The following is a 288,358-nucleotide window of genomic DNA, read 5'->3' as shown; positions in this document are numbered from 1 at the left end:
GCGGGAGCCGCCGCCGGGCGCCCTGCCCGCGCTTCTTGGTTACTTCATAGACGGGATAATGTTTTTTCAGCAGCGTTATCCCCCTCATGAGGAGAGACTGCGGGATCTGGGCCTGTTAAGTCTGGAGAAGACAAGACTGAGAGGGAATCTCATTAATACATAAAAATACCTGAAAGTGCCGAGACTTTTCGGTGGTGCCCGCAGGGTGACAGGACGTGGAGTAGTGGCCGTAAACTATAACACAAGAAGTTCCACCTCAACACCTCAGCCTTTTGCACTGAGGGTGGCAGAACACTGGGACAGGCTGCCTAAGGAGATCTTGGAGTCTCTCTCTCTGGAGACATTCAAACCCCACCTGCATGATTTCCTGTGTCACCTGCTCCAGGTGACCCTGCTTCGGCTGGGGGTTGGACTGGGTGATCTCCCGAGGTCCCTTCCAACCCTGGCAATTCTATGATTCTGTGAAAGCCTTTTGCTCCAGCTGGAAGGTAGTGCGGGGTCTGCCACTGACCTCTTCTCCTCCTCACTCCGAAATCATGCTTCAGGCCTCACGCAGGAGAGGAACACAATGAGCCAGAGAAAGGAAAAAAGAGCACAAGGCAATCACTTCTCCAAGAGCTGTATCTGCAATTAGCTCACTCCCTTGTGACTGTGAAACACCGCTTACAATAATACTATTATTGTGTGCTGTGGAACGGGAGAGAGTCGCTCTCGTACACAGCTGAGGGGGTTTATTCCCAGCACACACAATCTTCCTTGCGGAATTTTGAGAGAGACTTCTCAGCCAAACCAAGGTTCAGGCTACATGCCTGGGAAGTGCCACATCCATGTCTGGTGGTTCATGAAGCCAATGCTGAGGAAAAGAACTGCACACCTCTGCAGCCTCCTGAAACTCAGGGGTGTGGGTCTCACCTGTTCCCCCCCCTCACCTGTTCTAGGGTTATCCCCTGAAGTTTGTCACTCTGCCTAGTTTATCCACCATTCAAAGTGGATTTGGATACATCTGTTGATCTCTCAGGAAAGTTGAAGAAATTTTATTGTCACACTTACAAAGTGCTTTGAAGCCTTTGAGTGAAAGGGACAAGAAACATAAAGCTTTAAATTAAATTACTTCATTTCCACTTACTATTTCTTGAGAGACCGATTGCCACCCAGGGCACTGTTTACTACACATGGGGCAGAATTTGGTTTGGATAATGAGTCACCTAAGCTTCAAAATAAATTTTACAGCTAACTGGAAATCCTTTGTACCCTGTTCAGTAGGATTTTTGTTTATTGAGAATCAAATGTAACACGGTATGGTTTGCTTTTTCCTGCCAAAGACTGCAGAATGAGGCTGTACCATCCCCTTTTATTGGTTGGAGCTCTCCAGAGCACACAGTTCTCCGTAGACTACTTGGTGCTACCTCACAGACCAGTCTAACAGCAGAACAGATGATTTTATCTCCTCATACAAGCCTGCACCCTGCCTTATGGGTCTGTCACTTTGGCATCATATCCAGCTTCACTTTAACATTTAATAGTTAATTTATAAATCACTTCTATTGAAACTTCAGCTTTCAAAGTTTTGGTCTGACACATTTCCTGCTTGGCTTGAGGAGTTTGCACTTCATAAATATTTTCTTCTGGCATCAATTCTACACTCTGATCCATAGTTCCTGCTGTAGGAAACTCTAAGTTCTTTGCCTTTAAAATGCATCCTTGGAGTAAGAGAAGCTGAAGTTCTGACTGATCCCTACCGATTTTCTGTTTGACTCAAATGGAAGAAAATACTCACTTTCTATACTGTTTAAACCAGAGGTGTTTCTGCTTCATGGAAGGAGACTGGCCCAAAACCAGGCAGCCCTTAGTTTGTCTGTGTGTTTGGAGGCCAAGCTAAATCCAGAGTGTCGATGAGCCGATTTTGGGAATAATTACGGAAAATTGATTTATCTCCTGCCAGGCTGTCTCCCGTAGTGAACGCTTGGTGTGCTTAGCAAATGTGAGGCCATTCCTCTCTGCTGTGCCAGCTTTGCTCTACCATGCAAGAGGAATGTGAGCTGGCACCTTCTCATAGCGCAGCTGCTCTGGAGAGCATGGAATGGACGTGTTACATCAGCACTCCTCTCTTTCATAGTGCTTCCAGGTTGGATAAATATGGAAACTCACTGTTGTTACACTGTGGTGTCAGTAAATGCTGTGATGTGCAACCAGCTAAATGTCTGATCAGGTGTAGGAAGGGGAATAGCTGTGAGGTTGTATTTTAGAGAAAAAATGGAAATTCAATCTTGGGGGGGAGTCAGGAAGTCCTGGTCTGGGATAATGTAATAACAAATGATGGAACATTTTTCTAGAAGAAAATTTTGAATTTGCAGTGGTGGTTATTTGAGCTGACTGTTCCCTGGCATGCAACCAGTATGACTTGCAACACCTTCAGTGAATTGCTCATCAATCCTGTAAATGAAGACATATTTCCCACATGATTATGACAAAAGAGTTTCCAATAATTTATGTGTTGGAGAAAACCCTTAGCTTAATTCACAGATAAGATGAAAATGCTAAGTTCAGCCAGGAAATAGTTCATTCATTTCTTGGAACAGCAGGTTCTGTGTGGGAAAAGAAACACAGAAGAAATACAAGTCCCAGAGAGGGAGTCTGGTCCTGTAAGTGCAGTGCTCTCCAGTAAGAAAAGCAGACCTAGAAAATTTGAGAGAATAAATCAATTATTTAATTCAAGCTGCTGAATGTTTGACAGTTAAAAATACCAACCTGCTCACTGAAATTATACAGTGAAGAACTAAAACATTGATAGGGCACTGGCCTCATGTAAACAAACAGCTCTTCCACTCTTCCTGGTGGGAGAGTGAGGAGCCTACCTCTTGCAGGTACCAGAGCAACAGGTGAAACCCATGTGCTGCCTGTGGCTTTGGCTGTCCTTTGGAGGAGTCCCACTTGCACAGTGGTGGTGTCTAACAGAGGAAGAGCCCCGCTTTGAGAGATGTGGCCAAACACGGTGTTTGCTGCAGCAATGACTGCTAAATACCTGATTATCTCAAATGAACATCTCTGGCACTGTGCTATGGGCTCAGAAATGCAACTCTCTCACTCAGGAAATATTTTTATCAGTTTCTCAGGAATGGCTACGTTCAATAAAATGGGTGTGACCATCAGTCCCAGCCTTAGTGCTATGGTACCAGCTGGGAAGTAGTGGAGTGCCTGGAAGGAAAGGCTATATCTATCTCTGGGAGGGTGACCAGGTTAATAGATGAATTAAATTCCTCAGAGTTTGGAAATTGAATTGCTTTTGTGAGTATTAACAGGATTGACCTTTTTCCATAATGTGACAGTCCTATTCCTCTTCTTACTGTCTTCATTTTCTATTCATGAGAGTTGTACTGGCTGAGTAGAACCAGGACCAGAAGGAAGAAACTTTCAAGCTCTTTTAGTTTAATTAAAGGTTTTCTCTTTGTCTGTATGCCTTTCCTTACACGACAGAGACAAGCTGTTTGGTTAGGAGCTGATCTGACACTGTAAAACCACCCAGGGAGGCACTGTTACAGTGTAGTGGACTCCCAGCTCTGCTAGAAACATGAAGAAAAACAAATTTTATTTGTGCTTATGTCTGATACAATCCAGACTAAGAGTATATTTTTGTTTTCCCCTTATAGTTCTCTTGATCACAGTCATTTTATAGAAATTGACTTTTTTTGGAAGCATATTGGAAAGTATCTTTTTCCAGGACTTAGAGTGAATCATAGAATCATCATTATCATCTGCCACTGTTGCCCATTTTGGTGACCACTCAACCTCATTACCACCAAACTGCTCTTTTTGTGTCTGCTTGTTGCTTTTCCTAAAGTTTAGGAGCTCATGGTGACCCTGATGTACGTGTGACAGATAGCAGATGTTCTCAGTAACTCTTTAGATGTGCAGGACATATTAAAGTCGAGGATCACACTCCAATGTCTTGCATTTCTGTAGCAATTTATGGTAATTCCTGTAGTAATTTATTCACACTGATTTCTCTAATTTACTATATGAGGTGCAGAATAAGTTAATGGGGTGTAGGATCTTGGCAATACCTTTTTAGCCATGTCAGCAAATCCTGCTGAAATCAGCTTTGTTGACAGGGTGCTCGAGTGACTCCTGAGGAAACATACACGTGCTAAAGTCCATCTTCACTAAATATTCCCATTTTGAGAGACAGCAAACATCCCGTAGCATGGACGCAGTTCTACCAGCTCCAGGTGACCATAAAGAGCAGTTCAGCCTCATAAATGAAGTGATACCAGTTCCATTATTCCACGCTGATATGATTACCTCTGCTGCAGTGTAACTGTGTAAACAGGCACGCCCTTCACAGGCACAGCACCTGGGAGAAGCAGTACAGCACTTTTATCTGCAAGTCTTTGCCAAACGAGATACGGCCAGGAATTTGAGCACTTCCTGAATTTAACCAACTCCTCTAATAAAGTCATTTTACAGAAGAGAGAACAGAGAAATAGATACAATTAGCAACTGCATTTTTGGCTATGTGCCCAGAAAAAACTGTGAACCAACAGCCAGATAAATGATTTCTATCCATGTAAATTCAGAGCACCTATGGATGCTCTTTTAAAACACCTCCAGAAAGTGAGTTATACCTTTGTGGCAGATCTAAGCCCAACTAACATGTGTCCCCAAAGGGGACAGAGGTGGCACACACCTGATGCTGAGCTCTAATGTTCCAGACATGTCCTCTCCTCTGCTGTGCTACATATCAGTGTCTTCCCTCCTGTGTCCTTTCCTTTTTTTGGCTTTATTTTCGAGTGAAGTGTATCTACCTCCGGTACTCCAAGCTGTCCAGGGGCACAGGAAATGACAGGCAGAGAGGAGATTTCTCTGCAAAACTGCTGCCCCTCCTGCCTCTCTCGGTAAGAGCAAGGCTATGTGTGCAATACATGGTGCTATCCATGTCACTCCTTCTATTCAGCAAACAGAAGGATAACACACCTTTCAAAAGCATGCATTAAACCTGTCCCTCTTCACCTGATTATCTGATGCACTCTTTAGTGGAGAGCATGTGGCTGGTTCCCAGCTGTGGCTCACTTTTTTATGTTGTTGTTGTTTGGGGTTATTTCTCTTGCTTTGATTTAAATTGAGAGTGAGGTTTCATGACGTCTGCAGCCCTGGCCTGCTCCCAACCACACACCACACACTCCCATCAATATCCTGGTTGCCAGCTCTTAAGCTAGTTGAACCTCTCAGCAATCCTCTTCACCTTTTTAAGCAGCTGGGTTAATTCTTTGCTGGCTGGGAGAGCAGGCCTGGCTCACCAGGGCGTCGGGAAACCACTTGGCAGCAGCAAGAGCATGCTGCCAGGAGCAGGGAAATGAGGATGGGAGCAGGTTGTCCCTTTGGGCACAGCAGCTACAGCCATAAGCTAATGCCAAATAGCAGTGGTTGCACTCCACCGCTGCTCCCAGCTGCGTTTCCTGCCCTTTCCCTTGCACTGGATCTAGCAGTGGAGTGGCTTCGGGGTGAGTTGATCCAGCTGGCTGACATGGCTGAAAACTCCTCATTTTTATGGCATGGTTGGTTTGCCCCTGTTGTCAGCCAGATGAACAGATTAACCCTCTGGCCTCACAGCCACTAAATGCAACGTAAGGAAAGCAATGCAAACGGGAAACAGAGACAGAAACCAGCTTGTACATAGCCCAGCTGCAATACCAAACTGCAGCCTAAAGAGCAGCCACGCCTATCCAGCCATCCCGCTGTTCCTGCCAGAGTCAGATCACTAGACAGTTGCTTCCCTACCTGTGCTCTTCTGCTCTAATGAACATCTTTTCAGTACAGGAAGTGTATTTTTATCTCCCTTATTTGGTGTGAGTAGAATTGCACTCCAGCAGGCAATTTCAACCTCTTCTGATTTTTGGACTGCTAGTGGAGAGGCTGGCAGGACTAAATCTATTGACTTCTGTTCCTTTGTGGCTTTTGTGGACCTTGGAAGTTACTCACAGTGGCAACAACTACAGACTGAAATGTATTGCACAGCAGAACTGCTGAGAATCACACAGGACTCACCAGACTGGTAATAGTCTTTTGACATCTTTTTCTCCTCTCATTTCTTTTTATTTCTTATCGAGGATAATAAAATCAGAGCAGATTATGGAGAGTGAGGCTAGTGAACAAAAATGGAAAGTTTGAGTTAAGCCTTTTCAGTTTAGTTTCCTAATGGACAGCGCAGAACAAATTACTGAGCCAGGACTTCCCATTCTCTCTGTCTGTGAGTAGGCTGTCTTTATGGGAGATAAGCAGCAACATCCTTTCTTAGTAGTGCAAGATCCTTTGTTGCAAGCCAGAGTCACAAAGCTAAGTTTGTGTAGGGGCTGCACTAGTAACTGTGCCTTCTCTTGGCTTACAGATGCTCCTTCTGGAAAAGCTGTGGCTCCTCTCGCCATCATTGCAGAAGGCTGTATTTTGGTATGAGGGGGTTTCAGTGGCAATACTGGCTTGCCGTGAGATGCAGCCTCCTTTCTTTTACACTTCTTCTGCCTCTCTCTCTCTCCTGGCTTTATTTCCAGATCTGCTTCACAGCCCAGCCCCGTAAACTGAGTCAGTACAATTGTCAGAGTGAAAGGCGGCAAGGAGAGGAGCGGGAATGGGGGAGATGGCAAAAGGAATGGCAGGCAGGTTCTGCTTAAGCTGCCAAACCCTTACTTTTCACCAACCCAGACTTCAACACTGTCATGTTTAGTATATCCATAGTCTGGCCCAGCCCCTTCAGCTAAATTTGTCTGTAGTTTATTTACACACCTTCTGGTCCCTATCTTGCTGATGACTGGGAGGAATTGCTGCTGAAGAGGTCACACGTTTTTCTCTTAAATACAGAGAGACATGAATAGTTTTCCTTTCACATGCTTTGCTGCGAGATAATGAAACCTTTGAATGAGGAGGCAACAACATATTAACATATAATTTAAAGTAATCATGAAGTCATCCACTGGGGACCTCATCATGTCCCTTGTTAAGTGGGGTCTGGGATGGCTGGCATGTGTGGGAAAAACAGGGCAAGAGTTCTCAAAGGAAAAGCTTAACCAAGGTCAGTACATTTCACCAGCTAGATTCCTGAACAATATTCCCAGGAGAGAAGTATCTGAATGCCTGATTCAGTGCTGATGGGCTCCTCCACACCAGTCCTAAAGCAGCAGAGGTTAACAACACTCAGAATGTCAGCACTGGCCCCCGAGATAAAACGTTATCATGATGAAAGGAGCAATTCTCTGGCGTCCTTCCGCCTGCAGAATCTCTATAAGCCGAGCTGCACTCAAGGAGCCTTAGCAGCGCAATTACGTGAGCTAAGAAGCGGGTCTTTTGCTGATAAAAGCCCTCATTTAGGTGTAGCTATACACACATAGGCAGGAGCAGGGTATCTTTAACCTCACTGAGCTACAGCAAAAAAACATATCTCTAGTAAAGACATGCCCTTAGGATCAAAAGTACGTGAATATCTCATGGTGTTGATTTTATTACAGATCTCCACAGAGTGCCCATCATTGTAATTCTTGAGTAGCCTTTATACAACAACAAAACAATGGTATTTTCCAGCTAGAGAACAGGCTCTAATATTTGCAACATCAACTGACATTTCTTTCCAGGTCAAAACCTGGGGAATGAAATTCCTTGCTGGATGGAGTCCCAGGCACCACTGGTAGTGTGCCCATAACCTGTTAGCCATGACAGATAGCTGGTTCTTGCTAAGCCTCTCTATCCAAAAAGAGGGCAGTAGCAATCTTTGAGGGTTGAACCTTATCACTGTAGTGTGAAATGCCACTTGCAGGTCAGTGGCTACTTGTTCCAACCCCCTCACTACATTTTGGGTACAAAAATGTAATTATCTCACTGTTGATCACTTTAAGAGAACAGTCCAATCCCCTGGTTTAAGTGCTTATGTCAGGAAGGGGCTGGTCCTGATTAGGACTCCCAAATACCACAGAAATAAGTAAGACTATCCAATATGATCTGGCTTGATAAGAATAACACTTACTTAGAGGCAAAATATCTAACAAATATCTAATAAATTTGATCTGTTGTCTAAGAGACAGGAGAAAAATCCTTCAGAAGGGCTGGAAAGTCATGAAGATCCGAAGAAGAAAATTGTTACAACCACATGTGAAAGAAGCAAGATGGTAGCTTTGGGACCACATTCTTTGCAAAGGGGTCCAAATTTTCAGTTAATTACATTTTTTGAAAGAGCTTGTTTTCCTCAACTTGTAAAATATATTAGAGGAAAAAACGTGTTTTGAAAGAAAGTCCTTTTTCTTTTCCCCAGTGACACAGCACAAGATGTTCCCTTCTAATGTGTTGCAGGAGTTGGTTTGATGATTCCTCCTGACACCTCAAAGATCTGAGACTACAAAGAAGTAGTGAAAGGATTAAATAAATCACTTGGTCACCATGGAAAATCATAGCCAGGGAGTCAGAACACTGGGAGCCTAAGGTTTCCATGCTGTTGTACGAGACAAACAGCTTCATCTTGTCACCTGTCTAGGACTGCAGGACTGTTTTTTCTCTTCTTTAATCAAATGGGCCCATGGCCAACAATTTACCAGTCTCCCTTCTAGAAGTGTGGAAGCCACTTGGTTGTCACAAATCCTCAGAGAAAGGTAGGGAAAAGCTTTGCAAAAAGTTTCAGCTGTCCCTACTTAGAATGGAGGCTGCTCAATATATAAAGAACTGAGCTCTTAGTTGTCAAGGGATATAGTAAAATCTTAAATAATCTGCAGACTGTTAGAGGCACTGTCTGGGAAGTTATTGAATGTACAAGGATTTCCAGTATCCTGTTTCCTAGGTGCCATTAAAAAAAACACAACCTTTAATTCCACAGCAACTTGTCTCCCTCTGTGATACCATTACTTGTACATGGCTGGACATGAAAAATGTGCCAGCTCTTACCTGACAGCATATTGCTACACACTGTAGCATGTAAATTAGTCTCTGTGTGTTGATACAAGTCACCTTTCTTCAGCATCACTTTATTTAAACAAGCATACAGCGTGTGTTTGCATGTGTATCTGTAGGCAGAAGAAACCACCTCCCCAGCCAGCTCCTTTTCCTGCTCACACTGTGACCCCACAGAACAGCAAACAGCCAGGAGCCCTGGCAAGGTGGGGGAGCCTGAGGGGGTTTCCAGAGAGCCGTCAGGGCGTCAGGAAAGGATGGGCACCAGGGCTGCTCCCTGGCTCCCTCCCAAGCTTTCTGTCTGACTGGAGACTGCTTGCTTTCATTTCTGGGTGCCTCTGATTTCCTCATGGATCAAACATCCCAGCACTAGCTGGGTGCAGCCAGTGCTCAGAGACATGCCAAGCCCATCCCATGGTGTGCGTGTTTCCATCCCAGTGGCTTTGGCTGATGCCAAAACATTGCTCACGTTGCCTGACTGTCCTGCCACCTCTGGTAACAGCCGTGTTTGGCAGCCAACCACTTCCTGGCAGACTGGTGAGCGCACGGCTGCTCCAAACCCGTGTCACAGAAGTTTGCACATCCCTTGGAACAGGCTGCTGCCCACCCACACTACAAAGGCCTATCTGCACTACAAACCAAACCACCCTGCCTACAACATTGCAGCCACTTTGCACTGTTTAGTCCTGTCAAGGATGCAGAAAGCAGCTGGAGGCTCTGTGAGGCAGGAGGGGACTGTCCCTCAGCCTGGCTGGTCCCCCCTACAGGCCCTGCCAAGCCACGGCTCAGCCCAGCAGGACTTCAAGCAACCACTACAGCAAACTGGGCACTCATGAGATTTTGTCTGAAATTGTCCTTCTTTTTTATGTAGCTGTTGCTTCCTGGACTCATATTATTTGAGCTGTCTCAGTTGGTTTCAGAAAATGGAATTGGATATGCCACTGGTAATGTCAGCTCACCAGACACAGGCCAGCAACTACAGGGAAGGGGGAAAGCACAGCCAGGCTCACCTTTTTGCTCTGCCACTCACTGACTTTCAGATCACTGTGGGCAGGTTGCTCAACCTTCCCATTTTCTAGAAAAGCAGACAAATGCCTGGAAGATATCTCAAAGTCCTCAGCAGAAGCAAGTCCACAGAGTGAAATGTGGGGATCACTCCTGAATGTTTATTGTTCAGATTTTGGAAAAAAAACTGGCTTTACTACAACACCCACCATTTCAGGGCTGTCCTTAACAGAGACCCAGCCAAAACCACCTCTCCAGTACTATGAGGTTGTGCAGTGCTAGCACAATTCCACAGTCATTCACTTCTATCTGTTCACTCTAGATTAATAAATCCCATTTCCTTCAACAGTTTCCTTTCCTGCTTTGATGGGAAATTTTAGCCTGGTCAGTGTTTTTTGAAATATATGGCCAAATCCAGTTAAGGATGAAAATAGGTTTCATATGTTGGGTAACATATTGATGGCCTTACCCCATGCAAAAGTTCAGTTTGTAAGTGTATGTGAACAACACCCAGCAAAGCTGCCCAAAGGAAGGTTTGCTGCTCTGTTATCTCTGTGTAGGGATCACTGATAGCACATAGTCAGTATGAGGTAAAATTACCTTTCTGTTAACAAACCATGCAAAACTACTCCGTTTGTCTAACCTTGAATTCCTCCTGGTTTCTGGGGAGATTATGTCCCAAATTCCTTGAACTATATAATGATTGCTATTGTATTTTATTTTGGTTGTGTGAACATGAAGTAGGGCGGACTTGTAATACACCAGGGACTGCGCAGAGCAGCAGCTGTTACACTTTCAAAGAGCATTACTGAGCTTTTTATAGTTGGCTGCAGTTGACATCACGGCTAAATAGAGTCTTGCTCTAAAATATATTCCACCCAGCCTATGCAACCTGAAATCTATGCATTGCTGGGAGGAGAGAGGGTCACAGGAAACAATGCAATATCAGCACAGAAGAAAAAGCCAGGGGATGTGTTTGCTTCTTTTTCCTGCATCCTTTAGAAATGCCCTTGAATATTTTTTTTCCAGGAAGAGCAGAAATCTCTGGAGGAGAATGACAGAGTGAAACCTCTCATCTCAGGATCAGCAATCAAATCTGGCCCAGGTCAGCAGTGACCAACAGCTGTAGTACCCCGCTGTAGTGGGTGCACTTAGTGCCTCATGGATAACTGTCCAAACTGAAAGAGGCCAAGTGCTTTTACACTGTTATCACTGGTGCCACCAGGTTGCTGCTGGCACCTGGGGAAAAGCTACTGTGCAATAAAAATCATTGGAGAGGAGCATCACACGCCCAGCCCCCTTTCTGGACTAGACCAGCAGCTTCCAGAGCATTTGGGAGAGAGCTCTGCACTGTATTCACTATTAAGAAAATAACAAAGCTGAGTTAGTTGAAACAAAATTGAAGCGTATCCAGGACTCAAGTCTAGCCCCCAAAATGTCTAAATCTACTCTGTGCTTGTGTGTGCCTGAGTATCTCTACTACTCTGCAGCTGGCCATACTCCATGGCCTGGGTTTCCTGGGGTACTTTCACAGCTTTACATGCACTGCACCTCCTCTCTGAGTCTGTGACTGAGGACTGTTTGGTTTTTAGATACAGTTTCTTCTGGGATCCTAAATGACCTCATGGGGAAATGTCAATATCTTACTCTTTGCCTGACTTCTGTTTCATCTTACAGGGACCCCACTATCCTGGCAAGAAGTCCCTTCAAGGGGCCAAGCCAGAGATGTCTAGCCTACCTTCACCAGGAAAGACTGCAAAATGAGAGGAGACGGTACATCACCAGTCTGTGAGCCTTCCCTGGGTGTTGGTTAGATGGCCTGCCAAAAACATCACAGGTGAAACTGACTGGCACAAGCCCTTTCACAATCTGACACTGTTTGCTGTTTGTAGGGTGTGATGGCACAATTCCTCCTTAAAACTGCCCAGACAAAAGCCTCCTCTCAACTGCAAAATACATTATCCTTGTAGCCAAGTGAATCAGCATGTACCCAGCGCAGCAGCCAGGACTGACCACCACTGCCTTCCCCTTCCAAAAAGTCAAATGAATTTCTGCTTAAGCATATGACACCAGCAACCACACAAGTCTCCCAACCTCAGGGTTGTTGCTGTCCTCTTTATGCTATGCTCCCCTTCCTATTCATATCAACGTTCACTGGTCAGCTCCAAAATGGTTCAAACTTCACCCAGAGGAAAAAAAAATGCCATTATCTAAACCATGGCTATTCTGCAAGTGCTCCAAAGAGCACTTCATCACCCTTTTTTTCACAATTCATGATTTTTACGTGCCTACATGGAGAAAACCAGCAACCTGGACCCACAGATCTGGAGAGGATTTCACAGGAGTGGCTCTCCTTTTGTTGTGAAAAAAAGGTAAGTCTTTACTTTTGTGTGATGTGGTCCATGGTTTCTCCAGCTGCTGGAAACACTGGCCAGAGTTTGAGAAGTGACCCTGGGCAGTGTGGACAGAGAAAGAATTCACTCAGATGTGGAATGGATGACCCGGTCTTTTGCAGCTATTTGTGCCTACACATTTTACATAGTCTCTAAGGAAAATTTCCATCTGAAACCAGCTTTTGCACTTTGGTTAGCCAAAGGAGTCTGGTTGAAGCTGCACTGCTTCAGGATTAGATAAAGAATGGAAAGCAGGAAGCAGGCACCAATCCAACTCTGGAACAGACATCTTCTAGGAACAACCCTGTGTGTCTCTGCCAGCATGCCATACACCTCTCTTCAGCAATGGAGCCACAAGCAAGTTACAGTGGCATTTGATGGGTTTTTTTGGACAGCCCAGACTTGGGTATATGCTGTTAACTTGCTGCTGTGGAAAGCTGAAATTCAAAGACTTGTTTGGAGTAAAGGAGGTCAGGTCAAGTAGGTGAGGACAGAGTGCAACTTGGTTGGGCACCTGTATGGCTCTTAGAAATTATCCTGGTCCCTCAAGCAGGAGACTGCTCCATGCAGCCAGAGGAAAGATCACCACTTGGCTGAAGAGATGCAAAATTGAGCTCTGTGGGCAGGTAGCATCAGTCTGTCAGGATTTTTAGTGGCAGCAGGTTCCCTATTTCTCCTGGACTGCTTTGTACATGCCAGGACTCTTGCTGCCTTGTAGTTGATAAAAATACCAAACACAGAGGAAGGAGAGCTCAACCAAGAGAGATTAATCAAAGGAAACTCCTTATCTTCTCACTTCTGCCCTTATCCTGGCAAAATTTGAGAGAAATACAGCCTTTTTGAAATGCTAGAAAACCATGAACACTGCTATGCTGGCACTGACCAAGACACACACGATGTAAAACACCCAGGTCGTGCTGTGATCAATGTGATATCCTGCCCAGCTGTGCAATTTCCAGCCACTGTCATAAAGATTTTGTCTACAGCCATATTTCAGGCATTGGCAGTGAGTGACAAAAGAGGCCAGCAGCAGTGGAACTGCAAATAGAAACCTACCCTATGACACTGCTGCACCCTTTTTTGATCACTCACACCTGCAGCAAACTCTCAGCTTTCCTTTAAACCTTCTCTTACCTCAATAACCTTAGGACAGTCTCCCAGCTGCAAAGATATGACTGCAAAAGAGGAAAAACATGGTCTTGTAAAGATGTGGGGGATGGCTAAGATGGCAGTAGAGAGCTGCTGAGATCACTGCCGCCCAGAGTCACTCTCCATCTTGGATTGCAGTTGTCTCATCTGGAGTAATAAATGTATTTGCTCTTTGGCACGTGTCCACCAGCACAGAGAACCTTCCAGGGGCAGGGAAGAAAAGCTGTCAAGGAGAAAAGTCTTAGATACCCCAAGTAATGTGTAAAATAAACTTGGTCGTATGCAAAAGAGAGGGGTAAGAATCAAGGGGACTAAAAGATAATGGAGAAAGAGATAAAAGTACCAATAAAAGGAAAGAGAGGAAGACCCTTAGTCAACAAACGAGAGGATTAGAATAAGGAGGTGACAAGGGTGTGCCCTTGGCAAACAGAGCCAAAGTCAAATAGAAAAATAACCCTGCCAGAAATAAAAGCAGAGGAGTTGAGCTTGAATAAAAGGAAGAAAAATAGCTGTCATTTAAAATGGGAGTGAGAGAATGAGGCATTTTGAAGGTCTGGGGCAGGAGCTGCCTGAGCAGGGCAGCTCGGGGGGCAGGCTGGAGGCAGGGACATGCCTCAGAGAGTGCCTTTGCCAGAGGAGTGGGCCAACACGCAGGGTGCTATCGGACAACTTATCTGGGATGGCTGAGGCAGGGGGATGGATAGTGGGGGAGGAGGATGGAGATGCTGCTCTATGCAAATGTATGGAGCTTCTGTGTGAGTCAAATACCCAAAAACTGTGCTGTGGGCTTACAAAAGTCAGGATAAGCCACAGAAATAATGCCTACCGAGCGTGCTGTGTGGCAGTTTACTTTAATGTGATTTTAAATAGCAAAGAAATATGAGTCAATTCATGCACAGAAGAGAATGACTTCATCAAATGGCATAGTAACCACTGCACACCCCAGCTATGATCATGTGGAACTGCTGATTTAATGATCAACTGCAAAACCCCAGCTCAGGTGAAACTTCCCACGTTCCATCCACATGTTAAACCTGAAAATCTTCCAAACTGTACAGAAGCTTGAAAACCTGTGAAATTGAAGAGCCCAGAAAAAAATGCAAGAGCAAAACCAAAATGGTTTTGTTGCAAGTGTCATGATACATGAGACTAAAAGTCCCTCATTTCCAAAACTAATTAGAAAAGAGGGTGAGAAATATTTAGAATGAATTATTAGACTGAAGCCAGAGCACTGGCCTTGGCACATGCCTGAGAAGCAGCAGGGATGCACAGGGAAGCCAGATGAAGGATTCTCCAGTCAGTACCACTCAGAGAGGGAAGACTTGGTGGATTTTAATAGCACCAGGGCAGCCAAGGGCAGAGAAAGATAGTGGGTTTATGTTCATATCCTAACAGGCATCCAAGCATACCAGGAAAGTTCTGGTTTTATGTATTGTCTTCTGATTTTGAACCACTGGAGCAAACCTTGCTTCACATTTGGATCCTTTTCTCAATAACCATGAGACACAAGCTGTAACAAACCAACAAACAAACAAACAAACATTTACATAAAAATTCATTAATTTCAGCAGCTCTCAGATACCAAACACTGCAAGACAGAAACAGAGAATCTTGTGACTCATTTGTTAAGTTGGAGTAGAAGGAAGAGCTTACCACATGCAGAGGATGATGAAAAGGGTTTAAGAGCCTGCCAAGAAAAGGTACAAAACAGTGCCTTAACACTGCTTGCTAAGGCCAAGGAGCCTGAAAAGGGAAGAGAGGGGACTGTGTGGAGTTTTTCTTGCTGTTATCCAGTGCTGTTAGAGGAGGATGTGGCCTCTCTGCTATCCATCACTCTGTTTTCCCCTGCCCTGTGTGTATATTCTGGCTGCACCCTGGCAGGCTGCCTCTCGTAAGTAGGTGCTGAATGAAAAGGAGGAAAACATGGTCCTGTCTTTTCCCTTAGCTCTTCTCTTATCTTTGTCCTTCTTTTTTTTTTTTTTTTTGTTCATCTGCAGATATATTCCCTTGCTTTCACAGTTACTTAATTAAACATTCTTGGGAGTTGGGATAATGCAGTTATTTTGTATACACAACCACCTGCACCAACAGTTCTCAGCAAATCTTCATTAAGGAAAATATCTCTGAGAGTCAGGTATGACCTTGTTCAGAGAGCATGTGAGTAAGCAAAGCAATACAGTGAACTCTATAAAATAGAAACTTTAGGTTCTCTCACAATAACACATGCTGTAAAATCAGAGAGGGAACAGAGAGAAATTGCAACGAGGATTTGTTTAAGCCTAGGGTTTGCTACCACAGCAAACTTGGTGGGATTGCCCTCTCACTGCAGAAGCACCAGGTACATGCACCCTGCCATTCTCAGGGTATTGCAAAACCCAAAGGTAAGCTGAGGTTTAAGTGTATCTAAATTCAACACTAAATATCCCCTGCTCTTTCAACCAGCCCCTCCTGTCTCCAGGTACCTTCCTCCTTATTGCCCTTTCCCTTTTCCCCCACCATTTGCTCTTATCTCCCCCCCAGTCCCAAATCCTTAATCTTCCTCTCCCTCCGATGGTACGGAGCCAGCTGCCAGCCATCAGACATATTCTGCTCTTGCCCTGTTGCTGTGTCTGGGTCCTCTCTGAACTTGGGCATCTTGCTCCAAATCTGTTCCTGTTGGGACTTAGCAAATACAGCCCCTTGATCTTTTCATATGCATTTGCTGGGTTTTTACGCCTCCCCGCCTCCCCCACCGCTTCCTTCAAGGCTCTCTGTGTGTCTGAAGCTCTTATCAACTCCTCGGAGCAGAATACACGAATGGCACCAGCGGGTCTTGAAGTCACGTCTCACACCTCTCAGGAAATGGCTCACCCCACCAAGTCACATCCCCCTCCTAAGCACAGGGCTAAAGTCACAAGATACTATTAGTTCCTCATGGCCAAAAACAAGGAGACACGGCAGCTGAATTTTCAAAGGAGCATAGACCATGCATATATAGAGGTAATCAGGTCTGAGCCAAGCAAGACAGGCATCTTTCAGAGAGAACATAACCTCTTGTCACATTGCGTTTATTTTAACCCTCTGTCTGTGCACAGAGCTGCTGGGCAAGCCTGGCCCTGTACTTGGTGATCTGAAATAACCTGTGCTGGGGATTGATGTCACCAGGCTCTGACATTGCTCTGGTTCTCCAATGCCATGGGCTCCATCACACTGGAGATGTGCCCCATGTACCTTCTGCACCCCTGTCAGGACAAAAGCACTGAAAGGGGTTCAGCCCAGCCCCTTGGTCACAGCTCACACTCAGGACACTGTGACAGCCCCATCTCCCTTTCACTCCCCAGTGCCCAGGCACCCACTGGGACAGCCTGGAGCATGGCCAAGTCACATTTCTGACCTTGAAGACACTGGCTGTATCCACCCCACTGTGTCCCAGGCGGAGGTGAACACGCTCCCTGGGCTGACCAGAAAGGCGAGCCCTCTCTTCTCTGTAGAGGACTCTGGCAAGGAGCAGCTCTCAGGGACACAGTTGAATATCCATAATGGACAGGCAGCTCAGGCCTTTCAAGAATATATTTCAAGGCATCTGCAAACCGAGCCAGAGTGAGGAGTACACACAGCCCACCCTGCTCAAGCTCTTCCTTGTTAAAGCTGTGAGGACTAGAAAAATGACAACTCTAAATTAAAAACATGACATCACTGTAAGATCTCAGAACTCTACCTAAAAGCCTGGATGGGCCTCAATATATAGATCTTGTGTCTGTACATTGGGAAGACCTGATAAACCTCTAAAAGCATTTGGAGGCTGTAAAGAGCTTTGTCACAATGACTAGAAGCAGTCAAAGGGAGATTAAGTATTCATATAAAGATTTCCTCTTAGGCAGAATGAAAAAACCTCAAAACCTAAGCCTAGCATGCATTAACAATTTTTGTTATCATGGCCCTACTAGAGAAGCTGGAAATTATATGGTGTTTTCCTGCCAGCAGAAGCTCTGGAGCAGATGTAGTTATATATGCAACCACAAAAATGTGTCTGGACTACAATTAATTTAATTTGTGAGATAATTATCCAGGGATTGCTTCCTCAGGGACAAGCTATCCAGGGATAGCTTAAACTTAAGCCTTAATAGCAAGAACGTGGTTTTTTTCTTAAACTTCCTCTAAATTAATGAAATCAGGTTTGTGTGACCACTGTCCCTTTTTTTGGTCAGTCTCCTAATATATGGAGAGGGACTTTTTGCAAGGGCATGTAGTGACAGGACAAGGCTAAATGGCTTCAAACTGAGAGTAGGTTTAGATCAGATATTAGGAAGAAATTCTTCACTGTGAGGGTGGTGAGGCACTGGCACAAGTTGCCCAGGGAAGTTGTGGATGCCCATCCCTGGAAGTGTTCAAGGCCAGGCTGGATGGGGCTTTGAGCAACCTGGTCTAGTGGAAGGTATCCTTGCCCATGGCAGGGGGGCTGGAACTAGGTGATCTGTAAGGTCCCTTCCAACCCAAACCTTTCTATGATTCTGTGATAAGATTTGAACTTTTTGGCCAATTTCAATTTAAACTGATGTAGAAATTGAGATCTCCAAGGTACCAAATCTTTGCAAATTTAGTCAGGTTGACAAAAGGCTGCTAAATCTCCACTACTAAAAACCTCAGTCTCGGGTTTAGTGACCAGAGAATTCATGTTGAAGACATGAAAAATAGAAAAAGAAAAATAAAATAAGCCTTGCTGGAATGACAAAATACCGTCTGAGAGCTGTGTCCCTGCAGAGTCCTAGAAGGAACAAGGTGATGTGACATCTGACAAGCCAGAGGAGTTTGAACACAGCCAAGGCTGCACTGCTGGTTACAAATCACTGCATGGCCAAACCCCTGGTGTCCCATTCCCCCCATGGCTGAGCAGCAGAACTGCTCACATGTTAGTTATTTAAAGGGGTGTGTTGGCTGTGTCAGCAAAGTCAGGACTGGGAGTCACACTGTTGCTTCCTCTTGCCATGCATTTTGGGATGCTTCCATAAGGCAGGACCTTAAACTGCACATTAAAAGATGACTTTGTAGCCCCAAGACCCTGAGAGAACCTCACCAGCTTGACATGCAAAAGGTTGAACAGCCAGCTAGCTGGAAAACTTGCCACAGGGCCTATCTCCCCCTGCTCCTCCTCAATCTCTGTGTTTCATAGCCTGTCTTACCTTTGCTGGGTGCTCAGAGCTGGCAACAGTGATGTGAGAGCATGTTCTCCAGCTGAAGCTTAAAACCATTTTACTGCAGGAACAGGCACATTTTGTATTGTGAGCCCTCCTGGCACAGGTTCCTCAGTGCTGAGGCACTCCCAGCACCGACAAAAGCACAAGAAGTTTCTCTCTTGACAAGTAGAGTGAAGATCAGTGTAAATAAACAGTGTCTGAAGCAGCTTTTAATTTTTGGTATCAACACAAGGCAGTCTGCTTTTCCCTTAGAGATAGCTCTCAGTTTTAGCCATCTGAATTTCAAAAAACAAGCCACTTCTGGATTTTTGTTGTAGCTTTTGCTTCTTGAGGGAAGACACAAACTCCCCCTTTGTGCCTTGGTGGGACACAAATAAAAGCAAGTCTGCAGAATAGGAAGGGACAAAACTGAATGTCTTCTGAATGCTTCCAGCCCTTACCTGGGTATGACTCCATGCAGATGCTGGCACCTACAAGGCATCAGAAACTTCCTTGTCAGACTACGAGGGGCACAGAAGGATGGAAAACTACTTGTCAGGGAAAGGAAGCTCCACTGAATCCAGACACAGCACTTTGTCCTTGCTGCAGGAGGCACACTGCACTACCCCACAGGCACGGCTTTTAGAACATCAGAGGGACGATACTCTGTGGGAGCTGTGGAGAAGTGTGCCAGCATTGGAAGAGGAGAGAGCTGTCAGAAGGAAGCAAGGACTGTCTTTCATGGCATCCTGCTTGCCTGGGAGGAGGCAAAAGCCTCCTATTGTGATCTCCACCTAACAGCACACTCCTTTACAATCAGAGCACTGTCCCCCTTGCTTTTATTCAGCCTTAGATCTGTTTCAAACCAAGCCAATACAGAAGAGTGGCCACGAGGATCCCATGGACAAAATTAGTGTGTGATGTTCTGAGCAACAGGAAAGGGAAAATATGATTCCTGGGCTCTGGTTTTGCTCCAGAATTGCTTTGCTTTTGCAAAAGCACATACCACTGGTAAGCAGAAAAGGACTCATCACCAAGACAGATGAACATGCTGGTAACAGCCAGCCAGCCCAGACAGGGAAACTGAGGCAGACTAGAAGTACACAGAATTCAGCACCTGCAGACAGGCAGCACAGCCTGACCTGCTCACAGCAGCCTCATCCACTCACAGGCATGTCTGCTAGAAAATGCAATTGTCTGCAGCCAGGTAATGAAGAGACTGAGCGTGAATCCTGCACCCTGGGGCCCGTGTGTGTAATCCCGGGCTGCACGAAGGGCACCAAATGTTTTGCTCACAGTTCAGTCACCCGAGCTTCCTACTCCACATGGCAGAGCCACCGGTCACGCTGCACTCATGGGCAGCATCGATTGCAACAAAATGTAGTGTCTGGAAGTTATTTTTCTGCCATTGTAACAATGTAGACTTTTAAAAAGTCTATAATTGTTACACCTGTGTCTCCCAATGAAAGCTTCCAGAAGCTTCGTGGTGGGAAGCCTCACCAATTCTTTCCTTCACCACGGGAAGCATGTCAGCTGCTGTCACAAGACAGCTATTGAAACACCTCAGGAACCATAAAGGGCAAGGGAACCGAGGAGGCTTTTGGCCTGAAGGATGTCACAGCAGCCAGAGATCAAAGAGTCAGCCCATTTCCAGATCTGTGAGTTGGGAACAGGTCTATTAGCTCCCAGTACTCACTTTTTCCTGAGTATCTATTCAATATACATTGACAGTTGTCTTAATGGGAAGTCTGACACTGAAAACCACCGTGCTCCTGGGCAGTCTGTCTCAGTTTTGGTCTCTGCTAGCTCAGCATCAGATCCAGGTGGCGGCAGTCCTAGAAGGCAGTCCCTGATGGGATCCCCTCATTTCCCTTCTGCTCCATCTGGCAGCATCCTCTCGCTTGTACAGCCATCCCAGGGCCTGCTGGTAACCAACAGGTAGGAATCCCAGATCTGGATTAAAAAAACCCAACCAACAAACAACAACTGTTGTTACTGTGCAGTTAATTTAACTGGGGTTAATTCCCTCATCACACTGTGTGGACTGACACATGCTCGGCTAAAGGGAAGGCATCAGGACAGAGGCGAACAGTGGGGGGCCTGTGGTGCCAGCAGCTCCTTAAGCCTGGGCTGCTGCTGAAAGAAAAACACATGAATGTGTGTGAAAAACCACATTTCCTCAAAAACCTGCTCTCTCTGTCCGATGGACTTATTCAACCTTAACCAAATCCTAGAAACTGAAGTCAATATTCCTATAATGGCATAATTCCAAGCAGGATTAAATCCTTCAGAAACCTAAAGGATGCCACACCTCTATTCTTCACTGCACAGGAAAGAAACCTCTGCTATGTTTTTCAGGAATTTTATTTGATGTAAAATACAATAAAACATTCATCATGTAAATATAATCTGGAATAATTCTCCTTTGCTGCCACCTGTGGCATCTTCTAAATCTGCACAGAATCTGCAGAGTAATTCAACCCTCCACAAGTCTTCCACAGAAAACTTTAAATAATGCTGTCTGTGCTTTCTGGATCACCACTCACCTGTGCCCTTTCTCACCATCGTGCCCTCTTGTTACACTGCTAATTGAGAACACTGTACAAGTTCCATGTTTCTGACTGCTGGCTGCAGACTACAGCCCATGATTTTGGGAACAACCTAGAAACTTCAGTGATGAAAGCATCTGGACTGCTGCACGTGTAAAAGGACAAAGGTACAAATGTTTTAGGAACAAAACTTCCAAAACAAGCTTTTAACAATTTTAACACGATTTTCTGTACAAAGTCACTTTTCTTGGGAGACAGCTGTAAAAAGTAAAATGAGGACAAACCATTTTAAGTGCCTTGGTGGTGTTGGGGTGTGCAGGCAATATTTCAGCACGAGGCCTCTCTGTCTGGAAAACAGTTATGGCAGAAGCACACGGGATGTGCAAATGTGATGTGTAAAGGCATTAGCAAGTTGTGGAAAAGGTGATGACACCAACGTCTGCCTCTGCCCTGTCTGAGCTGCTGTGACTCTCCAGGTGCATTTAACTTGCATCTTAAAAAGAAAGAGATGTTTTTGCAGCAGCAGGCACAGCAGGAAGCCGTACACCGCCCTCACAGCTGGCAGTTGAAGCACTGCAAGTGGAGCAGTTGCGGCCACGGGAAGAGATATAACTTCTGTTTGCTTTATGTCTCACACCATGCACGGTCCATTACTTGCCAAAGCAGACAGCTGCTTGAGGACATCTACCTCCACACGAGTAGCTGAAGGGAGTAAACTCCATAACCCTATCAGCCTAGATGTTGTACCAGAAATAACCCAGCCGCCGCACTGGGTCCTTGCTGGGGTGCCAAACTCCCAACACTCAGCTGTTTTGCCCACGGCGAGCGGATGCAAAGCCCGCTCCCCTCTCCCTCCTGCTGTCCATGTTTCGTGCGGGGAGTCGAGGGCTGCCAGCCATCACCCATCCCCGTCGGGCACGCGTAGGGCTGCGGTGCCCGGCCGCCGCTGAGTCCTCTGGGCTGAGCAAGGCAGGGGCCGCCCCAGCCGGGCACCCCACCGGCAGCCTGGGGCGCGGGGCCCGGCGGGGTGCCCGGAGCTCACCTTCCCCGCGGGGCCGCGCCGCCCCCTCGAGCCCCCGCCCCTGCCGAGCCCCCCTCCCCGGCTATAAAGGGCGGTGGGCCGTCCGGGCCCCCTCCTCGCCGCTGCCATGGCCGCGCTGCGCTTCGGGGAGCCCCCGGCGGAGCCGCCCGCCTTCCCCGCAGGCAGGTGGGCGGGGGGCGGCGGGCCCGGCGCGGCCTCGCCCGCCCTCAGGGCGCTTCCCCCGGCGGAGCCGTCGGAGGGGGCGCCGGCGGCCTCGCAGCGTCGGAAGCGGACCAGCTTCACGGCGGCGCAGCTGGAGACGCTGGAGCTGGTTTTCCAGGACACCATGTACCCCGACATCTACCTGCGGGAGAAACTGGCCGACGCCACGCAGATCCCCGAGTCCCGCATCCAGGTGAGGGGCGCCAGCTGTGCCGCGCCCGCCGCGCCGGGGCCGCCCCGCCGCGCTCACCGCCGCCCTCTCTTCCCCAGGTCTGGTTCCAGAACCGCCGCGCCAAGTCCCGCCGCCAGCGGGGCCCGCCCCGCCCCGGCCCCGCCGCGCCGCCGGGCTGCCCCCGGCCGCCCCGCTTCGCCGCCCTGCGCGCTCCGGAGCGGCCCCGCTGCGCCCTCTCCGGGGGGGCCCGGACGGAGGACGGCTCGGCTCCCTACCCGTGGCCGCCGGCCGCCGGTTTCCCCCCCGGCCCCGGCTTCGAGGGCTTCCCGCCCGGCCAGCCCGGCGGGGCTGAACCCGCCCCGTTCGCGGGGAGCGCCGCCGGCCCCTTCCCGCCGGCCCGCGCCTTCTGCGAGCAGTATTCGCCCGTGTCGGACGCCGAGGACACCAGCGGCTACTCGGAGTCGGGCTCGGAGTGGGAGGAGAACGCGCTCGGCGCATTCCGCGCCCTCTGAGCGCCGCCGCGGCGGGACGCGGCCGGGCGGGGGACAGGTTAGGGGCGCATTCCCGGCCGCGCTGCGAAGCCCTCCCGCCGGACCCCGTCCCGCTGCTCGGGCGGGGAGCAGTCACACACCGCGCTACCTCACCACTGCTGCTCTGCCACTGTTGCACTTTATCCGGTAGTAACTGATTTTACCTATTTATTTAAGAAAGATACGGGTCGGCTCCATCAGCTGAGGGCATCTTTTTACACTGTATTTAAAGGTTTCTTTTACCATGTTTTGTATATCTATTTAACCTTCTTCAGCCAAAAAGCTAACCCAATCCACTGTGTTTTGGGGGCGGGGGCTAGTCTTAGAAAAGAGTGTGATGGTCTGTTGTGATTTTTTGACCAAGGAAAATAAAAGTTTACATTTTTGCTCTGCTTGTGTGTGTACCTGGTGCAGGGGGCAAGGTTTCTTACCTTGGCTGACAGTGGGGTAGAGAAGTGTTAGATATCCCAGGTGCAGGCTCTCTTCTCAGGTCCTGGAGAGCCACGGCTGCGGTGTAGACGTCAATAAGAGACCTAAGGGGCCTGAAGGACAGGTTACAGAAGCTGCCTTAAACCTCCTCTGTCAGTATTTGTCTTAAATATACCCTAAACAAACACCCCCATCCCTAAATGAAAATGGAAAATTATGGCCTAAGGAATATAAACCCCCAAATCTCAAGTGCTTGGACAAAAGCCTCCAGTCTGCCACTTCAGCCAAGGTTAATGTTAAACTAAGAGAAATGGCAATATTTTGTGGACACTCTAAGGGTGCTTCAGCTTTAGGTAGGGACTACACAGAAGCTGTTCACATGATTGGTCATGGGCTGAATGGCTCTGCACTGCAAAATTAGTAATAACAGAAGTCTCTCGTGTAATTCAATTTATTGAGGAAGGATATATTACTCTGTATGTATTTTGAGGATAACGCAAATTCTTCCTGCTTACAAAATAGTACTTTAGAGCCTAGCAGAGCAAGCTGTAAGACATCAGTTATGGAAGAGCACCCGAATGCCACAAGCACAGGAAAAATGACCCATGTACTGGTGGCAGGAATATTCTGCAACAGGAATCATGGCCCACAGAATAAGGTTACCAATGCACAAAATCCCTCAGTGCCACCCCATAACATACCTGTGCTTGTGAGATCTGGGACAGCTGAATGCTGGTTGGACTGCAAGCTTGTAAGGTGAGGTGGCATAGTGGCTGCTGCTTAGTATTCTCCATGAAAAAAAGCCCAGAGCTACCCTTGAAAAAAATATGAACCAAAAACCAACCAATTACCTCAAACACCATCTGTCCCAAGTGGACTTGGGTGCTATGCTGGGGGTCAGGAAAACCGCAAGCACTTGCAGGGAGAGACAGAAAATGAGACCATGGTTTCTTGGGGGCTCAGGGTAAATTCAAGTTTACTGATTATAATCAATCAAAGTAACTTGCTCTGCTCCTGCAGACTTCAGGTACGGTAGTTGCAGTGTGCTCTTGAGACTCCAGCTACGCTTAGGGCACATTCAGCAAAAGCAGTTATATTTGTTACTGTCACCAAAATTCAACATTAGCTCTGACCCAACACATCAGTACCCAAGGAGAAATGCAGCCTCTCAAAGAAAAGAGAAGATGTGTATATTCACATTGCCTACGTGAGTGGGACAAGTGACATGTGAAAGTACATGGTGTGTACCTTCACACACATTGTGAAAGACACTTACCACAAATGACAGATCTTTCTATGATCTATTACCCTGCAGAAATTAAAAAAACCTACATCAACAGAAAACATGTTGGAGAGCACATTTAAGTATCCACACGTAAAAACCATCACACCTAAGGAATCAGAGTTGAGATTGGAGTGTGGTGGTTATTGCAATGTGTTCTGTGTCCAGTAAGAAATAAGGCAGGCTCCCAAACCCTCTGGTATCTACTAGCATCTACAACTTCTCTCCCCCCTCAGTTTGGGATGTTTGCTATCTACAGGGCCAAACTACCCTCCTGGTGTTTAGTACTGGGAAGTCCTGCCTCTCAAAAGCATTCAGTGCATATGCTGAGCTTGAGTCCCATCAGAGCAGGATGGGATCACAGCAGAGGTGTGCAGAGGGAGCAGCAGCCACATGAGTATAGGGGTGCAAGGAGATGGCTCCTTCTTCTTGAGTTACCTGTAGATCAGATTAGTTCCTGTCTGACTAAACCTATGTACCTTAAATAAGGCTTTGGCACCTTTCTCTGTTTACATGAAACGGGTGGTGAGAGAGGACTCCTTTCTGTCTTCTGTATCAAACAGATGGTAACACCACAAAATAATGAGTGACACAATTACAAAAGCAATTGCAGGGACCACTATGATGTTCTATTGCATTCTGAGAGGTAAATTTTCCTGGGTAACTCAGCTAAATTACTGTTTATCATTATTTTATAGTATCCCTTGTAAAATTTTTAATACCTTTTGAAACAGCTACTTACCTTGTCCTCATAACATTTCATTTTCAGCAATTAGCTTCTCTTAAAAAAAATGACCTGAGACCATCTGCAAAAAAGTTTGCATTTTTGTGAAATATATCAACTCTCATAGGGCAATTTATTCAGTTACAAATTTCATTGAGAATAAAAGATTTATGCATTTCTCTTAATTAACAGAACAAATTTAGCTAAATATAAACTCTGCACTAAAGTTTTGCAGTGGCACAATACCAACACAGAATACAGAAGCATCTTTAAACTATACAAAATTTTAAAATTGAAAATAATCCTGTTTACATATTCTTTATACATTAACATATAAAAGACCTTATTTAATGAGGCATCTAAAAGAATCAAAAACATCTCTACAGCTATCTCTGAAAATTGATATCTGGAAACAATTCATTACACAGAAGCTTTACAAGACTATTTAAACAAACCAATACACACTTTTTACAAGATTAACATTCCAAAAGGTATAGGCAGGTTATCACTTCTTATTTTTGCAGTTTACCTCACTGGTTATCTTAATTATAAAAATCTTCATATTTATATATGCTGAGTACTGTTGAATAACCAGTAATCTAATTTAAAACTTGTGCAAAACAAACAAACAAGAATTTGGAAATAAGTTTAACCAGTCACTTATATAAAATACCACCTAAAGCACTTCTTTTGCCCTGTGTGAAAGGAAAAAGCCATAACCAATCTCTTTCTGGAAAGTTACATTTTATATTCCTTCATTAGACTCCTTCTATAAGTTATGATAAATTAAGAGTTCCAACAAGACATTGACTGATTGATAGACCTGCCCAATATCCTCCAGTTTACAGCTTATGTTTGCTGGCTGTACCCTGCTGCTGCTTCCTTAGATCAGGAACACTCGGCTTCCCAAGGGCTGACCTGGCAGCTCTCAAGACCTACACAGAGGTGTAGCTTTACACAACAAAGACCTGCCATGTGGCTACTAACTCGAGCCATTTCCTCTCTGCCACTTCTAACATACCAGGAGATCCAACAGCAAGAGGTGTGCAGAACTAATCTGAACTTTTAAAAACGAAGTTCAAATTATACCAAAGTATGCTTTCAAGTTTACTATAATCAATGCAATTACTAAGAGATTACCAGTCAGCAAAACTACTGCATGTGAATAACAAATGGAGAAATCTAACGTAACGCTGGCCAGTAGTGCTGGTTTCCTTAAGAAGCAGATACAATATATTTAAAAGGGTCCTTTATGAGAGGTTTTCTCTTCCCTTATCCTCTGGCAGTTAGGGTATTTGGTGAAGCCTATAGAAAGGAAGATGATTTTCCAGAACTACTTGCTGTACACTTGAAAGGAAGTTTTCAGTCTCTGTTGGTGTTATTAGCTGCAAAAGCATGTAAATTTCCCATCTGGCTCAGACCACTCTGAATATGTGCAACATGGATCTCAACATTATTCTGAAAACAACTTTGGGAAGAAAAGAAGGAGAGAAAGAAGTGTTAAACCCCATATGTAAGAGTTGTGTCTGAATATCTCTACGGTAAAAAAATCAAGAGGTGAACACAGCCAGTACAAAAATTCAGATGAATCTGAGAGCAGAACACACAAATGCAACTTGACAGAGAAATATGGGAAAACAGAACTTGCACAAACAGCTGCATGAAATCAAGAGTTACTGACTTGGGCACTTAAAGTAAGGTTTTAACATGACCAGAGTTAGTGAAATTAAAGTATTATGAAGAGATGCTAAAATGGCCAAAATAAGTACCATGAAATGGAAACATCATCACTTTCTTTGCTGGGTACATCAACCTTGACTTGAATCAATTCCAATATGCAATTTGCAGGGTTGATTATAAAGTAGTTTCACTAACGTTTGAGGTTTGGTTTTGTTTTTCCTAATGAAAAATGCTATAAAACAGCATTTCTCAGTAACTATTTTAAAATCAAAAGGCCATCCTACTACCTTCGGAAAAAAATTTTAAAAATTCATGTGTACAGCCTCCCATTATTACGTAGCAATACAAGTAGTAAGGATATAAAAAAATACTTTGCATTTAGGTTTATTTTCTAAACGACTTAATTTAGCAGCATAAAATGCTGGTCACAAATTGCTGGAGGCTGGAGGGTACTCCAGACAAGTATCACTATGCTCTTGCTACCACATTCTTGCTATTTTTATGATGCCTCCTCAGGCACCTGCTTGTGACAACTGTTGAAAAATGGCCCATCTAGACTAGCTTGGCCTTTGATCCAGCACAACATGGCCACTTTTCTGTTTCTTGGCTTAAAATCTTGCCAATGAAAGCTGCTCAGAACCTCTAATTGTCTCATATGCCACCTTTTGACATTTATAGACAAGAGGTTGAGTATGCCAAAAGAATACTGAAATGGTGCTGTTCTCTGGTGTAAAATACTTGTATTACTAGTGGGATTTCAAAATCTGACAGTGCTCTAAAGTAAGTTTTTAGCTGTCATAAATTACTAAAGAACAAGAAAGTCTACTTATTGCTGCATCAATTACTCACTTTTTAACATGTTATTTCACTGATAGGTTCAAACAGAAAACTGCTCATTTCACATTCCCTATAAGAAGCCCCCCTTTTAGATGGGACCCTTCCTATAAGTAGAAGTTACCAGATTAAACACCTTAATTATAATCAACGTTCACCTCTAAAATACAATAAGAACTGCCTACTATCACAAAGCGTTTAATTAAGAATTAAATATTCAAAAAGTAATACCTGATATTTGAGGAGTCTATTGAATTCTTAATGTCGTTTAATGAATCTGTTAGTGATTTAAATTCAAAAGAATTCAGATCACCTCCTTCTGCTAGACACTGTAGAAGAAGAAAACAAAAATCTCACAGTTGGTATTTCTCACAGTTGAGCACAAAAACTGGCGAAGATTTAATACTGTGTATTGTATGGGAGAAGCTGTTTTGTGCAAACTTTTTACCTTAATTTGCAGTAATATTGCTGTAAGTCTAGAGATAAGATCAGTTAAATTTTCACTCTCAACACAGAGTTGTCCCGTTGATGAGGTATTTGCCTGTCTGACAACCTCCTGAGCTTCCTCTTCACATCTGCGCCTCAGATCCGTGGGCTGGTCAGCAGGCTGGAGGCCCTGGTCAGGAGCAAGCTGCAGAGATATGGTGTGGAGAAATTAAGAGTGAAGAAGTCCTTTGCATCTGGTGGATGTGTGAAATGAGATGGTTTCAAAGACAGTTCATGTGTATATAGTACACAGTGTTCGTTCTTTAAATATGTCTACTTAAGAACAGGTATCAGGAAAAGTATCTGTTGCTCAAAGGCAGACACAGAGAAGGAATCCAGTACAGCTACCAACAGTTTCATTTCAGTGTGACCCCCACCTAATGCCCTACTCCCAGGAAATTCTATTTTCTACTTAGGTTGAGCAAAACCTCCAAGTACACAGAGATTCCAGCAAAATCTTACCTCATAGCAATACTGTTGAACTTTATGCAAAACTTTATTCAAGTCTTTGTTTAGTTGTTCTAGATCTAGCACAATAGTTGCATATCTCCTCTGAAACTCAATGCCTATTGGCATGGAATAGGATTTCTGTGGAAAACGCAAAACATATTAAAGTTAATGCAATACTACACAGTTACAGATTTTGAACTCATCAAAAGGAGTTTTTACTTGAAAATTATATTGAGATATTTGAAATCCCAGCGTCAAATAGAAAAACATTAACATACAAAATATTAAAACACAATATTACTACTTATAACTCCAAGGGAAAATGTGTAGGTAACAACCATACTTTTATTCCCTTCTTGAAGTGCTACAATAATCTATGGTGGTAAATGCTACAGAAGATGACTGTGGTCTGACCTGCTTATTTCTCCAGTAGCTGGGCATGGCTTCTCTCTACTGGTTGAGCAGAAAACTATCCTGCCAGCAGAGGAACAGTACAGGACAATATGGCCTCGACCACCTCTGCTGCAGGATGGGAGGCACATTTGGTTAGTAAGTTATTGGTCACCTGAGGATGACTAAGTGCTACATACCTTCTGTTACAGCTAAAAGTTCTGCCAAAAAAGAAAGTTACTAGAGCTTATATTTGGTAACAGTATTTTGTAAGCACAATTTTCCACAAAAAGAATAAATACCAAAATACAGTATCATTTTTCTTACACTCTTTTCAGAATATAGCTTGATGTTGTTTGGGTGATATTTTTGAAATTGAAACAAAACATGTAATATATTATAAAATTTCCTCTACAAGTTGCCTCTTGCAAGAGAAGCTCAACATAGTCCCAGCCACAAGACTGAGATACAGGTACCTCCTACAATCAAAACTTGTAGCTGTAGTTTTCACACCACAAGATAAAGCAATTGCAAGTCAAGAGAGCCTTCATCAGGAGGATTCCGGTCAAAAACTCAAAAGGTTTCAGTTAGGAGTTCAGTTTAAAGCTCCCCATTAAACTTAATCACTGAAATGATCTCCAGGGACTTACAAATCTGAATACCAACTTAACAGGGCTTTAAACTAACACCATAATTTCAGAATGCACTGGAAAGTAGTATAAATTTGGCATACTTTCTGCAGCTCTGGAACATCCAAAATCGAATCTTTCAGACCTCCTCCAGTGACCAGTTCCCCTAGAGCAGACTGAATTACTCCAGGTTAGCTGTGAAAGCTGCAGACAATTGTGAATTCTGTATTGGAGAGGAAAGGCTAAGGGCATTCCATGCTAGTGATGACAAAAGAAGTATTTCTCAGCACCAGGACTATTTCTGACCTGGGCACAACCCAAGACCTGGAAACACCAATGAACAGCTAAACTGGCAGACAAAAGACGGACAGCTTTCAGTAGATGGAAGCAGGTCACCAAGGATCTCAATGCTTCTCTGAGACAACCAGCATTACCCTTACCTTGTTTTTATTGCAGGTCCTTTTAATTCATATTTGTTTATCCAAATGTTTACTGTTATATGTACACAGTAGTTTGTTTATAGCCTGCAACCCAGACTAATATAGAGATGCCAAGAAAAATGAGACAGAAAAAGTGCAGTTGCATATATTAATATCTCCTCTGAAGGCATCTCCTGACTTGTGTAAATTTAAATTTATTATTATTGCCAGATAATAACGGCCTACATTCAGTACCATTTCTGATTGTTGTCAGTTCCATTTATTTCTATATTGAATCAGTCATTAAACAGAAGTCTTCATAAAAGGATTACTTTAAACCAAACAGCAGTGTTACTCTAACAATTATCTAATGACAATTGTATGAATTATTACCAAAGTCTGGCAATTAAAGTACACCTGAGTAAGCTCAAAGGATTCAATTTTATTCATGTTCCGGTATGTTATTGATGTTGAAGTGAACTGGGGCCAGAAAAAGATTCTCATTCAAAGAAAATATATTTTAAAGGAGAAGCATCACATACTCAGTGGCACAAACACAGATGGGATTGCCAAGGGACAAAGAGGATTAGAAGACAGGCTAAGAATATGGCCCAATAGGAAGGTATCACATCCCCTATTTTTATCAGGACAGCCTTGAATAGTAATGGTGCTTTATGATTGCTGGTTTACAAAGGAAATAGAGCAGGGAAGAATTTCAAAGTATCTCAAAGTCCTTATCCAGGTTACAATTGAGCTAACATGTATCAAATTTAGCATCTATTTCTAGATTCCCTTCCCACTGCTTTTTTGCTCTTTCAATTTTCTGGAATAAGAAGAGCAAGAAAAGTAACAATACAGTTTATTTAGGACTTGGGAGCTGAGATAACATCTGGGTTCTTGCTAGAGGAAGGCTACTGTCATTCCTTTGGATCTCCTCATCAATGCAAAAGTACTAATCTCTCCAAAAAAATTGTTTAAGAAGAGTTGGTAATTTTTCATTATCAGAGTTACAAGTTGCAATGACATGTTTTAAAGTTACTTCTCTTTGCATCTAGTTTATTACTAACACACAAAATTAAAAGACAAAACATTTGATGTGCAGGAAAAATAATGCAGTAACTGAAATGATCACAAGGTTTGAAGAACAACATCATGGCATAGAAGAAAATTACAGAGAGACAGGGATGGGGCAGTAGGAAGCGGAGTAACAGAATGCACACATGCACACGATCTTTGAAGGCACAGAGAGAAATCTTACCACAATAAATCACATCTTTCAACACTCAGCTATTTCACATGGAAAAAAAAAATCAACTGTTTTGTTTCAAGAAATAAAAGAGACCCCTCTTCCTCTCCACAAACCTTCTGGATGCTGCAGAGACAACAGCCTGGATGGATGCTGGCAGAAAGTTGAGACTGAGAGCTTTCTGCTCTCAATTTATAGCCATGGGTGGTAGAAGAGCCACTCTTATAATTTTGATTTACTGACTGCTGATTAGATAAAGTTAGCAAGAAAAACTATTCTGCTGCTGCTGCTAACTATGCAGTAGCTGCTGTGGTACTGTAACTTTAAATGCCAGTCAAGGGCACTCAGAGCTTCACACAGAAAATCTCTGAAATGAGTAACTGCTTTAACCAGAAAGCTGAGATAATAAGCACCTACCATCTGCAAAACAGTATTATCATAAATGTTTTACCATATAAGCTTGTACTCCAAATTCTCAAAGTACATAGTATTTCCTTACTTTATGTGTTAACTGACATGTGCTGTCCCAATGTTAACATTAATCAGTTTCCAAAGCACAATGCTTTCAAAGGAGAATCATATTTGAAGCAACTGACCTCTCTGACTTGTCTTTAAAAACAGTAAGACATTTCATGTCATAGAAAGTATTAAATACAGGTTTTATTTAGACTACACTCCTAATTGTATTTATTTGCATTAGCTGCTAAAGCATATCCTGTTTTAAGAACCAAAAAGAGAACATTCTCACCAGCTTTTCTGCTTCCGTATTCATCTCTCTCAATTGTTTGATGTGTTCCTTCTTGATCATAAGGATTTTCGATAACCTGGTCTAAAACAAAGGAACTATTTTTAGAAAGAATAGGTCCTTAAGCAGTTTTGAAATGCCATAGAACTTCAAGATAAAAAACCATACCTGTTTCTTTCATAATTTAAAAACTTATTTCTCAGCTGTTGATCAAGTTAAGATGCAGAAATAAAAATTAATTAAAATTAAATGATAGACTTTCCAGAGATTTTTAAAGCATTTTCAAGTGCCCTAAATTGATGAGTGCTAAAATCCATCAGCTGAAATTCCCTATAGGAAGACCAATACAATTTATGGCCAGCTAGAGGCTGAAGAACCTTTTTTTTTTTACAGGCTGAAGGAGAGCAAAGGCTGTTACGGTCATGATACTACAATTAGTATCACTCACCTTACTACATCTTTTTTTCCACACAGTTCTCACCTGTGCCCTCGACTGAGCACCAGCCCTTTGTGTAAACTCCTGCAGTAAAACCCGGTATAGAGATTGGATCTGTTATACAGAACAACTCCAGGCTTTCCATTTCCCTCTTTTGTAGTGGGAATACCCTGTGTCTCCTGCCCTGGGGACCTAGCAGGCTGAAGTGGAAATCACTGGGAGCATTCTCAACACACACATCACTCCTAAAACTATTCATACTCTAGGGCCCTGAGAGAAATCCTAGCTTCACTTCAACCAGCAACACTTTTATTACTGGAGTAAACAGAGCAAAATTTTCAGGTCTTATGAATTCCAGGGGGTTAACTCCATCCTAGTAGTGAAATATGTGACTGGGAGAAATAGGAACTCCTAGTTCAACATACATCTGATTTATATATAATCCCTTTTTGTGATTTTTAAGTTCAGTCTTAATGCAGCCAGGTTGCTTGCTCTCAGAAATTCTAATCAGAAAATTGTTCCAGGATCTCTTTCAGCTAATGAGGAATATTCTGGGAATTTCCATGCTAAATGCATTCATTCTTCAATTTGTTCCATATTGCCAAACAGCCAAACCTGTTTCTCAGCTAAATATAGTGTTCTCTCCTTGTATTTATCCCTGTTTATTCAGAGACAATAGAAGCATCTCGTCCCCACTGTTTTTCCACTGGACTAACTACAACTTGAGCCTTTCCAGACTATTTCCATAAAGGGATCTTCATCTCTTAAACTTTTGTGACCCTTTTTGTATCTTTTTTCCATTCACTGGCATCTTTCCTGTGTTTGAGCACAGGAAGCCTGTAACAGTACTCTGAATGACACATCTGTAAACTAAACCTGTAAAATGGCATCAATACTTCTCTCTTTCTACTCCAAATATTCTGCCAGATGCATCTTATGAGCTGATGGTGAGCCATGGTCAGAGGCATGTTGCAGAGGCAACACTGCATGGGTTATCAGCCTCCCAGTTCCAGCTGCTCATTTCTGTCCTTGTGCTGTCCCCCAGTGCCTGTGCTGAGCCAGCACTTGCGTTTTTGCTCTTTGCATTTTGCATGAAGAACCCAATCACAGAAGAGATAACGATAAAGAAATAAATTTAGAAGGGACAAGAATGAAAAGGTTTAAAATTGTTACTTGTGAGCTGGATTCTCTCTCTGATCTAGTTTCTAACACACCACACAAGTGTTCATGTTGCCAATAAAACACCTGGGAGGAAGAAAAGCACTGTACACCATCTGCCACTGCTGCCAAAAAGTTACCTGTCAAGCTCTGCTGTCATCACTATCCAGCAGTGGCCTAACACATTCTTCTCCTTCATGAAGTTGATGAGTCCCCAAATCAATGCAGAATATATAATTCGTTCCCTGAATTTTCAAGGCATTTGATTCTTAACTTCTACTTTGACATGCAGACATATATGACGATGCACAGTGCTAGTTCTCCATTTGATGAGCTTGGATTTTCTATTATATTCTTCCTATTCCAAGATACATTCCAGGGATCAGGATAATCTGAGTCTAACAAAACTGTGACTTTCATGGAATCTGTCATGCCCACCAACTTTCTCTCAAGGGTACACTTTTTTACATAGACCTCCATTTTCATTTGCCAGTATCATCAGTGAATGCTATAATTCAGTCTGGCCCTATTTGTCTTGAGAAATTCTTGCCTAACAGCTCTATTTTCAGCATAACTCATCCTGTTTACTGTTGTAATTTATATTTCTCAATAAACTGGAAACAAGTTTTTAGTACAAAGCTTTTTCACATTAAAAGAAATGAAGGAAAAACTCAATGAGAATGTCTAGATTTTCACTTCTGATTTCATTTGTTAGACATAAAATGAGCCTTTCAAAATGAAATGTAGGATAACTTACTATGGAATATTTTCAAAATTTTCATAAGGAGAAAACAGTCAAAAATCGAGTACCCATTTTCAGATTGTTCCTCCTGCATTTAAGTCGGGAAGATGCCTGCTTTCCTCACATGCAGACACCAGGTCAGTGCTGTGCTCGTGCTGCATCACCACACTCCCTCTACCGGGCATGCAGCGACCCTGCCAACATCTGCTTTGTCCTACAGTGCTGCCTTCTAATCGAATTTTTTACCCCAAAGCACAGAAGGAAGCAGGGAGGAAGGAAAATAAAAAAGCTGTAGCTCAGTGCTTGAAAAAACACCCTCTAAATTTTAATACCGACTAGAATGTAAGAATGCAATCTATCGATTTTGACCATGAAATATTTAAGGCTGCATTACATAATGAATTAAGCATGAAAGGGTTTTTTAAATTTATGACTCATTTATTGCTGGCTTTATTCTTAATATCATGTTAACTTTTGAGCCAGTCTTTTTCTAATACCTGTTAGCCCACAGTCTCAGATGTCAAAATGTAACAAGCAGTAATTAATAAAAATATTTTAAAAAACTAAGTGTAGAACAATGATTAAAATACTTATTACAAGTCCTGATGTTTGCAACTGAAAGTTACAGGTAAAGAGAATAACCCCTAATATTTCCTTGTCATTCTCTGCATGTGGTTTTGGATACACTTCCTCTTCTTCCAAATTAATTTCAGAAAAGGGAAATAAGGGGCTGGGTTGAAACCTTATTCAAGGTGTGTTCTGTATTTTCTGTTTTGTCCAAAATTCTTCCCATAAATTTTTTTCTTTGTGGTCTTATAAATAACTGCCTGGCAATAGTTTTCCAGAAAGTTTTCTTGGAATCAATTGTTTTTTGACCATTTACTTCCTGAATAACCATTAAATCAAAAAAGGGCTTTGATTTTTTTAAGTATCAGTGTATCAGAAAAGCTAGAACATCCTGAGCAGTGACCTTTAACATAGAAATACATCTGTATTGGTGAATACAGCACAATCAATAATCAGCATTCACCATTCTCATGTATTTCACAACACCAAATTCCAGTACCTCCTCAAACTTCTAATTAAAAAATTGATTCTTAAAAATAATGCTTCAACTCCTTCCATAAATGCTTAAGCCCTGTGATTTTTTTGTTGTTGCTCAAATAGACAAATGCCAAAAATCTGTGGATTGATTTTGTTCAAAGTATTTTGAAAATCTTCAAGCAAAAATACATATTTATGTGGTATCTTTGTAAAATGCCACCATTTGTAATACAAGCAAGAGGCCTATACTTGCAAAACTTAGACTTCCTTATACTGAGCAGTAATATACAACCAAACATGACTGACAAATCACATGTTTTCATATTTAAAATACAGAAACAGTATCATAAACAGGTCACTAAGTAGTTGTAAAGCTCAATACACCTTAGTTAGCTAGTTTCACTGATCATACTCTGTGACTCATATAGGAGAACAGCAGCAGATACTGTTTAGCTGCATGAAGACTGTATCTTTTGTGTATTCAATTTTACCATAATTCATGTTATAGCAACTATGTCTATTTTAAATTTTCTTAGTAAGCTAGATGCCAAGCCACCATTTTCAAAATGAGCTCTCATACAAGTTTCCTCTAAAAAAAGCTGAATAGATGATTCTGTCAAATAAAATGCATTATGTTGAATGGCCCAAATGTGAGTGTCATGTGAGCTACAGACACAAATTTATTCTTTTGACCAATTACACAGACTTTAAAATCTGAGCATTCAGTAATATTATTTCTCAGTTCTTAATATTTTAAACATGAATCATTCCAATCTCCTTTGGCATGTTCAAAACTGCTTTCCTTGTTAAAGGCTTCAATCACTGATCTTAAGCTAAGCCAACACGAGCAATTACACTCTTCTATCATTCTGGAAAACGCTTCAGTGTGTTTTAATATTCAGTGAAGCTCAGCTTCCTAACATTACTTGTCTGTGCTCTTCTGAACTGGTGTACAAAAACCACTGAGGAATTATTTCATAAAGGTGAAGACAAAAAAGTGTTTTCTATGTAGTTATGCTATCTATAACATGAAGGTTTGCTTGCATGGAAATGAGAGCTGCTTTTCTTCTCCAAGAGGGTAGGACATTATATAACATAGAATATGTATAATAATGCACATAGGCAAATGTTCTTTGGACAATGAAAGTATATTTTAAATAAATAAAAAAGTCTTAAGGTTTGCATGTAGAAATAATACTTTTTTAAGACAAAATGGTAGAGCTGGGAAAATAAGACACTTTCGAAGACCTCTGTGGTCTGAAAAGCACAATATTTCAAAGGTTATAAACAAGTGTGAAAATTAAGAAGGGAAGAATAAAAACAAATATTAACATCTCTTCAAAAGTTAATTTGGATATTACCATATCTGTCATAAACTAACAGAAGGCCATTCAACTGCAGAAGAATTGGCAGAATAAACACAAAAGGACAATAAAGAACAAAACTAAGAGCTGCAGTTAACACTTACCACTTGAATGAGGAATTCTACTGGAAAGCCTCCTAGTGTTTCACTATCTGTGCCTGAAATTTTGTTTTTCCATGAAGATTGTCCTAATAAAGGATCACTGTCCTATAAAGGATAAAACATTTAAATTAATAGCTTCTTTTTAGAGGGCTTTGCTAAAATCTTGGTCTTGCTAAGTAACCTCGGAAAATTAATCTCAAAAACTGTTTAAGGTAACAGCTTCAGCATGTATTAAAAATACTTCAGTGATTAATACCACATGAAAAAACGTAACTTACTGTGATTGGAGACTGGAGTGAAGGTGTGTATGGCAATCGGGGAGGAGTCATGAAGAAGCGCGAAGGCCGCTGTTTCTGTCCGAAGGCAGCAATTGGCATGGTTTCATGAGGCTCATTACTCTGCCAGACAGGGAAAGGAAGGCTATACTTCAGTGTCTGATTAATTTTTACCCTTTTGGAACACGTAATTTATTTCTGGAATCTGGACTAGCCGGGCCCATCCACACCCCAACCCAACAGCATGAAAAGATTAACATTTTGCTTTTGGTTTAGGCAGGAGCTTCAAAATCCTAATGTATTGCTGGAGTTTTCAAAGTGTTCTGACATCCCAGCAAATAAAACCTGCATGAAGATTTCCAAAAATACTTTTGGCAGACAAACTACTGTACAGGAGTTCAGCAGAGGCTCCAAACTCAGACCATGGCAGAGACTAGAGGAATTACGTAGATCCAACACCACATAAGATACAAAAGAAAGTGAGGTCCTCCAGAAATCTTGCAGTCTAGGCTGGACTGTCTGGCAGGAACAAAGCCTAGGAGCTGGGAAATAATCTTCAGTTGTTCGACCAAAAAAAAATATCCTCCCAGGTAGGTTCATTAGCACAAGAAATTTCAAAATCAAGTTCAATCAACTCATAATACTTGTTTGCAACTTCCATAGGCCTTTCCTGGCTTTACCACATTACAAAGGGCCAAGGTCTCTTAAACAATTTCTGCAAATCCTGGCAGAATCCCATTGCAGATTTTTCTTTGGGATCTTATACTACTCATTGTATTTCTTCATATTGAACTCAGGCTATTATAACAGCCTATAATAGTTGGTCTATTATAGGTTGGTCTAAATTATTCCACCCTGAACCATTATGCTTTAATCATAGAGGGTTATCCTGCTCTGTAAAACCATAAGCAGTAAAAGTTCATTATCCTGGAACTTCCCATGCATCAGTTACGCTTGTTTCCACTTTATGACAATACCACCTGGGTATGGCTGGGTGTAATACGTTCTATTTTCTTATTTTTAATTAAAGCATATCATTGTGGAATTTTTATTTAATTTTCTTATTACAGCTACTTTTAGAATGTGTCATTAATACTTACAAGAACTTCATAATCTGGGACTGTGTGTGTTCCAAGACCTGCCCTGTCAAAAGTCACTCTGTAGGTAGCATTAAGAGTGTCTACAGCATCTATCTGTCCAGTGAACAGACCATCATGGACACCTCGCAAACGTGCTTAAAAAAACAACAAAAGAACCAAGAAACCAAATATTGCAATGCTATGATACAAATAACAAAAACAGATTTATTACATCTTTTGCAAGCAATTCTTTATATGTATACTTAAAGCCCACAGATTAAATGGAAAAAAAAAAAAAAGGCAAACTCAGAAAAAAAAAGTATGTAATAGAAATATTACTGAATTTTTACAAAATTTAAGTTTGCAGGTCAAATATTTCCCAAATCTAATCCTTAGCACTACACTTTTGTCTATGTAACTCCCTTTATTTCATACCCAATACCTTCTGACAGACAGATTTTGCAGGCAAAAATCAATTTCCAGATGATTTTGCACAGCATTTCTCTCTGAACACCTCCTCTGATGACTGTGTATTTAGCAAAAGACAGTGTGAAAGGCAGCTCAAGGATACAGGTTTAGAAGAGTGAGGAGAGGCAGTGTGCTGCACACCTGCTCCTCAGCAAGAACTAAGGGCAGTGCTGTTGAACACAAAAAATGCAACAAACAGTAGTGGCCTGAATAGGACATGCTGAAGTGAAAAGCACCTGGACCAAAATCAGACAGTAGGGAGGAATTAAAAATTTCAAAAAACTAGACAAAACTTGTGGAATGTTTTCAACAACATTCCCTCCTCAGTTATGGTTAAGCTTTTTTAGTAAGGCAATGTCATGTTTAGCATACATGTCTAACTACAATGCAATATCAATTGTATATCTGTTTCAAAACAGACAGTTTTATATTTATGGAAGAAGTTCAAGTTTTATATTAGGTCAGATTTTAAACTCAGACAACACTCAATATTTTGAAAATAAGCATCTCTCTCTCTCTCCAAAATTTGTTAGATATACTAGACATGTAAAAAACCCTACAATTTGAACAGCAGAATAAGCCATACTAAGTTTGCACCTCAAAACCTTATCACTGTTTTAAAAATACTACCTAATCTTCACAAGCACCTTCTCAATGAACTAACAAAAAACCATACAATTTTTGATGTTTTACATTTATAATAATTATATGCTTTAAGTGTATTATGACTTACTAAAATCTTTGCAAAACACACTTGGCTGCTTTTTTGTTTATTTTTAAGAAATTACCTGTGACTTTTGTTCCTATTACAAGCGGTAATGGAATATCTTCTGGAAGATCTTTGAACTGTGAAAGATCCGCAACTTTCCGCTGCTGCAAGAGTCTGATTTTCTGCCGTTTCTGTTTTAATGCTGACCTCTCTTCCTCAAAGAATGCAGAGGAACACCTACAATATAATTAGATAAAATTATACTTAAATTCATCACGGAAAACATATATACGTGAAGGCACATCAAATAAATTGGCACAGTTTGAAAAATCAGTGAGAGAAAATGAAAAGGTTTGGGGTGATGTGCTCAAGAGAAAAAAATTCCGTTTAACGCATTTAGACAATCTTACTCCTCAAAATTCCCACTCTTAAGATAAGAGTCTATTCTAAAATAATACTCAGGAACATTAGCTGTTGCACTAGTATATCCAAAGAGTACAACTTTTGAGGACTTTTCTTATGAGGATCCACCTGGTGCCAGAACAAAGCTAAAGCTGGCCCCAGCCTACTCAGGATGCCAGTTCAATGCACGTGAGAGAGAGTCCTGTGAGAGCCCTGGCTGCCAGCACTTACTGATACACAGGAGATCCCTTTCACATGTGCTTATGAGCTCAATTAAACTAACTTAGTGTGAAAGGGCACCAGACTCAGCACATAAAAGGGCACTTCTCTCTCTAATCTCCTTGCACCTGTGCAGAGCACAGCTCAGCCCCAAAATCTTCATTATGCAGATGAACTGTTCCGAGAAGTACAGATTTGTTTGATCTTGGGCTACTGTGTAAAATCAGATCATCTGTAGTAGTCCCCCTCCCCATTTTGGGGGGTAGGTCACTCTTAAAATGCAATCTAAAAGATAGAAGGCTCATTCCCAAAGTGCTTACTTTTTATTAATTTTCACTTCTAACCTACTGAATAGGCAAGATTCATGAGGGAGATACTGAAAGCAAAAAGACTGTAAGGACTCAATCCTCTCTCTCATTCCTTACTAAAAAAAGTTTCTTCATTCTTGTATCTATGAAAGAAGTAATTAAAAAAGGTGCACAAATGCTATTTTAAGTCTGTCTGATTGCAGAAAGTTATTTATCAAATAATTTGCCACCTTTGTTAATTGCTTTACTGCAGTCAAATGCAAATTAAACATTTTCTGTGGAACTCATTCTGTTATATATTGATTACTGATGAATAAGAAGTTCTGTTTTATGAAGTTATTTTAGAAGACACTGTCAACTCTGCTGCTGGTTCCCTCTTCTACGCTACAAATTATTTTCTGATTTAAATTCCTTCAAGATGTTCCTCAGTCATCTCTCACTCAGTACTAAGCAGTCAGCTCCTTTTTCCAAGTCTGCGTCTACTACTCTCTTATTATATGCAGAAACAAACATTCTTATGCTTTCTTCTGTATACCCCTCACTGGGAGAGTTCCACCAAGCCCTTTCACTTTTCTCCACAATTTCTCTTCCTGGCATTATGTACAAGAAGGCTGTAAGCACTAAGCTGCCAGGATGCCGAGACCATTTTCTTTCACACTGACCAGCAGTTTCACACTCTATATGCACAGATCATTTGCCTTTTATCTGTGTTTTCTAAGTTTTATGGGGCATAGGCCACCTGTTTTGTCCCGGTGTTAACATAATGAGATCCTCATCCTAAGCAAGACACGGGAAAAAACAGAAGCAAGAATGAACTGAAGCTGTGAGGTACTTTTGTCACGTAATGCAGTAATGCACTGCACCGAAGGTTCCCATATGAGGCTTCCAATCACTATCACCACAAAAATCACCACTAGTCTTTGTATAGCCTAGCAATTCTGTTGTAGATTGAGGCTGCAGGTGTGTGTCCCACTCACCAGTTCACCACCGAAGAGCAGAATGTGTTTACCCACAATTATGTATTATTCCAGTGGTCCTCATTAGGAATTTAAAGCATCTGGAAAGGGATATGGCAGAGATAGAGAGGGATGGTGGTTGGGACACTTACGCAGAGCTTCCTTGGATATTGTCATTTATTGATGCTATTGACTTCATATGTACTACTGGGAGGAACAGGTGTGAAATAATGTTTGCAGTGGGCTGTGAATATCAAGTTGCAAAATGCAGGTCAGACCTTTTCAACTCCATTGAGGAGAAGGGTGGCTAACCACAGCAAGACAACAAAATAGGGAAAAAAGAAAAAAGAAACAAAGCAATATAGACTTCATATTAGTCCTTCTAATCCTGTCCAGGGTCTTGCATCAGGAATGGCAAATATCACCTGATGTTTTTTGACTCATGCTCTTAGAAATGCCAATTCAAATGCTGACATACTAATCACTGACCTTCGAAGGTCCCTACAACAGCAACTACTGCTTTACTGACAGCTCGGATGGTCTTAAAAAGTCTCTGTCCCAAATGCTGTAACTATGGATGCAGAAGGTATTTGAAATGTATTTCTGGCTTCTGTTAAAGGAAACCTCCAACCCAACGTTCCCCAAACGCATTTAAAAAGATTATCCCATCTTCATGCCTCCTATGAAAAAATGAAGATTAAAACTATGGTACAGATCAAAATTGCAATCTCATTAGTTTTCTGTAGAGACTTCTTAAGATGCTGAACATTCTTCTCAGTTTCTACGTTGCTCATGAGAATTTGAATCACAGAGGAATCACCACCATCATGTAGTGGCAGGACAAGCATATCTAAGCTTAATTCATATCCACTGCTATTCCACAAGCCCAATTAAGTTCACACAGAGTACACAAACTATTACCTCTTCCTTTTCTTGGAGCATATCTTTCCCCACAGTCTACTGGACTCTTACAAGCTTTGCAGGCTCTCATGAAGAATACTGCTGTGCCAATCAAACACACTGTTGATGTGTGATAGGACATTTAAGGTAGCAGCAGACATAAGAGAATACTACAACATATTTAAACAAAAAAAAAGATGACAACCACGTGCAGAACTATCACTCAGAGACATTATTATCCTCTGCCATCAACACTGCGGGTGCAAAATGTCTTAATTATTTTTTTTTAATCTCTCATGGGGAGATATCAGTGTTGACATGGTATTATAGCTTATCTCCATACGATGAGGACAGACAGAAGAAATTTCCAACACAATGGCAAAATAAAAATAATCTTTGCTCTAGAAGTAGATTAAAATTGTCTTGAAAAAGCATTTAAACTATTTAGAATACTTGGAAGTCTTTTAAAACTAAGGCCAAAGACCACTTCTGACATCTTGAAGAAGACTACCAGTGATTTTAAAAAAAAATTAATTAAGAAATAAAAAGCAAACAGGAATGCTTATTTTATTTTGCTATAAAGCAGTAACTCAAAGTTTTCGTTAACAAACAATCAGACTCTTTATGAAGTCAAACGTTTCTACTTCAAAATTCAGATAAAACAATTTCCTGCCCATTTAGACCTTTCGTTCCTTTGGCATGAATGTTTTTTTTAAAAAAAGAACTCTATGATAGCTGAACAAAAACCCCCAAATGAAACCCCAAACCACTCTCCCCATGGCAAAAAAAAAAAAAAAAAGGCAAAAAAGCAACCCAAAGAACCCCTGAAAACTGAAAGGAAGTTTGCAACCCACCAGGTTGGATGGGGTTTTGCAATCTGATCTAGACAAGGTTCCCTGCCCAGTGCATCCCCTGACCCCAACTCCCATTGGAACCAGACAATCCTTAAGGTCTCTTCCAACCCAAACCATTCTAAGATTCTGAAGTTTTATCAACGGTCCACCAGACTGCTGAATGAGGCAAGCTGATCTTTTAGAGAGGTAACCACTTTTGGCAAAAGTCAAACGAGAAACTGATGACTTAACCTCCAAATACACCATTTCTCTCTCAGTGGGAAGCATGACAACAAAGGAATGAAAAGCTATCTAAGTTAAGCTCAAATTACATTAACATCTTCCTAAGAGGAGCTGTTTTCAAGCTGGCTCTGCTGCCTTCCCTTGACTGACGGTTTTTACTTATGTTGTTTGCAGGTACAGAAGGTGAAATGGTCTCCATCATGCAAAATATAATCTGACTCAGCAATCTATGAAGAAATGGATTCAGTGCTTTAGTATTTGCATTTACAGAAATAAAAGGCTGATTTATTTATGAAACACTACTTACACAATGACAGGGTGGTTGAGTTTGGAAGAACCTCTGAAGGTTATCTCCTCCAACCCCTCCAGCAGAATCACCTCCAGGAGGCTTCCCAGGACCATGTCCAGAGAACCTTTGAATACATCTAAGGATGGAGATTCTACCACCTCACTTGTGCCCATTCCCTCTTTTCCTGTCTCCAGATAATGCTGGAAAAAAACCTGGCCCTATCTTCTCTCTGTCTTCCCTTCAAATAGTTATGCACAAAAATGAGATCCTCCCTTAGCCTTCTCTAGGCTAAATTGTGTAGGTTTTGTGAAAAGGCTGAGCTGAATCAGAGGGTTTAAGAATTAAAAATTCTAAATTAGAAAAAAACCCTATGTCCTTCATTAAATTCTGGCTACTTCTCTAAGATGGACAATATTTTATGGGTGACTCTATCTTTTCTCTGTCTTGATAGCTAATCTAGGAAAAACTGAAGATCTAGAAAATGATTTAAAAACAATAATAAAATAAATGAGGTGAAAATGTGCACTTGTTTTCCCCATGAAGAGCTAGTTATAGACTTAAAAAAAAACCCCATAGTGAAAAATTGGCCAGTTCTCCCAGGCCAGGAAGCACTGCAGTATAGAAGATACAATAACAACTTCAACACATCCTAGCTTGGACACCCAGTTATCAGGAGTGGGAAGAGAACATTTCAAGCATAGACTCATGAGAACTACATGGACACATGCATTTAAGGAATAGGGTGTGTGGGGGAAGAGAGGTGCTCAGAGAACACCTAATAAAATGAGTTTTACTACTCTTAAGATATTGTTTTGTTCTACTATTTGAATGCAAAATTATTTTAAAATAAACAATTCCAGTAACATCAAAATTACATGTAGGTATTAGCTGAAAGAAAAGAAAGATAAAATTACCTCCGTGGTTTTCCCATTAATCGCCTGATTTTCCCCCATTCTACTCTTGTCAACTTTCTGGTTTTCAAAGTTGGAAAAGATTCTTTCAGGCATATACAGAAGTCATTATCTCCTTCAAATAGTGGCCTGTTGAAACACAATTAGTCCTATGTTAACCACACTTGGTAAACTTTTGTCACGAGATTTCAAAAAACATCCGTCATAAGAAGTACACTGAAAAAATAGTATAAATTAGTCACATAAATGAGACACTCCTATTCAAAGAACAATTTTAACCTGAAATAAATTCAGGCAAAAACAAAATCAGGAAGTTTCCAGGACTATTGTTCTTTGAACCTTACTATCACTGACATTTAAAAATGTTCCTCTCTCTAGTCACTACAGAGAAACACATGTAATTCATCCTGCTCTGTAATGTATATAAAGGCACCAAATGGAACTTCAGCAGAGCCAGCTCAGTGTCAGGGGGATACTGCAACACACTGAAGGAAACCAGAGAGTGAAATACTGAGAATAAAGGGAAGGACAATGTGGTACTGAGAAACAGACAGACAGTACCTTTTTTCATCAATTCATTCAATTGTAACTCAGATTCTCAACAGAGGGTTCCAAAATACAGGAAATTGAACCAACTCATCATTCTCTACAGCTGTACAGGTGAGACTTCTATTGTATGACCCCATGGTGAAGCAGAGGATCAGTATGAGAGAAGTGACAGTTCAGAGAACAGACCTACACAACTCAGGAATTTCTCTCTGATGCTGTGACCCATCTCTATCTCTGTTCTATGACTGCCTTTTTCTTTGTAGTACCACATCCTTCTTAGGCTCAGGAGACAAGGGAGCAGCAACAGATATGCCATCTAACAGAAGGTTAATCATTAAAGACTACGTGCAACTGAAAAGATCCCTCCTGGCGAGAACAAAAGGATAACTGCATCCTGGATAAAGCTGCTTCTTTCCACCCTCTGCAGGGCACTGGGGTTTGGAGAAGAATATACGCAAGCACAGAACAAAGAGGGTCTTGGAAGCAACACTGCTTTCAACTGAGCGTCTGGGGTGGCAGGAGAGGGGAAAGATGCACAGATATGAGGAGACTCGGGCAAGAATGGAAGAGAACAGTTTTGCAGCCGGAGGATCTGCAACTGTGGCATGAAGTGAAAGGAAAACACAAAGAATGATCAATGAGGCTCAGGAAACAGACAAGGAAAAGCATACAAGAGTTTCATTTTATCCATATTTACTATTGCTAACATAAGATATCTGTATAAAGAACAACTATTTTGCTTGGGTTTTTTGGGGTTTTTTTTGAGAAAGATAACCTGTATTGGATTGTTCTTACTAACACTTGTCCTTAAGGAGGCAAACTCTAAACCCACAGCATCCACAAGCTTAGAAGCTCTGGAAAATGATGTAAGCAAGTTACAGGTGCACCTGCTCAGGGCCTGTGATCACTGTAGTAGTAAGTAGCACTTCAGAAGTCTCTGCATGTCCAAAATCAATGGGACTTCACAAAAAACAGTCCTCTGCAGCAGTGTACAGAGAATCCAAATGAAACAGCTTCAGTAATCTAATAACTGCAGATGACAGTTGTAGAAATAAAAATATTTCAAAAACTTACAGCAGACACAGCATTTTATTTGACTATTTCAATTTTGGATGCAATAACTTAACTAAAATATTCAGAGACTTGTACAGTGAGCCATATTTTGTTGACAACTCTACAATTTAAACTTTTTTAAGCTTCTCATTAAGTCTGAATTGTATCACTCCAAACAAGAGAGATCAAAGTTTTTCTTCCAAAGATATACCGTCTCTTAGTAAACCATATTATAATATCTTAACGTGATCATATCTTATGAGCATTACAAGCTGTTTTTAATTTGCAAGGCAAGGTTTTGGCAGAGGAGGGCTGCAGGGGTGGCTTCTTCGAGAAGCTGCTGGAAGCAGCTGGAAGCTTCTCCTATATCCAGCAGAACCAACTGTGGACCCACCCTTGGCCAAGGCTGAACCACTCGGCGATGGTGGTCGAGCCTCTGCAATAACATAGTTAGGAAGGGGAAAAAAACCCTGTGCAATTGCAGCAGGACAGAGAAGTAAGAGCAGCTGAGAGAAGCAGCTCTGCAGACACCAAACCAAGGTCAGCGAAGGAGTGCTCCAGGCACCAGAGCAGAGACTCCTCATGGAGCCATGGTGAAGCAGCTGTGCCCCTGCAGCCCATGGAGGGCCCCATGCTGGAGCAGGTGGGTGCCCAAAGGAGGCTGTGAACCCATGGGAAGCCCACACTGGGGCAGGCTCCTGGCAGGACCTGTGGACCCATGGAGAAGAGCCCATACTGGAGCAGGTTTTCTGGCAGGACTTGTAACTCCGTGGGGGACCCACAATGAAGCAGTCTAGTCCTGAAGGTGTTCATCTCCTGGAAGGGCCCCACACTGGAGCAGTTTCTGAAGAACTGCAGCCCATGGGAAGGACTCACGTTGGAGAAATTTGTAAAGGACTGGCTCCCATGGGAGTGTGAGGATTCCTCCCCCAGAGGAGGAGGGAGCAGCAGAGACTGTGTGTGATGAGTTTACCAGAACTCCCATTCCCTGTCTCCCTGTGCTTATGGGGTGTAGGATGTAGAGAACAGAGAACTGGGAATAAAGCTTGAGAAGAAGGGAGGTGTGGAGGGAAGGTGTTTTTAAGATTTGGTTTTATTTCTCATTACCCTACTCTGATTTCATTGGTAATAAATTAAACTAATTTCCCAAAATCAAGTCTGTTTTGCCCATGAGAGTAACTGGTGTGGTCTCTCCCTGTGCTTATCTCAGCCTTTGACCCTCTTGTTACGTTTTCTGTCCCATGTCCAGATGAGAGTGGCTTTGATGAGCACCTGGTGTCTGGCCAAGGTCAACCCACCACAACTGCATACACTGATAACTATCAAAGAGGTTTTCAGAATTACCTGCTAAACTCAAATTCTAGTCTACTGACAGACCTAAAGTTTCACAGACAATTCTTTAAGAATAAACTAAAAATTCTTGGACTGTTGTAAAAATCATCATTAAAAATGTACCACAATAAAATTACTCCTAGAAATAAGTAGGGTTTGGGCTTTTTGTTTTGTTCATTTTTTTCTTTCAAGTAAGGGGGGGGGAAAGGCATGAAAAGACTACTTCTTTCAAAGGAATTAAATCCTAGAGATGATGAATTGAAAACTAACTAAAATGGACATCTAATTTTTCCACTTCTGATGAATATATGCCAAAATGTTTTTCTATTGCTATGACTGCCTTCCTAGTTAAGGAAAAAAGCTACAGCAATTGTGATTAAAATAGGAAGGAAAAACAGTAATTATTTTGTTTGTGCATTCTGCAAAATAATGCTTGTTAATTCTGAAGCCATTCTTTAGAATATTAAATAGTCGTGTTTCATCTGTTAGTCAACCAGAGTAGATTTTAAGACTCCATTCATCAGTAATGTTTTTTACATTTAAGAAATTAAATTGGTTCTTTTAAACAATTCACACCACTGTGCTAGTGGCATTAAGAGAACAAGTGCCAAAAACTCCAAGGCACAAACTGCAGAAACAGTCTAGGAAATACATTAGGAGATCCAAGAAAGATGCTGATATCTGGACAACAGCGGAACAGACACAGCCTGAAGCCCTGTTAGTGATCACAATAAAAACAGGATGATGGGGAAAAAATATTTCATACCAACATATACACTTTTTAGAAAAGCAGCACTTTATGAAGAAGCAGTGTCCTTTCTATCTCCTCTGTATAACACTGATCCAAGGGTTCAGAAAAGTCTAAGTGTTCTGATTACTTCCTGCTTCAGATGCTAAGAGCATTATGAATAAAATCTGGTATCTGGTAGAGGCAGAGGTGATAAAAAGAAAATTATATCCATGAAGGAAAGCTTTCCATAGAAGACTTTCTAAAGTTGCTAGTTGCAAACAACAAAGAGCACATACGTTGCTCAGTGGAAAGAAGAAAAAAACCTACCACCAATAAACAAAATAGTTTTCAGTTACTAATAATTTAAGAATGAACTTTGGAGTACCTAACCAATGTATGGAACTACACAGCTCAATTTCAGAAAATTACTTGTTTCTATACTAATAAGAGGCAATTATACAAAGCAAACATACTTATCTATATTTGAATAGAACCATTCGTATATGCACCACTTGTGAGCTTTGGGCAGTTTGAGCAGGTTACGAAGCCGTAAACCAATCTTCTGTGATACTTTCTTTTCTGGTGTGGACATTGTTGTACTAAACTTCTATGTAGTAAAAAAAAGAAACAGTTAAACACAGTCTAGTATTTGTCAGTATTCAAATAAAATAGATTTTTCTGATTAAATTCTGCACATATTGTTTCATGACAATTTTTTTCTTACAGATCTATAACAGCCCTTACTGCATTATATCAGCAACGCAATCAAACAGAACAGACTGCAAATTTTAACAGGATCAATACAATTATCTCCATACAAAGCTCTTTTAACAGAAATATTTTCCAGTACTGAAAATCACATTATTGGTAACAACAGCATGGCACTAAAATACATACACACTCCAAAACTCTGAGGCCCCACTGACTGTCTCAGGTGAGCATAATTTGTGCTGCAGCTCAGATGCCAGCAACAGCACCTGCCTCATTTGCACTAGAGCTTCTACTCTTGCTTACTCTTCTTAAGCTGAGGATGAAGCCAGCAGAGGAATGTAACAACCAAAGCTTTGAACAGTGTCTCTGCTTAGAAAACTGCAAGAGAAACTAGCATGGACAGAAGCAATTAAGTTTTAACTACATTTGACAGCTATTTGATAAATCAGAGAAAAGACACTGTCTTAAACTGCTTGCATAATACAGAGACCCACGTTTAAACAAGACTATAAATAAAAAAATAATTCTGTAATTTTGTTCCAAGGATGGCTGTCTTAATAGACAGAAAGAAAAACGTTTCTACAAAAAATAACAGCTTTTTCAGACTATTAAACTGGGTCCCCATACCATCATCAATGGTTATCCTTCCCCAACCATTCAAAGTATTTTGGACTTTAGTAGCAGCAATAACAGGATAAAGCATAAGGTAGGCACCTTGCTGGCTCCTGCTGCGCTAGATACAAGTCCCCTTTCTGCCACGGGAACTACAGGAAACAAAGCCTAGCGGGACAGCAAGATCTGTGAACTACAACAGCTGCAGTCCCTCACAAATATTTATCTATCAATCATTGGACCTCCTGAATCAGACATTTAAGCACAAAACAACTGGGCTTAGAACATTACCAAGTGTTTGTACTCTTAAGAAATCATGGTAATGAAGAGAAATGTCATGGTTCTCAGCTCTGGCAAAACGGACCCAGCTAAATGGTGAGTGCCAAGCTTTTCACATCAGACACTGCACAGCACAGCTCAAGAAGGCAAATCAGACCAGTATTCAAATAGTACTTTTTCAATGAAGTAAATTCAGGCTCATATGGTGATGGCACAGAGAAGTGATGCGGATGACAAAGGTACTACAGAGCCAATTCACTAAGAGATGTTGCCCTTTCTATCATAGCAAATAAAGGCTGACAAATTACAGCTGCTCTTTCGTGCTGTATCAAGGAGTTGACAATCAAGGGGAGGATACAAACAAACTCTTTGAACTGAGGACTTCAGCATTACAGAATCAAGAAGGTAAAGCTGACCATGAACACAGGCTACAAATCTAGAGCAAGTGCCTAACTTGTTGGGATACATTAAATTCTATAGCAGCCTTCTCCATTATGTCATCAGTGCAGGAAACTTAGGCAGTTTTAAACTGAAGCTGAATAAATTTATGCTGTCTACAGGAGATGATTGTTTGCAGGAGCATGATGGGAAATTAGTCTGGAATTCTTTCTAGCTCTGGGTGTTCATGACCAGGATCACAAAGGAAAGGTACTCCCACAAACAAACTGAGGAAACCAGCTGTAAGGATTGAATTGTGGCTTACTTCTAGCAACAGTTTTCCTCAGAAGATTCAAACCAAAAATGCAACTTGGAAAGCAAATATATTCCAATTTTCAACTAAAACAGATAGGCTTGTTCCCCTTTTTGGTAAAAATATCTCCATACATGTATGTAGGTACCTGTGGAACAATTGCAACCTTCTGATTTCTTTTGGGTGACCTTGTGTTTATTTGTCTGTCATCTTCTTCACTGAAGAGTCGACTTCGCTTTGAATTTCTGAAGGGCTGTAAGAAACAAAATTAGGAATGAATTACAAGAAAAAACCCCGATTTCTCTGATCATGCAGAGAATACACAGTGAGAGGAATGAAATGCCTCTTCTCTTGCCACCTGTTGGTTTTCAGGCACACAGTCCACAATCAGCAGTGCCTCCTGGCACTTAGAGATCTAAGGACAGAGAAGAAGGAGTTCAAGATTCCAGGCTTTTCCAATTCTAACTATAACCATTACTATAGTGCTGGCCCAGTTTTACAGAAGTATTTAGAGCCTAACTCCCACGTGTTTCCATTAGACGTAGGTGTCTAAACATTCGTGTATCCTAGCTTGCCTTGTTATAAGTAGTACATCTGTTAAACAATTTGTTTTGAATTTTGGATCAAAAAAAGGTTTATTCAAACACTGTATTTGTTTTGTATGTTCTCAGCTGCACAGAATTTTAGCAAGAATTTTCTAATAAAGTGATGTGTGTTGGTTTTTTAACTCACTGGAAGTATCTGCATAGCAAAATGCTAAGCTTGAGTCTGAAGAAACTAAATCTTGAATAAGTTATGTGACAATCTCAAAAAAAAGAATTTAGAATTTATGCTAAGTGAAATTTACTTGTGTACTGCTATAGCTCAGAAAGAATTAGAAGGATGACTAAAACCAAGAAATGATATTGCAAATGTGTCATGAAAAAAATTCATTTAGTTATTCCTCAACATCTGACCTTATGACAAAAGACTCCTGCTTTCAGTGAGGTCGAAAGAGCAACCTGTGACTGGCTGCCAGTGCTGAAGGGAAGCAGCTTTTCCTTTTCCTTCCATGAAGGTTCTGTGGCCCAGCACAGGAGCCAGCCATGACTGAAATGGGGCTCTTTTACAGAACCCCAAGACCACACCCCTCATACTTCTTACAAAGGTGATGAGCAAAGGCAGAATAAATGCAGATTTGACTTCTTTCAGTGCAATGATGAAAATGCTACGAATTGATACAGGTATGAGATCTGTAACACTCACAACATGAAGAATACCAATGACAAATATGAGCCCTTCATAGGAGTCAGAGACAAAATAAACCAACACTGTTAAATAAAATTAACAAGCATTTACACTTAAGAAAGATATTTAATACATTTGTGACTGGTTAACTGCTTGAAAAGAGATTTTCTATTAAATTAATCAGTGGTAGCTAAAGATCTGTCTGCCCCATGCCATCTGAACACGGGGCTTTCCCAGGAAATGTGCCCCTCTTACTCCAAAGTATATCTATTTTATAAAAAGAACTACACAAGTGTATTTAAGTAACAGAAGTGCTCTGTATGTGATAGACATCTAAGCATATGCAGCACACAGAAGAAAACACTCATTCCTGGTAGATGTTACAAACTGGGAAAGACACACACTGGACAGAGGAACTGTATATTGACAAGGTAACCAAATCATCATGATCCAGACCAAGCAAACTGTTTTACAACCCTCAAATTTGGCAGAAACTGCCAAATTCCGCTCAAAGAACTATCCAAAATGAGGCTATGCCTCACACCAGAGCAAAATAACAAGTGTTGCAAAGAGGCATCATCCACGGTAGCTAAACAGGTCAGGCATTTTTGGAAAGATTTTTTCAACCACGTGTACAACATGTCATCAAAACTTTCAGCATTCAGTAAACTCAAACTACTCCATCACATCTCAGCAACATGGGTCACTGCCAAGATGTCAGACTATGCTCTGATCTTTCCCCCAGCTTTCTACAGAATACTGAGCTACATTCGGAGTTTGACAGTGTATTTTTACATCCTACAGCCACCATACCTAAAGATTGACTAAGCTTTTATAGAGATGTTACAGCCAGTCACTTTGGGTCTTTAGCACATGTGATCTTCTAAGTTAGCAGTAAAGCTTGCTTCTGTGAGATGATGGGCATTCCTGGGGAGCAGCTGAAAACTGTGACATGAACTGCAGGAACTAAGGTCTTCACAAAGTTCTGGTCTCTGTCTAGAACTGCATTTTGTAGACCTTACGTTCTCCAGCATAAACACACAGCAACATGTGTGTATATGTGCATCTGTATGAATCCTACCATAATAAATACCAAGGAGAAGATCACAGAACTAGAAACAAACAGTTAAGCAAAACCAAACGACAAGAGTGAAATGGTCAACCCCAACCCCAGACATCCCATTGGAAGCTGCAGGCTCATTTCATCTCCCCATCCCAAGGTTGTTCTTTAATGCAAGGCCTCCTATGAAAGTTCTCAGAATACACAAATTTCACTGAGAGTCCCTTACTTTTATTAAAATCTGCCCCCCAGAAGGCACAATGATGGAAGTGCATTATGGCATTTTCCCTTCCTTTCCTTTGTGCATCAGTTCTCAGCCATAATTAGAAGTGAGATATTTCATGACATACAAAAATAGTTGACCAAAACTGGTGATTCCTAAGCTCAAGGTGGCAGATACAGTACAAATACTTCACACAGCACTTACTTTACAAAAAAACAGAGAGGAAATTATTCTGACCTATCTTGAACGAGGTCAGCAATTTAATTTGTTTGATTATTCATTTATAAAATGTGTTTTCATCTCATATGCAAACTGTGCAAAGTGCTTGTGAAGGACATAGTTTCACATTTGGACATTACAAAACTATAAATCTCAGCCTTTTTTTCTGATCCTTGCATTTGTTTCACTGTATGATACTTTACTAATCCTGAAGCTTTTTATTGCTTCTTACCATTTCCACTGCAGAACCAGCATTCTTGCTTTTCCAAATGTGTGTTTTCTGCAGAGAATTATATTTTTCATTCCACGAACTGGATAAACTTCCCTCTGTTGTGAAGAAAATACATCATTAATATACATATATGTATGCGTATGTTTTAATATAACTACTGTCCAAAAGCAAACATAACATCATTGACTACTAAAATATTTTTTACTTGCAACATCTTTGAATTCAGTAACAAACAGATTTTAGATTTCAGTATTTTTATTAAGTTGTTCTTAACACTAATTAAAAAAAAACTGAAGGAGGTTTTCAGTACAAGGAGAAACATAAACATATTTTTCACTTGTGACAATGTCTATGTTTCTTGAAACCTCCTTTGCTGGAATCAGTTACCTCCACTGTCAGACTGACACACATCAACAGTGGTACTACGGCTGTAACTGAAACCTGAACAAAACAAAGCCCTACAGGACACAGACACCTTCTAGTTCTAGACAATTATTAAGTGGGTGTACACTAAGTAAATAAAATTTTATGGCAACAAATCTGCATTAGTTACAACATATTCAACAGACCATGCCTTCTTCCTTGTGTAACAAAAGCCTTGTAATACATAAAGAAGCTTTAATTACTGGGCAAATTAGAAGTATTGAAAATTTGTATGAATGTTCATGAAGACAATTTCAAAGAAAAAACATTAGCAGCAGGTTTTTTATTTAGCCCACAACTTGCTGACAGAGAATACAATGAAACTGTGAAATGCCTTCCTAATGTAAATTTTGTCATGTACAGTTCTCACTAAGAATCTCTCCCGTATCTCATCCCCAAGAGATGAAAGATTACCCCCTATCTTCTCATCACACTTGATGCCCAGGCAGTACTTTTGAAGAAAAAACACATTTCAGGAATTTCACCCAGAAGAGCAATGTCTAAATACACCACAACATATGTAGTTTCAACTGCCAAGGATTATTATTCTACAGAATTACAAACACCTACAATAAACCCAATCATATTTCAACAAAAAACCCAGTGATTTTCTTGAACTTTCTGAAGCCAGAAACTAAGTACACCTGAAAGTCAGATGGGGTACAAGTAAATAACATATTAATTTCTTACCTTTTAAGCTCACAAGTGCTTTTGCTGAAGAACCTGCAATAGATCAAAAAGTCCACATAAATCACAAGCTATTTCAAACCATACAACCTATGCAGAGTCTACTCATTCTTAATTAATTCTCAGGCAGAAAGTGGAATTTACTATTAAAATCTTTCACAGCTGAATGAGTGAACCCAGCACACCCTTCATAGCACTAAGCATAGCATTATATGCTTACTACCAATAAATCTTGAAAGCATATTCACATTTTGTTTTTTTCCTTTAGGTTCACACCTACAAAACAACTTCAGATGTTAAATGTTTATGTTTAACACAGCAAATTCTGAACAAGCTTTATGTCCAAACTACATTCTCCCATGTGGCTGCTTGTTTGATGCAGTTGCAAATGTATTTTACAACTGACAAGAAAACTAATGAACACCTTTTTTTTCTTTTTTTTAATGACTTCTACCAGTCAAAATCCTTCATTGCCCAGGATTTCCAGGAAAGGAGTAGCTTATGCTTAAAAGGAAGACGATGGATAGCTAGTTGCCCCCTGGTGGTACCTCTTTATTCAGAAAGGCAGCAGATTCAGATCTCATAAATGCAGACAGGATTGTTACTTGGCTCAAACTGTTCAAACAGTGTAATAAACACATGAAAATTTCACTGCTCCCCTGCCACTGCATCTGTAGAACCTCTGCAATGCTCCTGGGCCAGGAAAAACAAAACTGGGCCTGACTACACTGGGCCTTCATCTTCGGGAATTTTCAAATATGTTTCTAAGAATGAGCTGTTTGAAGCAACTGTATTAGCATAGAGGAAGATATTTCTGCATGACAGTGCCTCCCCAGATTCATGACTTTCTCTCAAATCAACTTTATCTTTCCAGTTATGTTCCTGGGTGACAACCACTTTTCCCTCTCACTTTCTCCGCTCTCAGCTTCATCTTCTCTTTGAAACTGCTGCTCCAAGAACTTTCTGACTCCAAAGGTCCTGAAACTCATTGAGGCTGCCTTTTACCTAGCTCCTTATCCCACTAACTTCACATTGCCAGAAGTACTTGCCTCTAAGAGAATACATTCCAGAGAGTATCACAGAGTCAAAAGAATTACTGTCCCTTTCTGGGGTACTGAGCATTTTGGATCGGGCTGGGCCATTGAAGAGAATACAGGTGCAGCAACAGCAATAAAACCCCTAACCTCCTATGTTTTCACCATAGTATTTTGTTTGCTGCCATCTGTTAAAAAACCAAATTTCAATTAAAATAAAAAAGGAAAAGGCGACAAAGTTTCTTTTTCCCTAAAAGATTAAAAAAAGAGTTTAAGATATGAAACAGAACTAGCTTTGACTCACTGGGGTTTAGAGAGCCTCCACCCCAGTATCTCCCAAGATGTTCAAACCTACAACAGCTACTACATTTGGGATTACATGTCAAAACCACGGTGACACACGTGGGCTATACTGTCACCCCTCCTGAACGTTTCTTTTCTGATGTATCACCTTTGTTGGGTTGGAGACCTGTCAGTGACTGGTACAGGAACACGATTCTACGATGATCTGTTTCACAGGGAACTCAGCTCCTGAAACTAAGCTGTATATTAAAGGTACCACAATTTTTTTTAACATTTTATACTAAAAATCCAATACCGTATACTGCTTGCATAAATACATGGGTAGCCTGCTATCAGCCAAGAATGAACAGCTCTGAATGATAACATTAAGAACAGTGAAGAACTACTGTGTCCCTCAAAGTTACATAAGGGATGGTGGGAAATGTGTGCAGGGGTAAGTACACGCAGTTTAAGAACACGTCACTGGGGATGGAGAGGCAGGAGCAGGGCCATCAGGACTGTCAAATGGAGGAGACGCTGCCTTTCCAGAAGGGATCACTATTCTGAAAGATCTCAGGAACTTCATCTGAACATACAATAATTTTCCTCTTTTTCCCACTATCTTTGATGAGAACCAAGTTCAATCAACCCAGTCCAGGGTGAGCATTAACACTGTTAACAACAACAGAAGAGAAACACTCAGGAAGGGGCAGCAAAGCTTTATCTGGGTGGTGTCAATCTCACAGCTGAAGGGCCTGAGATGCTTTGCTAATCTCTAAGGGTTTTGCTTCACCCCTGAGGGTGATGATGGGCCAGCAGAAGGTTACTGAGCTACTTCCTAGCTTTACAAGATTAGCACTCCAAAACAGAATTAGTTGCCAAGGAGTTTTCCACATGGGATAGTTAATCTTCCATAAATGCATGTTAGAATAGGGCTGCTCATTTGTTTTCACTTGACCTGTAATTAATATATCCAGGGCATCCTTATTTAGGAATGCAAGTGTCCAAATAAAATATTCCTGATCTATGGAAGTTCAAAAGTTAAACAAAGTGCAGAAAATTGACACCAACACTTCCGTAGCTTAAAGCTTTAGAATACATGTAGGATACCAAAATGACAATGGACATATCCACAAGCTTCATTTTACCTCAGAGGTAAACAATATGACACAATATGGCTTTTCTTATCAAGTTCTTCTATATTGATTTTAGGGGCTACCTGCAACAACACCAAACTCCAAGGAATATGGTAAATTTCCCTACTTTTTTCCATTTAGTTGGGCAATACTACCAGGGCCACAAAACCAGAAACTAGGATGATGATCTAAGCAAAAATGTGTTACAATAAAAAACAACCAACATTTAATACAGATAGAAGCATTTCAAAAACTACAAAAACTGCAAAGTGATGCAGGCTAGGTTAAGTTTATTAAAACCATACAAAACTTTACTTAAAATAATGATTAGACTTATACCATCCTCACACTAAATGCCAGTAATCTTGCATACTCCCGTTCTGAGTAACAAATATATAATCACAGACAGTCTTTTTAACCTGTGTTTTAATTATAAACAGAGATTAAAGTAGAATACACACACACACTTGAATGTAAATACCTATTAAGACAATGACACAGATTCCATTTCCAGAAACACTTAAAAAACAAACAAGCAGAAAGGAAGAAATAAGGCCTATGAATCATACAGGTTATTACAACCAAAATCTACTTCCAGCTCCTCCAGGTTCAGAGGATTTTGGAGGTGACTTTCTTCATACTGAGAGTAAAAAAACCCTTAACCTAGGGAGGAAGCACAGGCAGCTCAGCACAGCAGTGGCTCAGGAATTAGGAGGCCTGCTTTCAGGAGGCTACACTGGCACACTGTTCCAGTGCAAACTGTAAACTACCTTAGCCATGTCCTAGTATCTTACTGAGTACTGATCTGCATATGTTGTTAGTAAATTAATTACCTGAACACAGTGTTCACACTTGACTAAGTCTGTGAAATTAGGAAAAGATTCAGCAGAGATCTAGGAGATAAATTTCAAGATCTAAAGATGTGCCTTATTGTGAGAAAGTTAAGACACTCCAAACTTGTTCTTCCCAAAGAAGGTCAAGATCTGCACTGATCAAAGTATCTACAAAGGAAGATAATTCAGATGGGTAAATAGCTCTGCAGCCCTTTTTTTTTTTTTTTTTTCAGGAAAGGCATAACTAGACTTATTTTGTGAAAGATTACATTGGATAATTCAGGTTAGCAATGAATGCACAGTTTAACAGATTTTATGTAACTATACCAAGAAAAGGCATGTTGAGCTCCCTATAACTCAAAATCTTAAACCAAGTTCAATATATTTTTAAAGAGAAAACTGTAGCTAAAAAGGAACCTTGAAACTGATGCACAGAAATTCCAAACACAAGTATACCAGCATGCTTAATGAAGAATCTAAGATGATTATAATGGCCTTTCCTGGCTCTGAAAAAAACCAAACCCCAATGAGTCCGTAAAATACGTGCACCACAGATGTGCAATAAAAATAAACGCGTTCTAGATTATGAGGTATTAAATAGTATCGTAACAGGAAGCTCATCAGTAACTAAGAGTCAGCAATAAGTGTATCTATGTGTTTTGTAACACTTGCAAGAAATGATTTTCAGGAAGGCCAGATAAAACCAAATTGATAAAAAGCCACCAAGGTTAAAATCACCCCAGGTCTGCCAAGCCTGGCATGACAAGGGCCCTGATGTTTTCACGCCTGGCTGGCTGCAGCAGCGGCCGGCATGGGTCCCTGTGCATGGACAGCTCTGCCAGTCCTGAACTGCTGCTCCCTCTGAGCACACAGTCACCCCGAATCCTTCCTGTAGCCCCAGCCTCCTGCTCCCGCCTCATGGGAGGACATACAGAGCACTGCAATAAAGAGAACTTTAAAAACTTCCTCCATCTGCTCTAGAAGCCATATGAACCCTCCAAAAAGTATTGAAGTATTTCTGATGTGGAGATAGGCTTTGAGGCGTGGGAGAAAAGCGCAAAAGCTTTTACCCTTTTCGAAAACAAAAGACAGGTTTAAGTTTAAAACCAAGCACCTACTGCCTCTCCTCATTTGAAAACACTGTAACTGAACAAAAGAGGAGGAGTTTGACCACAATTCAATATGGGCAGCTGTGAATGACCTGAAGAACATTCTCAGTATTAAGATGAAGTAAAGCAGTTTAAATGCAGCTTCTCAACTGCTGATTTGAAAATCTAAACAGGAATGCACACAAGTATATTATGTTTGTGAAAGTGTCTTCAGTTTTTTTAACAATGAATTTATAACAGCTGATAATCTTGAAAATAAATGTTACAAGGAACCACAGGGATGTTCTACAGCTACTGATTTCACTATTGTGTGGGCATAAAGGGGCATATCTAAACCAATATAGAAAATTCTAGGATCCAGATCAGCAATTACATGATGTAAAGCCTTTCCTCTCCAGATCATTATGCTATTTTGTCTAAATTTGCACAGGTGAGCAGTTATTTTAACATTGGTTGCATGACTACCTCAAAAACCTATGTAATTAATCTACATTGCTGGCACTAAAAATGATGTCACAGAAGAAACTCATGGAGAAGAAGGGAGAAACATGAGCCTTTACTATAGACTGAGTCATTAATCCTCCAAGAGATCATTCATCTAAACAAGCACGACACAAGTTGTTTCAGCAGAGGAAGCATCTCAAACAATTGGCCACTGCAAGGAAACCTTATTCAGGAAAATTCTGAAAGTAAAAAACACACATCAGAGGGAAAAGTGGCTTTGGGGAGTTTTTAAAGCTTCCCCCAAATTTTGGGCTCGTTGAAGAGGCAAGCAAACAAATAAATAAACACTAACTTTTCACTTCAAGCATGAGTCAGTATTTCCCTCATGTTAAGAGCCCACTAATAACCTGGCATACGTGTATTTCCAAATCCTAATTTAACTACTGAATGGAAGTAGGTTTTCCAGCCATGTGAACCCTTCTACAGGACTTTTGTAGACAATAACCACAATAACAAAGCCCTCTTTTTGAAACTGTGTTCTCATAATGGACAATACGCTGATATCATGGTAACATAAAATTTGAAAGGTAGGCAGTACAAATAATCCCAAAAATTATTAGTTGTCAGTACTGCATAGCAGCCACAAAACTAACCCTGAGCCTTCTCCCAAATACTGCAATCTCACACAGTTCTGCTGGGGTGTTTTGCCTCAAACATCCAGGCCACAGCAGTACTGGGCTCACAGCCCCTTGGGGCTGGAAAATGGAGGTGCCAGAGGTGTGCCACGTCCCCCTGCAGCTGTCTAGGAAAGCAGCAGAGGACCCACGAACCACAGCAAAAGGTTGCGCTGAGTGACACTTTCTGCTTGAAGTGCTGCCCTTATGCTGCAGCCTCCCCCCATGTGATAAAAACCCTGCAGAAAGATCCTTATCCACTTTCCCTTCTGCCTGCCCTAAAACAAAAGCCCCTATGAACAGTACCAACCATGTCTACCAATACATGGTATTTGGCAAAACACCGATTTCAGAATTTGTATTGTAAAAGTTGAACGCTGACACCCATCACCCCTACAGTCCGCCTTCCTTCTCGATTCACCTGCCACTTGTTGGAGTTTGCCTACACAAAGCAACACCGCACTCCAGCGCTTGGCTTCTGGCAGCGGCCCTGTGCCCATGGTCCCTGAGTTACCAAAGCACCCGCCTGTCAGAAATGGCATCTCCATGGCAGGTTCCAGCATCCTCCTCCCTCAGACCGGCTTGTGCCAAAGGATGCAACAAGATGTGGCTTTGCCGGTGCTGTTCTCTGCAGAGCTCTGCCTCCAGCAGGACCAGGACAATCTTTAGTCACACCTGCACGTGCTGCCTGTTTTAGCAGAGCCTCAGCAGAAAGTTCATTTCACATCAGAGCCTCCCCTCAGCTTCACTGCACAAGCTTTAGAACCACACAGCCCACAAATCACATTGCTATTACCAGTAGCAGGAGACAGGGCAGCATTACGTATGCTCCAATACAATCCACTGTTTCCCTCTTCTGAGACAGAGAGAAAAAGCCATCTGGTCTGCAGCAGTAAGGCTGCCCACCACTTACCTCCACTGCAAAGTTACCAGGAGATAAGAAGAGGGAAAAAAAGGCACTGACTAAAATTAGTCACTCATTGGGCACCAACCCAACAGTCTGCAGAAACAAATTTTTTGTCTTCAAAATACAAATCAAACTATTAGTATTTGAAGCACTTCTGCAACTGGGACCTTTAATATTCTGGACTTTTTCAGCAAAAGGATTTGCCATAGATTTGTTCTTTTTTTCACCTGCATCCCAAATTAATATATGCCTCTTCCCTGGCAGCACAGGAAAGGCCTCAAACTACAAGAAATGCACATAAACGTATGCATCATTTCAGGCTGTCAGTGTGAACCCTCTTACTGTTTTATATGGACGGAATTCCAGCTTTAGAGAGGAACAGCATAGTAACTTTATCAGATAAAACAAGCACATATCACAAGAGAGAACCATGTGCATTACATTCACCTCACTCCTGGGTTAAGGAACAGTCACTGCCCAGCTGCATTACAGAACCTGCCAGAGGGCAAGTAGGTGCTATTAGAATACTCTGGGACAAATTCCACTTCATCAGACATCCAATCTGAAAGTAAAACTGTGTAGTTCTTACCATACAGCAAAATGTCAGTTTTCTTGTCACCCAGCTATGGTGTGTTTACCTATAATTCTTTTTATGTGAAAACTCAGTTATGGTCTACTACTTTACTATAAACTAAGTTGGAGAAAATTCACAGGGGTGATACATAAATCGCAAAGTCTCTTAATCATGAACTATTGCAACTTTTTTAGGAACTTATTTTTATACCATAAGGAATATTCCAAAACCAATTTTGCAATGCTTACTGTTATTATCCTTTATATATTAAGCTGCAGACTGAGAGCTGCATGAAGTCAGTGTTAAATTAGTCAGGACTAAGTTTACATCTTCATTTTAAGTATAGGACTGGAAATGAAAGAACTATGTGTGGCAGTAATTAGCATAATTTGAAAACATCCAGATCACCAAAACTGGATAGGAGAGGAATGGAACCACAAGGCAAACACTCATTGAAACATTCACAGTTCTAGCAGCTCAGCAATGCTACAGAAAACATGAAGCTCCCTATCTGATGGAAAACACCCCCAACCTGCACCAAACTTAGGTAAATACAAACCTTAAGGTCAAGATCAGCACAGCAGAAGCTTACTACCTTCACAACCAACCACACTGTCTGCTTCACATGCCAAACAGAGACTGTAACACTGGCACTGCTGGCAAGCGTCTCCACCATAGCCCAATCCTAAGGGAAACTGAGTCACACACTCTACTATGGTATCTGCTACCATGAAGTGCCAGACCTGTCAAACCTTCCTGATGTCACCGCAGGCAATATAAAGGAGACAGAGAAGAAAAAGTTATTTTTCATACTTCACATTAACTTCTTGAAACACACAGTACTTTCTCTGGAAAACGGGCAAGGCGAATGGAGGAACAGTAACTTAAACATCATCCATTCTAGTGAACAGGGAAAGTTCATTTAATAAGCAATAAACCGCTGCTAATTATTAATTACAGTCGTGTCAATTGGTCCATGACTTGTATTAATCAGTCTCTAAATGCAGCACAGCGTCCACTGTGGGACTGAGCTGCACCAACTCGGGAGTGTCAGCTTTATCCATAATTTATGATGATCCTCCATAAATCTGTTCAGTTAACATAATGACACTGGCCATGTGGGCACATTAACCAATTTTTCTCCTGACAGTTGTTGGAGCTGTAACAAAGAGCCACACTGAGTAGCCAGAGAGTCTTTGGATACAGAAAGAGTTGGTATCTTGATGAACTTGCCCGGTGCTGGACAAAACAGTGTCACCAAAAGATGTCTACCCCATGCTGTGCACATCTATTGAAACTAGTAAATGCCCTAGTTTTAGCTTGGCAGGAGTTCACAGTTTGTAAGAGGACATATCAAGATGGAATCTAGACACATTTTACATTGAATAATGTAAATGTTACAATGAATGTAACATTCAAGTACTTTGTGCATGAATCCACACATACAGCAACACATGTCTGGTTTTTATCTACACTAAGTTTTTATCTAATCCTTGTGCTCATTGAAAACAACACCCACACAAGCCCTATGGAGATCACAGAATCACCGAGGTTAAAAAAGACCCGAGACCATCGAGTCCAACCTTTAACAAAACACCATCACATCAACTAGACCATGGCATTGAGTGCCACATCCAGTCTTTCCTTAAACACCTCCATGGACAGTGACTCCACCACCTCCCTGGGCAGTCCATTCCAATGCCCAATCACCCCTCCAGTGAAGAAATTCCTCCTAACATTCAATCTAAACTTCCCCTGATGAATCTTGAGATTATGCCCTCTCATTTGTTGCCTGGGAGAAGAGGCCAATCCCGACCTGGCTACACTCTCCTTTCAGGAAGCTGTAGAGTGTGATAAGGTCACTCCTGAGCCTCCCCTTCTCCAGGCTAACCACCTGCAGCCCCCTTAGCTGCTCTTCAAAAGACTCATGCTCCAGTCCCTTCCCCAGCTCTATTGCCTTTTTCTGGACATGCTCCAGCACCTCCATGTCCTCCTAGCAGTGAGGGGCCCAGAACTGGACACAGCACTCGAGGTGCAGATATACAGATCTGTATGCATGAGAACACATGTTTACATACTGTCTTCCTGTACAGCCAGGTTTCCGCTGCCGACACACAACACAGGGTCTCTGAGCTCTTCCCTGCGCATTTATCAGTGCCCCCCAGGCACCGTGTGTGCACGCCCTGATCCCCAGCCCTGCGGAGCTGCTCACACCGTGCACAGTACGGGATACGAATACACGAGCCCTCCTTGCCCCCACGGGCGACAGCCGGGTCCGGAGCGCCGGGCAGCTCACCCCTTCCCCAGGACAGGACGCTCCTTCCCCCGCACTGCCCCGACCCCCGCGGGCAGGGCGGGCTGTCACTGCGCCCCGCCCGGCTCCCGCTTGCCGCCCCGCCCGCCCGGCAGGTGCCGCCCGGGCGGGGCGGGGGGCCCAGCCCCGGCACCCCCGAGGGCAGCGGGGGTCGCACCCTCGGGCCGGAGCTCCCCGCCCGCCGCTCGGGCCGGGGCCTCGCCGGGGAGGGGCGGCGGCAGCGGCGGCGGCGGGGGGGTGGGGGGGGGCCGGGCCGGCCCGGTTGCCAGGGAAGAGGCGCGGGCTCCGGCCCCGCACAGCGCCCGCGGCGGGAGGGAGGGAGCGAATAAGGGAGGCGGGCGGACGGCGGGGCGCGGCGCGGGTGTCACGACGGGACGACGGGGCGGCGGGAGCGGGGGCACCGGTCCCTACTCACTCTCGTCAGGCAGCTGATCCAGCTCCGCCATCTTGAACGAGCCGCGCCGCTTTTTCAAAGGCTGCCTGGCGCGGGGCATTCTGGGGGAGGAGACGGGCGCGGGCGCGCGCGCGGGGCGGGGCCTCCTCCCGCGCGCCGTGAGGGGCCGGGCGGCGGGGCTGGCGCGGAGCTGCCGGGGGCAGGAGCGGGAACAGCGCCGTCACGGGAACCGAGCGGGACCGCACAGCCACAGTTAAAGAGCTGGAGTGGACATTATACTCGTTCCAGTCTCGTTCCAATCCCCTGCCACTGGCCGGGCACCTTCCACTAGCCCGGGCTGCTCAGAGCCCCCCTCCAAACTGGCTTTGAACACCTCCAGGGCTGGGCTAGCCACAGCTGCTCTGGGCAACCCGTCCCAGTGTCTCACCACCCTCCCAGTAAAGACTTTGTTCCTAATATCTAATCTATTTCCCCCTCTTTCAGTTTGTACCCATTACTCCTTGTCCTATCACTACTACAGTTCCTGACAGAGTCCCTCTCCAGCTTCCTTAGAGCTCCCCTTCAGGTACTGGAAGGTTGCTATGAGGTCTCCAGGCCTGAAGAGCCCCAACCTTCTCAGCCTGTCATCGTAGGGTAGGTGCTCCAGTCCTCTTATCACTGCCATGGTCCTCCTCTGGACTTGCTCCAACAGCTCCCTGTCCTTATGATGTGGGATGAGGGGGAATGGGTGACTAGCAATTCAGGGTGGGGGGGAAGGGGTGGAAGTGCTGGCTGTCACAAAGGGTCACCCCAAAGTAGCTGTGCTAGCTTTAAGTCTTTAAACAATCCCATTATATTATATCCATCCTCCTTCATTAAATAACAGCCTTTTGCTAAACTGTGCCTATTTTCCCTGTCGTCGCTTTTGATAAACAACTGCAAAGGTGAGGCTTCAGGAGGAGTAAGGGATCACAACAATCCCACCACAGCCAGCCCTGGCCTCGCTGTTACGGTCCATGGCACTCCTCCCAGGAGGCAGCTGAAATGCTCACCAAGCCCAAGGCCTGAAGGTCAAGGTCTCGCTTGTTCTCACCCAGTGCCAGGGAAAGCCAACAAACCCCTGACAGTGGGTGGTTGTTGCCTAACAAACTCCTTGTCTTGTCCTGCCCTCCACCATCTGACCCCTGAAAGCTTTCTTAAGCAGCAGCAGTGGGTTTTTTGGTGTAGTTTTCTTAGATCTCTGGACCACAGTGAATTTTAAAGCTTCTGCATCAAGAAATGTAAGCATGGAGATACTATCATGAACCACAAGCACATTAATTGCTCATGGACCAGACTCTTTACATAGGTTTGGCTTTGATAACGGTATCTACTACTACTTATACCAAACAAAATTCCCTTTTTATATATATAAATAAATATGAAATTGCACATTGAGCTTCAAAATAAATAAACAGTGTATCTTAGTCAAGGCTAAGTTTGTGTCACATCTTAAACATATTGCCAAGAGCACAGTGCACAGTAATGCAAAATGCTATGCCTGGTTGTATGCAACTCTTTGAAAGCACCTAGGTGAAACCAAAGATTCTACAAAATACAGAATATGCATATCTTGGGACATGGAATAGAGTTTAATTTGTGTTTTTAATTTGCTAATGAACTCAGATGACTAGGCACTCTAGCAGGTTGAGAGGGGCAGGATATAGGTCATGTTATTAAACAATTTTAAATACACAAATAAATAAAATCAATGCTGCCCTTGTGCTCAAGGGGAAAAAAGCCAGTTTCTAAGTGAAGAAACAAACTGAGTGAAATGCTTTAGAAATTCTCCTCAGGGCTTTCTATGTACATTGTAGCAGAGCTAAAAAAAGAGAAAAAAATAAAAAAAAAAAAAAAGAAAAAAGAAAATACAAAGCCTAGCTTGCACTTCCAGCCCCCTTTTCAGGTCATTTTGAAAGGCTGTTTAAACAGCCTTCCCTCCCCATAGCCCCCAAAGGGCCTAAGACACTTCAGTCAGAGCTTTCCATACTGCACAGCTCCAAAGAAAGCTGGTACGGTAGACAGATATAAAGCACTGTAGGCACAACTAAAGAAACTAATAACAAAACACAACTAAGCAGTAATCTGTGCTATTTCAAACACCAACTTCTCCCCCCCCAAAACATTAAACCCTGCACAGTTTTCCCCTTTTATTAAAACATCTCCACCACCCAAAAGGCCTGACATGGACCAGGCCTTCCAGGCCCAGTTAAACAACGTGTTAATGACACTAATATTTCTCTGTATTTCAGCTACACTCCCCTTGTTCCAAGGGCTGTATGTTAATGCTCAGCTAAGACTGGCGACACTGAGACTTCCACAGTTGACAGAAGACACTGATCACCAGCGAGGTTTTTGCTGCTGTGCTTTGTAAACCTTGTCATCAGCTCTGGCTGCACTGAAAGCAGTGCTGCCCAGAGCCACTCTGATGCTACAGCTTTCCCTGAGCAAGGGCTTTGCAGGGGAGGGATGAGAAGTTTTCTACAACACGATCACATTTTGCAACAGTCCTCAAGAGTGCATTTCTACAAGGGAAAGAGGAAAAAGGAATCAAAGAAACTCAATGCCTTTCAGGGAGTCTTTGTAAACTGTGATAAAACTGGATAAAACTAGATGAAAAAGGTAAGAGAGATTTGCCCCCTCCCAAATGTCTGTTGCCAATCATCTCACAAATTAACAGGTGTAAAGGAAGAATTCAGCTCCCAACAGCATGATGATGATTATTCCTTCATTTCATTCCAACAGCTGCATTTGAAAAATATTTAACAGAAGCCAGTAGCACTCACCGTGTTGAAAGGGTAACAATCAACACTTATTACGATTCCTGGATAAAGGACCTTTTACATCTTGGCCTTCAATGAATGCTGCAGTATCTCTGTGTTCTGGTTTTTCGTTTGTCCTGTGCTCACTGTTTCCAAGTCACACAAACATGACCCCATTGGACAAACCCCAGCCAGGGCCATTTGTCAGTGTGCACACAAATACACAACATTTTCAGTGCATCCCTTTACCATTCTGGCAAATTTGCAGTTTGCACTTGGGCAACACGGAAATGACACAACTCTTCTGACAGGCAGGGTGACTAAAAACGCTGCCAACAATGTGCCCTAGATGCTGCTGACTCACCTGCCTGACATGGCGGGAGGGAGGTCTCTAAACCGGCTGCACTGCTGCCATTTGCTCTCACCAGGGTCACGTTAGGCAACTGCTCCTAATGGTGTGTGCCAAAATGCTGCAGAGAGCACTCCACACTCCCATTGCTGCTCAGTTGCTGCAGATGATATTAAGAAATGGGCTACACCACCTACTGACCAATGCATTCAGAGTCCTGTCAGCATGGAGCAGGTAGTGCTGCGTCCAGGGGGCGGGAGACAGCTACGCTGTCATTTTCTCATCTCCCCTAACCAGGCCCTGGCAGTAGGAAGAAAAGCACAGACAGCTGGCAGAAGAGTGTGCTCTTTAGCCACTGAAGCACCCTCTTGTGAAGTCTGAGTCCTGCTGCATTAATCACATTATGAAATTAGACTTTGTAACGAGGGGGCAAGGGAAGCAGTAGTTTCCCCTTTGAGCTGTTGGGAAGTCATTCTTTCTTCTCACCCTGCCTGTCCCTGTGTATCTCACTTCTGTGGAAGTGACCTGCAAGGCCCACAGGCCCACATGCTACCTTCACACCAGAGCAAATGAAAATCATCACAGCAACGTGGCTGGGACCTACATCTGCATTTCTTCTCACAGGTGCCACTTCATCTCCAAAATGACAATTTCTGGAGAAGGAGCCTGGCATTAACTTGAAAGTCAAAGCACACACAAGCACACATCTTGTTCAGATACATGTACTCCACAACAGCAGAAACTATTTTTATGGGCATAACAGGAGCCTAAGTATAATGGACTAAGTTAGGGGGCTCAACACATACATAAAAGCAATTCAGGCAAAACACTAAGTGGGATATAAATTGGCTACAATAACATTTCAGCAGACAATTATGTCATTATATTCCCAAAATTCACAGTGAGGTCTGTAACAGTCTTCCAGAAAGCAAGCTGAAGCAGAGACCTCAGTAGTTACAAACACTACAGGCCTCATTTAAGAACAGGAGTACAATTATGGTATTGAGAAACTTTGTGTGTCCAGAGGTCTTTTTTGTATAGAAATTATTTGTTTGGGGGTTCCCCCCTCCCCGCCTTTCCTCTGATTAGAACCTGAAGGGGGACAGGGGCAGAATGTCATCATTTTATGGCCTAAATACTAGGTTGGTTGTGCTCTAATTTTTTTTCTCAGCCACTTCTTTCCTGCATGAATTCAGGCAAGTCACTAAGAATTTACACTGACTGCCAACCAGTAAGCCTAGGCTGGCTTCCTTCAGTTAACTGCATGGACTGTCTTAATGTTTGTGAGCTGTTGTACAACAGGGCCTGCAGCCATGCTAAATAAAGATAAAATGGTTAAATATTTATAAAATGCTGCTTTTGGTAGTTTAACATTTAGATCAGAAGCCATTCCTCAACATGCCCCCCCTGAAAAAAGCAGAGGATGTCATGGGACCTAATGTCTTGACAACTCACTCCTTTCAAGTGCTTTTGACAGAAATGGGGCTACCTATTCATCCAGCTCTGCTGTGTGCTCGTATTCCCAAAGCAGTGCCTTCAGTGGTTGTCACCGTGCTGCTCTTCCCAGCCTGGCCCCAGGGAGAGGCTGTCCATCCGCTGGGTCTGGCGGCACCAGTGCCCGCTTCCAGGAGAGTGGATCTGCTCCACGGTCAGACAAGCTGGCAGCAGAAGCAGTGCCTGAATTCACATCAGATTTCACAGCAGGACAGTCATGGGGCTCTCCTACAGCCCCCAAAGGGCACCTGCTGCCTCTTCAGAAAGGCCTGTATCTTTTCCTGCCATATTTGCGAGGTTAGGGACAGCTTGGGATGTACGTGCTTGTGCTGCAATTATAACTGAGCACTACATACACAGCACAAAGCACTCCTGCTGCTGCTTGGGTTGGAGCAACAGGGAACTTTCAGCCACCTCTAGTACAGGCGACAGAGGGAGCATCAAAATCAGCTGCCTTCTACTCCTGGTCCCAAACGGAACTGTTAACTGCTTCTTTTGAGGGGGAAAAATAATTATCTATCTCATAACTAAATGGAACATGTTCTCACGTTCTCTTTCAGAGACTGACAAGACCATACTTAAGAGCCTGACCAAAAGGGTTTTTTGGAAGCAAAACAATGATTAGCCACCGGTTAAGCTACTTAAGAGGCAGAAGACAGGCCACTCTCCTTACTTCCTCTTAAAATCCATTATCACCAACCTCAATCAGTTTTTTCTGTTGAGCTGTCCTCAAGCCATACAACTTACCCAGTGCTTCCACATTTCCTTCTCTCCCTGACAGCAGCTTTGTTTTCCATCTATCACTCTTCATCCTCCTCTCCTTCAAGGGCCCTGGAAAGACCTGCACCATTAGCAACCACTTTGGCTTCAAACTCCTTTTACAACAGGCCCTGGGACACAACAACATTTTAGGAAATGGGTCTGCTGTTTCCACACAGGCTGCTAGAGAGTGAAGTCAGAACCATCAGAATGGTCTTGAACTGTCCCTTTCTTGGGAATTAGCCATCACTTTCCCTAAAGCCTCAGGGAAATCAGTAATTTTTGAAGAGAACAATCCGATGTTGTTCTATGGTTAAGTGCTCCCATACTGCTCAATGACTGATGGAAAGTGAGAAGTAACAAGCATCATGAAACATTGAAATTATCAGTTTGTATTGCTGTTTTGAGACAGGGATTTCAAGACCACCGACAGTGTAGCAACAGACCTCACCCCAGGTCTTGATGAATGAAGCTTGAGCCCAAACTCAACTTAGAGCTTTGTTAGGATGTGAGTCTACAACAACCAACTTACATCATGTTGAAGATAGGTATTTAAAGGAGGTTTATTTGGGCTAATACTAAATTCAAACAGCCACAAGCTCATTTTCCATGTTTACCACAGCAACTGTTGACAGATGAAGTCTCAGTGGAAAGTCCAAATTTTAATTTCACCATAACTTCCTGAAACATGACTACAGATTTCAATATTTGGCATTCGATCTTCAAGAGAGATACCACGTCTAAGAATACTCTACCAAATACATTTAATTTTTGACTCAAAACCAAAACAATTTGGAAGTTTTGAAACATAAAGCTGTTAGTATGAAATTAGCTTTTATTCTTTTTTACCTCAAAATAAATGCACATTTATTGTTTATTCAAGTGAAAACTGAAAAAGAGTTTCTTAAACAAGGGGGACCTTAACAGAGCAAGTATCACAAACGTGCTCAAGTTTCTTCTCCTGCTCTTGCCCAGCTCTGTTTGGCTAAGAACACCAGATTAATTTCTTTTTTTCTTTCTTGTCAGTTTGGTCAATTAAAAGAAACACTTAAAGCACCAGAATTAGAAGCGGTATAAAACAAAACCAGGTACTCGTTCTCATCAGAATTCAGGTCCATGTATTGCCACACTTTTATATAAAAACTTTCACTAAGTGTTGTACTAAATAGGATTTAGTAATCTCTTCTGCAGTTTAGCTCTTGATATCTTGGTAAGAGAAGTCAATGCATAAGCATGTCAGAAGTCAAAGCTATAGTGTAACTACAGTATAACTCTAACAGGGCTTCTAAATACTGTTCACCAGAGTGATGTCTTATAGTTGAATTTCAGTTTCAACAGGTACTTCAGATTTACCTGAGCAACATCATACACAATATATCTGGGAAGAATGTCAAGGAATAATTACAGTAGTTGATATTAATAACACAGAAAAACCTCAAAACACAGCGAAACTTTACCTTTGAACTTATGTTACCATACAGATGCCTGTGTGATTAACCAGTTCTCAAACAACAAAATTTTAAATCTGACTTTTCCTTGAATCTGAAAATGTTTTATACAATAGTTAGGAACAAGCAATTAAGTCATTTAGAGAATGTGCAGCAGGAATCCTGAGTGACAGGCAGGTGAACCAACTTAAGTAAGGGGCTGTGCCTCCTGAAAATTATTTTTTGTCAGAGCAACATACATCTCTCTTTCTATCTAAGCAGAGAAGCCATGTAGCCTAGATGAGAGCTGCAGTTTCAGACCCAGCACTTACAATTATAATTGCAGTTCTGTTGCTACTTTCCAGCACAAAGTCATTAATGCCCTCTTAATTTCCCCCTAGAAAACCCAAACTGGAATCACAGAGAAGAGCTCTGTAACGGTTGGCAGTGTTTGCACATTCTTATTTTTCCAGAGACAGTCCCAGCTCACCTATTTGTTTTGGAATGCGTTAGGCCACAAAACTTACCTCTAACCCTGAAGTGTAAAACAAAATAAATACACATCATGTTACCTCAACCAGCTAATATCAACTATACTGTAGTTCATCATCTGACAGATGCTGTATTTAAGAAAACTCAAGATAAAACCAGTATTGCCATGAGTTGTGTTGCCAATACTGCTTGTAGGAGGAAAACAGCTCACCAAGGCCAAAGGCAGTTTCTACAAACCCACAGATTTAATTACTGGGTTACCTGCTTCACTGGCAGTGAAGAGAGTGAGCTGGGACTTTAGACATCACTTATTTGTATTCTTATGACCTCTTGTGGATTTAAAGCACTAATTGATTTGGAAGCACTTCTGCCTAGAAAGAGACTTACTGGCTGTATCTCTGATGGGCATTTGGGGCTTACCTCAACACTTGCAGAGGTTTGGGAAATACAAAAGATGTGTTGAGAGAGCGCAAGACCACAGAGCTGGCTGCCCCATCTCCTGCTGGCCAAGCTGGCCTGCCACAGCACCATGAAGAAGAAACCAGACTGGAGTGATGTGAAACCACAGGCTGCATTCCCCTCCCCTGTCCCTGGGCAAGACACTACAGGGCAGTGTTGCCTGGCCACTCCAATAGCTTTGGTATGGAGTCCTGTTGGGGAACAGCTATTGGTACGTGCATTGTTTCCTTTTTTTGCAGAATGACAATTTAAGTGCAACAACTGTAAAATCATCCCCCTTGCAGAAGAGATTGTCTGCAAATACTCCCCAAAGCAGATCTAAAACAAACAAAACACAGTGAGGCAAAACTCCCAACTGGCCTTAGTGAGGTCCTGCAAACGTAGCAACATTCAAACACCGTGTGCAGCCAACGTAACAGCAAAGGATACTCATTATACAGAAGACAGGTATCATTAATTCCTGTGGAGATCCCATTCCCTAAGGGAACCTCTACACCACCAAGGGTGGTAGTGGCTGTGGGATCAGGCGCCGTTTTGCCCAAGCCTAGAAAGGGAAAACAACATTAGTTGCAAATCTAGAAGGCAAACACAGACTTTGCACAAATAGAAAATGACCCAGCCAGCCAAATACTACATCACATATACTGAAGTATCTTCAAAATAACACAAAGAATACAGTCTGTTTATTCAATTCAGCACCACCATCTTTATGGCAGTTGTACTCTGCTACATTAAAAATGAGAATTTTACTTTCAGCTGTTAATTGTCTAATCTGTATGATCAAAGGTAAACCAGAAGAGATTTGTAGCTCTCATATCCTACCTCCATTAATGAAAACATGCACATCACAGGATTTTCAGACAAGTACAACAAACCAAGTCTTACTCTCGTTAACATTTTCAATATAAATCTGATTTGACATCCTGAAGCACGTAAGTAGTATGTATTGAAACAGGTGCTAAATCATATTTTATTCTATTTTAGGCAACTGACTTTTTAAGCCTCTCAAAATGAATAGTTTAAGAAAAGCCACTCATTACTGAAGATACTGTTCTTCACTCTCCCATCTTGGTAGAGAAGACAGTCACAATTACCATTTCTTTTGCTTGAATTAGACATCTAAGTCTTTTCTCTTATCTTCTTTTTCAATATATGACACTTTTTGCAGATAGAAGTGTAACGAGAGCACTTGTTCCATCTGAACTTTTATTCTTAGCTTCTCCCTTCTGTCCAAGCTTCTAAGCCACTTTGAAAGCTAAACAATTATTCTTCTGGTATATTCATCTTTCTTCTAAAATACACAGTATTGTTACAATGAAAGCAAGTAAGAAGTTGGAGAATGCACTTTGTATTTTCTCCAGTGTAACATCAAATGAAAGTTTCCTCCTGAACTTCAGGCACCATCAGTCTTAACACTCAGAGTGTATTAACTTCAATCTTAGAACACCACATACACATCCTGATGCAACTAAAGGGCAACATTATGCAACTTCATAAAGGAAGTACAGCTAAGAAGTGACTACAGTTTTCTTCGCTAAGCAGAGAGCTACAACCCCATCTGCCATCAATTACAGATTACCAACGAGAACTACTAATGCTTACCTTTGACACTGTGTTTTCCCTTGGGCAATTTTGTGATGTGGGAGGCATTCTTTAGCTCATACCTGGACAGCACAAAGAACACACAATAGCACTTTACATTCATCTTAAACTATTCTGTTGAAAAAAAAAAATCACAAATTTTTCAGGCTTCAGTTTATGATGAGTTAAAGTAAAGTTAATCTAAATTCTAGTCTTCTGGAACTCAACAGCCCTTATTTGTCTTGGTTACTAACTTTAATGATGTTGGCATTTTGTACAAGATTCAGCTAGACCTGCAACAATGGCTCTTATTTTAAGAAAAAACAAATCTTGTTTCTGAAGAAAAAACACATGCTTTTTCTTCACACTGAAGAGAAGGCTTGCAATCTTAGCATCACCCTCTATGAGGATGTATTAAGCACATTTGGCAAATACTCTTCCTAAGTTACTTACATATTTCCAAGGGCAACTTCTCCCAGTAGTACTAAACCGATGGGATCAGCTTGAGATGTGTGACAGTAGTTAGCACTCTTGGATACCATGTCTGCAAAATAGATGCCCTTCCCGAACATGTAGCCGGTCTGCAAGCAGGAATTAAATAAATAAATAAATAAATAAATAAAATGGGGGCAATAACACAAAGGCAGCATTGAATCCACCTGGCTGGGCTCCCAGGAGGGCAAAGCTGCAACTCAAGCTCTCGTGGACACCAGTGTGCAACCCATTCGGGGGACACAATGTTGTCTGAATGCTGGCAGGTAACACAGGGCCCTCCCCACACAGAAATTCCCTTATTTAAGTTGTCCCTGCCTGTGGCCATCTCTGGGCACAGGGGGGTTGGCAGCCAGAGAATCTGTTTCACCTACCACAGGAGCTTCAGGCGGAGCTATCCGCAGACCCTGCGAGAGGATGCCGGCGAAGTTGGTGGTGCGGGAGCCGTGCCACAGCAGCTGGCGGTTGTGGAGCTGCTTGAAGGGCTTGTAACGCTGGCTCTCTCCCTCACGCTCAATCCTGAAGATCTTCAGTTCAGAAGCGGACAGGAGGAAAAGAATAACTAAGCAAATAAACCATTACCTTCATGCAACTCATCAGAGGGGAGAAAAAAAAATATCATCCGATCCGCAATGTACATTGATCTGCTAGGGAAATTGATCAGGATGGGTTTTAGTATTTGCAATTTGCTGTGCCATGCTAGCAAAAAAGAGGTAGCGGCAATCACACAAGTACTTGGTATTGATTACTTCTCCACCTTTTCTTCTGCATTTTCATGAGGCTTTATTTTTCTGAAAAAATCATTCAATGAACTAAGGCTCAATTTCAGATGATTACTCCTCCACCTTCCTTTTGAAGCAAATTAAATTAAAATAAATATACACGAAAGCAAAAACACCTCATTAAGCTTAGATTCATCTCTGCTTAGACTTTTGCTATTCTAATTAAAAGGAAATGTTCTATCAAATCACCCCCCAACAGAGGAAACTGGGTAAGCTACTCAAAAAATATAAGGCAATTGCAAACAAGCAAGTCAACTTAGGATAGTCCATCCTCCCAAAGATAAAGCCCAGTACTGCCCAGCTTACATCCACAACTTTGAGGTCATATGCGTTGTGCGTAGCAGCATGAGTGTTCTTCACATATTGTTTGATAATCTTGGCTTCTTCTGAATCTTTGTCAACAACCTGTAAAGAGGCAAATGAGAAGTTTCCTCAGCACACAAAGTAGCAGCCATCTTACAACACGACAACATCCACCCTATGCTTTCAACTGCCCCCTTTAAACCTCCTCCACCATTTAGGTGGAAATACATTCCCAGCTAGAGAAGATGCACAGATATACAGACAGCCACAGAATGTCTGAGAAAATGCTGGAAACTGAGATGATTTTCGATTCCACTACTCAAAGAAGGGTCAGCCAAGGACTGAGTCCAGTCAAGCTTTCAACACCTCCAAGAATAGAGCCTCTGTGGCCTCTCTGGGCAACCTCTTCCAGTGTTTGACCACTGCTAGAGTAAACAAATTAAAAAACCCAAAACAAACAACATCAACAACAAAAGCTTTCTCTTTTGTTTAAACACAAATGCCTATATTTCAATTTGTGCCCATTGCCTCTTGTCACTGAAGCCACTGAGGAAAGTTTGCCTCTGTCTTCTTTCCTTCCTTCTCCCATCAGGTATTCCTAGATATTGATACAATATCCCTTGAGCTTTCTTTTCTCCAGATCAAAACAGCTCAGCTCTTTCTGCATCTCCTTGAACACATGCTCCAGTTCCTTAACCCATCTCGGTGCCAATACATCTGTCCAGTTACAGCTGAGGTGATTTGTTTTGCTGCAAACTAACAGGACATCAGCTTATATTCACAGCCACTCTTTGCCTTTTATTTCATTTACCTTAATATCTGTTTTAAGCTTTTCATAGTTGATGTCAATTGGGTCTTTATCTCCATCTTCATTTCCACCTCTGAGAAGGCTGTAAGCAACCTCAATATCAAGTAAGTTGTCCAACATCTGCACTTTAGCCTGAAGGATTTAAATAGGTTATGTTATGTTACTTAGGCCTTTGACATGTTCAGAGTAAGTCTGGGATACCCCAAATTTAAAAAGTTTATGACAATCACAGGCCACATGGTGCCATCTAATAACACAACAGCACTGTCTTTAAATACATATATGATGCCTGAAGACCTAAGGCATCATATATACACCCCAAAATATATTAAAATATACACACAGATATATACACGTAACATCTCTATCTTCTAATACCTTATGCATATAATTATTTACCCAGATATATGCACATAAACAAACAAAAAGAATCTGAAGAAAAATGAAGTTTAACCTCATGAAAGCATGAGGTTAAACTTGTTTTTCTTCAGAATATCTTTTTGTTTGTAAGGTTTGAACAGTTACTTTAACCTTGTGCTTTTATGAAGTTAAATAAGTGTTAAAACCTCACATATTCTCTATGCTAGATGTCTGACATCAAGACCTGTTGCCTGCCAACAACACACATTTTCCAGTCAATACCTGAATGTATTCCAAGTTATTTAGGAGAGGTGGCTTCTTCATCCCAAAGTCATGAGGAATCAGCGTATAGAAGCGGTTGGAGAGGTCCAAAATCTGGGATTCTGAACCACTGTCAGAAACTGCCTAGACAAGACAACAAGCACCAAAGAAAATTACTAAGTCTCCATAGCAATAAAAACACACAAGATACTTAAGGACTAACACAGGAGCAGCAATACAAACAGTGCTCGTGCTGAAACTCTCACAGGACTAAAAAGAGCAATTCTGTTCAAGTGTCTTGCATGCAGCAACCCACAGCATTTGCACAGAAATACACAGAATTGTGTATGAGAAAAATTCAATTGGGATTATGTTTCTGGAGTGCAAAATAAAGTCTTCAGGATCTGTAAGTGGTGCATATCCCTGTCAAGGTTCTGGTCTATTCTAACAACTGAAGAACCTCCTGTATCTATGTTTTGCCAGGGAGCCCTTGGCGAAAACAATGGGTTATGCTGGTACATTTTTGCAATCTGTACAGGTAATACTATGTAGTGATTCTGGAATGGTTCAGATCACAATGTGTAAATACAGCAACGTTATCAAACCAGACCCTTTCCTGTGTCAACCTTTATTCTCATCCTCTGACAGACTTCTCTGGGCTGGAAACACCAGCTCACTACTAGATGAAGGCACCAGCTTCATTTGCTCAACTGCCACTTATGTTTGGTGCAGCCTAAAGGTTGAGCTATAAAAACATGAAAGACCCAAGTACTGCCCACACTGGTACAACAGTGAAGAGAACTAACTGGTTACCCATGGAAGCCACATCCTCTTCTCCAGAGAGAAGGAGAGAGAAAGCACAGATCTTTATATGCACAGCTCAGCATTCACCCCACTCTGAGCCCAGATCAATTCCCTGAATTGCTCTGAATTCCCTTTTTGCTCTAACATCTCTTTCACGCTCACCTGCTGAACCTCATTCAGGATGGAGTATGCACTCTGGATCTGTCGCTTGCTCAGTTTTCCCAGTGGCATCTTCTGCAAGTCAATCTGATAAAGATATAAGTATTAAACCCAAATTTCGCTACATTTAAACCACTGCAGCATTCCCTCTCTGGTTTCTAGAGAACTAGTTTTTCCATGCTAATAGGACTGACCACACAAAGAATGGAAACATTTTAGACTCTGTGGATTGAGGAATTACATCAGAAGGACACACCATTGAGAAGACATCCTATAACCAAAGGAATACTGCAATAGGAAGCCAAGCACACATGCTAGGGCAACACAAAAATAGGACATTAAGTGTCTGGCATGAAGTTTAATATTAACCTCATGTCAGATGCATTCCTTGAACACATAAGTAACCATAGACTTAAGGCTGGCAAAGAAGCAAACTGAATGAAGTAATTCTTGTTCATAAGATCACCTGTGTCTCTAGGTACAATCCAGACACCCTCTCCCAACTTTACCCTACAATTATCAACGGTCAAATGCAAAGAGGCTGTGAGGTGCTTCATATTCATTTATGAAAAATGAGCCAAAACCCCTCAACTAAGTTAAAGCAATGGTCTTGGTTGCCCGCATTTATCCACTGATTTAATTTAGATGTTGGTTTTCTTTGTGTATTGATGGATCTTGGGAGAGTGCTGGAAATCCCTACATTGTTAAAGGACCATCTGAATGCAAAAACGTTAAATAAAAATCAAGCCCAGTGGAGTATTTTAGAAAGATTATACCTACACCCTCTAGACTCTTGACAGTACTTACCACACACTCTTGCAGGTCAAACTAGTTTTTACTGAAGTTGATGGATTTAAGATTTAGCTCATGGACAGAAGATCCTATGAAACCATGACTGTCACACACTGTCTGGCTAAGTCCCACATTATTTATCCACTATGGATCTAGGAAACCCAGCTGTATGCAAATCTTCTCTGCAAGATGAACTCAGAAGGCTCTTCTAAGCCACAGACACTGGAATGAAAGACCTGAAGTGATTTTGCATGGAGATTTCCATCTTGTACTGGGCTTAGGAACTTTCACCTTCAGTGACAGCTAAGCATACCTAAAGCCAGATACCAAGAAAAGCCAAGATAGGCTGCAAGAGGGAAGACAGGCTTCAAAACTGATCTTGACTTGGGGACATGAGAGGCACAAAGCCAAGATTAATACTCTAACGAAAACCAATCTGCAATAGATTTATAGCTCCCAAACTTTCGGGGCCAATACTCTCTTGCTGAGTACCACCTGTACCAATCTGTATTATGTCATTATTAGCTGAAAAATCATGCAGGACACATAAAAGTAAAATGAGCCACTTAACTTGGATGTGCAGAATATAATAACCTATAATAATTGTAATACCTATAATAATTGTAAGTTATATAAACTTGTAAACTAACACATATAATAACTAACACACAAACACTAACACTTAAAACATCCCCCAGTCACGTGATTTAGGAGCACAATTCCGACAGAGCCCACAAACAGCCAAAGGCTGGAATCTCCTATGACTCACGGGAGGTAGACAGAGTCCTCCAGAGCTAAGCTCTGGTTTAAAGCTAAACTGCACCCAAAGCTTTATCATTAGATGTGCCAAAGGAGCACAGCAGCCAAAGGGCTGGGCCTAAAACAACAGCACTAAAATTACTGCTAGGTGCACTGGGGGCAATGGGAAGAATTAGCTCTGCATCACAGATGTGTGCACCAGGATCATCACAAGACGCAAGGGAGATGTTTGCCTTCCACCCAGGCAAGGGAGGGCACAGCACTAGAGTAGACTCAGTCCTCTAACAAGCCATTTCATCTAAAACAATGACATAGGTAATTGTAATAAACTCCTGTATGCTTGGTGAGGTGAAATTCTTGAAAGCTAAGTTAGAAGCAGGAAGATAAATACATCAGATAAATCCATTGTCATGCAATGGAAAGACTAAGAATTTGCTACAGTTCTGGCAAAGCAAGAGGTGCCTGGATGGAACAAAATACTTATGATCAGGCTGATTAAAGGAACTAAACAGTCATTTCTGGAGGACACATAGAAACCACTAATCAGAAAAAATACTATTTCCTCTAACAGAAAACAGCTGTTCAGCAGCATCAGTACAGGAAGATAAATCTAATAGGAGGACTGGCCCATCTGGAGTCTCAGTTCTGCTATAGATCTGCAGATGGTGTGAATTAACATAGTTTCAAGAGGGTTCTACAAAACCAAATGACATGAGATGATGATCAGTTCAGAGTCTTTAGCCAGTTACAAAAAATTATTCATATTTTACAAGACTTTGATTTAAAACACCACTGAAGATATAGGAGAACATAATTAACCCAAGGTACTATAAAATGCTGGGCAAGCCATGAAAGCTTTCAGGTAAACTGCAGAAAATGGTGCAAAGCTGTTCCGAGAGGTAGATACACCAAATAATGATACAGAGAGCAAAGAGCAGCAACTTAAATATGAAGTCTTTGGGCAGGATAACTAAGCTGGCTGAAAAAACCTGAAATTTGTTATTTAGAATTAGTTTGAATGGCTGCCTTAAAACAAACAGCAGGATCTCTGCACACCAGTAAAACAGTGCAAGGAGAGACAGATCATGCTACCAAACCACTTTCTGAAGGCTTGATAGAAGGATTGATCAAGAAGTACGGAGGAAAGAAGAATGGATGAAAATAGAGTTTTATTAGAACAAATGAGAAATACAACTGAAACAATCTCAAGTCCACCCTGTGCAGAAGAGGATCTGGACTTTGATGAGACACTTCCATTAGTGCATGTATCAACTGGCAGCATTTCTCTAGTCTGAATTGCATCTCATTTGCTACCTAAATCCATGGTATTTGTGCACTTCCCAGCCCCGAAATGTGGCTCCCTGCTTAGAAAAAAGGAGTGTCACCACACTGGTTATCTGTATTAATACTTTAGGAGCATTCAGCAAACAGCAGTCACTATGCACGTGTGACTGGAGAAAAACACAAACAAACAAAACCACAGAATGATTACTGATCCCAGGACTGGCACACAATTCTCTCATAGGCTTGTTAAATTGAAGACATTGATAGACAAAGAATGCACCTGTGTTTTAAGAACTGCATGTGCCATTACTAAGTTACTACTTCCAGGGCTTGGTATATTCCAGACAGGCTCTTGCCTTTTTTTTAAGACAGATCTAAAACTCACACTTGACTTTTGGGAAGTATGAAGCACCCTGGATTACAAAGAACTTGCTTCTGTTTGTGCATGATGGAAGGTTAGAAGGGAGAAACGTGAATGTGTGTAGTCACCTCAAATTCCACCATTGCTTTCTTCATGCTCTCCACATCAAAGATCATCTTAATAAGATCTTGGATTGGCTTAGCAAGTTTTGATTTTGTCCCAGCACCTACTGTCAGTTTCCTGACAGCTTCTTCATCCTGAAAGGTAAAAATAGTATCAGAATTAGCAAAATCACAAAGGATAAAAGTAACAGGCTGGCTGCCATGGCAACAACTCAAAACCAATTTAGTGTGTGCATACTATGACTAGCCTGAAGTTCATGGGGAGCGTGGGACACTGCTTTGACATTCTGGAACAAAGTGGGCTTAAAAAAACCACCTATTCAGTAATTTGGCAGATGTTATTTCAAGAGATGGCACTGTAAAAAGCAAGCAGAAGGAAGAATGAAGGGAATAGGAACTCTCTTTGCATCTCTGCTTCACCTCAAGCAAGTATTAATTACTTTTTCTGCAAGCTTTCTGCTGCATAGAGACTTTCATATGAAAAAATGACTGTTTACTTTGCTGCTTTTATGACAAAATAGATGTAATAACTAGTTTCACCAAGTTTTTGTAATAAAAACTGTTGTAGATGTGTACGGGAATCATCAATTAGCCATAATACCATCCCAATGCCTTCATGGAGAGAGCCTTACACGAATAAATCAGCCAGGTGCTTTGAGTAACACTGTATATTACACTGAAACAGACACTTTGCCACTGCAATATTCAAATTTCCAGAATTTAAGCCAAGCTTCGAGTGCTTTGCACTGGAAGATGACATCCATTAATCTGGCCACAGGAAAACACAATGTCTTGAAAATATGTTCTCTAGCAACCTTATAGCTATTAACAGCATTCAACTATTTAGTCTGAAAATAGTTCAGGTTACAGGTATGCCTTTAAATAAACACACAAACCCCCACTGGAAAGAAGGAAGAGGATTCTTATTTAGCTTAGCTGTCTAAATAGCCAAATCTTACTGGCAGTGAATAATTTCTCTTTCTCAGCCTGCTCAATATGTGCATTAAGTGAAATGCTGCATAGGAGTTGCTTCAGCATTTGGGAGGATTTTGGAGGCAGTAGACAGATGAGTAGAATCTATTTTAAATTTAAAAAAAAAATACATTTTCAGACAGAATGTATGTGAACTGACTGCTGAACTAAATTCAGATTAATATCCTTAAAATTACAGAGCAAACAGGAACAAGCATTGAAGGAACATCAGATCTGATAACAGAAAAATCCTTAGTTTCCCAGCAGGTCTATTTTAATGGATGGTACTCCTTGATCTACAGCTCTCTCCTGTAGCAGAGAAAAGATGCAACAGCTGCACTTCATTCCCCTGGTTTGTTAAGTGCAAGTGATCCAAGAGTAAGCACAGAACAGAACAGCAACAGCGAGGAATCTCAACAATGCTCCACCTGGGAGTGGGGCATTTCAGGGTTACCTGTCCGTAATCTATTTCCAGTGGGTAGAATTTTTTGGGATATTTAGTGAAGTTCTTTGAATGCCAAGAATTGCCAGTTTTCTCTTCATACAAATTCAGGAACTGTTCGATGGCATCTTCTTTTGATGGCATCTGCTCCAGCTTGTTACTGCCGATTACAGTGCCCACACGGCCCCAGGATCTGAACACCCAGTATCTGGAGAAATGGAATGGGAGAAAAGAACAGGCATCAGCTACTCCAGTGCTATCAGCCATTGGCATACCACTAATTTTATGGAACACACTCACTTATCTGTGATTGTGGGAAATCAACAGAGGAGTCACCATATGTCCTAGAACTGGCATAAAAATGCCTAGTGTTAACACACCAGAACTACATCCCTGAGGATAAATGGGTGCCCAGCAGGAAAAAAGAGGCTAACATCTCTTCAATCTTAATGTTTTGCAAATACAAATCTTCAGACTATTCGGGTCATATATTTGAAAAACAAAGACAACGCATCTTTAAGCCCCGGGCCCCAGAGTTCAGCATTTTAGAGAAACCAGAAGTAAATCAAGTATTTGTTTGTACTTCTGACACCGCCTTGGGGGAGCTTCTGCAGTATTTATGGGGATACAATCAATCAACCTTTCCAATATGCCACATATGAAATGCAGGCACTGAAATCCCTCCACGTACTGAATCCCACACTTGATACAACCTCATACACGAGGCAGCAACAAAAGCTTATTACAAACATGGTAAAGTGCAATAAATCTGGAGCTGAACCACGGTCCTTGTTACCCTGGATTTCTGTGTCATTTATGTGCTTGGCAGGGGCAGTTTCATTTTAAAGAACCCTCTCAATCTCTTCATCTAATTAGCAATGCAACCACTGGACAGCTCTGCCATGCACCCAATGAGACTGGAAAGCTAAACACACGATCAGCTCCTGACTATTTCATGCATTTTGTTATGCTTCAGGGCACACAATTCAGGATTACACTGTGGTAGAACAGCCAGAATCTGGTTTTGTTTCCCAAGGTTACAGCTCTGCAATTAGAAGACAAAATTAACTTAGAGAATATGGGGGAAAAAACCCCACCTTAGGTTTTGTCAACACGACAAAGAATGTCTCCATGCAGATCAGATTTCTCCATGGGTGGCTTGTTTGGTAGGTTTGGAGAAGTTCTTTTAGTTTTTTGGGGTTTTTTGTTTGTGTTGTAGTGGGGTTTTTTTCAAGTAACTATACCAATCTGTTATCTCCCCAAAGACATTTTACTCATACTTGGCTTTTGGAGTGTCAAAAATCCAGTATTTATTAGAAAAAAGTGAACAAAAGTATTTTGAGGGAAAACTAAACTCACCTGTTCTCTCTGTCATCCTCTAGCAGCTGCAGTTTATAATAGGAATTTGTTCCTTTCACAATATCTACTAGTCCCAGGGTTGCACTGAAAATTTTCCCACCTTTTTCAAAGACATGAGCAGAATCCTCCAAACCTGCAGAGGAGAAACAAATTAGAACACAGAGGAGGAGGTTACTGTTTTAGCTCTCCTTCCTGCATTTGCACTCATCCAAGTGTTTCACGCAGCAGTGTGATTTAACAAAAATACTGCAAAAACAGTGACCACACAGCTCATTCAAAACTACTTGGAGCATGTTTTCCTTTTAATGAATTGTGAGCACACACCTTTAGATAAACTGGAGTGAACATCAACCCGAACTAGAGGGCAAAAAATTGTAGCCTTTGCTAGAGGATGATATAAAATCTAAGATCAAACACGGTGTGACCAGCAGAAGGAATCCTCAGGAGAGATGCAGCTCTGCAGGCGTCCCATTAGCAAATGGACCGAAAACCAAAGGCTGGCCTTGGATGCAGTACAAATTGTCAGAACATCCATGCACCACAGGTTTGGAGAGCAGCATCAGTAGATGCTCATGCCAAACCTGTGTCCTCTGCTGGCTGGGCCTTTATTCACTCCACTGACAGGAGATCCTAAAGCTGAACAAGGTGCATGCCTTAGTTTAAGTGGTCCTTCTGAAAGCTGCGCTAGAAAATCCTGGAATATCCAGCATCAGATGCCAATCAATATGCTTCCTTTGACAGCAATGAAGAAGGTTTAAAAATTCATGCTCCTTTATGGAACCCTCATCCTTTCACAGAAAAAAACATTTTGCAAACCATCACGCATCCTGAAGACTGTGGGTGGTGCAGGCACAGGCACTGTTATCACTCACCAGAATCAGGGTCTACTGCTGCTCCACCCTTCACTGTTAACTTCATTTTCTTTTCAGACTTGCTAGGTCCTGCAGTGAAAGACAGTTAATTTTTTTCTTAGGTGAGCAACACAGTCTGACTTGAATCAACCTTTAAAATCCTCAATTTGCATAATTATCACCCTAAGGTGAATCAGATTCCTGGTATATGAGCACACGGACTTCAACGGCTTTTTACTTAGTTCTAGCAGCCAAATCACAGCCCCCACCCCAGCAAGTAAATGAGAAATTAGATTTCCCCAGATTCTCTCTATTTCTTTTCTCCTGGCCCCAAGGGGTGGACTGTATAATTTTTTCACCTGCACTGCAGATAAACACAACCACAAATGTGAAATTGGGATTTAAAAACCTCACAGGAATGTTTGGATTCCCTGGGGATGCTACTGTGGTGAGACAGCCTGGCAATAACACACCCAACTGTATGACAGAAACCTCCACTTGGAGGACACAGAGAAGAGGTTCTGAAGGGAAGTGAGCAAATGTGATGGTTTTGTTCACCATCCAGGGTTAATAATGCAAGCTATCAATGGCACTGGTGAGCAATGCCACCAGTATTTTTCCTCCTGTTAAAAAGACCTGACGTGCTGGACCTCAGTATTTTCTCACTTTCCAACACCTCCTGGGTAGAGTCTGTCATTTTTGGTGTCCCAGTAGCTCCCTGGAGCTGCAACACTGAGCCAGACTGGCGGAGAAGCTGATGTGTTACAAGGAAGAGACTGGACTGATGGCAGGGAGCCTGGGCAGACTGAAGTGGGGGAAACAAGAGCCAGCTCAGGAGACAGTTTCATGTTTACTTAAAGCTAGTCTTGCCCTGATGTCCATTATATAACCTTACCGCGAGAAAAAGTGCAGAAAATTCAATAAAAGAGTAAGGACAGACTATACCCAGGTTTGCTTTGTGCATGCACAGTTCTGAACAGGTCTGTGGAGAAACAACTGCTTTGTTCCTCACCTTGTTCTTCTTTGACCTTCCCAGTGCTCTTTGTACTCGGGGGCTTGCTGCTCTTCCCATCCACAGCCATTTCCTCGTGCTCCATTTTCACCTCTGCACCCCAAGGTGAAAGCGCATGGAGAGACACAAGCTCCTGGAAGGCCTTGCTGGAAGATTTCACATCCTGAAGAAACGCCTCCGAGACCACACGGACTTTGGCCTCCTTCACTTCTTCCATCTTCTTGCTCATTTTCTCCACATCCTCTGCAGAGGCAGGATAGGAAAAGGAGAAAAAAATGCATCAGTGAGGTTTTAGACCTCAGCCTCTCCCTCTGGCCATGATTCAGGGCTCTGTAACACTTTGTGAAAGCACAGTTCCACTACATTTCGTATTCACCATGTTCTTTGGAGAGCCAAGTCCCTCCTTGGTTCAAAGCTGCAGCTTGGGCTAGAGCAGGAACACACCTGTTCTACCTGGCTGGTCCAGCTCTCCCATTCCCAGAGCTTGGCTGGAGCTGGACTTTCTGATGGATGGGAACAGATCTCCCACCTCAGCGGTCAGTGTGCACAACTCCAACACAGAACAAGAGCAGGCTCTAAGCTGCCAGCAGAGCAAACAAGTTGCCCTCAGGCACCCACAGTCAGCTCTGGGGTTTCTCCAAGGCAAGCATGGACACAGCCCCCAGCACCCCTCATCCCAACAAAGGTGGCTTGCACACCACCATGGTCTGCACACAAACTCCAGCTGCCACTGACCCAAGAGAGCCTTAAGGCACAGTCTGCCGGGTTAACTCGCTGGGTAAGCAAAACTCAAACAGCACACATCTGTCTTTACTTTTCCAAGCACACTCAGGCCATGTGTGCACATAAAACTCTCCCCCTAATCCAAACACTGATCCCCAGACAGCTCTGAGGACAAGTGTCCTCTGTAATCTGCTCAGCTCTGAAGCAGAGCCACCAGTAACCGAGGCACGGCTGCTCACTCTGTGTGCTGATGCACAGGGTGGCCTTGTTAGCTGTTGTTGTCATCTTTCCTCCCAGGTCCTCCACAATGCTCTTCACCTCCTCCTTGTTCTTTGACAGCTTCCCAACAACCAGGATCTTCATGTTGGTCAGTGGTTTGTCTAAAGGTTTGGAAATGACACGTTAGCAACAGGCACAGAGTCCCCTGGACAAACAGCAAGCACAGAGGGACAGCATCCTCCCCTCTCTGTACAACTGGCTCAGCTGGCAGGGAGATGAGGGGCCAAGCAGGTCTGACCTGTGCTAAGCAAGCAGGAGGGTGTTCCCCTTCCCAGAGGAAAGGCAACAAAGCTCTGCAGCTGCCAACAAACAGAAGGGATATAAGACAGGGAAATGGTATGTAGGCATATTTGCCCTTTTCTTGGTTTGTTAAGTAAAAAGAAAAAGAATCAGTCTGTTTTCAGCACTGTGCTACTAGGGACTGTGCTCTGCTTTCCTTTTCTTTTGATGCCTGGATAGCATGGGAGAAACTCACTGCCACATGAAAGCTCCTGCCTTTTCAAAAGGAAATCTTTTTTTGAGAGGCTGCAGAGAGAATCATCTCTCAAGCAACACTGTCCCAGTCTTGATCTTACGGACAATACAAGGTTCTATCATGCAAACCCCATAACAAGTCAGAAGCAAACTAGTAACCATCTGAGGCTCCATCATATTGTGTTAACATTGCAATTCAGGTTGGTTCAGGACATGGCAAGTGTCCAAGAGTATATATGCACTGCTAAAAGATAAATGCTATCAACTCTGATTGACCAGCCAAGGGTCGTGCTTCCTCTTCTCCCCTCAACTCAGATTAGTTGGGTTGTTAGCAAACAAAGCAACCTGGCTTTAAATCTAGTCAGCCTTTTGAGGTTACTTTCAGAGGACTCGGGCTGGAATCAATTTGCTAATCAGCAACAAGACCTGGGTTACTTTGTCTTCATCGCTAAAATAATACGATCTGGCTAAAGTTAACTGCAGAATTAGTCCCACCTTTTTAACCAAGTAACAAATAATGCTCTGCACCTGAAACTATGGCCAGAACTAGAAAGGCTGAATAAGAAAGAAGCCAGCATAGTTCTTAGCAGACAGACTTTATCACCAAAGCATGCAACTCATTCCAGCAACCTACAGGGAGTTTCTTAAGTCCAACTTTTTGCCAGTTTGTGTGCTGGCATATTTCCCATAAAGGGAGTCAGTGATTGGTAAAGCTAAATCTCAGTAATGATTTAGAAACAAAACAAACCCCTGAATAACCCTCTTGCCCTTAAAACCTAAAAATATGTGGAGTATCTGGCATTATGGACATCCCTGGATGGTCCCCAAGAAACCAAGCAAGGCAGCGTTTTGAAGCAGGTCTCCCCTGAGATACAATTTGCAACATCAGCCATTACCTTTCTGATTCTGCATACACATCATTTCCTCACCATCAAGAAACACCCAAAATGATCTGTGAGCAAACAACAGGACCTCAAGCCCATGACCACACGCAACCCAGCATATCAGGGCCTGCCTGTGCTAGGAAGATGAAGCACACGAGACACTTTTTTACCAGGAGAGCTCTGCTTGCTTGAGGGCAGGAGAACAGTGGGACTGTTCAGGGTGGCACGTCTGGCTGGGAATGGCAGCCTGAACAACATCCTGAACTCCACCAATTCATGCCCAGCCAGACACCTACCTCTGGGTGCAGACACGGTCTCTGACAAAGGAGCAGATGCAGAGGGAGGAGGTGCTGAGCTCACGGTCACAGCATCTGGAGAGAAGATCCTGTCCTGCTTCTTACATTTAAATTTCTTCAGGTAAGGAATCTCCCGAAACTCCTGTGGGATGGAAGCACAACCAGAGTTTAAAACCAATAAATATTATTATAAAATTTAAAGGATGAATCGAGCACTAGCCAGATGTTGGTATTTACTGCACATCTTGGAAATGATTTTTGAGATATTCACACTAAGCTGGACAAAACCTCACTTTACTGAGAAAACAAAGCTGGAAGAGGGTAAATGATGAGTTTCGAATGAAATCAGCAACATCTCTTTCAATTCAGTGCTGCTGGAAAAAATATGGTTTATTTATGCATTAGCTGCCTGCTCCTGGAGGGATGTGGCTGTGACAGGACTTGCCGCTGTCACAGCTGCTCAGCAGTGCAGCACACTCTGCTCTCTGGCATCCAGCACTGACTGCTGCTTGTTCAATCAGCTCAGAAATGTGCTTCAGAACATCAAATATGCAGTGAACACCCACCTTTGGGATTACCCAGTCTTTCCTGTTGGGAGTCTGTGTTTTAGCAACGCACTTGGTCCAGGCAGTGATATCTCCTGAACAGTAATAAGCATCACTCTTGAACACAAACTGCCCCTTGCACTCCTCGCAGGGCAGCAGAGCTCCAAACGCCATCCCATCTGCTACTCGGTCCAAGATCTAAAGCAACAAAGAACACAGAGCAGGTCATGGCAGGAGGAGGCTGGAAGCACACGCACTGTGCTACCCTGGGCTGCACAAGAACACAGCTGCCAGGCTGCTGGCACGCAGACAGACATTTCCAGCACATCACGCACACTCTGAGCATAAACCAAGCCTTCACCCGCATTGATGGATATATGATGCCTCAGAGGCACGGCACAAGGTTTCTCCTGCTCACACCCCTGGCTCAGTCTCTCCTCTCGAGGAGGAGGGAGGTGATTCTCCCCCTCTGCTCCGCTTTCATGAGACCCCACCTGGAAAACTGCGTCCAGATCTGGGGCTCCCACCAGAACAAGGACATGGACCCGCAGATGTAAGGCCAGAGGAGGGCCACAAAAATGACCAGAGGGTTTGAGCATCTCTCCTGTGAAGACAAGCTGAGAGATTGTGCAGCCTGGAGAAAAGAAGGACCTTTCAGAACCTAAGCAGGGTCTACAAGAGAGCAGTGAGGTTACTTTTTACACGGCCATGTAGTGACAGGACAATGGCTTTAAACTGAAAGAAGGTACATTTAGATTGGATATTAGGAATAAATTCATCATTCTGAGAGTGGTGAGGCACTGGAACAGGTTGCCCAGAGGATTCTCCATCCTTAGAAGTGTTCAAGACTGGGTTGGATGGCGCTTTGAGCAACCTGATCTAGGGGGTAGTATCCCTGCCCAATCCCTGGCAGGGGGACTGGAAAGAGATGATCTTTGGAGTCCTTTCCAATCTAACCCATTCTATAATCCTATGGTTCAGAACATACCTACCACACAGCACCTGACCAGGCTGCCATGCCAGAACAGCCAGGGAGAAGACCAGCTACTGCATCTGAGCACATGAGTAGGTAGGTGGGAATGTAGGCTCAGACAAGTCCAGGTTTTCTGGCCTAAGAGTATTCCATGATGATTTTGAGTCTAGACACTTCCCACACCCCAGCCCACACTCCTTTAAAGAGTCTTGATAAATACAAATACTTAAAGCAGTATGTGGCTCTGAAACAGAGCAGAGTTTCACAAGTTACATAGACCGAAACGGACTCTTTTTAGAAAAGAAACTGGGAAAGAATTTGTACAGTTTTTGCTTCATTTTGCATAATTTAACAGTGGAGGGAGGGAATGTGCAGTGCCTTAACTAACCTGCTCATGAAGAGCCAGCACCAAAAAAATATATGGACCACTTTGAGAATAGCAGAATAAAAGCACTACACCACGACTACGGTGCTGAATTCAGCATCACTCACCACCACACCGCCCTTCACAAGCAAGTGTAACAGCAGTACCAGAGTCCTGGGAGAGAAGGACTGGGCTTTGCACCAAATCTCTTTCTCAAGTGTTATGTTAGGAACATTCTTCAGACTCATGGACCTTGCAGCACTATTGGGTCAGGTCAGCTTCACCGATTCCAAGACCCTGCACACACGCAGAGCAACTACAACCAACTCACGGCATTCTCCCCGGAGGGGACCTCCTGCTTGTTGGCGATCAGCAGCTCTTTCAGGTCATTAGTGGAGCAGACCTTCCTCAGCTCATCCTTGATGCCCCAGATCAGCTCTGTCTGCTCCTGTTGACATAACCCAGCAGCTTAGAAAGCAATTGATTGCAAGTAGCTAAGAACATTCCTAAAACTACAGTATGTACACAAGGTTTTAGCAAATCCATGTTATCTTAAACACAGATTGCGAGATTAAGAGCTCCAAGAACCAGTAACTTTACCAAAAGGGAGAGTCACACACTTTACCAAACACCTAAAACAGATCCTTAAAATCACATCCTTCAAATATCGCTGCCCTTACTTAGAAAGCTCTCAACATTCTTTGCAAATTTCACCTACCCAGCTGACACTGAGAACAGTGGGGATGTAGCTGCATTTGAGCCTTGCATCAAAAACAAAAATCAGAAATGCTGATTGCCACTGTACTTTTAAGATAACTAAGCATTAGAGGAATTTCTACCAGAACAGACACCTGCAGCAGTGCACAGGAGCGTGCACATTCTTTTGGGCCTTTCTACAAAACTTGAAAGGGTTAGGAAGCAAAGAAGCATCCTAAAATATCTCAGATGGTTTCTGAATATTATCCACTGGCTACAGTTAAAATGTAGTCTACCCTGGAAGAAGTGGTTGATGGGTTAAATGGTCTAATTTTCAGTGATAATGACCATGCTTGATGAAATGCTGTTAAAAAAGTGAACCCAAAGCTAACCGTGATCCACAAAATGCCTCGATCTGTCCTAAACATCTCCCCTGCAGCAGCAAAACCTTAAAAACATCTCAGCTGGGATTTTTGAAAATTAAGGTGCTGCCAACGCAACAAAAGAGAAAACTTTTGTTCAAAGCCAGACATGCTGTTTCTCTACAGCTCCATTAAGATTTCAACTGCAGCAAAAGCAGCTTGTTAGTTTTTTTTCTTGAGAACTTTCAATAAATTCAAAATTCCTGAAGCTCTACTGGGAATTCTTCCCACAATATTCTAGAAAGTGAAAGGTAGAAAGCTGTGATCTATCACAATTTGTACCCGAGAACTGAACACATCTCCCCAGAGGGTTAAAAAGATTTGATTTTTCAGTAATCTAGTTTTACACTTTATCTATTTAATTTTTACAATGAACTATTTATTGTTTTCCAAGCTTTTCTGCAACAGTGCTCGGGCTCCAAGCTCCAGCCACCACAGCCACATGACATAGGAAGGAGCACAGAACCAGCCTCTCAGAAGAAAGGCATTTAACCTAATCTATTTAAATCCAATAAGCACAAGTCCTAGAGAACACCCTTCCTGTCTTTTGAGAGAAAGGGGCAGGGTGAACTGCCTTCAGCAAAGCCTCAGTGACACGGCACCTCCTGTGCCAGGACACAAGGAGCGTCTGTGCTGCAACTGCTCTCTCTGGGTACAAGGTACTGCTTTCTCTAGAGGCTACAGCTCTTCAGTGAGTGCCTGACACTGCACTCTTCCAACAAAGCAGTTCTTAGGTTGTGAGCAGCTAAAACTCACCTTCAGCTGTTTTTCCTGCTTTGATTCTTTCTCTTTTTCTTTTTTCTGCTTCTTTTTCGCAGTCACGTTTCCATCCACCTCTTCTCCTTTCCTCTTTCTAATAGAGAAAAACAAAACAAAACCACACACACATGAAAGGAAGTTATTGCAATGGCTGTCCAGCAGTTACCAGAGCTCAGATTACTGACTGCCACTATCTGCAGAGACTTGAATATCCTCAGTGTGGGCAGGCAAACCCATTTTTCAAATTCCTCAGTGCTAGATTATAGACATGCACTTGGCTCTGCAATGTGAGCTGCCTCAATCAGGTCAGTTACACTTGAGAGGTTTTCCACGGGGTAACCATACGGTGTGGGAGAAGAGCACGTGAAAGACTGCAACATTCTCAGGCATATTCATCTACACCTGTATTAGTTACACCAAAGGCATACCTAAGGATCCCTGAACAGCTCTCCAAACGTGGGGAGGTGTAGCAATGCAGGTTAAAAGACCACAGTGCCTTTCAGCTGAATCAACAGCTTGACCAGCTTAGACAGCCCATACTGAATTAAAGGACAGCAAACACGGTAACTTTAAGGAGCTAACACACTGGGAAACTAGGTATTTCCCATCTAGTTTCTCTTCAGCCTGGAATTAAGTCAGGCCTCTGAAATCAAACAGGTGCAAGTTTCTGCTTGGAAAATGCTTCCAGGCTCACAATGGTTTTGTGATGTACTGTTGGGAGTTGCGTGTGTGTAAATTTATTGCTATTTGCTAGGCCTTAGAGCTGAAGGGAGAAGTTACAGAAAACACTACTCAAGAAAGACTGGAAAAAGAAAGCCAAATGAAAACTGGGGGATTTTGGCAGACTTCAATATGACAAGGGACCTCTGAAAAAGATAATTTACATTTCCAGAGGCATGTCATCCCCTTTGTCTGCCTGGAGTGTGTGTTCTCCTTGTGAGGACACCAAAGGAAATTTTGCCCCAGCTGAGGTAGGACAGGCCTGCAACTCGAGGCAGAGCATGAACACAGCTTGGATCTCACACTCCATTTTGATAGAGCTGCTTTCAGTTACAAAACATCAGCCAGGTTTCTTTTTAAGAAAGCCTCTCTCAGCTTTGTAAGCTGTGGCTGATGGTTAAGTCATGAAGTTGGCATGCTCGATTGCTCTCCTACTTGCAATTTTAAACAGTTCACTTTCTAGGACTTTGCTCCCATTAAGACTAACTCTGTATGACAGCTATAAAGATGCTGCAGGAGGATGTCAAGAGGCACTCTCCTCCCAGAGACTCCTGCATGAGACCTGTAAGTTCTAGTAACTCTCCTGGCCCTAAAATTGGGCTTACTGCTCATTTTATTTGCAGTGGCCACAACAGCCCATCATTAGCACCTCTGACCAAACTATAGTTCAGAGCACTTTGAGGGGCTGGTTTTGCAGAAGAGCTCATCTTCCAGCTGTGCCCCTGCCAGGTGCCATCAGTGAGCAGGGGCTATGCTGTACATCTCCCTGCCCCATGGAAACAGACACACTCTGCTGCCAGCAGCTGCTTGAGAAAAACTCCATCCTGTGTTCTAAACCATGCAAGTGGCAACCAAGGTGGCAGGACTGACTCCAGCACGCACAGAGCAGTGCCTCCAAAAGTCCTTAGGCTAAGCACGTCCTCTCTCCTCCTTGGCTGCAGCCCCTGCAGGGAGCAAGACCAGAGCATCCACTGAGCCCCACCAAGAAGGCAGTGATCTCCTCAAGTTTTAACAGAGCCAGGGGTACACAACAGAATCTGTAAAACACTGATCAGCCTGAGTACAAAGCGTTCTGCTTCACCTTCCCGAACCAGGGGTTTAATGAGGCAAGTGCTTAGGAAGGGTGCCCAGCCCCGCATATCTGCAGAGTCGGCTGACAGTCAGGCTGCCTCCAGCAAGCCAGCACTCACTCCCACAACGTAACTTGTGTCCTGGTCTCCAAAAGGAGAAAATCCAGCCCAGCAGCCGCTGGAAGGCAATCACTCTGCTGAGAGACCCTGTGGCCCAGGGAAAGCGTCCAAATTCCAGCAGCGACTCACACTTTTGGCAGCTTCTCCTCCCAGTCAAGGGGACAGCAGTTGCTCTGGAAGACAGAGTGATTACTGTACCTGCTCCAGCCACTGGAACAAACCACGGAGTGGGAGGGATCATCCCAGCTGCAGGGAGGCATAAAGCTGTTGGTCACCACCTTCTCTTTTGTGCCTGGCTATGCCCAAGGTTAAAGCAAACACTAATCATCTTATGTCTCCTGGAGAAGGGAATGGCAAAGCTGAATTCATCCTGCATCTTCCCAGAACAGCACATTTTAGAACAATCAGTAAAATACACCCTGACTGACACATATCAAGAAGACACACACAAGGGTCTTCCATCCTTGAGCCCCAACACTGTGTGCTGCTCACAGCCGTGGGGTGCTACTGTGCACACCCTTTCTCCTGCTGGGGAAGGGACAGTCTTACACCTCTGACAGGCACAGCTCAATACCTTGCCTGGAAGGACTGGTACTTCCCTGGCAATGCAAACCACTTCTCACCTTCATGGAGAACACACAAGATTTATTCCAACTTCAGAGAAGATGAAGAGGGAAGTGAACTGTCCCAACTCTAGCGTGGCCCTTCTTGACCATCTACTCTATTTTTCATGTTCCCCTCTTCCCCTCCCTACAATGAAAAGGTGGAAAGGACAGTCACAGCAACCCTGGATAAAGCAAGCAGCCCACGAAGGGAGGAACAAGAACTCCCCTTTTCACCTCCCTGTAAAACACTGCCAGACCTGAGCACTTAGCATTTGCCTCAGGCAACCTCTGCAGCTAATCCAGTGCTGCATAACATCTCCAGAGTGACACTTTGCTCCTGTCCTGGGCAGCAATTCCATCTAAACAAGTGAGGCAGAAAATACAGGAAGTATTACAGCTCAGAGCAGGAGGGCAAAACACACACTACCAAAGAAATACTGTCAAAAAGAGCTCACAAGCTGCTACTGTATTTCCTACACCAGCATACAGGCACTCACTCCACAGAGAAGCCACAGGCAAGGACACAAGAGCCTCTTTTCCCAGGTCTGCAGAGTGCTGCAGACAGGACAGCCCATAGCCCAAGGGAGGGCTGCATGTCTCACCCAGAACTGGCTGAGGAAAGGAGCCACAACCCTTGCAGTAAATCTTCCCATATTTGGCCTTCACAAGGATTTTCCAACTTATTCTTGGTAGCCCTGCTCGGCACCTCACCTCTCCCATCTGGAAAAGGCACATCACAATGCCACTCTTACACAAAGGCCTCACAGGGCAGTCCCAAAACCTGAGATTCTCCTCGGAGTATGGGCTGGACATGCAGTAGCAGCACCTGAATTTGGATGTGTCACATCTGAGTTGCACAGACTTCTGAGTCAAAATATAATTTGAACACAGCACAATTAGAAATATCTTTAAAGATCATTTTGAGAATCTCACTTGCAACAGACACTAACATAATTTCTGCAAGTGGCTGTAAGTTCTGTTGTTAATTTCTGTTATCTCATCGAATGCACAAGGTGAATTATCTGAGGCAACTGCATCTCATTCAAGTTTCTGGAGTGCTCTTTTGGCTTCTCCATAACTCCTGTGCTTTCTTGGCAGCCAAATCACCAGATAGTTAGCACACCACACCTCTCCACTCATGCTGTTATTTACACTCTCACTCATGCAGTTTGTTTGACAGACAGCTATTTTTCCAATTGACCCTTACCACCCTTGGCTCAAGCACACAGCCCAAACAGCACAAGGTAGTGGAGCATAAGAGCCAGGCAGCAACTTCACAGTTGAGGGGCTTGTTCAGGCAGTGCTCAGAAAGCAGGAAAGATGAGACATCCTGCTGCTTTTCTGGTGTGAGATCCTGGTTCACATTACTCTACATCACCAGCGTAAGCTTTTTTTCCACTGCAATTCTAGGCTTTTATTTACACAGTGACTTGGCAAACTACTTTGTGGCCTTTCTTTACAAAGCCTTCATATTTTGCATCCCAGAAATGGGCCAGAAAAGCAGAGTCAGGACAGACAAGAGAAGCACTTACACAGTCAAATCTCTAGAGCTTTGCTGAGGACATGGGAGAAAACTACAAATAACCCTATTAAACTCACTGTTCTAGGACAAAGCAGAACTCGCATCTCAGCACAAAAAGCAAAGGACTACTTGAAAAGCTCTAAGTGCATTAAAATACTGCACTTCTGCTTACACCAAGCAATGCACACAGAGGTAAAATCCCTGCATGGAAACACAGCAGGCTGCCCAACAGATGCACACAGATCCTCTTGGTCTCTGCCAGTTCAGCTGAGTGAGATGAACAGAATAGAACCTGGCAGGGCTCTGGCCAAAGCCCCCATCCTGTGGCACTGCAGGACCCTCCCCACATCACTGCCAAATGCTTCTGGAGCAGTAGCTTGCCAAGCAACTGCACACCATACACATCAGCTGCACATCTGAAGGACCAATACTGACAGAGACTGCACAGATTTGACATGGCCACACATTTGACATGGCTTGTCGGAACAAACATCAGCCTCACTGGACATTTTCACGGTGACTCCTTGCAAAAGCAAAGCTGAATTCAGCCTAAAATGTACACAGAGAAGCCCAATGTTTTCCAATTACAAGATCTTTCTTATTTGTAGGATCCAGATATACCCTATGTTCCTTCCTCCCCAGGGACAATGCAACACTGGTTTGTGTTACGAAGGTTTGTGTTTGACTCTAGGCAAAGTCATTTCAAGAACAAGTAACAAAAGCCTTCATTAACAAAGAAAGATTCACAAAGCTAACAAGTCACCTGGAAACACTTCTCTGTCAGTAAATCTCAATGCAAGGCAATGAAATTTCAGACACACTATAACAGATTCAGCAAACGAAAGCATCCAAGTGTAAGCACTACATGGCCAATAAACACCATTATCAGATTCAGTGCCTGTCACAGATCAGCAGCTCATAGACAAGAAATGTCAAATCAATTCTCTAACAATTCTCTTGAGCAGAGAAACCATTGCTGATAACAGTATCACACAAGAAGATGCAGAGCCCAGTATCCAGTTGTACTACACAGACATTATTTTATAGTTGAAAGCCCTACATCAGCCCTCCAAGTCACAGCTGCAGGTCTCTGCATTTCCTCAAGGCAGTCACGGGGGGCAACTGGACTGCATGTTCCCAGGGACAGAGAACGTCTGTTGTCATCTGCCTGAGGCCACAGGAAGAACCAAACCCTCCTACGACCAATATTCTTTTAACAGAGACAACAACGTCACTAAACATTTATCATGGATGTATTTAAAGGCAATGGCTCCTCCAGACAACACAATTTCTCACACTAACCACCTACCCTTCACTCTTGGTAGCTGGAAGCTGCTTCTTCAGAGTTTCTTTATCTTCAGCTTTCAAGATGCTGAAACCCAGCAGCTGGGTGGCCCCGTAGGCCGGGAGGAAGCCCAGCTCTGCTCGGCGGCTCACAAAGCAGTCCGGGTGGTACCAGTTATCTATCATTCCCAGCTGGGGCTTTTCGGGATGCACCATCTTCTTGGAAATCCGGATCTGGCCCTGAGGTAGATTAAAGTGACACAAGAGCAATTGTTAGGCCATTCTGGAAGGAGCAGGATGTTAACAAGTTACCTAAACATCTGTAAAACAGTAACAGCTCCTCTATCAAAGTCTGCAACTTTTGTTCAAGCCCTCTCACTACAGTTCCTCTGCTTTCTTCAGTACTCTTGCTAGGTTGAAAAAGTTACCTTTTTAGGTAGTTTTCTGTTCAAAATCCACTCAAACTGGGTAATCCTGTTGTCTTTATTCCAACTTCCAGTAAGCTTTACCAAGTGAAACTCTCATGAACAAGCCTCATAAAAGCAAATCTAAAAATTAACTTTATGTCCCTACCACCCAAACATCAACGCTAATATGATTTTACCCTGTCTTCTGCAAATTACTTTTCAGATGTCCAACAAGTAGCTGGTTTGCAGTCCAGCAACAAGCAGGAAAAGCTGCAGTTAGTGGTGTTTGTCTTGCCACAGAAATGCTGGTGAGCAGCGTTCCCAGCCTGCTCCAAGACCCAAGTGAAAGGAGGGATCACCAGGCTTGAAGCCCAGGCTACCATGCCTGAGGGATGCCTTTACTGTCAGCTGTCCAGGACACAGCTGCTCCTCAGAGAAATGCAGCTCTGCAAGTGCTTTCCATATGTAGGACAGACAGGAAGCAATTATAAAAGCCACTGTTTGAATTGAAACTGGTGAGAGAAAAGATGACACGGAGAACTTTTTACCTTTTCTATCTTCTGCTCACAGCCTTTGCAAGTACTTCTGTTAGACTTGGCATATTCTGCAGCAAAGTCATTTAGGCTCTTCTCAGACTTACCACCTCCTTCCTGTTCCCCTCCTTTTCCTGGAGAACAAAGCAAATACAGAGTTCAGCTTTAATATGCATTCCCTTACTCTCTTATTCTCTGCCCCAGATTGTTAGCAGTCTGCATTAATAAATCTCTGGTGTTCCAGCCACTCATTTGTCCAGAACTTGAATACAGAGCAAGACAAGCAGTCCATGCTCAAAAGCATCCAAGAGCCACCCTAACCATGCACTGAACTGAAGTTACCATAAAAACAACACACTACAACAGCATCTGCTAACATTAAAGAATTGAAAACTAAATACACCAATCATGATAACAAGAAATATTTTTCAATATATCTGCCAACTGACTTGGCTTTTTCCCCTCACTGATTTAACATTCTGGATGATACTGTCAGCATCCTAGCCCTGGAGTGAGGAGACACCTCAACAATTCTTCTGGCATCACTAGCTGAAGGGACATGGACATCAAATCACCATAATAACAGCCCAACAGAAGAGAGCACAGTTCCAGCTGAACTCCAAGTATCATGAGTAATTCCACCTACCTCCTCCAGGCCCTCCAGTTTCAATGGCTTTCTTGATTTTCTCCTGATCTTCCCACCGAAGCTCAGGGAAGCCATCAATATCCGTGTGGGACACGATTCGAGCCCGCTTCCAGAAGCAGCTGTAATGGTGCCAGTGAGGGACTTTGCCATCAAACATGGGCGACTAGGAAAAAAGCACATTAGGCCAAAATGAAATAATTCAAGCAGAACCAAGGGGAAAAAACAAAACAAAAAACAAAGCCCAAGATAAAAAGGAGTATCTGGGTAAACACATGTGATTTCTTTTTCTTTTTTATTTTTCTTTAGATCAAGAGATGGATACTATTTAGGACAAAGTCTAAGAAGAAAATCTAATAAGACAGACAAGCTGCTGGAGAGATATCCCACAAGGGACAGACATGGAAGGAGCATTTAGCTAGCTTAACCAGTTCATCGCCCTGATGCTCAGACCATCTGTTTTACTGGAAAAAAAAAAAAAAGGTCAGCCTCACACAGCCCTTGTGAGGCTGTGCAGCACAAGAGGCTGCTGGCCTCACTCCACAGTCCCTTTGAGAGCCACTTCTCAAGCAAACTGTCCATATCCTGGAGAATCTATGTCAGACATAAGATGAAAAGGGCAGCTCCAAGGATTGTAGCCTGAAGAAATTCCTGAGTGGCCTGTAGGATGTAGAGACAAAATTCAAGGGAAACACCAGAGCCCAAATAAAGTCAGAGGTCGAGAGCAGGCCACAAAGATGATCAGAGGGTTGGAGAACCTCTTCTGTGAAGACAGGCTGAGAGATTTTGAGATGTTCAGCATGGAGAAGAGAAGGCTCCAGGGATACCTTATAAGACTTTCCAGTACCTGAAGTGGGCCTACAAGAAAGCTGAAGAGAGGAGTTTTCACAAGTGCTTGTAGTGATAGGGTGATGAGGGTGGTGAGGCCCTGGGAAAGGCTGCCCAGAGCCCCATCCCTGGAAGTGTTCAAGGCCAGGTTGGACGGGGCTCTGAACAACCAGGTCTAGTGGGGGGCATCCCTGCCCACAGCACGGGGTTGGAATGAGATGATCTTCAGGGTCCCTTCCAAACCAAACTATTCCATGATTCTGTGATCAGGACAGAAGCATCTCCCTAGTCCTCCTTAAAGTGCAGCTCCAGAGTGCCCTGCTGCACACCAAGCACTTGTTTTCCGAGTACTCTTCTTGTTTAAAATTCAGACACAACAGGTACCATCCTGGCATCGCTCCAATTACCCACCAGGCAAAATAACCTTTCAGTGGTTTGGCTCCAAATAACACACACAAACAGCTGCTGTACTAATAATACTCGGTGCAGTACAATTATTATTACTGATGATACAGAACTAACGACGTAGGAAAACCTTCCATGTGTCACTCACTAACAGGAGGGAGCCAAAAACAACCGCAGAGTTCCGTGCATGAGCAGGAAGGAAAGGGCTTCGAAGACCACAGCATGGAACCAGGGGAGCTGGGAGCTCTAACTACAACCAACCATCTACCCAAACTGTAAGAAGACATTTTTACTTCCAGATGGACTCTTCCCACAAGCCAGGACTTGGATTACCCAGTTACCCTCACAGCACCACAGCAGCCACCCTGCGGTTGCTCTCAGTGTGTCTGTAAGTCACATGCAATTTTGGCACTGAAAGTTGGACCCATCTGGGCTTTTACCTAGAGTTTTCCTGGAGGACTCCTCAGGGCTGTTCCTAACACAAAAGCTTTTGGGGCTCAAGGCACTGGGGTATACAAAAGAGAGCAGAGCTGGCTCAGTCTTTAAGACAACCATAGAAGCAGTGAGTAATCTCCTCTACACAGAGTTTTAGACTCTTTTCTCTGTGTGGAAAATGAAACCTCCAGGCAGGCTAGGCCTTGTTTACACAACTTCTCTCTGCTCACCTATCTCTAGACCATAGTTTCCCAAACAAACTAAGAAAAAAAGAGACCGATTGGCTTTCATATTGCACATTCAGATAACAGAAACCGCTCGGTTCCAGCTGGAAGCAAAAGGCAAAGCTGGTGCTGGTCCTGCAGGGCCTGGGTGCCTGCTCTGTGCCAAGCACCCAGAATCCCACTGTCATTCAGAGCTCTTCACTTGAGGAACCAAAACAAAAAGGGGGAGGGGGGGGGTACAGCAAACACAGCCAAGGACTTGGTCTGGGCCTCCCTTTAATTTCTCCAGCACAATTTGCAGAAATGCTCGATGCACTGATGCTAGCACAGAGGCTGCTCTGCAGGGGATTTCCCCAGTAAAAAGCAAGGGGCCCGCGTGCTCTGGTGAAATTCATGCATTTACAGTGTGATGCTCAGCAGCAGGGTGTGCTCTGCTGGTACAAAAACTGGCAGTGGGCAGAGGAAAAAGCAAGCAAATTCAAGAGGTTGTGGGGGAAATAAATAAAACCACAAGTGTTTGGTGTAAGACCGGCAGTTTTCGGGAGATGTCTGGCAATGAAAAGCACTGGCTCTGTGAGGAATGTCATGGTCCCCAGGAGATCGCTCCATAAAACAAACCCTAGAGAACCAGAACACAACCCCTGGCCCCCGTGCTGAGGAAGGGCAACACGCCTCGCATCAGCCTCAACTGCTGGGCAAGACAGGAAGGGATAACAAACGTGAGGAAGCCGAGGAGCAGCAGCCGGAGCAGGGGAGGAGGAGCAGCTCCAGCGAGCGGCTGAGGGCAGCCGGGGAGACAAAAGGAGAGGCACAGGAACACGTGCGAGCAAACGCTGCAGCTTGGCACCGCACGGTCCCACATCTTTCCCAGGGGAAGGAGGCTCTGGGGAACAAAGGCAAAGGCAGGTATTTCCCCTCCGGGGCAGCAGCTTTGCCTCCAACCCCGGCAGACCTGCCAGCCCCGCCCGGCAGCCAGCAGGCCCCCGCAGCCCAGGCGAGGGGGGACCGGGCCCTTCCTCCCCCCCGGCCCCGTACAAGCGGTGCTTCTCCCGGGGGCACAAGCGAGGTACGTCCCCGGCTGCTCGGGCGGCCGGGGGCCACAGCACCCCTTCATCCGCAGGGCTTTGCGCTGGCGTTCGCACGCCACGTCCTTGCTCGCCTTCCGCAGATACACGCATATGCCTTTGCTTACCTTCCACAGCAACACCCCCAAACTCAGCCCGCCCCCAGCACGCTGCAGGTGCCCCCTCCCATCTGCCCTGCAGCAGCCACGGGGGATAAAGTACCCCCCTCCCAGGAGAGCGGCGATTCCCTCCGCATCCTCCCGCAGCAGGGCGGGATGCCGGGTCCGTGCACAGCTCCCAGCCCCCCAATACAGGACGGCGATCTTCCCTTCCTTCCAAAGGAAAGCCGAGCAGTCCCTTCCCCAAAAGGCAAATAACAGCGTGAGGGCAGCGGAGAGCAACCCGTGCCCTCGCAGCCCACTCGCCCATCGCGGTTCAGCTGTTTCACGCCTGCCATGCGGCAGCCAGCTCTGCGAGACCACCCGGGCCCGGCTCATCCTGGGGCTGCCCCAGGCCTCCCACACCTTCCGGGCCGCAGTTCCTCTGTCTCGTGTGCAAAGCGCCCACCGAGCCGGGATTCCTGGCCCCGACACCGAGCGCTGCGAGTGGCAGGCGCTTCCCGGGGCACGGAAAAGCCGAGCCGCGGAGCTCGCCTCGCCCTCCGGACGGCAACAAAGCGCTTCTGTGCGCGCCCCCGGCCCCACCATGTCACCGTACGGCGAACTTTGCACCGCTTCGCTTCCAGCCGCCCCTGCAGCCCGGGGGTGCGGGGGAAGCGGCTCCCCCCGCCCCGGGGAGCGCTGCGAGCGGGGCTGCCCCGGGCACCGGCGCTGCTGCGGACACGACAGCGAGCGAAGGCGTCTCTGCTAAAAATAGGCTGCGCTCGCCCCCGCGGCAGCGAAAGGTGCGGCCGAGCGGCTCCGGAGCACCGCGGCGGGCGGAGGGAGCGGAGCCCCGGGCTGGTCCCGCCGCCGGCGGTACCGAGCGGAGCGGCCAGCTCAGCCCGCCCCCCGCCCGCGGCGGCCCCGGCACGCGGTACCTGCACCATGAGCGCCAGGCGCAGCGAGTCCTTGGCGATGCTCTCGCCGCACTTCTTGCAGGAGGCGCGGCCGCTCTTGGCATACTCGGCCCGGTACAGCTTCTCCGCCGGCTCCGCCATCGCCGCCGCTCCCGCCGCCGCGCCCCCGCCCCGCGCCGCGCGCCCGCCGCGCCCCCGCCCGCGGCAGCGCCAGCCGAGCGCCGAGCGCGCACCCCCGCCTTGCCGGCCGGGCAGCTCTACCGCTCGGGCATCGATTAAGCGTGCCTGGAGGTTCCTCCTGTGTATCAATGGGAGGCGGGCGCGGCGGCGCGTCTCGTGGTGCGGGGCCGCGCTGCCCCGTGCGGAACGCGGGTTCGAGTCCCGCCGCCACCCTGCCCGTCCCCCTGCATCCCTGTCCCGCACCCCGCACAGAGCAGGCTCCCGCGTCCTGGGAGAACCTGAGCTCAGCAGCTCTCCCGCAGATAAATATTAGCTGCGTGATGCCGTTCCCAGATAGGCGTTTCGGTAGTGCCCAGCGACAGGACGAGGAGCGATGGCCATAAACTAAAACACAAGAAGTTCCACCCCAACATGAGGAAGAATTTCTCTACATGAGGGTGGCAGAGCACTGGCACAGGCTGCCCAGGGAAGTCGTGGAGTCCTTTTCTGGAGAAAGTCAAACCCCACCTGGACTCGTTCTTGTGTCACCGGCTCCCCCTTGGCAGGGGGGTTGGACTGGGTGATCGCCAGGGGTCCCTTCCAACCTTGACAGTTCTGTGATTCTGTTTCCTCCAGCCCCTAGAAATAACAGTGGGGCTGCTGACAAAAACAAAGAAGAGTACTTCGATAAAAAATCTGGGATTTTTTTCTACCTCACAGTAGATAATTATCCTCTACTATCAGCAGAGGGCATTGGCTCTGCAGCTTCCCTGGAGAAAGGACGAGGAGAGCACTGAAGCTACTCCAAACCCTTGCCAAATATTTGTCATTAATTTTATAGAGATTCTGAAACCAGGGTTCAACGAAGGCAGGATGTGCAGGTGTCACTCGGAGGTGCACACCAGCATCTCAGCAAACCTGAGATGTTGACACACCTTTTATCCCGTGCTGCCCATCTCCAGGCTGTCAAACGAACGCAGAGTTTGCCTTCACAGCGAGCCCCCCAACAGCCTGCGGACTCCGCGTGGGAAGGATGGGTACATCACCGGGGATTTGCGGAAGGAGGACAACAAATCTCTGCGAAGCACTAGATGGTGCTACGAACACACAGTCAGACATCCAAGTGCTCCACACAGCGGAATCTTTGCTCTTGCAAATTACTTCCAGGAGGTCTTGGCCCAGACGCCAGTGGTTCAGAGGCAGATCAGTGCATTTGGTCCCACCCTGAGGAAAAAATGAGGAGAAAACCCAGGAGAGTTCATCTGGATGAAGTGATGGGTTGCCCCTCACACTGCCTGGCATGTTTGCCATGGGGTTTGCCCTGTTTGAATGTGACCAGCAGAGAAGCGTGGACCGGCATTCACCCAGTTCAACAAAACTGCTGCCACCCTGCTCCATCTATGGGCATCCAAGAGGAAAGCAAATAACAAACAATTAAGGATTGACTCAGAAGAGTTGTCCTAAGTCAAGTCAATGGCCTGTTTCACCCTGATCCCGCCTCTGCCAAGACCTGACCTAAGAAAGGCCAAACAAGCACTGCTTGATCTCCCAAATATTTCCCAGCCTCACGAGATTTGTGGCTCAGGGATTTCCTGTGCACCATCATCCTGGGGGGAATTTTTCTTCTAAGGATTTGTCCAGTTTCTCTGAAAAAAACTATTTTGTTTCTATATTATTTATTTATAGTGTTTGAGCAAAAGAAAAATGGCTTCTTGTTGATGTTTCCTCTGGCTGGGACTACTTTCACTCCTAAGAAAGGCAGCCCTGTCCAAACACCAAAATACTCCTCCACAGCTTGCAGCCTAGACACTTGCAGAGGATCTGTAAGATGTCATTGAAGACCCATACACAGACATTCACAGGCATGCAAGCATGAAAACAAGCAAAGAAAGTGACTGTAACAAATGGCTGTTCAAAGCTTAACCTTTCTCTCTTTTTGGGTTATGAATGAATACTATATTAATACTATTCAAAATGGGGTTTAGTGGATTTTCTTTTATGAAAGGCATAGGTGGTTCTTCTGTACAAATGAGCTCAAACACTGCTTGAAAGGATCAGGCTCAAAGCTCTGGGCACTTTACCTTTTCAGCCTTATTTTGAGAATTCCACAGGAGTTTGTCTGGCTACAACCAGTGCCTTGCTTTGAAACAGGAATGCCTGCACAGCAGGAATTACATTGTTACGGTCCTTATTGCAGTGTAATTTCCTCTGTAGGCAAAATGTCCTGATTTTTGGTGTCAGGAGTTGCCAAATCATGTTAGTCCTTTTCAAAAATGTGTTGATCTCAACAGAACTGCCTCACTCTGTGTCTTCCCAAGTGTGACATGTGGATCACAGCACATCCCTTCCCTCTCCTAGGGCAGTGGGGGACCAGTGAGTCAGTGCTAACACAAACAGCTCCGAGGATACCAAGTGTTGTTACAAAACAGGGAATGCTTTGGCAGCAGCTAGGAGAAGTGGCCACTTTTCTGGGGAATCATCCCTTTAGGTTAATCCAGTTTTTCCAGAGCTCTCATATTTAGCTGCTGGGTTTTACCAGAGCCTGCATGCAGCAGGAGCAAGGGCAGTTAAAGAGGGAAATATTTTTATGATCCCTCACAGGCTGTCTACATCCCTTTCTAACAATATTCCCATCTCAGTGGACCGATGACTTTTGAGATCCTGTTGGATGACAAGTGCTGCACCAACACGAGACCAATGGTTTGTGTTTCCTCTCAGTTACCAGAGTAGAGCTCGTGGTTATTCTCAGAGGTGTTTTTCTTATCTCCGTATACTGACACTGAGATGCCAAACTGGCTGCTGGTGCTTTCAGAGCAGCACTTCCCAGGAAAACCAACCCATATCACCCACGTGCCCATGGGCTCCCATAGCTCACTGTGCTGCAGACAGGAGCCGAGGTGAGGAAGGGGGTATAATCAAAGGGTTGGATTTGCAGGCTTCATCATAAATGTCAGGGTATTTGGAATTTTCTTAAAGCCTCTGTTTCTGGAATCTCACCTCTAGGATGCCCCCAGCAACTTCTGTTCACCAGAGGCAAACCCTACAGACAGAGTAAAGAAGAAAACAATGGCCCAAGGAAGCCCAGCTCTGGCAGTTTTGAGTGTCTCAGACTGTGAAATTCAGTGCCAAGCATTCAGGTGCCTGGCTTGTGGCTTCAGGGCACCACAAAGAATTATATTTTCTTTTCTGGGCCATTTTGCATCAGATTCCCCTGAAAGGCAGAGGGAAGTATGTCAAACTCCTGGTACCAGAAAGACATAAGTTATCTTTTCAGTGTCACAGGACCAAATGCTTCCCCTCGGATTGTTCTGACAGAACCCTGAACACGAAATCTTCCAGACCGTGTTGCTTTGGGCTCCACTTCTGACACATGCTTGAGATGTCTCCCTGCAAGATTTCCACCCTGCTAAGCATCTCACAAAGGGTGAGAAAATGTGGGACATATATAGGGAACACGATCGCTCACAGCCTGTAGGGGAGTCAGAGCTGTTCTTGCTCAAGCCTGGATTTATTGCTGCAGGAGACTTTATAGTATTTGGCCTCTGATATCAGACAGCTCGAGAGTTTTGTAACAAAAACCCTTTCAGTGCTAGGTTGTCCTGTCTGTATTGATGACCCACTTTTTTCATGCCACTGTATATAATCAAGTGTGGCTGGGAGGACCCTGTTTGCATCCAGGCAAGAGGCTACAGGCAACCCCTGCTGTGGCTCAGCTGTGCCTTCTTGCTTATGCAAGTGATCATCCCATTGACATCCCTGAGACTACACCAGTGGGAAAGGGATGTGAGGCTGTGCACCCCCCATAACTGAGCATCTTATTGTCTTTTCTTTCCATGAAATAAATCAGAGGGCTTGTTGTCCTGTCTGGGGGTTCTAAAATATGTTTTGAATAGCTTAATAACTTCCCATGGCTCCTCTCTCCTGGATGATCATTAGCATATGCAATCTCTTTAGCTGAATTTAGAGTGTTCCTGCAGGGCAGAGGTGAAGTTTTGGCGCCCAGAGCTGGCCTCCTTCTCAGCCCTCCTGAGCAATTTTGCATTACAGTCCAGCACAGAACTCTGTGTGAAGCTGCCCTGAAGGTCCCTCCATTCTTTAGAAAGCTGCCTTAAGTAAACCTGGTTTTTTAGCTTTCCAGATGCCCAGGAAAATAGATGTAGGAAAAGGCAAGGAAGGAGGTGTGACTTAATTCAGTGGTGTGGCTCACATATCCTGAATCTGAGGAAGATAATATTCCAAAGCCAGTGGCAGAGCCGAGTGCAGCCACAGAACTTGCCACAGTTAGTACCTGGGTGCTTGCCAGGCTTTGAGGTTATTCACTCTGACATTATCCCCATATAGGAAAGACTGTGCCATTATCCCTGGTTTACTGTCCCCTCGTGGCAACCGAGACACAAATCACTATGTGATGAAATTAGAGAGTGGGAAATTAAAAAAGAGTAGAAGGAAATTTGTTCTCGTGGCAGGTTAATTAAACCAGAGCCTACAGCCAAAGGCAGATGTTGTGGCAAAGTAATGCTGAAAGGAGTTGTTTAGAGCTCTCCTAACTGCAAATGTTAAAAGGGACATAGAAGAGTGAGCTTTGGAGATAAAGTCCATACCTAATTTATGATGACCATGAGGAGACATAACATGCGGAAGAGATGATCTTCAGAATCTGTGTGTGATTCTGTATGGGGAAGAGATGATCTTCGTCTCACCATGGGTCCTACCTTGGAAATGCTCAGCCCAGTGAGCTGGAGACAGAGGAGCACTTGCTGAATGGGCAGCTGTGGTCCATTCTTGATTTCTGCTACCTGCCAGCAAGAATAAGAAATCACACCCAAGGAAAAAGCAGTCTCCCAAATCCTGGGCTAATCCCACAGCCATTCCATCAGCCTTGGTCAGAGTTCATGAAAAAGGATGGCAAACTCCCTCATGGGCTACCTTACTACCTTTTTTGTGTGGATGCTGCCTACCTGAGTTCTCCCACGTGAGTTCCCAAGCACCACCTTTCCCCTTTGTAGTGCAGTGGGGCTGTTAGGAATCCTGCCTGTGTGGATGCCACTTGTAAAAAGCTCTGCTGCCAAAGGAAGGAAGCACCAGCTGCAGCACTGAAAATGTTCAAGAGCAGAAACAAGGAGAGAAATTTGCAAAGTTTGTGCTCAGAGATCTGTGTGTGCCAATCCCAAGCTATAGCCTTATGGAGGAGTTTAATTAAGGACGGCAGCTTCCCCATCTGAAGCTCTAATCCCAAATACATGTTGTCTCCACATAGGCTCAAAGCCAAGCCGTGACTCCTGACTAGAGCACCCCAGGGCAGATGGCCACATCCCTGGGGTGGCAGATACCTGCCCTACCTGTGCCAGCAGTCTGGGTATCCTCTGGTCCAGAACAGCTGCCAAAATACATACTGGGCAGCACAAGATATCAGGTGGAGAGTCTGCATATGGTTCCCAGTTTGGATCCTTGAAAATGAATAAAGAAAAGCAAACCAGTAGAGCCAGAGGGCTAAAAGGGACAGAGGAGCCAATGAAACTCTCAGTAGCATTGTGCTAATTGGGTATAGAAGAAAATGACATTTCTGCAGTCCAGCAGGTGCTCTGTGCTAGATGGAGGCTGCACAGGCCCTTTGCACAGGCACCACCAGCCTCTAAAACAAATCCACCTTTGAAATGGGGATTTCTCACAGCATTCTGTTAAAGAGCAGTGAAACTGCGCAGGGAATTGAAACATGTCCAGTTAGTGACCCAGCTAGTCTCCATAACTTACCCAAAATTTAAATCCCATCTGATTTTGATAGGCACAGACAGCTGAGACCTTGCTTTCCCAGTCCAGCTAAAGACAGACTTTGCTTTGCTTGTACCCACACTGGCTCCTTTTGTCAGGCAAAGGCCTGAGGCATTTGTTTGGGTGCTCTGCAGCTCTGCCCAGGTGAGCAGCAGGATGTTTTTTCTGGTCTTTGAGCATGAGTGACTGATTCCAGTAATTCATTAAGTGCAACAAATGAGTGGTGACAGTGGAGGCTACACTACCCCATAATTCATCTCCCTTGCCTCTTGATGAGAAGGTTTCCTGTTACACTGGGCAGACCTGTCCTCATCACTCTCCTTACATCTCTCTCATTCTCAGTTACCTTCAGACAGAAATGTGTCCAGTCCCAGAAACTGTGAATGTCCTTCTTCCTCAGTTGTAAAAAATCTGCGAGGTGCTTCTTGCCTATAGAGCCCTGGGTTTAGCTATGAGCTCAGCAATGGTTACACTATTTGGAAGAGCTAAATACTTCTGCCTGAGTCATAACTTGCTAAAAACAAGTCAATCTAGCTCCTCTGTAATCCATTACTTTCAGAAAACTCTGAACTGCTGGTAAATGCCTTAACGAGAAGCACTGACCATTTATTTAATAAACTTTCTGAAGCATTTCTCAGCTCTATTACAATCACACATTTTATCTTGGCAGTCTTCTTTTGAATTGTATACTCGTTAGGGAATCTTAGTCTTCTTTTGTGACCAGTAACTGTTAGGGGATATCCTGATTAAAGGATAATTGATTTCTTTGTCCTAATAAAAATACACTTTTTAAGGGCATCTGATGCACTCACAAATATGCAAAGTATTCAGTCCCTAACCCAGGCAGTTTGTATTTATTCAGGTTTCTAATTCTAAAGATCCCGTTTACACAATGGATGGCACAGAGAGGGATGGCCCAGAGAGGGAAGGCTGGCAGCAGAACGCAGGAGTCCTGGTGTCTGCTCTCCTCATCCTGGAGAACAATGTCAACACTGAGGACACACACTCCAGTGTTGCTCTAATTAGAGCAAACCAGCTACAATCAGATTAACTTTGTTTGCACTGTTTGCAGACAAACGATGCACAAAACACAGCACAGAGCTAAAGCACACAGCGCACTGGTAATAGATGGCATAAAATAAAGCAAGCAATGATGAAAGTGACTGCTTGATAAACACATCAGCCTGGCCAAAGGCAACACATATCAGAGGAAGATGTTTGTTTTCACTAAAGCTGCAGCAATCTCCAGCTACCAAGTGAACTTTACAGAGGATTAGCGGTGCTGGAAACTGGAGTCCTCTTTTCAGCCAGAGAAAAACTGCACAAGGGCAGTACAAGGCCAGTATTGCCACTCATGCATCTTATTTCTGGGCACACTGACCTCTTGGTGGGTGTAGGAGGGCATGCTCCTCTTTGCTGAGGTTGCAGGCAGCCAGAGCTGCTGTGCCATGGGTGCTGAGAGGTGGAACATCCCTCCTGTGAGAGAGCTGAGATCGGGTACCCACTTGGGGACGGCTTAGCACACGTTCAGCTGCTGGCAGCTAATTTTAGATACAATCAACTTTTAGTTACCTACAGGGAGCTTAAATGTCCCTGACTTCCCTCAGTACTGCTGGCTATGGTCCAGTGCTGTGGAGGGTGATGCAGAGGACAAGCAGCTCTTGCCCTCGTTGACGTCCTAGCTGCTGCTGCAGAGAAACCACCTTTGACATTTCCCTAAGCAGAAGGCCCCAAATTTGCTCACCAGGTCTTGTTTACAGGTACTTTGTCTCATCTCTGCTTTAGCTCTCTCTGAGTAAGGGAGTTATTCCTACCTGCCCCAGGGTCAGCTTCGGCAGAGGCCTCATTGCTATTCTCAGCCTCCTCTGGTCACATCTCCTCTGCTGATCCCACGGTCTACAGTTACATCTCACAAACTGCTTTTGGAAAGAGCCATCCTCCTTTACAGTGTCAGCTAACTGCAGGGACCTAAAGGACCCACAAATCAATGGCCTCTGGGAGAGATCCTGGAGTCCTGTGGTCTTCCTTCTATCAAGGCTGCAAGTGTAGCTGCTAATTTGTTGTCCTGTGCATGCCTATCTCTGTGGCTGCTCATTACGTGAGACCCATTATCGTTACTGCTGACGGCAAGGAATGCTCGGACCCCCCACTGAACTGAGAGTCTCTAGGAATAAATGGGATATGATAACTTTCATTATCTCCTTTTCAAACATCAAGAATTCAGTGACCAAAACCAGCAGGGAGTGTGTAGCAAGGAACTTGCATTTCCTAGCCAAGGGAAAGCATATCAAAATCAATTATCTAGGTCATGAAATAGTTGTGGTTCTCCCAAAGGAAAATACTGTTTAGCTTAATCGTTCTGCAACTAGTCTTAATTAGTTATTATGAGTCATATTTCTATTCACATCCCCAGGGATCAAAATAGGCCAGAGTATGACACTGTATGCTTCTCAGGACAAAGAAGGAAAAAAAAAAAGAAAATAAATGTATAGCAGCACTTTGGTTTCCACCAGCTTTTGTATGGTGTAGCTTCCCTAGTGCATCTCTAGTTTTGGCCTCCTGACACCTCAGAGGTCAGAGCTTCCTGGCCCTGCTGCTGGAACAAGCCCACCCTAGTCCTGATGCAGCAATGTTTCTGAGCTCACTCAAGTGCACGAGTCCTCTATGCCTGTCTAGAGTCAAACACACACTTACAAGCCCGTTGGATCCTTAAACCTGACACATATTTCCTTCCTAACTTTGCATTACATGCTGTCTATCAAGGTGGCTCTAGCACCCAAAAGTGTGAGCTTCAGCAGAAGAGACTGACTACAGCTCTTCAGATACTTGAGAGTACAGTTCCCAAGAGACCTCTTACTCACAGTTCCTTAAGGTTTCCTGTTTCACAGACATCACTCCCATGATACCACATTGCTGCCATTGCCATCAGGTGACCAATGCAGAAAGCCAAATCCAGAGCTGCCCTTGAAGTCTGGGAACAGTCACAGAATTGCAGCCTTTTACTCTGGTTTGGCTTCACACCTGCCAGTTTTAAAGGCAATCTGCATTCCTGAGGGGATCAGCACTTAACATCACATACCAAATCCACCTGGAAGGACAAAGGGACATCTCAGACATGACCACCACAAAGTGTTGGGGCACTTACAGGGTTTTTCAAAAGAAATTTGGACAATTGATTTGGAAACTTGTCTGGAGAGGTTTCCTTTCGGCTCCCCTTAGTGACAAATCTGGTCCGAATTCCTTAATCTGTGCGAAGCTGTGAGCGATGTTTGACTCTCAGATCAAACATGATTTTTGTACATTTTTTGATCCTCAGTGAACCAATCATCTGAGCCAGTAGCTCAGACTAACTCTGCTAGAGTCATAATATCTGAAGTCTCAGTCTGGGTATGCATTCTGCAACTCTGCCCATCTTTTTATGTGACACAAACTCTGTTAATTGGGAGTGTTTAGAGAAGGTGGAGCCAGACCCTTTGGAGAGGTGTACAACAGAGGGATAAAAGGCAATAGATTTGAAACAAAAAAGAGCTTGTGGTTTTGATAGAAGGAGAGAAGGATTATCCTGAGTGTGATGAAGCAATTCAACAGAGAGGCTGTGGGATCCCCATCAATAATAATATTGATAATAAAGATAATTCAAAATTCAGCTGAATGAAGCCCTGAGCATCCTGCTGTTGCTGGACTAGATTTGAGCAGAGGCCAGCAGTGGTCCCTTTCCATTCACCCCAGCCTGTGACTCTGTTATGAAGCCTGTTAGCAGCACATTGGAAAAAAGTAATTATTTCCACTTTTTTTTTTTTAAATGGAGCAGTAATTCTTGTGTTCCTGGTGAAGAACTGATGAGGTAATATGGCATTGGATATGCCACTAAGGAGGAAGAGATATAAACCACATATAAGCCTAGAGACCAAATCCTATCAGTAGCTGAGCACATGCATTGAGCTTAATGGAATTTGAGGCTGTCCGTCATTTTGTAATACCAGTTTTTAAGAGAGAAAATCAGTATGAGATCCTCTTCACACTAATGTGCATGGCACAATGTCCAGCAGGTTCAGTGAATGCAAGCAGGGATGGATGCCTCAATTTTCAAGCTCAGCATACACGTTGTGGTGGAGTCTGACAAAGGTGTGTGCAAAGTGCACACCCCATCCCTTTTTATAGCTAAAACCAGAAAGCCCTCACAGAAAGGTGACATCGTGGCTTTCTGAAGGGAGGCTGAAATTGCAACCATTTCCCTTCACTTCCCTCCCTGGTGGCCTCAGCTGCTCTGGATGGCTTTCTGATTTCCAGTGACTTTCACAGCAAAACCAATTTTCACACCGGGCTTCAAAACCCACTCAAGCTTTTCTTCTTCATGGGGAAAGACACAAACACCAGATTGTCTCTTTTCTATCAAGGAACATGCAGTGCCAGAGGATGAAGCATCAGATTTTTTTATTCTTGATTGAGGCTAATTAGTGTAGTTAGAAAAGGAAATCCACTGGCTATTTGAAACAGAAATTGCCTGAACTCAGAACCAGAGCAGCATTGCCTGAAGGAGCTGGACTGCCTGGTACAAATGCTTGTTTGGACATCTCATTCTTGAGTGAGGAGGAAAGCTCATTGAAGGCAGCTTCTTCAGCTTGCTTTACAAGCAACAGAACTCTAATCTTTTAAGAAGATACAAAAAATCCCCACACTTGGAGAAAGTATGGTTCTGCCCTTTTGAGCCTGACCCCTGTCCTGATGAATTACCTATGGATGCCGTGCTCTGTGTGTAATCAAAGCACCACTGGTTGCACCAAAACAAGAGCTCCTACTTCTCCACCCAGTGAATCTTGTCCACAAAATGGAGTTCTAATACAACATTCCTCCTACATTAGATGCAATGCTTTTTGGAGTAAGAAATGATCACCTCTGACTTTTAGAAATGGGGGTTTTAGTGTCAGCAATGTGAAACAGTGAAAGAGCAAGATGCTACAGAGAAACGTATCAGCAGATAAGGAAGAGGATAACTGGGAGGAGGGTGAAAAGGAACAGAATAGAAACACAGAAAAAAGAGAAGGAGAACCACAAAGGACAATGTAAGATCCAGAGCTGGGCTGCAGAGTAGCACTTTCCCCACATCTCGGAGATAAATATGAGTCTGGGGCTCAGGCTCTAATACCTCCTTGAGTTCTGAGATCTCCTCAGGATCTGAGACCTACATTTATGGCTGGTGGGTGGTTTTACAGTAGGTCAAGACAAGCTCCACCTCTCACTGCAACTTGACCGTGGAGAAGGGTGCCTGGGAGCCCAGACAGAAAGCTTGTGGCCCGGACACAACTCTTCTCATGTACTCCCAGAGATTCTTTTTCTGTGGCATGAAGCTAAATTCCATTGCTTAGTGGTAAAGATCAAATGGATTTGTACTGAACAGACGGCAGAGGTATTACATAAGGACTTGTTCCTGTGTTCTTTGATTAGCCTGCCTATTAGCCTTTATCTCAGACTCTTGGAAACACCAGCTTTCTATCAAAAGGAAATGTCACTACTCTAACTAATATACTTTTAATTTCCTTTGCAAGAAGCTCTAATTAACTTTTTTTTTCAGTTCAGTACAGCTTTAAAAAGAATATTTAATGTCAGGCATTAAAGTTTCCATATTGGCTTGCAAAGGAAATCTTGACTCACAGAAACTCTCACCAAGAGAAATAAAAGGCAGACTATGCCTCCCTTCCCTACCATGCAGAAGAAAGAACTTGTCTTGGTGTAGCTCTGCTAATCTATTGCATAGGTGATTTTATGACTGAAAGGAGCTTTTTCCATCCAGTCCTTCCTGAAGGGCTCTGAGTGATGGGAGAGCTGCCTCCAGCACCCACTACCTGCAGCATTCTCATGCTCCAATCAAAGAAACACTGAATCTGGCAGGCCTCTGGCTCTCCCCTGTCCAGAAGTCAGGGAAAGCTGCTGATTGCATGCAACCAATGTTTTGCATTTTTCCCCAGCTGAATAACTCCCCAGCTTTACAGATCATGCAAGAGGCATTAAAATTGCATTGCAATACTGAATGCCAGGCCCTCTGAAACAAATAGAGGACTTAAAATTATAACAAATCTGTTGAACACTTGTTTAATTTTGTGTCTCTGCTTAAACTCCTCGACTGCAGACTCCAAGTGTAAGCATATGCTTTGCGAAAAAGCAATTCCAGTATTTGCAGAATCAGGGCCATCTGAGGCACAGTTCTTATTCTGTAACAGTGCATGTAATCTCCAGATCCCAGCCATCTCCTGCCACCCCATGGCAGCCTGATGGCTGATGCAAGACCTGTTTAAGAAACGTTATTCTTAACCATTATTATGGTTAATAATAACAACACAATATAGTTTATAGGAAGGCACAGACTGCCACATGCCAGGAAACTCAAATGGATTTTATCGAGGACTACATTCAACAGCATAAGTTTGCCAGATGGGAATAGATCCCACTCACCTACTGATTATCTTGTCCACCTCCATGTTATTGAGGGAGAGGTCTGAGACTGTGAGCTGAAAGAAGCTATAGTAATGCAGAGCACTATCAGGAACCAGCCAACGTAGATGAATAGTCAAGTTTTCCTCAGAATGGGGGCACACAACAGGAAGCCCCAAGGTTATATCCCTTTCCCAACCCTGCCCCAGGGTGAATTGATACTGTGAAGTGCGAAGATTCCCATCTGAGTTGACATTTTTTAACAGACCAAACACTGCTTTTATCTAGGGGAATGTCTGATCCTTTCTGGTAATCTACTAAACCATTTACTGCCTGTGCAGATCGTGGAAGGAACATTTGAATACAGCTAATTGCTAAAAATAGCCCCATTTTCAGCAGCAGAGGAGCTGGCAGTTCTTTCAAGCCACGTTAAAAATACTGCTTGAGTATGACTTCAGCAGACATGCTGCTGCCTGTGCGTGCTGCCAGAGTGAGTGGGACTGCCTCGTCCCCGCTCGGGATTTCCTCCAACACGTGACACGACTCGTGGGTCCCACAGCTCAGAAGCAGGTGAGCTATGAGGTCTAAAAATGTCACTGAAGTGGCAACCACGTACCTCGTGCCTGTGGCTTCCACTTTGCAGCGCTGCATGTTTTCCAATTTCAGGACATATCTCTCACTGTTGGGCCAGGTTGGATGGAGCGCTGAGCAACCCTGGTGTAGTGGGAGGTGTCCCTGCCCATGGCAGAGGGGTTGGAACTACATGATCTTCAAGGTCCCTTCCAGCCCAAACCATTCCGTGGTTCTAACACTAGGTTGCAGTGACCAAATGTTAATTAGGTGGGAACCTTCTGGTTCCTTTGGTGTGCAAGCCTGGGGATCTGAAGCCAGAAGAATGACAGGCTGAGGGCTTGCTGACATCTGCTAATGAGGAAGAGCAGCAAATCACATATGCTGTGAAGTCCAGGCAGACAGTGATCTCTCTGGGTTGGGTGTTCTCCACGGATAAGGGAAAAAGGCTGTGGTAAACCAACGACTGACATTTTTGTGGGGGACATTTTGGTTATAATAAAGTTTAATAAAGATGTGGAAGGTCTTATGATTTTAGAGGGTAGAGTGTTAATTTTCTAAACAATACCCTGTTTCTAATCTAAAATCAAAAGGTCACTGTATTTTTTGGGTAGAAAGAAGTGTTAGGAGCATGCAATTTTCAACCAACATTAGCAGGAAGCCTTTGCAAAAAGCTGGTTTCTGCTACTCAGGATGATGGAACTCGTGCAAAAAGTGGAAGTGCTGTGTTTTTAAATCCAAACCTGTTAAGTAGCTGTGTTTCAGTTCTGAATCCTGTTTCTGAAGTTACTCCTAAGTCATCCTTGGCTGCTCCAATTTGCCAGCCCAAGAGACACAGAATGTACCAGGTCCCAGAGGCTGTTAATTAGATTTGATTTTGTTTTGCTGCCTCTGAGAAGTACAGGATTGTAGGCAGCAAGGTGTAACTGACTCTGGGCTCTCCGTGTGAAGCATGGGCTGGGAGTTGTTTCCCCCAGCTTGTGCTATTTCCCGAAGGTGCATGGAAAGTGCTTGGTGGGACCCAGCAAAGTGCAAAAGCCCCAGACAGGCCAATAAAACTCAGTGGCCCAAAGGAATAGTGTGGCCTTCAAAACTGAACTATAATTCTTTTTTCTTTTTAATCCTTTTTTTCTTTTTTATTTTTTTCGTTCTACATTTTTAGTTTTATCCCCCAATCTGGTGTTTTCTTGTTTTCGCTGTTTCTGCCAGGTGTATCTGTGAATTTGGTACCACCACAACCCAGCATCTAACTAGAGAGTAAAGCCTCAGGAGAAAAAAGTAAGCAATTTACAAAGCATCTAGGCTACATTAACCAAGAAAGGAATTCCTTATCTTCTATTCAGTACAAGTTCCAGCTGAGCATTCATGTTTTATGGGACCAAAAAAAAAGCCATTGTAAGAGATACTTTCTTATAAAAAAAGACCAGCTCCAAGGTTTGGATGGAGGGAAAGGAATAAAAAAGGCTGCTGTTGATGAACCTAAAGCCAGAAAAAAAACAGACTCACTAAAGCTCAGACTGGATGTGATGATGTGACACACTGCTGCACAGCCACTGGCTGGAATTGCGCGTCGGAACTTTTTGAGTTAGAGGATGTGCTCCCAACGCTGGGACTGGGGCCAGCTGCAGCTGCTCCTGCTGCCCTCCCAGACATCCCACAGCGAGGACCATGTGCAGTGCATGCCTTGTGTGCAGGACTGGAGGAGGGATGGCTCTGACAAAGCAGGGAGCCTTCCTGGGGAGGAATTTCTGCTAAAAAGCTGGCTAGAGTTATAGAGACACCCTGTTTCTAATGGCAATGGGCTAAACTTCAGAGGGCAGACAAACAGCAGGTATTTCAAAGTCAGAAACCCTAATAATTCAAGAGGGAAGTCAGCAAGCTCACAAGGGAGTTTGCTGAGCAGTAGTAAAAGGGGTTTGGGAGCCAGGGACCAAGGGCATCCCTCTGACCCTGCACAGAGGCTGAGCTCCAGTGTTGTAGGTTCCACATTGTGAGGATGAGCCTGGCCTAGCAGCAGTATCTGCTTATTGTAAGGATTCTTGAAATATTCCTATTCCTTGCGTTGTTCCCAGAAAATCCAATACAGTCTGCCTGGTAAACTTTCTCACGTGAGCTGAAACGACATATTGATCACTAATTAAACCTAATGATACTTGTTGCTGCTAGCTGAGTACAGCAGCCACCCAACCTGGAGGCTGCAAGAACACAAACAATCCCTGCTCCTGCCTCAAGAACTGCTTCTCCTGATTTAATATGCAAAAATACCAAGATTTAAATATTAACGCTCAGGAGATGAATTGAGTGGTGTTACACTAAAACTGTATAGCTGGCAAAAATTAACTCTGCCTCCCCATTGTTGCAGAGTGACTGCTCACTCTCTCTCCCTCCCCTACTGCCCCTTCCACACTCTGGCAGGGTAGCAGCCTTTCCTTTTCTGGTCATATCCCAGACACATGGCAGTGGTGCCAGGAATTTAATACTCCCATTGCTGCTACATAGATGCAAAACCTTTTATAAACGTGTTTGGGCTGACCAGTTCCCCTAGCCACCCCCCCCACCCCGAGCCAAGAGTACAGGCATATCTGTGGTGTTTGGGACTGAATAAACCTCTCCCAATTCAGATGGGGGCTGACAGAGCTCAAGAGCACTGTCCCAGCACTGTCATGTGCTTTAGGGGACAGGCAGATGAGCTTTCTCCTAAAATAACACACATGCATCATGCACGTACACATTAAGCATCTCTCAGTGTTTCCCCTCGGCTGAGATTCATTTTGTCCATATTGCCTAATCCCTTCTCCCTAAAAATACCCACCCTTTCCAAGCCCATCCCACGTGCTGCAGGCTACTGAGCCCCAGTGCAGCCTGGCAGTGTGCAGCAGCAGCAGAGCTCTTGTCCTGCCACCCTTTAGGACTCCAGCATTGCCTCTCTCCGCACGGCTGGGGGAGCTCTCTGAGGATCAGGGGGTTTGTTTTGCTTGCTGAACAGCACACTACGCCCTCACAAAGGACTTTCGTTAGTTAATTGATAGAAATGCGATGATTAAAGAAGGTTCCATTAATAAATTAACACATTCCATCAAAGGATCTCAAAACATTTCTGTCAACATGTACTTCATCTCACATCAGCTGAGCAGGGAAAAATCTATAGGATCTCCTTTGCAGAGAGGAAAACCGAAGCCAGGAGCCCACTGACAAAAGTCAGGACCCCCCAGGTCTCTGTCCCTTGCTCCAACTTCTGGCTGAGCTTCCTCCCGGTGACAAATCAGTTGCATATGTGCTATAGGAGATGACAGCGTTATATAAGTACGAAGTAGTAGGATTATGGGTGTGGGGGAGAAAGATCTCCTGGGGAGAGGGGACATTTTGCATCAATCACTCCCTCCCCCACAGCCACCCACCAGCTGCAGGGATTTTTCAAAGCACTAAAGATGATACGGTTTGGTACATTTTAATCAGCTTCTTTCCCCATGGAACTATGGTAGAAACGTTGCTTTAAAAAAAAGTAGACTCACAGCAATTAGGGGCTGTGTAACCTGCAAAGGAGCTGCACTTATGTGACAGCATGTCCACTCCAAACACCACAGCTACTGCCTGATACCTCATCTCACCCCACTGGACAAGAGCTGAGTCAAGTACTAGGACTGCAGTTAAAAAGTGGCAGCAGCTTGAGTGCAAAGTAAAGCAGAAAAGCCTGGAAAAGAGCTGTGGCAGGGGGAGAAAGATGCTGAGATACACATTTTGTCAAGGGAAGTGACAAAAACCAGACCCGGCCCAAGAAGGAGGAAAGTGTGCTGGAAATGGGCTATAGGAATGATGATTTGATCCCAGTTTGACACACCAGAAAAATCCTTGGTGCTAGAGGTCGAAGTTGCAAGCCATTGTCTTCTTTGAAAGAACAGTGAAGATCTCTGTCCCTGTCCTTATTTTCCTCTTAAACCTTCAAATATTTGTTTTCCTGTCCTGAGCTGCAGACATGGAGAGAAGGGAAGGTGCTGAGGCAGATCCCTGGGCCAGAATGGAACAGCACCCAGGGTCTACTGTTGTCACAGTGGCCATGGCCAAGTCTGCACAAAACAGTAGCCTCTGGGCTACTGCTCCTCTTTGTTTATGTCAGAGTTGTGCCTTGAAGCCCTGTCCCTAGAGGGGAGAACACCAAGAGAGTAGCAGAGGACTAGAAAAGCTGAAATCAGAGAGGGAAGTCTGGCCTGCTGCGTGCTGTAGCAATCCCTTCTGGGCCATAAATCTATCATCTCTAATTTTAACAAACGGCCTGAATCTGACAGGCTTGGAACATAATACTATCTAGACTAGCTGTGAGACCACAAAAATGTATTTCGTTTCTCTCGTTGATTGGACAACCAGAAGAATAAAAGAAATACCCTAAAACCCCTAAAACAAATTAGAAATACCCTAACAAGCATCCAGACCCTCCACCCTGTCTCAGATCACCTGAGCATGGACACTTTGCTGCAGCCTACTCAACTCCCTGCTTGGTCCATCAGGATGCACAGCTGTTGTTTAGGGGTGCTACAGGTTGTAAATCTGTCTGGAGATGTGCACATTATTTCTCTATGAAATTCATCCCCTGCAAGCCTCCTGAAGTGCACCTTAGCCATAGTACTGTGCAATTTGGTGCTCATTTTACCCCCCATCTCCATGCTGGCCCACTGGAATGGTACAGTGCCCAGGGAGGGCTTCTACAAGCTGGAGGACACACTCCTTAAACAGCAGCCAGGGTGGATGCTGCAGGGCCAGATAAATGTTGTGAGCAGGGATGCTGTGGGGCAGGGCAAACCCAGCACTTGCAGGGTGCTCGAGGACCCACCATGGAAAACACTGCTGGGGAAAGGTGCTTTGGAGAACACGTGCTTGGTGCAAGGTTCTCCATGTGGATTCATCCCATCCAAGACATCCAACTGAAGTATTTCAGGTGAAGACTAATACCACTAGGCTCCTCCTCAGCTTACCCCTAAGAGCAATTTCGCCCATGTGGGACCATCTCAGTGTGCCTCAGAATTCTGCTTGCTCACCTGAGCTGCTGCAGCATGGCTGGTTTATGCCTACAACCCCTGTGGGCAGTGGTGTGAGTGAAAAAAGGAGGGATCTCACCCCAACAAACACATCCCCAGGAGCCAGAACCGGATTTATGTAAGTCTGCACACTCTCATGCTGTGCCTCAGTGTGATCCATGGGGCTGAGCCCACTCTGCAAACTCGGCTGTGGATCCGCACCAAGCACCAGCCTTATGCTCCAACAGAAGTCCAGCAAGAGACCAAGCTTCCAGCATCTCCTCCCCTTTGCCAAATATGCTTCAAGGGGAGGAAGCAGACTCAGCAACAGGCTCAGCCCATCTGCTCCTCGTGCCACAAAATTAGGAAAACATCTTCTCAGCCCCTGCCAACAGCACAGAGCAAAGGGGAGGTAGCGAGGGATGGAACATATGGGTGCCAGCCCTGCTAACCACAGAGGGGAGGCTTCCTGACCCATGGAAGAGAAAAGGAGTCAGTCTGGAGTGGCATCCAGAGTGCATGCATGCACTCTGGCATCAGAAAGTCTTCCCAGATTCCACTGACAACACAAACAGCAGAGCAAGAGCGAAGCACAGACCTCATGACTCTGTGACAGGACTTGAGAGTGGCAGCTGACTGAAGGGAGTGGGAGCTGCAAGGCAGGGGCTGGTCCCAGCACATGCCTGTTGTGCCAGGACACAGGGATACAGAGGAGCTTCTCTCCGTGCCATTCCCAGACACATCTGTGCTGTTAATAAGTCAGGAAACCTCTCCCAATGACCACTCAGCAGCAACATGTACCTCTGCTCTTGGCACAGGTACCTATCGATCCCCCCAGCCAGCTGTGGTGAGAGAAGCAAAGGTCCAAGTGCCCTGTTTCTCTGAGAGGCAGCAGCAAAGTGAACACAGAAACGATGCAGACAAACCTCACAGCCCATGCTAAGATGGAGTGAGAAGCCAGGGAAACAAGGAGGCAGCAGTCCTGGGCAAGAGAGTGGCTCCTGGGGCAGGTCCCTGCTGTCATCCTTAGGGCTGGACACACGTCACAGGTCCTGATTCCATGGTGAGGCACAGAAATGCATGTAACAAAACACTGTGCCTCTCCAGTGCCTGCTCAGTGCTTTGTGCCACATATTGGTGCTGTGGTTTTGCCAGTCTGGAAGCTGGACTGCTCTGCCTTCTCAGCCATCACAGTGCAGCACAGCACTCCTTCCAGCAGCTCAGCCCTTCTGGCTTTACCCCCACACCTCATCTGCTCCCCCACCCTGCCAGTGACTGAGCTGTTATTAATGGACTTGAAAATCCGCCAAGAAAATCTCCTGGCCCAGATTTTGCCTGCCCTTTGCCCTTCTGCTGATTAACTCCAAAAAGCCTTCTGAGAAAACTGCAGCTGTTGAACTGCACATCTTGCACAGCAAGACAAAATCTGTCTTTTTTTTTTAGCAAATGCTTCCTTTTAGTAAATGGAAGAGTAATCTAGAAAATGCTTGACTGCTAGGCACACTCTTCCTTAGCATATCAGTTTACACTTCACAGAAAGCTGTTATTAACTGATAATAATTCAGTTAATATCAAGTGCTTGAGATTTCGCAGTACAGTTGCCAGCAAATGGGCAAAAGCCCATCCATCTGTTGTAGGGAGCATAAAAGGGAAAGTTGCCTTTACTACAAGACAGGGGAGGCTGCAAGTCAGACACGTAGAAAATATCCTGACACTTCTGTCCAGCTGGAGAGACCTTTTGTGTTTGGGCTGGTAGGCAAATGGCCAAAGGAACACGTAACTTGGAGAAGGGTGCTTAAAGGTCAAATAAAACTTGAGTGAGACCAGGCACAGCCTAAAAAATGTTGAACCTTAAATCAGATTCTGATTAGAACTGGCTGAAAGTTGAGATGAAGTTCTAATGTGGGGATTCTCAAATGCCCATGGCTCACCACCACTCCTACATCAAATCTCTCTTGGATAAGAGGCCAAGGCTAGGGCACTGGACATTATGTATTCTGTTCCAAACTATCCACTGGATCAGAAGTAAGCCCTGGAGTACCTTCAGTTGCACTGCCTGTGCTCAGTTCAGGCCTCACTTCCCTGCTGGGTCTGCACTTGGATTTTATTTTCTTTCCCCTTCCAGGCTTGTGGGACCACAGGGTTTATAATAACAGAGCTGTTCTGCTCCTGGCCAAAACCAGCAGCATGGAAAACAGCTGTAGGCTGCTCTGTGTTTAGGCTGTATTGATTAGGCTACAATCTCTGCAGGAAGGGGAAAACTTTTGTTTGGTGAATGCACCTGAAGCTCTCCTGGAAGGCTCTGATGGGATTGGGGTTCATGCACAGCAGGGAAAAGCTTGAAGAGTGTTACCCTTCACTCCATACAGGGGGGGCAGTGACATTTCAGCTTGGTGCCCAGGTGATGAGCCCTCCCACCTCAGGAGGCTGGTGGTATAAAACAGTTGGGTACGGGGTGAGGCAGTGGGAAGGACAGACAGACGGCAGCAGACAGCTCTCTTAATCCTAGTCCTCCTGCTGTGAAGGTGCTCTTACAAGACAATTTTTTTGCTTTTACTGCCTCTCTATGCCTCACTCATTTTTTCTTCCAGTTTCCAGCAGTCCTGACTGTTGTTCTACTCCAGAATGCCTCCCTTCACCCCCACCAGCGAACAAATTTAGCGCATATTTCTTAAAACAGGAGACCTCCACCGAGGGCTGTCTGCTCAGCCCTGGCTGTCCTGGCCTCATTCCCATCCCTCAGGTACCTCCAGTGCTTGTTCCCCAGCAGCTGAGGTACCTCCTCAAAGCCATCACAGCCACTTGCCATGGTCCAAGTGCCAGTCCATTGCCTCGGATCCACCCAGATACCCATCTAAATCTTATAAGGATTTTTATCAGAGATTTTGTAATTAAATAATGCCATAAAACAATCAACAATGGACAAACTCAAACCAACCAAACCAGCAAAAAACCAAAACCCTCAACGTCCCTTTCTTTTTTTTCTAGGGTCCCTTACAGTGCAGCCTGAGGATGAAGCTTTGTCACTGTGGCTATTTCCCTTCACTAGCTGACAAAATGCCCCAAACTTCCCTGTACCCGGAAAGACCTGCCCTCGTAAGTTATTTTCCACCACTTGTCAGTTGACAGTGACAAATCTTCCTTCCCCACAGGGCTTCTCTCACAGCTGCCAGCTGCTCTTTTTCCTGAATGGACACCAAACTTACCCATTCAGCTATTGCTGTTCACAGGCGTGACAGGAGTTTATCAAGTCCCATCAGGGCTGAAGCAACCTCAGGGAATGCAGCTCCTGGACTCACCTCTTCCCTCTCTCTCATCCCTGTTGAGACCAGCTTCCTTGGGCAGTGGCATGGAGAACATAACATTAAATCTGAGCCCAAGGGGGTGAGGTGAGCAAGAGGAGAATGGGGGCCAGAACTGCCTTTGCTGGGGCCTGAGGCTCAAAGGTGGCAGCACTGGAAGAGTTAGAGAACTGCTAATTGGAGGGTTTCTGAACACAGGGGTTTGAACTAATGCTGTAATAAAGGTTAGCATTTCCTAATCTATCACAAGGGAAAGGAAAAGCCCTTTGAGGCTTCAGTTTCTGTCCCCTCCACCCTTGTGCTCCCCAGGAGAATCAGTATTTGTGGTTTTTTAGCTCCTTGCACTGGCCCTGACTTCTTTTTCAGTGAGCTGGGAAGGTTTTCCTAGCTCCTTGCACGTGGGGATGGTCATTTGTGGTGGGTGAAGAGATGTTTACTGTCTTTGATGGATTACTCCCCCACAGACAGCAGTAACAGCACTCTCCTAATTGTTAGAGCAGCCATCCATACCAGCTAGCTTTCCCAGGCACAAACCAGCCACGCAGCTCTGCTCCCCACACCCCCTGCAAATGACTGAGCAAATAAAACAGTTTCATGTGGTTGGTCCCCAGAGAGTGACAAATCTGCCCCTTTGTGCCATCACACAGCAGGAGGGAGTTGGAAGCTATAAACATGTAGGTGGCTTCCACCCATGCCAAAAGAGAAGGGGAAATGCCAGTCTGCCCCTGGAGTGATTAATCCTGCAAATGAACTAGCATTTGCTTCATCCTGAACAAGGATGAGTTTTCTTTAATTAACAGTGATTTCCATTAAAGCTGATGGCTCAGATTAAACCTGAGAGCTCATTCACCGACTCCCTTGTCTCTGTGGAAGGAACTGGGTGGCACATTTGTGCCACTCTGGAGGACTGAAGAGGCCTCAAAGATCTACAAAGGGCTAGCACATCCCTCCCTTAAGAGGCTGGCACATGGACTAAGGGCTGCATAGAGAATTTCTGCACTGAATTTTAGGTGCTTACCTGACTAAAGTCTTCCTGTGAACCTCACAGCAACTACTAAAGCCTTCCCAGGCAGCTGAGCTTTGAGAATCACAAAACTGTCAGGTCTTTCAGTCTGGATCCAGCTTAGTGTTTTTATAGTGCCCTCTCACATCACTGATGCAGATGTGACGGGACACATCTGCATCAGGGGAAGTGCTTTCATCCAGCCTTCTTTGGTCCCAAATCCTGCTCTTGAATCCCAAGGGCTACACCAGGAGCATCCATAAAACAGAGAAATGACTCAGAAGTGAATAGAGCTGCAGAGAAATTGAGGGGATGGAAGGTGGTGCGTACGCGTGGAAAAAAAAAGCAGAAGGAATTGCAATAGGTAAAGAAAGACCCACATTTGATTAGCAGGCACACTCCCAGGGAAGCAATTGGGAATGAATCTGGGCCATTGCATACCTTCACCTATGATCTTGCTAAAGAGAAGGAGAATGAAGTTTGAATTGAAAGAAAAAAAAGCTGCCACAAAAAACCCTACACCACCATTTGGTCACACTTTGGACACTTGATGAAAATATTTCCTTCTGAATTATCAAAACAAGAGCACGGAGAAGCAAGAAATAATCACAGAATGAAATGAGACTGAAGATTAAATCTGTGTGTCTGAGAGGCAATGCTATCACCTGGCCAAGTCACAGCACCCCAGCTCACAGTGACAGAGCTTAGCCAAATGCTGCAAGTGAAAGGCTTGTCAGGGCAGAACATCTTGTTTTATTAGAAACAGGGTCTTTACAAAGTATGAGGAAAAGAAAGCACAAGATTTGAGGTGGAGTTTTAGCTGTCTCATCTTTCGAAATGCTGGGCATGCAGAAGCTTCTGCTGCAGTGTGACAGGCTCCATCTTTGCTTTAGCATGTGCTCATGGGGATGAATATCTTTAGGGCAGAAAATTAACCTGATATCTTTCTGGATGTCTGTTTAACTGAAGCATGTCTAAAGAACTAATATTTGAGTGGAAGAGCAGTGGATTCAACGTAGAAGGAAATCATCAGGAATAAATGTGAGAAAGTCTTTGTATTTCTTGCTAAATAACACACACACACACACACAAAAGGATCAAACTTTCCTTCAGCAGCCTGTTGCTGTGGTGGCTTTTCTGTCACTTTCTACTGACAAATGCTATAAATTATATTCCAGTGTAATACACAGAATAATAAAGTTCTTTCAAATGCTTCATGTAACTAGGAGAGATGAGAGAAAAGGAAGCTATATTTTGATATCTGTCTCAGGCAACTCACCCATTAACTTAGCCCCTTCATGACCTAATTCCCTTATCCTCATGACTTCTCAGTGAGGGCAGACTGTGCTGCGCTCCATTCCAAGGGCCCCCAAGGAACCATGGCATAGAGAGACCAGGGGCTCTTTGCATTTTGCTTTCTGATTCCCACCAGGTTAAACACATGGCAAAGTAGTACTCAGAACTGCATTAAAAAAAAAAAAAAAAAATTCTCCTCATCACTGTAAGGAAAGAAAACAGCAGGATCCAGTCTGCATTCTACTGTAACAGCTCAGTGTTGAACTCCCCTGCTCTCCAAGTCAGTGACTTTATGCTGGCTTGCTTAACCAAGACAGGTGCAATGTGAATCCAAATACAGAATTTCAGGCCTGCTTTGGTTTATTTGAACTGGCTGATCTGTTCCAGTGCTTTAGAAGGAGCTGGTCCCCTCAGTTCCTGTAGGAAAGGAAATGGCTTCCAAAGGTCTTCTTCCTTTATGTAAATAAGCTGCGGCTGCAGCGGCTGATGGAAGCAGCATGATTGCAACTCTATTTAATTTCAGTACATGTAACACATGTCCCTGTTGGTTATTCAGAGTATATACAGTGCTCTATGCACCTAGCAGAGTACCAGCAGCATCTATGTTTATTAGTCCCCAGATATATGCTTAGTTTAGTCATTTGCTCAATTATACTGCCTGGGTATTTGCTTGAATGCAGAATTGAATGACTTTGGCTTTGCTAATTCATTCTTCATTCATTTCTCAGCGTTCAAGAAAATGAAATTCTTGGTGTATATACTTGCACAGGCACAATGAGGTTTAAATTAACTCACCCAAGTGAACCAGACCCACGGCAAACACGTGAATTCCATGATCAACATAAATGGAACAGAATTACCCATATATTCAGCACTGGTGAGGCCATACCTGGAATACTGGGCTCAGTTTTGGAGCATGTCCAGAGAAGGGCAACAAAGCTGGTGAAGGAGAACAAGTCTTAAGAGGAGTGTCTGAGGGAGCTGGGGTTATTTAGCCTGGAGAAAACGAGGCTCAGGGGACCCCTTATCACTGCCTGAAAGGAGGGTGTAACCAGGTGGGGTCGGTCTCTTCTCCCAGCTAACAAGTGACAGGATGAGTGCACATGGCCTCAAATTGTGCCAGGGGAGGTTTAGATTGGATATTAAGAAAAAATTCTTCACAGAAAGCATTGAAACAGGCTACCTAGAGAAGAGGTGGAGTTTCCATCCTTGGAAGAGTTCCAAAAATGTGTGGCTATGGCACTGGATAAAATGGTTTGGTGGTGGTGAATGTGATGGTGGTGCTGGGTTAACAGTTGAACTTGATGGTCCTAGGGGTCTTTTCCAACGTTTACAATTCTATGATTCTACCTCTGGACCACCATGTCCTATCAACTCTGGCCCCTCTGAAATTCAGAGCTGACAAACCACCTGGTGATCAAGAATCATACTAGGAGAATATTCACACACATAATATACACAAATATTAAAGAAATGAATAAAATCAATCAGTCACAGGCAGGAGGAAAAAGCTAGCTTATGTAGAAGGTGAGATTTGCCTTAATAAGAAACCAACTGTATAATTACACCAAACTACATAATGAAATCTTTCCTGATTTGCACAGCTTTTACCTATACTTTCCAGAAGTTAATAACTCTTTCCAGAAATGTGTTACCATTGCATTCAAGTGCAGTTTGCATTATTTATTTTAATTATATATCCATTTCAAAAAAGTTAATGAATGCCTCATTTCACTTGCCCACAGAGCACCTATGAAGAGGGTGAACATTTCCATATTTTTGTCTCCATTTTCTTTTCCCAGCTTGTCATTATGCTGACTGAGGAGGCTCAGACTCAATTTGCCAAAGCCAACCCTTAGATCTCAGAGGATAAAGGGTTGCAGTGACTGCTGCTCCCAGCTGGCAGTCTGTCAGCAAGAGAACTCGAGTCCCATTCCCAGTCACAAATAACAGTTATTTAATTAGGTTCTCCCCTTCCCCCAAGAATTGTCCAGCTCATCCAGAAAAGGCCATTTTGCTTGTGATAACCTCTTGCAAATAATCTCAGCTTCCATAGCATCATTTCTCCCTCACTCCTGGGAAAAGGTTAGGGTAGGAAATATAACAGGAAAACTGCTCCCAGCACATTCCCACCGCTGGGTCACTGAGCTCCACAGTCCATGCTAACTGACTTCTCCTGTGATGAGCAATTGCTTGGAGGTGTCACTGCAAAAGTGATCTACACTTAAGGCATGGCTTGCTGCAGACATGATTTATTTTTTCAGAATCACCTTGTTATTATTGCAATTAAATTGTTCCTTCCCTACAAACACAGTGGTAGTTGAAGATTTTCTGCAAGCATTTCTGTAGGCAATCCTAGCATAACAAAAGGACATTCATTCAAGAGCTGCATGTTTCCATCAGACTTTAATCTCCTGAAAATGAATTTTCGAGGCCTGTTTCCAGCACGACTCTCTTTAACCAGAGAGTTGCTAGGGGAAGTAAAAGGCCTTTGCAGGTAAGTCAGTAGTTATTCACAGGAGCTGACATTCACTTCTTTTAAAGCAAAATGTTTGACGATTTGAGTCACATAAAATATTTTTGATTAGGAAAAGAAATTAGGGAAAAAAAAACCTCCAAAAGCAAAATAAAGTAAAATCCAAAGAGAATCCTGAGGGGACCTGAAATCACAGTCTGTCTCACAACTGGTCTCAGCTCAGAGCTGTCCTTGCTCTGTTCCTTTTCCCAGCCTGTTGCCACTGTGAATCAGTGAAAATCTGTTCCTCCTCTTCTGTGGAGCTGGAGTCTCTGCCAGCTTTGCTAGCTGAATATAATTTCTCTGTGGTCAAATAAATGCCAGAGCTGGTAAAAGGAAAGCCACGGGACCACGCAGGTGTTGAGTGAAGAACATGCCCTACCCTACCTGGCAGCTGTTAGACCATTGGTGGGAAACTGCACTCCAAAGTGCCCTGCACATGTTCCTACCCTTCTCTCTCTCCAGAGCCCTACTCAACTACCTTAGCCAGGAACTGGGCTCAGCTGACTCCAAGCACCTTCCCAGCTGAAAAAACCAGTTACCTGTACAGGTCTTTAATGATGCTCTTCCAAGTCCACCTCCCTATGTTCCTTACGTTCTCAGCGCTAATCATGAATTTATGCCCTTGTACCTGATGACCTGGAGGTTATTTTTGGTAAGGTTAAAAGGCTACTTGTTCATAGACATTCCCTAACATGATGATGGCCATGTTCTAGTGTCTGAAAGAAATCATGCAGTGTCTCCACAGCACATTCTTCAAGAGGAGCAGCCAACCTATCCCAGCTGCCTGCCAGGCTCCTCATCCAGCCACCAGGCACCCATCCCTTTTGTCAGGGACACCTTCACAGGCAGGGAGCAACCACAGCCTGCCAGGGGGTTACACTGCAAGGTGACACTGTGATGGGCACGTGGCTGGAGTCTTCAGCAACATGAAAACAGGAGCCCAGAACTGCCTGGCTCCTCCTTTTCTTGGAAAAGGGGAATTTCCCAGCACTCTGTTCATTCTCTGTGGTGGTTATGGGATGTAGCTGCAGTAAGAACTACACTTATTGCAGAGCTGCTCTGACAGAGACCTTTCTATCTGTTTTCCCTACTTGAGTAAATCGAGTAACAAAGGAGTCCTAACCTTTTCCAAATGGACAAAGGTCACCAAGGCTCCAGGGTCACAGCCAGGCCTTTGCTGCTTTCTGAATATATGATCTCTTCCTTGGAAGTCTGACACAGCTTTATAAAACAGAGGAAGAGGTGCTATACATTTATAGCACAAGGGTTTAATTAAAACTAATGTTTATGAGGTTCTTTGAGAATAAATGTGATATATGTGTAATTTGATTATTTTAATAGACCTTCACATAGTACTAACATTGCTATTTACTGCCATTATTTTTCCTAGACTATTTTCAGCAGCATTTTCCATACGTAACTTGACTTTATTTTCTCTTCGCCTTTTAAAATTATTCCTCCAGAAAAGGCTGAGGGCTTAATAAGAAGTTTGAGTGGTACCTGTGTATTTTATCTCAGGTGGCAGATCTGACACCTCTGAGTTAGTGCAGTGCTCTGTATTACAGTCTGCTAGCAAGGGCTGTGAGGTCTTGTCAGATCTCATAAACCAAACAAGGTCGATCCTTGGATGGAAACCTTAGAAGAACACCCACATGCCACATGAAGTAGTATTTCACCTTCTGAATCGTCACTCTTGCCCCTGAGTCATTTCTACAGCAGGAGTTCAACTAGGTGGCTGGGGTTCTTTGCTGAGTTATTATAGCTACTACAATTCAAAATATGTTCAGAGGGAGCCCTTGCCATCTATGGTCATTAAAGAGCTCAGAATTATTACCCCGCCAAGAACTAAACTATGTATATAGGTATTTTTACAGGTAGCAGGCTGTACTTCATGTTAGAAAACCCTGCCAGCAATTTCACTTGGATTCAGTAATTTTGTCCCTTTGTCTGCCTGCAACAATACCAAACCTACAGGTTTTGTTTCTCCCAGGCACTTGGGAACAGCTGCTATTATGGAAGAATCAAATGCTGACCCATCCAGCAGCCTCCTGGAGTTTCTAGAGAATGCAGAGGGGAGCTGCAGGTGCTCAATATATTTCTGAATGTGGCCCCAAAGGAGTGTGAGCTCTGGAGGCAGCTGAGCTCTGCAGAACACTCCAAGCTCCTTCTCCCCGTCCGAGAGCAATTAAGACCAGGAGAATGTGCCTTCAGAAATCCACACTTGCACATCTGAGGGGGTGCTGATGCATCCAGTGCTTGGGCTCTCTGCATGCACTCCTGGCATTCCCAGGGTTTGAAGAGGTGATGCATTCTGAAAACAGGCTAAGTCCTTAGGGGCCCTGCTCTTAGCACAGAGGTGTGCTTGAGCTGCCAAACTAGAACGTGCAATTTCATGTCTGGATCTCCAAAGCACCCATGCAACACCCTTTTGCACCTGGCCTCTGGGTGTAGGAATCATCTTTATTTTTCCACAATATTAGCTTAAAGAGTCCTAGTTGCCTTTGTTGCTTTGCAAAGATTAATGCCAAATTCAGCCACAAACATTAATTTTTATTGCCTTAGAACAACAAATGGCAGCTTTCTCTAGGTGTTTCTAGTGTTTCTATAAGCCCTAAGAGACACGTTCTCCACAGGCCATTCAATGCTTTGATGAGAATAATTACATTTTCCTGTACAGAGCCATTTATAATTTATTTTTAATTTGTGTGTGTGGTACAGTTTTGTCTGGGGAGCCTGCTACTGCAGCTCATGCAATTTAATATTTCAGGAAGATTAGGATAAAAAATGGCTTGTAGAAACTCTATGACAGCTTCATTACTTAGTTCTCTTTCTAACCATGAGAGTTAACCCAGGCTTCTGGCTTCCCTCCGTAGATACAATGGCTCTTTTGTTTTGTTTTGTTTCTAGATCCATATGGGATCTTCCCTTATTGACTTGCAACTTCCCTCAGTGACAGCTACGTGACCTTTCTCAGGTGTGAGAGCATATCAACGTAGATGTAAAACATAAGATATTTCTTCAGTAAAAATTGGTGATCAAAACCATGCTTGCAATAGTGACTGCTTATTTATCATACTTTCCCTGAAGAGCCTCAAAGTGTTATCAGTGAAAAGCCTGAGAAAGCTGTGTTGTCAAAAACCTGTGAGACTGAGAAAACATAATTGCTTCGTTATGTAAGAACGGTTTGTTGTAGCTTCTGTTGCCTTGCTGTCTAACAGAGACAATGCTGGTGGGTTTTAGCTTCTCAGCTCAGCTTTGGCACCATAAATTGTTCATCAAGATCTTTTTATTTACTTTTCTACCCATCTGACTTGAATGGTGTCATCAGGTGAATGCTTGATATCACACTAAAGGGGTTTAAAAGTTAGCCTGAGCCAGAGATCCCCACTGCACTGCACCAAACAGTAACCAGCTGCATGCACACACATCCTCTGTTCCAACAGGACAGAAAATGACTACAGGTAAGGCACTTTCAGCAGGTCACTACAAAAATCAGGAGTATATCATGAATGGCTATTGCCAGAAGAAGCTGGGAGCAGGGATAGTAACTTTTCATCCACCTGATAACACCCAAACAATGCCCTTTGTAGCAAAATGTGGGCTTGGGATTGGAACAAAGGAAATTTAGGTATGTCTTGCAGATTTATGCCAAAATTTGATCAATACTGACTTAAACTGTTTGGGAATTCTTACCAGCCTCTGTCTATGTACTCAGAATGAGGCACCCAAATCTTAACAATTCCCTAGAAATTAATGGGATAATAATAATGTTTTGACTTCTAAAGGTCTGTTGGTCCCAAGCTGAGAAAAAGAAATTGCCAGCTCACATCTCTCCATGAATCTGGAACGAAAAATAACAAGGATGATGGCTCACCATCTGTTCAGCAATTGCTATGGAAAGGTTGGAGGATCTCAGTCCAGTTCTTAGCAGATGTCTATTGACAGCATCCATGGCCACTGAGGATGTGCTCACCCGTGTTCACTCAGCTGTGTGGAGAAGGCAAGACAACACCAGCACTACCTACACATTGCTCTTGCACATGTACATCCAAGTCCCTCCTTGGAGGGGCAAATTCACTTTTAAACTGCCTGAATGCCCATGTCCTGCTGACCCAAGGAAGAGCATTACAGTAATTTGGATCAAACATGAGCCACACAGCAGATTGCTCCAGGCCCCCACTGGTGTGTGTTACACCCCTTTAATTACGCCCATGACAAGGCACTTACAGGGAAAGCTCTCTAATATATTATTCCCATTCTAACATCCTATTAACACCACAGATGAGAATTTTTCTGCTGGATGCATTCTCTCACTCCAGTTACATGTTCCTTTGCTGCGTCTGTAAGCTGTATCAACTTTTGAAATGTTTCAATTTCACTTTAGAAAGACAGTGCACCTGCAAATCTTAGATCATGCAGGGGTCTGCATTCAGAGCTTCACCAGTCTGCTGTCTACAGCAAACTGAAAAAAAGGCTGTTAATTTAAAACTACACCACAGGATATGCCTTCTAGATGAGTTACTTCATATTTGATTGAACGTTTGCTTTTCTCACCTACAAGGTTTTGATTGCCACTAATCTTGCTGGATGTAGTGTCCTGGAACAAGCTGGCTCAGACCTCAGCACAGACTTTATGCAGTCAAAGGCTTTACAGGAAAACTCTGTGCTGAGAGCTGTGCTCACAAACACAGATACTTTTCCCTGGACTGATTTCACAGGCAGATGAAGCTCCCAGCTTCAGTCTTGCAGCCTTGGGGAGAGCAGCAGGCCTGTGCAGAGGTCCCTGGACCCGGCCTTGTCGGAAATACTGTGAGAGGAGCTGGCTTTATCCTCCCTTGGCACATATTCCAGCCAACCTAGAGGTGTGTGCAGTGGGGAAACGGCTCATCTTTGCCTGATGAGAGAAGAGATAACAGAAGGGAGCCAAGGGATGGTGAGGGAAGAATAAGAAAAACTGGCAATGTATCATCCTCTTTCTGAACAGAGTCAGTTCGTATATGACCAGGAAGATATAAGTCATAAACTGTGGAAAAAGATAAGGAGGAGAATGAATGGAAACCACTGCTGTCACTGTACCCTCTCCTCCAGGAGCTGCAGCTGCTGTCCTCGAGTTACACAGACTGGCTGAGGAGCACAAGCAGCTCCTCTCCTTTGAGCACCCCATGGGCATCACTGAAAACAGACATCTCAGGATCTACAAATTCTACCCTTTTTTTCCCCCCTCACATACAAAGCAGGATGCTGTTACTCTTGGAAGATGCTCTGAGACAGAAAGACTGGAAGTTCACGAGTCACTGGCAGCTTATGGCTGGAGATGCATCCTGAAGAATTGCTATTGATTTTCTGTGTTCTCATACTCACCCCTAGGCATAATTTCTTGGCCACTACCCAGGGACAGGATGCTGAGCCAGATGGACCTTTACTCTGAGCAAATGTGGCCTTTCTGATGTTCCCTTGTAAAGTATGACAAACTGGCACTTACAAAAAGCAGTAAAATTTTTAATTTATTGCTGACAAAAGCTTTAGTTTAATATCCATTATCTCCATCCTTAAAAGTCCCAGTACATGCTTCTTGTTTTGTAATGAAAACAATACTCAATAAAAGCAAAAGTACTCAGAGACATGCTATTTACTAGCTCCTTCATCAACTATTGCTTCTAAATTTTCTGATTCTCTTCTAATTTTTGAGATTAAAACCACAAGAAAAGGTAAACTGATATTGCAATAAAGAGCCACCAGAAGAACAATTCCTGTCAACCTCTGTGAAAAGTTTGGAGAACAGCCTGGTCAGCTGCTTTCCTTGGCTCATACAATCTTATTGGGAACATGGATAGTTTGTTTTCCTCTGAGAACTCCATGAGGGTATCAAACCACAGAGAAGCATGTCGGCAATGGTCGAACATTACTGGTAAACTTTTTTCCCTAGAACAGCCCTGTACAGTTAAAAGCTGCCACTTGAACACTAGTATCTTTATGACATCTTTTGCAAGATTTTGGTGGATTTTTTAAGTTACATTTTTGAGGAAAAGCATCCAAAGTTACATCCTCGTTATTGCTTTGAAAGAAAATAACTAATGGATGACAGGTACCTCACAAGGACAGCTACCCAAGTTCAGAACAGACTAAGAATTACCTGCTTGGGAATGTGGTGGGTCACAGAATAACACAAGGCCGACAGCAGACTGTCTGCTTTAAGGAATAGTAAAAATATGTCCTCCCTCTCATCTCTGGGTTCATTAATTCATAAGCAGGTGGGACAACATTAAATTACAGCTTCAGTACAGACACTTGACAGAAGTGAACACAAAGGCCATGGGTCACTGAGCTCCCAGTGGTGGCTGTGACACCAAATGGATCATCTGTGTTGACACTGACAACAAGCAGGGAAGGAAGTTTGCTTTGAAAGTCACAGCAGTGACTGGGTGTCAGAACCTTGGGGCTGGCACTCAGCTCCATGCAGATACAAATGCATCACTGAATCACGTTTCTTGCAGTGAATGATTTGACAGCTGCTGGTCCCTTGGCCTTAGATCAACTTGTGAGAAATCCATGCTGGAGCTTACTGGGTGAGCTGTTGGAGCTGTGTACTGGGATTACTCAGAGAACACCTTATCTGAGGGATAAATGACAAATTTGTTTGTGTTTGTGGATATAGATCCCTTAAGCAGAACTGGTTGCATGACCTACGATTGGTTGAAATGACTCCTGACATCTGATGTCTTGCAACTTGGACACGTTTCAGTGACCATGTTGGCCAAGTTTGGATTAATTTTGAAGGTTCATCCAAAATGAAAAGTTACTAAAATATATATACATATATATATATTTAGTCCAAGTTACTGCCTCTGAAAAGTTCCTGCACATGTCTGTCACCTCTTAAAAAGAATACTGGATTTACTGTCGTAAGAGCAAAACCATCATTAGCTCCAAAGAGAGTAACATTTCATTGTCCAGGTAAAATGCATTGTTTTATAATACTGCAGTTTTGTTGTCCTTAACAGAGATGCAGGTACTAAATTATTGAATTCACTTCTGCTCTTTTCACCTAAACACAGATACTCCTCAAGTATTTTTCTCAGGACTGTCCAGCAGAGTTCGTTGCTTTCTAGGTGAAAAAATGTAAAGCTTTTAACAGGGTTGTGGTTTGGAGGAGGCTTTTGTAAAGGTGCTTTTAGAATAGCATTTGATTTTCTAACTCCAAAATATAAGCTACTAATGACCATTTTTAAAATGAAAACCCAGCTGATGATGTTAAAAATGAACCATTGTCACACTTTAAAAAAAAAAAATCTTAATAATATGAAAATGTCACAAGGCAGTTTTAATTTTGAAGCTGTTCAATTTCTTCTTTGCTTGAAAAAGACCGACCACTTTTCAAGTTTTATTTGGCTTCTGTGTAAGGTCCTCCCCATATCATTTCCCAAGTTTGCCCAGATGAAGATTTGAGCAGAGTGTTTTTTCCCTTCCATTAGGAGAGCAAACCTGATCCTGCAAAAGCAAGCATAACCCTCTCTGCATTAATACTAACTGCACTTTAGAGTACTTGTAAAAACACATTCTCCTAGCCAGGCAGTCTCACATTAGGAACAGCTGTAGGTCATGCCAAGTACTGCTAGAGAGAGAAATTAATCTTCTCTTGTAAAATCTCTGAGAGGACAATCACAACCCCCAATTAAAAAAAAAAAAATTATTAGCACTTTTGGTTTTGGGGACTGAGCCAATTAATATTTAAAAAGCAGATGGGTCTCAGATTGGTCCTTTTAATATAACTTGGATGTACTCTGTTGATCAAATGCCTAATAACTTCGTGGGTGTTTACTTAGAAATGGCATTTAGTTTAAACACAGCAACAGTATCTGTACTTTAAAGGGTCAAGTGGAGTTGCTGAATTTGAAAGAGAAGGAAATTCAAATGCTTCAGTTGGTCATTTAGAAAAGGTGGGACTTAAAGAAGAGTAAGAGTAGAGCAGTAAATAAAACTCAGGAATGTGGCAGAGACTGCATAGCTTGAGCAGTGATGTAAAAAACTTGATGTGCAAAGGACTGCTCACATATTTAAGTCATATTAGAATGAGACCTGTTGGCTCCTGAGTTATCTGTTAGGCCAAGGTGAAGAGCCTTCCACAGAAACAATTAGGTTTGAAAAACCTCCCAGATGGAGTGCAGCCTATGACCAAACACCACCTTGTCACCTAGACCATGGCCCTGAGTCCTTTTCTTAAAAGCCTGCAGGGACATGACTCCACCACCTGTGCTGTTGAAGAAGTACTCTCTTGAACTGTTACCCTGTGAAGTTCACTTTGTGTCATCAGAATAATTAATCTGCCCTAGAGGACTTTCCTGGATGGAGAGTTCACACTTGGATTCAACTTCTAGGTGCACATAGTCATGATCCAGAGTTCCAATTCAATCTCAAACATGTTTAGCCTGACAGTGGGCAAAAGCCTCCGATTGTTTCAGAGCATCCAAGGGAGAAAACCGAGCCCCTGACTGACCCCTGATGCAGCGTTGCTCAGTCAGAAGTGGGTCAATACACAGAGGCCTTGCAGCAGAGACCTTTGTGTTCCTTACAGTGAACCTCCTTCTCACTGTCCAGGGATTCCTGGCTGAGAACAGATTTCAGAACGGGACTTTATACACGTTGAAAAGAAATGAGAAGATACTTTCCATCTTGATACAAATATCAGGTGCAAGTCAGTTTTCACCCTCCCTTAGATCAACCTCACTGAGAGGTTCGGTTATGATGCTGCAGTTCCGCTTTGCTCATGACAACCCTGTGGAAAACACTGGCCTCACCTTCTCCGCACCGCCTGAGCAATACAATAAACATGGAATGTTTTGACAGCATCTCCTCTGAACTCTGGAAACAGAGTTTGCTGGAAACACTTTAAAAAGCAAGTCAGAATTCTGAGTTTACAGAAGGGATTCTTACTCAGTTTATCTGTTCTACGTGCTTTTGTAAATCTTATCTTTACTAATGAAGCAGCGAGCACAGGGGAATGAGCTGGGTTGTGTCCTGTCGCTGGCACCAGCAGCAGAACTGTCAGTTCAGCACTCTGTATATTTTCTGTTGCTTGGCTGATGTGAGAGACAGAACACGTTTCTCAGGCAGAGGATGGGTCTGTGGGTCAGATTCTCTGCTGCAATACAGGCTCGGGGATTTCAAAGTGAATGTTATGGCACAGTCATGCTTCAAAAGTAATGGTGAGCTTCTATACTCCTTCTACTCAATGCTTTTCAGAGTAAACCCTCAATTTTTCAAGCTTAAAAGACAAATGCCAGGGCTATGGAGCCAAATTTCTCACTACTGTGGTTTGAAGCAGCATCAATTTATATATACTACAGGACATCAATCTCTTTTTAAAGAGACTTGATGATTTTTATCTATTATTTTCTTTTAGGGTCCTTACAGAATTATTTTTAGTTAGCATTTAAAGAGATTTTCCTGCTCTCTGGAGGAAACCCCAGCCTAGCACCTTTCAGTATGGGGATCAAGCTGGCTGCTTTTTGAAAGTAGTTGCTGATTTTATTAAGGAAGCTTATGGAGCCTTAGGTAGGCCTGCCAGTTGACTACATGTTTTCAGAAGTTTTTGACAAATACAGTTTGGTTTTTAGTTCCTTTACCAGGGTTTTCCAGCATCTCCTTTGACACATCAGGTTCTTACCACACACAGACCACTACTGATGACAGATTCAGAGCATTTCTTTTGAAGGTTCACACACATACATCCCTTCTTTCCAGTACATTCATTTTTGCTAAATTCTCCCTTTAACACCTGATGGGCCAATGGCATCAGCTCTGTTTGCTCTCTCTCGCTGCCTGATTCACAGCACAGTCAGACATGGCAGCAGCGCAACACAGGACAATTTACATCCATTTTTGGGACAGATATTACAGTGACTTACAGCATAAGGAGAACTATAAAAGACTACTCACCTGTAGCTATGACACAGATCAATTTATACAGGAACACACCCTGAAGCCAACCATAGGACAGTCTAAATTAGAGGTGCCAAGGATCAGGTCTCTTCACAATTCAGTGCACCTTCAATTACATCTAGGATCAGTGGTAGTTGCAGATATGCTGCAGATGCATAATTCTCTCCCTCAAGAGAAATCAGATATGGAAGACAGTCTCTCAGGCTGCCAGCAATGAAGAATTTCCCCTTACAACGTAATACCAGTCATCTTAAAAACTTACATTTTGGGGATATTTTGGAAGGAGAGTGGAGGCAGATACACCTGCAGTCATAAGTAGATGTCAACATGCTGAACAGGAGATCTGCAGTGTGAGGTTTGTCACAGTGCTCAGAGCTGGGTCTGGGTAAGTTTTGAAGAGAATTCAGGGTCTGTGTTTGCAGAGAAGCTGAGATCCAACTATAACAGCCAGTGCCAGGGTAGACAGCTGAGACTACAACTCTGACTTCAAGTTCTGATTTTGCCTTATGGAATACTTTGCATGTCATCATTCCCAAAGCCATTAACAGCCACAAAGAGAAGGTTTACAGCAAAAATGAGAGCCCTTTTCCCTTTTCTGTTTTATGTGTTAATGTGGCATTAAAAAAGAAAAAAAGAAGGAAAGGTATAAAGGTAAGAAAGAAATAATACTGCCACTCTGAAGGCACTTTAATTCAGCATCAACCTGGCAGCTGTGAAAAAGAGGGTCTTTGGAAGCTGCCATTATGCTGCCTCTGCCACCTATAATGCTTCATAATGGATTTAACACAATGCCTATCCAGGTATAAAGAAGCAAATGGCACCATTCCAGAGGAAAAATATGCATTGATACTTTTTTAGAAGGAGGAAGAAGGTTAAGCAGAACATTGGTATTCATGTCCCACCCTCCTTTCTTCACCTCTCCCTTCCCACGATGACTTAGGGTATTTTATATACAAAAAGCCCACTATTTACATAAAGGAAAAAATCACAGCCTACCTGCTAGATAGCAAACATACCCCATATTTCAGAAGAGCAATAATGTGGGAAATGACTTATGTGTGATTCAGTCTTGTGTTCCAATATGCATATTGGCATTACCACAGTCATCACTACAGTGAACACAGTTAGCACAGAGGATCACAGATTCAGCTGCAAAACACAGCCTGTAGGCACAGTGTTGCACACTGAACTCTCCAGGCCCAAGAAATCCATTGGGACAGACCCTCAGAAACCAGCTCTGCAAGAGTTTGTAATGCAAAGGAAAAATTTGGGGCTTGAGCATCTTAGTGGCAGATGCACTGAAGTTCAGCATTGGCCTCTGCTCGTGCAGTCTCCCGCTGCACTGTGGTGTAGGGGCAGGATGGACTGAGGAGGAGGTCTTGGGGCCACCCAGCTGTGCTGCAGGCAAGGCACAGGTGAGCCAGGCAGTGCTCTGGGGTCAGGCAAAGACAGCAGGTGAGCTGCCCAGCTCAGACATTCACTAATGGTACCTGCCCATGTGAAAAGCCCCGGTGGGGACCATTTACAGGAAAGGATATAAATGGAGCCCAGGGCTGCACACGTGCTTTGTGAGAGCCTAGGACACCCTTTCCTCACTGCCATCCCGTTGCTGTTAAAAGAATCACCTCTCCATTGATGGCTGTGTACCAGGTAAGCTGCCTTTTCATCATTTCTCCCCAAAGGTGATATGGTTCACGCTCTTACTGACTCTTCTTCCCCTCATTTCCCCATCTCCTCTGTGCTAAAGTTCTGCTCTTCTCTGACAAAGGGGGCTGCACACCCCCAGCAAGCAGTGCCATACCCGTTGGGCCTGCTGTTGCTAAGAGACTAAGTGAGAGAGAGAGATCCTACCCACTCAATTTCCCCTACAAATCCCAGTATTCCTCCTATTGCTACTCTCCAGCCCTACAGAGATACTGTCAATGCAACCTTGGTATCCAACAGATCCATATGGGTTTTATGGGACGTTTTCTTCCACTGACCAGCATTACTGAGAAAGTCCCAAAATATGATACCACAGTAGATAGCATGTCATTAGGGACTTAGCACAGATACAGGTGCAAACTAGTCTTGTGGGAAACCACCAGGGCCCAAGGAGGTCAGAGATCTTGCCTAGATCTAGAAGGCACATGTAGATCCAGACAGGTTCACAAAAATACCCTTGGAAAGCCAAGCAAAACGTGGGCCATTAAAGGTCACAGCACCTGGCACAGCACTGGACTGGATAGATTTCTGCTCTACTGCATAAACTCCCTCCAAATGTTACTAATTAAGATTTTATTTCAGTGTTCAGATTGATTTCCCCCCTCCTCCCCAGAATGCAGGAGAGTTTACTCTGACAGTATTCTGTCAGGAGTCTCTCTCAAGCCTATAGAAAGGCCACCAAACACCAAAGAATAACAAATCTATTGACAAGGGAAAAATAAGGGGGAAGTTTTCAAAACTCTCCTGAGGTATTGTCATGCTGCTAGGCTGACAGAGCTATCAAACCACTTCAGTCCCTGCCAGTAGTGACAGACTTTTGCAGACTCATAATAGCTCACAATTGCAAGGCCTGTTTGCTGCCTGTGTCTTTCAGGCAGACCACCTGAAACTTGCTGGATTCTTAGTTCTCCATTAAATTGGAGTCGCTGAGGAGTATGCATGGAGAGAGTTCAACCATCACACCAAAACCATGGAAATATGCAAGTGGATGATGTCATGATACCTTTGTATGTGCACAGAAGTAGCTCCGGTTGGAAAGCTTCCCCAGCTGAACAGAAGGCATAAGGACAATAGATTAGGGAGACAGAGAGAAGACTATCTCAATATCTCAAAAAAAAAAGATTCAAGGTTATGAACTGGCCAAAGAGCTCCAGATTAACTTTACAGAGAGTAGAGTAGAGCCTGGGGTACAGCAGCAAACAACTTCAGAAGTACCCATGGGAATGCTGTTAATTAATAAAGGGAGCAAAGAGATTTGGGACCACTCTGTAGGAACCTGATGCTTCTGTTCCACCTCTGCAAGTTTAAATTTTCATTCATAAGCAAGAGAGACATCAAACATGTTGCCCTAAGAAAGGCAAAACTAGATTGGAAATAAGCCATCTGCTTGTGCCTTTGTCAAAGGGCTGAAAAGCCTTACCCATGTTCACATCACTCTCCATACAGACACTTATGCAAAGTGATCAAATCTTCCATTGATCTTCCCATGAAGCCATGTTTTCCACACTTAGATAATTTGAAAGTGATGTTAAGGATTTCTAGTATTAAATCAATCTGGTTTGGAAATAAAAAGAACACTGTGAAGTTTACAATCACAAGTATGCCTTTTCTGTATGCTGGAAGGTGATTTGGGATCAAAATCCCAGGCAGACTACCTGAGGTGAGCAGAAACCCCTGAAGAGAAACAAAAATCAGAAGTGTACAGGAAGCTAATGGGCAAAGCAGCAAGTGGAGGCTGACAGAACTACTGCTCCCTCTGACAAAGAGGAATTACAGATAGCTGAGAACATGGCATGTTTGAGGGGACAGCTCCTCAGCAGAGTAGAAAGGTAAATTATATACAGAAGCAGCAGACGTGGATAAAACACGTTTTCTGTGCAATGTTTATACAGAATGGGGAATGTGGAGAAGATGCCAAGAACAGCCATACATTTTCAGGAAGAAAGCAGAAATAGTCAGAAATTGAGATAATGCCAGAAATAGTTATAAAATTTTTTAGAATGTCACAAGGCTGACAAAACATCAGGGCCAGATGGGATCTGTCTCAGAAAAATCAAGCAATTAACTAAAAAAATCCGCAAAAAACCAAACCAAAAATACAAAAAATTACAGCAGCATATGAATCAAAGGAGTGAGGTCCATCACTTCACTCCTGCCACTTTCACATGGACAACTGAGTGAAACAAGGCCTGCCTGATCTCAGTAAAAGCCATGCTGAATGTGCCACGCTAAGGTAAAACTCCCAAGAGTAACAGCTCCTCACAGGGAAAAACTTCACACAGTTGCAGCCACTTGCAAGGTGTCCATCTCAAAAGGCAGCAAACATCTTTGGGGAAAGCTGCTGTCCACAGCACTTTGTGTTGCTGCTGAGTAAGAGGGATGTGGGCACTGGCTCTAGGACAAGAGGGTTAGAAAGCAACCAGAGAGACCAGAAGTGAACCAGACCTGGTGGGCTGAGGAGGTGCTGGTGCATATTGAGGTCTGTGAGGGATCCAAAAACCAGGAAAAACCCCACAGCTTCACTTCCACAGGGAGGGGTTGGACACAGAACAGAGGTGTTAATTAAGGACACACAGGAACGAGTCAGGAAGTTATGACTTCATTAATGATAATGACTAAATGGAAAATCACACTTAAATCTGTTGAGCATGGATTTTTCCAGTTTAATTGGACATTTGAAATGCTCTCTTAAATGCAGTGAAATCTAACAGAGAAGTCTGTTCAATGCAGAAGCATACTGGAGCAAAGTTTCCCAAGCAACCAGAATAAGGTTTTCACAGGAGGAACGTGCACTGGTCTTGCAGATAAGACCCTAGAATGCTTAGGATGAGATCTTGTAATTGAATCTCAGTCTCTGGTGACATGACTGGACAGTTCCCTACAGCCATATCATTAATAAGTATGGTTATGCCTCAGACAGCGTTCCTATAGAGCCCAGGAGAATCAGACACGGCAGTGAAATTTTTGCCAGCTATTTATGACACAGAGCCCAGTCTATTTCCTCAGCAAAGACCCCTAGGTCCCCTCTAGCACAAACAACCACACTGGGATGGAAAGCACCACTGAAAATTGCAATATGCCTGAAACAAAGTGGTTCAGATTAAATTTAGGCAGTTTTATTCAAGGGCAGAAAACTGCAGGCTGTCCTCGCTCCCTCAGCCTTTGAAAACCAAAAGCAGTTATGGTAGTCTTTCTCTGAGCTCACCATAGTCCTCTATCCAGCATCTATCTAGCTGCTATCCCTTTTTGCCCGAGAAATCCAGAACTGGAATAATTTCCACCATAAACACCCCTTTCAGGATTTTGGGAATACTTCCTGCCCAGTCCCCACTGCACTTGACTCATCTCTTTAAATCAATGTACCAGGTATAGGCTTCCTGTGGGCGAGAATAATTCACAAGATCAGCAAATGCAACATTAATCCCATTCTAGATTAAAAGGAATTTACACAGGTGTTTTTCCATGCCAAAAAGCAATTTAAAGTAATCTTCCAGCTCTGGCAGGAGAAATAAAAAAGAAGTAGATGGATCTCAGGAAGAAAATAAATATAGCTTAGCAGGCAGTGGTTTAGACTGATAGCGCATTGATAGCACAAGAAGTCTTTTGCAGCTGGATGAACTGCTAAAACAAATGAGCCAGCCTTCCTTCCCATGCGTCCTTGCTTGAGTCCACTTACAGCAGGACTTTCAATCCCTCTGCACCCTGCTAATGCCAGCTCCCACTGCCTGAGCAGCAGCTTCTGTCATGATTGCCTTCCTCATTATGACAACCTTCACTTTTACATTCACAACTCTTGCCAACACTAGTTGGGTGCATTAAGCTTCAAGTGAAGATTTGTAATTTCTTCTTTTGCTGAACAAGCTTAAAAATACCATTTTTCTCCTATTTTAATTCCTAATGGCTATAGAACATTGCTACAATCTGTTGTATGTCAGTGCAGCATTTGCAAAATGAGCGAGCACAGCCTCAGAAAATTAAGTCCCCTACTTGCTCCTAAGAGAGAGGAAGAATTGGCAGCAGAGAAAAGTTCATGTTGCAATGAATACTTGACAGTGTATATCTAAAACTTCTCCATCCTGAACATAATAAGAGGCCTCCCCTTTGTATCACAGGATGCCCTCTCACTGAGGCCCATCCCCACTGGAAAGTTTGAAGTCCACTGGGTTAAACCATAAAACCCCCTGAAATTCTTACACATCACAGACCATCAGTGATCTTAAGAAGGCATTCCTCAGGCAAAACCCTTCATCTGTTCTCAGCAAGTCTGCTTGAAACTATTAAACTCCTGCTGAGGATATCTACACCTCAGAACAGACCAGAGACCTACTGCTGTCCACAAAGGGCTGGACAAAACCTTTGGCATGGGCCAGAGTCCAGGCAGCTGTGCTTAAGAGAATATAAAACATCTTCTGTTCCATGCATAACACTCCTCATCCCACTGGAAAGCCCTGAGCTACCCAGCAGTGCTTATGGCTTACACCTCATCTGATGTGACCTGTGTCACAGGAGCTGCTGATTTCCATCCAGCTGGGACTACAAAGTTATGGGCAACTGTGGCAGAGAAACAAAGACTGAATGACTCACACTTCTGGACCTTTAACTGATCTTTATTACTGGTCCTGCCAGATAAGGGGTAGAACAGTATGAGGAAGAGAACTTGTTTCCACTGTTCCTGTGTTGGTAAATTTGATTCCTCACAGCTGTCAAATAGATGGGTACCTTTCTCCAGGATTAAAATTCATGTGTTCTGGCAAACCAGCCTCTGTCAGCACCACGATTCAAGCAAATCCCAAGAAAGGGGAGCAGCATATGCTTTTCTATTTCACAGCTTTCTGGAAGGGCTGTCTTACAATACATAACATTTAATCCTGTCTGAACTAGCTTTTATTGAGAAGTAAGAAGTACTATGTAAGAGGCAAAAAAATTGATCTAAGGAGCAATTTCAGTTAAGGCAGAGTGTGACAGCTTTGCAGTAGTTTAACTGATAGACTGCTGTGGTTCTCAAGCCACAGAACATCATTTGCTTCCCTCAGACTTAATCTGAGAGAAACAGCCTGTGTGCAAAAAGCTCCCATTTCATCTCATACTAGAAAACATGTCCAAGAATGATCTTAAGGGGACCAATCCAAGTGTAAAATGAAGGGGAATCTCATCTGCCCAAACACCGCCTTAAGTCGTAACTCAGACATCCTAAAGCCACTAAATCCACCCAGTAATCCTTTCCCACCTACCTTTCAGGACTGTTTAATCTTTCAGGCGCCTGAATTTAAAGGTGCTTCACCACATAGACAAATAATTTTAGTTGCCTGCTGCTGCTCATTAGTGCTCCTCTATGAGCTGGGGTGTCTCTCTCTCACCTGCAGTTCTGCTGGGATTTACTTTAGGCTTTTGCATCCTTCCTATGTCCCTCAGAGTAGCCATGACCAGAGCATGGTGGTAACAGTATTCAGCTTTTAAATAGCAGTCGCTGGCATAATATACTCACTCAGGAAACCAAACACGCAGATGCTTGGTTCTACTTTGCACAAAGTGTACTAAACCATTAGATGCTTGTCCTCCAAAAACGGAAAAGCAGAAAGGATGCCAAATGGATGAAGATACCTAATTTTTCCCTACAGGTTTCCCCTAAACTTAACCATAGAAACAAATGCTCAACTTAAGCAGACTTGATAATTCCTGGAAGATTGAAGAATCTGCCTCTCCACTAGCTGCAACAGAGAACTTGCATATCTATGTTAAGGAAACTGGATTTTTTGAGTGAGGTTAAAAGTTCTTGAAGGAACAGGGTCTCATCTTGGCCTTCAGCAGCAATTTGGCAGTGTTAGAATAAAACTGGTACTAGAAGCTACAGGGCAAGGCTGAAAGAAAAAAAGGGATTGGCATGTGGAGACACTGGGTTTGTCAAGAAGATTCCCCTCAGTAGAAAAGAAGAGAGGAAAAAAGGAGACTGTATTTTGTGAGGTGCAGGAATAAACTTGAAAACCACAAACAGTTTAAGCCAGAAAGCCTTGGGCATTTCTGAGCACAGTAACTGATCTGCTGAACCAGTATGGTTCAATGGTATAAGAGGACTGAATAATCCAAAGTACTAAATGTCACAAGAGTTAACATCTAGAAGCTTTGTACTGCCCAGAGTTACAAAAGGTGAATGCCCAGGAGCATCACATAATGCTGATCAATAATTAGTTCATGCTGGGGAGGACAGCTCAAATCAAAGAACATGATGGAAGTGCACAGAATGCTAAATCAGTAGCAGAGTGTTATGCTATGTTGCAAGGTAGAAAGTTTCATAGAGAAAGGTGCTGTAAAAGGGGGTAATGAGGTTACATCAAGAAAAAGAAGAAAAAGGAACTTTTCAATAGTATAAGATAATCTCCATAAGCTCAAATGGGCATAGAGACATTGTTAAAAATTAATTGGCAGCAAAACAAATGGCCAGTGCCACAAGCTCACCCCCTGTGACACAGCAGCTGGTGTTTATTGTGTTCCTGATGTGTTTATAGCCTTCCTGATGTTTTCCATAAGTGTGTTTGTTTCAATGGCAGAAAAGAAATGAGGGGAAAAAAATCAGGTAGCAGAGAATTAATAGAGCAAGGACCTCATTTTCTTTCTTAAAGATTTTTGTGAGTGTTTGAAGATAAATGAAGATCTGCCTCTAAATTTTGTCATTTGTGTCCATTTCCATCCAAAAGACTTAATGATAGGGAAGAACAAAGGGAAGATTAAGACAAAGAACATTATTTCAGTGGTAGAAAATTATCCACAGGATACAGTTCAGAGCAAAGGGCTTCCATTGGACAAGCAGCTGGTGTTAGTGGACAAGCAGGGTAGAAATTGATTCTGGTCAGGTTGCTCCCTTTATCTTACATGATGCAGCTGCCTGACACTATTGAAGCTTTCAGTACAAGTTAACACCTCTGTTAACCCATGACAGTCACAGGTAAATTCCAGGATAAATTTCTGAATCTCTAGAGATCATTCTAGAGGTGTTGCCAAATCATTTGAAAAGATGAAGACTGACATTAAGCTTAAGCCACACTAAAACAGCAACCCACAACTGAACTGGAGACAGACCCAAATCTAAAGCTGTGATGCAATAGATTGAGCTCCAGATTTTCATTCATATCTCACGTTTTTTGGGAAACTGTGAAAGCAGGAAGACAGAAACTAGGCACTGGGGTATCTACTCTGCTTTCAGGGCAAGCATGAATGACTCAAAATGGGTCAGGGGAAGGTTTGTGCTCACAGAATATCTTTGGGCCTGTCCAGAATGTTTCTCTAGTGCCTGTCCTCTTTCCTCACCCATCTTGTCATTGTTACAGTAAGTACAGATTTTCCTGACTGTTCTTCCAGTTTCTCTGTTGGGAGAATTTACTTACTGTGGACTTTCTCTTTCCAAGCTACACAGTTCACATAGGGTGAGTTGTGGGGATGTTACAGAGCCCGGCACAGACACATGGGATCCACACATAACAGTCCAAAGCTGTTTGGAGGAAGAACAACTGCATGAACAGTGAGTTGAGAAGAAGGAAAATGAGCTACACATATTAAAACATGAAGACTGCTATGATGAGATCCTTGTGTTTCCCAGAAACTACAGCAATTCATTTTGCACAGGCTGTAAGGATGAAGGGATGCTTTAACTGAAGCCTGGGAAGGAAGGCAGGAGCCAGGGGAACAGATGTGTCCTGGAGTCCTAAGCATTTCTTGGTGATCTTGGTAGCATCACGTCTTTTCAAGACATAGCAGGCCACAGCTGCAAATGCCACCATTAAAAGTCTTACACTAGTAGAAATTTATGGAAACTAAGATTTCCTGTTGTTTTGACACTCATGGAAGAGAAGATGAATTAATAAATATGAAGCTACTGTTTTTCCCAGTGGAATCAATGTAGAATTTCCACCAGATGGGACGCAAATAATCCTTTTTCTTTTTTAAACTAGTGGGAAATCTTGTGTGTGCAGGATATACCCCATGTACTGCATCAGCAGTAAGTGTAGCTCTCATTTGCACCAGGAAAAGCTCACTGAGTCACAAACCCAGCCCCATGTGACTGTCTGACATTTGTCAGACGAAAGCAATTTATGAGGTCTCAGTGTCATGACAGTCCCAAGGCACTGATCTGACACAGGCCCCAAGTGGCACTCCAATAAGTCATTCCTCTGCACAGGGGTACATTGGTCTCTGTGAGGACACAGGGCTCTGCCAGCCCCAATTTCAGCTGGTACAGTGGATTTTCTAGTGGCAGACATAACTCTCACCTCCTGCGCATGAATGAAATTAATTGTTTTGTGTTAGGAGAACGCTGTACTGCCTGAGCCAGACTCTGCTTCCAGTCACAGCGTGTGGAGCCGTGCTGGATTTACACTGGTGTTCTGGAGTGCAGACTGCAGGGCTCCTCCTGTCCCTCAGGGATTGTTAGTGAGCAGCAGCTCTGCTTGGCTCCTTATTGTCTTGTTAATAACACTTCTAAGGATTTGTGTTTGCATCTATTTTTGTATCTCTTAACATACTTGTAAGATACTCAAAACTGCTTTGGAAAGAACCCAAGCTCAGGAGTAGGTTGTATTTAAAACAGGTGAACCCCTGGTTGCTGTAGACATATCATTGGTATTCATTCAGTTTTCAGGAGGTTTTTCCCCCCCTTTCCAAAGTCAGAGGCAGACTGTGGTGTGCCCAGTCCTCAGAGCACTGTAACAGAGAAGCACCATCCCTTCCTTTTGCAGGATCTCTAATTCTCCATTGAACAACTTGTTCTCCATAAGAACAACTCAAATACTAGGACAAGAAGGGAAAGAAGAAAAGGTCATTCTACAGCCACAGGGTAAACTAATACAACTAGCAGATCTTAATTCCCTTTGGCCTGACAACACTTCCCTCACCCTTTAGTGTGCAACTTAAAATGTCCATACCTGCAAAACATTTGAAATACGGCTTATTTAGTCTCTGTGGAAAACAAAGGGAAAAACTCCCATCATAAAATCTCCTATGACAGCTCCTTGAAAGTCAGCTAGTGATCATAACAAATCCCTTCTCCTGCTCTCAGCTAGGATATTAGCCTCCTCTGTTTGGTGGCCACGAGCCACACGTTGGAGTCCCTCAGGCCTGATGGATATGAAGCTCTTGGGACACTGATCAAAGCCCCAGCATCTACTTCCCCCAGCAACACCCACATGAGTGTAACTCACCACAAAGCCTTTGCAATGAGGCCACCACCATCAATCAGAAGGTCCAGCTTAAGCCTTTTCAGCACTGAGACAAGGCTATTTCACACACAGGTTCTCTGTTCACACCTGCTTATCAAGGAACAGACAGCTACAGGTACTCTTTGCAAGACCAGAGGAAGTCAGAGGCCAGACTCCTCTGGTTTTAAGGGCTACAAGAGTGTGGAAGGCCCAGCCATCTGCAGGAGGTCCTTGTTGCCACCTGGGCCAGCACCACCTACCCTTTCACCAGACACCCAGGAGATGAAGGTATCTCAGCTTCTTTTGTGCCTGCCCTTGACACAGCAGCATTAGTTGTCTTCAGCTTTACAGTGCATCTTGCAGCACTTCTCCAGAGAGAAGTCTGGAGGAGGATGTGTCCCCAGCCCTGTGTGTCAATATACTGGTGCTACACTGGTGTGCCAGGGGAGTTCCGTGGTCTGAAACACCACTTTGAATTTAGGTTGGGTTTGTTTGTTGCTGTTTTTGAAACACTTTTTGTCTCAACTGCAGAAAAATAATATTTTATATACATATATATAAGTTCTGTGAGCTGTTTTCATGCTGAGAAGCAAAATGAACATTTTAAAAGATCAAATCTGAAGAAATCTGAGTATTCTTAGTACACCCAAATATCACTGCCTTTTATAAACAATAACCTTATTTTCATTTTAAAAAAAATAAATTCAGCCCTGAGCCACATTTCCTTGCTAAGGTCCCAGCACACCTTTCCATGGATCCCTGCCTTTCCTGGTTTAAGCTCTCCAGCACAGCCTCCTGTCTCCTCAGCCAGAGTGAAGCACGCAGCACGAGATGCTTTGCATGGCTGTCACGCACCACTCGGGGAGCGAGGAGCAGCCTCAGCAGAGTAATGTTGCCACCAATTTGCTTATTTAAAAAAGCTTGGAAATGTCACCACTTGTTACACGCTGGTATCCTTAATATACTCGGGAAACAGTCATAACTCCTGCCTGAGGCGCCCGAGAACTTCCACGAGCACCGGCAGAGCAAAATTAATGATGCAGCTCAGTCTAGGAGTGGCGGCATTTTAATAGTGGGTAGAGGAAGCCTTACATAGTGCCAGCTACTCTTGGAGAAGTAAATGAATTAACTCACATCTGTCACACACTTTGAGATATTCCAAGGAAATGTTCCATAAAAGCCGACTTGTTATTAAGTATTGCTGACAAAATATTGTCTTCATTAATCTTCGTCTTTGATTTTCTGTTTGGGCTACTCTCACAATGGCCTTTTGCTTGCTTTTACTGCTGGTGATGCGGGCTCACCCACACACCATTTCCAGAACCTATAGAGAATTATGTCACTGCAAGTTATTGATTGTGTTCCAACTTGGATTCTGCTTTGTACAGGCTCTAATTAATCCATACTCATGCCATAAGGATGGCTCATCTGACTGTGGTTTGATCAACCAGCAGAGAAAGACAGAGTCCCTATCAGTTACATCAGAACCTTCCAAGAGGAAGGTGCATCTCTCCAATGGCTTTGTGTTTAGGCAATATGGGGTCTAGGCTGTCACGAACTATTTTGATAGAAATAAATGTCACCATTAAAAAAACCCAAGAAAAGCCAGATTGGTTAATATGTTTCAGAACCGTGTCTAAACTTTGTGCTTAAACAAAAAAAAAAAAAGTCCTATGTGCTTAATTTTAAAAAGTCACAAGATTTTTTTGTATGAAATGCACTCAGAAGACAAGCCAAAAGATAAGCAAAGAAAATAGAGAGATAAGAAGATAGCAAAGAAGAAGATAAGCAAAGAAAACCTGTTGTTAAAAAGGAGAGATTTTACATGGGTTGTCACGTTTTTGTGGTTTCAAGCCCAGTAAGTAGAAAAATAAAATACTGTAACCTAGGAAGAAGATTCTGCATGTCTCTCATTTAGCTTACCCAGCTTTTTCGCTGTGCTAATTTGTACTCTAATCAATTAAACTGTTGAATAACGCATTGTCAGGTAGTATTCAAGTGGCATAAATAAAGTAGTTCAAGGTTTCTCTTAAAATCTAAATTCCTAGCAGGAATTCCTCGGCAAAAACACAGCTTCCAAATGCACAATAAGACACAGACTACCGTCTCTCTCATGCAAGGATACGTGTCACACTTACATTTTATATCAGGATTAATGCCTTTAATATTTTCCCCGTTTTCTCTGCTGAATCCCGTCTGCAGTGACAATTATTGTCTTTTTCTTTTTTTTTTTACCTAGACACGCTCAAGTTTTGCTCCCATTTCACCCACTGAATTCTGTGCTGAACAATAATCACCAGCCCTACAAAGGCACGTTTCGTCTCTTGGCACCGAGGAATGAATACACATTTCCACACTGTCCTAAGCTGCGTTTAGCTCTCCAGGGACATTTTTTTTCTTTGCCTTCCAATTCTTGTGGCTCTCCTCCCTTTTCCTCCTTACCGCAGGGATTTTCAAACAATTAAACGCGTGTGGGTTTAATTTACACCTTTTCTTACACCTTCTACTTTTAAGGGCGCACGGGCCGCGATCTTCCACCGCTTCTGCGCTCCCTCATATGGAGTTGTCTTTCCCCATTCCAGCGGGGGAACGGGACAGCGCCTTGCCCTGTTTCTCGCCGCCCAGGCGGGACGAGGCGAGGGGCGCACGGCTGCGGGCGCCGGCGGCTCGGGAAGCGCTCCGGGAAGAGGCGCGGCTGCCGAGGGGCTCGGGAATCTGCCGGGATGCAGGCGGGATCCAGCCCCGCGAGGGGCGGGCGGAGGGCGGGGAGGGGTCGGCGCGGGGGGCGCGCAGGCGGGGCCGCGCCTGGCGGCGGGAGCGCGCTCGGCGCCGGGAGCTGCGGTCCCGCCGGGGCACGGCCGCGCCGGCCATGGAGCCCTCGCCCAAAGACGGCGAGAGCGCGGCGGCTGCGGAGCCCAGCCGGGGCGGCACGGCCCCTTCCAGCGGGGTGGTGGTGCAGGTCCGGGAGAAGAAGGGCCCTCTGCGCGCCGCCATCCCCTACATGCCGTTCCCCGTGGCTGTCATCTGCCTCTTCCTCAACACCTTCGTGCCGGGGCTGGGTAAGGATGCTGCGGGAGGGAGGGAGAGAGAGAGAGAGAAGGCGGCCGGGGCGCGGGGTCCCCCTCCCCACCTGCGGCTGCTTCGCCCCGGCGGGGCCGCCCGGGCTGCCGGACCCCGCCGCGGCGGCAACTTTCCCCGACGGCACCGCGGGGAGGGATGGAGGAAAGGAGGGAGGCAGGAGCCCCTCCGCAAAGTTTCGCGTCGGGGGCCGGGGTAGCGCCCTGCGGGGTCCCCGGGGAGCCGCGGGGCAGCGCCCGCACCCCACCGAGTGGAGCGGGCGAGAGTCGCGTTTCCCTCGCACGGCAGCGGGGACCGGGGCTGGGGCACCGGCCCGAGCCCGCCCCGCCACTGCGGGGCAGCGCCGGTGCCCGGCGCCGAGGGCAGAGCATCCCCCGCGCCTTCCGACCCCTCCGTTCTCGCCGCGCGGAGATCGTGCGGATTAGAAGCGATTCAGCTGTTCGCGGTCTCGCGAACTGTGATTTTAGTCAGAGGACCAAAGCTAACGGTGACCGCACCACTCGCTAGCTAAGGCGAGCTTTCAGAGCCCACCGTCCCGGGTTTTCTATGGAGACCCCTGGAAAACGTTAGAACCGTTGTCCAGAGAAACTGGGGATCCGCAGTTTCTCAATACAAAGTCTCTACTGAGCTCAGGTAACACATCCTTAAGATGGGCTGCATCCTTTCTATATTTCCTTTTCCTCCTCTTTAATTAGGAATTGCTTACTGTAACAGGAGCCTACAGTTTGAAGACTACAAAAGCCCTGGAACACAAGGCTAAATACCAGTATTCTAGCTGAAAGCAAAGTAACCACCTTAATAAAAAAACCAAACAAAATCCGTAACTCATTATCCCGTACCTCAAGTCTCTCATAGTCCACTTCTGGCTGCTCTTTCTGCTACTGTAACCACTGTAGAAGCCTTCCTTGTGATACAGGAGTATCCTCCACCTAGCCCTATTTTTAAAGAGCTACTGCCTGCCTTTAATTGCTTCATGTGTTTCAGGTGGCTTAATTCTTTAACAAATTGTAAATTCTTAAAGTTCTGATTAAAGTACTACCTAAGTGTGGGTGGGATAGTGTGTGCAACATGTACAAGCCATTGCTATTCCAGCATGCTCACTCTGAACCTGTGGATGTATTCCTGAGGAAAACTTGCACCTTTTGGAATACCTCTGGGTTTTCCTGTGGAAGGACTGGTATGTGTGCTTCCAGATGCAATGCATTGTGCTCAGATGTGTTGTTCGCACATCCCTTGTGTGCAGCCACCTGAAGAACTTGGAGTGATGAATCAAAGGCAGACTCTGGAGTTGAGTGCTGTCATGGAGTTTTAGGTTTCCTGAGGCTTAGTTTCCCACTTCAGAGAGAGAAGTTCAAAACCAGAGTTTTCAAAGTGATTGTTGTTTTCTGTTGGCATAGAAGACACCACATCTTCACCGTAGATGTACAGGAAAAAAGCCTGACTTACCACGCCCTTTTCCTCATCCGAATGATCTGACGCTTCACACTGCGCTGCTTTTCACAGCACGCTAGAAAACCCTCAGTGTTCTCCCTTCATCCTGCTAGGGTAGACCCCCATAAGTCATCCTCACGCGGGAATTGGCTTGAAATGTGGTTCTCTGCCCAGAGTTCTTCTCTGGCTGCTGCTGCTGTGGGTCTGCCAGAGGTAGTCAGTGTTGTGCCTTCCCTCACACGGAAGGTGCCTAAAGAAGGACAGCAGATAGCGCTTCCTTCCTCAAGGTGAGTGTTCAGGGCTCTCAGCCCATGCTGGTTGAAAGCTTGGGAGTTGAATCTGGACTATGCAGCCGTGTTGGTTGTGTAACCACTGACAGGTTGGACCAGCACAAAATGGTTTTAATTCTATTTTGGGGGCTTTTTTTTACAGGCGGAGATTTTTTTAAAACTTGTTTTCCCTTGGATGCGCTGATTTCAGCAGTACGATCTGGCTGGCTGTACCACTGTTCCTCCTGGTACCCTGCTGCAAAAGTAGCAAAACAAACAAACTACAAATCAAAAGAAATCCTTCCCTTTGGCATCCCCACAGACTGGCAAAATGCAGTGTTGTGGAGATGCATCCCAAGCTCTGTATGCAAAGCATGGCACTTAGTTTGTACATAAATAAGCCATTCTGTTAATGAAGTTGCTAATTTCACATGCATTTTGAGCGAAAACTTACTCTGAGATGATACACCTGACTAGAATACAGCTATTTACAATCTCAGCCACATCCTGTCATATATCACAAAGCCCACACACAAGGGGAAACAGGAGGATCACGAATCTACTGGCAGGAATGTTCAAGGTAAAAAGAGATTTTGTGTCATTGTTGCACTTCAGCCATCTCAATGAGCTGAGCAACACTTGTAAAATAGATAAGATTTGCAGCACTGTGAAGTATTCACATCAAGGATGTGAGCCTGTTCCCCACGAAGTAAATGGCAAAATTCCCATCAGTTCTTGTAGTCCAGATTTATAACATGTTAAAATGATGTTTCACAGGCTTGCTGTATATTTCTGCCTGCTTAGTTGGAGAGTGTGACTGTGTTTAGGTGTTAATGGAAGTCCTCTATTTCTCAGTCCCTAAATTCATCACCGTCTGTTTTGCATGTAGTTGTCATTCATGTGTAGACTCTGCAGTGCAATTGCAAAGAAGGGTCAAAAACCACCAGAGCAGACAAAAAATGGGCAACATTGAATAAATCAAGTTTTCCACTGCTTGGAGACTGGTGCATTTGAGGTTTTCATTAGTGCCCCATGCCTCAGAGCAGTGATATCCAAATAGAAATTGCAGTCTGATGCAGGCTACCAAATCCTTGGGCAGACTCTCAGCATCTGAAAGCCTCTACTTTTTTAGTTAAATTGTCTTTGCTGTGGTATGGAAGTCACCTGTGAGGGTGAAATCTGAGAATTTTAAATATCTGGTTTATTTTTCCTTTGTGCTATTTATGTTCTGCAGTAGTACTCTATTTGGACAGGAGAAGTAACACTTTCTTTTTGTTTACAGTCAGTTTATTTTTTTCAGTTGGTTAATTTTCAGGGTTTTATGTAATAACCCAGAACTGCAGGTTTTAAGATGCATTGTAAACTGGGTTTTAACTACTCTTTCCATACATGTTACAAGAGATGTAGTTCATAGGAATTTTTTCATACCCAGGGGATATGTTAACTTCTGCCTTGCCAAAACTTTAAATTCAGACCAAATGCAGTGTAAAAAATCGTGATTAGCCCATCTACTTGTAATCTGTTTTGCAGAATAGCCTTGAAATTACACATTCCCTCCATTCCCTGTGATAGGCGCAACCACTTGGAAATGTTTTGAATCAGTTTTCCGTGGTCCAGCACAGTCTTTCTCATCTGTGTCTAACAGGGCTGTAGGACTGAGCTTTAGTGAAGGTGTCCCAAGCTCAGGTTCATAAATGGAGGAGATAATAAGAGAGGAAGGTGAGGGAGGAGTCACCGGGTGCTGTGGCAAAAGCCATCATGCCCTCCAGCTCCAGCTCTGCCACAGGCATTGCAACCTCTGGTCTGGCTTTGGGTTTCTGAAGCAGGCTCTGAGGCATCAGGGCCAAATCATGCAGTGATGAGCTCTGGAGAATGGAAGATGATGCTGTCAGCAGAGGTGGAAGTGTATCCAGTTCTCCCGTTCCCGCACGATTGAGCAGTGTGCACCTCCAGCCCTGCAGATGGCAAACGGGAGAAGGGCTGGCCGTGCCCTTTAGCTGGCAGACTGTGTTCTCTTGGAGCTGCCATGTGCCAGTCAGCGTGGGAGAAGTTCTGGCTCCTTGTCATTCCCGGAGCTGATACATGGGAATCTTGCCCTCCTTCCTCTCTGCTCTTCCTTCTCTCGACATCACGTGTGTGGGAGGGGGTAAACGAAGGGGAGGGAGGGGGAACTTGAGGGAAATGTGAGAAGTGAGTGAAATTATCTGAAAGTCGGAGGTATTCTCCGAGATTAATGGCTCCTGTCAGGAAGGGGGTGGACTTTTGGATCACAGCCTGCATTACACATGTACACTATTTTTATGCAGAGAGTAATTGAAACACGTAGCATAAAATTCTGTTAGTGCAGGATAGGAGAGCAGCCACCCATGTGCCACGACATAGCCCGTGGAGGAGTTCAGGAGTGAAAGCCTCTCACGGCAGCTACAGAAAGAAGGGGTGATTCCCAGCCCACTGAACTTTTTTCTTCCGTGGTTCCACAGTGCAGCTCTCCCGTTCCCGGGTGTGTCAGCTCCGTACCATGAGTCTTCTGCCATCTGTTTATTCAGTCTTGATAGAGTTCAAGCACCGTACCTTCAGCTGTGTGAATGTGGCTTTAATATTTGGTTTATAGAAGCCGAGCATCTTCTCATTAGAAACCAAGGCTCTCCTGAGCAGAATGAGCTCTCCAAAGAGATGAACAGAAGTACAGAACACAACACTTGAGAAAATTGAAGGGATAAGATCTGCATAAAATTACAAATACTTATTTTATTTTTGTGGTTGGAATGGTAAATAGATGCCTCAAGCAAGCATCCATTGCCTTCATTATTGAAACAAAGAATTTCAAGGAAAAACCACATTTTGTTATCTATGGTAGAACAAACAGTGCAAAAAAGAAATTTGGGCTTTCAGACATCTGTGCATTAAAATCTAAAACTACTTTTGGTATTGATGATCCTTTTAAATATCTTTTTTCTTATACACATGCAATCCAATGAATCTGTGTGATTTACAAGCTCATTTGTGGAAAACAAAGGTTTTCTCCAGTGTTTGTGTGAATTTGTGTTTGTGAACTTTACTGCTGCAGTTTTTTAGCTAACATTGCCTTTCAGCCTGTGATGCTGGTAGTCTGCAGAAACAAGCTGTTTGTTCATGGGACCGTAATTAAACAAAGCAAACCTATTGCCCGTAGACTTCACTCTGTCAGGTTTTGTATTTTCCACTGAAAAGGTCATGAAGTTCTTTATGGTGATTTGTTCTTGTGCTTGTGCAAGGTGGGAAATGAGACCTGCAGTAAAATGTGTGCATCCAGGCTACTGCTCCTTTACTGGTACTGGTGGTATCAGCTGTAGATCATCCTCACAGTGAGGTAAAGTTGGGCACAAGAACATCTGAATCTCAGGTTTCTGCACCTGCAGGTCTTTGTTCTTTTCAGCAAGTAGAAGACCATTAACTTCCTCTTTTATTTTATTTTCTTTTATTTTTATAACAGAGATTTAAGTGAGAAGTCTAGTTGTATTACATAACTTGCTTGGCTGATGGTATTGAACAGTCATTCCACAATCTTACCACCACTTGGTAGTCTGGAATATTTTTGTGCCGTGAAGTGTCTGGACCACCTAGAATGACAATCAATCTTGGAAAACTCAAAAGAGGTTCACAGATAATTAGTGATCTGAATAAATGCAAAACTATTTCAAGTTTGTAGCTCCTTGGTCCAAATATTTAGTACTCTTTCTGTCCTTTGGTTAGTTTTTGCTCCTAGCTTCTTACAGTTGGTAGAAGTCAGCTGTTGAGCTCTGCTTGCATTTTAAATGACTTTTTGGTTCATTTCGCTGTCAAGCTGTGCACTAACCCAGCGCTGCAGCCTTTGAATTGCTGTCAGTGCCAGACCAGCTAAAATGCAAACAAGTTTCTCTGCCTCCCTCATGCCTTCTGTTTCCACCAAAATAGAAGACAAAAGAAATGGCCAGGGACGTTTTCGTTCAGTGCTTTTTGCTCACTGCTGTTGTTGGAGCAGCTCTGTGGAGATATTCATTACTTAATGAACACATAAGGAGACAGGGTTTGCTCAGCATCTTGTAATCTTGTTTGTTATTTAATGCAGTTTGGATAGATGTACTTGAAGATTAAGAGTGAAGGTGGGAGCAGGCAGCAGAAAAGAGCTGCTAAATGGCCAAGTAAACCAGCTGAATTTTAAGGTGGCTAGAGAGATGTTCCAGATGAAGGGTGTGACGTGGAGAGAAACAGAATCAAGTCCAGAAGGAGAAAAGTACATTTGCAGAGATTCAGCAAAGGAGAAAAGGAGTGAAAGGATTTGAAGGTAAAAGTAACTTGGATGAGGAGAGTGCTTTTGACAGGTGAATTTTTCCTAGTCTAGATAGCAGGAAGGAAGTGAATTTTCTCCTGCTCTGAATCAATGGGTGTTGGAGAGATTTAGAAAGCCTGATAAAGCACCATTGCCTGCAGCAGCTCGCTGCCATTTAATCTCTCCACTATGAAAAGAACTTTGAGAGTTTCTGTAGCTGTTCAGGATCATAAAGGGAGGAGCAGGAAGCTGAAACCAGGTTCCTCAGGCTCCTGTGTGCAGGACCCTGAACACAAACACACCCGCAGTTGGCAGTGGCTGGCACAAAGGTGAATTTTAGAATCTGTACCCAGTTTTGAATTTTGTGGAGAAACAAGTGATTGGATGGTAAAGGGATTCTCAAATAGTCCTAAGGTTTGTAAAAGAGACTGGAGTTTGCAATTATTTGTGAAAACTTATATTCAGAGGTAACCTGGAAAAGAGAAAATGAAGAGAGCTTTCTTGTCTTGTTTTCAATAAGAAGTCAATCCGACAGATGACATTCTTTCTCCTGTCTTCGGACTTGTCTTCATTGTAGAACTTTACAACTTCCAAGTGACACAGTTGCAGCACCATGGTGGATGCCTACAGACTTGGTTGTAGCACTGTGCAAAGACGCTGGTGGAAGGCAAAGCAGAATGGACTGTTTCGTTTGGAAGGGACCTACAACTCCCACCTTGTTGCGGTGACCCAGCCCACTGCGGGGCTGGGGCAGCATGATGCCAGTCAATCCCAGCCCATCCCCTGGATGCAGTTTCCCGAAGAGGCAGACTCAGAGGGTGGGTTGATGGGTGGCTCAGAAGCCAAAGCTGCACCCCCCGGGCGGTGCCCGGGTCCAAGCCGCCTCCCCCGGTTCGGGAAAATTCCCAGTTCCTCGGTTGTTCGCTGGTTCTCTGGTATAACTCCCGCCTCTCGCTTTCCCCCAGTGGCTCTTGTTAAATTGTATCCTCCCCCTGGCTTGTAACTCATTGGTTGTTTTCCCCTTTCCCCGCGGTTTTCAAACTCTCTATAACACTGAGGACAAGCCTCGGTGGAGCATCCCATCGCATTCCATCCCTTCCGAGCTCGTTTGGTTGCGAAACTTCTCACAATAAACCTGTTAGGAGCCAGACCCGAACAGCCTCTCTCTTCCTTTGTCTCTGAGCTAAGGTGAGCCGATCCCATCAGCTCCTGCCATGTTCCCTGTGCAGAGAAGCCAGCTAGCCAGCCCAGCCAGCAGCCCTTTTCCTGATGCCGAAGTCGCTTCAGCGATGCACAGAAGAACACAGCTGGACTCGCTCTGACCTGGGGCACCCCGAGTTGGTGCCTCGAGCACAAGAACTGCGTTACCGTCTTGTCCAGCTGCCTGCCCAATTCAGGGCTAAGTTAAAGCATATTATTAAGGCCTCTGTCCAAATGGCTTTTAATCACTGACAGGCTTAGGGCCCAGCCTCACAGGAGAAATAAAAGTTTGTGTCATTGACCTTGCTTTAGAGATTGCAGGAGTGTGAAACCTGAATTTCCTTGGTTCTGCTGAAGATAAGGAGGTTGTTCGTTAAGGGAGGAAGTTAATCCCTCTTCCCCTTCCTAGGGTTTGTGAGCATTTATGTTATCTGTGGAGGCCTAAAATGAAAATACTCTAAGAACTTGAGAAAAAAATCACATGCCATTCTATCTAGTTATATTTTACTTGTTGATTTCTCGTGTTATAAACTTAGGTTTCATTCTGTGTAGAGTCAAGGAAAAAATAAGTGGACAGAACTCAAATATTTGATTTAAAATACTCATTTCCACAGTTTGTTGTCTCTCCATATTACCACTTAGAAGCTGCTCCCAACCCTTCTTCCTTCAGCAATGTAGGCCTTGTAATAAAGACAGTTCAGACTCAGTGTTTCCATTCCAAAGGAGTTACAAATCAAACAATTTCTCTCTAACTACTTGACAGCATCTCAAAAGGCCTAGCAATGCAACCCCAACTCACACAATATTTGGTGTTTCCTTAGAACCTTGTCCCCTGAGGCTCTTGATTAGATGAGAACTTTGCTTTCTGGAAAAGAAAAAAATGTAACTCTTACGGCTGTGGAGCAGGATTTGAAGATAATGATCCTGTCTCAAAAGAAAAAAAAAAAAAAAAAGGAGGCCGTGGGAAGAAAGAATGAATTGCCTTTTTCTTTTTTTTTTTAAATTTTCAGTTTTGGAGAATCTGAGTGATGATTTTTCAGCACTGAAGGATGGCAAAATTGTACTGAGCTTTTAAATTTAAAGAAGAGGATACATTACTAACTAATTTACAACTCTGCCATATTAGACAAAATCATGGACATCCACGTCTTTCAGCATATGATCATGAAATAAAGTAAATATAAATGAGGTAGTTGATAGAAACTGATGGACGATACACTAACTTAAATTAAAAGTCCCGGTGTAAACATACCCAGAGGATATGCCTGGAGTGGATCATGGTCAAAACTTGTCAGAGGAAATGGTGAATACAATCAATGTGGAACTCTTGGAAATATAATCATATTCTCTGCAGGAGTTCATCGTGTGCTGCATTTCCAACTTCAGAAATAATGCTGATACAAGGAATTGTGCAGGGGACTAAGGCCATCTTTGGGAACATGAATTTAAACGAGACAGGGCATTATCCAGCCTCTCAGCAGGTTGTTATCTGGGCTGAACTCTCAGTTGGCCACAAGCATTGGTGAATACCCACACAAAACTTAAAAATGCTTTGAGACTGTGGATAATAATTTTGTTTTAGTTAAAACACAGATAAGTTTTTAAAGAATTCAAAAGGGCTAAATGGTCAAATTAATCTTGTGATTGTGTTGGGGAAAAAAATTCAATTGGACCAAACAAGAATGTTGTTTTAAAAATTGTTTGTACATTTTTACTAAGTGTTAGTGGTAATAAGCATTTGAAGAACTGAGATTTACTGTTGACTAATAGATTATAATGAGCCATTGTTACAAGTTCGCTATGTTAAAAAGTTCAGGAATTTCACAAAGTATGAATCATGATGTTTTTGTGAAAATATTTCACCTGAAATAAGCTAAATGATCACATTAGTATGATACTGTCCAGCTGAAATAGTTTTCCTGGTTTAAGTGTAAAATACGTATTTATTTGCATGCATATCTATTACATATGCCACTATGGTGGAGTGAGATCATGGCATTAAAGGAAAGCCTTCTGTAGGTAGAAAACCATTTGTTGTATCTGTTTAAGAGCATTTATAAAAGAATGGATTTTATATTTCATAAATTGGCTTTGTTAATTTGCTATTTTAAAAATACTTGCAAGACCTCTTCTGTTGCCATGACAATTTGATTTCCATAAACATGATATTTTGGATGTGACTATCCAACATTGTATTTGCTATGTTGTGTGGGGAACAGAGATGGTAACTTGGCCCCACAGAAATCACAATGCAGAGTGGTCCATAGAGTCAGACCTCTCACTGATAGTGGTCAGGACAAGTTCATTATAGTAAGAAAAAATAAGTTATATATATTTATATTCCCTGTAAATTAGATTTTTTTCATGTCTTCTTGTGAACACTGTTTTGAAGTGAGGAGACTTCAAGTTTCCACTGAAAATCAGTTCCAAGAATGTGAAGACTAAATTCTGGCTAAAAGTACAGCTGGACCTTTTTGGATCTACACACACAAAGCAGCTGTGAGGACACACAACTCTCATTGCCCTGCAACACACTCTGGAATTGCTGTCTTAGTGAGAGGGGTTCACAAAGGATTTAGGATGGTGAGAAAGGAATGGTCAAAAATTGAGACATTTGTGAGGTGTAGCCAGAGGAAAATCCCTCCCTGGCTGAGGGATCAGCCTGGTTCCCCATACTTTCCTTCTGTCTTTTTGAAATGATTGAGACAAAGCAGACTCGTTTCCAAGTTGATTTGCACCAGACTAGTTACTGAGTAATCCACTGAAAGACTTGGAACATTTTCTCCAATGTAGTTAGACAATTTGATGAGTGTGGATTCTCTGGATTGGGCCATTAAATTACCTCTCTTGATCTGTTTAATTGTGAAAGCATTGCCAAATCTTCCTGTGTGTTGTCCAAAGCTGATGATGCAGTTTTTGCTGCCTGTATTTCTGCTTGAGCTCTGCATCCAACAAACTGATCAATGCCAGGGAAGGTTTAGCAAGGTTTTGACAAAACAAGAACTAAACTTCTTAAAAAACAATATTTTAGACTCAGCATCACGGGATTTTTTTTTCCCTCCTACTGAAATTTCATTGTGGCTGCAGAGAGCTGGTGGGATGGTTTCTTGTCTCATGTAAAAGAGAGAAAAGAGCACAGGGACTACAATCATTGTCAGTTAAAAGTATAAAAACAGTCTCTTGTTTTCCTCTTTTAAAAGTCAGAATGTCATTTTATACATTGACTTGCATGTGAGTACTTATTTCACTTGGTCCCCCACACATCCCACAGAAACAATGTGGAAATGGATTCTCCTGACTCCCTGAGGTGATCTAACTTGGTTCTTGTTTTCTTGGTCAGCTGTACATGGGGAGCTGATTCTTGTGCCTGGAGAGCCAACCCCTTACATTACATCCCGTATTGCCCCAAAAAATCTGTGTGTTTTTACACCCACCCTGCAGAGGTGTGGACAGCTGCACACGTGCAGAGCAGAGCTTGAACCAAGCCATGGGTGTAGAGAGCAGAATGGGGGGGAATCTGGCTTCAGGCAGTCCATGGCACCAGCCCATCCTGACCCAGATAATGCCTTTGCACAACGGTGCCAATGAGCAAATGCTCATTTCCATCAGAGCTAAGCCTCAGTATTTCCACTTTGGATGGTAAATTCAAGGCAGTGCAGTTAAAAGTAGGATCTGTCTCCTTGTGCTGTGTGCAGCTGACACTTAGAAGAAGCCTGTGGTGGAGCTGGGAATGGAGTTTAGAACAAGCATTAGTTCCTGGAAACCACTCTTGCTCAGCAATTACACAGGGAATCCTTCTCTTACTGAGGCTGTGATGATTAGAAGTTGTACTGACACAAAGAATAAAAGCTTTTTCTTCTGTGTATTAACTAAAACATGGTATTTTTGGTACAATACGTGTGTGTCTGTGTTCTGGTCTGACATCAATGCTTTCAATCCACCAGATGTTCTTTTGGTGTTCATTTACTCTCTGTGCCAAGGCAGAACTGCACAGAGAGGGTGTCCCCTTTCCAGTTGCTCTGTAGATTCCAGGTCACACTGCTTGGAACACCAACCCATCATATGAACCAGTGCAAAACAGGTACAAAAAGTTCCTGTTGCAAGCCTAACTCGCTTATTAGAGCTGAGAATCCACAACTTACAGAGCAATGTGGTGTTGAGCCTCTAGAGCTATTTTGTCTCACCCCTGCTCACCTCTTTTGTTTCTAGTAACATTGAGCTGGCCCCTTGAGTTTACTCCTGTATTATTTCTGTAAAGAAGAATTGCAGAGCTGAGCTCTTTACCCTTTAAACCAGGGAAGACTCTTCCCAAGTTGCAGTACCAAGCTGGACACTCACTGAGAATTGTATGCCTCAAATCAGCCAGCAGCCAAAGCTAAAAATCTAGTTTATGCTGCATCATAAAACTTAATCTGCTTTCTCCCTTACGAATGTGGGCTTGTTTTAAATATTTATGACGCTTCATCACACACTAGTAAATGTTCTGCAGTACGTTTTGTAAAAGGAACGATACCTAAATGACATGATAACTTACTCCAGTGACTGTGATTTAAATCTTTCCTGAGAAGTTCACTATTTACTGTTGTGAGAAGTGCCAAGTAGGTAGTCAAGCAGTGTTTTCATAGAATCATAGCATCATTTAGGCTGAAAAAGATCTTTAAAATCATTGAGTCCAATCATTAACCCATCACAGCCACCCCTAAACAGCGTCCCTAAGTGCCACATACACATCATTATTATTTCAGTAGCTCTGCGAGGTGCAGACTACACTCAAGTCCTGTTATGATCCGGAAGGGGATGTTATGATATGAAGGAGGAGTTATGTCACACACTTATGACTGTCTGTAATCTGAGTGGAGAATTCAGGGGAAATATCCAGATTGTCCAGGAAGTTGGTGGCAAAAGTGGCAAGAGAATCTACACAGACTTCTTGCAAAATTCAGTGCCTCAAATAATGCAGCCACACTTTAGTTTCTATTAATCTCTTCCAGGAAAACTAATGAACTACCTCCATCCCTCTTGGACTTTGTGTTCATTGAGAGGAGAGGTGTTGTCTGTGCCATGCATTAATGAAAACGCAGTAAATAGGTAGGATGGACAGAGCAGTTTTTAGTTTGGATGTGCTGGTTGCTCCCTCACATGTTTCTATGATCTGCTTTATGCCTGTGAGAGCCCCAAACTATCTTGCACACACACGAGGGGCTTCAGCATTAACTTTGTAACTTTTAGTTAGTGTATGGCAAAAAAGAAAACCCACACCAAAACCCAAAGCCAGACAAGCACAGGTACAGCTCAGGCTTGCCATTTGCAAGAGCACTGATTTATCCTGTGCTTTGTAGTTCAGTATTAACCAATATTTGCAGTAAGTAGGCTTCGTATTCCTTCTTGTTTGCACCACAACTGTGTGAAAAATGGGGCATTACTGTGACCTCTAAGTAATCAAATTATAAAACATATTATTTCTGCAACTATGTAGGTGACCACAGCACTGTACAGACAATGGAAAAAGTCCTTTCCCAGAAGACTGTGATAGAAATGTAACCTCAAGAGTCAGATCCAAGTTAAAAGAAGTCATAATAAAAACACACAATACAGTGCAATGAAAAGAAAAACATTTCCTGGAGCTGTATGTTTAAAGGCAGAGTTTTAAAGGCACAGTTGGGACTTGTTTCTTAGCAACAGGGCTCATCTGAGCCCTGCAAACACTGTCATGTTGGAAAAAGATACCCTCCAGAAGAAAAGCAGTATGAAAAGAGCTAGAAACATCAAATTTAGATGTCTTCCTGCTGTTGCAGGAACATTTCATCAGTATTGCAAAGCCTTCAGGCAACAACAATGTCATTTTGATAAAATGTAATGATCAGAACAAAGAACTCATCTTTACTTCTGATGCCTTGAGAGGCCTCCTAGAAACAGAAACTAGACAGGAGTAAGGGGATAAAGGTAGGTATTTATTTGAAAGGCCTTCAAAGGTACCCCCTGGGGAGCCAGAGGCTACTGCCAAGATGGACCCCAAGATGGACAACAGGTCACGAGTTCTTCACACCTTTATAGGTTTGGTTCATTTGCATAGCAGGGTTAATTCTCCAATTAATGCTTCAGTTAATGATGTAATTCCCCCCTTTAGAGGCTTTTTGGTTTATACTTTTTGGGCCTAGGATGGTCTGAGTGTCCTTGGAGAGCAGGCCCAGAGAGGCTTTGTTATGGCTGCCTAGCATGAGAGAGCAGAAATTAACAGGCTACAAGAAACTTCAGAGTTACACACTAAGCAGTACAGGATTTGAAAAATATAAAAGTTAAAACCTAAGGCATCACTTCTCTTTACCAACAGGGACGAGCTGTAAAAGCATTCTTTAAAAATAGGTGCATTGGTATTACCATAAACCGCAGTTTAGGTCCTGCCATCCTCCTGTATCCATAGTAACAGGGCTGCATTCTACACCGAGGGCACAGGAGTCCTGCAGAACAAAGTCCTTGCTCTGTTGTGCCCCACACTGGCAGTACCAGAAGTTTCAGAGGAAGATCTGTAATGAACAAGAGTTAAATCCTACTGGCCTGTAGGAAGAGCTCCTCCTAAAGGAGTTGATTAGCTGGCTGATACACCAAAGCAGGAGAATTTTAATTGGTATTATTTAATCAAAATAGCTTAATGGAAAATGTTTTTATTGGGCATATTGGATGGGGTTCATGTAACCTGTGCACCTGAGCTGGTTGCCTTTATAGTGTGTGGGGAGGAATAAGGTACTCCCAGCATGTGACTCATCTCTTTAAATTAGGTTAAGTGAATCACACCCTCTGGGGGCCTCCGTCTCTTTTTGGTTTTTATTTTTTTTTTTGCCTCCGAAAGGTAAGTGGCTTAGATCAAGACACGTCCCTTGCAGATACCTGAAGTTAGGTCAGATGAAAGCTACTCATTATCTGGTTTGCAAAATAAGCAATTTGCTTCAATAGTTTCAAAATACATCAAGCATTGCCCACACATCTTTCTGGATCTCATCTCGTCCTTACAAGAACTGAAGTAGTTCTGACCTCCGTGCTGTCTCCTAATGCATACACACCTGCTGTGTCCCATGGAATCCCTGCATTTTTGAAGCTCAGACCTCCTCTCTTTCTTGTGAGTGCTCAACATAAAACCCTGTAATTTCTATAATTTCCATCATTAGAGTGCAGCTCTTTGGTAGCTCTTTTCCAAAGCTATCAGTGTGATACTGAGTTTTTGTAGCAAGGTTTGGGCAGCCGAGCACTGCAGGGAGGGAGGGAGGGGGACACATCTGTGAGAGTATCGCAGAGAGACGTGCATGGAGAGCCCATGCTGGAACTGGTACTCCTGGCAGGAACTGCAGCTTGTGGAGAGCTCATGCTAGGGCACATTTATCCCAAAGGACTGCAGCCTGTGGAAAAATCAGCACCAGAACAGGTGAAAGCATCGAGAGGAAGGAGTGGCAGAGGGGAACTCCTATGAACTGACCACAGATCAATCCCCTGTCACTCCCCGTCTGTCCTGCACTACTCAGAGTGGGGCAGAGGAAGAGGAATCAGGATTGAGTGAAATTGAACCTGGGGGAGGAGGGAAAATTAAGGGGCAAGGGTCATGTTTTGTTTCTCACTCTCCAAACCTATTTTAATTGGCAATAAATTGATTTTCCCCAAGTCCAGTCTGTTTCACCTTTGACAATAATTGGTAAGTGATTTTGCTGTTCTTGATCTTGACCCACAAACTTTTAAAATCTTATTTTTCCTCTCTGCCCTTTGGATGGGAAGGAGAGTGAGAGAGTGGCTGGGTGGGTGCCTGGCAGCCAGCCATGGGCAGCTCACCACAGCACATCACCAGTTTCTGTCCTGCTCATCCGTAGCATCCCTCCTTAGCCCAGCCTGAAAGTCCAGACGGCTTTGCTGACTGTGGAACACCTTGAGCACGTGTTCTCTCAGCACTGCTCATGGTGATATTTAGATCCCTTCCTTGAGGGGTGTGCTGGATGTCCACAATGTTTCTTTCCTTTATGCATTATCTAAGGGGTAGAAAATATGAGAGAGGTCCTTGCATGCTCCCTCAGTAGCATTGAGAGCTGCTGTGTTTACCAGTGGGGCTGACAGGTGGGAACTGGCTACTGCCTCTCCTCACTTCACCCCAGCCAGCCAGGATGGTGTCTGGCAGTAATCTCTGGTTGTGACTGATGTAGAAAGGTTTCCTGTCTCACTCTTCTGACTCCTGGGACATTGACATCTCCATCAGAGACGTGATTGTAGCAATTCTACAAACAGTATCTGTCCCTTGATCTTGGCTGGAGATGACAGCACCTCACATCAAGAAAAAGCAGAGAAAACCATCTGCTAAAAACTCAGTGCAAAGCCATGGTTAAAGCCAAGTTTAAGTTTAGGGGAGCTCTGGAAAGACTTTGCACTGAACTTGCTGTGACACAGATACATGTTCCCTTCTTCTGACTCTGATACAGGTTTATAACCTACACTAGGAAGAGATTAATTGCCTGGCCACTGTTCCTCTTCAGCCTATTAAATTCTAATGTAGCTGCACAGAATAAACACTTGATAGGACGCTACTGGATCAGCTCTGCTTTCCTCAAGTTATAAAAATCCTCATAAAATATCATTAGCATTGCTTAAACAGGAAGAAATATAAATTATGACAGCATGGGAAAGACATTTCAGATGAACATTCCTTAATATCCTGTGAGATAGTTATTTTCTGGTCCATGCTTGTAATCCTAATCTGTATATTCCACTATAGGCAAAACCCATGGAGGGCAGCAAGGCTTAACTAGGAAAGCCAGAATTTGAGCAACCTGATAGCTCTTTCACCATGGCCTGAGGCATGGTTTAGCCTGGAATTCCTTGATTTCAGTGGGAATTTGGTGCCTAAGTGTTTTCAAAGGTCCATGCTCTGGTTTCTCTGCCTTCCTTCTATCATTCTTCAACAGAAGGAAGAGAACACTGCCATGTGTAATTACACAGACGTACACAGGGGTATCATTAGCACTTATGAGATGCTAAAATAGAACTAGATGAAGTGCTGCTCTTGGTCAGTGTGGACATTAGGACAGAAGAGACAGTATGTTTAAAACATAGTAAGTAGAAAAATAGATGCAGTTGCTTGCATATGTTAAAAAATTTTTGAAGGATTATAAATAGTTTAGGGCCAGACGTTTGAGAAGGGTAAGAATTATGTTTGTGTTCTCTCCCTGCTGAGCAGTTTGGCTCAGCTGTTAATTTTCACTAACTGGAAAATAAAAAGCACTTTTCTGATAGACTTGTATTGCCTTAATCCCAGATCTAGAAATGAGGTGTTCCACATGGATCCCATGGATGGTCAGACTGTGCCTGCCTTGTCTGATTTGTCACTTGTCTGGCAATGACGAGACTGAACTTTCCCACATCACCAGACAGGTTCTGCTTTGTGCAGACAGCCAGTGTGTCAGCAAATGCACCAGCACCTTCTCCAGATACTCCTTTCTTCCGCAAGGTATTCTGAGATTCAGGGAATTTCCTACCCCACGAGTGGTAATTGCACCCCTGTATTGTCATAGTCTTTGATTGACCTTTCTTCTGTGTGTGTTTTGCTCAGTATTAGCTCAATGAGTACTGAGAGGAATTAATCACAATTTTCACTCCATCCAATCCTCTTCCCACCCCGAATCTGGTCTTGCTTTCTGTCAGATAAAACAGTTGAGAAGAGTACAGAGAAAATTGCAAAAGTAAATACAAAGATTTCTAAAAAGTCCTGGGGCTACCTCTAGTTCTTTCAGGTGACACAGTAGGAGCTGCCAGGGGAGCACTGCAGCCTTGAGCTCCCTGTGCTTAGTGACCCTTCATGCGTCACACATTTAGGCTGGTTTGTTCCACCTACACCCCAGGCCCATCCATGACTCCGATTTTGCCCAGTCACAAGCACCCAGTGCTTTTACTGTGTGCTGAAACTCCTTTTCTACATGAGGAGCATTTTCTGGGTGAGAACTAAAGTGGTCTGCACAACCCTTAGCAACTTCTCATTCAGGAGTTCACCCTGTGCATTTTGAACTTAAACTTCCCTTCTCCCCTGCTGTCCTGTGAACCAACTTGTAGCTTTTCCCTACAAGGAGCTGCTGTAGGACAGTGGTTCCATTTTTAGTGCACAGTGTAATCATTAAGGATGTGAGATCCTACAGTAAACCCTTCTGCTTAGAGTATTGCACTGCCTTAATTCCTTCCCTGTGTCTGAGATAGAGAGGCGTGGTTTGCTGTGGATGACTCTGATGTCCCAGAGGGGTGGTGGTGCTGTTCCAATTCGTCTCCAAGAGAAGGAGTAAGATGCAGCTGCTCTGTGATGTGGTCTTAGTGCATCAATGTCTTTGGATTTTGCATGGAACAGACATTTTTCTCTGCAAAATACTAACTGTAAAATTTAAGATAACTTTTCATGAGTGCATCTGGGTAAACAAATGCTCCTTTGAATGACAATAACAGGCTTCTGCTATCAGATTGTTCTGTGTAGCATGGCTAAAAATAAATGCTTATTTATTTTCATTGCAGGCACAATAAAAGATGGCAGAATAGCTCTAATGTGTTGGATTGCTGCTTTTGTACAGTACTGTACTAGAAATCTCATTTTGTAAAATGTGAGGGAAGGAAAAGTGCTACATTTTTAATCACTAAAATTAAAAGAAAAATGAATTATTTTAGCTAGAAATGTGGGGTAATTTAATGCTTAAGTGTAGGAAGTTATAACGACTGTAGAAATACACTTCAGACACCTGTAGGGATTAGCATAGACGAGTAAGGAATTCCTAAGTAGGAGGAGAACATTGAGGTGTGTAGCAGCACATCAATGTCCGTGCTTACAGAGCACACAGGAGAGCCCCTGCTTTGAGGAGGGGTGTGGGAAGGAGCACTTTTACTGAATTTTGGGCAGGAGAAAGTATTGCTGCCGGTCTTTTTGGTAGTCAGAGCTGCAGGCACCTACGTGTGCAAGAAAAGCATTTGACCTATTGATTAGTCTTAAATAAATAAAAAACAAAATGACACAACAATGGGTTAACTGATGAAGCCTTTATAGATTCCTAATATGGATTTTAACTACAGAAATAAATTGTTACAGCGAGTTACCTTGTGTCACACAGGATCTAGAAAAAATTCGAGGTTCAGATTCAAGGTAGGGGGTTTGTGTTGCAAGATGTCTGTAAATGAAAACAGTAACAGGTTTTCACCAGCTCTGAAAGCAAAGTCTTAGAGGGAAAAGCATTTGAAGTGGCATGTGAAAGGGAACTCTGGCTAGAGAGTAGATGAATATAAGAAAGGAAAAAACATTTGACTTTATGAGAGAGAGAAAAAAGAAATAGTAGTTGGAGTGACCTGAGTGCATGGGAAAAGGAGAGGGAGGAATTAAATATATTATCCTCCTTTTCTATTTACTTGCAAGCCAGATTGATGGAGAGGTGGTTGGTGGTGTCATCATTAAGAACCATTCACTGTGCAAAGAAATGGAGTTTGATTTTGCCATCCTCATTAAGAGGAGAGGATGTCCAAGCAGAGAAACCAGAAAGAGTGGGCAGGATGTGGGAGAAGTGTCCTAAAGAGATGCAGGAGTGGAGTCACTGGCATAGAAATGGAGATGGCACACGAAGGCTTGAGTGCAGGTGAAGTTTAAAGAGGGCATGGTATGGAGGGAGCAGAAAACAGGGGGAAGGGAGTTGCAGAGGCTGAGTCAGCGCCTCTGTGAAACAGGAGAAGGATGGTAACAAAGAGTGAGAGATGCTGAGGACATGGTAGGAGACAGAAGTGAGGCAGATGGCAAGATGCCAGAGAGCCCTAGTGCAGACTAGAGCCAGGAACCAGAAACACTGCACATGGAGCACATGTCCTGACACTCATCCAGACTCTTTGCAGACCTCGGGAGAACTACTTCAGCAGAGAGGACAAAAACCTCATTTGTGAAAGAAGGGAAATTGAGGCAATGTTGCAACACTTCCAAGATAAAGCGAGGGAGGAAGGAAGTTGGTTAGGGGAGCTGGAGAGACAAGAGAAGCTGCATGACTGACACAGCTCTGCAGAGGTAGGAGACTTGCAAGAGACCTTTTTCTGTAGTGGGGTAAAGTGCCAATTTCCCCTTAGTTTCAGCTGTGCGGTCCCATAAACCGAATTCACATTGTAGTGTGAATGCTGATACAGTGAATCCAGGTGGGATAATGAGCTTAAACCACACCTGGCCATTAGAAGCTGGAGAGTCACAGGAGCTGGATAATGAGTCTCCCAGCTGTAGAGCTTCTGGGCACAAGGCAAGCCCAAAGAGCTGCCACCATCACCAGGCACTGTGGTCCTGCTCAGCTGGGGAGCAAGGAGAGCAACACCATCTGCTGAGCAGAGCATCAGATGTATGGTCCTCATACAGCTCAACAGACTTGCTAAAAAAGTTAGGAAAGTACACATATGCATATAGAATCAATTTTCTTCCATTTCTAATTCTGCTTAAGGAGGCATCCATGCTATTCATGTTACCCATGTTTGAATGTGACTTATCAACCTCATACCACGCAGCAGGCATATGCTGTTTGCCAGGGCCTGTTACTGTTATTCAGAAGTACTGTCCTCCTGCAGTTTGCACTTCAGAATTGCTGCCAAGATCAGGTTAGACCTGGTGAACCAAATTAATCCCCAGTGTAATTCTGGCAGTCAGTGGATTTACATCAGGGATGAATCTGGGTCCAGCATAGATGGATTTTTTGCCAGAAGGAAAAGTAAAACAACAGAGGAATGAATAAAGGTTAGATGGATGGTCCCTCAGTTGTGCCTTGGCTTCTTGAAGGAAGTGTTTTCTTTCTATGCCCACTCCTTCTTTCCAAGGGAATGAATTCCTCAGCTTTCCCTGCTGCTTGTTCCAGAGTCCTGGACTGGGGGAGCCATGCAAGGTGCAAAACGCAGCCCTTGGTGAGTGGGAGGTTATGAAGCTTTTTGAGCTGCTCCAGAGAGCCGCAGTACACAGTTCCCCCACCCAAAAAAGGGAGGAGTAGCTTTGGGGATGTTCAAGAACTGCATAAAGAGCTCTTAGGCACAGGGAGAGTCTTGTGGGGTGCAAACACCGCCTCCCACTTGAAGGTCCTGGCCCTGGCTGGCACACAAGTGGCAAATGTGCATTCTGTTTCCTCTGCAGGACTGGTACTCCCCAAAAACCAGCCTTGCTTAGAAAATACCATAAAAAACTGACCCTAGTGAATTCCAGTTAGTCTAATTGGAGGACCTAGAGAAGCAGAGAAACAACATCTTTGTTTAGGTTGTGAAGTCTTGCGTTGCAGTGTCAGGTGTTACGGTTGGTCTGCTGCCCCCAGTGTGACTTCTGGAAAGGATATTTAAAAGTCTGAATCTCAGCTGCACCTTTTGACACTGAGATAAGTGCTTCCAGCAGCCCTGCATAGGAGTGTTGTACATGTTACCATTGTCCCCAGCATCATTGTAAACTATTCCACATCAGAATTTAAAAAAAGAGGAGCAGGATGAAACCATGTTCATTTCGAGTTTCTCTGTACAACATTTTTTCCTGGTACACCTCACTCCAGATAAGTCTCCTCTAGCCTCTGCAAAATGAGGTCCTTGAGTCATTGTACATTAGAGGTATTACTTTCATATTTTACTCAAAATCATTATGAGCTCTATTGTGATGCTGGGAGCTCAGTGCTTCGTGGTATCTACAAAGAAATACATATGAATTTTTGTCTAATGCTGACCAGTAGCTAGTTGGCAGAGATTGGAAAGTATTTGGTAAAGGGAATATCTGTCCTTTGACAGAAATAGGTATAAATCAAATGCTATTTTCTGCAAACTGGGAACACAAGAGCTCCTAGTGATGGGGGGGAGAGGGGGGCATTCAGATGAAAAGACGATGTATAAAATCTCACAAGCACATTTACAGGGCTGTGCCTCCGCAGGCCTTGCTGGATACATCCCAGCTGGCCAAGAGGCATTAACTGTTTGTGGATAACCTGGCACCTGAACATGACCCAGTACTCATCTATGTTTGTGACCTGCTCAGCTAAGCTGTGGCATTTCCTTTAGCTTTGCTCTCAGACAGAAGAGGACTAGTCCCTGCAGAAATGATGATTTAATCCATGTAAATATTTCTTCTAAAGAAGGACCCCACTTCTGCACAGAGCAATATTTCCTTTTGGTACGAAAGCATCTCCCCTGAGAGGCTGGCTGAGCTATTTGACAGGAGCATGCACGGCTCAGGGGAGTGACTTGAAGTTCACCTGTTTTCGTGTGATCAGCAACTCACCAGCAAGTTTTCTGATTGCTGTGAGAGAGTAATTGCACTTGACATTTTAGAACCAGAGCAGCTTTTCAAAAATAAATTGAGCAGTCATGAAGAGGCCTGTGTTCAAGAGCTGTCAGATGTGGTGGCAGAAGGACGCGGCTCTGGGAAAAGAACCAGAGAGATCAGCTAAGCCTTATGTGGAGTAATTAAAGTTACTGAAATACCACAGAATGGCTGGGACTGGAAGAGGCTTCTGCAGGTCACTTAGTCCTTCCTCCAAGTGGGTTAAAGGAGAGCAGGCTGCTCAGGTCCTCATCCACAACATCACAGGACATCTGCTGATGCTGACACATGCACTAGCCTCCATAATAGCCACATTTTCTCATTCCTAATAAGAAATCTTCCTTTTAGAAAACTGTTCTATCTGGGCTGGATTAATTTGTCTTGGCTGGTACTCATATTCACAGAATCTGTAGAGTCAGGGGTCACCCTAGCCTGCACTATTTATGGAGCCTGGGCTGGGGTGATGTCAGGCACAAGGTACCACAGCTCATTTCTCGGCTGCCAAAAGAGATTTGCTGTTGTTGGTCTCCATGGAACCTTTTCAAGGGGAGCCAGAATGGCTCTGGAAGACTCCAGAGCTTGTCCAAAGAACAAGACCGGTCATGTGGAGAGGCTCACTCTGGCTTTGTGCTTCAACTCTAGAATTACAGCACCCTCACCAAAGAGGCCATGGGTTGCTGCAGCCCAGCTCTGTGTGGATCCTTGTCCTCCTCATCCCACACTGCTCCATCACGTTTGAATCTGCTGATCAGGGATGGTAATGTGGGAAGATTCGCTTTAGAGCAATGCAAAAGCTGCATGTAGTGTTGAAAATGTCCCCTAATGGTTCTGCTGAATAGGATAAAACATCTTGTTATTCTCAATCACGTAAACGACCATGAAATGAGATTTTTGTTCATGAACTGTCTGAATCACCTGAAGGTACCAAAGCCAAACTTAGAGTGTAAAGCACCATCTCCTAAGTATTTTGGATGCTATGTACCTGAGCAAAACAGCAATGGCTTCAGTAGGTAAAGTGCTTTACCTTTCATCTAAGAATAGTGGTTTTATGAAAAGTGTCCTTTAAAAGCAAGACCCCATCACTATTTGAATAATGGTAGCACTGAACAGAACAACAAGGATATAGCCCCACCAGGCTAGACAGTAAATTTCCTGACAGACTATCTAAATTAACACCTTAATAATGTTACTTTGGCATTATGAGAATAGAGTTACAGCTTCCAAATTACTTAGCAAGCAGCTGTAAATCCAGGATGGAGTTCTGGTCTCACAAATCATATTCCAGACTCCTGGGTACAGCACCACATCACTTAGCTACAGAGTGCAATTCTCTTACGTCCTGTTTGTCCCTGCCTGAGACACTTTGGCTCATAAAATGCATGCACTGAGTTTTTTTGGATTGAGAAATAAAAAAAGAAAAGGTTTTTTTGTTAGTCTCCTGCACACTTATCACTGCAGATCTCCGAACATTTATGTCACTTTTGTTTTACATTCCTCTAGTCCTTAAAAGATAGCTTGTACTTTAGGGTGATTTTGGAGGCTGGTGTAATTTATTACAGTGCCATTTCAGCTGCCTTGTTCAGTAGAATAACCTCTAATTGCTCTGCATCCCCATCTAACTTTCTAATAAGATTAATACTGTCTTGTGTCTTGGTAGTCCCTAATTAACATGATTTGTCTTCACAGTTAAGGGCTCCAGGGCATCGCAGCGAGCTCAGAGTCCCTGCTCAGTGAAGTAGTTAATCCATCCTTCCATGAGCAGAGCAGATGCTGTCAGGGAGCTTCAAAGGGCTAAATTTGTTGCAAGGCATTGATGAGAGAGACCGGGGAGGCAGCGCAGCTGCAGACCTCGCCTGGAGCTGTGGCTGCTGGGCTGGATCATCCAGGCAGGGCTGGAGGGAGGGGGTCCTGCGCTGCCCCTGGCCTGCTGCTTTTGTTCTGCTCAATTGAGCTCCCCGAGGTGGGCGCTAATGGCACTTAATTAACCTGTGCGAGGGCAGAGGCAGGAAGACGAGCGAGCATTTGATGTGACTTCAGCCAGTAGCCCTTAAACTCGTGTGGGAGCTGGAGGATCATGCGTGCCCTCCTCCCGCTCTGTGCCTGACACGGAAGAGCTTTCCCTGGCACAGACAGTTAAGAATAAACTTCGGTTTGTCACTGTATAATTGGCAAGAGCCTTTGTGAAAGCTCATAAGAATCCATAGTCTTTTCCTCATCATTTTTCTGCTATTACACAGCTTTTACTTCCACCATCCTTTAGAAACTGGAGGTATCAAAGCCAGAAAGCTTTTCTTGCAGGAGGTTTCATGGCCTCTCTGAAAGGAGGAGGGGCTCTCCCCAGGCATTCTGCTGTTGAAGCTTCCAGGTTTGCCAGGTTTGGGTGAAAACTCACATTCAATTTCTGTATCAACAGCACAGAACAGAATGGCTTGAGATTTGTTTCTGGATGTACATTAAGAAAACAGAAAATTAATTTCTGTGGATAGGATCAGAGTCTTAAAGAGAGTCTTAAGAAACAAGAGATGGTTTAGTGGACAGTTACTTCTGGCTCCTTGGTTCCTCTCTCATTTAGGTCCCAGGCTCCTGCAATGGGTGCGTGCAGAGCAGCCTGGGACTGGGACTAGGAGAGCTATGGCAGAGCATCCAAGCTGGTGTTCCTGGCAGCAGGAGAAGGGAACACAAGGTGGGATAAGTACCTGGTTTAACAATAGGCAGTATAAATACAGAAAGTTCTGCATGGCAGGAGACAATAGAGAGAAACCAGCAGTAGAGCTGATTCCATGAAACAGAGCTTTTAAATTGCTGATAAAATTACAGAGCAGCAGGAATGAGTCCACTTAGATCAGATGAGCTCTGAGCAAAGTGCCCTGTGCTGTAAACAGCAGTCATGCCTTTTGTTCTCCCTGATGTTTGTTATAATTGGAAGCCAATTGCATTATTTCTCTGAATGCTGGCATACTTAATAAGGATGCAAATTAATTAAAATCCTCCTTCCATTCCATTAGCAAAGAAAAAAAAGCAAGCACTGAGCAGAAGCGAGGCTGCAGTGCCTCGGCTGTTTTCACAGCAGTGCCCCTGTGTCTTGGGGTGACTTTATGATGTGTATCCCATATCACTGCCCTATGCCCAGAAATTAATTTTTGTGCCTTTTTATGCCTTTAAACTGAGCCTGAGAGGGGGAAGGGAAAACTGAGCAAAACTTTTTCAAAGCAGTTTGCAGCTTGTTCAAGGTCACACACAGATAGTGACTTTTTCTCCAGCTGCGGCAGGGGAGGGAGGAGTCACCCGGCTTGCGGCTGCCCCGTCAGCTTTTGGCCAGTTGTTCAGTTTCTTTTTCTCCAGAGAGAGACTGAGAGTTGAACTTTTTTTCCTTCCCAGGAATTTCAGATTTTCTCCCTTTTCTACTGGACTGCTTCAATTATCAGAGCACATCGGGAGGACTTTCCATCAAGCACAGAGGGCCTGGCCCTGGGCCAAGTCCCAGCTCCAAGGAGACCAAAGGGAGGACTCTTAACACTTTGCCAGGTTTTTTCTCCACAGCAAGAGATTTTTATTATTTAGCATTATTTTCCTTTTCCCGTGTGTTTGTTAAAGAAATCGTTTTTATCTCTTTCACTTTCCTTTGAGGAAAATTTATTTTTTCCCCAACCTGGTGGGGGAGGGGTGGTGATGTGCCTTCTCTCAGGGGATATATTTCTAAATTTGGCCAAACCGGTACACCCTGGCTAGCAGCAGAAGCAGTGACAGGTCATTCAGCCTCTCTGGCTCTTCATTCCCTGTCTAACGTGCAGCTGGGCTGTCACCCACTTTTGATATGACGCAAAATGTCATTGGTGGTTCTGGGACCACATCATTTATCCAAGAGGAGGGAAAAAAACCAGTCTGGGAATCAATTAGGTGCAACTTGCAAAGATAATTCAGCAAGTCCTGGCAGAATTCTGAGGTCTGCTCCACCACCGTGGATTATGCAGTGGGGCCTTGCATTTGCTGTTCAGCAGAAATTCTCCAGTCTCAAGTACTTCAAGCACACCCTTAATTTTATGCATCAAGTCAACAGAATTAAACCATAGGACTGGACAACTTCACCCAAGGACTGTGGAATGTCTGGCAGTGGAACAAGCTGTACTTCAATCTCACTATTTATGGGTGGCTGCTTTTAAGTGTTCAAAACATTGCAGTGCTGCAGAGTAAAAATAATTTTGATGGGTCCATGTATAATTAAAGCTTTAGTAAGTCACTTCACCTCCATGCAGCCCCCCACCCCCCCCCGTAATTTAAGATTTTGCTGTGTATTTTTAGCCTTGGAAGCCTGTGAAAGTTTGTTGCAGTCAAGTTTTGAAGTTTTTGTTTTAAAACTCCGCATTTTTAGAAGAGTTAACTTTTTCTAAAGCATTAAAGATGAGAAAAATCTCATTTTTGATGCAAAGGCACTGCTGTCTTACTTGCACGTGGGCTGTCTTCTGTGGAAGCGACATAAACACTGTCAAGTGTGTTCTGACCACATGACACAAACCTGCTAATAACAGAGAGAGATGCAGAGCTCAGCGCCGGAGCTCCAGCCCGGTGCTGGGACAACTGGGATCACTCATGGGCACCCAGTGCTTTGGGACATGCTGGCCATTTTCCACGTGTGTAGGGAAACCAGGGAGCTAATCCTATACACAGCCTGCCTTCTGCAGGCTTGGGAGTTGGAACAGACCCTGTGGAGATGGGGATTGAGGGTGCCAGCTCTCTCTTGTCAAGTGACTTGTATGTTTTCATCCACAGTGAGACCAAAGGGAACTGAGGGAGCCAGAATTCCCTCTGGATGTCCTTCGGATATGGAAGGGGAAAATAAAAACAATGTGCTGGCAGAAGCTAAACAAAACATTTTTAATAGCAGGCCACAGAGGAAAAATTCATGAGTTATTCTCCATGGCAACATCTAGGTTCTGTCACGTTTGCTGCCTCCACTCTCTCCTCCTTCCCTTTCTCCTCTCCCTCTCCTACCCTTCGGCTCCTGCTGTTCCTGCCTGAGTCCTGCCCACACAGCTGTCCACAGGACCTGGCATTTGCAGGCGATGGCTTTGACACCAAGGTGTCATCAGTGTCCCCCCCGGCTGATCTGAATTTGTGGGATTCACATTTTTAATTCTAAGAGGGACCAAAGCAAGCCTCCTGTTGCCTAAGCTGTCCACTGCTCCTGCTCTTCTTACCCCTCAAATTGTTAAAACCACCTACCCACTCTAGCCCCCTTGCACTGTATTTGGAAGGGGCAGACTTCAGTATGGACACTGGAAAGATGAAAAAAGCTTGCCCATGGCTGCTTAATTAGGCTTTAACCTGAGCTTTTAAGATGTTAGTCTAAAACATGCTTATTTCTAGAAAAAAAAATTCCAAACCAGGCAATTGCACTCAGCTCTGGCTTACTTCCATGGCTGAAATGAATTACAAGTGGAAGGATGTGGGGGACACCTAGGCCCTGCTGGTGCTGCAGCACGGTGTTGCATTCTTGCCACCTCTATGTTCTTCATATTTCATAGTATTGCAGAATCATTAAGGTTGGAAAAGACCTTTGGGGTCACCAAGTCCAACCATCAGCTTGCCAAGAGAAACAAGCCTAGCACCCACTAACCAGTGAGGAATTGCAGTGTCAGTGACAGCCTCCATACCCTGCACTGAGCTCCGGCCCAGCCCATAGGAGCAGCAGCACCAGGAGTTCCTCAGTGCTCCCAAGCTGCTCGGTGGGAGAAGGCCCCAGACTGTCCAGCTGGATGCTGTGCTCCAGGAGTGCACCTGTAACCCTGTGGACTGGTTTTCATCTGTTTCTATGAGTGGCACACGGCTTGGTGTCTTCCATTGCTCACTCAGAGTGCCTCTGAGGAAACTGGGTAGGAATTTGCCCCCTGGCAAAGGAGCACAGCTGGCCACGAGCCAGGTACTCAGTAAAGATCAGCTCTGTCAAGAGGACACCCTGCAGCCTCCACACCTCTACTTCTGCTGCAAACCAAAGAGATTCACTGATTGCCCCCTGCCTGCAACCACAGCTCCCTGAGGGAGCCATGGGAAGAGGAGGCATAGTGGAGACCCTGTCAAGAGCCCTGCAACAGCCACAATGGATGACACAGAGGTACCTCAAATGTTTTCCTGAACCAGCCTTTTCTGTTCAGAGAGCTGCAACAAGCTTGGAGAGAAAGCAGTCTTATCTCAGGGGGTTTAGGTGACACACCTGCACTGGCAGGCTCTCTCTCATGCAGCTCAGGCCCCAGTGAGATCCAGCCAGGTAGAGACTGGGGACACTGGTGAGGATTCACACTGGCCAGAATGCTTCCAGGGGGTTTTGCTTTGCATCTGTTTCCTCAAGCAATGACATAAACCATTGTCTGCTTTAGGAAACTTGAGCAGATGGTCATCCCGGGCATTAATGCTTTGCAACTCCATTTTATCACCTTGTTAATGGTGGCCTTTCCACAGCCCAGCTCTACCCACCTAGGCAGAGGGGGGAATGGTGCTGAGCATCAGCAGATGCTGCCATAGCCCTTCCTTAAGCAAGGTTTTGTAGTTTCCCTCATCATAACCCAAAGGGCTACAGCTGGCATTGGATTGATGCCAAGGATGAGAGGAGGCCTCCAAGCCTGAAACAACTCTTTACAGCTCTAACCAGAGTATTAAAACAAGTTCATGACACTGGGGACCAAGGATGCCTTGACTAACAGATACCATAGCCACTGTTATTCTGAGGCAGTGAGTGCAATCCTTATAACTATTCTTGCACAGCTTTTTCTGACTCATATGAACAAGAACCAGCACATCTCATGAATTTTCAGCACATCCACAATATCTGCCTCACAATACCTACCAGCACTGTTTAATGACAGCTAATAATCACTTTACTTAAGCAAATTCAAAGACGCGCATCAGACACGTCCCCACAGAGCGCTCCCCTGGCACATTACACAGGTACAGCTCATCCCCACAAAACACACACTCATTAATTACATCTCCCCACGATGATCCAACAGCCCTGCTCCCACAGACACCTCCAAGTTTGTTCCCATCTTTGCCTGTACCTGCCTCCAGCTGTGTGTCTCCCGCAGCTTTGCTCCAGCCCCTGAGTCGTGACGTGGCCCTGTTTTTCCTCTCTAGGAGCAGGAAAGGTGACACAGTAATACTGCCTTATTTGCTCCCAGCACTATAGGGGAATGTCTTAAATGATCTCCAGGCTTTCAGGAAGAGGAAGGAGTATTTCCCACCCCCTCCCTGGCTCCAGGCTTTTGTAGGGTAGGGATCGTCATCATAGAATCATTATCATCATCTCCACATGCGGCCCCTGATTGCAGTAATTTGGGTTTCTCCTGTTCCTCCACCTGTTGCAGCTCATCAGATGTGATTTCCTTGCAGCAGAGGTGCTTTCTTTTGGGAAGTTTCAGATATCTGGCTGTCAGCAGGAAGCCCACTAAGTTGTCTGCATGCTCAAGTTACTTGCACTTACACTGTGGTCATCAGTGTCCCGTCTCCCTCCGGCTCCAACCAGGCTCCCACTTCTGATGTTTCTGGGAAGGTGCCATCACAGCTGGTTCTCCACATGAAATGTGCCAAGCTCCTTGTCTGACTAAAGCTCTTGCAGGAGTGCCCAGGATAGGCTTTCTTGTAAAAACAGGAGAGAAAAACTTATTTCATACAGTTTAAGGTATTCCATGACACACAGCCCCTGCTGCTCTCAGATAGCACAGAGGAAACTGTGCAGGACAGGCCATGGTCTCCACCTCATGCCTTTCTCCACTCTGGATGAGTGGCTCAAACAGTAGGGAACCAGGGGAGCCCTCTCCAGGGTGTGAGGTTTTGCTCTAAAAGAAAAAAACCCAAACTATCCCTGTCATACTATTTTGGTGTACTCTGTGAGGCAGGGAACCAGCAGGTGAAGGCCCTGGCTGCCAGGGTACCAGCATACACCAGAGAGGGGACTTTATCCTGCATGGCAATGGACCAGAGAGGAGAGAAAGGGTAAAACCCCCTTCTTTGCCCGTTCATTTAATTGTGTTGTTCTGCAGATAACACAGCCCCTCCATGTTCAATGGGTTAAGCTGTTGGAAACAAGCAGCTTTCTATATTTACTGGTGTAATCTAAAAATACCCCAATTGCACTGACAGCCAAAGCAAGCAGAGGCTCTCAGGGGCTCTTTTTCTATCCCAATGCCATGTGGGTGCCCCAGCTGGCTGACACTGCCCCAGGTGAGACGAGTCCAAAGAGCAAAATTGGTGTCACACCCCCTCACAGGCTTGCTGCACATGGTGCCTTCACCCTCTGCCTCCCAGCTGCTCCAGAACAGCAATGCTCAGCTCCCACCCATCCCTCTGCCCAGCCCCTGGTACTTGCTGGCTTCAGGTGCAACAGGGGCTGTACAGTTCAGCCACGTGATTGCAAGGAGCTGAACAAAGACTCACTGAAAACAGGACAGGACATTTTCATCACCTCCCCTGTGTCCCCAAAGAGGCAGTATTAATTCATGATTTAGAATAATCTGAGATTTCATTGCAGTTTGGGTGTTTTCCACTGGGGAGATAGAAGAAATGCTTACTAAAATTCACTTATGTTATACTGGCATAACTGCGTGGGCATTCAGTTTGTATCTGCTTGTGGAGTTAGTGGTTTGTGTCTGCTGGTTGCACTCACAGCCTGAGTCCTTTTTGGACTGCTGATTTATTTAGCCACCATCACCCCAGCGGTTGGCATTCCGGGTTTAGGATTTCCGGGCTCTAGGGATTCAAGTGTCTGAATGCCTGGTCAGGGAGGGAAATGGTTTGGGTGTCCCAGCTCTGAGGCAGCCAGGTGGTATCAGCAGATACAGCTTGTTTGCCTTCCTTCTTCTCCTCCTCCTCCTCTCCACCTCTCCGTTTCCAGATGCAAATAATTCCATATTTGGCAGGGTGTAACCACGATGGCTTCCTGAGGGGAAAACATCTACTTTGGCAAAAGCATTTAAGACTCTTACTCCTGCTTCACATTCTCAAGCATATGTGGAGTAGGGGAGAAATGCTTCTATCCTATGCCTGCTGGCATGGCTAAAGTCTTGTATTCAAGAATGCCAGCAAGGTCCCAAAGATTGGCTAATCATAATTAATAAAGAAAATGCACTGGTATTGGAAAAATGATTTGGCTCCTGTGAGTAGGAAAGTGGCCTGAAGAGGAATCAGAAGCCAAGGTTCATGAGATTTTAATCCCAGTTTCTGTATCTATTCCCAGTCCAGAGGAGGACACTTAAATGCTTTGTTAGCTTTATTCCTTTCTGAATGGGATTAGACTTTAGCTTAGTCACTGTGGTATTCAGAGCATTAATTGGCTAATTCAGCACCTTGCTCTAATGATGTAAATATCTTAAAAGCTTCACTGGAAGGATTTGAAGCTGTAGTTTAAGAATTATTGCTCATTTATGACCTTTCTTTGTAATACATCTTGGAAGAGTTAAAGGTAAGGCAAGAGGGGAAGATTTTCATTTAAAAAAGAGACAGGCATTTCCATTTGGCAAGATTTTGCATCCTGATGGGAAAACAAAACCACCCAGTCTCTGATCTTGCCTCAATCCATATTTAATCTCAGAGAGTGCTGTAGTGTAATTTTGAAGACAACACTTTCAGGACGCATGAGGGGAAATATTCCAGGCTTCTTTCTGCTTTGAAAAAAATACAAAGAGAAAAAAAAAGGTGGGTGAAGCAGGGCAGAGATGTCACATAATCCTATGGGGGGGACACAAGAGACATGGAAAACAAAGCCAGAGAGCAAAAGACAGCTATGGAGAGATTTACACAACATCCTTTGGGATTATAATGACTTTCCCTTTCCGCTCTGCAGACCCTTTTCTTTTGGTGGATAAGGGGATGAAACCCTGCCTGTGAAAGCCAGAGGAGGAAGCCCGGGGTGGTCCTCATGCAGAAGATGCTGCCCTTGTCCCCGCCAGTGATGCTGTGCTGTAGGGCTGCCTCCCCCTGCCCCAGCAGCACTCACTCCCTCCCCTCCGTGCCTGCTCCATGCCCAGCTCTGGCATGTGCCACAGGGAGGGGGTGGGAATATGAAATCGGATCCAGACAGCAGTAGGAAGACGAGCAGGGTTTCAAGAGCTGGTGGAGTGTTAGGAAGACGCTGGAATTGAAGCTTGCAGAGGGTGGCAGGATTAAAAATAGGCTGTAGCCAGCCTTCCCCAGCATTTTGGCATCTCAGCTGCCTGTTATCCTTGTGACCCACTGAGGAAGAGGCAGCAAAGGGATTCTCTTTTCCACCACCCTGGCAGCACAGGACAAAATGGTATTTTACTTCTAACCAGATGGTTCTGCATTCTTGGTCTAATGAGCTTTACTACAAGGGTGTCAACTGAGTGTTTTGTCCTCACCTTCAGTCAAACCAAGGGACTCCCGCCTTCCTCTGAGTTCAACAAGGCACTCGTGTGCACTGAAGATATGTTCATTCATTCACATCTTACAGGCTGTTTGCAGGCTTCCATCCTTTGAGAGGAAAAAAGGCAGTTTTTATAGAAACCATCAATTTCATTCAATGTATTGAGCAAAGGAAACATTTCACAGAACTATGTTATTCAGTACAATCAACACTGCACCTTGGTACTTAGCAATGCTGCACTTGTTTTTAGAATGATGCCTTAGGTTTTAACTTTCATATTTTTCAAATCCTGTACTGCCCAGTGTGTAACTGAAGTTTCTTGTAGCCTGTTAATTTCTGCTCTCTCATGCTAGGTAGACATAACAAAGCCTCTCTGGGCCTGCTCTCCAAGGACACTCAGACTGTCCTAGGCCCAAAAAGTATAAACCAAAAAACCTCTAAAGGAGGGAAATTACATCATTAACTGAAGCTTTAATTGGAGAATTAACCCTGCTATGCAAATGAACCAAACCTATAAAGGTGTGAAGAACTCGTGACCTGTTGTCCATCCTGGGGTCCATCTTGGCAGTAGCCTCTGGCTCCCCAGGGGGTACCTTTGAAGGCCTTTCAAATAAATACCTACCTTTACTCCCTTACTCCTGTCTAGTCTCTGTTCTCAGGTGGCCTCTCAAGGCACCAAGAAAAGCCCAAAGACAATTCATAATGCTAAGAGGTGATGAAATCCATACTTAGATGAGGTGCCTGAACCTCCTGGCCGACAGCTCATATTTTATAGGAGCCAGGAACAGTTTCTTCTGCTCTTTACCCATATTGTGTATTTCTGTATGTTGCCTGGGGCTTCCCTGAGCTGTGAGTTTCAGCCAGCCATGAGCACACCACATCAGCTAAAAGTAAAAAACCTGCCTTGTCCAATGGCATAAATTTAGGAAGAATCTTTGTGAAAGGCTGCTGTGGTGTAGTTTTTTTCCCCCCAAATTTAACTTTCATGCATCAACAAACTCCTTCATCTGAAACATTTCAGGAAGTCTGAAGTGTGTCTGCAAGATTTCTAAGTTGGTCTCAAGCAGAGCCAAGGGCTGCCACACCAGATCCTCTGGCTCCAGCACTTTAAGAAGTTCAGCTTCCTAAAGTTCTTGGTTAAAACATGCCCTCAGGTAGCAGCTTGTGATTGGGAAAAGCACCGTGCAAAAATGCAGTGCCACTCCTTTTTGTGTGTGTCTGCTCCTTCTAGAGCAGTATTTGTGAATTCTAGAGCAGACTGCCAAACCTTTAGAGATTTCTAGAGCCAGTCCTGCAACTCTGGGTTCAGTTTTCCTTTTTAGAGCTGCTGTGTAGTGTTTCTCCCCAGGGGAGAGCCACCAGGCAGAACAAAGGTATTTCCACAGACACACAGCACTCCCTTGTAGTGCATAAATGGTTACTGTCGGGTGGGGAGGGAAGGAGCCAAAACCCAAAGAGTGCTTTTTCCACCCTGGTGTTCAAGTACGGGAAGTGAGATGCTACGAGGGGAGCAGGTCTAAGGGGAGGGATCTGGCAGGAGGCCGAGGCTCTCAGTGGGTGTTGTGCTGCTGCTCTCTCCCCAGGAACGTTCGTGTCGGCGTTCACGGTGCTGTGTGGGGCCCGCACTGACCTCCCTGACCGGCACATGTGCTGTGTCTTCTGGCTGAACATCGCTGCTGCCCTCATCCAGATCCTGACGGCCATCGTCATGGTCGGCTGGATCATGAGCATATTTTGGGGCATGGACATGGTCATTCTTGCAAGTAAGTACAGTGCACTCGCCCTCCTGACTTCTCCTCTCCGTGCCCGTGTTGCTGGGTCCCAGATAATGTCCCTGCAAGCCACTGGGCTGCACTGTAGGGAAGAAGAGCCACAGGATGGGCTCTGCAAGTCCATGAGAAACACAGTAGGCAGAGAAATTGCTAGGAGGCAGTAGGAATGGGCCCTGTGACATTTGTGGGAGAGCCTCCCATCCCACCACATGGGTCAAGAACTTCTCTTTATGAAATGAAATGTGCAGGAAGGGGGAACACTGTGAACTCTGCTGTCTGGAGCCTCGTCTGCCGTGGTCACATCCATTTGAACAAGAAAGCCCTTTCTCCCTTGCAACTCTGGCTGCAAATCTGTGGTTAGTGAGATGTTTCTGCTAGGCTGGTTCTGCTCCCAGGGCCAGTTGTCCCCAAAAAAGCCCTGGGGATTCTCCTGGACCCTCCCCTTCCTCCCCAGGATACATTTACCCAATGTTCTGTTTTGTTTTTTTTCATGTCTCAGACCATATTCTTAGGCTGAGCCAGCAGGCAGCAGAAGCTGCTCCTAGCAAGACTACCCATACACCCTTGGAGTTGACTAAAACATAAGCCTAAGGAAAGAAGAATCCTTTTTAAAATTTACATAATTTAAGTCCCCAGTTAGTAGATATTACCAACCCAGAATACAGTAACTTTTATCTGGTAGAAGCTTTCACTGGTGTAAAAGTTGTATCATACCTCCTGTATCCTGGTGCAGAGGATTGAGGTGACAGCCTCACCTCACCTCCAAAGCCAGAAGCACACAGAGCTCAGGGTGCTGGTGGCATCTGCAAAACCCCACTCCCTTTCCAGAGGCTGTCAGAGGCCGCTGGGAAAGCCCTCAAGCCAAACAGGTCTGAGATCTTTCAGGCCGACAGGACAGGCAGTTCCCAAAGCAAGCCTTTCTCCCAGAGACCATCTTACCAGCAGCTCTGGCCTTTTGGTTTGAAGGGGCTCCACTTTGTCATCTCTGCTGGTGACATCTGTGGCTGCATGACAGAAGGGAAGAGAGGATCTCAGGGAGTTGCCAGGAACCTGCCTAAAGACAAAATGGATGAAATTGAAAAAAACAAAAAGCAGGAAACCAGTCCACATTTTCAGCTGCCAACCCAAGGGGTTAAACCCTCTCACCAAACCACCTGCTAATTTCTGAGCCAGCTTCAGTTAGGGCAGTCCTCATGCAGAGCAAACGATGGATATTAAAAACCTCAACATGTGCAAAGTAAAAGCTTTCCTCGGGATGAAGGCACTATTGCTCTTTGCTTTACCCTGCAAACCACCTGCCACGTTTCCTTCCAGATGTACCTGCAGAGCAGGTGATTTCTGAGGCTAAATTGTGAATTGGTGTACATGTGTGATGTGTCCTTAAGAATCTGCTGGATTTGTGTGTAATCCCATAACTGCGTGTTCATAATCATAAGCTCTTCTGCTCTTCCTCTGCGGGGCAGCCCCCGTGTGCGGTTTGCTGTCTGGCAGAACCCCATTCTGCAGGGGTGGGGAGAGTCAGGAAAGCATCTGTCCTGATAAAGAATCACCACTGAAACTGTGACCTGCTTTGCTCCAAAGCCCTGCTCTCCAGCTGGAGGGGTTGGCACTTAGGAGGGTCTTACTGGAGGTTCTGCTCCACCTTCACTGTTGAGGAAAACCACACAGCTTGGAAGTATCTCCCAAACACTCTTTCCCACATCTGGCTGGATTCCACCAGCCTGGGAGGCAGAGGATGGATGAGCAGCATGTGGTGGGAATGCTCAATCAAGAGGTCCCCAAGCACAGCAGCAGTATTTCATCCCTCTGGTGGTAGTAGAGAGTGGCAAGAGGAACCAGCATGTCTTATGTTTCACCAGCAGCATCTGACGAGTTGCAGCCCTTGGGAGTTTCTTTCCATCTCATTAAATAGCTGCTTTTAAGTTTACATGCCATGCAGAGAAAGTAGTGGGTAAATAAGGCAGCTCTTGGTTGATGGAGAATAAAAGAAAAAACTCAATTGAGACAAGGAGTAAAGTGATCGGTTGCTCTTAGGTGGATCAAACAGCCCTGTCAGACCCAAAGTGGTTCTTGTTATCATGCTAAAAATAAAATAATAACTTAAGAAGGAAACCATGTTTCAAATTCAAGAAATAAGACATTTCATTTAAGAACACTGCCAGGAAACAGTTTGCCTTGGCTGGGTTTTGTTTGCATGCAAACCATTGGAGGCACTGGACAGAAATCGTACACCATCGCAACTTAAATCTGTGTGCAGATGGGAAATAGTTAACAAAATGTGAAAATACTGCCCACCTCTAGTCCCCTTGCCTTGAAGTGGTCGATCCCATGTGTCCCTGTGAGGGTGCCATGCTATTTGGATGGGCTAGAGGCAGAACACAGAGGATGCTGTCTAAGCTGGTGAGGGCTGGCAGTGAGGAGGAAGGTGGGAAGCAGCCAAGGGTTGGAGACTCTGCTCGGACTTTCCCTAAGTGATAAGTACCTTGCTCCCTGGATCTGGGCCTCTCTGTTAGCTGGTAGAGAGCTGGGAGGGAGTTAGAACCACAGAATCATAAAATCACTGAGGTTGAAAAAAACCTCCAAAATCATTGAGTCTGAGTCTTAAGCCATCACCATCGTGTCCACCACTGAACCATGTCCCCAAGTGCCACATCCACATGCCTTTTGAACGGGAGCCTTGTTGCAACTTTTCATCTTCTAGTGCTATTTCCCAGGCATGGAAAGGGGGAGTCTGCTCTGAAGATAATGGCATACTGTCCTTAATGAGGGAACAAGGAGAAGAATTATAGGCCAATCAGGTATACTTCAATTACTGGAAGAAGTAATCAAGTAAGTGACTCACATGCATTTAGAAAATAAAATACAAAAATAAAAAACCCCCACAAAGTCACTGCAGGTTTGTCCAGAGCGAGCTGTGTCAGGCTGGCTTGATTCCCTTTGGTGGCAGAGGAATTAATTTTGTGTGAGGTGGCAGCAGTCAGCCATCCCTAACCTTCAGATGCTGACCCCGTCTCGCACAGCGTTCCTACCAGCAAGCCAGGGGGACGTGGCCTGCGTGAAAATGTGCTTGAGAACTGTCCTCTAAATGGATTTTCCTGACCTGGGAAGAGATAAAGAGAGGTGTGTTGAAAGGTCCCTCCTGAATCCAGCTCTGCTCAGTATTTTCATTTGTGGCTTGAGGATGGACTGGAGGAGAGGCTCCCCAGCTGCACACCAGTGCTGGACAGTGCCCGGATCCACGCAAATCAAAGAAATGGTCTGGAAAGAGTAAGTGCTGCTCAGCAGGGACAAGCCCAAGACTCTACGGAAGTATTAATTGACTGCATAAATACACACTAGGGAACAACTTGTTTTTCAGGGAAGGATGTGGTGGCTGCAGTGAGTCACAAGTGGCACAGGGGGAACATTGCTACGGAGGGAACAAACACCACACAGGCAGGTGGGAGCAGAGCTTGTAGGGCTTTCACTGATCCCATCACCTTTCTCTGCATGCATAAAGCTGTGGTGAGGCTTGTGGCCAACTTTGGAGGCTGTACTTCAAGTGGAAAACCTGGAGAGAGTCCAGAGAACCGTAAGACAGTAGGCGTGTTGGTGATGAAGGTGTTCAGTGGGCTAGTCAATGTGAGAGGGCAGCAGTTCAGCCTAAGACAGACTTAAATAACACCAGGAAGGACCTGTGTGGAAATTAGAAGACATTTTTCCTCCAGTAAGGTCAAAGTGCTGCAGAGGTGGCATGGCAAGATCTGCTCTCTCTGTCCCTGGAAGACCCCAAGAGTGGGTAGACCCGTGTCTGTCAGGGACAAGCAAGAGACCGACTGACCTGGGGGGTCCTGTCCAACCCTCATCTCCTCTAAGGTGCACTTTAGCAGCATAATATCCCAGAAGGAAAGTAAATTGAATGCAGTTTTGCTGTCACTGTTAATTACTTTTGGCAGCACCACAGCACAGGGTATTTTCTCTGCTAATTTAAACGAACTGCCAGCTGGCCCCGTTGGACACCACAGATATCTTCCTTAAGCGGCCATATGGCTTTGGGAACAGTCCTCTGCTGTACCTGCTGTCTGAAGGCAAAGGTAGAATTACAAAGGAGCACTTAATTCTTTTGCCAAAAAATGTCTGGGCAGCACTGCTGCACTGTGCTCTCCTCAAAGCCCTCGCCAGCTCTGCGGGGATGATGCACAGAGCTGAGGCAAACCAGAGCTAATTAGCTGGCCAAGGCCAACTGGAAAACGAGCCTCCTAAGGCTTTCCAGGCAAAGCTCCCTCTGCTAAGGCACACCTTGTTCCCAGCCCACATCTTCATTAGCCCCGCTGTGCGGAATGAACACAGTGGAATGGCCTTTCCAGAAGTCCCCACCTGCTCAGAGCCTGTTATAAAAGGTTGTGTGCCATTTCTTGACAGAAACACCAGAGAAATAATATAGTAATGTCCTGCTGATGTGGCACAGGGGATACAAGTCAGGGACTGTATGTCCAGGCATTGCTTTGCCTCTGCTGAACGCAGCCAAGAAGTCAAGCCTGCTTTCTGAAGGAAGCCCTCCCTCAGCTTTTGGCCTCTGAATGAACGATGGCTGCACCATCGCTCTCAGGTTCACTGGAGGGGGCTTCAGCTGACTCTTGGGGCTATTGCCAGCCAGTAGTGAGAACTCACCTGTAATCATGCCATCCTTGTCACTCCTTTGCTAATTGGTCTGCTCAGACCCTGCCAGAAGCAGCAGTAGATGATTGCACAGTCACTGTATCCTCAGGCTCCGAGGGACTTTGGGGAGCATCACCGAACCTCTCTGCTCTGCAGGACCTCTGCTAGGGCAGGTAATACGGCTGTCCTGGGAAGGAAAGGGGAGCAGAAGGCCCAAAACAACTGGTAACCCTTCATGAGATGAAGAAAATTCCGAGGACAAATTGCCTGCTTAGACTTATTACTCTTTTTAAAAAAATCTAAAAAGAGCCATCACTCAAACTAGGCCTGAGGAAAGTAGTTAAAATACCCTTTTTTACAGTTTCCTACCAAATGAAGTGGTGGGGCAAGTTCTTAAACTATTGTAGGAATGTTAAATAGCACCAGTGTTTGCAGCACCCAGGCAGGCTGAGGCATGCTGTGGTTGTGAGTTATCTGTGGACACAAGCAAATTCATCAGGGAAACTACCAAAAACTCTTCAGGTGTAGTGTTCCCAGCTCCCAGACTGTGAATGGCATGCCATGTGCCCTTTGGTACACTGTGATGTCTTGTTTGATGCCTTCCTTCAGTGGTTCCCCTTCAGTCAAACCCATGAAATACCGATGACATGGAGGAAAGATTTTCTGGGAGCATTGCTCAGAGGTGCTAGCCCATCCAGCTTGTCTGGCTTGGGGCTGGAAAAGCAGATGATGATTGCCCTATCGTCTTTAAACAAGAGTCCCAAATGAAATGATCCACTTCAAGTAAAGGATTTTAAGTAATGTTTAGCCCTGGTGTGAATGTCTGATGGTAGAGCAGCTGTTCTCTGTTTACTCTGCAGCCTCAGTTTGTTCATTCTCTTCTGGTTCTCCATGTGTTTCAGATATATCGTCTACAGTTACATTTCTCCCTCTCTCTTTCTTTCATGTTCCTTTGCCTCCTTTTGTTCACCATCAAAGTCTCACAAGGTAAGTTTGTTTCTGTTCTTCCTCCTCCTCCTCCTCACACTCCGAGGCAGTTTCCCGTGGAGAGCAGTGAGCATCGGTCAGGGCACGACATCTGGAAGTCGCTTTGGCCAGTGCTGCCCACTCCCAGCCCAAGTCCAGCCATGTGCCTCTACATACGTGTGTCCGACTGTCTCTGTGTCTGTCCTTTGGCTGCACAGCCCCAGGGATGGTGAAAATCTTCACACAGCATTGAAATGCCTCTGGGGATGCCCCAAGGGCCCCCTCGGAGCAGAGCAGGAACCCATTTCAGCCTTGAAGCCGCCCTCTGCACAAACCCAGCCCTAGAAGGACAGCCTGTGCACAGACTGAGTTCTTTTTGCCTCAGTCTTACATGCCATGGTTTACAGGAGAAGTGTAATTTCAAGTAAACTGGATTAAATCAGTGACTTTGTGCACAGGCCCACTTAATCCTGAACCCGGAGCTGTCTGTTGTACAGGATTGCACCTCAACTTTATTGCAGGCATATTAACGTAAAGCTGCTTCCTACAGAACAGCTATTCCTGTGCAAGAAATGCAGTAACTATTTTCACATATAAACTATTTGATAAGTTACGTCTGAAATCTTGTAATAAACGAGTTTAGCATAGGACAGGTCATTTTTTGCCTTACTTTGGTCATGTAAAGAGAGAGACAGGCTTGGCCACTGTAACTTCCTTCCAGCCAGCTTCAACACCAATAGCCAGACTGAAAGGATTTCTCAGTCTTAATTTTCTTCTATCTCAATAAAAGGCATGGTTGTACAAGCAAGTTACTGTTACTTTTGCTGAGGATTTAAGGCAGGCCCCACCTTTTTGGTCCATGGGGTTGGTTGGTTGGTTGGTTTTTTTTTTTTTTAACTGTGCTCCCTAAACAATTAAACCAGTGCCATAGACAAGCCCCAAGTACAGATTTCCAGCCAGCTCACCTTGCCTTCAGAGCTGGCTCACACTTAAAACATAAATGCATGTGAAATCATCATTTTGCCCCCTAGAAAAAGCTGTTTGAAAGAGATGAGAGTCTTTCTGTTCAGCTGCACACAAAAGGCAGCAATTCAGTTAAGTGTCATTAATCTGTCCCTTGTGCTTGTTTAACAGCAGGAGATCCAGACTGCCAAGCCTGGGTGAATGTGTGGATTTTTTCCAAAGTACAGCAAAGTTCATTTGCTGGAGTCAATTCTTAGTTCAGCAAAAAGTCCCTTAGAGATAGGGGTTCTGGCACCTGCTGGTATTTTGTGTTCAGTTTCTGTAAGGCACTTAAAAAAGACTAACATGAGGGTTGGAAAGAAATATTACAAAGCATAAATGGGAAAGTGTTTGAAAAGTTAAGCATTCTTCTGAGATATGAAATGTCAGGCCTCTTTGAAATTCAAAATATAAAAATGACAGGCTACTTACGTTATTTAAACTAAGAAAAAAACCCCTCCAGATTTTAAAAAGTTTTTTAGTTGAAAGATCTTCACTGTGGCAGGCAGTGCAAGAAAGGACAGTTTGCTTCTTTAATAAGGAGATCTTTTGCATTGATACAGTCAGAATAACAAGCCCAGCTTCTCTTGGAAGGAGAGTGGGTAAAGCTTCTGGCACAGTCACTGCAACCGCTTAGGAAAGCATTAAAAAATCCAGTATTTTTCTCATTATCCTGGACCAGCACAGGAGCTGCAGATGCTCTCCTATTGCCCTTCCCTGCCCTAGCCCTCCTGGGGGATGGAGCTGTCCTCTATGGGATTTGCAGCCCTCAAGCACGGTGTGCAGGACAGTAAATAATCTGGGGCCCAGGACCCCGAGGAGCTGTGACAAGCAGCAGGACAAGCTGCTCAAGCCCTTGCAACATCCGTGGGGCTGCAACACAGTGGGGACCCCAAAGGCTTTGCTGTCTTGGTTGGGAAGAGCATCAAACCTCATGGCCACAGGAGAGGAAAGGGTGTGAAAGAACAGATATCCAGGCAGTTTCCTTGGTTTTGCTGCTGAAAAGTTCAGTTTCCTCCAGGCCCACCAGATGGCTGCTGTGCCCTAACTAAAGCACCTGTAATTCTGCTGGGCTGAAGCAAAGCAAGTGCAGAACCAGGCAGTGAGAATATCATTAGAGGCATCCCGAGATCTTTGTTTGAACTCTGACATGTCAGCCTGTGATCCAAGGCATTCCTCTTCTCCTCCAAGAAGTGTTTGTTCACCTGTGCAAACTGCAGTGCAAATTGGTTGCTGCTGGGGAGCACCCTTAGCAAAAGCCAGCATGGGAACAAAAGGATGGAGAGAGGAAACCAACCTCCTCCTGCCTGGCAGTGCTCTGGGAGGACGAGGTTCAAACACAAATAGATCACAAGGAGAGATGCGTGTCGGATGCACAATCTGCCAGGTCAGTGCTTGGGAACAGCCGTGTCTCTGGAGCAGGATACAAGGGCATCCATTTCCCCTGCACTGCAGGAAAACACACTCCATGAAAGCTTTAGGTTATGGGGCTGGAACTGGTGACCGCTGGTACTTCTGTGCCTTTACAATCTCTTCAAGCAGAGCTGCCTGTGCCCATGCCAGGCTGGTGGCAGGCGGGTGCCACAGCAGCAGGGCTGGCTGCCAGCGTCCCCACGGCTGTGCCAGGAAGGTGGCAGCACCAGGCAGCTGTTGGCTAAAGCAGGGCAGGGTGGCTGCTCCGGGCAGCCTGGCCACGAGGGGCAATGTGGCAGCCTCCCTGTTTTCCCACGTGGTTTTTGCCACTCCTGGTAAACCAGGCTTGTGGCTTGCTTGAGCCTCACCGAGGGTCCTCGTTAGGAATTAACTCTAATCATGTTCCCTTCCCCTCCCTCCTCACAGGCTACAAGGAACAGGGGATCCCACAGCAGCTGTAGTGGCTGGGACAAGTATGGTCAGAGAAACACGGCGAGAGATTTCCTTTGGCAGCCGTGGGCCACGGACCTTTTCATTACCCTTTGTCTCTCTTCTTCTCCCTTTTGTTTTGTTTCCCTGTGTCTGCCCGCTTCACCTGCCCGTCCAGCGGAGCGGAGATGCCGAGCAGCCGGCGCAGACTTGCACTGACGGCCCCGAGCAGCGGAGATGAGGCAAGCATGGCTTGGCTTAGGAGTGGTCCCGGCCAGCACGCGGTGGGCGGCCGACGAGGAGGACGAGGGTGCCCGGACAAGGAAACACCCTTGGCGAAGGTGGCACCTGAGCAGGCAGCTGAACCAGGGGAGTGGGAGATGCTGCTTTCTCTCTCCTCCCGGGGGAGGTCGCTGTGAAGACGTTTTGCCTCCTTTTTATGCTCGCTGTTAAAGGACGCTGGCTGCGAACATCAAATGCCAAGGAGCTATTCATAGATATATGTACAGGCTGTCAGAGCAAACCAGTGGTACTTTTTTCCCACCCCGAGATTCCATCCTTGACTGCTTTGCAGTAGTGGAGGGTCCAACCCAGCTGTCTGTGTATATATGACGCTCACTGAAGCTCTGTCCCCACAGATGTCTTGAGAAAAGTGCTTGCTGTAAATCGTATTGTACCGCTGAAGTGACTGGGGCCACGCCCTGCTTCCATCCGCTGCCACCATGCAAAGACCAGAGCTCCCACCAGCCCAGGGGACACATGCCTAGCACAGGACCGGTGTCCTGCAGCACCTCGCCTCTAGGGCAGCGAGTACAGCCTTGTGCTGCCAAAAGCCTCTCGTGTAAAACAGTACTGGGGGAGCCAAAGAACGAGACTTTTCCTGCTCCGAAAGGGACTTGCTGGCAGCGTCTCTGTGCTTTGGAAATGGATCCCCTTAGAGCGCGCCGAGTGCTCCTGGCTGAAGCTTCCCCAGGTAAGTGTCTGAAGCTCCAGGATCACAACCTGGTGCTTTGGGAGCTGTTGTGGCTGGAAGGCCCATGGCCAAACGGGGTAGGGCTGGGATTTCATAGTTTGAACCTGATGTGCAGAGTTGCAGTGGCCATCCAGGTGGAATGACCCCTCTGATCCTCAGCGTGGTGTCAGCACCTGGATGATTTTCCACTCCAGAAAGATGGCAGGAGGAGGAGCCCTGCTGAAAGAGGACAATGCCAGGCTGCTCCCATCCAGGGAGAGTCCTTCCAGCCAGAGGAGCTTCACACAAACCCACTGCCAAAACAGGGAGCCGCCCAGGCATGGCAGAGCTGAGACCCACTCCCAGCCCACTGCTCCTGCCAAGAGGCAGACGGTGAGAAAGGGATGGCAGCAAACCCCAGTGCTCTACAAGTGTCTAGCCTCTCCTGGTATGATGGTCTGCTTTTAACAAAGGTTTTTATTTTTCATGCAGAACAGGTCCTGTCAGCTAAAATACCTCCTGTTGTAAAGAGAGCTGGGGTGTCAAACAGCAGCCAGTGCCCCTGAGCTGCCCACCAAGGGTGGAGGAGAGCCCTGTGCTGGGCAGGGCACCTGTCGGTGATCCCACAGAGAGCTGCTGGGGCAGGAAGCTCCTTCGGTGTTTTGGTGTAAACCTCTGGCTTAGTCTCCCCACAGGCCCAGGTGTTCTCCTGATGTCTGGACACTGTCTGGCTTTAATGCAAGACCTCTCTTCCCAGAAAGTTTCCTACCTGCCCAATGCCCGCCCTGCGCTGTGAGCCCACAGCCTGTGGAAAGCAGGCATCAGTACCTCTTTGCTCCCCCAGCTCAGGAGGTCCTTCTCAAGGGCTAAGGATAAAGCATCATCCACAGTCCCAACTAACTCGTGGTGGGACAGGACCCCTCCAAACTATGCACATTTATCCTATGCAGGCATCAGAATGGATGGCAGACTTTTTTCACTTCACCCTTCCATGGTTGTGTGCTATAAAAAGCTTTGGGCTGCCTGAAAAGGAGAAAGGGGCAGAGAGTTGGGAGCCTTGGGAACACCGGCCTTCGCTGTGAAGATGCTGGCTCAAGCATTTCCTCTAATCTCAGCAGTCTTAATTGGAAAATAAATAAATAAAAACAAGGAGGCAAATTCATAATATAAACAATTAATTGTATATTTTACCAAGCCAGACTTCAGCTAGGGCAGTGTATTTGTACAGCTGAGAAACAGCAGTATGCAGTAAGGGAAATGACAGGTTTCCAAAGCAACCCCATGGCAGAACCACAGGAATAACTCAGGATGCATTTCCCTTGCCTCACACCCTAAACCATGGCTTGGTCTGCCACGCTGGATAGACAGAAACAGGTATTTAGTTGCTACCTTGTATCCAAACAGGGATGCTGAGCTCAGCTTTCTGGGCTGCTGCATAGAAAGCGAAGATCATTTCATGGTGCAGACAGGAAAGCTTTGCATTTGTCATTTTAGAGGAAAAGAGATGAAAACCCATCAAGTTTTAGAGCGGCGCAAGCCACACAACACGAGCAGCAGAGAAGCAAAGGTTTCCTTGGAAGGCAAGTACCAGTTGGTGCTTCCTGTCCACCCAGGGCTGGAAGTGCTCAGGAGGAAGAGCAGCACAGTTATCCTGCCGCCCAAACCACTTGCCCACTCAGCTGCAGTGAGTGCAACGACAAAGAGCAACAGTAACCTCTCACCTTTGCCAAAACAGAATGGCTGGGTCAAGTGCAAACACCAAACACTGCCTAAGCATAGAGTTAGTTGTGCTGTGGTGTCAGGATGGGTGTGCAGGAGCCCCTGCAGACATGGATAACAGGCCATGGATAAAAGGAACCAGGCAAAACCTTTGAGTGCAGAAGCTCTGAAAGAGGAGCAGCAAGCATGGCTTAAGAACAACTTCTGGTGCCTGGGAAGTCGGGTTCACTTTTAGAAGGTGGATTTAAATGTGTAGTGGACAGGCAGCACAAGAAGCCTCAGGCTGGGGAGGATTAAACAAGCTGACATTTTCACTGGGCTTAAACTTCCAAAAGTTGCATCTGCTGAGGCATCAGATGTCAGATCAGCAGCAGATGCCCCATCCCAGAGACCCAGCACCTGTACAAAAGGTCCCCTGGGAACAAAAAGGGGCAGAATTAGCTCCTCATCAGCATCACCAGGGTTTTGCTGACCTTTTGGGCCACATTTGGTGCTGTCTGTCTCTGTGCTCTAGCCAGGATGGGAGAATTGGATTGGCTGGGAAAGGACTGAATGGAAATGCTGCCCTCCCTGGGATGGCTGCAGGTCTCTGAGAGCATCAATTTGGTGAGGTCTGGGTGCTGGCTGCATTTATTGCGGGAGGGAGTTTGGGACCGCAGTGCAGCACTGCACAGACGAGGTGTGGGATTTATAATTTACTTTCAGGTTTTGCTCTGTAAAATTTTTTCTTATCTTTCACCTTTTTATGAAATTGGTGAAGCCAAGAAAACACTCAATGCACCACTTCAGAGGCTCTGAAATCTGTCAGATGACACCCTGGACAAAAAGCCTTATTTCTGCCTGTTGTGGTGATTTGCTTAATTGATTTTAATTAGAAGCAGACAGTTTCCCACTCTCTGCTTTAGGACAGGAGCCACTTTATAGATTGGCCTTGCTACCAGGCAGCAAGCATCAAATTGCATTTTCCCCAAGGCTGTCCTGTGGTAGCAATAACAATGATAAATCCTTGTGCTTTTTCCAATAGCCCTGACTAAAACCCGCCCTGCCAAGCTCCTCCCAGCCCAGGTGTGAGCAGCAGCCTGCTCTCAGGCAGTGGTGTGCCCCTCAACTTGGCTTCAGGTCTCCCCATGGCAAGAAGAGGGGAGCTGTGGGGATCTCAGAGACTGAGCCCAGGGCAGGGCTGTGGTCACCAGGGGGTTCTGCAAATCCCATCTTTAGTATCACACCCTCCACTATGACTTGGTTTTCCTCCTCTCACAAGAGGCCAGAGTTCTGTGGGCCTGTGGGCAGCTGGCAGCAGCTGGAGGGGGTGTGTGTGGTGCCCACAATCCAGGCACTGATAAGAGCCGTGCCATGAAGACACAGTTATGAATAACAATTTGGAGCTTCCCTCCCATCAACAATCACTTTCTTTCTCTTTAGGGTAAAATTAACCACCCAGCGCTTTCACACCTCTTTCCGAAGCATTGCAGAGGGGACAACACCTCCACCTCCACCGGGCCTGGATAAATCCCCTCCCTCGTGTGGGAGCTGTGCTGTGACTGCTGCTGCCACCCAGCCCTGCCTCCTCGCCAGCACAGCCAGAGGTGGCAGGCCCGAGCCCTCCAGCTGGTCCAAAGTGCATGGCACCCAGCTATCCCAGCACCATCAGCTGCTTTATAAATGTAGATGTTTGACACGCGAGTTCTACAGCTAAAGAGTGATAGTGGGTAACGAGGAATAAACGCGGTTGCTTCACCCCCGTCTGCCAGCAACACGGAATTTTCTGCTGCTCCTTTCTGATTGTGAAAACCAGGCTTCTCAAAAAAAAAAAAAACCAAAAAAAAAAACAAACAAAAAAAAAAAAAAAAAAAAAGGGGTTTAATGAAATAGTTTCTTGGTACTTGAACCCAACCGGGCTGAACAACTGATTTACTACTCATTGGAAAGCAATTCCAGGTAGGAACCAACCCAAATGTGTAGCCAGTCAAAAACCAGCTTCATTCTGGGTCAGCCCAACCATTGCAAGGCAGGGCACAGTAACATTTCTCCCAAGTTCGTTGGTGTTGCCAAATCTGTATTTACCACGGAAAAGGTGCTTTGGCAGGTGAGCCCCACCCTCCCAGCCTTTTGCCTGGTTGGCCATACTTGCTGCAGGGCCTTGGCATCACTCTGAAATCTGTCAAATGACACCCAGGACAAAAAGCCTTATTTCTGCCTGTTGTGGTGATTTGCTTAATTGATTTTAATTAGAAGCAGCCGTGGCAATCGCAGCCAGGAAGGTCAGCGGGGCTCTGTGCTGGGAGCAGCTCCGGCACAGGCAGCCTGGGGTCAGGAGTGTTAGTCTGTGACTCCATCTGTGCCACACCCCGTGCTTCCCAAGACACAAAGCTGCATGTTCCTGCCCACGTGCGCTGACTGTCACACATTTTAATGAAGACCTTTCAGTTCTGCTGGAAATCGCCCCTTAAGTCGTGCTGTGAGTATTGTGCTGAGCTCTGTGGATGGGAAGCTGGAGAGTCACAGTCCCAGTATTCTCCAGGGTTTTATTCCACCCTAGCCTTGCCTCCTGCTCGTTCTGGGCTCACCCTGCAGTTCACACACATGCATACACTCCAGCCAGGGTGCATTTTCTTGCTACCCAGCCCAAACTGCATCCACCACAAGACACCACTGAGAGTTCCTTGACATCTCAAGCCCAGGTACAAGGGGACCCATAAGCCTGGCTGGATCTGACATTCCTCCCAGTTAAAAGCAATGTCTTCTCCCACACGCTTGCTAACCACGGTGTGGCAACACAGCCCTGTATTTTATAGCTGACTTTGCTTCATGCTCACACACACACGATGCACTTTGAAGCAGTGCTGCAATTTAATTCCCAAACTGGCACTCAGCATTCCCACCCCCCTGTGGGAGCAGCATGCTGCAAAACCCCAGCTCACAGTGGCACCAACTGAACCAGGGTTAATTACAGTGAATCCCATCAGAGCTCATGCCACCCACAAGCCATCCTTCCTCCTCTTGTCATCTGTATAAATAACCAAGCCAGGCTAAAAGCCAAGTCCTGCTTCTCTTGCACCCACCCACTGGCCAGAGGGAAGCAACAATGCCCTGTCCCCACTGCTGGAATGGTGCAGTGGGAAGTGAAGGCTTCATTCAGGCTCTAAGAATGGCAAGGCCAGAGTAGCTCAATTCATCTTCCAGCTCTAAGAACGCTTTCAATAGGCAGGTGAAAGGGAATGGCACATTTTGGCTTGGGACCAAAACAGGGGCTCACCTCTACCAGCCCTGCCTGGAGGTGATGGCAGTGCTCTCCCAAACACCCAGCAAGTGATCCCACCCTGACCCACACCCCTCCTTCACCCACCACACACAGACAGAGGCGCTGCTCCCGAGGCTGGGAGGGGGATCGCTGGCTCAAGTCTGTGTTCTCCTTGGTTTTGGCCATGTATGGGTACATCAGATTTTTCCACCCTAGGAAGGAGGGAGCAGGGGCCTGCCCACCTGTGCCATTTGCACCTTGCTGGTGAGCCCACCTTTCATTTTCATACTGGAGCCCAAACTGAGGGGTTGCAGAGGACCATTTGTACGCCTATTTATATCACTGAGTATTGGATTGTGACTTCTTGTGTTTTGATACTGTGGATATTTTTTTTTAAAGTTAAATATATTCTATTGCTGGACAGCTGGAACGAAATGCAGAGTCTCTTTACATCACCTGGAGAAACCCCATCAATCCTGATTCCAAACGGCTTCTGGTTCTCCTCCTCCCACCAGCGAGGCGATGGAGAGCATCCAGCAGACACCAGCCCACACCCACATCCCCTGAGGAGAGGAGGCAGGGGCCAGGGCATGGCTTCCTTAAGGAATTCACCACCAGGACCTTCCAGAGGAGCAGAAGGCTGGTGAGGAGCCTCACCTGCACCTCTGGAATGGAGACAAGGGAGGGGGGGAAAGCCACCCTGTGTCCCCTTGTGCACATGCCCACCAGGAACCCTTCTCAACTGGGTCTTGTTTGCAATTTTAACACTTCAGTATGACTCCAGGCACATTATCCCTGTGAGAGAACAGCCCACGTGCTGTCAGGAGCTTGGCCACAGACACCTGAGCAGAGCTGAGCAGGTGGCAGAGCCTTCCCATGAAAGGCAGCTCTGCTGCAAGGGCCAGCAGCTTGTCAAAACACCTGCACATTTCAGGCAACCATACCCCGTGCTCCTCCTGTGATGTACAGTGCCACAAAATGCCACTGCTCTGCTCCCTCTCCAAAGCCACTGTGGGTGGGGAAGCACATGGGAGATCCCAACTGGATTGGGGGACCAAACTCGGATTTGGTGCAAGACCAGCAAGAAGGGTCTTCTCACACCCCATGGCTTTGAGGGGTCTGGGAGGTGAGGCAGAAGCTCCCTTTCACGTGCCGTATGTTTCTATTCAGGCTTCACCCCTCGGCACGGGAAGCACTTTGGGATGAAAACTGATGTATAGTAGTATGATACTATTAATACAGCCATGCAGACACACCATCACATGGCAAACCCACTAGAGAGATCTGGGATAATTATTTCACAGATTTCTTTAGCACCCTGCTAATGGAACGATTTCAGAAGGGGAGGAGGAAAATTAGCAATAAACCACACAAAAGCTAAGTCAGAAACTGGAGCTTGGTGAAGACAGATGAGACACAGGGAAAACCTCCATGCCTTGTCCTCATCCAAGCACCACCACGAGAACAGGTCTCTCCCTCAGCTGAAGGAACAAGCATCTCCAGCTGTTTCTCAGCCCCTGTCCCAGGGAGCACTCTGGCATCACGAGGCAGGAACCCAGAACATTTTCAAGAAGTCAGAAGAGGCAGAGAGGCAAGTGGTGATGAGCACAGCCTGCAGCTTCTCCTGGCTCTCCTCAAATAGGCAGCAGCACCAGCTCAGCTGCAGCAGAGACCAAAGTCCCTGTTCTGAAGCCAGACAGCACCATCATCCAGAAACCCAGGGAGCAGGGTGACCAGCAGGTCCCTGGGGCACTTACCCTACAATATGCTGGCCCTTGCCAGGAGACAAGCTCAGGCTCCTGAGGAACTGGAAATGCCCAACACAGTCCTGTTCTGCCCTTCTCCAGCATCCTGTGGGTGGGCAGAAGCCAGACCAGAGCTGCTGCTGCCCCCTTGCCCAGCCAGAGGAGGCACAGCCAGAGGCCATGGCTGCCCTGCTCCAAGCCCCACACCACATTCCTGGGCACCCCCCTGCCCAGCCACCCACCTCCCCCACAGCGTGGCCCAAGGGGAGGCCCACAGCCACCACACACCCCTCACCCTGACTTCAGGGGCAAACTGGCTCACCCCCAACACAAGAGCAGAGCCAGCCCAGGTGCCCTCACAGCACAGCCCAGCCCTTGCTGTCACTCCTCTGTGCACCTGCTCCGTGCAGCACAGCAGTGATGGGCCCAAGGAAACTCCCTTTCCAGCAACCACCACACAACAGGGACAATTCCCTCCCTCTCCACTTGCAGCCTCCCCAAACCAACTCACCTCCTTACAGCTGCCATACACATCTGGGATACATGCAACCCTGCAGGATCTCTTGCTGGGAGACCCATAGGGCTGCAGCCACAGCACCAGCACCACTCCCAGGGCGATGGGGAGCAGCTGTGACTTCCTGCATGCTCCAGAGCAATCCATGTAACCAGGTGTGCTTTGCTTCAGGCCATCTGGGACAGTTTGGGCTGTTGCCTGCTGTTACACTGGTGGGGCAAAAGCAGCTTGTGCAGGAGGGCTGGGGTCAGTCCTGGCGTGCAGCTCCCTCCAACAGGGAGCTGGGGTCTGCCCACCAGCAGCTCTCACTGCTGCTATGCAGAGACATGGAAATACACCACCTGGATATTGGATCATTTAGAGATACACATTTAGAAAAGCATCATTTCAATTGTATTCTGTTCAAACTAGCCTGAGCAACCATGTAAAAAAAACAATGTCTGTGCAAAGGAGGGTTATTGCAAGGTATGCATGTACTATGTCTAAATCTCAAAGTCATGCAGTCCAGATACACATTGAGATCCACACACAGCTATGAGAAGGTAGCACCTGATCCTAGTAGGTAATATTACAATTATAGGCTATTTCAGAGCTTGTTTCCACAGGAAAACTGCAGGACTGTGGAAGAGGATGTGAGCTGCAGGCCTGGCAGGAGTGTACGCTTATGTCTAGGGCACATTGAGCACTGCGCTGCCAGAGGTGTGAAGGGAGGCTGTGGGTTTTTAAGGGACAGGTCTTGGTTCCAGGCCAGCCAGATGAATGCCAAATTCCAGGCTTAAATTCTGTTTATTCAGAGGCCCACATGCTGTTGAGCAGCCTGGGCAGCACGGGGATTAGGAGCCACTGTCCCTGCAGAGACAGCGTGTGAGCGCCCTGGCAGGCTCAGAAGGCTGCAACCTGCCCTGCTGGAACCTCTGCCCACCAAAGCAGCCACTGTCACTGCCTGTCCCACCCGTGGCCAAAGGATAAAAAGGGTTCAAAGGATAGGATGGCACCAACCTCCCCTGGGGATGCTCCCTGGGCAGCAGTGCCGTGGGCTGGACCATGCGGGTACACAAGTGCTCAAGAGACATCCTTTCTGATCCTTAATGATCCCCCTGTAAACCACAGGGTCTGTGAGCCTGCCTGCAAAGCCATGTCCCATGGGAAGAGCAGCTGGGCACGTGCAGAATGTGGCAGTGGCATCGGGGCACATTTGAAGCACCTGCTTGGGGCTGATGAATGGCGGCAGGAAGCACGTGGCACCCCACAGAGCCCACCCACGGATCCTGCCATCTCCCCTTGCAGCTCTGGAGGCATAAAAAGAAATTAAGCATGAATTTAGCAGTAGAAAAAGATACCACACTGCCAGTAGGAAATGATTTTTAGCCACAGATGCTTTACAACTGGGGAAACATATCTGTAGCATCTCTATCTTGCTACTACAGACTCCTTTCTTCTCACATTCCATTCTCTGAGCCCAACCCCACTGCTGCAAGAGAAGTAGATCTCTGTGTGTGTGTGTGTCCCTGCGGAAGTCCTGGGGTTCCTTCCATGGAAAGCAGCATGTAAACTGTCTTGGAGCAAAAGCCCCTTCTGACACAGAGGTCAGCCACAGAAATTAAAGTATTTGATTTTGTTTCCTCACTCTGGTCAGGTGTTTGAGTAAACAATGTTGTGCCTCTATTCTCTTCGTGCTCTTTTGTCCCAGTGGTTTCAAGACTTAGATTTCTGTCTTAGGGGAAGTGTGTTTGAACACCCTGGCACCAGGCAATGTGGAGAGGGGGGAGCTGGCCCAGAGGTCTGACATCATCAGTACACACCAAATAAAAGGTAGGAGGCACAAAGTCCCAACAAACAAAGCACCAGCCTCAAGCAGGCAGTGGAGCAGGGCCAGAAGTGGGATGAGCTGCTGGGGCCCAAAATTTTTGCAGTTTCCTCCAGAGCTGTCCCCGGTGGGATTCACTTGTCAGCCTCCTCCATGGGCTTTCTCTTCTCAGTGGCACCAGCAGCAGCTCTTCTGTGCTCTCTGGCTGTTCCAGAGTGGAAGCACAGTTTCATCCTGGAGAGCAGCAGGAACTACCAAGACAGGTCCCCTAAGGGTGGGAAGAGATGTAGGGGTGGGAAGAGAACACCTGACAGTATAAAAGCAACAGCAGCCCCTGGGGCCACCCCCAGAGCAGTAAATCCCCACACAGAGCCTTCCTTGCTGGAGGCATCACTTGTGGTGGGTCAGGCACTGAGGTGCAGGACATGGCAGAGCTGTGTCCACAGCCCCACTGTGGGGGGGAGAAGCGTGGTCCTGGGCATGGCAGGTCATCCCTGGGACCTCTGGGACTGCAGAAGCAGTGTGGCCACTTTCATGGACTTCAAACTACGTGGCAAAAGATGAATCAAACCAGCTGATACTACAGCAGGGCCCTCCCACTTCTCCCATTTCCCAGGAGTTTCTAAACTTTTATTTTTTACATTTCACATCAACAAGGAACTGGTATTTTTTCAAGGCCAGGGAAGTGAACAAAACGCGGACTCGAATGAGAGTGTGAGTGGGAAAGCTGTCTCCCGGGGGACAGGGGCTGGGGCTGCCAGGGGGCTCCAACCCTGGAGTGGCACAGGGAGGAGAAAAGTGTCGCCCCAGCCTCCCACCCCAGAAGCACCCAGAGTCTATGCCCAGAAGTGAGATGTGGGCAGCACGAATCCTTCACCCCCTGCCCTGCTCAGGCTGGGTCCGGGACAGAGCCGCTGCTAGAAAGGGCGTTTATTAATTTTAGCGACCCGCGGAGCTCGTACTGAGAAAGCCAAGCCCCAAAAGTGCCGGGGGTGGAGGGAACGCCCCAAAGCAGCGGCGCCCGGGGAGCAGCAGGGCCTGGAGAGCATCCCGGGCAGCGCTGGGCTGCGGCCCCCTTCCCGCCGGGAAGCGCTGCCCGCGCCGCCGCCGGGGGCACATCGCCCTCTCCCGGCCCTCGGGAGAAGCGCCGGGAGCCCGCCCGGCCCCGGCACCCGGCACCGGCACCCGGCTCCGGCACCCGGCTCCGGCACCCGGCTCCGGCACCCGGCTCCGGCACCCGGCTCCGGCACCCGGCTCCGGCACCCGGCACCCGGCTCCGGCACCCGGCACCCGGCTCCGGCTCCGGCACCCGGCTCCGGCACCCGGCTCCGGCACCCGGCTCCGGCTCCGGCACCCGGCTCCGGCACCCGGCACCCGGCACCCGGCACCCGGCACCCGGCTCCGGCACCCGGCTCCGGCACCCGGCTCCGGCACCCGGCTCCGGCACCCGGCTCCAGCTCCGGCACCCGGCTCCCGGCTCCGGCACCCGGCTCCCGGCTCCCGGCTCCGGCACCCGGCACCCGGCTCCGGCACCCGGCTCCGGCACCCGGCTCCGGCACCCGGCACCCGGCTCCGGCACCCGGCTCCAGCCCCACCACCCGGCTCCGGCCCCGGCACCCGGCTCCGGCTCCGGCACCCGGCTCCGGCACCCGGCTCCGGCACCCGGCACCCGGCTCCGGCACCCGGCTCCGGCACCCGGCTCCGGCCCCGGCACCCGGCCCTGGCACCCGGCTCCGGCACCCGGCTCCGGCCCCGGTACCCGGCTCCGGCCCACACGGGGCAGGGGGCGGGCGGCCGGGGGTCGGGGCTCGCTTCTTAAGGTGCGGCGGAAAGGGGTGCACAGCCCCCACCAAACGCGAGCCCGCCCCACCGAAGCCTGGAGGGTGTCCCGGCAGCATCCCCCCATAGCACCTCCAAGCCAGCAGGACTCCGGAGGTGTCAGGCACATTCCCACGACGAAGTGGCTGAGGGAAAAGGCATCCTCAGGCTGATAAGCACCCTCCGCACTCAGATGCTTCTTGGCCATCCTGTCACCCGTGCCATGGTGTCCCCAAGTTCCCCCGGCCACACATCCCCTGCAGCAGCACACAGGCAGGAGTCTTCCCACCGTGGCAACCCCCTCACTCCTGCTTGCCCCCGGCCACACTGGGCAGGAGGACATGGGGGGCCCTGGGTGAAACCCAAAGCAGCTGTTGCCAACTTTGAAGCTTCAGGCTGGGGGCTGCTCTGCATCATCCATGGCAGGGGTAAAATCTCCTCCTGAGGGGCTTCCAAAACACCACCAGCTTGTGAACAAACCCAAGCACACCATTTGACCCCTATCAGCCACCACAGCCAAGTGCTGCATTTTCAGAGGCTGGAACACCCAGCTGGCCCCCAGCACCCCCTGATTTATAGGAGGCTCATTTTGGGCAAGTAGTGCCTAATCAGATAATGATGAAGGAAAGGAGCTGTCCCCTCCCCACCTACAGCCTGAGCAGGCTGCCTTACACCCCCTGGCACCGCTGGAGGTGCTGGGAGGCTCTGTTCTGAAAGAGTAAAGGTCTCAGCAAGGTCTAAAGTTTTCTCTGTTGCATTAATAACAAGTCCTGGCCTCTCTTCTCTATACTGAGTTTATGAAAAATTTAGTTTATTGATCCATAAGGTGGCAGGGAGCTCTGGGCTTTGCTTTGGGGGTGCAGTAAAGTCAGGTGGGGGGGGGGGGGGGGCGAAGCCAGGCTCTTGCTGTGGCATGTGCCAGTGGGGGCCTGCCCCTTCCCAACCCTCTGCATAAAACTTAGGGTCAGCAGACACCAGCACTCAGCCACAAGGGGTTTCTTTTCCTGACTTACTCCCTTTTCCTCTTGAAAGGAGTAAGATGAATGTGTTTTTACAGACTGTGTGAATCTGCTTGTTGATTTGGCCAGGGACTTACAGACAGGGAAGTAATGGGAAAAACTGTCAGTTCTAGAACATGTTACCAATTGACACGGACTGCTGCTCAGCCAAGGCCATTTTAAATTCCTGAACCTAGAGAAGAAGAACAAAGACTTAATAGAATTACGAATGTTGTTCTGCTATACATAAAAACGGGGGGATGTGCATATAAGACGGGGACATGTGGTAGGCATATTGGGAAGTCTGTACCTTCCAAGTATCTCAGCCAATGGGGAAAGGAAGAGGGTGTTGCGGCCAGGAAATTAGGATAAAAAGGAGGCTGCATCCTCCAATAATTTGAGAGACCTCAGGGGAAATGCCCCATGGCCTCTCCCTTTATTTGAATAGTTACAGGACTCCTCTGTCTCCTTTCTGGACATGAACCTCTGGCGTTGTGAATTTTTCTGCACACTCTCCACCACAATGTCATGGTGTTTCCTCAACTCTCAAAGGAGGTTTTCACAGAACAGGGCTCTTCACCCTCTGTTTTCGCCTTTGAGGGTGCAGCTGGGTACGTTTTGGAGGCTTTTGTTTTCCTCTGAAGGTAGGAAGAGGAAATACCAGAGAGACCCCAAAAACTGGACCTATAAGTAAAACAGGCAGTCAGCTCTGCCGGACTGAGCTCAGCAGCCAGACAGGAAATGTGTTTGCTTTCCCACAGCCCAGGAGAGATCGCTGGTGCACAGGCAGCAGCCTCACATCCAGTGTCTGCCAGCTCTGCCTACAACCAAGGTTTCTAGCTTTCAAATTCCAGGCTGCAGGGTTTCCCCTGCAGCTTGTTTTAGAGGACCTGTGGTGAGCCAGGACTGGTCCCCAGGCCAGGCTGCTCCTGGTGGTCTGGGCACTAAATCTGGCTTTCCTATGGGGCAGCCCACCTGCCCCTCCTCAGCCACATCTGTGCCAGGACAGCTCCTGCTGTCCTGTGCTTGCACAGCCAACCAGGAGGGAAAGGAGCTGCCTTCAGGCTCTACAACCTGATTCCTCCTTCATTGCAGAAACAATCTGATGGTTTTTTTGTAGCCTTTGGTCCGAAGCACTCCCTCTGGCCCTGCCTATAGTGCAGCTGAGAGGGAGAGGAGCAGGCGGAGTGTTTGCTTGTGCCAAGCAGTTCTGATTCTCCTGGGCACTTCGGTATTCTCCAGTGCAGAAATCACAGGGTGGCATTCAGAAACCGCTCAGTGGGAGCCAAAAACATTCCAAAAAACTTGGAGCTGCCTTCAGTGGCCTTCCCTGCAGAAGGGGGATGGAGAAATTCAGGCCTCTCTGGCAGGTCGCTCCCATGGAGCCTGGGCCCCCACAGCCCCAGTTCTGCTCTGCCCCTGCCCTGCTCCCTGCAGAGCCAGTTCCTGTTTGTCAGGATCTGTTCCCAGCACAGGGTCCTTCTCTACTCTCACTTTTGTGCAGCACTGCTGGAGCCTGATTCCCCCCCAGTCATGGACATAAAAAGCTGTTGCAACGCTGTCACAAGCTGCACAGGGCAGACACTGACTGCACACCAGGGGAATGCTTCCCATATGCCTTTATTTGCAATGTTACAGGACTATTTTACAGGCACTGTGCGTTGGTGTTCCAGAGCGGTTTGGATTTTTTTTCGGTATTACCCAATGACCGAGAGGGGTGGTGGGAGCAGGGAAAATCCCTCACAGCAACCGTTCCAGCCTCCGGGAAGGCATGAGACATCTGAGAGCAACAATCTGCTTCTTCCGAAGCCACGAAGCGAGGAATCTGGTTTATAAACAGGCTTAAAAAATAACGTACATATATAAGAGCAGCTCGAAGCTAAAGTACAGCGGTAAGTGGTACACAGCTACGCGTATCTGTTCACAGCCTTTCTCCAAAGCTGGAAAAAGGCATGGCTTAAAAACTAAAAACACAGTTTAAAAAAACCAGAAGGATTCCATGCATTAAATTGTAGTGTTTTGTGCAATTAAAATGGGATGAAAATAAATATAACTTAAAAAAAAAAAAACCCAACCTTTTCCATGACACTAATGGAACAGAGTCAAGTCTATAAGGCACTTCCACATGGGCTATTCTAGAAAGCCTGGAGAGGAGCTAAAACAGTGCAACCATTTACAATGGCATCCGATGAGCGAAAGACACCTGTCTGGTGAGATACGAAGTGAGAAAAACCTTCGGAAACTTCAGTCCTTGGGAAAGACGCTTGGCTGCAGATGGCTTGGTGGCCAACTCCTCCTTATTGCTGCAAGGGAGGTCTCCCCCATCAAGGGTGCTGGACCCACCAAACTATGGCAGAGGGGCTCTGGAGCCCTGCTCCTGGGGCACGACACGGGACAGTGGGCTTGGGGATGGATGGAGCAGGCGAGGGGTGCGTGGCTGCCAAGCTCCTGCACCACCTCCGGTGCTGCACGCTCCTCGATGTGAGGGCTCCCAGCCTCCCGCAGCCTCCCCTCCCCGCCCGCCTCTCCAGGGATGACCTTTAGCGCGCCAGCCCTGCCGCCGCTTGGTTCAAATGTTCCAGGAAGTTAAAAAATAGTCTCCACCCTAAATAGGGAACTGGGTGTTTTCGCAGGAGCGGGGCCATCACACGGCCCCAGCAGGCTGGGGAGCAGTGCAGCCACAGGCAGCCAGCTCTGCGGAAAAAGGGGAAGGCACGGGGATGCCTGACCCCGACTCTGCTTTGCCAAAGGTGGCTGACCCAGGAGCTGCCTTGCTGCTGTAACCCTGCACCTGATGCAGATGGAAATTACGGAGATGCTCCAGACAGGAGGGTTGCCCTGGGCTAGCTGTGGGCATTGGTGGCACTACACACGTGCTCAGCTGCTGACAAAAAAGACTTATCAACCTGGATGGCTACTTTAGGTCTCATAGTAGTCCTTTATAAGCTATTTTTCCCAGCTAGGGAGGATTGGAGACCCCAGCTAAGGTAGGCTGGAAGCAGTTCCTAGCAGGGGAGCTGGGGCTTTAGAGAGGAGTCCAGTTTTACTCATCAGGGCACCCAGCACGGGGGATGTGGGTGGGAAGCACCCGGCCATGGCAAATACCTGTGCCTGACTACATGGCTCTGCAGCAGGAGGGAAACCCTCACCCTCCAGTGCCACTCAAAAATTACTGAGCAACCTCTACAGGATGTCTTGAACACAAATTAAAACCCAAATCTGCCTTTCTAGCCTCTCTGAAAAAACTTGGCGCAGCCAGCTACCTGGGCTGAAAGGTGCTGGCAAAGACAACTAAAGGGCTCCCACTACAGTGTCCTTCACCATCTCCACACCTCACTCACACTCTCTGGCTGCCAGAGGGTCCTGGGCCTGACCACTGAGTGTTTTCAGGACAATCCCGGTGCAGGAGGAGGCTCCTTCCTCTGCCAGCCCTCTTAACATCACGCTGAGCAAGAGACAAGAGCACAATAGGCGAAGCATGCACTTGCCTAAGCAACCCCTCCTGGCCAGAGGCTGCTCCTGGCTGCCTGCTCCCACTGACTTTGCAAAGCCAAGGTTTCAAGTCCAGCTTTTGTTCTGGCAGGTTAGCTCTCTATTTACAAGGGGGGTGGGGGGGGGAACAACCAAGACAACCTAAAAAAACCACAACAAAAACACATTAAATAGGGAGAGTATAGCTTTCAAATGGGGAGGGCGAGGGCTGGAAAGTGTCTTGTAGTGCAGTTCAGAAGAGTCAGTCGGGGGCAGGCTGGGGGTAGTGGCAGAGTCAGATGCGCGGCTTTAATGCAAGTCTTCGCTCTGGGACAACTCTGTCAGGATCTGAATGAGGTTGTCCAGCCCCCAGAGGTAGCCATCCTCTCTGTTCCCTTCCACCCAGGGCACGTTGTGCTGGAGAACTTGTCCCTCCGGCAGTGGGGTGGTTTTCCCAAAGTCAATCATCCAGACTTTGGCTTGTTCCTGCTTGTCGTGAATGAAGAGCAGAGAGCTCCCAATTACCTGTGGAGAGGTGAGACCAGTTAGTGGTGCTCCTGTTGCTCATTTTCAGCCCTCTTTGGGGCTTTTAGATACCTCATCTCAGGCTGCATTTACAAGAGATGCTGCTGCAATTTCCTGCATGAGGATAAGCAAACTCTAGGTGCTGCTGGTTGTGTTTGCACATGCAAATGGGGCATTTGGACAAGCTGATTTACTCATACAAATCCCAGGTCTTGGCAGAAGGAGAGGATCAGAAAAACATGGGCATGAAAGATAAGAGATGTCATTTTGGAAACTGAGCCAAGGTCCCCTAGGAAGGAATGAGATGAATTGTCTCAGCCTTCAGATGGGGATTTTTTCAAGGCTGGTTCTTTGTGATCAGCTTGTGCTCTTTGCACTCACCAATCCTGCAGGCACCACCACAGGGATGGGGACACTCCAAGTTACTTGCAATGTGCTGTCTCCTGCCTCAAACACCATCCAATCACACCCAGATTGCCCCTAGAACATTGTCCTGGTGCTTACAGCACTCTGGGGATGCAAGGTACAGAGCTGCATGCTCATGGATTTCCTTTTCCCTGAGTTCACTCAGCTACATTTGCTTTGAAGGCCTCGTTCATATCCTGATTGACCTCTGGGAAAATCCTGTAGCAAGCAGTGGCCTCAGCAAGCCCATGGAAGCCCACAGGTGCATTTGGGCCCTGACAGCAGGAGTCTCAAGGCCTGTTGCAGTGGGATGAGACCCCACAAGCCCAATGGTCACCATGCACAGAGCAGAGAGAGGCTCAGCAGGTGGGTATCTCCAGCTAGGCATCCTGACCCATCCTGGCTCACAGTCCCAGCCAGGAGGACACCCAGCAGCAGCTCTGCTGTGGCTTCCCAGTGCTTAGGAAATGTGTATCACTATCAGGCCAGCCACCATCGTGCTCTTCTGCTGAATCTGCTCCTCCAGTCAGAAGATTTCAGCAGCGGCTTCTACAGAAAAGCATCAGTGGGTGTGTTTCAGAGCTGTCCCAAATGAAAACTCCTTTCCAAACTCTCTCTGATGTGCATGAATTGGTGAATTACAAACTCACTTGCCCCTGTGTCACAAACAGGGACCTTGGTGACCAGAGTGCAAGGGCCACAGCAGAGGTGATGCAGTGCACTGAGAGCCACGAGTGCCCCTTATGATGTGCAGGTACATGGAAGAGAATCCAGCTGGTGTCAGCCCTCCAAAACAGCAGCACTAAATGTTACTGGGGACTCCCTCATCCGTGCTATCAGCAGGGCTTAGGCTGACGTTTGCCTCTAGACGAGGGTTTTGAACAGGATGCATGTACTGTTTGCAAAAGCTGTTATGAATTTACATTTTTCAGGAGACTTTTTCCTCCAGTGCGTTGGGAAAACATCCAAGGTCCAGAGATGCATATTATTTCCCAGAAATGCTTATCTTTAGCTCTCCTCCTGCTAACCTCTTACAGTCCTCTCTTGGCCGGACAGAGCATTCTAATTTTAAGGAAAAGCCTTCTGCTGACATTCTTCATTTGCCTTTCCTGGACTACCCAATTGACCTGCAGCTCCTTGGAGGAGCCCTGCTCAGCAAGGGCCCCATGGAGGGACACAGAGCCTGGCAGACCTTCTGCTGTGCTTCATCTCGAAGCGGGATGGGAAGTCAAAGCTGCTGCTTTTTAATTTTTAAGGAGTGGAAACTTCTTTCAAACCCTCTTTGAAAGGCTTCTTTGTTTCTGTGTTTTCAAATGAAACCCTGGCACTCGGTTTCAGGGAGAATTCTGTTTCCTGTGTTGAGCTGACCTGAAACCCTCAGTTTTGACATTTCCCTTCCAACTGCTTTCCAGGCGCTGCCACCAGGAGGCACAGCCCCATCTGCCTCTGGATCCCGGCAGGGCCCTCCGTGTGTGCCGGGGCTGAGGTGTCTCCTGTGCCTCTGGATGAGGGACAGTGGACTCTTGGAGCTGTGGCTCCCGAGCCCTGGGAGTCAAAGGTTCCTATGAGGCTCTTTTGTTCCTACACAACACGTGACAAGGACACGCACTCCCACGTTTTGTTAAGTAGATGCAATAGCAAAATTACTGCACTAAATTGTGGAGCATTTCAGTTCCTGAAATGGCCAAAAAAGGTAGCATTCCCTCCTTGTTTTCACATCAGCACTGAATCTTTGCTATAGAAAATGTTGCTATCATGGGCAGTCATTTCTGTAGGAAAGTCCTTTGAAAGGAAGAGTTCATACTGAAGTGCTCCAACCAGCTCAGGAAAGGCAGGTTTGGGGTATCTGCAATTTATGGCTCTGTTGAAGCCTTGTTTGATCATGTGGAGCAACTGGCAGCCAAATGATACCTGACATGCATTCAAACAGACATTTCTCCTGAGAAAACCCCTGTGCTTTTACACTAGGGAATTTTCCCTGTCATAAACAGCCCGAGTTCCTCCTAGATCTTTTAATCTGTTTAAACATTGGCTTTCAGTAGATTTGAGCCCATGTCAGACACATAAACATTGTATGTTACCATCTGTATTTGCACATAAGTATTAGATACATATATGAAAACACGGATATATATGCACATAAGAATAAAACAGCCTCTGACTTTGACTTCTCTCCTTGGACAAGCTGAGATTAAACAGTTTGCCTCTCCAGGCAGATCTATCTAAACACCAGTATTACCTCGTGGCACTTGAAGAACGGGGATGTCTCCAGGGTAGCGCGGATACCCTTCAACCGGTTAAGATAACTGTTCTGGAATTACAAAAAAAAAAACCAAATCCAAGCCATCAGTGCTGCAGGAAACCTACATAAAAACTACAGCATTGGGGCAGACAGGGAAGTCACCCCTGCTCCCAGCATGGTCTCCATGATACCATGTTCGCATGGAGAGACGCCGAGGGTGTTCCTCCGACGCCCTGCACCAGCATCCTCCCACAGACCTCTCCCTTTGGAGAGTGTCCCCTCTGTTTTACCATCCACTTATGCTTTTGGCTTCTACAGCACCCTGTGAGCTCCCATGGCTTTCAAAACTTAGTGAAAGGATTTGCTTTCTGCAGAGTGTCCCTGCTGCATCCATGGAGGGAACACCTAATTCAGCAGCTGCTACTTTTTCCTCTCCCCTGCACTCTCTTAATAGATCAACTCTTCACTTCATCTGTAAGTTTAGTACTCAGTCAGTCACACACCACAAGACACTTCTGCAACTCTGTTATCAGCACTTTTGTAAAGTTAGTCCTGTAGGAGGAAGGGCTTTCACGATGGCCAGCACAAAGGTCAAGACCCACCAGCCTGTTTGAGCATCCCTGCAAATTGCTGGAAGGCACTGAAGAGTCTCAGGGGGCTCCACTGATTTTGGGGTTTAGATAGAAGAATTAAGCACAGGAACACACATACACACAGCAGGTATCTGGGCACTGTAACACACTTGCAAGAGGACAGGTGGGGGTCATTGGATTAAAATGCTCTGGCCAAGGAGCCCCATCCAGAGGCAAGGCATGATGTGGGCTCCAAGTTCTTTGGGGATAAAATGTAGCCAGGCTACTTCATCTTCAGATCCAGGAATAATCCCTGGGTAACTCGTGAAAGCAAGCATGCCAGTTTGAAGGAGGCAGTGCCAAAGGCCACTCCCGCTGGAGCCTTGCGTTTGGAGACTTTATACAGTACAGCTTAAAATGGGAGCGCTTTGTCAAATAGGTTATTTGACACAGTTGGTGTAAATTGTTTACAGCCAGATCTCTTATTCTCCTGGCAACTTAGAGAAGCTTGGAAAATGCTGGCTGTGGCTTGCCCATGTGAAGCGTGCCTGGCACAGGGCCACCCTTCTGCGAGGCCAGGCACAGGCAGCCCACCCTGCCAGGCTGGGAGCCCCCACCACTCATACTGGGGTACAGAGTGGGCTCAGGGGTGACCACCAGCCCAGGGATGAGGGACAGAGCACGGCTGTGACTCCTCAGTGGGTTTGGGGAGCCAATCCTGGAGATCTTCAGCAGACTCAGACTCTGGTCAAGCAGTGCTGCTGCAGCCAAGTCCCCTCCCAGCTCCCCACTGCTTTCCCTTCACCCTGCACCCTGCATGGTGTTTCTTTTCAACATTTCTCAAGCTTTTTTATGAGAGATTGCTCAGGCTTCACCCCTGCAGTGCAGGGACCTGATGTGCTGAGGCCAGGCTCCACAGGAAATGCTCTCTCCAGGCAGTCCCCCGAACATCCCCCACTCACCAAAACGTTCCTGTTTCCTCTGGTGAACTCGCTGAAGGCCTCCATTACTTGTTCCTTTGTCCGTGTCTTCTTGAAGTCCCGGTTCACAGTGCCGTCCTCTTTCTTGATAAGAAGGGACAGTGGTGAGTGGGATGGGGAGGAAGGGAGTTGGGGCAGGAGTAATGTTTCTGCAGCCACGCATGCTGCCGAGTAGGATGTGACCAGCATTTTTGGCAGCTGAAGGATCTGCCTGTGGAGCAGGGGTGAGCAAAGGCAGCGGGTCTCTGCTTGCACATCCCAAGGTATCCCACAGCCCTGATGCATTGACCTCTACTGCAAATGGAACTCCCCATCATCAAACACTTGCCAAGGTCGCTGGCAATGTGGACAAACTCTCTCTCACAGACCTAGTGCTTGCTGCTAACAGAGGCTGGAGACTACCTGTTTCTGGTGTTTCTGTGTCCAAATGGCTTCCCATGGCTGCTGTGGCTGAGCATGGCACTGACACCAGCCCTGGACTGTCTCCCTGGCTTGGGGAGAACAGCGGAGCATGATCACGATGGGACAGAACTGAGTGTGGATGGAAACAACATCTTGGGAGCAGGCACAAAACCCCTCCATGAGAAACCCTCCATGGACCATTGCAGCAAGGAGCAAGCCCCATGGCTGCCTGGCCTCACTGGTCCTTTGCTAGTCCACGGATCACAGACCCTCCAAGGCAGCAGCCTGGCAGCGAGATGCAGCGAGCAACCTTGTGCTCTCCTCTGCCTATTCCCCAGAGGCACATCCATCCTTGGCCTGCCATGGGGATGGCATGGCTTGTCCACTGCAGGGATGACACTCAGCCCTGGCCCAGAGGCTCCTGTCCGAACCTCTGGGCAGCTTTGTAGGTCTCTCCCCATTTCCCTGGTCCTTCTGGGGCTCTGATTTTTACATCAACTCGTTTCATTGTCCAGAGGGGCTGTGGGACAGGCAGGCAGATCTCACTTCCTGGATACAGGGGCTATTTTAAACCACACTTGCTTGTGCTCACAGCTCCATTGCAGGGCTCCATCCCACTGCTCCAGACAACTCGTTTGCACACAATAGAGCGAAGGGACAGGGGCCAAAAGACATCCTGTGGGCTGGGGAAGATGAAGGATGAAGGAGCAGAGTAGAGGCTGGGGGAGGAAGAAGGCACAATGAAATCACCTGCCCTGGAGGTTTGAGACCCATCCAGGGAAGTGCCCCAGCAGAGGGCAATGTGCATCCCCCCGGACAGGGGGCTTGCTGTGGGCATGGCAGCCAGTCCAACTTGGGGGAAGGTCGAGTGCCCAAGGCGAGCCCACCAGCAACCAACACCTGAAGTGCAGTTTGGGATGAATCACACAGCACACTTCAGCTTCCAGCTTGTGTTTTGTGTAAGCATTAACAAAGGTGGTAACAAAAGCAACATACAAAAGAAAACCTCCAGGAAAACCATTGTTTCTAGAGATTGCAACCACTGCATCCAGCTCCAAATTACCCTGAACTCAGGCTGACCATTGTGCTGCCACAGGGTGTAAAAGCAATGCTCAGGGCTGGCAGAGTGTGTATTGGCAGGGGTCAGGGACAACCTTTTCACTGGAGACTCCGTGCTGCTGATGGACCACACAGAGCTGGGATCTCTGCTTTCAGCTGTGACCTCGCTGAGGATGCTCCGGTGGCACGTGTGTGATGCACAGGGGAAGGGCTCTTTGCTGCTATACGTCCCTCATATGAGCCCTGACGTGGCAGCTCAGAAATCAACCCACCCTCTCCCAGAGGGACGATTGATATCAATCTGGAGAAGAGCCACAGCACTACTTTCACGTGTAAAGAGCACAACTTTCCACAAAGCATCCAAGAAAGGAGATGGACTTCTAAGTGCTCCTAAAAATAAATGAGAATCACAGATGGCCTTTCAGATAAGGCAATCTCAGCTTCAGGAAAGCCAAGCAGCCTATCCGTAGTGCTGCTCCCAGCATTACCCGCCTCCCGAAGTTTCCTTGCCCAGCCAGAGGTTGCTGCCATGAGGCTGACAACTGCCATGACATTCACAGGTGTCTGAGCCCCGAGGGGGCTGCCTTCCACACAGAAGAAATGTGAGGGGGGCTGATAAGGGCTATCACAACCTCCGCCCCACCAGCGATTCCAGCTCGTGCTGGCGTCACTGGGGCAGGGCTGGGGTCAGCCAGATCCACCTCCAGCACTGCGCCTGGCCTTGGATGGGGCTTGTGAGCTGCCTGGCTTGGCAAAGTTAGGTGGAGGCTTTCCAGGCTGGTTTGGTGACCCTGCAAACATTCCAGCCCTGGGGAATGCCATCCCACCGTGGCCTTGCTGCAGGCAGTGGTGAGTAATACTCAGACCAGAGCAGCAGCTCAAGAGTGTCACTTCTTACAGTGAGCCCCAGCAAGTTTCAGCTGGGCCACCAGGGATCACTTGTGTTACTTTCAGCATGGAAATTTTATTAATAGCTACTGTTTCCAACAGGTTCAAGCTATTCCAGAAAGTTAGATGAATGTCATTATCTCCTTTTGCAGAGGAAAATTTCCGTTTTAAAGAGGAAGAACTGGATCCTCAAGGCCACGTGGGAGAGGGAGAGCTCAGCCAGGAAAAGGTTTCTATCCTCATGCCCAACCCTGAGCTGCCTGTTCACCTTACCTGCCCATGCTATCCAAAACGCTACCGCTGCTCCTCTCCTTCCTATGACCCCTTCCCACTTGCCCAGGGTCAAATCCTGTCCTTCCCTTGCACTTCTCAGTACTCTCCTCTAGCAGCCTCCAGCTGTGAGCGAGGGGTAGGGCAGATTCACCGCTGCTCCTCACAGGGAAGCACCCGCAGCAAGAAATCAAACTTGGGGAGACAGCCAGGGCACCAAAGGCACTTATCCCTAACACAGAAACTCAATCCCAGAAATAGGGAGAACAACAGGGATACAGCATAGCATGACCAGCCCTGTTGGAAAAAAAGCCAGCTGTGAAACAGCATGAACTGCTAATGCTTTAGCTTAGGGGAAAATAACCTAGAAGCTGAGGGATTCAAGGAGAATTACAGTAATTAAAGCCTTGATCAAATTAGTCAGCCCCCCAGCAGCAGCAGCAGGAATACTGCTGGAGGCCAGCACTTCTCAACATTTTTCAATTAAAGGGCTGCTTCACCTCTGAAAAAAAATCCACTGCTCAGATCAGACAGCAACTCGTTCATGGTCGGCTAAGCAGAGGTGCAATCTCGTAACTCCTTTATGACTTTTATTTCCCTCCATGGGGTTTTTTGGCCACCCTGGGAACATGACTGGGTTTTGGGTTTGTTTTTTTTCATATATTTTAATTTAAAGTGCCTCATATATGACCTGCTCTTGTGGTAAAGCCTCCTAAACGTTCCCAGACTGAGAAGCACCACTGGAGGCCAAGGATATATCATGTTGGACTATAAATAGACAGATATTTCTGATTACACCAAGAAAGCAGGGAGAAGAAGCAGTGCATGGGAGCTTTGGTCCCAACTGGTACACCCCTTTTTTATACAGCCTCAGTTTTATAAATAGCAAAACAGCAGCAATGAGAAGTAGGCATGGGGTTGTCCCAGGCTGGAGCAGCTCACAGTGTGCTTATGGGCATCCACAGCAGGAAAGGGTCTTTGGGAGACCTGGGAAATCAGGGAAGAGCTGCACGAGCACGCAAGTGCCCTGACCCAATGGAGGGACTGCAGAAAGCTGTTGGGGGGAGCATGGCTGGCACTGTCCCAGGCAAAGGCATGGGACGGGCAGAGGTGCCTCGCACTGCTTGCCAGGAAACTCTTGAAGGGGCTCAGCCCAAGAGCTGCTCCTGGGGTTTCTGAGAGGGGTTGAGTTAGAGATAAATGCACTGTATCCTGCTGGCCATGAAAGAGCTGAATGAAGAAGGTGCAACACGCACAGAGGAAGAGAAAACTCCCTTCTGTGGGTGGTTAGAGTAGCAGCTCTGAGTGACCCCCTTCTGCTGACCTCCTTTTAAACCCACAGTCTAACACCTGCATTTGTTTGCTGCTGAGGTGAAGGGAAACACTGCCAGGGAACTCTACAAAATCTGGTGTGAGGGCTTTATCAGCGAACAGCTTCATTTGTTTTAAAACTATCATTTTGACACCACTATCTTCAGGAAGGTTAGGCTACAGAAACCTGGATGGGCACTCTGGAAGAATCCTGCCCAGCTCAGAGAGAAAAACGATCTGTGACCAAGAGAAAGAAACTCCTCCAACCAAGACACATGAAGAAATTGAGCCATCGTTTCCACTAAGAGCAAGTGGCTGCCCTGAGCTACTGCCTGAGCCCTCAGCAGCACCCCAAGCCTCAATTACTGCAAGCACAACTTGACAGAGCTCCCTGTGGCTGCCAAGCCAACACCATGCCCAGGCATGCGATGAAACCCTTGGCTCAAGTGTGGTATTACCTTTAATTCATGCTGGCTGGCTATCAAAAGGCAGAGGCCATTGCTAATGTTCATGCAAGCAGTATCACTGATACTCTTGTGGTTACAGACCTAACTTTGTTCAAGTGCCACCCCAGACACCCTTCTCACAGCAAAGCCTGCTTGGAGAAAATCTCCTGGGCTGGCTCATCTACTGGGGACACAACAGCATCCCAGCTGATGCCTTCAAAAACGTGAGTGCAGCTCTGAGCAAGAGCAGTCAGCAGGTTACACGTGCATGCAGGTGCTGACAGAAAGTGCAGCTGTGTGTGTTTGTCCCATTTCATAGGGCTCAGCTGCTGAATTTTCCTGGACAGGCAAGTAAACACATCCTCCTTACTGGCTGTGGCTAAGCTCACAGCTCCAACCGCAGATCGGCACACGTTCAAGCTGGGATTTGGATCAATGGCTCAGCCCAGTGGCAGAGCAGTATTGAAAGCAAACAACTAAACTGAGTCTTCAAGCTGGAGGATGGCACTTTGTATTTTGCAGTGAAGGAGATCAACCAAGCAGCTGATGTAATGAGATTATGTCTAAAACTGTCCTTTTGCAGGGCTGCCCTGAGCTCAGCTGTGCTTTCAGAAGAGCAGCAGTGCCCTGGGTGAGGTGCCTGGGTGGTGGTTGGGCTGCAGGGGCCGGGGATGACCAGATGTTACCCAGTCTCACCATCAGCCTGCTGCATGTGTACCTCTGTGAGTTTGGCTAGCGAGCACTCCCAGCAGCTGATCCCCTGAGCTGCACAGCTGGCCACACTCACCTTTATCCCCTCGATCCTGAAGCCCAGTGTGGCCGTGGAGCTGATGGTCTCCCTCCACTGCATGTAGCGGGGCTTGGTCACTGCCCGCAGCACGTTCTCCTCCTCGGTGGGGGCATTGGGGTCCACCTCAATCATCTTCTGGTACATGTCCTTCCTCAGGCTCGGCTTCTTCCGGGCCTTTATCAGCTCCTCCTCCAAGTATGTTCTGCAAGGAGTGAGGGGGTGATGAGCAGGGCCACCACAGGAGGTTCCATATACCCACAGACAGCCCTTGCCCCAGAAATCAGGCTGATCCAGGAGAGCTGATCCCTAAGGAGTAGTGCAGCACAGGAAATAGCAGAGCAAGCCTCATTGGAGGTGAATTGATCCTGATTTAATTATCACTCCATCATCAACACTCGATATCTTTTCAGTTCATTAAGGAACCACAACCAGTGTGGCAACAACAAGGGAAATTATTTCTCACAGGTGCTCATGACCTTGCTGCTGCCACACTGGCAGCCTTCTGCTGCCACCCTTTGTTTTGAGGAGCCCATCCCATAATGTTCAGGAAACCTGAGCTCTCACAAGCTAAACATGGCTTTCAATGTGTGCCCAGGAAACTGTGAACATGCTCTGGGACCCAGCTGAATTGAAGGCAAGAGGGAGGTTACTATGTCCTGTCCTTCAGCATTAGCTGCTGCTCCCTCTGAGGGTCAGCCAAAGCTGCTCCTGTGCCTCTCCTGTGCTTTTCTGTCACCTCACTCTGTGCACCATGAGAGCTCTGCCTCACCATTTGCTAAACAGGGTGTTTTCACACAGGGCTGTTCCACTGACGGTCATGATTTTGCCCAGTATACGTCTGCTTCAAGTGGACTATCTAGCAAAAGCTTTCTCTACAAGAGGAAGCAGAGGAAGGGAGGCAATCTTGGCCAAGTGCTTACCACTACCCCAGGACCACAGGATGCAGCCAGGATGGGGAATGGGGGAAGGAGGATGGAAGGTGCAGAGGAGTGTGCAAAGACCTTGGTTTTATCCATCCTTCAGAGAAGCACTCCTCTGTGCCAGAGCACAGCGGTGCAAAAGTTCTACACTCTGGCATGCATAAAGCCATCATCCACAAAGTAACACTTCCTGCAGCAATAGTAAACCCCCACAGAATTCCTCTTGCAGCTCACAAATCTACCCTGGCTCAGCCTGGAAAGTGCCCAGACTCTCCTCAAACAACCCACCAGGTTGGGTGAGACGACCCAGCCAAACAACACAGGAATGATCCTATCTGTCACTGTTCTACACCTCCCAATAGCCATGCCCAGCCCTGCAGAGGGACAGTGCGCTCTGCCCACGTCCCTTGTGCCAAAATCCCAGCACTGAGTGTGTGGTTCACCTCCAGAACCAAGCAAAACACACAGGGAGGGTGTTGTGCGGACTTGGTGAGACAGTGTTCCTGAGACCCACAGGCTTAGCAAGGCAAACTGGTGCCTTTGCTTAGGGCAGACATCCCCAGGCCATCAGCCCCTTTGAAAAATCCTGTAGGTAAAAGCAATGAAAGTCTTCGGCTGAGATCTCCAAACCCATGATTTTGGGGCAGACGGAATAGAACAGCAGGATAAAGTAGCAGCATGCTAGAAGTGCTGCTCACACTGCTCAGAGAGCTGGAATTCCTTCTGATCAGAATGACAGATCATCTATGTCTGTGTATCCTCCCCATGGCCTCAGGCTCATGCCATCACCAAAGCTTAAGAAAGACAATGTTTTGTTTAGGAGTGAGTATGGTAGGCTGCCACGTCCCAAAGCCAGGTTGGCATGAATAACCAAACCTGTATCTGCCTGGCAGCAGGCTGCTGGCTCAGAGGACAGGTTTAACAGCCCTGAGGTTCAGATTATTTGCTTGGCCATGGGGATGCCCCATTCCACAGCATTAACTCCCTTCATCCTCTCTCACCAGCTCCTCCCACAGCACCATCTTATTTCAGGATGACGATGCCCAGCATTTGCCCCCTTGCCTGAGCTCCAAATCCCCAAGTGCACAAATCACCTTACATGTGATCTGTGCATGGGAGGCTTTCCTCCTCCCAGAGACAGCCACAGGAGCACCTCGGAAGCCTGTCCAGCAGCTCTTCTTCTGGTGGCTGCTGTCTGGGTCCAGAGTGGGTCCTGTTTCCTTCCCACAGCAGCCTGTGTGTGCCAGCCGGGGCCACATGGCTGCGCCGGGCCCTCTGCCCTTCCCTCCACCCCTCCGGTGGAAAGTATTCCCCGCCTCTTCCCTGCCGACAGCCCGGCACGCCAGTTCGAGTTTCACATCGGGATTCAGGAGGGGAAAAAAAGATTCCTCCCTCCCACAGAAACCATCAGCTTTTCCAGCAGCGCAAGCGTCTCCACCATGTCTGGGCTGCGCCTTTGCCAGCGACGGGGTTCTCAACCCTTCCTGCCACCAGCCTGCAGCACACCCAGGGCCGAGGGGTGGCCTGAGGCTGCTCCAAAACTGGCAGCCACCTGGGGTCACCAGCCCTGCTCACATCTGCTCCGGGACACCCTTGTCAGCTGTGGCACGGCTCACTCAAAAACTGCTGCTGGCCAAGTGGCTGCAGCCTGGGATCCTGGCGGATCTGGAGATGCTTCTCAAGGAGGACACGGGTAATGTTGCTCATCTGTTAGGAAATGTTTCAAGAGCTTTGCATGAAAGGCACTGAACTGCTTAGCACACGCATTTCATCTCTCCAGTGCGCATAGGAGCAAAGGCTACGCAGAGGGAAAATTTCTCCCTCACTGAAATTGTGCCTTTCAATGTCTTTATTTCACCCCTCTGGCACCCTGGACAGGATCTCCTACACCCCATCCCTTGGCTGTGTCCTCATGTGGCAGAGAGGACCTCCAAACAGCTACTATGCCATTCTGGTGTACCCAAACCCAAGCAGAGTGCTGTCCCCTCCACCCCAGCAAAACTGTCCCAGCATGTAGGACAGTCTCACCAACCAGTGAAGGAAGCAACCTGGTGTATCCTTTCCACACCCAGGTTTCCCCATGGCTCTCTCCTGCTGTTGGCTGAGCTTTTCCTGAAGACAGGTGAGCCCGGTGTTCTTAATTGTGTGTTTCAGGCAGTTTTACTCAGGAGATGCATTTATTTTTGAGTATCCCATCTTAAAACTCAGAAAACATCCCCGAAGCCACTCACCTGACCCCCATTTTGCAGTCCATAACACAGGGGGAGTCAAACTCAGCCAGCAGATCTTCCATCTGGTTGTATCGCTCCCCATCCTTGACCACATCTCCATGGTAGGCAGGGACATAGGGCTTCAGGACATCGTTCATGAGGCGGTCGAGGCAGCGCTGCTCCGACTCACAGTGCTTCTTCAGTATCCTGCCATTGGCTGCTGCCTTGAAACTACCTGAGGGTGACAAGGGACAATGTGGCACTTGCTTTGGATGGTGGGGGGATGATGCTGTGCCTTCTAAAACAAGAAGGGCAGCCCAACACTTTGGAAGCCCTTCCATTTACACCTGCACCCAAAAGAGTCCCCACAGGCAGGGACTGAAAAGCTCAGGTTGCCAGAGGTTTATGACCAGCACTGTCACCCCAAACAGGGCAGAGACTGTCCTGCAGCACCCAACACGTTCACTTCACATCCTCTGTGCATTGCACTGTAGGTTCACGCCCTTGTCTCTACACTCATGTGTGAGGCACCTTTGTGCTGGGCAGCATCACCTGCTCTGCAGTGGGTCAGGAGGTGGGCCTGGCACTCACCCAAAGCACCCAGCTTTCTGCTGCCCAAGGAAAAAGCAGCAATAATACCTGTGGGCCCTGTGAGACTGAAAGCCCAGAGCACCTTCACACCACCCTCCCAGGCATTTAGGTAAGTCACTCTCCTGGGCTAGAGACTGGGAGCTGCAAGCTGTGACACTCATGCAGCAGCCTGAAGCAGTTCAGCCCAACAAAGCCCATTAACCTGGGATAACCAAGGGCCTTTCCAGCACTCTGTCCCTCCCCATGCTCCGTACCTGCGTGTCCCGCTAGCTGGATCCAAGGGTACTTCTTCTTGAAAGACATTACAAACGGGGACCAGTGCACCATATTCTTGATCTTCCTCCATGACTTGCTCTAAGGGGAAAAAAAATCATGAAGGTGAATGCCATGTTTTAAGCTTTAACTGTCTGTAAAGTGACTTCAGGCAGCATGGAGATGTTTTGGATAGGGAAAGAGGCACCAGAGCCAGCACAGGATGGAAGCAAACAGAAAATCTGCTCTTTTCCCATTGTGCTGTGCCAAGCTGGAGCCACTGGGCCCCAAGTCCACATTCAAAAATCACGAGTAACTTCACTAAAGAGGATGGCGTTACAGTGTTGTTCCAGTTGGCTGCTCCTGCTGCAGAGCGCCCAGCCATCCGCACTGCCTTGTCCCCGCTGCTGCACCCCTCTGCGGGAGCAGCAGGACATTAACCCACCCCTGAGCACCGTGTTAGATCACAGCAGATGGAGCGGCAAGGGAACACAGGCCTGCCATCCAGGCACAACACCGAACTCCACGTCCTGAGGGGAATGAGAGCACAGGCACACAGAGGCTCCCTGCCTGCCTTTTGTTCCCCTGAAAGGCAGCTGCTGTGTCTATCGAGCTGGCAACCCACATGCGCCGATCCGCCCGCTCTGGCCCATCCATACCTACAGCTCAGAGAACAATTCCCTTCTGGCATGTTGTGTTTCTCACCAGATAGATTGCTCAAAACTGTTTACATGACTGTAACGAAGGCTGCACTGGACGTACGAAAGCCTCCTTCAACGGCTCCTTCCTGCGAGTTTTCCCCTGGATTGTTCTAGGGAACACACCGCCAGTAAAAGGCAGGGGATGACCTCTTATCTTGGCCCCAGAAGGTGATGGCACAAACAAATTATGTGAAGGATATACAACGGCAACAATGGAAAAATGCCTTCTTGCAGGAGCTGGGACAAACAGTGTAGTCCTTGGCTGCTCCAGGCTTCTGGGTTCAGCTGGAAGCCAGCAGATAAATTATCCTCATTTGCTCCGCTCTGAAGGCATGGGAGGGAGCCTTCCAGAAAGCCCAAGTAATCTCTTCCTCATGTTTGGAGAACTGGCCCCTGTTCCAGTAATGCTTCACAGACAGGCAGGGAAGAGCCAGCAGCCCCGACTTGCAGTTTGGATGCTTGCGGGGGGTGAACTCACAGCACAGGAATCCATGCTGGGAACTGCTGACATGTTTAAATGGCGAGCAAGAAGCCAGACAAAGATGGTAGTGTCTAAAACATGGAAATTACACTGGGTTACCCCTGCACCGTGCACCAGGGCCTAAGTAGTGGGCAGGAGAGGGGTGGGAGAAGGGAAGAAGAAAGGTCCTTCCCGACCTCACAGCCTGGGAGGAGCAGGGTAGCCCTTCCCTGGAAGGCTGCCCATGGCTGGGAGCGTCCCAGCACAGCCTGGCAGTGGTACAGCAGCGCAGGAGTTTGGCAGGAGCTGCCCAGGCGCGGGGTGACACCGGGCATCCCCTTTGCCCAGGCTTCTCCATGCCGTGGGCTCGCTCTGCTGCCCAGCTTGCTTGCTTTGGCAGGGGGGTCGGGCAGTTCCCTACCTGACATGAGGATGAATGTTTTTATTTCCACACCGAGTGCCAGAACTTGTGTGTTTTAGCTGTTCTTTGTTCTCCTTTTGGCAGAGAGCGAAGGGGAAGCGGGGGGGGTGTCCCCTCCTTTTGTTTTTAAAATAGTAACATCAAGTCCTGGCTGATGTCATGAAAAAAAGGGGGAAGAAAACGTCTCCAGCGGAGTTTGGACTCCAAATGAGTGTGACCCACCTCCTCTAAATAAGGAGTCCTACCCTCACTTGCAGCACAGCATCATAAGTCACTCAGTCCCAGGAAACACGCCATGGCAATGTGCCTTCCCCAGCCAAGATTTTGTTTTTTGGTGGTTAGAGCTTTATAGTTAAAACCTTGAGGTACTTCAAAGTGCAGGCAGAATGAAGGCAAGCAGACCCTAAAGCAGGGCAAGTCATCCTGGCTTCCCCCTGCCAGGGCTTTCCCAGGAGTGATGCACTCCATTCCAGCACTGCTCCCAGTGCAGGGTAATGACCCTGAGTCCCCTGGAGACACAAAACACAGCAACAACAACCCTTCTGCTGTTCTGAACGAGACAGAAAGCCACTCACTCAGCATAGCCACCCAAGGAACAGGCAGCACATCCTCACCCACTTTACGCCAGAGGGAAACGTTTCCATCCAGGCCTCACCCGGTTTCAGGCACACCTTTAGCCAGGTATTTCCAACCCAAGTTTTAAGGACACGTGTAATGACTTTTTTTATGGCGAAGTTTGAGGCAGCTTCATCCATTTCAAGCCACTCCCAACCTGCTGGAAATCAACTGCAAGGTCAGTTGTCACTGCCGCAGGGGTGACCCACAATCCTGATTCACACAGCTCCTTTCCTTCACAGGGGCAACCACTGGACCCTTACAGGGGAGAGGAGGGACTGTTGTCTCTCTTATTCCTTCAGGAGTCATTGGGTTTTTGTTTTACGCCTGAGCCCCCTTGAATGTAATAAGGGAAAGTTTGCTTCATCAAAAGGATGTCGTTCTGTTGTGGGTGTGCTCAAAAGGCTGAGTTTTGCAAGGTGCAGCTCCCCTACTAAACCAGCAGCTGCATGACTCCATCTGATCTCTGGGACAGGCTGCAGAGGGGAGACGGAGGCTGCACCATGGAGGAGCAACACTGGTCAATGTCCTCAGTGATCCTGCCATTCCCTTTGCCTGAGGATAGCCAAATTCACCTTAAGTAGAGAGTTGATCAAAAAAGTCAGCCTTCGTACTTTCTCTCGAGCCCCAAGAGAGATGGTAGGTGGCTTTTGACCCTCTGCAGGGTCCTTCCCAGCCTCTGGGGATGGCAGAAGGCCTCTATTTACTCAGACACTGATATGCACTCAGAGATCTCAAAGCCCATAGTTTGGGATCCTGATCATGCCAACCCCTGTGTCAGGTTCTGCAGCTGGCCATGGAAAACCTGAGCCACAAGGTTCACACCATTCCAGTCTGACTTCACAACCACATGCAGGAAACAGCCCCTCTGCTGTCTCCTGCCCTGCCTGGTGCTATTAATAGAAAAAGGGAGCATTAAGGCTATTTACAGTAAAGAAATCTTCTTTAACACAGCCTGTTGGGAACTATATGGTCATCACCTCCGGGCTTGTCTGTAACTTTTGGTTTACATTTCAAGGAGTTATTTGCTCACATGTCCAGGAGCACAGGCACAGCTGTACGTGCATGGAGGTGTTATCTGTGGTAACTCCCCAGATACAGACAAAAGGATTTTTCACTATACTGGAAGAAATAGCTCTGCAGGTGGCATTACCAAGTGATGCTGGCAAAGGCCAGATTGCTCTTCTCATTTGCCTGCAAGGAGATGAGTCTGCAGGTGGTCATTTCAAAAGGTGGGCACATTTCCAAGTCTTTTGCATGATCAAAGCCTGCACCTGATGTGACACCCTGGCACCCAGCTCTCCCCCAAACCCAGCTCTGTGGTTGCCTTGCCTCCCAGAAAACTCTGTTGACCGACTGCACTCTTGCACAGGCAGCAAGAGCTTGGAGGCTGTATAAGCAGGGAAAATGCACGAGGCATCTGATGCAATTCAACACTTTTTATTTAAAACCTGGTTCAGCATCAGCAAATGCCAACTGATTAGCTGTTCAGTAAATTATTTAGTGACTCTGGAAATATATTTAGATAGGAGCGGCACTGTTTTCCCTAATAGTCTGCCACATGGAAATGAAGCTCAGCAACTGCAGAACCAACTCTAAAAATGAACTTTCCAGGGTTCCTGCAGCACACTGCTTCTGCCTCTGCCCTCTCACAGCTTTTGCTCGCTGCAGAGAGCCATGCCCCAAGCCAGGGGTGGGATACAGGCCGGAGGAGTTAATCCCTCCCAGTGAGCACCCACAATTGGTCAGTGGGAGAGGAGTGCTGGGAAAACAATTTTATCTGCTGTATGTTTAACTTTACTTATCTGAAGCCTAAAGCAAACTCTAGGCTTTCCCCATCTGTCAATAGAGCTGCGTATGGAAAGAACAACACAGGAGAATTTAGTGCCAGCGCAGAAGGTCAGAGGATATATGGTGTTCAATTAGATTAAACAAAAAGTGACTGATGAGCTCAGTGCTCGCTGTACATTTTCCCTATTGCATATTTATTCCTTTAATGTCTGCTCAAAGGAGACGTGCCTTTCTCGGACTGCCTGTTGCCTCCCTTTCCCAGCATGGACACCGGTGGAATTTGACTGGTGTTATTCCCCATGCATGGAGCCAGCAGGGTGCTCTTCCCTTTCCATGCATTCAGCCAGAGAGATAGGCAGTAACTGATTTAATTTGCTGAAATTATGCTTTCCTATGGTTTTATGGGACTAAACGTTCCTGGAAATAGCAGGAGCTGGACCTGTATTTCAGTGCTTTTTATTAACTACAGCCTGCATGGTTAGAGGCAAGATTACACAGCTGGGGCAGGGGATGGAAAAGAGTGGGAGCAGCATCAAATTAATGATTTTCCCAATTGTGAAAAGAACTTCAGCTCCTTTTTCCCAGGAAAATCATGAAATATCCGAGGATCAGAAGAGGTGCAGGAAAACTATGAGGACACAGTAGTGTCACCAGTGTCCACTGCTTCCCCAGGCTTCATCAGAGTTCCCCCAGCCCAGGGACTTGCCTAAGTGACACCCTGGCTTTCCCTTCCCTTTGGAGAAAGCCCTGCTCCTGGGGGCTTCACTTCCAGCTCTTCCAAGAAGTGACATGAAGCTGTGGTGCTGTGGTGCCAGGGGTCCCTGCAGGCTCCAAGATAACTCACCCACAAATAGGAGGGGTGGCAAGTGACTCCTCAAATCTGGAGCCTTTCTGGTTTAATAAAACAAGGCAGCAAGAGCTGAGAAGGGCAGCCTTTGCACCACAGAGCCCTCCTCTTTAATAACTAAATGAGTGGGGGGAGTGTTTGCCTGCAGAGTTCACTCCGTGCCAGCCTGCTCCATGGCCATGCGCATGCAGCCAAGGAAAAAGAGGCCATTTAGTTTTCCATGTTTAAAAGAATGAATGTGTTTTCTTTTGCTCTTTAAAAAGTAGTTAAGGTTTCCCTAGTGATGATTGTTTCCCTTGACTGGGAAAAACCTTGTCACTGCAGCCGCAGCGGGGAGGCCAGCTTTGTTCATTGTGCTGAACGCTGAGGGCAGCGGGGCAGAGCTGGCAGGTACCACGGAATGCCTCCTCCTGCTGTGTCCTGGCACGGGAGTGACCAAAATGCAGGATTCTGCGTGAAAAACCTGTGATGTGATGGTGCAGAGCTGGCATTATGCTCCACTTGGCTTTGCCATCTCTCAGCCCCTGGAACAGCTTCCTCTGTCCCGGCAACAACAGAAAGAGCCCAGTGACCGCTTCAGCACGCACCAGGCTGTGACCACTGACCCTGATGCTGGCAGCAAGTGACAGCCCATATTTTACATCATCTTCCTCCTACAGAAACTCCTCTCATCCTTGCCGATGCTTCTGTACTGCACAGCAGCTGAACAGCCTTGCTTTGGCCAGAGGAGCAGCTGGCAATGGAAGAGGGGGGCTTTGGATCAGTGGGCATTTCCTGATTTAGCCACAAAAGGCAGAATGCAGGAGTTTCAGCAGCCCCCGAAAACCTGGCAGAGGCAATGCCAGTTCCATGTCCCACAGACGCTGCTGAACAAAGATAAATTGAGGCCCAACACCAGACTTCACTGAAGTTAATACAAGGACATACAGTTTGATGACTGAAAGGCACTTTTGGGTGCCTAGAAATTCTAGTGCAAACCCCCAAGCCCCATTAGATAAATTATTTTGATGGCTGCAGTATAGATGCTTCTGTTGGAGTGTAGTAGCTTCTGCTACTTTCCAAGGTCTCCATCTCATTTAGAGTGAGAAAAAAATCCTAATATGTGCATTCTTTTACTTCAAACACTGGTTTTCAGAATAGTCTCATTTTAGCGAGGAAGGATTTTGCCTTTCACAAGAGAGAAGCCACTCCCCTCTGGCTTTGTGAGGAATGCCCTTTTCTCCAGTGGGATCAGAGAGTTGCCCCACCAAGACCAAAGATCTGGGGTAGAGGGCCACAGAAATAAAGCTACTGCTTCTCTGGTGTCTGCAGAGATCAGCATGCGCGATAGAGGAGCCTCAGTAAAAACGCGTGAAAGCCAGGAACATCTGCTCGGATCATGGAAAAAATATTCCAGTGTATTGGAAAAAAACAGGAGCTTGTTGCAGGCTCCCTCTTCCTGCTTGTGATGGAGGCAAGGAGAATTAGAAACAGCAGAGGCAGATGAGTGAACAGCAGTCCTTCAGCTTGACCTCCTCTATGACAATGGAAGGAAACAGAGCGGCTGTGGGAGCCGGGAGCACGGGAGTCACCCATCGCCTGGACCGACATTTGGAACCTCCTCACCCACAAAGCGTGAGCAGAGTGGAGCAGCAGAGCAGGAGCCACGTCAACGCCACACTCAGGGGGAATGGCTACAGGGAGGAGAGGTGGTGTTAGACCTCTCTGTCCAGTTTGGCAAAGAAGGAAAGAAGACAAAAAAGCCTAAGTGAGAGTGAAGGCAAAGCCTGCATTAGAGCTCAGAGTAGCTGAGCCTCAAAGCTACTGCTGTCTCCATGAGGCATTTCTTCCTGGTGGAGAGCCTTTACTGAAGCAAAGCTGAACACCTCCTAATGTAGATCAGCCACAGCTGACCCTCCCATAAAGCCAGTGGAATTATTAATTGCCAGGATTTGACACGTTCAGCCTACCTTCCCAAGTGGGAATTGATCCAGATCTCTGCAAATGTATTTGTTACTCATTATGTACACACCAATAAGATTTGTTAAGCAATTTTCAGCTTGGAAAAGGTAAGTGAGTAATTCAGAAACAGCTAATCACTTTTGGTGGACTTAAGCTGTACAGTGCTTCTTCCTCAGAAAGTAGCTAGCCTTTAAAAGTCAGCAGACTATAAAAATCCTTGCTGGTAGCCAAGAGTGGGCCTTGGTGAATTGATTTGTGAGAAGAGTCCCAGAGCACAGCAGCTCATTGGTGCAACACGCTGGCACACAGAGCTGCAGGCAGCCAGATCAGGCGTCCAGCTGAGAAACAGGATGTGCTGTCCAAAGATCTGACCCTGTATCCCTCTATCAGGGAACTTGTCATCAGCTTTGATGGAAACTACTCTGTTTCCATCTGGAGACTTGTGTTTGATCCCTTTCCCAGTTCCAGGGGATTCACCACCATCCTTCTGGTTCCAAACACTGTTTCAGCTCATCAGCTGAGGACATGAGCTCCTGAGCCTGTGCTGGCTCTAGCACTTCTCACTCTCACACGGCCAGCGGGGAAGGATTCCCACAGCCTTCCCAACCCTGCCACTGTGAATCCCAAACTGCTGCTAGCTCCCACATGCTGAGACCAGGAGATGTGCCCTTCTTGAAAGCCAACAACTGCATCAGTCTCTGGTTACTTGATTTGAAGCCCAGCTCAGCTCCCTACAGGCCAGAGCTGCAGCTTAGGATACGGAAGAGACTCAGCTCCTGAAAGTCACAACAGAGTGTCCCGGAGGGCAGTGGTTTGGTAAGGCACAGCCCTCCTGCAAGAAACAACCTGAACAAAAAACCTGTGCTCATACATGTCAGGGACATGGGATGGGAGCTGTAGGCTTTGCCATGTCCTCCCAAGGGATGACCCAAACCCTGGAGTCCTTTGGGAAAGAGGGCTATCAACACAGGGCATATTGGGAACACAGGTAGCCAGACCAGCAGGAGATGCTAGAAGTCCCAGTTATTTCCAATCTGGCTGATTGTAACTGGAAGATAGAGTTAATCGTAGGACAGGGGCTGCCAAACACTCTCTTCTACAATTTGAAGGTAAGTTTTTAGAGATTTAAACGAGGATGACACATTTACAGTCTGCCTGGGGGCACTCAGGTCAGAGACACCGAACGCAGGAGTAATCTCAATGACTGGAACAAAGCAGCTTTTAATACTTGCTTTTTTGAGTCTGATTTCTTTCTGTCAGCTTCAGGAGGTGACCCAGAAATCTTGGTACTGGACTAGTCTGCTCTCTGACAAGAGCCATGACATGAGCTGAAATGGCCAGAGCTCGTGTCCCCAGAGGGGGGTGGACAGGGATCTCCTCCCCCCGCAAGGCTCAGAGCAGGCACCTGCTGTGGTGCGATGATACCACATGGCTCATCCGTTCAGTCTGACATTGCCAGGCAGGGTGGACACGGGCCAGACAGGGCTGCCACAGACTTCCAGTGCTGCTGTAGCCATGTGAAGTATTTCCTCTGGCATAGCACAGAGGGCATTGATGCTGTAAATGTAACACCCCAGGAGCACAATGCCCATAAGCACTGACGATACACAAGCAAGGTTAACCAAGCCAAGTCATGTGATGTTAGTGAAGCAATCTGCAGGAGAAGCTGGATGAGAAAGGCCTGGCTTGTAGACTTGAGCTCTGCTGTTGCTGAAAGCCCCAGAACTTCAAGCTGGTTTTGGACACAGAAAATCCTTCCATCGGTATTCCCGTGCTCTGCCTGATCATGGAGTTAGATCCCTGCTCTTCTGCTGTTTGACCATAACTGCACTTCACTTTGTGGAGTGTGTGGGTGAGAAATGCATCTCCTTCCCATGAGCATTTCCAAGTGAAATGTTCAGAAGCTTTTAAAGTGCCTTCCATGAAGTGGCAAGGCAGAGCTGGAAGGGAAGAAAAGAAAGGGCCAAGCTGTGGCAGTGGAAATTTGTTTAGAATAGAAAATTTTTAGAATTAGTCATTAGTGCTGAACATCCCCACATTTACTGGGTATAGGAAGTGTAAAAAGGTGATTTAGAAGAGCAGTTGTAAGTTTCATAAACATGACTAAACTCTAAAGCTAAATGTTCAACAGGCGTGACCTTTTAATTCCCCTTTAAATCAGTTTAGCACTTTCATTTGTGCTTGGAGTCCCTCATGTTTGGATAGCACTTTGGTGATTTAAAGTACTATTTAGGAGTTTTATTGTCTTTCCTGCTTTGGAGCTGGGACTGCAAATCCTCTGCTAAATGGCTGGAGGAGTTTCTGCTTGCACAGGAGCTCCTGGGAGCACCAGCCTGCGTCGGCCATGGCTCCCCAGCACTCCCAACACATCGCCATGGGATGGTCCCCTTTTCCTAGGCAGCTCCTAAATACAACCAGCAACCAGCAGAAGCTTCTGCAGGAATGGAAGTGCAGCTTGATCCTCCTTGGTCTCAGATCCTTACAGAAGGAGCATAGTAGAAAGATGATGGCTTTGGGAAACCTCTTTGCCCAGAAAGGGGCATTGCAAGCAGCCAGGAATCCACAGGCACATGCCAGGCAGCACCTTCCTCACAGCTGCAGACCTGCTGTATATGCACCACACAGTGCCCAAAGCTTCTTCCCAGGAGATTTAGCACAGCATCTCAGAGGTTTTCGTCTTTAAAGAGTACTAAGGGCTATTAAAAAAGCAGCCTAAACCTGAAGGCAAAGAGATTTGTTACAGGCACTGTGCACCCACAGAGCAGTCTCTCTGTATGCTGCAGGTAAGGGCAGTGCAGGTCGGCTTTTCAGCTCTCCATTACTCCTGGCACCAGGGCTTGTGGGCATAGAAGAGACTTCTCCCCATCAAATGAGACAGACATAAGCTCGTTCACCATGGTCTGCTTCCAAGCCCACCTTGTTGGTGCCCTGAGACTTTCTCTTCCACCAGCTTTCCAGCCACACTGCCCTGAATGGATATGGGAAGCACAACACATGCACTTTAGAAGCAGCTGCTTGTGGGGACTCCTTCCTCCCTGGACACATCAACCACAGGCAGTGCTGGAGCCAGGGGCTCCCAGGAGCACAGCAAGACCAGCTAATTACAGGCCTTCAAACATGGACCATCTCACATGCTCAGCTGCTCATTCCCAATTCTCCATGCAGCAGCGTCAAGCTGAGAACCGGGACTGTATCCTCATCGACTTCAGCCACACTACCCCACTCCCAATCCATACAGATCCAGACCCTGGCTGCACTCATGCTCTGCCAGGCAGGCTGCTCGTCACTGCCACTCCCAGGAGCGGGCTCACCCAGCCTGGCGCGGACAGAGGGTGGCACCAGCTCGGCAGAGCCAGAGCACCGGCTGTGTGCAGCCACTGCGCCGTGAGGGACCCTGGAGACCAGCATGGAGGGAGGAATTAATGTTAACAGCACACCTCAGCTGCCCCCTGGCCCACTGCAGCCAAAGGGCTGACAGCGAGCAGACCTCACCCAGAACCAGCAGTAATTTTACCCTCGGCTTCATTTTTGGAGTTAGAGCCCTACGTGCACCCCTTCACCATTTTAGTTATGAGTCATCGAAAAATGTCAGCTGTAGCCACACAGCTCAGCTCCTGCAGGGCCAGGTACATACCTCTGCTCCCAAAGCCAACGTCCTGCCACGCCTGCCTGCTGCCAGAGCATCCGAGGAGCCGCCTGGGCAGCCCTGTGCCAGGGCAAGGCCAGCGCGGCGCTGGGGGAAGAAGCCGTCACGGCAGCAGGCAAGGAGCTTTCTTCCTACACCGCTTCTTCCACGCTGCCTTTGAAACTTGTGCGCAGAGCTGGCAAGCCCTGCTGCACCCCGGCACTCCCCTGAGCCCTTAGGGAAAGGAACAGGATCCTCGGAGACACAGAGAGGGTTACCCAACCCTACATCCTGGTGCGGCACGCGGGGTTGGATTTTCCAACCCAACCATGCTCTGACACGCAGAGGTGGGGCGGGGGAAGAAAAAGAGGATTTCAGCTGTTAACTCCTAAGAAATTGAGGAAAAAACTTATCACTCCTGTATAAATGGCCACAGTCTCCTGTGAGCTGGAGCATGCCATGCTGCAGAGGTGCCAGCTGGGGGAATGCTGGGTTTTTGATGGAAAGTGGAATGCAGGGGCCAGCAAAGAAATTGTCTGCTTTGGTGCATGTTTACAGCCTTACACAGGGTGCTGGGGAGGAAAAGGTTTCTCTAACTCAAAAGGGAAATGCTCATCTGAAACAGGAAAACGGAACTTTCTTTTGAGCATTAATAGCGGAAAATTAAAACCTCTGCAATGTCTGTGTGTTGAATCCCTGGGTGTGCAGCAGGGAGAGGATGCCTGGGGAGAAACACCCTGCCCCTGCCAAGTCAGCTCACTTGGGACCCCAGGCAAGCCCTGGGGGCTGATGCTGGCACAGGCACAAACGAGAACATGCTGAGGTTTTGGGGGGAAACACTACTCAGGGCAATAATGTTTGAGGCAAAAGTCAAACAGATTTGGCGAGTGCCCTACGTGGAAGTCCCGGATGTGGGAAGAGAGGGTCTAAGTTCTACAGCAATGCTGACAACACGCTGACCACAAACAGCATCACCCAAGGGTTACCCAGGCAATTCAGGTTCATAAAGACAGATCCAGAGATCTGGTTGCCTTTTTTTAAAAAAAGGGAAATTGTTTCTAAACCAAATACTTCTCTTGAAAGAGGCTATTTTAAGGCAAGTGGAATGACACAGTGTGACATCCTTTAAAGAGGTAGAGATCATAGGTTTCATATTAAAACCCAGAAAGCCTTTCTTGGAACAGCACTGTTATGGTTAAAGAGGATTCTCGAGAATTTTCTGGTCCAAAAAAGGAGACAAAGATGAAGGGTAGTTATATCTAGCCATATAATCGTGAAGACACTTGCAGAGGCAATACAATGAACCCATTATAAACATGGGTGTAGCTCAGGCAGAGTTTAGCTCATTGTGTCCTAGCGTTTCTAAATATATTTTGTCTTGAGAGAAGAGCAAGGGAGAAGAGAAATGAATATAGGGAAGACGCCCAAGTCTTCCGAACAACTGGGTTTTCCATCAAGGCACAAGCCCACGATCTCTGAGGCTGCATCTGTGGGTAGCAATTGGTTGCTGAAGTCCTCCTGCCACAGGCAACTATGTTTAGCTTCTCTTAGAAGGTGAAGGAAGCAGAAGAGGAGGAAAAAAACTTAGTCATCTTCTCCCCTCAGACATTTTGCTGTTCATTTACTTCAGCAGCACATGAAGCACTTAGTCACTCTGTCTCCGACAGGCTTCTTCTATTTTTATTTTTCCAAATCAAAATAAAAAGAGAAAAAGGAGGTTCCTTCCCAAATAAGCAGCTAGTGGAGGAAGCTGGGGATGTGAGCAGCGAGTGACCAGGACTTCACCCCACAGCTCAGTGCCTGCTGCAGACACCCAGGCGAGTGCTTGCAGAGTGCAGGAGGAGAGGGCAGGCGCTGCCACTTCCTCTCGCTCAGCAACAGCTCAATGAGCTGCTTCAGCAAGCCACGGTGCCAAGCATCCTCTGGAGCTGAGATCTGCTTCGTGCCCCCCTACAGGCATTTGGTACCTGCCCTCACAGTAAAATCAGTGTTCTAACACACCACTCATGCTCCAGGTGTTTTCCTGCAGCAAGGCAAGGATCACCTTGCAATCTAAACCACACATCCACCTTGGATGTCCTCCATTCTCCAACTCAGAACTACAGTGTCAGAGCAGCACTTCCTTCGGGGTTGATTTTAGTAGGCCAGCAAGCACAGCTCCTGCATTAGAGTCTTTAAGGATAGAAACTTTTGTCAAAACTGGCTTTGTCTAACAGTGTTGTAGAACACAGGAAAACTGGTGCCCTTCCTGACTCCTCTCATCCTCAGGAGCACAGAGGACCCTTGACACCGTCCCCTCCTCCAGTGAGCTTTTTGATTGTGAAATGCAGGCACCAACACCAAGGTGCACACTGGTGCTGATACGCTGCCTCAGAAGAGAGAGTGCAAAGAGCAGCAAGAAACAAAGTGTCTCTGAATGCAAGCACAACCTAGAACTGGGCATTTGGATTATCTCCTGTGCACAGTATCTACCTGAAGGGTCCAACAACAGGGAGGCAATCCCCAAAACTCCCATCTTTTCTTCCCCCATCAGAAAGCAAACCTGCTGGCATGGCAGTGACCCAGTGCACTTTACAATTGACTCAGGATTGGGTTTTTGGAGAGCTCAGAAGGCACCCAGATGGCTCACAGCTTCCTGTTGCTTCAGCTTTACAATAAAGCAACATAAATAGATCTTCTTTCTTTGTTGACATTTGATGCTGTACAGCAAAACACACATTGTTAACCTAAAAATAGGAAACGCTGTGGCAGCTTTGAAGAAATTCAGCGTTTTTCCTGTACTGATGCAAACACAGGGGCCGAGTGCCAGATGCCTCTATCCTGCTTTGAAGAACGATGAAATTCTTCACAGCGCTCATAAATTACTGCTTTGTTAGCAGCCGGCAGGCTCCAGCGACACCAGCAAACCCTGGTATTTCCTTCTTCTCCCTTGGAAGGGAGGGGGGGATGCGTAATGCTACATTTCATCCCCCGTGGAGATGGACAGCCCCGCGCACCTATCGCCGAGCGCAGCGCAGGCGGAGGTTGCCAAGGCACCCGCTGACGCACAGCCGGGCCCCACTTCTACATTTTTCCATTACACGGTGTTGAAGCTTGCAGAGCAGGAGGTAGCTTTCCTGAGTGAGCAACTGAGAGATCAGTGAGATGGCAGGGCTCTGCAAGGCATGCTGCGTGCTACTCACACCACGTTTAAAAGAAGGAGTGCACGATGCAGCCAGAAAGCTGCCTTGTTTGGAACAAATGAGTGCACGTTTTCAGATCTGGCTTGAAAAAAGGGCACTCCTACTGCTACACCTCTCAGAGTGTGGGTATAGAAAAGTCAAGGCTCCAAGCAGAGCGAGGTGTGGGTGAAGGACCAAAAATTCCTGGTGGCTTTCCCTGTGGAGCACAGCGGTGACTCCTGGAGGAGGACGGGCTGATACAGTCCTCACTCCAGCATGCTACACAGGTATCTGGGCATGCTGGGACCAGGGCAATGTGGCTGTACTAGCATGGGCACTGCTGCCAGTCCCACCCACAGGGATGCCCACCCCACTGCATCCCCAGCGCAATTTAAGGGGGCTGAGCCAGCCCTGCTCACGCCTGGGACAGGTCTCTGCCTTGCAGCATGGATGGGGAGCAACAGCACAGCCTAACCACCCCAGACAAGAGCAGCTGCTTGCCACACACATGCTCTCTTCCAGCTCCATGCTTTGGTGGCTCTCAGGGTCAGGTCTCTCCAGATGTTCATCATAGTTCATGGACTGATTTTAACCCTCCTCTCCCACTGCTGGGTGCCAACAACCACAGGGATGGTCCCTCAATCAGCAGCTCAGGGCAGCAGCCTGCCCAGCTTCTGCACAAAGCCAGAGCGACGTGACACCTCTGGTCACAGCTTTTCTACCTCCCACACAGCTCAAAGCTGCAGGGCAGGCCTGTGAGGTATTAAATGCCACCAGACACAACAACTTACGCAGTTTTTAACCACCTCAGACCCTCAGAGGTGGGCAACTGGGGAACATCAAGCCATTTCTGGGCAAACCTATTTCAAGTACAACTCAAACATTTTGGGGGATGGAGTATGCTTGCTAGAAGTTCATCTAACTGTTAGACAGTATCACACATGGTGTAATTTCATCATGACAATTCAGAATTAACATTTTAGGGTCAGTGTTTCTTCTTTGGTTCGGTTCTGTGTTCACAATCCTATTTGTCCTTCCCTGGTGTGGGCAGAAGTAGCAATCTCAGCATTCCTTGCAGGGATCTCCTGCCCTGCAGGGTTAATTCCCCCACCACTCCGGGGCACTATGCAAGTACTGGGAGGCTGCAGCTGCTATCACAAAGCCACCCCCCTTAGCAGTGTGCTGGCTCACAGCATGGCCATACCGTTCTCAGAGTCAGGGATCAGCAGACAGCTGTAAAACTAAAGTATTAGTTCAGTGGTACTGCATCATGGCTTGGAAAACCTCCCTTGTCTGAAGGGAAAAAAAAGGAAAAAAACCCCATATGTTTCCAAGCTCTTGATTTGCTCCTGTTGTTGAACAGAGATGGAAGGAAGCTACAGACAGGCACTCTCACCTACAGGGTGATCGCTAGAAGTTCCCCATATCTCCCTTGTAGATTTTCTACATGAAAAACAAGTCCAGCTCTCTACAGAGAAGCACTGAGACTTTCACAGTCTCGGAACAAAAGGTACCACGATCAACTAGAAATCACAAGCTACCTTTTGGAGCTAGTTGCTTTTTGGTGACCTTGCTGAGCTCCACTGCTTGGCTCCACTGTTTGGAGCCACTGTTTGGCCTGTGGAGAATAAAACCTTATTTTTTACTGCTAAGTCACAACTCTGTGCAATAGCATATGGCTGCCTCTCAGGGATGTAACTGGCCTTACAGGATCCTTGGCCTTACATGGAATGAGGAGGAGAGATTTGCAGAAAACGAGCTGTACTGCTTTGCAAATGTACTATCCCTGTCACATGGCAATCTGCTAATACAAGCAATATTTGCATTTTTTGCATAAAACCAATTTGGATTCACTGTTCCTTCACCTGCACAAACACCAAGACTCTCTGCATGAAAAACAAGTTAGGAAGCTACTGATGAAGAAGTGGCATTCCTGATGCTACCGCTTTGGGAACTACTGAAAATGTTTCATGTGCTCCCTCTTAGAGCCGACAAAGTGTTTCAAACCATGGCCACCACAAGACATTTGTGTCCCAGTGACAGCCTCGTCAGTGGGGGAGGCTCACACCTCCTCACCAGTGTACACTGGCACTACATGGGTAGGATGGCACAGCTAACTAGGGACACATCCCCAGGACACCACCGAGGAGAAGGATCCATTTCTCCTCAGCTGGCATCTCCAAAATGTCCAAGAAAAGCGCTGCCAGCACTCTTCCTGCACATGGGCCCTGGGCCAAGGGCACGATTGCCACCTTGGGGTTCAGTACCAACCGTACACCAGCACTTGCAGAGCTCTGCACAGGAGCTATGCAAATGTTGTGGCTAAATCTTCTCCGTTCCTAATCACAAATGTAATTGTCTATGCAAAGCTGGTGTGCCCAGGTAGTGACTGCTGGGCCCCTTGCCTCAGCCTGCTCACCCCTGCACGAGGGGAAGGCAGGGACCCTCAACACCCATGCTCCAGCTCATCAGGGTCGACATAAAAAATCTCACAAGACTTAAATCTGTTAGTGGTGCTGTCCAGGCAGCAGTATTGTGGATGCAGAGGAAGAATCAAAACCCCATAAATAAAAGTATTTCATCTTGGTTAACACATGCCTATGGAAACAGTAGCATAGGTCTATCCCTCTTATGTAGTCACCAGCACAAGCAGACATGGCACAAGTAGAGGGAAGGTGTCCTATTTTACTTAGATTATAAACAACTGTAAGCTTTTTAGGGCACTACAGTTAGTGGTTCTGCAATGGAAAAGTTTATATGCTGGAAACAGTGTCTTGTTAATGAGCTAAGGTATTTTTAGTATTTTTAATAGCCACAGGATGTTTGAGAAATTAACAAGAAACGTGTTGATGAGGTGACTATTTGTGACACCCGCTGATGTGCCAGACAAGAACAAAGTATTCCCAAGTCAGTGACTGGCACATCACAGAGAATGGCTAGATGAGGGGAGGGTGGAAGAGGAGATTTTTGTTTTCTGTATAGAGAGGTAGTTAAAAAAAGGATCATTGAAAGCATTTGGAAAGTTTTAGCCATGGCAAGCAACTAACAGAGACTCTTTTGGAAGATGCAGGTCCCATTAAGTGGTTGTTAATTTGAGTTTAAGCAGCTCCAGAGGAAAGGAGCAGAAACACTCATAGAACGGAGGATCTGGACAAAATCAGGAGAGGAGCTGCAGCTGGGTTTCAGCTGCACAGCAATCAGTGCTGGGATTTGGGACTGGCAGCAGAGCTCACTGGTTTCAAGCGGAATGTTTTAGATGCAGGGCACGGTAATGCTCATATGGGGCAATATCCTTCACTCCACAGCACTGTTGCTTCCTTAGATTAGGAACTAGAGGACAATATAAAAAATTATCCACTCTAAGAGACTGGTCTCAAGAGCTGGATTTTGTGAGTCAGTCCCAGGTCTTGTTGAGTCTCCCAGTCCCACTGGAAAATATGAAAAGAACCCACCCTCTCCTCAGACAAGCCTGCCCTTTGTGCTCTGGAGATCCCGTTCTGGTGGCATGGGGCCCTTTGTCACTCCTGTGCTGCTCCTGGGCCACAATGGGAAGGCTGTGATTTGGGGGAACCACCCTGCCCCAGGTGGGCAGAGGAGAGCAGCTCCTGAATTGAAGGCATGCGGTAAATCCACCCTGGATTAGTTTCCCTTTACAGAGCCCTGTTTGAGCAACTTTCTGGAGCCAACTTTTAAAGTCTGCAACTTTTAAAGCACCCAGGAGCATTGCCTGGCTGTAATTTAACCTTGTGATAATTTCAACCCATGTAAGTGAAAGCTGTAAGTGTGCCTGGCAGCCCTGTGAGAGAGCAGCCACGCCAGCCCAGCATCCCATGTCAGCCAAGCATCCTGTGCTCAGGAGCCATTAACACCTGAGTCAGGGGAAGGAGGACAGAAAGAAATGGAATATAGAGCCTGAACTCAGGCTTGGAGCTTTGCCCTTTGGGTAGCTGCAGGCAGCACGTGCTGCATGCATTTGCTGCATGCATTGAGAAAGCTGAGAGCTGCACACAGTGATTGAGAGTTGATACCAGAGCTGTGATTACTCAAATTAAGATGGCACTTCAAAACCAAGCACTGGTCCCACCATGCACTATGCTACATCATCTGGGCATATGTGGCCAAAGATATTTTCCTCCCTGACCCATTCCTATTCCACATACACAGTGCTTGCTTCTCCCCCGCCTCATTTTCTGCTGGACAGACTAAAGAAACTTGATCAGCACCTCACTGTGGCCATCTCTTGCAAGGGAGAGAGGCAAGGAAGAGCCAGATGCTCACTGCATCCTGGAACCCCATGCCCCAGGGCAGCCCTACACAGCCAGGGTGTGATGCTGATGCTGTGCCTGGCAGCCAGCTCCATCCCTGGTCCACCAGCAGCCAGAATTTGCTGTACAATCACTTTGGCACACTCCTTCCTTCCTTTTCAAGACAGGCCAGAACTAAACTTTTCCATTGAGACGGGTAAACAAAGACTTTGCTTTTTCCCTTGTAACAAAGTTTAGCCCAGGAAGTCACATGAGCACGGCTGCATCCAGCATGTATATCCAAAATGGCTCGAGCTGCTGGCAGGGGATGGATGTACAAAACCTGATACAGGACAAAGCTCTGCCCTGGAAATGCACTTCCACCAGTGCATGGAATTGCACCAGAAACATCCTGTCCTTCTGCACGAAGGCCAAATCCGACCCTTGGTTGGAGTGGACTCCTCTGCCACACACCATGTGTCACTAAGACTCTGTGTTCTGGCTCTCCACCTAATTTCCCACAGCTCCCAAGGTCTCCCCTTGAATTGCTGTCATATGTTCCCCCAGTGCACAAAAGGCACCCTTGGCAGGACACTGAAATGCATGTACAGGAATTTTGCTGCTGGAGGAGCCCGGCTGCCCCAGCCAGCCTGAGGACAGAGGGTGGAAAACTACCCTGCAAAATATCTGTGCTCTGGAGTATGGAGAAACTATGAGCAATTTGCCTTAGGGGCAGCAAAAACACAGGGATTTGCTGATGGTCATTTTCTGCTATTAGAGCAACAAATCCATTCAACTGTCAGCCAAAATGCCAGAGAAAAAGAATGTGAGCTCAGGGAAAACAGGAAAAAAAAAAAAAAAAGTATTATTAGTTGAAAATATTTTCTAGCAACTTTTAGAGGCAGCTCTGAGCCCAGCACCAATCAGTCAGAAAACCTGCTACCTCTGAACCCGTGCCAGGCCACCCCTGCAGCTACTGTGTTTCCCCATGACTTTCTCATCCTGTACAGAGGTTTTACAAACTCCAGAACACTGGGAATTTCATCTGAAGCCCTTGAAGAAGATAGCAAATGCAGACTGTGCCCTTTCCCCTTCCCAGGGAGGAAGGCAGGCTAGGAGGTTCAAGGGCAGCATGAGGTGTTGACTTGGCAGTCTGTGGAGCTGGTGCTGTCCTGAGGCTGCATTTTGCTCACTGAAAAATAATTTCCATTGATGCCATTTTACTGCATCCCCACTTGTGCCCCTTCTCCTACCTCTCTTCCCTCTTCGGCGGGCTTTTCTGGATGTTTCCCAATGGAGGACATTGTCCCAGTAACCTCGCACTGACTTGTGGTGAAAATGCAAGGCAAACCGGCCAGGTGAGCAGATCTGTGGTGGCTCAGCTTCTCTTAAAGCTGAATCCCTGCTGCCGCCTGCAAAGGTGCCTTCAGCATGGGCTGCTGACAGCAGACAGGATCCAACATCTTGGGCTCCTTTTGCTGCTCAACAGGACATTTCCAGCCTCTATATTGGGGCTGCCCATCCGCAGGCAAGAAGCTCTGCCCCTGTCTTGTTCCCAGTAAAAGCATAGACACGGAGGCGTTTGCCTGGAAAACTGTTAGTAATCCCATTTCCCGGGGATCTGGGGGCTGTTGCCTCTGCAGGAGTCCCCCACCTCATGTTGCAATACGCCATGGCTGCCTGCTGGGAGCCAGTGACAGCCAATTCCAGCGTTCCCACTCAACGGCTCGCTCCCTATGGAAATGAGCTGTCAGGGCTGCACAACTGGGATGACAGCTTCCAGCTGTGCTGTGCTCTCAGCAAGCAGCCTATTCCCAGTGGATGGGCAGGATCCTCAGCCCAGGTACTCTCCCCAGGTCCAGCAGGCAAGCTGTTCTGTTCTGATCCCTCCGGCTGCTTTTGGCAGCTGTGAACGGACCAGGTTGCTCAGTGTGTCAGTGCTTGCTCTCAGTGACTGGGAAAGATGGATCAGCACAGCACAGGGCTATCAAACTGCTCCTTCAGGACAAGCACTCCCAGCTCATGCTCAGAGACATGGAGGTCCCAGGCTGAAGTGCTGCCAGACCAGCAGACTAATCCTATCACTAGAAGGGCAGTGGCCCCTCTCCCTGTGGAAGAGAGCAACTTTCCAGGACCAGCAGGACATCCTTTTTTGGGGCTGAGCAGAAACCAACTTGCAGCAGCGAGACTGAGAGGCAGAAGGAGGGCAGGAGCCGGGGGCCCTAGCACTGGTGCCCAGAACTTGGGGTTGCTGTGGGACAGGCAGACTTGCTGGAGCACAGGGCTCACCCCAGGGCTCATTTTCAAGACGATGATGTAGAGCCAAAGCTTTTGCAGGATAGACCCATGACGAGTTTCTTGACATGGGACTGGGTTGGACTACCATGATCCATCACCACTTTCTGAATTCAAGGCCAGGCTGTGCTATCTGACCACATTCATACCGGGGCAGGATGGAAACTGAAAGCCATAGTAATGACCCAGCTGAGGGGAAAGGAGGAATCAGACCAACATGTTGCGATTTCCGCCCAGCCCTGTTGATTCCTGCAGTTACTGAAGTGGCACTTGTTTGTTGATGTAACAGGGACTGACTCAGTGGGAACAAACCCCGAGGGAAAGGTCCTTCTGAAAGATTTGTTCCTATTATTTAGTCTGTGGCTTAATCAGACATCTCTACAGAAAAATCAGCAATAACCTTGCCTTGTAATTTACTGAAAATGAAGTCACTGGCCCTGATTCACTTACCAGGGGCTTCATAGGCACCAAAATGCTACAGCAGAAGAAAGTGAGCCCACATCTTCCACCTCTCAGGACTGCCACCACCTGAAGCATGTATTTTGAGTGGCTGAGTCTGAAAACGCATGTTTGTTTCCTTATCCTGGGACACACTTTCTCCAGCTGCAGATGGCAAACAGGGAGATATGAGAACACGCATTTTTGCTACAGCTGCATGAAAAGCCAGCTGGTGATGGATTGCATATCCATGCCACACATCATCAAGATGTTCTATCAAATACAAAGCTCTGACACGGAAATTACATGATTTGGCTTCATCCTTCCACTCTGATGCAAAGCTTCATTTGAACTTTAAGCTTATCTTTGCAATGTCGAGCATGAACATCTGCAATTTCTATGGGATCTAGAGGAAACCTCACAAGAGCAATCTAGCAGACAGCCATTTAGCATAACCACATTTCTAAACTACAGGGCGACCATATTAAATCAGGTTCCTTTCAACACACACAGAGAAGAAGAACAGGAAAGGCAGAGGCCCCAACAGCTCTAGTTTGAGACTAGTGTTTCACACAAGCGACGTTTTTCCAAAACATAAGCAGTAGGTAAAAAGCCTACCCTTAGACTGATTCAATTCTACCATTACTTTAAAAAAGCAATGCAAACCAGTGCCTCAGTGCCACCCAGCCAGTTATCGAATGAAGGCTTGTAGTGCCCGGGGTCTGGCAACACAGAATGTTTCCAAGGAAAGTGGTTGGGTTGGCAGCTGAAATACCAGCAGAAAAATGCACAGAAAAGAAAGTTACAGCTTCCCAGAGGAGCAGCCCTTTAATGCCATTCCCACCTGAGTTTCCCCTATTGTGCAGCTTCCTTGAGGTTTGTCTTAGATTCTTTGATAAGGTACTGGGAGTTTAGATACTGAGGAATTGTCATCCTGGAGAAGAGTAACACATAAGCATTAAAGCCTTCGCATCAGGTTTTTCAGATGCACACAACTACTTCTCTCCACAGTTCATCACACACAGTGAGTAGCTTCAGAAGTTAAGGCATCTATGCAGTGCCTTCATGCTGCTACGATGGCACTGCGTAGATTCCTAAACTCATTGAGTGTCCACTGATCCTCTCTGGGCTGTGGGACACAAACAAGGCTGTGGGGACCTACAGGAACTCAAACCTCCACCCCTGCCCCTAGACGTAGGGGAGGGCACATGGGTATGTCTGTGAGCCAGCCACAAGTGCTGCAGCCCATGTGGAAGGAGGCAATCCTGATTTGCCAGGCACCTGCTGATCCCTGCCACCTCCCTCTGCCCTATTCTGTTCTGGCAGAGCAGCCCACGCGCAGGATTCCTTCACGGCTGAGACAGCTGCTACAGCTGGCACGGAGACCCTGGACCTAAGGGGTGGAGATGTGCAGGGCCACTCATCCAACACAAACCAGAGGTGGATTTTCAGTCTGTGTTTCTGGGTGGTGCCCCATGAGAAACAGGGAAGGCATTGCAAAGTCATTTGAATCTGGTAAGCCTTGTCCCTACCTGATCTCATTAATCAATTCCTCTCAGAGAGAGCAGTAATTTCAATGGTATGCTGCCAAACTCCCTCCTCCTCCACTCTTCGAGTGATCCAAAGGTGCTTTACATACCACAGCACCTGTGCCTGGATCAACAGGCAGAGCATCTGCCTTCTGCTCTCCACTCTCCTCCACCAGTAAATCCGGTATTTCACACCCCACACACTCACACTTGTAAGTCCAAGCAGCAAACTTTTCAGTTTTAGCTTGATTCATCCTTTCTGCATCATTTCTCCCCAGACTTGCCCATTAACGCTGAGGCCCCTTGTGCAACAGGACATAGAGCTACATCTCCAGCAACAGCCCCTTCATTTCACAGGCTATGGCAGCCGTCCCTCCCAGCAAGTTACTCGTGTTTTCCTAAGAAATGTGGCAAGCACTAATCCCTTTGTTTTCCTATTACTTCTGCAGAAGCGATTGCACTCAGCGTTTGTCACCCCCAGATCTCCCTGCTGACGTGGGGCATTCATTTCTCCATCCCCATGGGACGCAGTCCCACGGGCTCTGTCACAGCTGGAGCAGAGCGGAGTGGAGCGGAGCAGAGGGGTGGGCAGGGAAAACACAGCCCTTCCCAGCAAGCAGTGGCATCAGCCTGTGAAACGTGCCAAGGTGTTTCTGATGGGCTGCCCTGCAGAGCAGACACCGAGCGCTCGGGAATTGAGAGTGGCGACTGAGATGAGGCAAATTTCCCTTGCCACTGCCAGCACTTGTGGGGGTGGCCATGGCATGCCAAACAGGCAGCGCCAGGTACCAGCAAAGCACAAGCAACAAAGGGCCTGTGTGCTTCAACGAAGAGTGGTGAGGGGCGAGGGAAAAGGGCTAGAGCACTGGTGGCATGTGAGGAAGAGGAAGAGGGAAGGCACAGTAGCCCTCGCCTGCTGGGCTGCAGGGCTGAGCACTGCCCTCCTTCTTCCCCACCACCTAATCCCAAAAATCCTTGCACTGCCGAAACAGCTTCTTACAACATCAGTTCAGTGACTCTCAGCTGTCCTTGAGAATGAAAAACCTCTCTGTAGCTCAAGCAAGTAAAATCTAAGTTGTGGGGTGGTGGGGCTGTGGGACACCCTTCTGAGGATGCAAGTGGGTTAGACGAAAAGAACCCCAAATCTAAAGTGTAACGGCATTCCATAGAGACACCACAGCTCGCATTCAGAGACTGCTCAAATATTCTGTTGTGATGGAAGGCCTTTCATCATAAGAATAGGTCAAATCAAGGAAACGACTTTGCCTCCTTATTCATTAAAACATTCTCTGCCCCTGCCTATAGCCAGTGGCTCATAACTTGCGTGACACAAAACACTGCACTGCCACGGGAATAAGCATCCTCAAGTCCCTCATTTCCAGAGAGTGAAGGCACTTGACACCCCTGAAACCAGACCTCTGTCCTCCCCCATCACCCTGCTATGCAGCACTCAGGCACTTCATCCACCCCAACCTCCCCCTGTTCCCATCTCTCTGCCACAGAGAATCAGCCGTGCCTCAAACTTTCCAAGCACCTGTCACTCTTCCCTGTCTGCCCCAACAACCCTACCTGTGACAGGAATTCCCACAACAGTTCATCATCGTTGGCTTGCCGCGGGCGCCCCTGCATCGCAGTCCCGCGGGAAAGGCTCTTCCGCTCACCCGCTGGCAGCCCGAGACGCGGCGAGCTCGGGGAGAGGCAGTGCCCAAAGCACTAAGTGCTCTCCTGCCTCCTGTTTCGCTCCTCAGGCTCTGGCGACAGGTCTCTGCTGTGCCCAGGAGCCTTTATAATTCGCACGTGGCGATTCCTTCAGCTAGAGGCAGTTTTCCCAGAGGTTTCCCGGATCTCTTGTGCAAGGCTATTGCCATAAATCAATTGGATTGCTTAGTCACCTCTGTTTGTCCACTCGGTGCCAAGGCAGACCTGCTATTTCACAGCATGTACTGTACGAAGGAGCCAGTTCCTGTCAATTAGATGCACCACTGCAAACTGAATCACATATTGTTTTCTACATCGACTTGTTTTCTGCTGGCCTGGAAGAAACATACTTTACAGCCATAAATAAGACAGAGAACAAAAAAGAGTTACAGAGTCATGTTAAAGGCTGCCTGACAGAGGGCCATATGCACCTGGGACACTGTGGTGTGACTGGTTGTGAGGGTTGAGGAGTGAGGAAAGGAGAGGTCTGAACAGTGCTCTGTGCTCCAGCAGGCACTGGATACGCTCACTGAAGCCAGAGTTTTTCCCTGAGGGCCACTGGAGTGTGAAGGGCCAAGACCCTTCAGGCAGTGTTTACGACCATGGAGCACTGTCTGAATCAAAAGCTGCTCTTCAGCCTTGCCAGCCTCAAAACGGGCTACAAACCAGAGGTATCCAAGTAAGTGGGTGCTTAAGGAAAGGCTGACCTCTCTGCTAAGCCTTCCTCATTTCTAAAATGGAGCACTCCTCGACTGCCCAACAGGGATGCTGTCAATGCCTATGACATGATTATTCCCACACAGATGTGAGCCCTGGAAGCAAGACAACATTTGCTGTCCCCAGCTGGGGGGCTGCGCCCCGCAACTCCTAACAAAGAGCTCCCATGCCTGCCCCTGGCACAGCCACAAATGTGCTCACAAAACCAAGGGCTGAGAGCCTGCCGGGTGTCATTTCAACGAAAGTACAGAGAGGCCCAAATCAGCTGGCAGAAGTTGCTGGAAAGCTCTGCCTTCATCGCCCCTCACTCTCTGCTTCTCCATAGGGGCTCCCAAAAAGCAGGGTGGCTTCTCCAGTGCTTGCAGTCAGCGTGGGGCCATACCCACCTCCTCACTCTTCCAGACAAAAAAATTGTGTCCAGCTCTTTTCTATTGGAAAGGTTTGTGTTTCAGTTCTCCTTACCATATTGATTATAAAATCTAACTTTTGACTTCTGTGATGTATTAAATACAAAACATTTAAAAATCTGGAAGGCTGTGGCAGAGGAGGAGAAATAATCAGGAAAGCGTGTGTACGAATGCTGAGATAATGTTTAAAGTAAACAGGAATTGAGGCCTATTTGTGGTACATCCTGTACAATAAAAGAGATTAAAAGATGATGTATTACCACCAAGACCTTATAGTATAAATGTGCAACTTCTAATAAAACTTTCTGCATTTCAGAGGCAGATTGTCTAAATCCTGAGACAGGCAAGTCACTGATGATGGCTGCAGGCAGAAGTGACTGACAAGAGCAGCCAAATTGCTTCCACTAAAGGACAGGAGTTTCACAAGGAGGTTTCAGAGCCCTCCAGAGCCTGCCCAGAAAGTCAGCACTGCCAGTCTCCCTGTGGATTTGGTGCCTGGATTTAATGGCATTGACTTGCCAGGAAAAGAGGGCAATGAGAGTAATTAAGCAAAATAGAGAAGGGAAAAGCACAACAAGAATTAGTACAATGCTCAGGAAAAAATCCACATCCAGGGAAGCGATGCTATGTCCCTGGTAGTAGCAACCACACTCAGCAGCCAAGACCCAACACATCTGTCCCTGGGGCACTTTCCTTTTCTTTGGCATCATGATGGAGCAGGGGCACTGGGAGGCTGGCATGCTCATCCCTTCTGGTGACAGTGCAGCAGTGAAGCTGGGCTGGATCAGATTCACGCTGTGGCTCTTCTTAGCAGAGCCCCAGTTCCAGCACAGCTGCTGCCTGGCTGCTCCCGTTGCCAGCTGCTCACCAGCGAGGGCACGGGGCTGTGTCCCAGCTCTGTCCCTTCTCCCCCAGCAGGGCCCAAAGGTCACAGCCAGGCTGCCACAATTACTGCTAGAGCTGCCACAGGAACAGGGACAACAGCACTGGGAGACAGCTACAGAAATTCAGACCTGCCATATGCTCCAAAGGATGAAGCCATTCCCACCCCAGGCTGCCTTCAATGCACAGCACATTTGTAGACACCTGGCTGCTCCTACCCAGCTGCTTGATGAAAACCTGAGAAAACCTCATCAGGCTGTAATGCCAGCTCTGGGAACAAAGTGTCCAGAAAACCTAGGCGGAGACTTCTTGCTGGTGACAGAAACGCGAGGGCGGATGCTCGCAGTGCAGGACGTCCCTTGCTAAAGGAGTTACTGTGGGTCCCAGCCTAACAGCCTGAGCTTCCCCAGACAGGTGCCTGCAACGAAGCATCCCTGTGGCTCCAGCATGCCAGCCTTCCCTGGGCTGTGGTGAGACATAAAGCAGAAATGGGCATTGGTGTGAAATGAAGTGACGGTGCAGGACACGCTGCCTCGCTCCGGGGTTTGTAATGAATGCCACTCACGCCTCTGCTCGTGACCGCCCATCTTAACGGGCAGGCTCTTTGTGACAGGTTTTGTTGGTGAGAGCCACAGAGCTGCCGTGGGTTTAAAGATTCACCAGCTCTTTCTCATTCCCCACACCCCATAAATAGCATGTTTCTATTCTGACTTCAACGATTACAGCAGCTAGGGATTTTTGCGATTTCTGTGAAACTAGAAGTAAAAGCAACCTTCATTTGGACATAATCATGGAGGATTTCTTTTTAACAGTCCTTTTTATTGAAAAAACTCCACTTAAATTTCAGTGAGAGCATTGCTTTCCAGTAAGAATGCAAGCAAAATTGAAAGAAGTTTTTGAGTCGGGTTCACATGGTATTAATATGACTGAGGCACTTGTCAATGCATGGGTGGAAGCACTCACATCCCAGAGCAGGGGAGGATGTCACTTCTGGTTGCTCAGATGCAAGAGCTCCTCATCCACACCCTGCACCACAGAACGAAGGACATGTAAACCCCTCCTCAAATCAGGTTCTTCACCCCAGACAAAAAGCTCACATCTTGAGCTCTGAAGGTCCAAGCACTGGCAGTGACAGTGGCCATTACATGTGCAGATGTGCTGCCTGTGTGTGCATGCGTGCTGTGGCACGTGTTGGCAAGTTATTCCTGCCATCCCTGTGGCTGAAGCACGCTGAGCAGCTGCGTGGCAAAAGCAACACCGTGCCGAGAAATGCCGCAACAGGACGTGAGGTCTCTGGGCTCTGGGTGTGTATCCCTGGGTGTGCACACTCATGCTCCTGCTCCTCCTCAAGCCACTCACAACTAACCTCCCAAGGTCTCTTCCACCTGCATGTTACTGCACTTCAGGCCAGCTGAAAGGGGCTGCAAGACAAGTGCAAATCTGAAGAGGAAACCCACAGGCCCCAGTTTGAGGGCAGAAAAGAGAGATGTTTTCATCGGTGCTAACCTGCTCGCCTTGGCAACCCGCCACCAGATGAAGGAAACATACTCTCTTCTTTCATGAGAGGTTAAGGACTCCCCTCAGTGTGAGGCCGTGCACATCTCTGCAGTCATGCACCCCTGCAGCATCTGCTTTTATGTCCAACTTCACCTGCCTGCCCTTCAGCAGTTACTTTGGGAGGTGGCCCTTGAAAAAGAAGACCCAGCACTAACCAGGTTATGGATTATTAACATTCACAGAGCTAATCATTGAAAGGAGTTGTACAGACCCCTGATTGAAAGGGATGAAACTCCCACAGGATTAGACATGCTGTTTCTTTGCAGAGCAGAGCCTGGGGGTACCTAACCCAGCAGCAAACAGCCAGGCATCAGAGACAACCTCTATTGTCCTTTGCTGGCTGTGTGCAGGCAGTGGAGCGTGGCTGGGAGCTGGCAGAGCTCCCAGCCTGATGGGATGGTGAGAAGAGCCAGTCCCACCACTTGGAGGAGAAAAACCCAGTGCAGGAGGAGTGGGGAATTTCTGTGGAAATTCTGGCACAGACAGAAACTCCAAGACTGTCAGCTCGCAGAGTCAGAGAGCCCACCTGTAGGAACATGTTTTGCTGGACCAAGGAAGCAAAAGACAACCACTTGCCCCAAGAGAGGAGAGGCAGAGGAGAGCCCAAGAACTGGAAGAGCATCCCTTCCCATGGGGCCATGTAGCCTAATGGCACACAACACATAGCAGGGCTGCCTGGACTACCCACATGCACAGAAACATGGTAAGGAACAACAGTGAACACAGAGGTCTCAGAAGGCAGGTGGTGCAGTCCCAGTAAAGCCTTCCCCCGTAAATAATGATCCATGTTGGTCCCCAAGACGCCTTGGGGCTGCAAGCTGGCTGTTCTCTCCAGCCCATCAGCTCCCTGTTCTGGTGCTGGTGCATCAGTTTCTCCCTTCAAAGTGTCTCCTGAACCAACATGTGCCAATCACCCAGCTGTACCTGCAAACCCTGCTTTTTCCAGGCCCGCCACATGAAGCACACAGGCCTGTGGATGGGAAGCTGGGGAACAGCTCCAGCACCTCAACTGCACAGCTCCTCCATGAGGGAATATGATGGACTAGCTACTGCCTGAAAGCCCTGCTGATGTGCCTCAGACCTATCCCAAACAACATCCTTCTTTCAGTCCCAAGACATTCCTGGCAGCCAGGTCCAACTGAATTTCATAAGGACTCCAAAGCAATCCCTGGGTCTGCTGGTGGTGCTCCAGCAGTTTCCCTCCTGACACAGGGCAGGATTGAACGTCTCTGTGCTGAAAGGGCAACATGCAGCCATACACAAATGCCTTGAGGACCAGAGCTGCTCACTCTCTAAGCAACGCTCATGTAGTCTGCAGAAACCTGGGGGAGCCCTATGGTCCTAAACACTCCTTGCTCAAATATAATCTAGAACCACTGATGAAGAAAGGGTACCTTCCGCCCCTCCCTAGACAAAAACCACAGCTGCATACCTTAAACCAAGTATCCTAGTGCTTTGTTTTTCCACATTTCTCTTCATTTTCTGTTACAATAAAGCATCTCAAGCAGCACTACCCCTCAAACTAAAACTGCAGGAAAAGGGTGGGGCTTTCTAACAGAGCTCAAACTGTGCGTTATTTGTGTAACCCTTTGAGGTGGAAGCCAGATCCTCAGCTGGTGTAAATGTGAGAGCTGGGCTGAAGCTAAGACAGCTTGGAGACTTCATAGCAGGGGAAGACTTTGCCTACCAAGTCCATCAGTACAAGATGCTCAGAGGGTGCCCTGCTGATAGCACCCTCCAAGGAGCAGCCACTTGGGATCCCCACAAGCTTTGCACAGCGTATGCTGTGAGTTCACACCAGCTCTGGGTAAAAAACGCACCCTTTTGGGTCCTGTTCCTGAGGCTGCCACAGGGCTAGTGCCAGTCTGTGTGATGGACCTGGGGCTCATCATTTGTGATGTTAGGTCGCAGGAGCTACAAAACCTAAGGCTTTCACTGTCTCAGGTGCTGCATTTAATAGGAAACTGGGCAAATGCTGTCACCAGGAGTTCCAGCTATGAGGGCAGCAGAGCCTGCATGGCCCAGATCACAGCAAGTGCATTCCGTGTGTTTGCTCTCAGCTGTGTCCTTGTTTCACAGGAAGATGAAGCCACACGAGGAGCTGCCCTCTTGTTCGGAGCACAGCCTTTTACCACCACAGAAAGCCGTGGGCCTTTGCCATGGGCCAGGCAGTGCCTCTGCAGCCCCCTCTCCATCACACCCAGCCTCAGCCCATCGGCCATGGGGGCTGCAGTGCAGAAATCCCATCCTGTTCCTTCCACATGTTCAGCTTATGGCCACTGCTGGAATCCCACAAAGCTGCAAGCAGGGGGCTGTGGTGCTCCCCCAGCCCTTTTTCCCCTTGGCACAGGTGGGCTCAGAGCATCCCACAGCAGGGAGTTCCCCAGGGTGGCTCTGCATGGAGCCCACTAATTTCTTCTCCCAGTCAGTGTGCATATCCTTGCAATTTCATCTCACAAAGTGTATGTCAATTTACCAGACAGAGTAGAGTAGAAAGGAATGAATGGAAAAGTTTTCATAATGATCTTAGATATTTCACTTGACACCCATTAGCTTGCAGGCTAAATAATCCCATATATAAACTTTGTCTATCTCCTTACTCAGTTTTCTTCACCAAGACCTTTTCACTTTAAGCCTGAGGGATGACAGAGGAAGGCAAGAAGTAATGTTTCACACAGGCTTCTAAACAAAATAATCTGGAAACTATTACAGTAACGTGAAACTGCCTTATTGTGTTTCTACTGATCCCCTCTGAACAGGTTTAAAGAATTATTGGGGTGATTATTGGGGTGAGACCACATGTTTCAACAGCTAACATGAATGTGGAAATATAAATGTGCTGCTCCTCCAGGCATTACCAGCAAGTGATCTCAAGGCGCACACCCTACCCTTAGAAACCTTTGTGTTCTGAGACCCCAGGACACAGAAGCAAATGAAAGCAGGGAGAAGGGGGGAGGGAGCTCTTAAAAAACTAATTGCGCAAAAATAGGACTTTATAACCCACCTGCTGCCTAAGAATGAACTCTGCACCTTGCTAGTATTGGTTCTAACAAAAGTGTGTCTTTTCTTGACCTGTAAGATTAAGGGCTTCCCTGGAAAACCACTCAGGCGGCATAAATATTGAGAATATGCGACTTGGGGATCCAAGCTGCTCTAAGTGCTTTTGCAGGCAGAGGAAATGCGCAGCACGAGAATGAGCAGCCTCCAGTAAAGGACTAAGTGAAAGAGGAGTTCAATTATGACTAACCAGACCCAAGCACTAAAAGCATTTGCCCAACATCACCCTCATTAGATTAAAATGCTGCTCTCTTCCACAGTGGAGACTGTTAAATGAGCTCAGGTCATACCAGAGACTCACGACCTCCATGAGCATGCTGCCACTTCTTGGTGCAGAGACAGACATTCCCAGCTTTTCCTACAAATAACCATGAGCTACTCAGTCAAACTGTGCCATCTTCTCCTTGCCCATCCTTTGGGGACACTTTCTGCCAAGGACATGCCTGTGCGTGTTAATTGCACAGAGGGTTTTAAAGATGAGGTGTGGGACCTGCAGACCTAATTCTGGAGATGAGGACGTGCAGGAACTGGAAAAAGGAAGGAGAGCAGGGCTGCAGGGAGCTGGCTGGAGCAGCCAGAGGACGTCTCCAATACAGACAGGCTCCAGATCCATGCCCTGCTCAGACCATCCATGCCAACCTAGTCCATGAATGAGGGATCCCATCAAATAACTGCATCTGCTTGGGCTTCTCTTGACACACCCCATGGATGTCCCCACAGAGATGTGGTTATTCTTTTCTAACTGGTTCTCTCACAGGGGGAAAGACATTGCCTCTCCTTCAGAACAGATGGCAAGGTGGCACGGGGCAAATGGCACCACTGGGGACTGGGACTTTTCTTCCCTGTCACACTGGTGCCTCCCAGTGTGAGCTAAAGCAAAGTAACCCCCATAGCTCCAGCAGAGGCAGCCAGGAGAGCTGAGATAAAACCAGACAAGGGGCTGCAGCCCCTTCCACAGCAAAGCGGAGAGCGATGGGGTCAGCAGCAGCACTCCCTGAAACTGCAGCACACCTCCCTGCTCTCCCTTGAGCCTCTTAGGAATGGTTCACAATGCAAACTGCAGACACCTGAGGAACTACAGCCTGCTCCAGCATCACAGCTCAATTTTTCAGTGTTTGAGGTGCGAAGGACCTTTGCAAAGGCGATGTGAGACATGAACATTGCAGCCAGGTTCGTGCTGGTGCCCACATGTGCACCTGATGTGCACAAGCCCTGAAACTGGGCACACACCTCCTGCGTGCACATGCATGGAGGAGACATGAACGCACCCAGCTAGATACCATGACATTGTTTGTATTCATTTACTGTAACATTTTGTCCTCGGGACTGAAATTTATCTCACCTATTTTTAGACATGTCCAATGTAGATGACTGCATCTATGCTAGTTAATTCCTTTTGCAGTCACAGAGCTGCTCAGCCTCATCTCCTCTCATGCTGTGCAGGCAGGTCTCACATACAGTGTGTTCTGCAGGGGCCTGTTTCTCCCCACAGAGGGAGGCTGGCTCAGATCTAGCTATATGCCACAAATCCCACCCCAGTCACCCATCATTAAGTACTTTTAAAGTCTTGTCCAAGCTCTCCTCTCTTCCCCCTGCCTTTTCATGTCAGCCTTGCATGATGCCTTCTTCCACTACTTTTTCACAATGCAACTTTTCACGTGATTTTTCCCTCCATGTTGCTCCTTTTCCATCTCCTGATCAGATTTTGCATTCCGTTTCTCCCAAACTTCCCATTCTGCCTCCACCCCTTGGCACCCGCCTCTCCTCTCGCTCTTCTGCCATCACCCAGAACCTGACACAGTTGGACACAACTCCCAGTAAAAGCAGCTCCATCAACCTCTGCCCTCATCCTCACGGGACACTGCTCCACCACAGCTCTGCCGCCCCCGCACCCCACCTTGGAGCACCCACACACTTCTCCTCGCCCCCAAGCTCACCACCACTGTGCCCCTGGGGCTGTCCCCACGTCCCCTCCCACACCCCCACGGGCTCACCCCACACAGCTCCACGCCGCCATCCCGGCTCTGCCCGGCCTCCCCCGGGCGCTGCTCCGCTCTGCGCACCGTGGGACGCCGCAAGGACGTGTACGATTTACACGTGGCTAGAGCAGATTCCCAGATGGCTTCATAGCTTCCCTTGTATTCTCTTTAGTCTTCCTGGCCCCCGTGGTCATTTCCCTTTTCCACCTGCCTTTCCCCTTCCTGCCTGCCTTATCTCTCTCTCCTGGCCCTGTTCTCCCACGCCGCGCCACTCCCGCCCCACGGCCGCCCCGTCCCACTGGCCACAGGCACCCCCCGTGCACCCCTTGCTCCCTGCACTCACGGCATCGTCTCCACTCTGCAGCTCAGACCAGCCTTTGCCTGGCTGCAACGTGAGTGTTGCAAGAGGAGGACAGCTGAAAAGACAATCAGTGAAAAACCGGGGAGCGTGTGCAGCTCAGCTTGACAGAATCCTGGAGAAAATCGTGTCAGAAAGGAATCGTGCTCTAGTTCCAGCCAGAGCATGTGACGGGACCGAAAACTCTTTGTATGCCTCTGAGAGATCAACTAAAGGCAAAAAAGTGTGACATGATGGCAGAGGAGAGAGGTGGAATGTAGCACTAAGGGGAGGAAGGAGAAAAAGGAAAAAAGTAAACAGGAAAAAACAGGTAGATTCTTAGAGCCATTTCACATGCTTTTTTAAAAGTTGCACTTCCTTTGAATTATCTGTGCTGGAGATATTTTCAACCCAGCTCCACTTCCCTTGAAAGATTCATCTGGCATGCATTCAGCTCTCAGATGAACTTGCAAAACATGAAAGGAGCTGCAAGTGTCACTAAAATGTAGGATCAGCCACAATTCTGAGATTGAAAACTGTACATCTTCCTCCTTGACAGCAAAATGTTGTCTCTTGTTCTCTCCCTCACTCCTCACCTACTCTGACTTCTCCACGCCCAACTCCCAATAAAAGCAAGTTTATTTTTCCTCCAAATGGTACGGTAGGCATTTCAAAATTACGTAGGATCCTGATCAAATTATCTCTTAACTCATCTGGAATCTGATCAAAGGACACCAAGGGAAAGCCTTCTGCTTCACCCCTGGGTGCACATTATGCACATCATCAAAAAGAAATGTTCTGTTTGCTTACAGAAAGAGCAGTAGCAGACTCAAGTCCCCTTGGCATGAACAACAGCCCTGACTTAGGAAGAGAAACTGCAGTAATTTCAAAATTGTTGACTGCACTTTCACAGAGTGCACTCAAACCGCTTTTTCCATTGATCTGATGACCCTGGTTACTCAAACAGCTCCTCAGCCTACTTCCTGTTCTGCTGGAGAGCTCAGCAGCCCTGCTAAGAAACAGAGGGAAAAAACCCCAAAATCTAACTTTATTCTGAGGTCATCAGAAATAGCTCTGGTGGATGGTTCCTATTTTTGTTCCAAAAATGTATTTATAACTTCACTGCCATCAGAGGGCACAGCAATGCGACCTGTCCTGCTCCCTGAGCTGCCAGTTCAGCACAGTTGGTGAGCTGAGACCATGTACCACTGCCAACAGGTCCTCATCTCTGAGCACAGGGAAAACTCAGTCTTTGTGCCACATTTTGTTGTTGTGATTTCAGATCCCTTGAAGGAGCCAGATGGGAGGGGGATGTTGCAATGCGGGCAGCTCTCCATGGTCTAGCCATTTATATAAACAATGCACTTAACCCAGCCATCTGTGGTTCGTGTTATTCTTACTCTGGATCAAATTTATCCATTGTGCAAGCCCACCAGACTCAGCAGAGCTACAACAGAGTTGATTTGGCCCAATCTGATTCCAGTCTTGCAGCTAAAACAAAGCGATGTTCTAGGATACTGACTCTTCTCCGTAAAGGTGACAGGGAAGTGTAGTTCAATTTTGCTGACCCTGGTTCCTGCAGTAGCAAAAGAAGACAGCAAGGGACCAGCAGACAGCAGCAAATAAACTCTTGCCAGTGAGATCAGCTGGAGCTGCCACTGCAAAATCTGCCACTGAGCCTACACCTGGAGTCTCCCTTGCTTTTCCAAAAATCACAACATATTTTTTAGATTAGTGGTGAAATCTGTGGCTTATCATCACCCAATACAAAAATTAGGGGTTTAAAGGGATTAGCAGGTATTTTTCAAAGTATTCTGTCTTTGGAGAATTTATTCCCCAAAGTTCTTACACTCACTGAGACATTAAGTGCCATCACATTGTTAGTGTTTCCTGTGCCAGAGCTTGCTTCTCAAATCCCCACTTGATACAATAAACACTGACACCAAGTAATAACATTCAGTACGTGTGTTGCAATGTGTGCTATGTTACAGCTGGCCACGCTGTCTAAAACTGACTTGCAATTTAATTCCCAAGCAAGCAACTTCATTGTGCAGTATATGGAAAATGTTGCTGCTATGCAAACCTCTGTTTTCTGACAATAGCCAGTAAAGCCGCTTTCCTCCTTCAATTTTATACCCTGGAAATATTCGGATTCTGTTTGTTACGTCACCAGTAGTTCTAGCTAGCTTTCCAAAGGCAACTGCTGTCCAGAAGACCATCTGCATGTGGTATGCAACCTTCAGAACTGCTATCCTGGCGTGATTTCACTGAAGTCAACCCTGCAGATGGAGCACCTGGGAACAGCTCACCACCTGGAATGGGACACACACAATGCCCAGGCCTTTGCTCTGAGGATTAATTCCCTTTAAACACGTAATAGCTCTAAGAGCATGCTAAAAAGAAGAATATACTTGCCTTCTTCCCCATGGGGGAGCAAAGACACGTACCTATCAGCTAGAAAGGGGAAAAATGAACACTGCAGCATCTTAATTCAAGAGGCAAACTGGGGAACACGTCAGCGTATCTGATGAGAGTAAATTGAAATCCAAATACCATTAGAGCTGCTAGAGAATGCTTGGCATCACTTCACACAGCACCTCTGCATCATCCAATGACAATGTGGTTTGGGATGGTTCAACAACCCTGCCTGGTATTTTTTGGGACCTATCACAGCCTAAGATTCCTTGCTGAAAAATGTATACAACCTTCCACAAATTGTCGAAATACAGTTGCTCAGTTGGAAAGTTCCTGCCTCCTCACTTTAACATAATCAAAGCTGTACTCCCATCTTCTGGCAGCTGCTTGTGTCAAAGATCTATTAATCACTTCTACCTGTAGAAAAAGTGATTAGTTTTCAAATTGTGTTTTATATAAACCATCGACAGGGAAGGAGTGTGGGCCCTCTTGTGCAGTTTGTATGGTCCTTGCTCTTCAGTGACCACCTGTATCTCTTCCTGCACCCCTACCTCTGGATTCAGCTGGGAGAGGACTTTGAGTTTTGGTGGGGATGCAAGAGTCGAACACCACCTGCCCTCCCAGGCCTCACAACACGCATGCAAACAGGAAGGCAGATTTTGCTGTAGTTGTGTATGGGCTTTTTGTCTCAGCTGGGGCGGGGAGGGAGCGCTGGCGTTCTCCGATTGTTCCAGGAAAGCTGAATCGGCTTACGGCTCTGCCCTCCTGGCCTTTCTTTCCATTCAGCCCCATTCTCGACCCAGAGAAGCAGCTCTTTCAACAGCCCCTTTGCCCACTCCTGCAGTTTGAACGTGAGCTCTGCCTTGTTCTCACAGCCCCCAGCTCTTGCAGTCATCACGTAGCTGAGACTCCAAGTTTTCATTTTTAAAAAGAAAGTACATTTCTAGGCTTCTGCTTTGCAGAGAACAGATTGAAAAATTGTCCCGAGTGTGACTTATAGGCATGGAAGCCAGGAAAACAATCAAACAAGCCCAGCACTTCCAAAAAACCTGAAACATTTGGTGGTTTTTAAGGCAATCCTCATTGTTTTCTGGGAGAGCTTGAGTTGTCAGTGTTTGAACAGTAACTGCACAGTCAAGGGAACTGCATCACCAATGCACTCATTGGCCTTCATTCCTCACCCCACTACAGGCATGAATCCCTCCCCTCTCCACTGCTGGGGGACCCTGAGCCACCACAGAAAGTATCAGAGCCATCCCAGCAGGAAGTACAGCCTGCTCTCATGCTTGGCCACTGCCAGCCCCTCTCCTCTATCATAAAAACCTTCGTATCCTGTCCACACTATGAGATCCATCTTTCAGCAACACTAAAATTACAGCGGGCCAGAAAAATGCTTACAAATCTGCCTATTTCAGGTAAAACCCAGGATTGTCCCACAAATGGAAAAGGTCTTTCCTATGGCCCCTGCCCTAAAGGGGCTGATGTTAAGAAGTTTGCCATCCCACACTGCAGCATCTATTCTCTCCCTCTTTTGTGCCCAAACCCTCCCAAGGCACGGTGGAGAGGGGCACAGGAGACAGTGAAAGTAAATCTCAGCAAAGGAGGCTCCACTCAGTCACCAAGGGATGAGGAAATGGCACAATGTGCCTCAGCCAGACAGAAAACACAACAGGGAACAGTAAACTCGACTGTGGCTCATCGTACAGCAAACACGTGTGTTCCTTCCCTTCTGCCCGAGGAAACTCTGCGGCACGTTTTGGCTACAGCAAAGTCATTACCAGCTATTTGCTCATTTTCCTTTAATGAATCAGTTGAATGAGACCAGTGTGAGTGTCGGGGGAGTGAAAGTCTGTCATTCAGCTGTCTGCAAACCCCGACTTCCCTGAAGATTTCTAGATCAGATTTCAGGGCCTCAGGAGTTTGGGTTATTTTTCTAAATGAGGTTCGACACTGCATCTTTCGGGGAAGATGCCAGTTATCTACAAAACCTACAGCTCTTATTAATTTGATACCACAGGTTTCAGTCTGAATCACAGCAATGTGTGGTTGACCTCAGATTAAACTAAAGTTCTTGCTCCAAAGCATTAGACTTAAGGGTTGGCCAGCATGGAAGCTGGATGCAGAGCTCAATCAAAAAACTAGCGGACAGGAGATGTTCAGGTTGGGCTGGACACAGCTAAAATCATGGGGCTTGAAAGGAAAACTCCAAAATGTCTTGTCTGGAGCCCAAGCAAAAGGAGGTGTTTCATTTCAAGTTATGTAAGTCCTAAAAAACCTTTTCTCTTCTCTTCTCTCAATGTGTTTTAGTGGTGAGGTCAACTTTTAAGTGAAAAATGCCATTTTGAATCAATCTACATTTCTAATGCTTGCAAAACATAAACAAACCATTCCCAAAATGAAACAGTTCATTCTGAAAGTGTCAGAATGACACGCACTGCTATTTTTAACATCCCTCCTTCTTCCCCCACCTCTGTATTTTTTTCTAGGCCAGAACTATTCAGAAAATGTGTTTGAATTTGTGAATCATTTTGACTCCCCCTCTCCCCTGACATTTGCTGGAAAATCTATTCTCTGCCAAAAAACTGTTCTTCCAGATCCAGCCAGCTCCTACAATCTCCTGTCCTGCCAGGGTTTGTCTGGATCGGTCTGAGGTCTGACTGCCCAGGGGACACAGCACGGATGGTCCAAAGGAAGAGTGGGCCAGGAGGGCAAACCTCAGCCTCTGTCCAGGCAGTGATGGGCTCGGAAAAAGCTCTGAGTCCCCCTCTCTTGAGATTGAACCAGGAGTCGGGCTCCAACAGAGGCCACCAGGCAGAGGGAGCTCCTCATCAAGCTGTGGCTTCCAGATATGAGGGGAGTGCTTAGAGTTTTGGTTCTCTTGGAACATTCAAAGCCAGGTCCCTGAAGGTTAAGCGGGTGTACCATGGGGACTTGGAGCTGTCTCTTATCAAGGTGACAGAAATTTTAGCTTTGGATTCAGTCAAGACACGACAGCTCTGAGGCTTGCAATGCAATGTAGAGGTTTGATTCTTCGCAGCCTTGGTGATTCCTAGAACCATTTATGCCTTTGCAGTGCAAGTGTAAATGTTACCACTCCCATTTATGAGTGTTTTGCTCCTACCCTGAAACTTTTACCAAGTGGAAAACTTGGATCTCTTTCAGTCCTCACATTCAACCTATCTGTAAGTCTTGCAGATTTTTTCAGGATAGCATCCCTAACAGAGTCTTTCCAGCCTACCCACCCAACTAAAATTCACCTTCTGGGCTCATCACATCATACCCCAACTTCACATCTCAACAGCCTTGGCTCTGCAAAGATCCATCGAAATCACTGCTAAAAGAACGCTTTTTGAATCTATCATTTGGCCCCTCTGTGGCCCTCAGCCTCCCTACCTTGATTCCTTCTCCTGAGGTGCATGTCTAAGCTCCTTGGCTTTTCTTTCAAGACTGTGATTTGTTCTATTCCCATCACTTCTTATTTCAGCGCTGAAAGGTCAACTCCTGCGTATGCTCAAGCATGAGATCAGCCTATATTAAACAGGCTCCTCTGAGCTTTCTCCCTTCTGGGAAGGGTTCCCATCCACCAGAACAAACCTGGAATCTGGAACTGCCTCCTGAGCCACCCAAATGCTCAAAAACCAAATATGAGAGAGCTGGTTGGGATGTACGATACAGGGAAGACAGTAACAGACTAGGTGGCATCATGCTACCTCTGCATTTCCCTCTCATTACCAGCCCAGCATCTGGTCAATGTTTTGGTCACTTGTGACCACCTGGACTCCTCTGCTGCTTTCCTTGGCTCAGAAAAGCCATTCCAGCAACACAGGGTAACATGAGAAAACAGAGACCTGAGGAGAGAGGCCAAGTCCGTTCTCGAGGTGAGACATAGATGAGGGGCTGCTAATGGAGGAGCTGAGCTACAGTCCTGGCTTCAGACCATTTGTTTCAACCTGCTGTGCAAGGTGGCTTCCATGAGAGCCAGACAACATCCCTCCTCTGAGAGAGTCTGGTTCAGTTTGGAGCTGCTTTTCTAAAAGCTCATCTCGAATGTCTGAACTTTACACAATTTTTTTGTCAGCGATGGTACATCTTGCTCAAAAGCTGTGACACGCACTGTTTGCGTGTGAAGGTGGGAATGTGACATCCAGCACGGCGACTCTGTTCGCTTTGCAAAAAGATCAAGGTTAGTTCCCACTCCACTAAAAGCACGGAAGGGAAACACAGGATTTGTCAAGCAGAGATAAACTGAATTGAGAACATTTTATACACAAATTCCTAGGAGAAGGTTAAAACAATGGAGCTGGGAGAGTACACTTGTCAAGGTTTTTTTAAACAATCCTTTTTCACGTATTCTTTTAAAATACAACAGTAATTCAGGTGGATAGAGATAAGCCACCGTTCTAAAATCTCTTTCCTTTGTTTCCTTTCTGGCAGCCCTGGTCTCCACCCCAGCAAGACATTCCTCCCACGAACCCCAGGGTGGAGGGCTGTCAGCTCTAAGTAAATATGGCTCCAAGGAGAGAGATAATAATTAATACCCTCTTTCTGAAGCGGCTTGGCAATTACAATTCCAAGTGCCTCCTACTCCTGTGACCACATGCCTTGCTTCCAGGGTGTATCTATTAACGGCAGCCCAAGACTACTTAGAGTTGCTGCCCAGAGGTGCAGCTGTGTGCCAGTCCCTGGCAAGAGCACGATGAGATGCTGGGACTCAAAGGCCAGTGTGGCAATGCCCATCTCTTCTCCTCCCACTTGGGAGGCACTGCCCGTCCCTTCTCCTGCTGCCATGACAAGCACCTACCCGGGCTGTGCACGCTTGCTGTTATCCCACACTTCATCTGCAAAAGCACCCAGAGGTGGGAATGCCACCCTGGGGCCTTCCCTGGTCACTTTGTGTGGGTATTCAGGGCAGAACCAGGTACGGGGTGACGCTGAACTGGCCTCAGTGGAGTTAAACTGATGCTGTACAGGCATGGATTAAAAAAAAGGAATTTGGCTCCATTTCAGAGTTCAAAGAAATACTTGAGCCTATGGGCACTAATTCAGGTTCATCTCTAATTATATCCCAAGTTCAGCTTTTAAAACCAGTTCTTTAGTCCTCAGTAAGGGTCACTTCGCAGTTGTTATTACAGTTTCTTGCCAATCTGTTGTTGGATTTTCCACTTGACATTATTAAGGGATTAAGTTGTTTGTCTCATCATCTTTTATCTGTCCTGTTCAGTTTCCTAAGAACAGACTTTAGCCACACGAGAGAAGATAGGAGGGAAAAAAAGCCCAACATTTTCAAGATATAATCATGGTTTGGGATTTGCCATTATTATTGTTTAAATTTATTACTTTGGATATGTAAACTTTGCTGACTCCTTTAATCTGGAATGTATTAAAGAAAGCATTAGGCATTACAACAAGTCATTGGATCACACTGCCCCGATTCAGCTACAACTGTGGAAGAAATATATAACAGGAGATCCCGTGGAGTTATACATTTCAGACTGAGCTCATCAATTGCCATAGAGAAGACAAAAACAAATGTAGCTGAGTCTGGAAAGAATGTTGCTAAAATTGGAGAAACATTTAATGTGAGTAGCCTAGGGGTGCAATAACTTTGCCTGTAACTTAACAAAACCCACCCACATAAAACATACCAAGAGAGATTACAGATTGGACTCTCTCATCTGCAGTCTGCCAAGAAAGCAAACCTGACTTTTTTCCCCTTCCTGCAGATGCAGGTTTAAATGGTCCCTGCAGAGTGTTAAATATATATTACCCATAATAGCAACCATATTACATTTGGACACGGTGCTAATTCTCCAACTGGCTGCTCTGTACCTTGCCTGCAGTGGGAGGATACCCCTGGATAACTAATGGAGCTTGCAGCTGCCAGCAGAGCAATTCCTATGGTCCACATGGTGAGAAGGAGCCTACTCACCTCCCCCTCACTCCCACCCCTTCTTGGAGCCCTGGTCCCCTCTCTTTTGAGGGGTACTTAAGTACCCATTTAATCAAACTGTTTTGAACGCGTTTCGCTCAATGGAATAAAAGCTATTCCTACGCCTTCCCAAAACGCAGGTCTGCAACCAACAAGGCTCAGTGGTGAGCTGAAGGCCAGCCTTGGCTCCTACCCTTCTCCCGAGTGGCAGGGATCAGAGATTGTTTAGCAAGAAACGAGAGAAAAACACCCAACCCTAAAACACAGTTTCCAAAAAGCCTCCCCGCAGATCTTTCCATTTATAAACCTCCTGTCCCCAAAGGCTCTGAGGCACCGTACCTATGAACGGGCAAACCCCCCCCAGGGACTGCATCTCTGGTTCATTTATTCAGCTTAAGGTTGGATTTGCCACAAGATGTAACTGGATACATGCAGGAGCGAGCAAGGCGAAAAACGATCAAGGACCAAACCTGCAGCATGCTCCTGCTGGCTTCAGCGGAGCTACAACAGCTTTTATCAGCGTTTTATCTGACCCTAACAAAAGGAGCCAATTGTTTAGCAAAGGAAGAGGGTTCTTTGATTCTATCTTGCTGCAGATGAATTGCCCAAGCAAGGGCAAAGGGACAGGAAGCGAAGGGGGAGGAGAAGGAGCTGATGCTGAAGGTAGGTGCTGCCATTGCTCAGCCCTTGCTAAACAGCCCCTTCTGCAAATGCTGATGGGGTGGGAGGAAAGAGTTGTGCCACCTCCTTGCCATAGCCATTCGACCAAAATGTTGTGCTGGTTACTCTTGGTGTTGATATATTGGTCCTCATTCCGGCTGAAGGAAGTTCTGTGACAGCGAAGACTGCAGGCCCCATGAGACCTCCCTCTGCTTTGCATAGTACAGGAACGCTATTGTCCAAGATCCCAAGTGCAAGACTTAAAATCAAGGATGAAACCCTGCGCAAAATTCACATCAATTCAGCGAGGTCCACGCCACAGCAACCCCAGGTGCCAACCTCTCTGCAAATCAAGTGTGTGAAGCAAATGTGAAGAGACAACCTGATTCTGTCCTTTGAATCAGACTCATTAAAATGTCTGTTGGCATGTCCCTTCAGAGCACATCTATGTCTTTCACAGAGACGAGGGATGCCTTACTATTACTTAAAACCACAACAGTGCAGAATGCTAATGAAGTTCCTGTTGTGTAGCACTGATCAGATAATACACTGTACTGCTTACAAGTAGTTGTAAGTGCTAAGCACTTGTTGTTTTACCCCCTAGTTCTCCTTCCAAAAGCAATCCTTGTGTTTTGCCCAGAAACAAATCTTGTATCTGAAAGAAGAATTGAATTCCTTCTACTGGCTGTCCCTTTTCCCATGTCATTAATGAAAAGACCTTTCTTTACGATAAAAAAAAATCACTTCTTTCTTTTCATGGCTGAAATGTATGAAAAGACTGAAATAAATACTGAGAGAGGGAGAAGTCTAACATGGGTCTTAGCAGCCTGCAGCAGCTCCTGACTCCAACATTGCCCATCTCTGAGAAATTAAGGTCAGAAACCACTCTGTAAACACAACACATGGCTGACTGAGGCAGTGAGGATCTCCACAGGCACACAGCCGTGACAGCAGCTTTGGGGTGAACTCCCACCGTGCCTGTGAAAGAAGGAGTTGCAGTCTACATTTTCCAAAGGCTTCCACCAATTCCGAGCACGTTCACAGTGTGCACACCGGACTGCAACTTGCAGCTGGAGACCCCGAATATACCCATGCTGAAAGGCACTGCTGCATGATCATCCTGTTACAAAGCATGCCAAATTTTGCTGCCTAAACACGGATTAAAACGCCAGATCACAGGCACTTGCTTTTGGACCTCAGACTGGATCAGCTTCCCGAACTACTTGAAGCCTTTGTGCAGGCTATGCATGACCTGGGTTTTTATGTGTAGGAGTAAGAATGAAATTCCAATAAATTTTATAGAAGACATTCATGAGTACTTTAGAAATAGATTCCTCTGTCTTAAAGCACACTCTTGAACTAGTTGTCAAGATTCCATTAGAGTTACAGAGAAGAGAGATACCTTAGGAGAACCCTGGGATGCCTGAGGAGACACCCAGCAAGGCTAAGCAAGATGAATGCCATAAAAGGGCCATTTCAAGTGACCCATCAAGTCTGGAAGCCCGCATTCCCCAAAAAGTCACATTTAAGAACAGGGATTAGGCTGCAAAGTTACTCAGTGATTTGAAAATGTTAACATTTAGTTTTGACTGTCTGTTAAATATTAACATATCTTAGAAAGCTTGGCTGGGCTTCATTGGAAGAAAGCAGGTCAAATTTACTGCACAAATTTACCTACCAGTATAAACATTATAATCTTCTAACCATTACAGAAGACTAATCTTAGCTGAAGCGACATTTAATGTCATACATAGATGCCATTATTTCTGTAGTGAGCTAGAACAGAATTACATGTAAAGAAAACATTAGCTCAGCAGTGGCTTTTAGCCATCGCATGGCACATGAGAGCTCAGTGCTGCACTAGTATTTTCTTCACATGCAAATCTGTCCTAACACATTATAGAAATAACATGGAAAACATGAGACACGTGCTGACTACAGTTTGGGTTTTGTCAGTGCAAGCCTCTAAAAAGGTGAAGACGAAACTCAGAAGTTTCCACTGATCCGTGAAATTCACTTCGCGGACATTCAGCTTTCCACCCGAAGGATCCAAACAGGCAAGCTCCCGACATCCTGCAATTCCCACCAGAAGAGGTGGAAATCTGTCTCTTTCCAGAGCTGGGGACCGTAAAGATGATAGGCCTAATGTTTGTTCTTCCTGCACCTCAGAAATATGGTGGTTTTATTTTTCCACTTTTATGGATGCTTTCACTGTGAAATTTTTTTGAGATACAAAATATGCAAGAGACAGCAGCTGTACTAGCAAGTAAGGCCCTCTATGAAAAGGATTTGCTATGTGCCATGTAATTCCTGCCCCATCAATCATGGAGAATGTGCACAGAGAAGAAACCCTTCCCAATGAGCTTAAAAGTGCTGATGAAGACAGACTTGAAGTAGCACCATGTGTCTCTCATTCGATTATGGCAGCATCTTCACTTAGCCTCCGTGGGTGGGAGCCCATAAAAAAGCTGCTTATTCCCTGAGAAGGTCACGTGAGTAGGTAGAGGATAAGCTACGGAATAGGGAGTGATGCTTTGTGAAGCCCCTGGAGTGCACAGCCTCCATCCCCAAAGAGCCTGAAGCTCTGCCCAGTCCGCCGAGCACCGGCGTGTCCTCATCTCATCCCAGCAGGTAGAACATGCTGTGCTGTCAGGTCTGCTGAGCGTGGTGTTCTGAAAAGGGGAAACACAGAGGTGTCCACCTCATTCCCCTCTCCCCCCTAGTCCTCCCACAGCAGGGGGACTCCATCCTTTGGCAGCTTACCATATGTGCTAAGCACCTTCCCTGGTCAATGATGTGCATTACTAAAAGAACAGTCGCTCTTCTGAGTAAGCCAGCAGGGCCCTAATACACCAGACATTATATTGATACTAAATCAGAGATACCACTCACAAGCTCACAAGCTTAGGAGCTTTTAAGACAAACACAGTGGGAGTAAGCAGTAAAACACATAAACACAGTTGGCATAAAGATATATATTCACAGATATATTGCATGTATCACCATAGCCATGTGGTCGTGGTTTTTGTTACAAGGAGACTTCCTGATCACAGCAACAGCTTGGAAAGGGAATGAAAGCATATTTAATTTGATTGAGTTTTATAGGAACAAATCAGGACTCCTGTTGTCAGCTTATGCCTTGGAACATCTCAAACAGAAACAAGCAAAGGTCCCAGAGGCCCTTGGCTGACACTAACCCTATCTAAACTTGGCTCCTTTCAGGACTGCACTAACAGCCCTTTGTGAGTCAAACAAATAAATCAATTAAAAGAATGCCTGTCATCACCACTGCCATTGGCTTTGTCCAAAAGTTCTTGCCATTTCGCACAGGTTAATGGAAGTCTCTTAATTCTGAGAAATCTACCCGGCCTGCGGAAAGGAGCAGAAGTTTCACAGTGTACCAAGTCCCTTGATTACTATTCTGCTGTACATCCTCGTGTTTCCACAGCGGCTGTGGGAAAGCCAGGGAGAGGAACACTGCAGTGTCTTGCATTGTTTTTCCAGGAAGGAGTTCTTTTCCCCCCTGACATGTCATTTTTCTATAGTACATGCTTGCTTGCACAATTTCTGCCTTTCCCCCCACTTGTCTGTTGCTTTGTCTCTAGTTGCCGAGGAGTTGACAAACTGGGGAATTTAGGTCACTGACAAGGACTCACTAATGACCAGCTTTGGAGTATCTTTTGCTTAAGGGGCACAGCCAGCTTCCAAGAGCGGGACAAGTCTCCTGCTGCAGAGTACACCCTGGTTATCAGCTCTCCCTTGAGAAGAGTCAACAGAGTCTCTCATCAAAACATCAAATCTCACACTGCTGTTTTTCCAGTCAAGAAGTCAGCAGGAGTCCCAGCTAGAATGTATCTTATTTTAGGTGTGAAATCTCCTCAGGAGGCTGGGCTGCCATTTCAGGCTACCTGTGCCACTCAGAACCTGGAACAAAGGAGCACCTTCCCACTCCCCTACACACCCAACCTGTGTGATCGGCCAGGAAGGGAGAAATTCTCCCCCTCAGCATGAGAGACAGTGATGGAGGCAGGTGCCTTCCAACAGTCGCTGCATCCTCCTGCCTCAGGTGGTTGGTGAGCAGAGGCATCAGTTCCTTCCCCAAACTGCCCGTGTTGGTCACAGGGGGTGTGCAGAGAGTACTCCCCTGCGGCATTTCCAAACCACAGTGTCCCCATCCCAACACGCTGCCTGGACAGCCCGTCCCTCCCACACAGCCCAAGAAGTGTAATCGCTCGAGTGTCTCTGAGACCTTGCAAGCATCAATAAACAAGCGTGGGGTTTCTCTGGCAGCAGCCCACAGCCCGGGGAAAGCCACAGCTGCAAAAGCCCTTACGTGGAAGTTTACTCAGGCCTTAAGTGGATTTGCAATGAGACAACAGCAAAACGTCACGTTGCTCTTACTGTCACTGCACTTCACAAATCTGCCACCATGGCAGTGTCACTGTTCCCCGGTGCTGTGCAGCCCAGTGATCACCAGAGCACTCCAGGGACAGGGAAAGCACTGAGCAAACTGTGTCAAACAGAGGCAGAGCCCGTTTCAGTCACAGAGCTGCTCCAGGTCACGGTGTCCAAAAATGCAGCCACAATACCTCCCTCCCTTTCACTTGGCAACATCCTTTTCTTACTGGCCAATTTTCAGGCCTGAACACAAACAAAGTTTCCTACCTGCAGTACAAATGGAGGACGAGTCCATGCCAGCTGGAGGGATCTGCCTGTTTCCCCAGTATGTCAGGAGGAACTACAATAGACAGCCGGACATCCCTAACAGATCTGCTAAGCCAGACGGCCTCCAGAAAGGAAGGGCAGGAGCAGGCCTGCTGTTTATCAAATCTGTAAACATGCTATGTGGGATGTGCTGCACAGGCTGTATCTGCAGCAAGAGCTGCTTCCCTGCCGCTCGTCATTACCTCTGCTCCAGGTACAAGCACCTCCCCTGCGCCAGCAGCACCCACTGTACACAGGCAGGGCTCTCTGCCAGCCCAGGGTTGATCTACTCAACCCAGAGGCACCTTGTTGGTTTCCCTCGGCTGAGGTCTCCCAAGATTTGACTAAAAGCACGAGTTGTGGAGAGAGCTTCTCACACATTCTCCCTCATTACACAACTCATTTCCAGACCGTGTGCATTGTTAAAAGGAAATACTGAGTTCATGAAAACAAATGAGTGTGCAACCTGACACTCCTTCAGTAGCTGCCTTCTGCTGTCGTTAAGGATTTACAAGATATTGCCAGCCAGTACACAAAGTTGGGTGTTATTTATATGAATCAGTTTTGAATTACTGGGCATTTGCACATGGTCCTGCTGAGAAGTTGACTACAACCTGCCAAAGTCAGTGATCAGCCCTGCATGGGACCTGTGGAGCCCAGTGGAAAGTATCATTGCAAATTAGCCTCGCTGTTCCTGCTGAGACCCCAGCACTGAAACACAAAATCGAGCGCACCTCCACAGGCTGCCTGACGTATTTTGGACCAGATCTTCCTCTCCTTTAGCCTGAGTAGTCCCATGGAGCCCAGCAGCTGCTCTGATCTTAGACCTGACCTGAGCTCGCTCTCATCCAGACCTTTTAGCACTACAAAGGAGCCTTGCCTGTTCACTGCCGAGCCACTAGCCTGGCTGAGCTCACTGGAGGCCATGGGAGGTTGTGCAGACTCAGCTTGAGGCTCCAGGAAGCTTTCCACAGGAGCATCAGGCATGCTTCTGCCCATCAATGAACTGTTTTCAGCAGCAAATCAGTGGGATCTGGCACTAGGAACAGTCATTAACGCAGAGAATGGAGCAGAGATTACTACAGCTCATGCACATAAAATCAGCAGAATTTAATCAGCAGAGGGATTGTAGCAGCTCCCAAAGGGAACAAGCTGATTCATCAGTTGAGAGCCCCAAAACACAAAACTGTCTGCAAACACGATGAACTACAGACTAGTAACTTCATTAACTGCTTTTACTCAGCTGCTGCTCCATCCTGAGCAGAACTGAGCCTGGATTCTTGGAATAGGACAAAAGCAGTACAAAAGAAAAGATACTTATTTCAGCCTGCTGAGTGTTTTACAAACCACAGTCTCAGTTCTTCCAAATTTGATGCCTGCACTTAGATGTTTCTCTGAACTAGTTTTCCTTGTGTCATTGAGTTTAGCAAGAGTTTCACTACCATGTGTCTACAGGAAGTTAAACACAGTGAAACACATCACTGAAAGTTGATGGGCCTTTATTTAAACTAAGGAGCCACTGGGTTGTCCTGCATGTTTCAGGGTTTGTCAGTGGGAGGCTCCAGCGCTAGGCTCAAATCAATGTAACGTCTCAGAGCTGGATGATAGAAGAGACCATGTGCTGGTTTGGAGAACCTTGTGATGGGTGCCCTGCACTGGATTAAAGTGGTTCCAAGCCCTCTGGATAACTGGTGTGACAGCTCAGAGCAAAGCACGCTCTGTGGGATGCACTCAGACATGGAATGAACTCCTCTAGTGACACAACAAATCCCATGACTATCCCATGCCTTTGGAGAACGCCTCAGAGCTCTCCTCTCTGAGACCTTTCTTGTCTAAGGGTAACACAACACTGATGCTTTCTCTCGCCTGAAGCCTCACAACCAGCTCCACAACAAAGATCCTGAAATAAATGAACTTAATGTAAATACCTCATAAAAATACACTTACCTAAAATATAAGACACCCCACAAGCAAGAAGTTTTATTCAAAAGGGGAATTACCAGAAATTCTAGAGAATTTTGCTTCTGTGTGAGAGACAGAGACGCTGTGGTGATGGGCATCGGTGTAAGCCTGAACAGACAGTTGGCCCACACAGTTTCAACTGCAGGGAGGAAATAAATTCTCCCTCAGGCTCATGTAAACCATGGGAAACCTCCAGCACCCAGGGAAGCTGTGCTGAGATAAAACTGAAGCTCATAACCACATGTCAGCAGAAGGCTGCAGTCCATGGATGTATTTTAAGCATGCTGGCAGGCAGCTTTGCAGCACCAGGGAAGCTCTGCAAGGACTGTGCACAATGAAACAGGTACCACTACTCTCTTGTGTGAGGATTTTCCGACTAGGAACCCCTCTCCCAAGTCTGAAAGCTTTTCATGTGAGGGACAGCAAGCATCACTGAGCACATGTAAAGTTTCTCTGCAGAACTCTGCTGCATCAGACCTCTGCCCTCCTGCTGCAGCTGTGCCTTGGAGCGGGGATGCCCCCACCCCTCACCCCACCTCACCAGGGCTGGTGCAAGACTCACCACTCGGGGCTTCTGCTGGTCCAGGGTCTGCAGGAAGGCCGGGGTCTGGTCCAGGGTGCGCTCGGGGTCACTGGAGATGTCCTCCTCGGACTCCTCCCAGGACGAGGAGAAGCCAGTGGAAGATGCTGAGGATGATGAGAGCTTCCGGACGGGCAGGCTGCCAGGGGGCACGGCGCCCGCCTCCTCCTCCGGGCCCCCCAGGTCCGTGACGATGACGGCAGGGATGCTTCCGCCAATGGCTGGGTGCTGGCCCTTAAGTCCTGTGGGGGCCACCACCACCTCCTCTTGCCGTGGTGCAGGCCCTGACTGCTCCAGGGGGCTGCTGCTCTCTGCCTGCCCTGCAGCTGGGACCACCATCACTGCCGGAGTGAGTGGGCTCCTGGAGGGCTCTGCAGTGCTCAGACAAACCTGCACCCCACCAGCATCAGGGGCCTTGCTCTCCCCGTGGGCTCGCAGCCGGGGTCCAGTTCCAAGTGCCACCACTGGCGCCGTGGGGCTGGCTGGATGGGGCCGGGCTAGCTGGGGGCTCCGGGGTGGCTGGAGAGCAGAGCTGTGTGCCTGGATGTGTGCCTCGAAGAGCCCCACTTTCTGGTTCACCTGCACATTGTGCAGCTCCCGTTGAAGCTGACGTGCCATGGGGGGTCCTGGCTGTCCCTCTTCGCCTCGGCTGCCCCGCCGCCCCCCGGGACTACCCGGCTGCCGCAGGGGCTCCTCAAGTGGTGGGAAGAGGAAAGTGGGGCCACAGCGCGGGGAGCCTGGCGGCACTGGGGCCGGGCTGAAGACAGGGAGCGAGCGGCAGCTGCCGGGTGTCTCCGGACCCCTGGGCAGCACTTGTCCGGGAGGAGGCGGCGTCTTGCTCGTGCCGCTTGTCACCTCGCTGTTGCTATTCATCATCACCAAGCTATTGAGCGCATAGCAGTACACAGCCATAGTAGTCAGCCGGGGAGCACAGGGGGGCCGTCACCACTGCCGCCTCGGCACTCAGGCTCTGGGGGGCTGCCCAGGGTCTCTCCACGACGGGACCAGCAGCATCGCCAGCAGGAAAAAGGGGAGCTGGGCTGGCCCTGGCCCGCAGCTCCATAAAACGGGACAGCTGAGGAGAGAGAAGCAGTGAGAGTAGCTCTGTGCCCTCCCTTAGCTCACCATCCAGCTGGGCACACAGCGTGCCAGACTCTTCCCTTCCCGTATGCCCCTCCCACCTGCGTGCATCCCCAGTGTGCCACCCGTGGGGACACGGGCCACCCTGGTCATCAGAACGACCTGAGCGAAGGGGAAGCCAGGTTTGAGGCTGTTTCCCCTCTTCCCTGCCTTCCCTGCCCCCTCTCCAGGTTGCCTATCGAAACAGCTGCAGCAGCACTGTCCGAGAGGACACACAGCCAGCAGCCATTCCTGCAACTGAATAGCTGGTGTGAACTGGAAGTTGGCAGCTTTCAAGTGTTCGCCCCAAACCCTGACATTTTCTAAAGGAAGATAAAAACTCCAAACAACTCAAATTTGTCACCTTCAAGTCTGTCACCTATAGCAAGACCAAGTCTCAGGAATGGATTTCTGTTGTATGATACACAGGAAGACTCCCTGCTTGCACAGTTTTGTACGGTATAGGGCCACGTCTTAAGTTAGTCCCCTAACTTACCATGTGCAACAACACGGCTTTGCACATCTTCATGAACGCCTTGGCTAAATGTGTATCCCCTGTGCACATCTGTCGTCTGGGACACTGAACGCTGCAACTACCCCCCCAAGTCACAGCCCGGACCCCACATGCAGAGGTGTGCAGTGCTGTTTGTTCTGGCCAGTGTGTGGCTGTGTATGCGCGTGAGAGAGACGCTGCTTTCACAGGTGGCTCTCTGTGACCCTGTGCACTTCAGTGTGCCTTCCGTCATGTCTGTTTGCGCTGTGTGCCACTGGAGTTGCACTCCCCATCCCGTGCTGGGGCATGGGAACCCCTGAGATCTGCACAAACACACTGCCCACATGGGAGTACAGACTTGTTTACACACAGTGCGCTAACTCTGGCTATGGGTGTACATGCCTCTGGAAGCACTTGTGTGTGATGCTATCAGTGGTAGCTGTTCGTCCTCCTGTGAGGCTCCCGGCAGGTAAATGCCCCCAGGTCTAAGCGCAGTCCCAACTGACGGTGTGACCAAAAGGCTTCCCATCCCTTCAGGCACTGCTTGGAGGCAGTGCGAGGCTCAGCAGAGCCCAGGCAGCGCGGGCAGCCACTCTTTGCAGGGATCCCCGGCACAGCAACGCTCCCAGCACTCAGGCTCGCGTACGAAAGCGAGCACCGGCACAAGCTGCTCGGCCAGACTTTGGGCGCAGGACAGCCCGCTCGGCCCCGGGGCAGCACCCTGCCCCTCTGCCTGCCCCCAACTCGCCCCTTCCTCGCCGCGGGGCCCGGCTGGCCCCCGCACCGCCCCCGGCACGGCTGCCGGGGATCCCCCGGCAGAGGGGCGGCCGCGACCCCCCCCGCACCGCCGCTTACCTGGGGTCGGGATCCGCGCCCGCGCTCAGTGCGCGCCGCCCGGCAGCGCCCGCCGGCGGCCGCGGGGCGCTGCCGAAACCATCGCCCGGGGCTCGCCGGGAGTCCCGCTCCCTCCGCGGCTCCGAGCGCCTCTCCTCGCCCCGCGGGCTGGCGGCCACGCCGGGCTCTGCCCCTCCGCGCCTCGGCGGCCAAGGCTGCGCGGGCGGCTCCGCGCTCCGGGCAGCTCCGCGCTCCGGGCAGCTCCGCGCCGCGGCCCCGGCGCCCGCTCCCGGTGTGGCTGGAAAGGCGGAGAGAGCAGGAGGAGGAGGAGGAGGCGAGGGAGAGGAGCGGCGAGGAGGAGGAGGAGAGCGGAGGGAGGGGGTAGGAGAGCAGGAAGGAAGTTGTGAGCCTGTCTGGGGTTGAACTCAGCGGAACAAGTTTTTTTTTTTTTTTCTCGCTCGGCTCAGGCTGGAGGGAAATACTGAAAAAAAAAAGTTTCCATTGTTAACTAAGAAAAAAAAAATCCACCGCCGCCGTGCTGTGGCGGCTGGGCTGTGGGTTCAAGATACACGAGGCATTTTCCACCCGCGGCCGCGGCGTGCGATGCGGGGCCCGGCAGAGCCGCGGGTCAGCCCCGGCACCGCCCGCGCGGGGGGACATCCCCCGCCTCGCCTCCGCATCCCGGCCTCCCAGCGCTGCTGGCCGCTCTGTTCCTCCCCGGGCGCAGCGGTCAAGGCACAGGGTGGTGCCGGCAGCGCCAGGAACGCGGAGCTAAAGGCCACCCACCTCCCCAGGCACCCGGCTCGAAGGCACCGACTAACCCAGCCATTTCCCCCGGCATCCCCCTTCCCCAGGCACCACGGCTCAGTCCTGCTGCTTCTCAGCATGTTGGTCATTCACAGAAGCCCAAGGCTGGCGCCAAGCCCTCCCTGTCACGTTTCGTGAGCACATCCCAAGGGAGGTAAGATGACCCCCACACCTCTCTGTGGAGAGGGTTGTTGGCACATTGACTTGCTGTGGTGTTGCCCCAGGTTTAGGCAGGGCTGCGGCTAACTCCTTCAGGATACTGTCCATCCTTTTTGATTCATGGAGGGACACAGCACTTCCTCAGCTCCTGCAGCCCCCAGGCTTGGGTCCTGCTTGGCAGGAGAAGCAGGCTCTTGGCTGTGATACAGCCTGAGTTCTGTATCAAGATAACTCATTGGAAATAGTTGTCTGTACGTCAGCACTTTAGGAGAGCAGGCTCTCCGATTCACTCTCAAAGCAGTAGTCAAGGTCAAACCCAGATGGCAGTTTTGGGGTTGGTTTGGACTGGCCAAAGGAAAAAAAAAAAAGAAAAAGAAAAAAGAACAGCAATTTGCCTCTGCTAGGATTTCACAGCTAGGAATTTCCCCTAAAGAGGGAAATTGATGTCACAGCAGATCAGATTTTCTGTAATTAAGACATAACCTCTAGAGCATAAACGGGGGCAGAGAGGTCTCCGAATTGGCAGAAGGTGTGGACTGCCAGTCCCACAGGCAGGCAGACAGAGACACCCAAAATGAGCTTATATTTGTTTTTCCAGTAAGAGAAACGCTATTTTGAATTCAGTGCAGGAAAAGAAATTTATAGACTCTTTCCACTCCAATTCGTTTCCTCACAGTCTGCGCTTAGTTGGGAACTAGTCTTTGTGAAATAAAGAATGAGATCAATCTCTCTGAGAAAAGTGACCCTGATGAGTATAATGGTACTATTCATGGCATAAGCTTACCCTCGTGTGCAAATACCTGCAGATTCTGGTCATCCATTGCTCGCATTCCCTCGTGTCTGCATACACACGTCGAAAAGTAGGAACATTTGAAAGAAAGAATAAATCCAGGAACACAGGCAGATAAACAGGTATGTTCTTTTTTTAAACAGCTGCACTATGCTATGCTGGTAGCATCTGCAAATTCTTGGAAGCATTACTGCACATCTGTGTGTGGATGTTTTGAACATTCTTTGGGGTTATTGAAGAATATTTACACCACTGTAACCACAATGTGTACCTGAAGTCCCACCCTTTCTAAAAGTCCCACAAATTCAAGCACCATCAAAAATTCATCCTATCAGAACAGGACAAAGGCGTGGCGAATTTGTTGTGGCACATTTACAGATACAAAACTCCCTAAGGGAGACCTGGCCTTAAAACGTGGCAGCAATTTTGTCAAGGAACAGAGCTAAAACTGCTTTTTGGGCATTACATACAATGATAATCTTTTCTTTATAAAGGAAGCAGCGAATAAAAGTGTATAGAGGAAAAGAAAGTGTAGGGATAAGTCTTTGACTGTTCAGAACCAGTAGGTACATGAGGGAAATGATTGTTTCCAGACCGGAGCCAGGCAGCAGTCCACATTGTGTAGTGAAGAAAGAGCAGACAGCTTTCAGCACACTTGTTTCCAATCAAGTGGAAACCAAGTGTTTGAGGTTAGCCTAAATGGAAAACACAAATGATACAGGTTGCTAGTCCAATTCAGGGACAAGGATGGAAGCAAGAAAAGAGAAAAGTTGCTTTCACAGACACAGACTCTGGGCACTAGCACTGCTGTAGTTACTTGATGTTGCTGCAGAGCCTTCCCTGTGGCTTTGGCAATGTTGCCTTAGGTGCTGGACAAAGAGAACAAAAAGATCATTCCACTCTGACTCTCTTGCAATCTCAGTGTATATTCTTCAAGTAAAACTCCAGTGTTGGGTGTTAAAAGATCTTGCTTCTCCTTAAGCTGTGTTCTTCATTTGAATTTATACTTCCTGCTTCCAAAGAAAATCATTACAGTGCTTGAGGATACTGAAACAGGCTGGGTTAGGGCAAACAGTTGATCCAGGCAACTTTTGTCTTGTCCTTATTCAGGGGAGTGGAGCCATTAAAATGAACAGGATCTTCCACTTAGGAAGGGCATATACCCACTGCAGAATGTATTTAGTCTGAAATAAAGTGAGGACAGACACTTAGAGAAGGGCATGGAGCTGTCATAACTGTGTAACATCTTCCACTGACACACTGGCTAGAGGCGTCTAGGGAAAGAAATACCACAGCTGTCAAAGTCAGCGGCCTCCCAGCACCTCTGTGATACGTTAATTATCATATTTCATGTAAAAATAGTTGTCGCAAATGTGCTCGCTGTGCCCCATGAGCAGCATGGGTGGCTCAGCTGGGCTACAGCTGCTGTGCCCTCGGGCCCGGGGCTGCTGATCACCGCGGGGAGGTGGCTTTTTGTAGGAGCAATGGGACAGCCCTGCCGTGTGGGATCCAGTGGGAGGAACCGGACGTTTGGCTACCAGTGGGAGCAGGAGCCCCTATACCCAGTGGAGCCAGATGAGAGGGCTGTTTGGGCAGGAGCGGAGATCAGCTGCACAGGAAGCAATTGCTGGACAGCAAAAGCGAACAATACAGCCAAGGCTGTTTTACTCCTCTCAGCCTTTAGCTAACGTTTTGCTTTGAGTGTTGTCCAAGCCTGCTCCCACACACAGCTCTCCAAGGCCCAGGGAACCCTGGCAGACCAGTACAGTGCTGGTGACCCTCTCAAGCACAAGTAGAACGGTCCTTTGCTATTTTATACACCCTCTTCCTGTGGAGTTGAGGTCCTGGTCCACATGTACTGAATTGAAGAAGAACCTCTTCCCCAATCCAAATCACAGTAACAGGCAAAAAAACCCCAAATTCAAAACACCTACTGAAACAAGATCCTGTACTGCAGAAATACCTCCTTCTGTGGAGAGGGGAGAACACTTGCATGGTAGATACTGGTCGTTGTAATCACTTGAATCCTTGAAGACCCATAATTAATATGGTGTAGGCTGCATTATAAAGCTAGAACAGGACAGAACGGACCAAAATCTACTTAACGTCAATCCATTTTTGTTTTGTAAAAACAAAACAAAAATCGCAACAATTTAATCAAAAAGCAACTACAATCCTCAAGTACCCTCCTCCATCCATTCTTCCTTTATTATAAGATTCATTTTTAAAATTATTACTCCCTGTCAAGTTTTGGACTGGTTGGGCAAGACAGCCTTCCCTGTGTTTCAAAGATGAGTTGTCTAAACTGTCACTGTTCATCCCATCCAGCATCAGAAGGACCGTCAGCATCCTTGCAGTGGAAGTCAGTATCTGACAGCATTTCCTCACCAGTGGGTTGAATCTTAGACTTATGTAAAATACAGAAATAAATGGATAAATACAGCGTAATTCTACAGTCAACATATTGATTTTGTGTCCATGCCAGCATGACAGAAAATAAATCTGGCTAATATTTTACAAGAAAAAGAGCCACAGAAGACACAAGTGAAAATACAACACTGAATTATGTGCTGAGAATTGTCTCTGTTCAGGCAGGTGGCTGTCACAGGCACGGCACACATCTGCCCTGTCTGGGCTGGCAGGAGAAACAGAGGCCTGAGAAAAGGCCTCTGGATGCTTATCTTGCATCAGCCTTTTTGCCTTTCTTCCATGGTAAAACAGGTCAGAAAGAAGCTGGTTTTCCCAGCTCTCAGTGACCTCGGAGCTGGGTTACCCAGTCATTTGCTAGTTTCCCACTATCCCACAGGAACATATATAAGGGCAGAATTAAGCAGTGACTGGTTAATATTCTCTGTGCCAGCTCCTGTTCAGGCAACAAGAACACAGGGCTCTGCAAAGGCACCTGTAGCAAGTCACTGTGATTTAGGGCAGCCTGTGTACTGCACCTACATCTGCCTGAGCTTGTACAGCCACCCAGAGCACAAAGGAACCAGTTTTGTTCCCTGGGAGCCTCCTCCACGCATTCCTGGCTGCACCTCGCCCTGTGCTGCACCGAGACCTACAGCTTGGCACAGCCAGGAAAGGCAGCCAAAGATCTCTGTGATCCGTTCCGGGCTCTGCCCCTCCTGTGCTGTGGGGCCTGAGCAATGAGGCGATTGCCCACCTGCAGAACAGGCAGGATGGATTGAGACATCCTGTGTCTCCTGGGGACTTTGTGTCTGACCTGCCTGAAGGTCACACACCTGGGAGCCTTGAAGGAAGGGATACATACATCCCATGCATCCATGCCCAGCACACATATGCAGAGCTTTAGCGCTGAACTAAGGACGTCAGTTTGCCTCACAGGCTTCAGGATTTGCAGAAGGACTTTGGAGAACTGTTACAGAGCTCAAGAGGCTAAGATGTATATATGGAAAATATTATGCATAGTGCATTACTCTAACAAGGAGTTATATACACACACTACAGGCAAGAATGTTTAGGAACTCTTGAACAAGCACAGGATATGACATTTCCTCTTGTTGCAATGCATATATGGCTGTGGTACCTTTCCCTCAGCTAGTAAACTCTCCAGGGTGAAGATGTGAAGGCCTGATGTGAAAGCCTGGTTTTATGTCTGGGTATAGCCAGCTGTTTCAATGCCACCCTTCCTGTTTTTTCTGGATGCCAGGGAAGAGCCCTGCTTTGCAGGTGGTGTGTGTCACAGCTGTGGTCCTCTGTGCTGCAGCAGGGCTTTACATGGGCACTTTGGCTCACAGCTGCTATTTGCAGATAATAGGAGTATAAACATATGTGCATGTTTGGGGACTAACCCATGATTCAGCATAAATGTTTCCTTTTTTTTGCACAGACCAAACTACAGGCAGTAGGAGCACATCAAGTAAGTATTGTCGAGTTTTACTGAGGTTCAGTAAAACTAAAACCATAAAATCCTTCCCCACTGGGGCTTGAGGCCACTGAAAGTTGTACCCAGGTCTGTGGCTGAGTAGATAAAACAGTTAGAACTCCAGTACTGCTTCGTTATCTGAAGAAGTTTTTCCTATTCATGGGCCACAGTTACTCCGCTAGACTGTGAACACACAGCCAGAATTGAGCAGCTTTTCATTTATTTGAGATAGCTATGATCACAGCAGGAAAAAGAAGCTGTTTTCCAAGTAAGCAGTGTGTGTCACATAGACTTTTTTGGAATCAGTAGTACATGAAGGGGCTGTGAGATTCTACTGCACCTTTTAGGGATGAGATGAGCATGGAATCACAAGAAATGCTGTCCAAGTTTCCACTCTGCAATGAGTGATATCTGTGTTTTGAAAAACTGGGAGAGAGAGGGCACTGAAGAAGACATGATTAATAATTTTAAAGCTCATACTGAGCTGTAGCCATTTAATTTAAAATAAAGCATTTTGGTTTTCTCTAGGAATCTAGTTTTGCTCGTGGTATAATAATATAGTTTAAAGATTTACCATAATACTGCTATAATGGACAGATGTTTATCTTTGTTCCTATGCCTGTGAAAGGAAAAAAAGCTGAACTTTGAATGAGTGCAGCACAGTTAAATAAACCAGCAGGTCTAGGTCGAGTCTTCCTAATTTTAAATATCTAAAGCAATAGTTATGAAAATATTCCTAAATGATGTTGCCAGACAGCAGAGTATTATCTGTGCTGTTTTCTGTATGCAGCACTGTTCATTGCTATGCAACAAATCGCAAAGGTCAGCAGACCCTGACCCTGAAAAGCAGCTGTGTTATAGCAGTTACTGGAAAACACCAATCCTTGCACATAAAATTGCTTCAAGCAAGAACATCTTTCCCAGAAAGACTGAGATCTGCATGCTAGATCACGCTTGTCCTCTGAACAGCTAGAAGTAAGTAAAGCCCTTACAGAAAAACAGCACACATGTCCACCTAGGATATTTTCAGAAGTGTCACAAGTTTCTATACATACATCCATGCACACAAATATGCCCAGGCATAATGAGGGGGCACTTTAATAGCACCAAGAGCAGCTTCTCCAGCTCCAACTAACACTAGTCAGAGCCTTATCTCCCTGCAGCCCCTTGCCCCAGCTCTGGAGATAACCACTCTTGGAGCACTCTGGAGACATCCCCTCCTGGAGCTGTGAACTCCTCTCTGAGCTGCCTCCCCAGCTCTGGATTTAAGCAGCAAATTGAGCAATGCAACGCAGTTTCCCTTGCTGGGCTTCTACCTCCTCTGGCTCGTATGCCCAGGACAAGCCTCCCTTTTGTGCTGCCCTTCTTCCTCCCTCAGGTATTTCCAGGTTGCTCCTGGATCAGCAGAGTTATTTCTCTCTGAGAGGGCACTTGCCTAAGATTTCTAAGTCACCACTGCAGAGTTTCAGGTCACTGGCATTTCCCACTCCACTGCCGTGAGCTCTCGAATACCAGGCAACACTAGAACTGGAGTTTTCACTTCTGTGTAACTAAACTGAGAAATTTAAACCCATGTTTAGGTGCCTGAGTAAGAAGACAGATGTTGAGAGCTGGGATGGTCCCTCTCACTGCCATGAAGTTTGCCACTATTCACGACTCTCTGTGCTCCAAGGGAGCGGTTCCCCATCCTTCTTTTCCTTTGCAAAAGGTGAAAGATAGTTCATGGTCTGGCTGCTTGAAATTAGGACACTAAAAACACACTACAGCTGGGGAAGATGAAGAACTGGCCCAGAGGAGAGGTATTAACCATGCATTTCCTATCTTGCTGAATGGGGGCTGATGAGCTAAACTGCAGCATTAATGATTCCTAAATGTTATGTATTTTCTCCCCACTTCCTGCTGGATGGGGACTGACACCACAGAGTTCCAGCTGGCTGGTCTTTTCTTCCCAGGAGAATTCACCTCTTTGCCTAAGTAACTGAATGAGATGCAAAAGCAAGTACAGACGAGGAGAGATGTGGGGCCTGCATGTCCTCAGCAGAAATGCTGTGTTCACTTCCCACTTGTTCTTCGCTGCTTTTCCATTCTTTGCTCTCCTCCTTTCTGGGCACAGCTATAGGGCCTGTAGCCCTTGATGTCTGAACCAGATTCTCCCACAATCCTTGACAGCAGCATTCCAGACTGGATTAAGTAGGACTTCAGGCTGGCCTGAGCCATGCAGAGCTGGCAGAAGATGGAGCTGCAGAGGGGCACAACAAAGAGGCTCAGCTGCTCCCTGGTGGGGATCTCCCATGGCTCCCTCCAGCCGGGCCTGCACCCACACTCCAGCCACTCTGCCCACGGGCTTCTGCTGTTTGAGAAGAGCAGGACTTGTCTGGCAAGTGGGACAGAGAGACACCTGCCTGGACAGAAAGAGCATGGAAATGGGAGGACCAGGAGAGCTGGTGAGGCTCTGCTGGTTCCAGTGCCAGGTGGGAAGCTTTGCCCTCAGAGATGGTGGCTTCTTTGATGTCTCTTCACCCTTTGTGGACACAGCCTGCACCCCCAGCTGGAGGCACTGGAAAAGCTGGCAGCTGTCGTGATCTTCTCTCCGCTGGGAACAGACTGAAACTGTTTTTCTTCAGGACTGTTTTATGAGGAGTGGGAAGAGAGCACCCGGACAGAGCACTAAGGATTAACTTTAAAAATTTGTCTCCCTTTGACAAAATGTTTGAGCTTTGCCAGTTCCTTTACGCTCTCTCTCACTGGCTGAGGACAGCCTTGTCCTGAATAGGAAAACGGGAACAGTGCAAGAGCACAGATGTCTGACATCTTCCTGTCTTCTGGCTCAGAGAGACGGAGATTAATAAAAGCTGCCAGAGAAATGCCTTGGAATAACCCTTTCTGGTAGGAGACACAGTATCCTGGAAACACCCATCACTTGGCAGAGACACTAATTTCATTCCTTAGCTACACAAGCAAATTTCTTTAAGTCTTCTCAAGATCATTTTTTTAGACTGGATTGCAAATGTTTTATGTTAAAACAAAAACAAACAAACAAAACACAACAAAAAAAACCCAACCACTTTGTTTCCTTCTGTTTTACATATGTGGCATTTCCTAAAAGGAACAAATTGTTGAAACAATGAAATATTTTCCTTTTTTACAGCCCTATCTTTCATTAAGAGACAGTTTGCCTAACATCTCTTCTTCCCTGTTAAGATGATGGATGGGGCTGAACAAGACTTACTGGATCCAGTGAGGTGCCATTTGCGTCACCAGCCACAGTGGTCATTGGGGAATGATCTGCCATTTCAATTGTTTCAAAGAGAGATGAAGAGGAAAATGGAGCAGGCTGAGATTTATTACAGTGGATGGAACAGACTTTGAAGTTAGACAAGTGGAAATTTGGATTATTTGCAGGAACAGATCCTATGTGAGGCTGTTGAGTTAGGCAGGGCCCTGATTTTGGAGGAAACATCATGAGTGTGCTCAGACATGAAACCTCCAAGAAAGACAGTTGGAGGCTGCCTTAGCAATCTAGAAAGTGGGGCATCAGTGATGAACCAGAGAATGGAGTTCATCCTCACTGCACTGCTCAATAAGCTGGGCCCAGCTCTCCCCTGGATGTCATTCCATTATAGTTGCTGGAGGGACACTGGAAGGGACTTCAGAATAACAGGTGAAACTTTGGTCTTCTACAAGTCAGCTTCCATTTTGCTGCAGAAGGCTTTCCTTTGCACTCTTGAGACCACCAGAGAGGAGGAGATGAACTCTAACAGCTAAGAAAAGGCCAGCCATCAGATTTACTGCCTAAACAGTGATCTCACCTGCAGAGATTTTTACATGGCCTCTAACACTTCCCAACTCCTAACTTGAAAGCCCTGAACTACCTGCACATTCCCATCCTCTCCCAGGGAAATCAACTGGATGGAAAGTGACAAGTATACACAAGTCCTGTGAACTCTTAGGAACACTTCTGAAAGCTGAGCTAAGGAGAATGAGAGACAAAATGCCCATGTTACTGGAAGTGGTAAGTGCCCTAGAAAGCCTTCCCAAAATTCTTGAGACACACACCAGTGACTCTTTCACTGCTCAGCCTCACTGAAACTGCGAATTTGTCAGTGGTTTAATGTTCCCTCCATGCCTTTTTCTCACCTCCAGTCCATCAAGCTGATGGACAGTTCTGCTCATGGAGAAACCTGTAATAATTCCATGGAAGCGAAAAGACTGAATCTTAGAGGAGTGAAATCAGACCATGAGGATTTAGTAGCAAATTTTACAGGGACAGAGAGAATCGGGGTTGGGGCTGTTCTAAAAGAAACCGTTTGACCAAACACTTGCTAAGTTCTTTCCTCTTCCTTCCTTTCTGAACACAGTTATTTGTCCCAGTAGTTAGATTCACACTCTTTCATGTCCAAACTAATTTCTTTCACATGATTAATCAGCAGCTGGAGGCAGGTGATGTCATGGACTTTGACATTAGATTGTCATCAAATATTACATTTCTCTCTTTTTTAACTAAACAGCTGCAGTGATGGCTTTGCTGGCTGGTGGCCAGCTGAGTCTCTCCACAGAAATGTAACACTCCTTGCCTCTGTTTTCCCATATTCCCAACTTGTTTGCTCTGTGATGGAAAACTTTACTTCCTTGGCGAGACACTTAGTAGCACCTACAGTTGCAATGCATCCAAGAAAAATATACTGCAAGGACCAGGGGAGTCCTTACAGGCCTGACAAAAGAGGGATTCATCCCTTTTCCTTTAGAGGGAAAGTAGTGCTGGGGCAGCTTCCATGTCCTAAGGTAATTGAACAAATAGATTTTCATTTTAGATGGAAGATGGATGGAAGGAGTTTGGAGTCCCTCAGATGCAGGCTGTCAATATGAACACACATTTCAATTGCATTTACATGAAAACAAAATGTGTCTCAGCTTCCGGACATCCAGAAAAAGGACGATGATCCTTGCAGGAAGAGTGCAGGACAATTTTCTGTTGATGAAATTTGCTTGGCAGTTGTTAAGAGATGTCATCTACCAGGTTTACCAGAGATAGATAATGCCTGAAGTCAGCACTGCACTTCATTTTCTGTTAAAAACCTGATTAATGACATTCATCTTTTTCCCTCAAAATTATGCTCTCCCACTCCTAATGCTTAAATGATTCTCAGAGGGTTTTTTTTTTCCTTGGGGTGAATATTACCATTTGCCTGGTACAGTAAGTTGTAAAAAGGGAAGGTTGGGCCTTGAATTATCTAAAAACTTCAGGGGGTTTGTCAAGTTCTGTCTCAAACAAAGTACTGGTTTAAAAAGCCCACACGTGGTCTAACCTGCTCTCAATGATAAATGCTGTCTTTAGAAGGGTAGTCCCGATGGGTTGGTTTTGGAATAATTTTCATTTTCATTTTCAAACATTTCAAAGTGTGCATAACACACTCGTGAGCATAAATGTTGATGAGTTTTGGTTGATTTGGTTTAATTGAGACATTAGCTGTATTGCTGGCAAATGAATCTGGAATAGCTATTACAGCACTCAGTTTTCCAAATCATTACAGAAGGATGAGCTTACAGTCAAATATTTTATGTTGATATGCTTAAGCATTTAAAATTATGGAAGCTTTTCATCAATAAGTGCAAAATTATTGCAGCAATTCTGAGTACCAGCAGGATTTGAAAGCCTCTAATTAATTTTGCTTACATTTGAAATAAGCAGAATAATAAACCAGATCAATCCCTGGGAAGACTCACATAGAGTTGATTATATCCCACCTGAAATAAGTCTTGGCTCTTTCTCTGTCACTTAGATAATCCATGAAAAACCCCCAAAAGGCTAACAACTGTAGCTAGAAACACAAATTATAGTCTGCATATGTTAGCCTGTTATGTCCAAAGAAAAATACCTACTGATTTGAATAGGCTACAGATCAGGTCTTACACTGTACACCCAAATTAGAAATTCATCTGTCTCTGGGACAGAAACTTATCAAGTTCTCTCTTCCAGAATTCAGTTCAAAATCCCTTCTGCTT

General features: G+C 46.1%; 5 protein-coding genes and 1 long non-coding RNA gene across 11 annotated transcripts; 3 read left to right on the top strand and 3 right to left on the bottom strand.

Moving 5' to 3' along the window:
* The first annotated feature begins 22,316 nt into the window (after positions 1 to 22,316).
* Positions 22,317 to 23,505, top strand: MIXL1 (Mix paired-like homeobox). The gene is made up of 2 exons (XM_032104721.1): positions 22,317 to 22,604; positions 22,682 to 23,505. Exons 1-2 carry the CDS (start codon positions 22,317 to 22,319, stop codon positions 23,093 to 23,095), a joined length of 702 nt encoding a protein of 233 aa, XP_031960612.1. The 3' UTR covers positions 23,096 to 23,505.
* Positions 23,506 to 25,644: 2,139 nt separating this feature from the next.
* Positions 25,645 to 64,693, bottom strand: LIN9 (lin-9 DREAM MuvB core complex component). The gene is made up of 15 exons (XM_032103302.1): positions 64,615 to 64,693; positions 54,896 to 54,928; positions 53,783 to 53,877; positions 50,970 to 51,074; positions 49,002 to 49,135; positions 44,868 to 44,993; positions 39,883 to 40,040; positions 38,648 to 38,781; positions 37,551 to 37,670; positions 37,276 to 37,377; positions 32,431 to 32,511; positions 29,011 to 29,136; positions 28,511 to 28,693; positions 28,294 to 28,391; positions 25,645 to 27,016 (listed from the first exon to the last, which is right to left on the bottom strand). The coding sequence occupies exons 1-15, from the start codon at positions 64,691 to 64,693 to the stop codon at positions 26,911 to 26,913; spliced, it is 1,680 nt and encodes a 559-aa protein (XP_031959193.1). The 3' UTR covers positions 25,645 to 26,910.
* A 5,820-nt stretch (positions 64,694 to 70,513) lies between these two features.
* On the bottom strand, positions 70,514 to 103,383 carry PARP1 (poly(ADP-ribose) polymerase 1). The gene is made up of 23 exons (XM_032103301.1): positions 103,172 to 103,383; positions 99,180 to 99,342; positions 98,549 to 98,667; positions 97,619 to 97,833; positions 92,270 to 92,366; positions 90,727 to 90,843; positions 89,080 to 89,256; positions 88,514 to 88,655; positions 86,820 to 86,960; positions 85,858 to 86,100; positions 84,867 to 84,935; positions 83,995 to 84,127; positions 82,648 to 82,843; positions 81,228 to 81,356; positions 77,907 to 77,990; positions 76,962 to 77,084; positions 76,323 to 76,451; positions 75,515 to 75,613; positions 74,801 to 74,953; positions 74,388 to 74,515; positions 73,956 to 74,017; positions 72,783 to 72,897; positions 70,514 to 71,353 (listed from the first exon to the last, which is right to left on the bottom strand). The coding sequence occupies exons 1-23, from the start codon at positions 103,289 to 103,291 to the stop codon at positions 71,272 to 71,274; spliced, it is 3,036 nt and encodes a 1,011-aa protein (XP_031959192.1). The 5' UTR covers positions 103,292 to 103,383; the 3' UTR covers positions 70,514 to 71,271.
* A 49,466-nt stretch (positions 103,384 to 152,849) lies between these two features.
* Positions 152,850 to 201,529, top strand: STUM (stum, mechanosensory transduction mediator homolog). 6 transcript variants are annotated; one of them, XM_032103295.1, is made up of 5 exons: positions 152,850 to 153,092; positions 186,551 to 186,730; positions 192,356 to 192,364; positions 195,369 to 196,160; positions 199,281 to 201,529. In XM_032103295.1, exons 1-4 carry the CDS (start codon positions 152,903 to 152,905, stop codon positions 195,404 to 195,406), a joined length of 417 nt encoding a protein of 138 aa, XP_031959186.1. In that variant the 5' UTR covers positions 152,850 to 152,902; the 3' UTR covers positions 195,407 to 196,160; positions 199,281 to 201,529. The 6 variants fall into 6 exon arrangements, with proteins under 6 accessions (XP_031959186.1, XP_031959185.1, XP_031959187.1 ...); XM_032103294.1 differs by having other exon boundaries at positions 195,366 to 196,160; XM_032103296.1 differs by having other exon boundaries at positions 195,185 to 196,160.
* An 8,054-nt stretch (positions 201,530 to 209,583) lies between these two features.
* On the bottom strand, positions 209,584 to 277,339 carry ITPKB (inositol-trisphosphate 3-kinase B). The gene is made up of 8 exons (XM_032103276.1): positions 276,735 to 277,339; positions 274,250 to 275,342; positions 225,318 to 225,417; positions 224,494 to 224,707; positions 221,340 to 221,544; positions 216,159 to 216,260; positions 214,622 to 214,693; positions 209,584 to 211,977 (listed from the first exon to the last, which is right to left on the bottom strand). Exons 2-8 carry the CDS (start codon positions 275,177 to 275,179, stop codon positions 211,762 to 211,764), a joined length of 1,839 nt encoding a protein of 612 aa, XP_031959167.1. The 5' UTR covers positions 275,180 to 275,342; positions 276,735 to 277,339; the 3' UTR covers positions 209,584 to 211,761.
* A 17-nt stretch (positions 277,340 to 277,356) lies between these two features.
* On the top strand, positions 277,357 to 287,327 carry LOC116441418. Its single transcript, XR_004239062.1, has 4 exons — positions 277,357 to 277,674; positions 278,486 to 278,591; positions 283,146 to 283,330; positions 283,936 to 287,327. It is a non-coding gene; the product is annotated as an uncharacterized LOC116441418 (long non-coding RNA).
* The last annotated feature ends 1,031 nt before the right edge of the window (positions 287,328 to 288,358 follow it).

Source organism: Corvus moneduloides, chromosome 3 (assembly GCF_009650955.1).
Source record: "Corvus moneduloides isolate bCorMon1 chromosome 3, bCorMon1.pri, whole genome shotgun sequence".
NCBI lineage: Eukaryota > Metazoa > Chordata > Aves > Passeriformes > Corvidae > Corvus > Corvus moneduloides.
This window is presented reverse-complemented; position numbering and strand designations above follow the sequence as displayed.

Excerpts from the sequence above, each read along its gene's own strand:
- MIXL1 (XM_032104721.1), top strand. The coding sequence starts at position 22,317 with ATGGCCGCGCTGCGCTTCGGGGAGCCCCCGGCGGAGCCGCCCGCCTTC. Across the intron at positions 22,605-22,681 it reads TCCCCGAGTCCCGCATCCAG|GTCTGGTTCCAGAACCGCCG; the intron begins GTGAGGGGCGCC and ends TCTCTTCCCCAG.
- LIN9 (XM_032103302.1), bottom strand. The coding sequence starts at position 64,693 with ATGCCCCGCGCCAGGCAGCCTTTGAAAAAGCGGCGCGGCTCGTTCAAG. Across the intron at positions 29,137-32,430 it reads ATACGGAAGCAGAAAAGCTG|AAATCCTATTCCATGCCAAT; the intron begins GTGAGAATGTTC and ends CGTTTTCCACAG. Across the intron at positions 28,392-28,510 it reads CAATATTACTGCAAATTAAG|TGTCTAGCAGAAGGAGGTGA; the intron begins GTAAAAAGTTTG and ends CTTCTTCTACAG.
- PARP1 (XM_032103301.1), bottom strand. The coding sequence starts at position 103,291 with ATGGCGGAGCCGGCGGAGAAGCTGTACCGGGCCGAGTATGCCAAGAGC. Across the intron at positions 76,452-76,961 it reads ATAACTTGGAATACATTCAG|GCTAAAGTGCAGATGTTGGA; the intron begins GTATTGACTGGA and ends TAAATCCTTCAG. Across the intron at positions 72,898-73,955 it reads GGGAAAACACAGTGTCAAAG|GCTTGGGCAAAACGGCGCCT; the intron begins GTAAGCATTAGT and ends TTCCCTTTCTAG.
- STUM (XM_032103294.1), top strand. The coding sequence starts at position 152,903 with ATGGAGCCCTCGCCCAAAGACGGCGAGAGCGCGGCGGCTGCGGAGCCC. Across the intron at positions 153,093-186,550 it reads CACCTTCGTGCCGGGGCTGG|GAACGTTCGTGTCGGCGTTC; the intron begins GTAAGGATGCTG and ends CTCTCTCCCCAG.
- ITPKB (XM_032103276.1), bottom strand. The coding sequence starts at position 275,179 with ATGGCTGTGTACTGCTATGCGCTCAATAGCTTGGTGATGATGAATAGC. Across the intron at positions 216,261-221,339 it reads TCAGGATCGAGGGGATAAAG|AAAGAGGACGGCACTGTGAA; the intron begins GTGAGTGTGGCC and ends CTTCTTATCAAG. Across the intron at positions 214,694-216,158 it reads GAGGAAACAGGAACGTTTTG|AACAGTTATCTTAACCGGTT; the intron begins GTGAGTGGGGGA and ends TTGTAATTCCAG.